This window comes from Guyanagaster necrorhizus (genome assembly GCF_019112545.1).
Source record: "Guyanagaster necrorhizus MCA 3950 unplaced genomic scaffold BT62scaffold_34, whole genome shotgun sequence".
NCBI lineage: Eukaryota > Fungi > Basidiomycota > Agaricomycetes > Agaricales > Physalacriaceae > Guyanagaster > Guyanagaster necrorhizus.
The window spans coordinates 113,606-380,943 of NW_025064913.1; the positions used below are offsets into that span (position 1 = coordinate 113,606).

Sequence of the window (267,338 nt, forward strand, 5' to 3'; positions counted from 1 at the left end):
CTTTTCATAATTTGTGGTGTAAAATTTGATTGATTTTGTAGTGCTCTTTGTTGTTGATCAGTTCTCATGGCAGTGGTGGTGGACATTGTTGGTTTGAAAAAGTGGATGTGATATAGGGTGTTAATAATGTCTCATTGAAGACATTATGAACTTTCCAAGTGGCCAGTAATTTTAGTTTGTATGTGAAATTTCTGATCTTTGTCATGATTGTAAATAGGCCTGTTCATTTGTCTGCCAGTTTTTGTTTTGGATGGGGGAGATGAAGGTTTGTTGTATCCAACCAAACTTTATCATTGATTGAATATTTGTGGGCTGGCCTTCAATGTTTGTCATATTGTTTCTTCATAGAGGAGGCAGCCTTTTCAAGGGCTGTTCTCATTTTATCATGAATTTTTTCCATTGTGGTGGCAAAATCTGTGGATGCTAGTGTTGTTGTTTGTTTTCATTCACTTTGGGCAACAAGAGGATGTTGCCCATAGTTTATGAAAAATGGTGTTTTGCCTGTTGCCAAATATATTCTGTTGTTGTGTTGAAAAGCAGCTAGTGCTAGCCATTCCATCTAATCATCTTGATGATAATTGATGAAAAGATGGAGGCACTTTTCAATTTTCTGATTGATCCATTCTGTTTGACCATCTGTCTGAGGGTGGTATGCTGTCAATGCATTTCACTTGATATTGAGGAGTCAATACAAGTCATCTAGGAATTTAGAGATGAATTGTGGTCCCCTATCTGAAATGACAACTTGTGGCATGTTATATTTGGCATAGACCTCACCTTGGAGAATCTTTGCCCATCCTCCTGATGTCAATTCTGTCAAACAAGCAATTGGGATAATCACTTTGGAGAATCAATCAACTATAGAATGATGATGATGGCATCATAGCCATCACTTTCAAGAAGCCCTGTCACCATGTCTACTGAAATGTGGGTCCATGGTGATGATGATACCTTGTTTGGGTGCAGTGGTGTGGCCTGAGGTCATGTTGAGAATTTGCCTCATTGGCAAACCTCACAAGCTTTGACATATTGGGTGATATCATGATTCATTTTGGGCCACCAATATTCCTGTAATACAAGTTCCTTTATTTTGGCAATGCCTGAGTGTTCAGCAGTTGCATGGTCATGATATATGGCAATGATGTCACCACAGAGTCCTTGGTCTCTAGAGATATAGATCTATCCATCATAGCAGATCAATCTCCCTTCTTTCTTCAGTCCCCATTCATAGTTTAGAGATGGGGTGATCTGTTAATCCCATTTATGAAGGTCCTAGGTTGTGCTCTTGATCTGCTCATGTATTTCCTCCTCTATGGGCATGATCATTGCTCAGAAGTGTTTAGGTCATAGCAATACAACCCCTTCATTGTCATCTCCTTCTTGATTATAGTCAGCCCTCTGACTGAGAAAGTCTGCTTTCTTGTTTGCTACACCAGCTTTATGGTGTAGCATGTATTCATATTCAGATAGTTTCATGACCCACCAGGCTTGTCAGTGATTGAGCTTTTGCAGGAGGCAGAAATATTGCAGGTTCTGGTGATCCATCCAGATCTCAAAGATCTGGACTGCTCCAATGAGATAATGCTGCCATTCAGCTAGGGCAAGCATTATGGTGAGGAGTTCTTTGTCATAGATCTCATAGTTGCATTCTATGACAGTCAGCATCTTTGATAAAAATGCAACTGGTCACTGTTTGCTATCTTGTTCTTAAGAGAGGACAGCCTCAATGGCACCCTCACTGGAGTTGGCTTCTACTCAGAACTTTCCATCCTGGGTCAGTATTGCCAGAATGACATCCTCTGCCAATCAGCATTTGAGGTTGTTAAATGCTGATTGCTGTGATGGTCCCCAAGTCCATGGCATATTTTCAGTTAATTGTGTCATAGATTGGACTATTTTGCTGTAGTCCTGAATGAACTATTGGTAGAAGTTGGTGAAGCCAAGGAAGGATTGTAGTTCCTTCTTCTTGGTCAGCTCCAGCCACTCTGTTGCTCCTGCTATCTTGACAGGATCTATTCTAATGCTTCCTTTTCTGATAATGACTCTGAGATACTCAGTCTCTAATACCTTGAATTCACACTTCTCAGCTTTGAGAAAGAGTCAATGTTTCCTCATTAGGGCTAGTACTTGTCAAACTAGCTGTCAATGTTCCTCCTTTGTCTTAGACATAATTAGAATGTCATTTAAGTAAATCATGACTTTTTCTGTGGCAATGAGATCCTTGAAGATATCTTTCATCATCCACTGGAAGGTAGCAGGCAAATTGGTGAGCCTAAAGAACATAACAATTGGCTCAAATAGTCTGTGGTTAGTTTGAAAGATGACCTTCCATTTATCACCTTCTTTGATGCACACATTGTTGTACCCCCATTGGACATCCAGTTTGATGTAATATTTGGCACTGCAGAGTTTGTCTATTAGTTCTGAGATTAGCAGAAGCAGATAATGATTTTTGATTGTCATTTCATTAAGCTTCTGGTAATCTTGTACTGGTTGAAGTTTTCCATCCTTCTTCTTGACAAAGAAGAAGGGCAAGGCCATCAGAGATTTTGATGGCCAAATCCTTCCACTGGATAGATTTTTGTCAAGGAACTTATCCAGTTCTTGTTGTTTGTTGTTGCTAAGTGGATATGTTTTGCAATCCAGATTGGTATTTGCATTGGGAATCAGTTCTATGGCATGGTCCCAGGGCTTTGGATTGGGTAATTCATCGAAACTTTCCTTTTTGAATAAGTTCCAATAGTTTCATGCCCAATCAGGTATCATCTCTTCAAACATCTTTTCCTCCTTGTCAGCATTGGCTTTTGCCACCAGATCATTTGCATGGTGTATAGCTCAAATGTGAATAGCCTTCTGTAAGTCAATGATGAGGATTGTCTTGCCATCTTCCATTTCTTTGTCCCATCAATCCTCAGAGTCTTCATTGGATAGTTCAAATGGGATTTTCTGGCATTAGCATTGGGCAAAGATGATGTGTCCAGTCTTTCAGTTGATGAGCAGGTTGTGACATATAAGCCAATCATGACCAAGGAAAATTTTCTTGGTTTCTAGATCAGTTACTGCCAAGTCAATTCATTCAGAATGATCTCTGATGGTGAGCCTGAGCTCCACATATTTGGTGATTGAACCAGCTTGGTTCTTTGTTCCATCTGTATTGTAGACTGGAATAGGTGCTGCCATGGCTCAAGTAGGAAGATTGTGCTTGATGACAAAAGCATGATTGATTGAACTTCCAGTGCACCTGCTGTTGATTAATGCTGTGACCATATGGGTGCTTCAAGACATGAGCATCTTGATTCAGGCTTTAGCCAATAGGTCTTCACCAGAGGTTTTAGACTGTTGGATGAACTTTCATGATCCCTAAAGTTCATCAAGCTATTCTAAGGCTCAACATCATTTGGTCTTCTTCATTCCTTTGATTACTTTATATACTGCTTCTTCAGCCTGGGTCTTATGAACCCAATTCCTGAGCACAGCCTTTGCCACAGCCTTGTCCTTTGCATCCTTGATGGCTTGCCAAGTCCATTTGGTGTCAAATGGCTTTAGCCAACCAATAGGGTCCTCTACCCCTGTTTGACCCATAGGCAGTTGAGTCAGTTCCTTAGGCAATTCTGGTGTCTGAGTGGTAATGTCAGATATATTTGAATGCATGCATAATTTAGACATAGGTAATACTACAGAAATAATATCAGTCCATCCAGCATCTGATCATGACACACCACTCTTTGGTACTTTGGCCAAGTCAGCAGAATCACTCACTGCTTGGCCCTGTCTTTTACCTCCTTGGCCTTCATCTCCAGACTGAGATCTTCTTCCTTCATCAACTTGGTGATCTGCATCCATATGTCTTCTTGGGTGTGCTTATTCTTCTTCTGGGGGCGGTTTCATGCCATGTGGCCCTTCTGGCCACAATTGAAACACTTTCCCTTCTTCTTGAGGTGATCCATGTCCATCGGCTTACCTGTTCTGGTATATGTTGTGCCCATACTGGTTTTCTTCTTGCCATATGAGGAAGTTGGGGCTGAGCTGCCAGGCTTGATGGATGTGGTCACATTGGAGGTGGAGGGCTTCATGCCCTGTCTCTGGTTCTTTTGTCCTCCCCATGATAGGGTGGATGACTCTGCCTTCTGTTGCTGTCTCTCCCTGTACATTGTGGTGATGCATTCCTTCCATTCATTGTATCCCTTCAGGATGCCATGTCTGATGTCTGAGATAATCTTCAGATAGGAGGGCAGAGCTCCCATCTTCATATATTTGACCATTTGTCTGGTATCAGCAATATCATTGTGGACTCCAGCAAGTTTGCTGAGTTATTCCAATTCATCAAAGTAGTCCATGGCCAGTTTATTGGCCATCTTGAAGTCCTTCATCTTTTGCTTGTGGATTTCTTGGACAGTGGGATCTATGAACTTGTTGACAATCATCTGTTTGAAGACCAGCCACAAGGGATATCAGTGATGTTGCTGAGTGGTGGACCAGAACATGGGGGCCAGAAGGACCCACCATGTTTTCACCTTGTCTTCCATATAGGTCAAGGTGAATACTTGGAAATATTGATTGCAGTCAGTTAGAAAGGGGTCAATATCATTGGATGCTCCCTTAAAAGAGTGGAGTTCTCATATGAGGTTCAGTTTCACATTGAGAATTTGAGCATCTGGTGCAAGAGTGGTCATAGGGTTTGGGATCTTGCCAAAGGGTGGGACTGCCCATCCTGTTGGAGGCCCTGGGAATGAATGAAGAGAGCTGTCATCAGCAATGAGACTCTCTAGCAGGAGTACTTCTTTTTGCATGATCTGCTCATCCTTGAGCAATTGCTTTGGGATCATTCTCAGCAGGAACCACTGGGGCCACTAGAGCTGCTCCACTGTCTTCAGCCTGGTCTAATGGGTGTTGTTCAGCAAATGGTTGCTAAATCAGCAATCTCCATGGGTTTGGGTAGTGGCTGCTTGATTGGGGTCAGCTTCTGAAAAACTGACATGCCATGCTGCAGACAGCCAAGGTAGTGAATGAGTATCAAGAGGAGGCTGTTCAGACCAAGGGGGCTATGTTTGATGGCTTGCTCAGCACTATGCTTGGGGTCATGCCATACTTAGGCTGGTAAGCCAGTAACAGTGCCATCTGATATTCTAAATATCTTTTATTGTAAATAAAAATGGCCTGTTCAGTGGCCACATATTGTAAAATTTCCATATGCTTGATCCTGTCAGTGGTAGTATACCTTTGTCCCATGGGTGACACCAACCAGGTGTCATCCATCTATAGAGTAGCTGTACCATTCTGGTACAGCTCCAAAAAGTCCTTCTGATGCACCTCCTGTGCCTTCCTCACCAACTCTTCTTCATGCATGCATATGTTGAATATGCTTCTCTACTCAAGAAGGGGATCCTTGACTTTCTCATCAAGATCCTCTTCCTCATCATTCTCATTGATGGTTTTGCTCACATCCTCCTCAAGAAGGGAATTATCACATGGGTTGTAAACCTCCAGGATGACTGTGCTGAGGCTGGCTACTGGGTCTGGCATCATTGGATCTGGGTCAAGGAGTAGGCTCCTGCTGAAGCTGCCCCTGCTGCTCCTCAACTGCCTCTCACTCTGCTCTTGCTGCCATTGCTCTGTGATACTGGTGGAAGTTCCAATAGAACCTAGATCAGAGGAAGAGAGCAGCAAAGTTCCTGTCAAGAAACTGCCTGATGTCTCTGGTGGAATTGATGTTTTTATCATCCCCTCCAATGGTCCCTCAGTCTGCCAGTATACCATCTCCTCTGATGGGGATATCATCAGTCTCTGCAATAGTGTCAGTCCTATAACATAATAGGTGGTTGTCATTGAGGTCAAGCAACACTCATTGGTGAATATTGTCTATGTGGATGACTCTCTCAGCTGGTTCTGCCCAGGGATTGGGCTCAGTGGCAGGAGTGCTAGGTTTCCAGAACAGAGTGTCAGATATGCTGTTAGTGGTGGTTCCAATGAGTGTATTGGTTCTGAGGCTCTCAGAGCCTCTCCTCCAGTCCACTGTGTCTTGTGCTCAGAGGTATTGCCCAAAGAGGGCATTCTCCCTTGTGGTCTCATACTCAATGCTTGTCTGCTCCTGGACATACTTGGTAAGAGTGTCAGCACATTGAACTTGGTCCTCTTAGAGGAGGACTGAGTTGATGGTATCAGTCTGTTGTGCTGCACACAATAGCATTCATATGCAGCTTGTTCTGCTTGCAGCATGGCTAGCCATGCACTGCTCCAATCTCTCTGCTTCTTGGGCAACAGTGCAACAAAACTAGTGTTCATCACTGTTGTCATTGAAATAGAGGTCACTTCTTACCCCTGTCCTATTGTTAATGCTGTGTGCTGATACTGTACTTCAGGACCCAGAGCCTCTGGTACCTCTGGCCTCTTGAGCCACCTGTGCAGCATCAAGGGAGTCTCTAGCATGGCATCCAACACTGGTTCTAGAGACAGGAGTGCTGGTCCTCATCACGATGTTGTTATTTGTATGCTTGGGGGACAGGATGAGGGTGTCAGGTCTGAGTCATTGAAACCCTGTAGCCTAAGGGTTTCCAGGGTCTCAGATGACTGCTATCAGGGGTCATGAAGGATACTGATGCTGCTGCTGCTGCTCCTTCTCTTCTCTAGGATACCCTTCAGTCAGGCTCCCAGAGATGGTTTCAGATTCAGTTTCTTCTGCAGATTGGAAGGACTGTTGGGCAGAGGCAGGGATGTCATAGAGGGGGAGGTCTGGTGTGACATTGTGGAGAATAGTTCTGATACATTGAAATTCTTGATAGTGACAAATAGCCCAGGCAGTTATTGATTAGCATCCATAGCACAACTGTATGATCACCAATAAGCCTATCAATATTCCAATGATGGAAGCAAGGAGTTCAAAGAACTCATAAGTAAAGTTCAGGTCTGAGAGATTAAGTGCTGGGGGCATTCAGTTTCTCAGCACAATTGGGCTTGAGAAAGAGAAGCTAGAAGCTTTGAGCTAATTGTTAAGCCCAAATTCCATATGACCAATAACACATGATAAAATGACACAACCTCACACTTCAGGTTAAATGTCAGAGTCCACTTGATGTGTTTGATGATGCTGTGTTGTCAAGATGTTGCAAGTTGCTCAAGATAAGATGGTGAAAGAATAAACTTTAGCTTAAAGCTGGAGTTACTACAGTGAGAGCTATACTACTTATATACTAATCATTGTCCATTCTAAGAATATAACTACCTAATTGTCCTTCCTGGTGCTGTAGAGCATTTTGTCCAGTGTTGCCAAGCTACCTACAAAAGAGTATTGTCTGCTGTTGAGCTGTTACTGCTGTTACTGCTGCACAATGACAAAAGAGGCATTCTGTCATTGTGCTGCTGTGAGGCTCACAGCAGTGCAGTAGAATCTGGGTGGTGCTGCTGACTAAGCCTTCCCATAGTCCTATGTGCCAGTTAGACTCTCTGACTAAGCAGAAATAGAGATCAATCTTGAATAAGTCTAGTAAAAAGAAAAGAAAATAGGAAAAATCATAACAACAGAGTTCTATCAGAGAAGTGAAGAGGAGTATCCTTTGGAGTGGAATCCAATGAACAAGGTAGGGAGAAGTTGAAGTGAGTACAAAGTGTAGATGACTATCTATGTTGATATTCAAACTGAGTAGTTACAATGATTCTACATGGCTTATATACTAATGGTAGCTAATTCTGAGTCATATTCCATTGGATTCCAATGCCACTATTTACTACTGAGTTTGGGGTCTAGATATTACAATGTGAAATATAGATGTGAAATAATAATGGTAAAAATGAAATTAATAGATAATGAGAAGCCGGCAGAGTCTGGTGGGTTTTCATGATTGAATTCATGGTTGGTTGCAGTGACATGGAGGCTGGCAGCATGCACATAACAAGTATATAAGAAAGCTTGCTCTTGCTGGTAATCCTCAGCTTTGAGCTAAAGTTTATCCATCTCATTCTACTTTCAAGCTACCCTTAAAAGGCCTTGAAGCATCTGATACACAGAACACAATAGTGAACTCTAGTGCAAAGGTTCAAACATGAAACTATGCTAGTTTATCATGTGTTTCTAATCACATGCAGCTTGAGTCTAACACTGAAATTGAAGGTGACATCAGTGATAGTGGCATTGGATCAGAGAGTGCTGAAAGCTGACAATCTCTGTTCTTGGTAAAATGTTAGACCTAACCAGCATGTGTCCTGAACACATGGTAAACTAGTGCTGTATCATGTTTGTACAGTCATGCTGGAGCCCACTTAATGTGTTATACCAGATAAAGTGCTTCAAGGTCAGAGACAAGCTAGGCTTGAGAAAAGATAGTGTGAGATAAACTTATAGCTCAAAGCTGGACTACTACAGTAAGAACTATCCTACTTATATACTGTCTGGTCTGTGATAAATATAGCTGCTATCTATTATACTGTCCTGCACTACACTACTTGTTCTGCCTGGTTATCAGAGGGTGGACAATAGGATGTTGTTTATGGATGAAGCAACTGAGTACAATAGCACTGTCTGTCTTATGATTATATAATCTTCCCCACACTCACAGATAGATGCTCAAGATAAGATAGACACTCTGATAAGATAAGAAAAAATCATAACATAAAAGAAGTATAAGAATGGAAGAGTATAATATAGCAGAGCATCCCATCAGTGAAACAAGTGAAGGTGACAAGAATCAATAATGGCTCAAGATCATATTGGAGAGATATCTATGAGATATTGAGAATTTTAGCATAATGTAGGACCTAGCTGTGAATGAAACTTTATTATGAGTTGCTTGAATTGTTAATTAGCTTCCATACAACCAAGCTCTTCTTTGTAGATGCATCCAGGAGGGATCTAATAGTGTTGGCATCAGAGATCTGGGTTTAGAGATAAACAGAGGGCTTACACTTTGCACCACATGCACTATTTTCAGACATTGACCAGAGGACAAACAAGGAAATCAAGTGATGAGGATATACAATGTTCAGACTTTCAAGACAACATCAAGAAACATTGGTCTGTAGTTAGTAAACCTACATATGCTGGTCAGTTATTAATTCTGACTCCAATATTCAAAAAGATTCACCATTCTTACATAGTCATTGGTGTTGAAGGTCTCCTTTGATTTGCCCTATAGACCTATGCCTCACTATCCATGAGTCTGTTTGCCAACTCTGCTGTAAAAACCATATTTTCTGCCATGTTGAATCCTCTGACTGTGTAATGCTTGATTCCTTTGAGACAATGATATCTACAGTACAAAGATAAGAGACCCAAGATGTATGAGAAAATACATATGAATGACTGCTGAAAGCATAACTTTCATGACTAACATCACACTCCAAGGAATGACACAACTTGAGCCCTGGAAAAGCACAGATACAACTCTACTCACCTTGGCAGAAAACCAGATCCATGCCAGCAGGGGGGTGTCACCCTAAACCTATCCTGCATACTATGCCAAGGATCCACAAGAGTGAATCTGCACCATGGAAGGAAGTGCAACTCAGCATAGAGTTGGAAAGACAATGCATGAAAATCTCATGTAACACATTGTCAGGAAGACAACAGACGGGATTAAGGATCTAGCTTGAGTGCTCCATATTCTACTGAAGCTAACTGGTCTAGATGAGGGATTTCAATTCCATCTGTAGCTCTGATATCAAGCTCTGAAAACATGCCAGATCCCATCTTTCAAAGATCTCTGAATGCGGCCTCCTCTGATGCTGACGGTGGTCGATTGGTATGCAAAAGGGCCATTATATCAGGATCTGGGTTGAAGGAGGGTCCTTCACATATCATATGGCAGTTTGGACACAAGTGGGACATATCGCCTACAAGGGGGGATGATTCAAAGGAGCAAAACTGGATATAGATGCTTAGACTGAATGAATCGCTTAGGGTACCAAAGTGATGGTCGATGAGAAGTAAGGAGGCTACGGTGAAGGTAACACGCTGTTTCTGGCAGGACGAAGGAAAGTCGCTCCGGAATCCGACTTCCCATCATTGATTAGCCTGTACGGAGACACGAGGCAATACATATTATATTATTAGTGCCATGCACTGGGGTCCGCTGTCATCAAATATAAGAGTGTAAACGCGGCTTGAAGATTTTCTGTCTCGACTGGTAATTGATGCATGGAAGCGACTTGGCAGCGACAGACGGAAATGGCGGTGGCGGATGAGGTCGATGGTCCGGTCAAATTCTGGTTAGGGATCAATTTCGAAGTCCGAGGGGACCTCTGCTTTTCCTGCTACCATCACACTTCTTCGCCGTCGACCGTACCGTCTAGGACATTATCGGGAGAATGCCTAGTTCGAAGTGTAGTATTTGACTGGTGACTGGCGACTAGGTATGTCAGTCTTACGCCGGTGTCCTGTCTCGAGGTACTAAACGCGATATTTCGCAGGTCGAAGCCCCAATGTAGCCTCCCGAGAAACTTTCAGCTTCATCAGGTCGAGTATCACATACAGGATGATGATGGCTGGGACATAACTACGAGAAGACGTTGGATGGAGGGCCGTGGCTGGTGGAGTGACATCAACGACTCACCCTAGTGCATCATCTCTGTCCATGCCCAAGCTAAAGCAAAAGATATTATGCACGTATTCTGCAAGGAAGTACTACTTGCGACTTCCTTCTACGCTGTACACCCGAGTTGTTTCTGGATCGTGCTCATCAATGAAAGTGGCATCGGTTTATGCTCGAAACAGGTCAATTTGGCCGACCGCAATCGCAGTAGAATGTACTGACCTAGGCTACGCCAACATCCTTCTGTTCCTCCCATACAAATCATCCCCCCAGAAGTAATCGAAACTTCGAAGACGACCAACTCACCAGGGAGGGACTATCCTGGCGTTCGTTCGTCATTCTCCTTTCGTCCGGCATGTCAACAATTATACCACTGGAAGCTCCACAGATCGCCTATCGAACGTTGCTTAGAGTCCAGGAAACAGACACCCGGATATTAAGGTGGCGGATGAAGCATAGACCATTCAGCTGCTGCTTCAGAAGAGGAGACTCAGCGATGACATTATGTTGTTGGCCAGAATACGAGTCGTGGAGTGCTATAGTAACCTCGATAAGACGAGTATCAATAAGAAAAAAAAGCAACTATATCTCAGCCTGGTACGGTGTAACGTCACACTGATCTTCCAAGAGTCATCTCCCTGCTTTCCGAAGGCAACGGCATTGACGTCAGCAGAACCATCTGACCGAATTCACGCTACATGGTCCCGGTGTATTGTTCCAAGCCGCTACGTCCTACCAATGCGAGCGGTACGCCTGTTCCTCCACAAAGATTGGCTGGAAATCGTGTGGGAATGCGGCTTCGTACTAGAGCAAGAATTCAGACAAGGTTTGAATTCAATAAGTTGTCAGCGCGAGTGCTAGGTACCGATGAGGGTCATAGTAGGAAGATGACACGGGAAAAGGAAGTAAACAGTCTCAACGGACGTAGGGAGCTTGCCGCGACTAGAAGCGTACGCAAAAGGCGCGATCATCAATAGTCCTGATGCAAATCAAGATGCAGCACCTGCTAAAATGTTCAGAAACGCTGAAAAGAGGATAGTGATGATATACGCGCTGGTTCTCGGATGATTTAATCAGAAATCGCTACATGCATCCAGCACACAGTACTCAGCGATCCATCGGTTAGGCTCTTCCCTGAAAGTGTATGCGACATCAAGAGGAGAGACTTGCAAGAAGAAGATAATTAGTCGGTCGTCATAATACGGGTTGGGTATCCTTCAGAGCATGTGTTCACTGTTGGCATCTCATTGGCCACCAAATTTTCTCGTCACACTCGTCAGCACACTATTAATAGTGCTGCCAGCCAGCCTAGCTCCAAGCTTTTACCGATTGCTTCAAGCTCATAGAATTCAGCTTTCACGGATCTCTGTGCCTTTGATGGTACTGACAGTACTTATCATGTACACAACGGCAGTCATTGCGATGTCATCTAATCGAAGTACTTGTCCGGAACACATTCTGTATTTCATAGCAGAAGATACTACCTTATTTGGATTTCGAGGACTTCCATACAACACAGCTCGTTTTGAATCCTTTGATGAAACTACAACCAAGACAGGTTAAACTCTGATGTTAGCTTATGCTAGAGATTCTCACTCACCGTATCTCGATATCCACACCTCCTGGTTCCAATTCCGCCAGACGAGCTTCATCTTTCCTGCTCAACAATGTTGAATCTTTAGTATTGTCCATCGTAACTACCTCGTCCTGGAAGAATCGTGATGTGTTTCTGCGTATTATTGCTATATCAACCAGTAACTGTCCTATATCCGTGCTAACATTGCGAAATGAGAGAGGGACCGGAGAGCAGGAACGACGTTTGACTGATTCATGAATGCAAAAATTGGGCCAAGCGCCTCGAAGCCCTCCACAATAAACGTAAGGTCAAGATATGTCAGGGAAGAGCACAATTTCATGAAATCCTTAACATATGGCTCGAATATGACCAACGGAAACGTCATACGTGTCAGTGTGCACCCCGATCTTGTGATTAGCTGATGAACGTCCCGCCATGGCATGCGCAGAGACATCGCTTGGTTTGTCATAAATCAGACATGACTCCCGGAGACCAGGGGGTATCATATGGGAAATGACATGCGTTGGATGTGCGCTGATACACAGTTTGAGGAAATGGATGGATGGAACCGCGAAAGGGACAGCTTCAGCAACATTGATAATAACAGGAACGGATAAATGCTCGATGTTCTGCGAAGAAAGAAGAGCATGTAGGATGTAAGATATGTCCTGGCATCAGCGATGAGAGAGTTTCTTGATTTGGGACCATGGAAAAACAAAATTCTCGCATCCGGTGAGGATGGTGACTTCGCGTAGGCGTGGGGCCATCGAAAAGATATGGAATAGATATCCAGGAGGAGAGTCAACTCCAATCGAGAGGCCTTCTAGAATCGGTATCCGCTCACTAACACGCCGCAACCTGTCGGCAACGACAACATCCGTGCCCACGTCTATAAATGCCGTCTAACCCTTCCATCGAGAGCCATGATCCAGAAGGATCTCGGCCGTCTCCAGGTCTTCGGAAGATATCTCTGGTCGCGCGCGAAAGGAAATCACGAGTGGCACTTCCCTCGACAACGCAAGCGCTCGGCAGAGAAGGGCTTTCGGTAATAGTGTGTTATTTAATTTATCAGAAGCCACGGGTGGGGAATGATAGATGTTTTTCTTCTTGGTCTCATCGAGCCTGTCGATGACGCTCAAGGAGATCTTCGACATGGGACTGCTCGCAGACTGTTTGCCGATGGGAATCTTCATAATGTTGGAGAATAAGAGAAACTTTGGCTATAGCTTCATCTTGCTCAGCAAGGATGTCATTAAGATGGGCATCTTTGGCAAATAAGGACGAAATGGATTGCTTGACCGGCGTATGATCGTCGTTCAATGGGAAGGCATTAGATAGAATGAATGACTCCAGTGAAGAGGAGAGGCTATAATCAAGTTTCTTTGGAACGTCTGAATAGTAGCGTATATTTTTGTTCACATCGCATGCCAGACAACCCTAATGAAATTCAAGTCGAAGCAGAAAGTGGGAAAAACTAACACTTACCATGGCAAGCCCTTTACGAGATAGAAAAAATAGACAGATCTGTATATGTCGAGAATCTGTGAGTACGATGATGATAGATGAAGTTGATGTAGTGTGATCGTGATAGTGGGTTGTGCGGCAAAACAACCTTTAGGTATTCGAACACGAGACCATGAGGAAGTGTCACATCCTGTGGTGGGAATTGTGTGACACATCACGTCCGGTCCGGTAACTTTGAAGCACTTTCTATTTTCCGACCCTTGCAAAAGAGAATGGACCACAATGCTATGTGTGTTTTTCTATTCCTTCTCATGACAGAATATGGGCTTATATATATCTGGCATCCTCCCCTTCATTATTTCAGGAACGCTTATTCCGCCCATCCGAAGGTTTTCCGTTTTTCCTCGCCTTGTCCTCGTGTTTTTCATGACATTGGGCTATAGGACGTATTTCTCCGTTCGAGTTGGTCAAAATTTCTGATAGAAAAAGCTTCTGTATTTGCGGCACTCGAAGCATATCATATATCACGACCCAGTACTCCCAACCGTCCCGAACAAAACGCTAGATCTTCCCATGTACGTTCATTTCCATTTATCTTATATCCGGCATCCGATGAGAATATCTTCAGCTCATGAGAGGAAACCTTTCAGCAACTGCGCCCCCAACACGTGTTGGACGCCTGGAAAAGGGCCGGACCACACATCTCTTTCATGCGACATCCCTTTCTCTCATACTTTCTTCCAGACGAAAGTGTTGCCGGCGATTATCTCATACCGCGTGTCGACGTGGAGTGATGCTAACACGAGGCTGGCATTGCTTGCCGCACGCCACCATCATATCGTCATTCCCCGCATCACCTCTGTATCCTTTTTGCTTCCTCGCCTTGGTGAGCGTTATCGACACATCGACTGCATACCATGGACAGTCCGGACTCCAAGTAACGCCTTTCCTTTTATTCTCTGAAATCACGAGTTGAATAGATTCCCTTAGGCTCCAATATCCGCCAGAGGTCCCGGAAGAAGCAGATTCGTCATCTCCCGCACCGTCGTCAGACGCCCCCAGGATCGACCGCTCAGCAGCAGCGCCCCCAAGCCACAATAAGAGGCGCCCCAAAAGTCTCCCGCGGCAGCGCCACCACCGTCGCGCAGTTCCAGCTTCACATTCCGAAATCGATCTCATCCACGGCTTCGGGCCAACCGTTACCGACACTCTTCGTCGTGACGTCCAGATACTCGATGCCTTTGAGCAACGTTTTGCAGCTCTGAGGACCCAGCTCGTCGAGGCGACGGCTTCTTTGTCGGCTCATAAACTCCAGCTGCAAAACGCGAAGATGGAGCTCCAGCGGGCGGAGGGGATCATTGCGGATGTGGACCGCCAGCGGATCGAAGCGGAAGTCCAGGCGGCAAAGGATAGGGCGACTACGAGAAGGCTCCTTATCGAACGTAAGATGAACGAAGCGAAGGAGCAAGGTTATCGGGAGGGGTACGAGGAAGGATTTGGAATGGTTAGATCGTTTCGGGAGATCAGGAGAAGGAAACGCTCGGAGAGGGATCGAGAGGCTGTTGCGCCACTGAGTTTCGGCAGGTATGTCTTTCAGCCAAGTAAATATGACTGCAACATATCTGATTTGCTCTCGAGGGCCACCAAGTCAAGTCTGTCTGTTTCCATACTGGCTGATTATGAAGATCTTGAGGAACAACTGAAGGTCCCTGTCAACCCGAATCCTATGGTCGCTGTCATGCGGTGCGTGCTCCTTCGTATAGCTCCGCTTTCTCCATCGATATTCATCGACCAATAGAAGTGTCGTCTCATCATTCGCCAATCCTCCTGATTGGCAGACACGTCGTACGCCTCCTGATCGACATCCGGAAGAGCCACTCGGACCTGCTTCAGTGGAACCTGCTCCATCACCTTCTCCCGAGGATCGATCTGCAAGCCCATCGCCCTCACATTCGGATCCTCCTGGTCGGTTCGGTGTCTCGCCCGAACCTATTTGTCCCATACCCACGCAGATACACGCCCCGTCCCCGCTCCCAGTGCATCACTCCCCTCCACAGTCTCAACGTGAACGAGAGCAATCTCTCGAGCGTGTCGACCAATCGACCAGCGCCATGGGCGGTGGTGCTTTCCAGGCATTGACTCGTTCTTCGAAATTCAGTCCCCATATCGACGTTCGCAGAGGAGAATCCAGAGCATCGACGCCTCTTTCGCAGTATGCTATGTTAAAGCCTCCTCCTCCATCAGAACCAGAGAGGGTCCGAGAGACCGAGCGTATGGTGGACGAATGGAGAAGTCAAAATATGCCTGCCCGAGGACCAGATGTACGTTGTACTTTTACATCCATGTTTCTCTCTACTGACTTGCTTTTCCAGGTCTCGTCTCGCCTGATTGACTGGGAGTTTGTATCGCCTGTTTCTGAAGCTTCATATCATGCATCTAGTTTATATCACCAGACTGACCCTGGAAGCCGCTACACCCTAGGGGAAGCCGAAGCCGAAGCCGAAACTGAACAACCGCCCACGCGGTCTCCGCCAAAGCGTCTAAAGACCCCCTTCGCCTGGCTGAGAAGACGGTTCCAACAAAGATCTTCCTCGACCTCTTCTCCTGGCGTCAATATCGAAGTCCAACCTCCGGTACGGTTTCTGTCCAAATGCACTTCTTTACAAGGATCTGATCTTTTCAATTTTTTTTTAGTCCCAGTCCCCTTCAAACCGAAGCGATCATACGATGTTTAATCCAGGACTACTTACACCCGAAGACCGACCGTTACCGGGTATTCCTCTCGATCTCATCGAATTACCAGATGACCGACTCCCTCCGGGTTTCATACCAATTCTACAACAAGCGGACGATCGTTTTTCTCCGATTCCTCAGGTCCCGATGGAGCTGGCTCCGATACCGATGCCGATGCGAAGGCCAGCCACTCCTGGAAGAAGTGCAATGTCCGCTAATAATACGAGCCCGCGATCAAGGGCGGCAAGTTTGGGAGGGTACGGCGCTCCGTTACATCGGCCTATTTCTCTTTTTTCGGACTCTTGATTTTTTTTTTTTTTCGGTTTGTCTTCAAGTCGAACTGTATTACTAGGTAGTCTCCTTTGTATCCTACTTTCTGTGAAACTTCTCGTTCTCGTTAAGGCTTTTCACTTGTACTCGGAACCTATAAGTAAATTTTCGACGTGATACCTGAGTCACAGGTACTAGGCCCTGCAGTAGAATTCTCTATTTCTACGCACTAGGACTGATCCGCTCAGGACATTAATTACAATATTCGTGTTCTAACGTAACTTTGATCATGATGAGGTAGGTAACATGCCGTGGTATAGGAAAACCTTTGTATGCGATGATAATTTACAATGCCTGTGAAACTCTCTAAATCAGCGCATCAATTCTTCCCCTTTTCTTCGGCTTGAGCAGCAGCGGCGGCATTAGCCATCAAGCGTCTTGCATTCCATTGAGCGAGCGGGAGGGTGAAGAGAGAGATGATGGTCCAAGCGATGAGAACACCGAAATGGAGTCCAACTAAAAAAAAATAATAATAATCAATAGGTGTTCAATAGGCTTAGTGGTCCGAGTCACTCACGTTGATTCTTCGTTCCGAAAAGAATGGTCCTGACAGCGCCGGAGACGTTGTAGAACGGGAACGCGTAACCGTAGCGGTAGAAGTGCGGGAGAACCTCGATGGGCATGAAGCACACCGCCACGTTACCTGCACAGGAAGGGTTAAGAACCATCGATTGAAATAAGGCACAGAGTGGGAAAAGAGCGTACTGATGATCCATAAGATAATGAAGAATGGCATGTACTTGGGCGTCAAGAAGGTGATCATAGCCTCGAGCGCGAGTCCAACAGCCAGCATGCCGACAAAGTTGAGCATCCAGAAGATGATAAACCCTGCACGGCCGAACCTTGCGCGGAAATTGAGTCAATATTGTGTGATATACGATGACGGCGGGGCAGTGCTCACTTGGTGTTAAAGTCTGCTTGGAAGGCCCTGCTCAAGGTGGAGTAGAAGATGGAGATCATGAAGTACAACGCGATGGTCGAGTACAAGCGGACTTTGATGAGCGATTTCGTCGTCAATTTCATTTCGATCCCGGAGGTCATACGAGCTGCGCCGCCGATCAGCTAGAATGACGAGTCAGGGATCTACCTCGCAGAGAACAAATGGAGATGGACTGCTTACCACGACGAAGTAGCACAGAACCAGAAGATAGATAAGGCCAACGAAGGTAATAGCACTCGCCCTGAAAGAGAACGAAATGTTAGATATGATACGGGAGGGACCTAAGGAATTACGCGCGGTGCTTACACAGGTAAATTGAATGGGCGCAGGTTGTCGATCGTGTAACTGACAGGCTCAGTAATAATTTGTGGCGCAGTTTGGAGGATCGAAACCAAGGTGTCCGATGATTCAGATGCAGCGAGCTGAGTCCCGAACCACTGGGCGAAGTTCTGAGAGAAAGTGTCCATAGTCGTCATGATATAAGGTCGCATGAGCGAACGGCTGCAAACGATGAGAAACGGATTTAAAAACGTCTAAGCAAGAGCCCGACTCACAATGCATTCTCATTCCGTGCTTCCACGACGTACACGGTGACTGCCGTTGAGCCGTTATACGAAGAACTGGGAGAGGATACCGCGGCGTTGAGGGATGAAGTAGCGTTGGCATGAACTATGAGAAAGATATTCAGAGGAGAATCACTTTGGGAAATCGCAAAACAACGTACTGACAACGGCCACCCAGGCTCTTTGGTCTACCACATGATCCCCCACGTCGGCCGGGCCTGAAAAGTCTGACGCAGGGCGCTGTGTCCAAGAAACCCTCGAGGTGGAGGCAACATCTGCTAAGAGGGTGCTAGTGACGTTACTACCGATTGTGGATCCATCGAAATCCTATCAGAGGTGGTGAGATACACGCTGTAGACGTTCGAAAAATACGCACTACGACCCATCCAGGTAGCTTGTGATCAGGTATCTTCCACAAAGCGCCCCAGTATATCGAGAAGACACCAAACAGCAATATAACCATGGAAAAACACCCGATGACTAGAGCCTTGATGTACTCCTTCCTCTGTGCTGCGATCTCCTTATCGGTGAATTCATTAGAGAACGGCTTAGGAGGCGCTGCAGGCTGCTTCTCCTTCTCTGCGCTGGTGTGGGTCCGGCCATTGAGGTTGACAGTGGAGGTGCTATGAGACTGGTGGATAGACATAGCTGCGAATGAGGAACGAGCGAACGGATGAACTGCGAGGGGAAAATGCTGTTGGGGGATGTTTCTGCATGTCACGGATTTATGTATCTATTTGGTTGCCGAGTCGGACTGGACGACAAAGAGCCCCATCGGCCAAGGAAAAGAAGACTAGGCATGCTCCGACTCGGAGGTGGATTACTGTTTTCGTAATGCCAACCATCAGATTAACAGGCACGACTCGGAGAAATGACTCATACCTTGCTACATGTTTTTCTAACCGACCAATAGAGGGTTCGTCCTTCTCTGAGGAGCTCAGACGAGACTAACAGACGATAGTACTAACATCGATCAAACCCTTGCCGATTCGGGAACCCCTGGGAAATTTGACGTGCTTACTCGGGTCCGGCGTGTTAGTAGGCACTCCATAATCCTTACTCGGGGTACTGCGCGTCAGAATCGGACGCTACAGAACAATTCATCGCGTTGTCGGAATCTCTTCATCTGGATGACGGAACAAGAAGGTTTAGAAGTTTACAATTGCACGGTAAATCATCGCCAATCGCTTAACGATAACCCTGAACAATGGAGGTCAAGAAGCTTGCCCTTTTGCCAGCGTCGCCGCAAATACATCACTTTGAAAATCCATTCCTCCCCCCCTGCTCTGGAGACGCTTAGCGGTGACTCGACATGCATTCCGGTGGCTCTAAAGCCCCTGGACCCCAGAATCTGACAGGCAGAATTCATGACGTACCCTACACCCCGAGTAAGTAGTTCTCACCGTGGTCGATTAGACAGCATCTCAAAACACCGGTATCACAGCGACGTTCGCGCGAATAATTCATTAGGTATACAGTCAACCTTCGTTCAGCAACCAACAGGAACATAGTTAATCCGGCTTACTTCAGAAGGGCGCAAGCTACTCTGGTCCACTGGAAGAGTCTTGGGCTGCTACAGACCAATGGTCGAATGCGGCATGCATGTGTTTTCCCTGCGCAGGCACCTGCGTGTTGGGGCGCATGTACCCGATCATAAACCGTACGACGCGGACGATTCAGGGTTCAGGAGCACAGAACCGCCGGAAGTGACATGCTGAACGGTTCACCATGAATAGACCTTTCCTAGTGGTAAATATAGCGATATATTATTAGCACCATCGACGTCGAATCGGAGACAGATCGTGTCCGCTGGATGGAAGAGGGAACTGCGTGGAATGCTCTTTTGTCGTGGCAGATCGCTTAAACTACAACGAGCCAATGCCAATGTACCACCAAAGTATGAGCCTCACCGACTCGGGGAGGTAAGTAACGTAACACTAATCACACGAATTTTCCTTGGCTCGCAGGCATCAGGATATGAGAAAATCATCGGCGTAGCAAGTAGTCTGCAACCATAAATTGGCGGAATATATGAAGAAACTTAGGCGCAGGCATGTATAGGTGAATTTTCTTGGAGGTCGCATTATCCCGTGTTTTTCTTCCTCCGATAGCGCTGATGATGGAGAGAACGTGTGTGCGGATACATTCGGCCTTGCCACTGGCAGCCACGCGGTTGACGTCCGGTCATAGCGGGCTAAGCTGGGACGTATACCTGTTCCTCTCCGAGGACATGGTTTATGCGTGAGCTTTATCAGCAGTAATAATTATGAACGTCATTTCGAAGATCATAATAAAATAAGCGCCCGCTGTCGTAGCTAAGCTAATGGCACCAAACAACTTGAACCAAGACCCTTTGAAGCAAACGGTAATCTGAACACCGTCCCAAAGGCTCCACTCTGTCAAGTTCAAATCTTGTACAAGTAATCCAGCCTTGTTCACCAAAAAAAAAGAGGCACAATACTTGTACTAAGGCCTGATAGCTCCCACTCTTCCGTTTTTTTTTGCACTGACAGATGCTTCGAAGATCAGAATATGCCAATGAATATAAAGTACGCACAGAATCCCGAGGAGTCTCTTCTCCTATTACATCGCCAACATGTGTACAGTCACAAGTCCCGGCTGCTTCGGAGAGGAAGTGTCACGTAACAGAAAAGGGTAAATGATTCCCACGAGTCAACACCTTTCACTGTATCCACCGACCAGCGACATTTCTGCCTGATGCCTCAGATATTCAGGTATTTGCTTATGGCTTCACCCAAGAACTAGAACTATTCATGTCTCGCCGCTGCACCGCGATTAAACAGTCCATTTCCGCGGACACCGTTCAAGGTAGCGCAACTCTCCCTCTCCCGATTCTAGTAGAAAGTCTTTCTCTTCTACTCAGCTCTCCTCCTCAAAGAAGCAGACTTTTCCTCCATGGCCCCACAGCTAGGAGTTAATGTTTCCATGACATCTGATCAACAGTTCATTCCATTGTCATAAACCCACAAATCTTGCTTTCCCACATAATACTCGTCTTTGACTTCGCAGAGAACTGACATGGCAGCAAGCAGTCCCCGAGAACATCGTAGTGGAAGAGGGCATTCGAAAACACCCCCCAAAGACCGGCAGTTGGTCGTTTCCTCCCACCATATTTGCCCTTATGTTAGTCCATGAAGAACCATATCACCGGCTCGCAATTTGAAGGTCACTACTACTACTACAGCGAGGTGTTTCTTTTCTACGACTGGGTGAGGATTTCGCCATCGTCTCTCTCAAAGATTCTTATCCCCATAGCTGAACGACTTCAGTCTTGGTCTATTCCCCTCCTCATAGCCGACGGTTCATCCCTCAGTGAATGTCACGTCTATTTCTGTCCACAGGTTTGCCTGTTTCATCAGCACCAAAGGAGCGCCGGCAACCAACGCCGAGACTAGCGATTAACGCCTTCGTTACGCAAATCATTCTCAGCTCGGGTATATTGTTGCGAGAAGAAAAGCGTCTACATACAAGCGAAACGTTCATCCGTCTTGTGAATACAAACACCAGCCCGCGTTTCGGAGCGATACTTACCAAGGGGGGGAGGGGGCGCCTGTTAAAAGGTTAGAAGACGCTGAAAAGAGAAATTCACCTGGTCGGTGCTCATGTATCATGTATATCCTGCGCCGTGAAGAGAAGCGCCCATTTCCAAGCTTCGCTATTGGCGTTTGAGCTCGATTACCAGATGAATTATGTTCCCTGTAAATTTGAAGACCAGTCAGCCCTCAAGCTCAAGATTCATCGACATCTTCTTGGGGTTAAGAAGACTCTGCCGCCAACTGGATACCACTCCTATTGGACGGCACTCGTTGGTAATACATCAAAGAGAGGTGATATGCCGGGTTTGGATGGCGTCAAAGGGGGATGTCGGTCAATAAAGTATGGTATCATCTGTGTACGATGATATAGACAACGACGTAGCAGCCAGGACAACTCACAACTCCCGACAACCCTGCGTGATCAATCACCTTGTTTTCGGCCTCATCACAAGTCTCGTCCTCCATGACAGACTTGGCATTAACTAGGACGACAACCTCCTCCAAGGAGTGACCCACCTCCATCATCCTCCTCGTCCAATCAATCGCCATATCCGACCTATCGACCTCGGTGCAACGAACCTCGGAGCGATTCAGAGGTACGACGATCATAAACTGTACGACGCATACATAGCTATATATTATTAGCACTGTCGATGTTCGAAACGGAGGATAATCGTCCTCCTTAATGGATGGAGGAGATAAAAATGTGCTTCATTGTGCAACGAGGCAACGAAAAAATGAGCCTCGTTGACTCGGAGCTGAGGGGGGGCCGGGTCTTGTTTTCCCACCGCTCCCGGTGAACCAAATATTTAAGATGCGGGCAGGGCAAGTACCGTAACACCCATCACAACAGTGATGTGATCCCTCCGCTCGTAGGCATCAAGAGCAGGCAAGTACTCGCTCCACCTACAGCACAGGTCAAAAATCGTTTTCATCGAATTTGCACGGCTACGGTGGATGTTACAACCCAGACGGATCAATTCCGCCAGCGTCCCAAGACACAATCTTGCCATGGATTGTGTCCCCTCGGTCCCCGAGTCACTTCAGCCCAAGACTATCAAGAAGTATCTCACGTACATCAAGTCCCTGCACACAAGATCTTGGTATGCCCTTCACAGCCACTGACACTCCCCACTTGTCGAAAACGAATCAAGCGTTATCACGGGGGAGAAAAGATCGAAAAGCCCCAAGCAGCCAGCCAGTCACCCTCTCTGTCTTGTAGGCAATCCTCGTGCACCTGTCAAGCCTGGCCACTCAGTTATCTATGCTGCCTGCTGTGTAGGCCTACTCCGATGTGGAGAAATTCACAGCCCAGCAGTCCTCGACGAAGCCATTCACCCCAACATTTCAGCTGTCCCAAACATCATTCCGATTCCTCCCTGACGGGGATCCATCCTTTCCCCCCTGGCTCTAAAACGCAACGCAACCCCCTTCCGCAAAGGCGTCTCCATTCGGCTGACAGCAGTAGCACCCAAGGCACCTCTTTCCTGAGTCTCTTCCCCCTTTTCCCTCTCCCGATGAACCCCTTAAACCCATAACGCATTCAATTTTTTCCTCTCCGAAATTCGTGAGGCTCCCACGTCGGCAGGCCTGCACCCATCATTATATTCTGGTCACAGCTTTCAGCGAGGAGGAGCAACAGCGGCCGCTGCTTGATTGTTGGCGCAGCGATACCTACAAGCTTTCAAGAACTCGTTCCCCAATGTAACTCGCATTGACCCCGAAGCCAACGCAACTAGTCAGTCTAAAGCATCAGTGAGAGAGAAAGCAACCCACACCCCCATCCGGGGTACAGGTCCATGTTGCACGATCAGCGGGGCGAGAGAAGGAGCATCCCAGACGACAGACAGCAGTGGGTATGCACGAAAGGGGGCCAGGTTTGGGCGATCAGTCTCTCCCACGCATGTATACTCGGAATCCCAACCCACGACGGCGTTCGGCTCCCTTACACCCCCCCTCCCTACTACACATGGGTGACCTGACAAGCGCTACCAATGCCCGGGTACCGTGCACTGGATATCAAAAGAGTGGCCCAAAGCAAGCATTTTCACATTCAATCCGGGGGGGGGAATATTAGAACAAACCTGGATGCAAATCCACTAAGTGCATAGATGGGTTCTTAAACCGTGCAACTCGAAGCCATCCTCCCACGCAGTTGTGTGTGATATATTGGGCGAAAAAGGAACCAAACCAAGTACGGCCTCGAAACCCCCGTTTCTCGCGCCCTGTCACCAAAAAGCCCCCCCCGATACCCCAGTAAATAGAGAGACTACACACCTCACACAGTTCATCTGGACAGCTGGGTAGGTGCTCACGTATCAAGCATCCTGCGCGCGAAGAGAGAGAGAGAACACCCGTTTCCTTTCCTTTCCCAAAGATTCGCTTGCATGGAAAAAAAAACGGCTTCTTCTCCATGACACTGTTAGCTATGATCCTAAACAAATACGTGTGATCGCTAATATCTTTTGCAGTGGGGTTGGCAGCAGGAGGAAAAGACAGATATTCAGGGGACAAATCGGTAAGAGAAAGATGCGTTAAGACTGAGGAAAGATTTCAGATCATCTTTGTTTCTGTCTGGCATTGCCCTTGAGCTCCATGAATTAACGCTTCATCGACAGGGCTAAGAAGACTACACCACCGATCGTATACTATGATTGATGGCCTTACGGAGACTCTCAGTCGAACTTTGGAGCAAAACAGACCGTTGACAAGCGTATCGTATACGAGAAATATACGTCAATGGTATCATCTGTGGACGACGCTCAGAAGGGATAGACGACCGGGGAGTAGCAGGACAGCTCACAGCTTTAACAGCCCGCGTGAGCATCCATCCACACTGTTCGGTCTCATCACAAGGTGCGTCTTCGACTTTGCATTAATCAGGATGACAACCTGCTCCAAGCGGGGACCGAGACCCAGCAACGTCCTCGTCCAATCAACCGCAATTTCCGACACATCCACCTTGGTCCAACGAACTTCGGATCGATCCAGGGGAGCGAACACGGTGAAGGAACGGAGGCGGCAGGTATCGGGTACGGGTGTCATACCCCGGATGAGGATCCGACTAGTCAGTGAAAAGAGATGCGACTCACGCCCTCCCCTCGAATCCACCAACACCGCCTTTTCCAACCTCGGCGCACGCCCGACGAGCTCATCCACACCGGGCAACCACGAATCCGCTTCCAAGGTGAGAGGGTAAACGAGCTCTCTCAGGCTCTCCAGCGAAATCACACCATCCCTCCCAAGCAGATACCTTATCCACCTCGGATGAAGATGCCCGATCCCCACCTCGAGCGTCTCCAATTCGCCACACAACCCACCCCGCACCCGACGGTCGCCAGCCCTCCTGCCAACAGTCATAACATTCAGCACCAACCCCTTCAACCTTGGCATACACCCAAAGAACGCCCCCAGCTCCGCAAGATTGCTAAAATACACCCCATCAAGCGTGAGGCTCGTCAGCCGGGGCAGTACACCCTGCACGCCCGTTCGCACGCGATGCCTCTCATCCAAATACATCTGCCCCGCAAACTCGGCGCTCCGCAGCGCCACGAGCAGGGGCAGCACCCGCGGCAAGGCCTCCTCCGTCCACGCGTTTGTGCGCATCCCACCCCCGTGGCCCAGGGGCAGCCGCCGCTCAAAGATCGTGAGGCTCTCGACAAGCGGGGCTTTCGGCGTCGGGAACCGCGCGCACCGGTTCGTCTCGGAGTGCGGCTGGGGCGGGTAGAACGTGACATGTCGGAAGAGATGGTGTTGGGACCGAGGGAGGAAAGCGCGGGAGACGAGGGCGCACGCGGAGAGTGCGGAGAGGTCATCGGCGAGGTGGTCGATGATGAGGTCGTATATCTCTGGGGGCATGTAGGACGGAAAGATGGGAGCATGGTATATGTATATGTATATGTATATGAATGTCTGAGAGATACAAACGCGCTGTCAGGGCACCACGATCGTTACCAACCCCCTATGGATCGTCGTTCAACGTTAACCCACGTAATCGATTATCCGTCTGTGGACCTCATCCTGTTACTCGCGCATATCTCCCAGCTTTCCAGTAGCCGCAATAAGTCCTGTCCAACAAACATTCCTGTCAGACACACACACACCCGAACAAAGCGTTTGAATGTTCGTAAGAAAGGAAAGATGCGTCTCGGCAAACGCCGGTTGAATGCTCCCGTGCGCTACCTGTCCCCTTTTGGTGATCTTCAGGATGAGGGTTACGCCAACGTTAATAACGTTTATCCTTCACTTGTTCGACACCTACTGCGCCCCAGTGTTAAAAGTCGTTCCTATCAACCCCAAATATTACTACCTCATGTCCTCCCAAGCAGGGTGAGAACGACACGGTTCAGAACGTTCAAGCTTCAAGGGTGTTTGTGTCGCATAAATCAAGGCACGCTCAAAGTACCGCAGTCGAGTCCATGCAGGGAATTGATCGCCCCTACATTTATGCTCCCGGAAAACGCCGATCTCTCATCCAGAGGCATACCTCTACGTTATGGCCCTTCGCGAGCCGAGTAGGACTAGGGCTTGAAGAACCGATTCAATTGAACGTACGGACCCTCATGGATCATTCCCCCCATTCCCTCTCTCCCCTGTTAACCCAGGCCTTAACAAGCGCGTACCGTGCTCAGGTCAGCATATCCTGGTCCTCTCAGCATCGCCCACAACTGCTCTATTAATAACCACCGGCATCTCACCCGCCCCTCGTTGGTTTCATTCCCTCCCTCCCTCCTCCCCTTTGTTTAGCTTTCTCGAGAGAGACTATCTTAGCACGACACTCCCTCCATCTATTGTTCGGGTAGGAGACAGGGGCGCCGCTCCCTTCTTCCCCTTCACATCGGAAAGGGACGCAGCAGCCAGCCCCATCGCACGCGCGCCTGTTCTTCATCTTCGGCCCCCCCCTCGGACTTTTCATTCACATACCCCTCCCCTAATCCCCCCTCTCCCCTGCGGTTCGCCGCATAACTAGGACCGGTCGATACCATTAGTCCCGAATTCCTTGCGAGATAAGTCAATCACCACTAGTACCCCCAGATTATAACGACTATTATGGCTTCGTAAACAGAAAAACAAAAAGAAACAAAAAAAAAAACTTGCCTAAGCACCGGATGCGGACTGTTGGGAATATTGTATTAAGAAACGATTCTCAACCTTGCGAGCTCGTTCATCACATGACAAGTCCAACCTCCCGAAGGATGGTCCGATCTGTTCCCTCCAACTTGATGATAAATCCAGACAAGACGAGCATAGACTGAATAGCCAAAGGCCAAAGAAACTGAGCGCCTACGTACAACACAAACCAATGCCCTCCACAGGAATTGAATCTACAACCTCAACATCAAAACAAAAAAATGTTAAACGCACCCTAGCCCGACCCAGACATCAATTTATTAAATTCAGAGATAGCTTAAACCAACATCGGCGCTAACTCACTCCCAAGCTCAGATCCCTTCCATTCCGAGGAGCGCGCGCAGCAGAAATTTCCCGAACGCGTCTTAAGTACCTCGAACACATTTTCCGTCCCTCCCGCACAACACTTATGCTTCCGGGCACCGGGAAAACGCCGACCTCTCATCTACATGGTCGTATACCCTCTACGTTATAAGCCGAATAGAACTACTACTTGACAACCGTGGTCGAACACCCTCGGATTGGAATTTGAGTCGTCGTCGTCTCTCAATCTAAGGTTTTTTCTTTTTTTCTTTTCTTTTTGCCCGGATCCAGGTGGAAGTTGTCGGTTTCGTTTCGCGCCGGCCTTGCTTGGCCTCGTCGTATCATGCAAAAACCCAGCGTATTATTAACCCACAATTCTTGCTCGCCCTCGCAGGGAGTCGTTCCTGTCCAAGGGGAAGACAAAAAGCTTCCATTCCTAATACTCGAATGATGATGCTCTTACCCTCCCCCCCTCCCAACATGAGTCACGGGCTCCGAAACGGTGGTTAAATAAACCTCACTGGCTCAGGAGCAAAAAATTTAATCTACGCTTTCTCAAGCGCAGTCGTATACCTCCGATCATGATCCTGAGTCCACCACTACAAGAAATTGGCTGAACCCACTTCCTTTCTACGCAATGGAACATTCCATACTAGGGACATCAATGTTGCTTACCACCGTAAGAGCTGTGAAAAAAAAAAAACACCCATTGGATTGTAGTTATTCAGTACGATCTAAAGTTTGCGACCATCCATATTTATGCCCTCAAGTTCCGACATCAAAATATAATATGTTCAAGCTATGTGGTGAAAAAAAAAAAGAGAGAAATCTGAGGCTGTTATGTATTCCAAGTAAAATATGGGTTTGTGTTATGTACTCTTGCTTCCTCATCTGGAAGCCCCCAACAAAAAATGTCTTGAGTCATGAGTTACTTTCATAGTCCAGTATATAAATTTTTCTAACAATATTTGTTTCATTTTTAAATTACTTCATAATATTTTCACAATGCTTGAAGAAAAACGCTCGCACGTCCATATGGGGCATAAAGTATATAACCCACTGGCAGGAATGCTTCTGCCAATATAGAACAGGTTGATTGGACTATACAAAGCCAAGCCTCGTAAGGACAATCAGCTCGATTCTCCTGCCGGTCCTAATCTACCAAGGCGAGCAAACGTGAACTCTGTATTATTATCATTATTACAGTGACACGCCGAACAAATTCGGGTTCGCAGAACAGCGCATGGCCCTCCTACTTCTCTCGTATCCACCAAGATGCCTTCTTCATAAACTCCTCATGTTTATCCAATTCCATTAACGTGTCCCCCCACAGCAAGTCCCTCGACACAGAGTGCAAAGCCTTCTCCATCCTGCGTACGAATGTCCTCGCCACACTTCTGATGCTTTCTGGAAATCATGCAGATCGGGGGAGGGGGAGGGGAAGATGGTAATAGAATAAGTGTGAGGATCTCCGGTCGCATGGGATCACACCGAGCGTGATATTTGCCCGGCCGTAGGGAGCGAAGCGGTCGGGGTGCAATGATACCTCTACGGGACCTGGGTTCGGAAGGGTCAACGATACGCAGCCAAGGGAAAAATAAATAAATACCAGCCAATGACAATTGCCCCAAAACAAAATACGGCCTGGCTGGCCTCTGATTCCGTGCTCGCGAGCGTTTTGAATAAGCCTACCCGACCCCAACTCGACCGCCGATCAAAGAACTCCCTAGCCTCACCTCATACCGTCAGAAACCCCCGCGCATACCCCGAGCAGACCTACCATATACAGACTCTCCAGCAACTGCTTATCCCCCCAACTGGTGAGCCCCGTTCAAGCCCGACACGAACACGACGGGTGGTTTTCCTGGGGTGCCGGCAGCCTCAACGCACCAGGCGATAAATTGGCCAGACAGTATTGGCTTGGGGGAGGGAGGGGTAATTTTTAAAAGTAGTAAGTGGGCGTGAATCCATTATTCACCTCTTTCATTTCGTAACGTTTGCCTGTGAGACGACTCTGGATGCGAGGCCTGGGGAAACAAAAAAAAATGGAGTCAGTTGAACGGAGAGGGTTTCTTTTGGTTAGGAAATGGTAAAGTAAAGTTTCGAAGTAAACCAGCGCCGCGAGAGTAGGGGGACCGTCCGATGTTAAATGAATATCCATCACTCTTAATGTTTGCTGGCGTTCTGGGTAATCACCTCATCGATTGAATGCACGCTGACCAAGTTCGGGCCACGGATGATGGGAAATGCGGACGAGGGGGTGTGGTGTTCAGATTCCGTTCAATGAATGAAAAGAAGGTACTGGGTTCAGGAAAGAGAGGACATGCAGGTAGTTACCATTACAGAGAATACGTACTCGTGAAGTCACCGTATGGGTGTGGTCCTCCACGAGCGAGAAACCCGTTGAATCACTTAGCGCATCCTTTCCTGGTGGGATCTCGTAGATGACTCCTATGGCCGCAAACTGGGTGCGGGGGGTCAATCTAGACTTCCATGCCGGTGAGAATAATCATATTCGCGTCCCAACTTACAGACAACTTGAAAGCAGCTTACGTTTGTCCAGTCCAAAATCGATGACGCATAGATCACGACAAACATCACATCACAAAAAGTCAACCGTAAATTCCTTGAACCAGATCATTGGGCTATCGGCTGTTAATCCGACGAGGACAGATATAATGTCGCGCGCACTGGAGTGATTTACGTAACCGTCGATACTGCGTTAGGCATTTGCCCAACGATCTGCTCCGTAGTCTCCGTATCACCGTCTTCAACTTTCCTGTTTAGTCTGAGGCATGGCGATTAGATTTGATACGGGACAGTTACCTGGGTCATACCTCCCTGATCAGCAGGTGCCAGGCCATTGTCTTGGGCCTGAGGCACAGAATGGTGCGCCTACTAGTAAGATGAACGCATTGCACAAGACAGGGACAGTTTCGGAAGGAATCAGCATATCGTATAGGTACGTCAGAGATGGGGAAGAAGTCATTATGGTGTATAACGTTTACAATGGCGAACCCAAACATTCCTAGCGGCGGCACTATGGTACGACTTCATTCCCAAGCCAACGGTGAAGATGACATACCCCCCCCGGCCCGGGCCTAGGTAAGAAGGGGGTAGATTCAAGATGCAAAGTGCAGGAGGAAACCGTCTCGGGAGTAATCACTTGTTCAGGCTCGCCTTTCGGGGGTGGTTTCTAAAGGCATTCCAGAACAATAGGTAGATGAAGCTCACAGTGCTGCATGCATCATAATGCGGAATACCCAAGGAAGATCAGACAACATCTTCCTCGAGGCTCAAACAATTACCTGCAACATGGGGGAATTCAGTGCAAGAATTTTGGCGTTTTGTACACGATCATGAGGGACATGTTAGCTGAGTCTTATTTTTGAAAATTAGAGTACAATGCGGCAAAGATAAGAATAAAAAATCCATACAGTGAAGGGAAGGAGGCTCGCTGTGCGGACGGATAAAGCGGATACAGACTAGCCGTTGCGATGTGAGGCTGGACTTGCCGTCGGGATACTCAGGGCATATGTTGGATTGGGACCCTGAAAGATCGGAGTATGACTAGAATTAAATCAGACACGGGACGAAACCACCCGACTAAATGAAGCGCACCTTGATGGTGGTATTGTAAAGCGGGGTTGGCTCGGGGACTGAGGCAGATAAGATGTCGATGGATGACTGAGCAGTCGACTTGGCATCGTATGAAACGCGTCCATCGACATTGTTCATTTCGATGCTAACGCGCTAATAACTGGAGCTTCGCTGACGCGCCGCGGACTTGGCTATGATGGTCCGTCTCAAGGTATCTATCTAGAAATGGGAGTAACAGAGTCAGTAAGGAACGCGTCAACACAGTGAAAGCTTCTTCAAATCTCCAAACTAGTGAGTATGACTTGAGTCATACAGGGAGGGACTACGCTAGAAGAACGTAAAATGCTAGACGTCGCCACAAATCCGTACCCTGCGGCGATCAGAAACAAATTTTGCCTAGGAGCCCCAGAAATGAATTCTTTTGTTTCATGTAACGACGGGTGAACGAACATACCATTCGTACATCGCGTCAACTACTTCAAGAATGGTTGGGTCATGTGAGTGACGGCTTACTGAACGGTGCCTGATGTATGATGACGACCCGGTAATCCGCGATGCCGTAAAGGATGACTTTGGATCTCCCTAAAGGCGCAATCTCCACCATCATCGCGACTTAGACATGGCGTCGGTCGTCGAAGACTTCTACGAGGCGTGGAGAACAATGGGACTAGCTAAACTATAGGTCTGGGTCATTCAAGGAAGGGTGTAGGAGCTAGCGTTGAGCGGATGTATTAATCTCGCACGGAGGGAGGGGGAATCGTCACATTACTACAAACACGTCGCTGAAAATGGTATGTTCAAAGAGTTGAAGCCAAGAAGTAAATGCCGCTTACTTGCCGCAGGGTGGAAGGAGATGGGGATGAGGATGACGCCACGTTCCCAGAAATTCGAATGTTGCCAACTATTTTTGAACGGTGTACTTTCAAGTCACAATAATAAGAGTTTAAAATGGGCGAACAGAAGATCTGACGGAAATGTTTGGATGGGGATGGAAATATATAGCACGAACCAACTTATTCAGCGTTGAAGATTAATGTGGCGACTGGCGAGGGAAGGACAAGATAAGGCATTGATGGTGGCACGGGGTCCAGACTCAAGACGCGTCATAACATAAATTTACCTAAAAGCTCCCGAGCGACGATACACGTGTCTCGACTCCCGACCGGCGCAAAACGTACTTGTCTCGTATGTGAGCAGTCAGTTGGATGGATATCTCCATCAATTGACGTGCGACTTGCGGAGAATGAAAGCCCCTCAAAAAGGGCACATCCTATTATTACTTTTGATTGAAAGAAGTACGATCCACAATCTCGGAGCCTTGACGACGAGAAGATCACCAGAGCACCAAAGTCCGGGAATGAGAGGTGATTCCGTGAAGGATATGAAGTGGTTTATCAAAATAAGACCATATGGCCGAGATAATATATTCCCACTTGCCTCACTGGGTTTCCAAAGACGGAGTGCGTTCTGAGTCATTCTGCACATACGTGGGAGAAAAAAAGACCGGAGACGCGTATTATGACATTCCGAGTGATGACCCTGACTATACCGGGTGATCCCGCCAGATATGGCATGTCAGAACAATACATCCTTCTAGGCATGCGACTCAATGTTGAGCTTTACTTCATGCTGATATTTTCAGCACAGGATATTTCCGTCTCGCGCATCAATACATATTTCAAAGGTATCATTGGTTGGTTCTCAAAGGTGAGATTGTTTCAAGTATATTTCGCGGGAAGATCAGTATTACTGTAGAAGCAGTGAATAGTAACTGAATAGCAGGTTATTATCACATGCGGCGAAATACCGGTAGCCGCGACCTTTGTCCCGTGGAGGCCGTAAGGCGGTAGCGAACAAGTCGACCCTTCGACGCGACTGGTTATTCATGCCTAAGACTCATTTCAGATAAGAGCAGCATAGTTCTTTTCCGTAAAGATGGTACGCATTATTTCTCACGTAGCGACCGAGTCAGATTGCTTTTATAGGTTAAATTACTTGCGGAACAGGGCGAAGCTCCCTGGAATACTGCACGTGCATCAGTTGAAGAACTGTTCTCTGCACTGAAAAGATAGGTACCTATTATTGCCTTACTGAAGGACAGGAAGAATAATTCCCGCCTTTCCTTGTCGTCTATAATTTTCTCAGCCCTGGTGGTGCTTTATTGGAGGTTGAATGTATCCACATAAATCTAGTGATCGCTGCTCTGTATGGGTAAGTACATTATCCACCTAGAGAGAAATTTGCTACCCAGTTATATCAATCGCGACGTGAGCTCTCAGTATTGAAGTTACGGAACGCCTCAGATATCTGCATCAATATGACTGTAAGTATCGTACTCGCTTTGCCTTATTCGCAATGACCAGGCCGCAGTCGCGATACCGACGCGTCAAACGGGGCACCAGTATTCCTACAGTGTGGTTCGATAGCACCGACATTTTTTTCAACATGTCATGCATAGCCTTATGTGAGGCACTTGTAACATATCACCGTATCAATACTTCCGTCCATTGTCCGCCCATTGAGGATAAGTTACTGATCATCGAGATTGAAGGGTTTCATGGTTATAGTAGTTTGCTACACAAGTTCCCTGTGAGTGCGATCAGAAGCGCGTCTTCAGCAATTATTGAGCGTGTTGCCGCGTCATTGGTGGAAGTATGAATTAAATATCCAGTAGTTCGTCTGCGAACGGGGTTGCAAGGGTATTTCTTGGGAGGTTTATTCCTGCAGAATCATGTAGACATCCGTATCAAATCAGTTGTTACTCTAGCTGGAGGAATACTTTTGGTATCACTGAACTTTGACTGGCAAAGGGTGAACAAAAATAAACCGGCCATAAGCAACTGTTCGGCCCTCGTAACGTACGTGTGATTTCTCACATACCGACCGAGTCAGAGTACTTTTATAGGGTTAAATTACCAAGCCAATTTCCCTGTCAAAGAACTGTTCTCATGGATAACACACCCCAGAAAGAACAGGCACCTAATCTAAATCCGCCTACTTGCAAGAAAGAAAGAAAACCAAATTCCGCCTTTCCTTGCGGTCTACAATCTCACCCTTCACGTTGTCAAGCCGCGATATTTACTTACTAGCATTGTCTCCCAAGACAGGGAACTTCCACCCAGCAACTCTCTCTCGGCGTGAAGTCGCCGAAAGCGTCAAATGGTTAAGAGAAGCGCGATCACGTTAATTGGACTGTCGCGTCAGGCTCGCTTTGGGTGAATCACCACAATGACTAGGTCATGGTCATGGAACCGACGCATCAAACATCGAGAGGTGTCATTCGATCCCTCCCTGAGTAATGTTCCTCTACGTGTCTTCCTTATAAGAGGCACTACGATGTGACAGGTGCACGAATACCTCCAGCTATTGTCCACCTATTAAGGAAAAGTCCCTGAGTATCTTAATGCCAGCGCAGCATGTGCTTGAGGAGGTTTGCTACCTTTATTGGGGGGGGTTCATGTAGCAATTCACTGCGGATCGCTTTCACTGCTGACTGACTGGTGGAAGTAAGACTGAGACTATTCCGTAGTGTTTCCAACGGTAGTACATACAAAGATACTCTCATTTCTCAGTGTAAGACGCGCAAAAACGCGCTCTTCGACCGTTATCTAGCAACAGATGCTCGCCGGTGGAAGTCACGTCCATGGCTGTGCAAGGATTTGTCATCGTCCCCAACTGTTACCGCCTTCGCGCGCGACGGTCATCTTCTCTCGTTATAAAGTATTTTGTGCCCTCAAGTTTGCTTCAAATGTGAAATAATGCCCGCTAAGTGCGCAGTAAGACCCGGAGGTTTTCATTGGGTCTGATAATATTTTTTTTATCAGCTCGTAAGTACGCATTATTAGCCCTTTCACAGGGGATTATGCCAGACAGCACTCGGGAGTAGTATCCATAAAATGATTATTTTTGGAATAGACTGTGCGGCGCGTTATATGGTTCGCTGCAGATCTCGTTTTTTTAAAAAAACATATTTGAGTATCGGGATTTGACGGAAGACTCGGGGATGGGAACGCATAAGGGGGGCGCGGGGGCTACAGTGTGTTTCTGTGAACATTTGTCTAATTTCCGCCAGCCTGCCAGAGCGCTCAATCTATCTGCGCTGGAGCCAAGAGACAATGGTACCTCGTTGTCGAACGTGCTGTCTTTTGACATCAAGTCTTTCCTCCTGATAAGGACTCGAACGGCGTCTTGAATGTTCATTGCTAAATATCGATTATACGATTTCCCCAGGCAAGAATAGTTCGTTGTTTTCATTGCTTTCCTTAACTAAAAGTTTGCTGGAAATAGAGGCCGCAGAGTGTGCAGACTTTGACACCTGCACGCGCAGTAAGGAGGTGGTCTGTCGTTTTGATTATGGGCTTCCTGGTTAGTCCATACATCGGAGCTGTGTTGATCTACTTCAATGCTAATGGTTCCTTTCATAGCGTCAGTGGCCTAATTAACGATGAGGGGGGGGAACCTGTATCTTTAATCCCTCCCAATGAGCTCACCATTAATCGACGATATCTTCGAAGCCCTGCATGTTTGCTCTGCAGAGGCAACAGTACAACGTCCAGACCGTCCCGGCTTGCTTCTAAGCTGCAAACCTGTAAAGTCAAGGAAAAAACGAACATTTTGTTGTCCAGCAGTTCCTGGATCAATCGCTCTCGACGTAGTGAATGTCTCTTCTCTTCTTTCATTTGCACGTTTCTATTGTTGAGTGACAGCGCAATATTGCCACTTCTCTGTCAGGGAAGGGAAGCGCGAAGCCCATTAGAATGAAGCGCCCATATCTGTACACAGCGTTGCCAAGGCGAAAGTAATGCGTTTCATCATTCTTTGTTCAGCTTGTGGACGTTTGTTCGTCAATCAGCTTTGCCGTCCGTCTCCAGTAGTCCTCCTTCATGATGCTGTGTTCAGGAGGCGTATTCTCGCTTTATCATCCCGGATCCTAGAAAGCGCCTCCCCTCATCCGACGTATCGGTAGTGGCGTCTACAAATAGGCGCTCGATAATAACATCGTGGACCCACATGCCCGTTGTGTATTTGCCCCCTTCAGGGAAAATATTCAACTTACGATCGACGCTTGCTGCTGTGGCGCCGTCATTCCGCCTTTGCAGAGATGGATGTTTTTATTGTTCTGAGTGGCAGGCAGGGTGAGCATGAGGTTCTGGACTGATCATCGCCATATGCATGTCACCACTAAGGCCGGATTTGTCTAATGTTATCTCCGACGTTTCACGCTTTGACGAGCACGGTTCATTATGGACCCACAGTGACGTCGTGGGCGCTTAATTATCCTATTGTCCTTGAGAGTAAAGGTTATGGTTATCTCCTCCTAACATGTCAATGTCAGCTTGGTCTCGAGCGTGGTCCAGAAATTTGAAACTTTTTCCGGGTGGCGTTATCTAACTGCTGGATTTTGCGTTTCTGTGATTAAGGTACTCCTTTCTCGGTGTCATGCATGTCATGGTTGAAGACCTCTCCGCGGGGAATGTTTTTAAAAATAAGTTTTGTGCCTTTTACGTCTTACGTAGCACACTAACTGCGGTGTGATACTGTGCGAGTGTGTATCTAGTTTATTGGTGTGAGACAAGTGAAGACGCCGCTGTCTGTCTATCAGAAGGAGGCTGGTTTCTTGTACCCTGTGTTTCGGGAAAGAACGTTTGATTTTGAGGGAGATATTTATTCTCAGGGAATAGCGCACGCACGTGTAGGGAATAGATGCAGGGTGGATTTGTATTTGTGTTCGGGGGTACGCTGGCATCAACCCGCAGGCGGCGCGGGATATAGATTTAGTACGCCTTTAAATTATGTATTTCCGGCGGAGATTTCGGAAGTGGGCGTAACGAAAGGTGACTGGGAAAAAGTCCCTACGTTGAGTGGACGAGGTGTCAGCCCCGTTGGCAAGACAAGAGAATGGTGCTGTATCGTACTGAGAAATAGGCAACAGAAAAAGAAATGACGAGAAGTTCTGCGGTGGGTGCTAACTTTGCCTCGGTGGACTAGTCAGTTGATGGAATTGACCTGCCTGGAGACACGGAAGAAAAATAGTTCGTCGGATGTGGATAAGTGGATACGAGAGACGTCGTTTCTTTCGGGGCAACAAAGGAGGAAGATTTTGAAATAATGGGCGTGTAGGACTGGGTAAGTCGACACCACCGAATTAGCTGTCGATCAGTTGCCGTATAAATATTGGCTGAAGTGATGAGAGGAAGAAGTAATCGGAGAGACAATACTGGGGAGAGGAGGGAAGAGGGGAATTCGTTGGAATGTAGGTCAACTCGCAGTTTTTGGAGGACGAGGCCGGAGGGAGAGCGCGATTGGTTTGGTATAAGGGACGAGGGACGAAGGTGGGTTTCAGAAGGCAAATCAGCTTGCACATTTTTAGGGGAGAACGAAGGAGGGCCTAAAGGTAGGGCACGTAATACTAGCGGATTAAGCAAGCAGGGAAAACTCGTGTTATGGAAGGGGCAAGAAAGGGAGGGTAGTAGATTTGAAATATAGAAGAGTTAATGAAGAAGAGGTGGGTCGAGAAGTAGCATGCCATCTCTGAGAACATTACGCATTATGCGAAAAGTGTCGTGAATCGGATACTAAAACGAGAGTACAGTATGCACTTGGGAGAGGGTGGGCCTTGGGGCTAAATTGAGAAGTACCAAGGACAGAATAGGAGGGGAATTTGGAGAGTTTTTTTCTGGAAGAGAGGGAAAGTCGCAGATTTCTGCGACGAAGCAAAGAGAGAGTACAATTGATTTGGAACGAGTGGACGAGGGGCGTCAGCTCGCAGGTACTTCGGAAGAGCTACTAGTGGGGCAGGTTTCATATTGCCAGTTGGTAGTAGAAGGGATACGCGTATTGGACTAGAAACACCTACAGGAATGAACCAGTGTCGCAGGGGGAAAGTAGCTCGTCGCTATTAGAAGATAAGCCCATCTCAATTCGCAAAGTCCCATTGAGCGCGTCAGGAAGGGAGGGTAAAATTGAGGACATCACAGAAAACAGAGTTAGTGAAGAAGGGGTGGGTTTAGAACGTTATTCATTTTTCGAGAAGCGTTGCGAATCCCATACTCAGAAGCTCAGGCAGAGGCGTGAACGCCCGGCACATCGGCCCGAAGCCCATATTTGCTAACCCTCCCCAATTGAAACACGCCCAAACAGTCTCATCTTTTTCTCCCTCCATGGCAGGTAAGCGTAGCCTTCCCAAAACCACGCGTCCACCACACCTACCCCACCCCACCCACAGACCCCACCGAATGGACCCTCCAATCCCCTCCCTTCGACAGTATCTCCCAAGTTCGGTTCTCACCGACGAACCCCGAGCATCTGCTGGTGTCTTCTTGGGATGCGGTAAGTGTCCTCCTCGTGCATGGGTAAAACGCGTCCGTGGGTTCACTGAGTGATAGACGGTCCGGTTCTACGACTCGAGCGAAATCGTGAACGAGCAAAAAACGAAATTCGACCATCGGGCGGCGGTGTTGAGCTGTTGCTGGGAGAATGGGACGAGCGCGTTTAGCGGCGGGCTGGATTGTACCGTCCGGCAGTATGCGTCCCACTTGTTCATACTACCTCATATTAATCTAACCCCTCCCCTCCATAGCTTGGATATCAACACAGAAACAACAACCCCCCTAGGCGCGCACGACGACTCGATATCCTCCATGGTGTGGTCCGCCCCGCAAAACGCCCTCATCACGGGCTCGTGGGACCGGACCGTCCGATCCTGGGATCTCCGAGAGGGAGGCACACCGCAACAACAGCAGACGATGCCAGAGAGGGTGTACCACCTCGATATTGTGGGCCACATGCTCGTGCTGGCTATGGCGAGCCGCCTGGTGCGGATATACGATACGCGGCGGATGGATGCGCCTCTGCAGGAGAGGGAGAGCAGTTTGAAGTATTTGACGAGGTCGTTGGCTTGTATGGCTAATGGGGAGGGTGAGTTTTTTTTTCTTTGTTTGGGGGGCTGGGGAAGGAGGTGGCTGATTGGGTATAGGATATGCGATGGCCTCGACGGAGGGGCGGATCGCAGTGGAGTATTTCGACGCGTCGCCCGAAGTGCAGGCGAACAAGTACGCGTTCAAGTGTCATAGGCAGGCGATTGATGGTGTGGATCATGTTTGGCCGGTTAATGCGCTGGCCTTTCATCCTACGTTCGTCTACCCCCCCTCTCTCCGCTGCATCCCCCCTGTCTGATGGTTTTGTATAGGTACAACATGTTCGCTTCTGCGGGTTCAGATGGGACCGTCTCTATCTGGGATCCCAAAGCGAAGAAGCGGCTGAGGCAGTTCAACAACTTCAATAATGCCGTGTCGAGCGTCGCGTTTAATTGTGATGGGGGGAGACTGGCGATAGCGAGTTCGTATACGTGGGATGAGGGCGAGGCGGGGGCGAAGACGGCGGAGAGGCCGGCGATTACGGTGAAGAAGATGGGGGAGGAGATCAAGGTGTGTGTTTCTTTCTGTATGCTGTTTTTGGGTGGTGCGTGGCTGACGGGACGCTTTGTAGCCAAAGTAGGCGTAGCGTGTATGTTTTGTGGGGTAATTGCTAGCGATTTTGTTGTTTTTGGAGAACAATGAGGATGAGGATGAATATAAGGGTATGCCTTTCCTTTGTGTTCCGTCTTTGTGTCCTTCCCTTTGTTTTGGGATTCTTTAAAAGCGCGAGGTTTCACTCTCACTAGCATCCTTGTCCCTTTCGCGCTTGAGGTCAAGGCCTGGGCTTCGGTATGTCAAAGCGAGGACATTCTCCTTCCTTCAACCGGGATTTCCCTTGTCTTTCATACCAACCCGGTATCCACCATTTGTTCGTTCGCCTCCGCATTCATTGACATGGATTTAGGGCTCGGGAAGCTCCTGCTCGGGATAATCTCCCCCCACCAACATCGGGAGTCCCACGAACAGGGTTTCCGCCACCCTCATTTTTTTAAATTTAATTAACAGGACTATGACTCGCGTCGGTCTCAATATGAGAGGACTTTATACGGGCGTACGCTTGGTCTCCTTCAAGTTTCCTTTACTGATACTTGTCGTGCCTTATTTCCCAGGAATCATTCGATAAACGAAAGAATTTCGCATCACCCTTATGGCACGAGGCTCAGGTCGAGTCATAGACCCGCCCACGGATTCGACTCGTTATTGTCTCTTTTAATTTCAGTTTCTGTTCACATTTCCTTTTTTTTCTGACTGTTCATTTCCCATTCCCCATTTCCCTCTCTTTAAAGCGGACTCTTGTGTTTGTACTTTCCTATTTCGGCTTTTGGGGCGTCCGTCGGGTCTTTTTGTTATTTTTCTTTTGGGCCGAGTTTTCTCCGATGAGGTTGTTTTTGTTCAATCTTGAACGGGTTGACTTTATTGTCTTAGGAATAAGTGTAGAGAGATAGAGAGGGTATGGAGAGGGGATGAGGGGGAATAAGGGTAAGTAAGTAACGTTCGTAATGAAAAATACCAGTCGTAAGAAACGTGTCAGGCAATGATGGTACAACAGAACGTGAAGGGTCGGGCGAGTTGTACAACGCAAGGTGAGCGTAAGGAAAGGTGGGGGAGGGCGGGGGGATGAAAAAAGAAAGAAAAGAAGAATAAAACAGTCCACACCACAAAACCGATTGAAAGGACGCCCAGCGTCTTTTCAAAGTCCGAACCCGTGACCGTCTACAACACCACCACCACCACCATCACCACTATTACCACCGTCAAAATCAAACGCGTACACACCGGGATAGTCATCGACGACCCCATGGAACTTTGGAAGGCCGAGCTCTATCGGCGGGATGGCGTTCATGTCAAAGTCGTCGGCCGTGAACGACGAGGCGTCTTGGGGCGCCCACCACGAGGTGTTGGTGTTCCCGAAGAGGTGCATGGAGAGGTCGAGCTCGGCCTGTTCAAGCGAGGGCGCGGCAAAGGGCGTGAACGGGCCGGAGCGGGGCGACGAGCAGATGGAGGATGGCGGCGAGTTGATCTGCGCGGGTGGGAGCAGTTCGTTTGGGTTCAACAACCCTCCTACTCCTCCATACTCTGGGGACTAAAAGAAGAAAAAAACAACATGTTAAGTTTAGGAATGACTCCGGCTTTAATCGGACGAGGGGGGCGTGAAATTCTCACCTGGAGAACAGCAGCAGGATCGTAGTACGTCGACTGGAAATCGAACCCGAGCGAGTCCGAGTTGCGCCTGCTCGCGCTGATCATGGGGAGGAGCGACGGGGCAGGTGATGAGGGTGCGGAGAGGTACACGTTGGGTATCTGGATGGACTGGTACGGGCTCGGGGTCGGCGCGGATGAGGACCGCCCGTGCTGGTGCTGCTGCCTCATCGGGAGCACGAAGGACATGTACGACGAGTCCGAATCGATGCTCTCCCGCCTGCCCTGCTTCTTCCCCCCGCCACCACCACCACCAGCGCTACCCTTCTTGGTCCGCTGTGGCCGGTAGACGTAGTTGGGGTACATCTGCTCGTGCTCCTTCTTCTTCTCCTTGGCGAGCTGCTCCCAGTACTGCCTCTCCTCCGCGCTGAGACCCTTCCATTGCTGGGAGATCATCTTGGAGAGGTCTGCCTGGCGCTGTTTCTTCGTCGTTGTCGTCGTCGTGCCACCAGCACCACCACTATCCACACGGTCTTCGCAGCATTTCCGGCGGAAGAGGATGAACGCGTTCTCGGGCCGTTTGATGTAGTCGTCGTCGCCCTTTTTGGGGCGGCGTTCTTTGGGGCTGGGGGACGAGGCGGTGGTCGTGGCGGGGGAGAGGGTGCGGTACGTGCATGGCGGGGTGGTGGTCGTCGTGATGGGGATGTTGGAGAGTTCGAAAGGCGAGTGAGAGGGCGAGGAGTAAGGACTGTCAGTCAGGTTGTGGGTCGTAGGGAACGTGAAGGCGCGGGGGGTCGGCGAGATTATGGCGAGCGTGGGGAGAGGGGGAGGGGCGTCCGTCGTCACTTCGAGTGCTGCCCTGCGGGTGAGTTTATCGTTTCTGGTTTTTAGATGGGTTTGGACTTACATCGGGATGGGGCATCGCGTGTGCGGAGAGCGGGCATGGTAAGGAAGAGAGAAGAGAGATAGAGGGAGGGGAAGACAAGGTTAAGAGCCACGATAATACCCTACAGGTGTCGCTAGGGGGGGATCGAGCAGCTAGTGAGTTGCCAGGTTTTTTGTCTCGCGGGGCACAACTGGAAAGACAATTAAGAGCCCTCTGTTTTATACGGACAGAGCCTGGATCTCCTCGCATTGTTTAGCGCTAATTACGGAATCCATCTTTATTGTCTTTTTCGGTTATCTGCTCCGGGATCCTAAGCGAGTCAGCAGAGGGCTTGATCAAATAATTTATTGTTTCCGTTATCATTTTTTCGACGTCGCTCATTTCATCATTTTGGCCACGTAAGGATCATCTATGCCCCCCCCCCTTCCCCCTGGTGCTGGGCCCATCCGAGCTGTGCGTAGTTATAGTTTCTTATTATTGGTCTATTTCCCACCCCCACCACCACCCCCCCTCGTCGCAAATTCATATTCCCTAGCTTTGTCTTTCCCCCCCCCTCTCTCCCTCCAAGCTTTGACTCCTCGGAATTATAACCAAGCGCAAACGCAATACCTCATGTCACGGGAGCACAGAAGGACCCTCTCAAGATCTCTTTGAACTTTCCCAAAGCGGCAACCTAGACCCGGCCGTTCGTACTTGCGCCCCGTTTTGGCCCATCTCGATAACCAGTGGCTGTGTCCGATCTATCCATGTGAGACAACCCGGCGGCGCAAGGGTTCACCGCGCCCTTTGAAATTATAAAATTCAAAGCATTGTTCGACGGTTTGGGAAAGTCATGATAAGATAAGATAAGATGGAGCTTTGGGGGGGATGAACAATGCCTATCCATTGTCCTTACGCGCGGAAGTTCATCTCACTCGGAAAAAATAAATCTGTCTTGTCAGATGAATATCTGGATGACGACATTCCTTATAGGGCGGACAATGCGTTAGGTGTATCGGGGGTTGCCTCGTTGTGATGTGATGTCGGGAGAAGAAGAAGAAGGACGACGACGACGTCAACTTTCCTATTTGACGCGTCGGTCCCGCACGAGTGAGCGAGTCAGTGGCAGTGGGTAAAGTTGCGGGACGCGAGCTGCCTCTTTCGCGTAGGATGAAGGGGAACATTGTATTACCCTGACGTGTCGGGCGCAATAGTATCCTCCCACTCCCACCCCCTAGAGAGGAATCATGACTCGTACGGACCCGCTACTTCATTTCCTTCCCCGACATGTTCCTGTCTGCATCAATCCGTCGAAAATTTCTATCAGCCCATAAATGATCCCCGCATCATGCCAAAGAGGAAGATTGACTCGGTCGGTACGTGAGAACGCGCTGGCGAATCACCGACACGATCAAGCATCACACATTCCAGACCAGAACCACAAACATTTTTTTTTCAGCAATTGTCGGGACCCAAAGAAGTGACTTGACTCGGTCGGTGAGAGCCAGTCCAAAAAAAAAGACTTTCTCTACACGCATTTAGTCGGGCGTCGGGTTATATACGGTGATATACCCCCCTCCGCCGTGGCCCGTTTCTCAAGCATCACCGCCGACGTCGCTGTTCTGTTTTTCCTTCTTTTTATCAACCTCGCGGCGCTTTGTGTTACCGCGAAAATCAAATACCCCCGACGCGTTGTTTTGCTGGAAGACGTCGCTTCTGACATTCCATATCGGGGTGTCATGATCGCTGGCGCTCAGGGTCGTCCGACTCTTGACAACGCACTCGCTGTCGCTGTTTTGATTTTATATTTTTATTTCTTTCTGTGCAATGAAGGGGACGGGGAAACGGGCCTCACTCGTATGCCTGAGCATCGGTGACTAGGTCAGATCTTCAGGATGGCGGGGCGGACCCACAGCCCGATGATCGCAGGTGCCGTGGCGCTGGCGTCATCACCCATTCGAGTCTCGAACTTGCCAGCCAATAATTAACTGTCCGCCACCCTAACCTTCAGCTTCTGAGAGGACACGCTTATCCTCTATCACCTCTTCCCGTGGGTTCCTCATACAGACTTCCTATTCTGGAAACCACCGAGCCAAAACATGTTTTCTTTTTTTGCTTCGTGGTACCTCTCACAACGGGCAGACCCTTTGAACATGCTATATCCAGTAAAGTGTTTATGATTCCCACACACACACGCCCCCCGCTCAACGTGCGGTGGTGGTGGCGGAAAACGTTTTCTTTCACGGCATCACCGTCACCGACGACGTGCTCTGGGCTGACGTTCGCGGTCATTTCTTCGCACGCATCTTGGCGTGGGTGAGTCTTATCCCACCCGCCCCTTCCCCTCCTTGCAACGAGGTTGATCATCATCGCGGTCCTTCATGCATCGTGCCCGACTCTCAAGGCGATACGGAGGCTTTTCGATTCGGGACGTCCTCCCCTCCGTTCTAGATACCGTAACAAGGCGGATCAACCCTCAAATCCGCGGTGCCATACGTAGAAAGTTGACGTCATCCCTTGCTCCCGGGCCCTCATTATCTTATCTTTCCTGCCGGCGTCCCCAGGCTCGAACCTACCTAGCTTTTACCCCGCATTGCATCATGCAGGCTGAATTGCTCGGATCTTCCGGCGGGGTCGGTGCAACGTACGACATCCTATTCAAAGTGTACAGTAACCTTTCCCCTGATATTAAAAATCCCGTAAGCCAGGTTCTGCCCATCCATCCGTGCAGCCCGGTCTTCGTCCATATGACAGTCAACTCTGCGACATTTGACACCAACTTCTGAACGTGTAGGTTACTCGCGGACCTTTCAGGGAGGGTTCGTCCTCGAGGTGTGCGGTGCACGGAGCTTGGGTGCAGAGGATTATCCATATCATCACCACCCCCCCTCCCTCTCAATCACATGCGAATGACTCTCTTCATCCCTTTTTCTTAGGTAGCACCCTGGAAATGAAAAGTGGAACAACTCCCACTAGTATCTGTTTCCCTGTTTCCCAGCTATACAATCGTTCGTCTCTCTTCCATTCCCCGGGGAGGGGAAACCTCCAGTTCATAGTTACATAGCGAAGTTTCCCCATCAACCTTAACCCTTCATTCTTGTGGACCCACCTACCTACCATCGGAGCGGACCTTGACGCATACCTAACTCCGCCTAGTGCGTCATATCTCAGAGGCCAGAAGAAAATCAACGATATCCATCCGATAAGGGCAGGTCTGACCCAGGTATCCGTCTCCTACCACGCCGAATCAAACCTAATCACCCACAAGAGGAAAGTCCAACACAGTAGAATGGAGACTCGGACGCGGTTCTCTGTCCTACCTAACGGGTATCGGTCGTCAGGACATGCGTGCTCTATGAATCTACCTCATCCTATATGTTTTTTTTTCTCGTACGACCCTCCCTCTCGCGCCGAATTCCATATCGCTGAAAGGTCTCGTGACAAGAGGTGTTGGCATTGACGACGGTGGCGGCTGCCAGTGACGTCCTTTTAACCTTTCAACCACCCACTGCCTGAGTCTCTTCTGCCTCCTCTGCAGCGTAGTATTCCCACTGACGTTCAGGCCACGTTCCCTTTCATTCGACGTCTCTTCCTCTTCCTCTTCTGTGTGAGTCGCTCGCTGCCCTCTGCAGCGTAGTATTCCCACTGACATCCACGTTGCTTGATTTCCAGCTGCGGACGGTGATGGGATTATGTGGTGCCATTTTTTTCCACTCCACCGGTGGCAAAGCTCAAGTTGTGGACAGAACTCTTGACGAGGCCCAGCTTCGTACGTGTCCTGCCTCTCTGTCGGTGGATCGCATCGTATTAACGATTTCCAGCCCAGTCTAAGCTCGCGTCACGAACCCTTTCCTCGTTCCCACCACGTCTCCCAAGCGCATCCATACCTGACCTCTACGTGCGAGCCACGTTTTCCTCCGGGATACGCTGGGGATACAGACGATCCGATGTCCACCTGTGAGCTGTGCCTGTGCCTTCGCACACATCGTGGAGGGGACGGGAAGGAAGCAATAGTCAGACGTTCAGCCCTTCTCCCATATCCACGATTCACCGGTCCAGCGCCAGGAAAGGCTAGATACCCAGCTCGAAGATGAAGCCCCCCGGGGTATCTCGAATATGGACTAGTCGATGAACAATGTTTGTGTTTTGATACCCTCGAAGGTCCCCCAGCGCTTCATTTTCTCACGCTTACATCTTCTAGCGCGTTGATGAACCAGCGACTCCGATATTCGGCTTGCGTATCAGGGCAGGTGCGAGGGAAATGGCTTGGGGGGGAGGGGGTGGGATTTGACTGAATTGCGCAAAGCCAGGAAAACGATTGATGTTCTCTCCCGAATGGGTTAGACTTTCCACTCACCGATTAATATCGTTCGTGTAAGCATCACTACTGTCTCTGTTCTATCCTGATTTCAAAGTGAATGGCAATGCAGTATTCGGGCCAGCATCGTCCGAATGAATTATCGTCCTACCCCAATAACTAGGCAACAACGCTTCTTTGTCCAGTCAGTGAAATCCATCAACCGCGCTGCCTTCCGTAACACGTGTGTCTTGTTCTGAATGAGCTAGATGAAAGCTGCTGCGTAAGATTGTGATTATCGCCAGCAGGCAAGATCCAAAATGCCATATGATTCCAAGTATTCTTTCCTTCGATTCCGTGACCAACCCCCTTCCCCCCCTTAACCGTTCAATTCTGGGGTAACCGATAATTTCACTGCGCTGCTTCTAGCCGGGGGGGGGGAAGGGTCCAAACATCTTTTGATTTCTCAATTTGACTGTTCTATCTCACCTGGAACTTCTTGATTCAGGGCTGGGAGTACGGGGGGACACGCGCCCTCGGGCACGACGTCCCCGACTGGTCCGCCTCTACCCACTCCTCCGGCGGTAACCACCTATTGGAATTTTCGGGGAACTGCGGCGAGGGGCGGGAAAGGAAATATTAACAGTCCCATATTTCACATTCCAAAATCAGTGGTGGTGGCCTTGGAGCGAAAACCTTCGCTGGTTCGAGTTCCCCCCCAACCCCCAACCCCCTCTGATCATCTATGATGTTGATTCAACGATGCGTATGCAAGCGAATGATTATTGCACCCGTCCTGGAACGCGCATTAAAGGGGCAGAGACCTAGATCAGATGGGTGCAGGGACGCCATCGTGTGAACTCTTTATCCTTCGAGGGCTCGATGAAATTATCAAAGCCGCCGGTCCCTTCTCTCTTCACAATATCACCGGAACCAAAACGGAGGAGGTCGGAAGGGAAATACCCATTTTTTTAAAATTTCTGCCTTGCTTTGTCGGAAACCCTCTGGTGGTTTGCGAATCAAATCGCTAAGGTTCGAGTAAAGAATATATCAATTTCACCGGAATTAATCAGAGCGGTGAACCCTACAATGTCTCACTTAAATACTAATCTTCTCCGCCGACGGCCTCGGTCTCTCGAAGGACTTGAACGTTACCCTGAAGGAACTTGAAATTGCCTTCCGCTCCTTCATTTCGGTCTTGCCTCGAGCCAAAAAAAAAAAAAAGAAATGCCCATCTGAACATCACGGAAAGAAGATATTCTGCAGCCTTGGAGATTGCGCCGACGACACTGCACTTTTTTTTTTTTTCTCGTGATGCATCATCCCCCAGTCCTGCGTATCATGCTCCCATCAATCTCTGGTGACAGTTCATTATATCGATGGCTCCCGGATAGGTGAACCTTCACATACTTCACATCGCCGTGGTTTTCCATCAGAACGTTCCAAGAGCCGAGTAGCCTTTCTTTTTCGGCTTCAGGTAAACGCCCCCCCCTCCTTCCATATCTGACAGAGGGACCTACCCCACATGGACATGAGAGCCTCGTGCTATGGCATCTTGTGTCCCATTAACAAAGGGAACTGTCGAACAAGCTGCCGTTCCTGACTTTTGCTCTCAGGACTGTCAAGGCTTGTCCTATCTTTTGAGGGCCGATGTGAGATATCCGGCATTTTCCCCTCGGTGCTGCAGGAACCACAACTAATAATATTTCGAGAGACCACTGAGAGAAAGAGAGAGCGCGCGCGCTTTTGGTGCGGCGGCCGATTCGTCGAGGCACAGGTAAGAATTGGAAATGCCGTTAAGAGTTCTAATCTCCGTCAAATGTGGCACAAGTTATTTATTGTCACAGGCAAATGGCTACTGCTAGTGCATGGACCGTTCATATTATCAACGAAGCGGAGAGCTCAAGGTTCCGCGACGAATACGGGTCCAGCGTGAACAGGCACGCACGGTCAAAAAAGGTTTAGTGAAAGTCTAAAGAACGTTCCCTCATCCATTGAAGCTTGGACCCCCCGGTCTCAATGGGAGATATCACCACAGAGCAAGCCTAGAGAGATTCACAGTCCGTTCATGAAGAGGTATCGATATGCACGGGGGTAGGCGGACTTGAAATGGTATTCCAAGAGCAAGTGCCGCAGGAGCGCTATTTTGGAAACAACAGCAGACTCACAGATCATCGCCTAGCGCAGAAGGGGATAGCAGGAGACGGTTTGTAACGCCGGAGAAGTTAGAACTACTTGCTATTATTAAACCAGGTTGTCCTGGGACCACAATATTGTTCTCGGCCTTCATGGAGGCGCAGCTTAGGGTTTCGTCCGTAAAGGCAGATGCGAATAGGAATACTAATTTTTTTTTTCATAATTTTCGACAAGGGAATCAGCACACATGGTGAAACGACAGAAACGCTATGGGATCGATCAGGCCGTCCCAGTCCCAGGAGAGGGGGAACCGAGAACGGCGTGCGGGCCCTATGATCGGCGCCTTGTTAGTTGCCATGCGCTCTGGATTGCCCAACCTGGCACTGGCGTAGTCATTCCGATTATAGTTACGGAGATATCGCTTCTTCACCGAGATTTCAGGCGTAACTTGGCTGTCTGTCTGTTCATGGGACGATAAACGATGTCCGCATCTAAAGAGCCTCCAACTCTTCATGAACAACAAAAGCAAGCCAGTGGAGCAACCGGATCCTTACAGTATAATTTCTCAAAAATCAGCATGCCTTGTAAGCTAACTGAAGGCGATGGATCATTACAAAAGAACGGCAATGTACCGTAGCACATGCTGAAACGATGGTCGTAAAGCGTTTTTTGAAACGCGTCAAGGGCCCAGCCAGCACGACCTTTCCAAAACAGAAAGAGCTTCGACAGCGAAGATCAGCTCCCGGCTCTTGTGTCTCAAGAACAATACACCTCGCCACGCGGGGCGCGCGCGCGCACGATCCTCAAACAGGAGCTAGCACTGTTGTATAGTCGATCGGGCGGGGCCAGCAGTCACCTTTTTTGCCTTGACAACTGGAGTGGGGGGGGGCGATGCAGGGGAGTGTGTTTACGATTATTTTACCTAGTAGGTCCGCGATGATAACATGGCCATTAGCCCGCCCAGGGGCGGTTTAATTGTCGTGATCATGCTGCCATGTGATACAGCACTTCGTCCATATTGGCACATGAATGCAGCACGAAGAAGGAGCAGCATCATCAGGGTTGAAGAAATGAAGTATAGTTCTATTGATCAGTTGGCGGCGCAGAAAGCGGCGGGTAGTGAGGATAGCCGACGGGAAGAGGTGGCCCATGGTCCATGGCAGAATTCTGCCTCTTCGAAGTGACAGGATTCCAAAGTAAATTCAACCTGGTGAGATTATTATGATCATTTCCATTCGCTTAGATGGTGAATAGACAAGTGTTGAAGCAGAACAAAAAGCTTGCACACGCATTGAGCGGACCACCGGTCCGATGAACCGAGGGGTTTATAAGCGCTGGAACTATGCTATGATGTATCTCTGTTGCTATTATTCCCAGTATCCCAGGCTTTTGTATGTGTGCTGTGACTTTTCTACTGAACTATTGTTTCTCGATAGAATTCTGATTCCTGATTGGTTCCTGAATGAGGTTTTAAATATCAGTGAGTAAGTTGTTCACAAATACAGCCGACGCACATAGACACACACTATCAGATACAGAGAACCTCACCGTTGTCAAATATACGCACTGCACTGTTTTCTCTCAACATTGACCATAATCCGTATCTTGAACTACGTTGTCTGGAATACGGACCGGACCGGACGATGGTCAATCAGTCAACTTCTGATCTCAAAGTCAGACAAGAGGCTCCCTAATTATCTCCTCAGAGTCGACGAGTACTCCTAGAAGGCTGGGTTATCATCCCATTTCCCACATGCATTTCTCATCGCCAAATGCTCCATTTTGAGGTGACACTCCCACGGATGAGCAGGGCAGCCCGAGTCTGAGAACCGAACCCTTTCTGATCGTTCTACAGATCCCCCACCACGGACCATTGAATCTCCATCCATCTTCGCAGGGAATTAAGATTCAGCGGCGACCACCACCACGCTTGCACGAGGTTGGCACGCTATACCATTCCCAAGCTTTCGACAAAAAGACTCTGAACTTTTCTTGGCACCTTTGCGGAAAAAAAAAAAAGAAAAAAGGTACGCGCTCGACAACTATGAAGGAAAGAATAGCTCCCGTCCCGTATGCCCTGCTCTCTGTCGAGCACCCACTGCGCACGGCCCCCTCGGGAGCGTTTACTTCTGATCGTTCCACAGATGCATGCACTCTGCATCTGGGGAGCAGATTGCATCGCATCTCCCTATGCAATGGTCTCACGCCGCTACACAACAACACTTTTCGGAGCGAGACAAATCTAGAAAGAGGGCCCAAAATTACGATATCAATTAATGCGTAATGCACGCGAAACCCCATCATCCCATTCGGTCCCGCACAATTAATACCTCCCACGCACTTCATGAAATAAACGACGCTCGCTCCCGAGAACCAGAAGAGATGGGTTTTCTTCGGAGAGACGTAAAGGGCATTTCCCACTTTCTAAGACTCGGCCATGAAGTGAAAGTTTGTCCTTCCAAAGAACCCGCGAATGACAATGAAACATTCACAAAGGATCACCCGCAAAAGTCGCAGAAAAACGAAGGAGAGACTCTCGTAGGTATATTTCCATCCCGAGCAGGCCGGCAGGCATAGAGGTAGGTAACTTAACATGAGACGGCGACAGTGCACCAGACGTACGCCACATAGAAGCAACTCATATGCGGCTGTGCAACGGCCCGGGCATCCTATCAGGATGACTGACAAAAAGGGAAAAAAAAAGTCAAGGAAAAACTAGAGTAAGACTATCAGAGATGTGGCAGACACATGGGGTCCACGCAGACCATTCCATCTCGAGAAATGCACAAAAGCGCCCAAACATGAATGACAGACGGAAGAAGTCCAGACCAAGGCTGCGCAAAGCACGTGAAAGACAGCTAGCTACTGACAGGAAACTTCAATGGAGATAAACCTTATCAGCGAGAAGACGACATAGGTCTGCAGGTCAATAAGACGACGAAAACGCACCTTGGTGGTGGGTTAGCGCCCACGACGTCATAAGTTGACTTGTGGGTCCACGATGGACGATCAACCGCTTCCGCGCAGATGAAACATCGGGATATAAAAAGCGTGCTGCGATAGCAACAGAATAACACGTCACGCGGACCATGGCAACATACATCCCCCTCACGATACCTACAGATTAAGATGTATGTCTTTAAAAAAGATAATAATTACACCTACACACAGCACCGAGGGACGTCACGCTTGCAAGCATGTCACGATGATCAGCACACTTCGTAGGTGTTCGCATTCGCGCTACCAGGGTTGGAGGCATGGCGCACTGACCTCGACCGAGAGTTCATGCAAATCAAAGAGGGATGGATAAGAACGAGGAGGAACGCCCCGCCCCTACCATCAGTCCCCAAGCGGGAGCCCGTACTCCGCAGATCCAGCACTTTGCGAAGAGCAGAATGGAGCCATAGAAGTGGATGGGTATAGGCAGATTGACGACCTAGAAGAAACCTCTAAGCATATTACTCCGTCACAACAGGAGACGAGGTCTTACGGGAAGACTGTCTGTTCATCGGGAACAAGCTGATTGACGAGCCAAGAAGCCTCGAATGGGGTTTCGTTCACGGGCTTCAAACGATGGTGGAGTTCCGTCGACGAACGAACCAAAACCAAAACCATCACTTTCACCCTGACGACCCCGTTGGGGCACAAATACGGGGGGGTTCATCAAAGCGCTTAATCCCTTACCAGAGCCGAACCTGATCGGCTTCCCTGACAGAGAGAGAAGGGAGTAGCTGTAAACATCGTTGTCGGTCAACAGTAATAGAACATTGCAATGAAGGAAGAGAAGAGACCACCTCGCTGCGAGGGGGGAAGGGAGGGCGTCGAAAGCAATTGATCCAGGAACTTAGCATACGTCACGGAGAAAAAGCGTTGCTTCCTCCTTGACTTGATAGACTTGCGACCGAGGTGAGTCTTGACGTCGACATCTGATGGTAGTCGTAGCCCTCTGTGTAGGAAACCATGCCGAGCCACGAAGTCGTCTGACTGATAGCAAAGTCATTCGAGGGGACCAGGAAACCATCTGTTTACAGCAAGCTTTAGCCGAAGGATGGAAATGAAACAGCGAACCAGCGCAACGAAAGTTCTCGGTCTTTTCATGGGGTGGGGGGGGTGGTTTACCTACCAGGACGGGTGATGGGCCCAAATCTGGAAAACGGGAAATCAGTACTTGCGGGAAGAGACACGAAGGACAACCGACCACGCACACATCATTGGACCCCACCAAATCCTGATATTAGAACGTAAGGAACCAATGCCTGCAGAGAACCAGATAACGCACCATGCAATAGATCACTTTATCGATACCCCAGAGTCCTATCTGGAAAAAACCGCAAGATTTCTGTGCTCGAAAGCGCTGATATTGCCTATTCACGAGCTGGGAAAAAAGAATTGTCAGAATCGAACGAAAAAACTTTCAGGTCCTACGCGCACTTAACCCAGGCATAGTTCCACGGCCGGCAGCAATCTTGAGAGTACAACATACTTTCTAATGCATGAAGGAGAGGCCGTTGAGTGTTGGTAGTCATGGTCAGAAAGCATTCGGCGGCCGATGACAAATCCTTGCACAGCCACTGTCGCGACCTTCCATCTGTCACTTATGTTACGCAGAGCGCGTTTTTACGCGTCTCTTACTCTAATAAATGCGATCATCTTTGTATTAGCTACCCTTATTGCTTCTACTGACTCCGTAGCCTCGATTTTCGTGATGCACTGACAGAAGTCGTATGCATCCCTTTCCCTGAAGGAAGTTTAAGCGCATGTTACGTTTAGATCAAGTTGATCAGCTCATTTAACCTGAATAGGTGGACAATGGGGCGGATACGCCTGTCATAGGTTACTATGTAGTGCCTTTGTGCGAGGAAGATATCGCAGCAAAAAAGAATGCATCGGACGACACGTCGGAATGTTCGACGCGTCGGGCCCACCGTGGTCATTGCACTCAAAGAGGCAAGCCCAAAGCGACCGCGACCCTGATGTGACAATCCAATAAACGCGATCACGGTTCTTAATCATTTGACGCGTTCCGCGACCCCATGCCGAGAGCGAATCTACTAGGTGACAGTTTCCTATCTTGGGGGACAATGCTGCTAGCTGCAAGTATTGCGACCTGCGGATATGAAGGATTATCAGCCTGAAGGTTTGAAACTTCAAGGTACGAACAGGAGGGTCAAGGCATGGACCCGTGTATTGCATGTCGTTGTCCGCAGATGTATATTAGAGGTAGAGTCCTTTGGGCTAAATAACTAGTTCTCGTCAGGAAGGAATCATTATCATCGTTAAGGACGTACAGTCCCTTACCGCCTGTTTAGATTTGTTCGTCCTTTGACAGTAGAAGTTCAGTGATACCATAACTATCCCACCTGTCTATAAACGACACCTCGCAAAATTTGGCGCGTCGCGCTCGCCGCCACAAACTAGTCATTGTCTTCAACCGAGGCGAGCCTGACGCGACACTCCAATAAATGCGATCTCATTTCTTCCTCATTTGACGCGTTTCGCGACCCCCATGCCGAGAGAAAATTCACTGAGTGACAGTTTCCTACCTTGGGGAACAATGCTGTTAAGCAAATATTGCGGCCCGAGGACGTGCACGGCGATCAGCCTTCAACCATAAGGTACCAACAGGCGGTCGAAAAATCATAACTGTAGACCCACCACAAGGAAAGCCAGACCTTGATCCTTCTGTCTCTCAGGACAGCGGAATCAGGGCTCTATTCTTTCCGTGCGTACGTAGCCATGGGAATGGCCCCTCAACTGATGCATATGCAACTTTGCAGAGAACTTCGCTTCGCTTCATTTCTGCAGGTAATTTAACCCCGTAATAGCAATCTGACTCGGGACGTGAGGAATTATACGTACGCTACATATAGTTTTCCGAAGAAGTCGCAGCTGCCCCTCTCCTGATGTGCCGCACCTGCTGTCCCTACGGCTAACCAAAGGAAGGGATCGCTAGGGCCGTACAGTTGCTCGCAGCCGTCCAATATTCATTCAACTTCTGATAATTAAAGTTCAGTTATACCATAGCTATTACGACGTCCACAGTAAATAAAACCAATCCGACATGACCGTCCCCGTGCTTCTGCAGGAACAATCGTCCCGCGAAATACACTTGAAACAAAAATAGAAGACGAATCTATTGGGGCAAACAGTTCATCACATCCCTCTGCATTACGTGGAGAAAAATCCTGTGCACTAGATGGAAATATCCTGTACTCCAACACTGAATAACAGGTAAAGTTGTCGTGCTGGATGATACACTGTTCTGACCTGCCATATTGGGCGGGATCACCCGAAGAAGTCAGGGTCATCACGCGGAATGTCATAACACGCGTCTCGGATTTTTCTTCCCACGTTAGGTGCAGAATGACTCGACGCACCCCATCTTTGGAAATCGAATTGCCAGGGTGAGAATATATTTTCTAGGCCATATGGTGAATTCTGATGGACACTGCGTCATATATTTCACAGTATCACCTCCCCCCCCTTCCTTCGTGAACCTTGGTCCCCGAATGATCTTCTCGCCCTTAAGGCTCCGAGTTTGCGGATTCTATTCCTGTAATCAAGAGTACAATAATAACGGTATGACACTTTCTCCGCGGGTCGCATGCCAAGTCGATGGCGATGGAGAATAGACATCCAGCTGATGATGTGCATGAGACCTCGTTAGAGTACGTCCGGAAATGATTATGCCCTGCGCCGGTCGAAACATGTGTAGTGTCGCTCGGGTGTTTTCATAACACGACGCGTCCCGAGTCTGGACTCCCCCGTGCCAATCATTTCTCCCTGCGCCACAGAGATCTTCAGCGTTAAATCTATTCCGTTATAGTACCACCAGTCAAGGACCTCATCCCCGGTCGCAGGAGTCCTAAAATTGTCAGTATGACTCGGCGATGCAACCAACCTCGGAAATGTTGGCAGCATTCTCCCTCGAAATTTCCCGGAACGCGGCCTCATCGAACACACACCACCAAGTAGGCAGTAAGCGGCAGTCTTTTACTCCAAGTTGTCAACTCTTTGAACATACTCTTTTCAGCAGGGTGTTTATGATGTGACGATCCCCCAGCGCGCGAGGGTTGATATGTCCGCTCTTCATCAGCTCCTCGCAGAACCCAGATTTGTGGGATCCCTTTGTCTCTTGCCTCATCGAAGCGGCTGTTCCATGTTCGGCGGGGGCGTTTGACGACATCAGAGCGGTGATGGCGGCGGTGGCGTCATCCAAATCCCTCGGGGCGTGCCAGGCACTAAATAAGTAGGCCGCCGCTCACATGATTTATCATTGGTTCTCCCGGAGGCAGTGCAAACATAGCGTATGTGTGTTGATTTCTCCTTGTAGCTTCCAGATATGGCAGCGGCTACTAATGTTACGTTTAGAGTATCGTACTACTTTCGCCATGAATCTCCTCGACGTATCAATTGCCGCAGTCTGCGGGTTTGTGGCGGCATCTGGTGTGTACTCGCTTCTAGAGGCACTACTCACGCCTGAGATCAACTCTAGCTCAAATCGTAGGAGGCCTTCTCACACGTTTGTGGATATGGGGCAAGTCTTACGTCTCTGGGCGCCTCCGATCTCGCTTAGTCGGTTATCTTGATTCTAGATAACTTGGACGGACCAGCGGGACAAAAGTCCGCGGTGTGTGCTGCAACGGCTGTGTTCTCGTCGCCAGCATGGACTCGTACGATATTGATGAGCCTTGACCGGTTTTTCATTTTCTGAAAACATATGACATGATGCTGATTGCTTCGCAGCCTACCGTCCCTCGTCCTTCCTGCTTCGTCCCCGAGCCCAACCCCGCATTCCGGTACAACCACCAGGGTTCACCGTATTTGCCCTAAACTTACCCTGCTAGGCTTGATTCAATTCTAGTTGCACTCGGATCTTGCGGGGTACTCCAAAATACGCCTTGCACTAGCCCGACGACAAATCCCACTACTGCTTCCGGCTCTCTCATCGATACCAATGCCAATTTGGATCCGTTCTCTCTGTTCGAACTAGCCTCCTCCAGTACCCTGCGCGATATGACTATTTCATTTCACATCTTCCCCTCGATGTCATTGCTCTAGCAGTATTCAATGTGGCTCTCGATCTTCATGCGAAGCCCCAGCATGACCTACTAAACGTGTATAGAATACGGAATATTCTTCAACTGATCCTGCGCGTAGCGTGTTTTCCTCGGAAACCCGGCGCGTCCTATCAGGCATGCCGCATGTGCACTGTAATAATCACATGCGAACGAATTTCCCTATCCTCTCTTTCTATGTTCTGGAATACCTTGACAATAGCTGCCCTCTAAATTTAATGGAACGACGGATTTCCTCCCTTCTTGCATTGTATCACCCACTTCCATTCCACAAATATCATCTCCGCAATCTACCTTCCAGGGCGAATTCGTATTTTCATCTGGCGTCGCTAGCTTTACTTGGGCCCTTCGACGCAATTTAATTTCATGGACGCTTCAATATCTCTGACATATCTTTACAGCGGAACAACGCATCACTTGGTGTATTCATGATCCTTCCGACATCCTCCCTGTCCTCGGGCAGGTATGGCGTTGGATTTATTCTAGGCGCATCACTTCGTGCCTCAGGCTCGCAAGTGACCAATACACCGGAATCGATGATGGGTCTTCTGATATGGGAGGTATGACCCAGGTATCTGTCTCGTATCAAACCTAATCACCACACCCCAGACTAAACAGGAAGGTTGAAGGCGAAATTATGGAGACTACTTCCTGGTTTTCGATCACTGGAGATCCGCCAACATAACACCTAACGGAGCATAGACGCGGAAAGGTGCGTAACGTAGCATGCGTGTCCTCTTTCCACACGGTGAATTTGCTCTTCGAGGCCCTTCATCGACGATCTCATCCGAGTCTCTTTCATTAGGACCAATAATCCGAACGATGAATTCATTTTCTTTGCGAAACTCTGGCGACGTGTAATAACGTTACTATAATTATGCGTCATCGACTTAAGAAGGAACACGACTCCCTCCTACGTAAGCCATTCTTTCTACAGCGTTCGAACTATCATTAATGAGAAATTTTACTCGCTGTCCGGCCATAGCTTCATGTCGGAGTTTTTTTTTCACCTATCTATGAAGCTCTGGACAATTCTACCCACATCTCGTTATCAAATTCTCCTCTATTCTCCGCGGGCGAGGTTCGTACTTCTCACGCAAACTCTGCAGCTCTTACGTTTAGGAAACGAGGCCAGTCAATGCATAACTTTCTTTTGAGGACACTGTGGTTCTGATAAATTTGCTTCAAGGGAAAGCCATATATGCACAGAAAGGCTTTTGTTAATGCAGAACTCGCGATGCATGGTCCTAGTCTGAGTCCGTCGTTCATGGACAGGCCCGATCCCACGCTGGTTGCCTTATTGAGACCAGATTGGCTGCAGTTACTCATGAAGAACGGCCTACACTTTCCAGGTAGAAATATCCTTTCATGTCATGATGATTTATCGTATATTTTTCGTTTGTTGACAATTTTCTGCAGCAAGAGATTGGAAAGCATTTAGGGTCGTCAGTGTAGGCTGGGTATGTCCGCCCTACTGGGTCCATAGACGTACTCATGACTCTAAAGTGGTCTTGATTAACCCGTTTAATGAGCGATAGATAGAGGAATTACAAGGACAGATATTTAATTGAAAATCAAAAATCTTCTTCCCTCATTAATTAGCTCATTATCATGATATATTCACTCTTAGTTTTCGCAAAGTGAGGTCGATTTTACTCAACGCAAGCCCCGGTAGCCCCGGTTTATTCAGTCAGACATCGGATGGTATGTCGACAATCAAAGCTCCTGATGGCCGTGTTGCTGTCACGCACTTATGTATTTGAGCGTCTTAATGTACGTTATATTATCCTTTAATACTAACAACCCCGATAGTCTACAGCTGCCATGGAACAGGTGTATTCAATTTTGTTCACAAAAACAGTACATGAAATGGGGCTACTAGTGTGTCACTTACAGGAAGAAATGATCCGCCATATGATGTTGCCTTCTCTTCTTCAACGACATTCAAAAATAGCCGCCTAGACATCTCGTGCTTCTAGCAAAAGAGTTTCCATCTTCTGCTACCGACACTTCTAAGTCGCGTACTTAGTTCGGCTTCGAACTATCGTCTATCATTCCACACCGGACATGGTTTAAACTTGTTCTCAGCGGTGCAAAGCTATTCCCCCCCTTCCCTGTATGTCTGGGGCCAGGAATTGCACCTTCCTCCGGCGGTATCACATATTGAACTTCGGTTGCTTTGTTCGAGATAAATATACGAGTCTTGAGAGGCATGTGACATGTTCTTCATTATTCCAGTCTTCCGTCACGACAAGATACCCGGGGAACGAAATAAAGCGACTGCTTCGCACCCACCCCCGCCCGGGGAAAGCTCGCACCGGACGGGTTCGCTAAAACGTCATATGATTCAGGGACTTCATCGCATGGTGCGAGCTCAAAATTCCATGACGTCCTGCAATTAATTGTCTGCCCTGCTCTTCCCAGCGCTTCATCAAAGGCCCCGAGCATCTCATCTCCATCAGAATTGGTACAAATCCCCCGAACCCACGCGGCCTTCCGGACTCTATTTCTTGCTGCATTGTTTCCGTCTGAATTACCGAGAAGTTACAGACCCAGGCACTATCCAGGCCCGCAAATCACGCCATGGCGCTTTCCTAGGGTCTTAGATAATCAGACGACGATGAATTCAACACTCCTGGTCCCCTCCATCAAGATGGAGCGCGGAGAAATCAGCGATGCCTCGCTACAATTATTAGATGTCGGCTTCGGATTTTCAACCAGTCCCTTGTTATCTCCGTCCTCCATAAGAAAAGATGCAATGTCCGTGAATGTTTGCTAGAAGTCAGAATTGTCATTTTTCATTCGCCCGAATCCAAGTGTTTTGACAACTTATTGAATAGAACCTCTGCGCCTGTATGTAATTTCCGATCATCAAGATGGATGGCAGTTCATTTTATCTAATGACTCTAGGACCGCACACTTTGATCAGATCAGAGAAACACGTAGGATTTGTTTTCGGCTGTTCTGCAGCCCGGACCAGCCGCTCTTGCGTTCTCAGAAGAGGTCTATTTTGAACGGAATCATAACCCCTTACGCACATGGGAACCTCGTGTTATCGTAGCCCCCCCGCGTGCTCCATCATCTTCGAACAAAAGAAGCTTGAACTAAGTCATCTTTTTTTCTTTCCGGGTCAATGAAGACCTTTAGGCTCGGGTCGTCTGAGAATTTATTCCATTTCATCGGGTTTTCGACGGATGCCACAGGAAGACGCTGTTAACAGTTGGTCCAAGATATGAGAACGTGCTGGGGTCATTTTATAATGCCTTATCGTATGATCCAATCCAAGAAAGAGCAAGACAGTCGCACAACTTCTGCAGACCCCATATGAACATGGTCTCAGGCTCAAAATTACCGATGTTTGTGTGTGGGACAGAGACAGTCAGAGTAGCACAGTTTGGAAAAATGATGTCAGAAAAGCCTGGTGTATATTAGGTAGCAGTCCCCTCTAACAGTACTAAGTCCTGGTCGAACGGGAATGCAATCGATACCGCCTTCGTCGGTGTCTAAGCTAAATTATGACATGGAAAACCAACGGTAACACCAAGATGAAAATAAAAGACAGCGATTTTGTTTTCATTACATCGCCCGTTTGACTTGGAGTCACGTATGGACTCGAACTCGACCTTGAGCCAGCGGCAGAAGAGACATTGACATTCCTAGCAGTAGCGTTTGACGCGTATCGGAACAACTGTAGCACAAATGAGACTGACTGAAGATATAGCGCGTGAGAGACTGCGCATTACCTTGTCTATTCCTTCTTCGCTATTCATCATACCCTCGTTCGAATGAGATACTCCCTCGATCCAATCGACCGTCGACAGGGCAGGTATACCGCCAGTCAGTTTTTCTAGCATGGCAACAAAATTCCTTCCTCTTTCCAGATGGGTGCGTCCCTGGGCCTGGGAAGAATAGGAGTTGTGAGTCGGAATATCGAATCAATGTTATGAAAGAGCCGCCCACCAACGCTTCACAAGAAATATCTCCTGGGCCGTTATCTGCCTATAGGAGGGCAGGGGAATCAGAAGCTGGCACTATAAGATTTCCAGAATGTGGGCTTCTCACCGTCCCCCAGGCGTAGTGTAAATTACGTCCAATATACCGCGAAACGATCCCGTCCCGTCCAAGTCTATTTGTGTCCGAAGTAGCGTATGCTGGAAAATTGCTCTCTAAGCCGTATTTATACTTGTCCGGGTCAATGCAAGAGCTATTTGGCATCGGGCGCTCAGCAGTCAACCAGCATAGAGAGCCTGGGTTGGCTGAAAGAGATGTCATGAATCAAGACTTGTTCCAAGAGAAGAAAACAAACAAACCGATCCAGAAATGTAGTCGATCGTCGTTCTCAGTCGATTTTCGTAACGTGGCATAGCGCTGTGTCATTTGTCCACCAGCGGAATGACCTCCTACAACGACAGTCTGTAGATCATTTGAAACAGCACTGAAGGCAAGAAGTGTAAAATCCCACGTTGAGGTTTGGGAATGCCTGCGTATCCATATAGTACGACACCAGCGCGTCGAGCACATCAAAGCTGCTGAAGTTTATCACGGAGCTTGGCAGTATATTGGCTTTTCCGTCGATCCAGGTCGTCATTCCCCACAAGAGTACGTCGTCTCCTGTGGCACCTGCATCCATATCCGCTTGTGTGAAAAAGCACGGAGCCATGATGGAGATATCTTCGCGTCTTATGCTCGAGTCATGAAACGTGGCATTGTAAAGCGCGTTGTTCACCACATTCCAGTCTGATTGGTAAAGAGATTTCGGATCAGGTGAAACAGAATAAGCGGAGAGGACCTACAGTACCAGCAGTCTCGAGGCTTGCGTTTTGCCACGGTGAGAAAGGCGAAGAGAGGACTGGAATGAAGAGCTTACCCTCGCAGGTAAAACAATGACTGCTCTTGTTACCTCAGAATTATTGAGGCCGCTCGTTTGATAGACAGGCTGAGACTCTAAGATTAGATTCGCGAATGTAATGATCAGGAAAAGGGAAAGCCCGACCAGTTGAGCACCATCATTCACGACCCAACTAGGGTACGCTGTGGCATCGTTCACTTGAGGAAACGCTTTCCACCCATGATCAGGATCACCGCCGACAGTAGGGTTCTGGTTGACCTGTTGCCGTCGGTGGAGCACACTGGCAGAAGCAAGGGCCACGAGGTGAAAGATAAATGAGAGTAGCATGCCTCTGAGAGACCCGGTCAGATTGCGGGAACGGTTTATGTCAACGCAAACATTTATGGCAATGCCGTATTTGAGCGGTTAATGATAAAAGATATCGGTCAAGTGATGCCCTCGACAAGAGTTACGGTCGGAAGCTGAGTTGTCTCGACCACGCTGCCGCTAGGCCGTGGAACAAGCACCCCGGCATAGAGTCCCACGTGTAATATACGATGATGATCTGAGTAAAGCCTGACGAAAAGACCTTCGAACTAATGTGATATGCTAACGGCGAATAAGCACCACGGGAAACATTGCGTTAGTTAGGCTGCGGTGCCGAAGAATGAGAATACTTGCTGTTGTCGGCTCTTGGTGCCACACTACGAAACCGCGGAGATGCTTGGTGGAAGGAGAGCAGAAACACCCGAAGGACACATGCCAGTGAACTCCCGTGATGCCAAGACTTTATCGCCATTGACTCTACGAGAGAATGACTTGGCTCCCGGACCTTGAACATAAGGCAGCCGCTGATATATTTCCAGTTAACTACTCACAGAGGGCCGAAAGAATGTTGAGGATATGTGCATGAAAGAGAGTAAGAAAGCACTGTGCGATATTGTGACGTAATGTTCACTCCCGTTTCTTCTTTTGAACCACCAGTGCGTACCATCATCATGCTTTCTCGGGTACGAGTTGATACGTTTTCTCTGTCTTACCCTGCCACTGTAAATGTTCCATATATATAGTGATTAACCTATGCGCGAAAGGGGATTGCTGCAGAGGCTGGTGTGTTTTGGATGGTCCAACGTGGGACCTTCCAAGGTATTGCTTCCAGCTTCAGTTTGTACGCCCTTGCTTGCAGTGCCGAAAATGAGACGGTATTTCCATTGTGCCACAGAAGGAGAAGATGTTCTGAAAAACCAGACTTTTGATTCTTGAACTAACTTATATCAGCAACATGTCAGGAATCTCACGTCGCTATCAGCAAGACTATGGCGCTTTCTCCCTTACGCTTCGTACACGTCATGAAATTTCTGTTCAGGTGCCACGACAGCCAATATAAACGCCGCCTTTCATTCCTTCCGAATGTGAAGGTGCCTGTTTGTATCATGGCGAAAAGAGGGACGCTCTGGGACCATCCCTCATAAGTGCTTAAATGTGATGCTGACATTTCTTTGTCAACGTCACATTCTGGAATTACCGCCTGCGATGTTTCACTAAAGCGGTAACATGTACCACGGTGACAATATCTACCGCATCTTCTCTGTCAGCAAGATTCTCTACAACTTCGGCAAGCATTCTAGAGGCGTCATCTTACCATTTTTTGGGGAAAGCCTGTCTCAATGTAGTCTCGTAAACCAGACTCAACGATCCGTGTGAAGATAAGTCGTTCGATGGATGTAGACTCAATGGATAGGAGCCGCCTCGGTCTCCGTCTCAAGTGCTATTTGAAGTCTAAGTATCCCCCAACGTGGGCTTATAGCGCAGTGGTAGCGCGCACGCTTTGCATTAAGAATTCTTTGTTGTGTGAGGTCCGGGGTTCAATCCCCCGTGAGTCCATCCATTACTTTGCTCTGCTGTTTATTTTAGTTTCATTATTATTCACCAGAAGTCCTACGACAGTATTGAAAAATAAGCAGCATTGGTTTGGGTTCATGTTTCATCAGGTTCTATCTCGAAAGGTATGCTTAGTTTATCCCCGGTGTATTCGGCATGGTGAAGAAGATCTCCCCACTGTTTATACATGTTGCTCATGTATACATTCACCTGAGCTAATGGATTTTTTTTGGAGGGGGGGAGGTATGCGGTTATATTCACTGTTGGAGCTACTCTATGTAACTGTCTACATAGATATTGAGGTGCTTGTTCCTTTATGATGAGTCGATCCCGTCGTTCTTCATGGTTTGTCCCTAGTAGCAAAGCAATCCATCCCTTTTCTGAACCACGGTACACAGGGAAATGGGCTATAGGTGCGTTGTATAGACCTTCTGTCCACTGTTTTTCAGTGATTCACTGGCTGTTTCTGAGATCATGGCAATGAACTGAAACTACCCGGAAATTCTAAGGCATTATCCTACCGAGTCTGCTTCAAATAAAGATCCTGATATAACAGCACACGCAGTTCGACAAATCTGGCGGCTTACAAGAGCTTGATGACTCCTGCAGACGACATTCGGATATGCTAGTGCGTTATTATTCGTCCGATTCAGATCCATCTCTTTTATACTGTCCTGGAGCTCTCTATGGAATATTGGTACACCGTCTTATGTCTATTTCGTCACCTCGAGCGACTGCATTTGCCATGGGACAATCAAACGCGTTACGTCGGGGTAACGCTATCGGCGCTCAAACTGGTTCACATAAGCAGGCAAACATTGAAGTTCAAAAGAACGCCGACGAGACTGTTTCGCAGGCGTTGATTGATATATTTAGCTCTTTTTCCCTGCCGCAGAGTGGTTTTAAAGGAAAAAACTATATGGTAGGATATGAAAAGACGCTTATACTTAGCACGCCACTATAATTCAGCTTCTTACTATTCAGTTAATACCTATTTTCATTCCTGTACAAATCGTACCTTTGCCTTTTCCCATCTTAACGTTTCTACCAACATAACAAGTTGGTAATCATGGAACTTTCGAGCCGTCAGCTGGTCGTTTCTGCTCCTATCCTGTAGCAGATTTCAAAAGAAGCCTCAGAGATGAATTGTGGGGAGGGAAAAGATTATGTTTGCATTATATGTCGAGCTGTATATTAGATTATGCTTCCCAGACTTTTCCGTCTATGAAACTTATATCAAGATAGGGCACTGCTTGTGCCAAATTTAAGTTGTTCTCGGGGCCAAAGGCTGCGGTACACATAGGACGATATAATAAGCCAATCGCTTCTGCAATCAGGTGCGAGGTGTGATGCAGATCCCGAATGGCTTTACGTGACTGTACCGGCGTCTATCATCAGGGACTGGATACACGGGAAAAACCAGTGCACATTACCTGGTGATTCCCGAGGAGAATTCAATTTCCGGAAGGAACTGCTCCGTACAGGCGATGGTAAATTTGGAGAGTATATTGGCCATAGATAGCAGCATGGACACTTCAGCGAATTGAATGCCTGAAATTTAAATGAGCGCAGCACCACGCAAAAAGTGATGATCCATACCTGGACATGTGCGACGTCCATAGCCGAAGGCAAACTGACGAGGGTCTGGGTTTACAGATAATGAATTGTGGCTTGTATCTGCGAATCTGCTTGGGTCAAACTCGAAGGGTTTAGGGTAAAGTTGAGGATCATGCATTATCGCCCTATTGAATATGAGCCGTTAGCATGTATTCTTGTCACAGGGGGAACGTGTACACACCAGACATTGGCTATTATTGTCGCGTCTTTCGGTATTCGAAAGCCCCCATATGTGTCTTCGCAAACCACTTTATGAGGGAGTGCTGTAGAATAAGGAAATTTCAGTCAATAGTCAATACGACCTAACGCGGTTCTGACCAAGGTTGGCTACGGGAGCGAAGCGAAGAATCTCTTTCAGAACCGCAGGTAGATATACCAACTTGGAAAGAACTGCTGTACGAGGCGAGTCAACCCGGCCAATAACGTCGTCTATCTCAGCCTGGGCTCGTTCTTGCACTTGAGAGTATCGGGCCATAAGCATGAGGAACGATATCATAGCTGAAACGGTCTGTGAACGGCTACGTCAACTCGAGCTAATAATCGATACTCTCCACTCACAGTGTCCGCAGCCCCCGCGTATAAACCTCCCGCGCACCACTTAATAATGTCTTCCCCCTCAGGATCACTCCCGCTTTTTGCATTGAGAAGACGGGAAGTGAATGACTCGGTGTATCTACCCAATGCCTGATACGATTGATGAGTGTCAAGTCCCTGACGTATGCGCGCGCATAAATGCACTGACCATTTGTTTTTTGACCCATTCGTGCGGAACTCCGGAAAGAGAATCTAGGCGCTGCTTCCACTCCGCTCCTTGCCGTTTGAAACCAGCGAACGGTAGCCAAGACGGGAGAAAACGGACTGTTTAGGCGTCTACCATCACTTCCAAGACAAATTGGACCGACCAGACGTACCTATTGGATAGTAATCCACAAGCCACCTGCCAGGAGCCAGCGTCTGTGCAGAAATCATGGCGGATTCTTCAGCGACCTTAATGAAGTCATCATTCTCGGTGACGGTATATCCATATGCCACTTTCATAATTACAGCGGCGGAATTTCTAATGCGTGATTGTAGATGAATTAATGCCATCGCGTTAGTACACAAGAGACTTACCTCCGTAAATGATGCACATATTTTTCAGGGCTATCGATGAAACCCTCCACCATCATGTCTGCCATAGCATCCAGGAGTGACGAATATTGTAGCGTTGCCATCGCACCGACGCCTTCTTGGAGCAGTCGTCGATACTGTTTGTGACGACTATCCAGGGACGAAATATTAAATACAGATTTTCCTCGGGCGCATATTTCATGATACATCCATGCTTTTGGCCGGTCCGAGTAGATATTGGCGCGCTTGTCAAGCAGGTCATGCACAGATTTGCTATCGTTAAGCACGATGACGCGACGATTATATATAAGGAAGGATATCACCGAGCCTTAATGATGAATGGCTTAGAAATGTGTAAGGATGACATAACGGAACGTACTTCCGTAATGGCTTGCCCATTGAGCGTACTGCTTCCATGGCGCAGAGCTGGCGAGGCGATTCTTGACACCAAGAAAGAAACTTCCTCGAGGTCCAGGAGGAAGAGAAAGACGTCTAAAAGTAAAAATATAAGCCCGTATAGCCACTAAGACCAGGAGAATTAAGGTAGAGAAAAGGTATGAAGGAGATGGACTCATTGAGGGACCAGTTTCGTGAGGTCTACTTGGACTATCCTTTATATATCAAGCAGCGTTGAAACAGCATATGATTGTTCTGGGCCATCGTAGCTATCTGAAGAGCTAACACAGGATGACTAAACCACAGAGCAGGTAACTGAACCCCGCTGCTGCGATTCATACCCCACAGACTACGAACGTGATGCAAGTCTGGCTACAGATCTCTGTTTCATATGAGCGGTAGTATTTCGCGGTCAACCACGGGGATAACTAACCTCGAAAGGCAGTCACAGCTATGGTAAGTCCTGGAGCCATCAAGCGCCTGAAGGTTGCACGATCGATGCATCACTCATAAGGATGAATTGCCCAGAGCTATATGATGCCTAGTAAATGAGATGTCAGATATGAATGGTAGTGGACAGTCTATCCACAATGTGACAAGCAGAATGAATTTAACATACGGAGCATCGGCTACATATCTGCCTCGAGTTGATGACCACGTTATCGATGATATCAACATATCCGTACAGCCAGGAGCAATGCGGCAAAGGGCTGTAGTGAGTTATTCTGATCGTCCCGATGAAGCCGGTCGCCTGTCTCAAACTCCAAGGTCGCTTCGTCCGTCGAATATCGGACAGGTACAGCTGGAAGAACACATCACGTTAGCCTCGATTGGGTACCAGCACATCCGCATTGATCAATACCTACCATTCGTTCGGGCCCATCATTCGGACTCATCAATGGCGTCGTACACGTGGAAGGGGAGTAGCATAGAATAATCCCGCCACGTGCTGTATCAGGTTCAGGTCCTTGATGGGATCAATGGGAAAACTTTCAAGGCAAGGCATAGAAACCTAACCACTGGGTTTCACTCACATCGACCGCGCGGTCGGTCGGTCGATGTGTTCTATCCTCTTTGATGTATTCAGCACCGGCTACTTAACATTCACCATCGATCCCGTGTTTCTAATAGCAGCGAATGTATGTGTATAGGCGCTCTGAGCACGGGTTTAGAGAAGGGGGAAAGTCGGGGAAGAGAACGCTCACCTGACCACAATTGAGATCATATCCTACATAAATTAGGGCATAAATATTTTATTTTGTTTCTTCGTTACGGGAGTCTCGCGTTCTAGGCGACCCCCAATATGATTATGATAAGTTGATAGTCCCAAACATGATTCCAGGCGTCAGTGTTCGTAACTGTCATGGTCTTTCGGAGCCGATAAGAGAAAGACCTCACAGTTCAGTAACCGGTCCTGGAGGCGGCAATCTCCCATGAAGATCTAAAAGATAAAGCACTGAGGCCGCCGGGATGAAGCTTTTCACGTTAACCGTCGAAAACGGTCCCATCCGGTGTACAGAACGCCCTAGTTCTCCGCAGAGGTAAAGAACAGGACCCGCTACTCGCTAGTCAGCGGAATGATATCAACTCGGTGTTTTTCACTTAGCCATACCCGACGAGAAGCACTGGCACCTTCACCTCACAAATAGTCATATCCTCCTTGAGTGCCTGTCGCAAGTACAACAAATGTCTTTCGACGCAGCGGAACAAGCGGCAAGAAACTGGATGAGCAACCTGGCTCAGAAGATAGAGGGCCCCACTTGTCTTTGTGGACGGAGGGGGACAATTAGGGAGATGGGGAAGGAACACTACACTCAACTCTAAAATAACCGATAGCTGTCTTAGCTCATAATTTGCTATGACACATACATTTGTGTGTTGACCGACCTCGTTCGCAGGAGATTTGAATGGATAACCCACAACTTTGTTATTACCCATAAGCCAGAACTACTTCCGCTGTATAGGACCATAGTTTCTGAATATCCCCAGCTTATACTGGTCAACTAGTCTCCTTATTATGCTGTCTAGTTAATACCATTTCTTGTTGGTTCAATTCCTGCTGTAACCATTTTTTCCGTGAAGATGATCCTAACAATGCCGGACCCAATTGCCAATGCCGAGAAAGAGGTTGAGGAGTGTTGATACTCTTCAGAACACTGGTGCACACCAGCTCACTAATCGAGTGTTGAATCTCTTGTTGATCCAAAACCTGAGAGTGATAATATGGAAGACGAAGTAACGGACCACCGGCAGGATATTTTCGACACGGTGGTTACAGTACGGAAGCAGGACATGTGATGCAGATGCAGATGAATGTATCGATCTGCCTCCCTCTTGTAAAGAGGCCCTTGATGCGGTCTCAATCCTTCGGAAATATGTTCGCAGCACAGATGACCCATTTGTTTGTCACCTTGAAGGTGTTTTGGTTTCATTGCAGAGACTCGTTCACTCAAGGAAACCGGAATCACGACGTGTTTTGCAACTAGCTAGGCCAAGAATACAAATTACTCATAATCGATGCTTTTTTTTTAGCTTCTTGAACCCCCACGAGACACCCTATAACGGCCTCTCCCAGAACCCATACTCTGTAGTAACCCATAGCTCGGAGTGTCAACCAAGGGGTATGGGTTATTACAGAGTCAACTGCATAGAGCGGCCGCCAGAATATCTCTGATAAAGACGCATAAAAAGGGAGGATGGCAGAAGTATTACGGGGAGATGATAGTGGTAAACGTCAGATTTTGTTTGCCAAACCCTATTTTGAGGCAGAGTAGTTTCCAGCCTCGCCGTCGGAGTTTTAAACCCAGTAACGATTTTTGCAATTCCATTTTCTTGTCATTGTCGTTGTATACTTAATCAATATCAGATCTCAAAATAAATGTTTAACAAGTAAGTGTCAGCGTTACAGTAGGACGCAGAGCTTTTTTTTTGTTTCCTAACTTCGAAGACTACAAAGTGTTCTACTCCTATACGCGCCGAGATGAGATTAGATCGGAACGACCGGACCGCGATCGGTCTCCACGGATTACACCTCTTGCATCTTTACCGCCACCACGGCATGTCCGACTCAGTGCCAGCAAGTACACTGCCCTACCCACCCGTCCATAAGGGAAAGAAATTCGTGGTTCTATCCGATTGGTTCGAAATCGCCATCATCGGACGAAGGAGGTACTAACGTGCCTGCGTGTAATAGGGATGGCACGATAACGACGTTCGATTCGAACGATTGTGCGTCTAATATGTCTCTGGGTTGGGAAATAAACATGCTTACTCATTGCTGAGAAGACATGACTGATAACCTTGGGTATGGAAAGGAGAGAAGGAGACAAGGGAATCTGGATATCCTCACAGGAAAGGCTACGTTCAGGTGCGCTGAGCAGAGACGTTGAAAAGGTCCATCGATTTACGAACCTACGACAGGGACGCCTTCCGGGAGATGCTAGCTAGTGTCGTGGCTAACGGGCATTCGTTTGAAGAGTGCAAGGATGTTCTGCGCAAGAGTCCGTCCATCACGGTTCACTATTCGAAGTCTAATGAATAACTGTTTTCCCAAGATATACAACTTGACTCCGGATTCAAAGATTTCTATGCGTGGTGTAAAGCCAATGATATCCCGGTGATTATTGTCTCTAGGTCAGCCTAGCCCGCTCACTTCCCACTTTTTTGATCTCATGTGAACCAAGTGGCATGGCCCCAACTATTCGTGCCGTTCTTTCCAATCTGCTTGGGGAAGAAGCCGCTAACGAAATAGAAATCATATCTAATGATGTAGACCTCCACGAGGACGGGACCTGGTCCATTAAATTTAGACATCCTACCAGGTCAGACTCTTTCTTCGGTCCTTTCATTTTCTGATTGCCCTGTAGTGGATTCGGACACGACAAATCTTATGCCATTCTTCCATACCGACAGCTCCCAGAGCCTCCGACGCTGTTTTTCTTCGGCGACGGAGTGTCAGGTCAGTGTAGTCTGCATGTCTGGACTGCTAACGCGCTGATGTTGATCTGATAGACATGTCCGCTGCTAAGCACGCGGATGTCCTGTTCGTCAAGACGAAGGATCAAGGAGACAATGACTTGGCGGCGTACTGTATTCGCGAAGGGATTAAACATATCCTCTTCGATGATTTCTCTAAAGCGCTGCCTGTAGTGCAGTCCGTCGTTAAAGGAGATTTGACTGTAGAGAAGGCTCTTGCTATTGGTCAGGCTTAGATAATTGAGATGTAGACGCTTAATATAAAATCACAGATTTAATTTTTCTTTCAGGGCTATCGGTCATGATCTACCGCTTGTCCTTATTGGTATAGATAGAGGCGGGTATTACGTCTTTGTGTGGGACACAATTTCTGCCACGGAGATGTAGGATCATATAGCCTTTCTCTCGACACCCCGCTTTGGGTCCTCTGGAACATTCTACTTGACAAAGAATATAATATACCAACAGGTACTCACGTATTTTGCATCGTTAGGACAGCAAAGGAAGGCGCTCTCTAGGATGCGGTGGACCCCGTTGGTGCGTATACTATGTGCTTGGTAGACGGATCAGAAGTTTTGTCATTATTGGGTTCGGTTTGCATTCGACGACTAGGCGACATCCAGGGTGGCGAGTACTGGCAGTGACCCTTGTCCGTTTGGCCTTCGTTTTACTATGAGGGGTGGAATCATCGGCAAGACCGGTGTTCGTATATCATCATTTCATCCTATGATACCTGTATGCTTCAGGTACAATCCTCTCCTGCTCTCCCTCATCATGCGAGTCAAACCGGACAGAATTTCTCATTGTAAAATGGAAACCCTTCGGGGATTGAAGCTGTTTCATTTAATACCGATATATGAGGTCTTGAGAAGAGTTGCATTTCGGAAGGAAGGTGGCCTTCATCAGTCGAAACCAATATGGGATAGATATTCAAGTGAATCCCCAGACCTCGTTCAGCACCGATGGCGGATTCAACATCGTCGCAAGGTATCTGTCTACACTCCTGGCTCTTTAAACATCTTTACAAAAAGGGAAAAATAACCTAGGTCTTGTTATCACCGACATTGGGAGCACCCAGGATCGAACTGGGGACCTCCAGAAACACAGGAAAACATAAAGAACTTCAGTCTGTTGCTCTCCCAGCTGAGCTATGCCCCCAACTTACGGGACTGGGTTGAGCTGGAGTTTTTTTAAACTTATCACAAGCGACCTCTTAATTGTAATATTAAATAATGTCCCATTTCCACTTCCCCTGCTACTCATTTGTGTTCCTGCCCGCCTGCCTCAGTCAGCTTTATAGCGCCAGTGAACACAAGCAAAAATACATTTTCGGTGAAGCCCTTATGATGTACCCAACAAAATCTCATTAACAAAATCATCATAGCCCCTTGACGCGAACAAAAGGACGTCTGGATTGGTCACGTCTTTATTTCATTTCGTTACGAAAAGACACGGTCACGGGGTAATTTATAAACCAAAAAGAGCGGCCTGAGCAATCTATCGACGCAAACTACACCACCACCACCACCATACTCCCTAGGACTAGCAGCCCTTCGATTCACTTTCCTCCGAGAAGAATTGACACTGGCTCCATTACCTTCCTGTTCCCTTATATATTGATCTCGTCGCCGATACTGATATCTTCAAGGCCAGCGACTGCCGCCACCCCTTTATTGTCGAAATCCGATTTTTCACTAGTTTCTCCAACCGAGCAAAGAATACTCATCAAATGGGCAGTCTACCACTCTCCAAACGTGAACAGGCCCACCGCGTCGCATGCGAGCGGATCGGACACAGGATCGCGAGTAAGGAACAACAGGCCTCCATCAATCCAGATTCGGGCCCAAACGATTCTGCAGGTAATGCGGAGGAAACTCCACGCGAAACGAATCCGGTAGGTCTTGGCAGACGAGGAGAAAAAGAAAAAAAAGTTCGAAGCAAAGAAAACCAGGATGATAATGACGGAAGAAAAGTCCATTTCGACGACACTCTCCGTATCCGATGGATCGAATCGGCAGGACGCGAGCCTATCTTCGAAACTAACGCGCCTCCTGTCGCTGCCACCTGGCCCGTCGAGGTCCTCAAATATCGGCCCGATCATCCGTTCTCTTCCCCGCCAAAAATATTGGCCGAGTTCGAGCATGGCAACCCGGACCTGGTAAGGACCTTCCTGACAGACGACCCAAGGATCTATGGTTGCGACGACTGGGAGCAGTCAATCTGCACACCCTGGGTCAACGGCGCGGTGATTCTTGTCGATGGCCTGCCAGACGCAATCGAGATACCAATCAGCGAGAATCGCTTTCTGTCCGCGCGCCGCGTACTGAAGCTTGTATATACAGAGTTGATGAAGACCATCGAGAAAAAACCCAAGGTTTGGTGGAGATCGGTTGAAAAAGAGAGAAGAGGAGAAGTCGCGAGGGCGTGATGGAAACGCGTCCAGAACCTTGACGACTTGGAAGCGGGAACATCCGTCGCGGATCAGCCTCTCAGGCTCGTTGACTTTTTGCTGGAGAGCGTCGTCTTTGACGGGTTTTCGTTCGTGATGAGGGACTCATCTGGCCGGGGGTGGTTGAAAATGCACATCATGCCCGTCCGGTACGAGTAAACATGTACAGAACGGAGATCCTTGTTTCCTATCAGAACCATTCCATCCAAGCATGTCAACTACGCACCATTTTATTCATTTCACTGCTTGGTCTGCCCGATATTCGTTCCATCACACCACCGGAATGCCTGATCGTAGCGGTAGGACAATCTCCTTAGTTATAGAAAGAATTCATGCACTAGGAAACACGAGAAATTTTCAATCTGTACGTACCTGCTGCAACCACCCGGCTAGGTCTTGGGTCAAAGATGAGAAGTAAGATATAGCGAAGTAAAGGCCTAGAGAGCGAGCGAGACCCTGGGTAAGAGAATATGGGAGGGACGGCTGAGGATGGAAGGTATCGTCGAAGAACAAAGGAAAGGGCAGAGGCGTAAACAATGACATACAAACCCAAGAAAGTCCGCTCCATCGGCGCCGGCACGGGACTCCATCCCGGATAGGTTCTCTTCATATTCTGGCGTCGTCGGAGTCAGGATCCCGACCAGCCGAAGGTTAGGCGCCTGGAATCCTTACTCTGAAGCTAAACTACACTTCCTCGCGAGGTGAAAAGAGTTGTTGTCCGGCGTGCGGACCGTCATCCCTGGACCAAACATACGCCATCACCTCTTCGTCTCTCAGCACACCGTGGCGAGCAGCAATTTTCATTGCCGTCTACCGTGTCCAGGTTCCATAACCAAAGAATATTCTTTTCAAGGATCGACACGGAACTCAACATGCCTTGCGCAGGTCTGTCGGTTTGAAATGGAGAGATTGAAGGCGACGCTGGCTTCAGCAAATCAGGCGCGTCACTTCAGTATCCACGTCGTGAATAGTATCCTAACTTCTACAGCAGCATGCCTTCGATGTCTGAAGGGAGTCTGTGATAATACAGGACCCCTCGATTTGCGCGGTGTCGTATATGATAGAATCGTTCGTGGCCTTTTTTTCGTAGTGAAATCTTTCCTTATCTCACCATGATAGTCGCTCATCGGACTGCACCAAACTCACTTTACCCGGCCAGTGGTAAATTCCAGAATTTCGTGGCTGTGATAGCGAATCGTATTGGCGAACATCGAGTTCAGGAGGTACCATCCCATGGGCGCTGAAGCTGATTCTGTCGCAAGTGAGCATATTTTGGTGAACCAGGATGGAACGTAATGCATTGATGATTGACCTCAGGTCTGGGTACCTTCCCTACGATCTGGCGATGGCATGTATCCCAACCACCGCACCTTTGGTTATCTCGATGTCGCATCATTTCTCCCGCCGAAAGCGCGTGATGTTGAAATCGTCACCCATCACCCTGATCTCGCAGACCTATCCTATCTCGCTTTCTTTTACGAGTGATTCTCTCGTCACCCATCGGACAATCTCAACTGACCCATAATCACGCAATTGTATCTCGATTATCAGGTGTGAAGTGATGATGGATGATACGGCCCTGCATAAGCAACCACGGTCCACCGTTATGATGATACTGGTCTGCACCAGATACGCTACCCCCGCCAATACATTGGGTATTGTTTCTCACCAGGATGGCCCATACTGATTAACCTCAGATCTGGACTTTTTTTTTCTGCAGTCGACAAATGCAAGCTGACGGGCTGATATCGCATGGCCATCGTCACGTATAGTCCCTCTCTCCCAAACACCTAATTGTCCAGCGTCGATGTTGCGCAAAGTTCTTATTTCTGTCAATAATCAAGCGGTCCAAGAGCTTCGTTCCGATTATCTTTTGGCCTCCATTACCTTGTTGACGACTGAATAATGAACCTCGCCACCTCTTCCTGCGGGATCACTTCGGACTAGTTCGCTCAGGCCTCAGACGCCGACTTGAAGAATAATAGGTAGTGCCTAGTATATCAAGCGCGACGTCGCATTGCTTAAAGAGTATATAGAGGCCGAAGACGGATGCAGCCAGATACGACCCAAACAATTCGAGCTAGGGTTAGGGTTCCCAGGAGGACGATCTCCGTTTCTCGCGAACACAGCTAACGGACTGTGATGATATCTATGTGTTTGGCTCTGGCATTTGATGACGCCACATTTATTATACGGCGACGTCGACGCACCGTTCTGTTGCATTGTCCAGCCAGGCCATGGTAAGCTTTGGGCTGTCTGTCGTTCGCCAACCCTTCTAATCAATTTTTTTGTCTTTCGATAGATAGGTTTTCAGTCGAGTTTATCTCATTCCAGCGCCAGGCGGTGATGTGTGCAACCATTCATCGATGCAGTGTTCTGTCAAAGCCATTTCGCTCTTTAACGTTCTGAGGGACAGGGTTTCTACCATTCTACCATCCCGAGTGAGGGCCACGCCACGCTCGGGCTTCTTCGTCTTATTCTGCCTTGGTGAGAGTGGAGTTTGATCCCCACGGCGTATTGCACCGCCATTTTTGCTGTTGCACCGTTCTCGGAGAACATCGGCTGATATCCTGTCCTTTGGTTCTCATCGTTGTATCGCGGCAATTGAGCGCCGAGGCAGAAAAGGAACGCTACGTTCTGTCCATACATATATGGGGTTAGGGTTCGGCCCGTCCCTGCCGAATCAGAAGAGGACAAAGTGGACTGGGATTACATCCGTATGCCTCAGTTTCGTTGCAACCCGTGCGTCTATCACGGTTCGAAGGGATGATGCGACACCGATTGACCGAGATTGCCGTAAGTTGAGCTGTCTGTGGTTTTCCAGCCCTTCGAACGCAGGATCGTTTCACTGTGATTATCGTATGCAGGTGCTGTTGCTGCAGCCCTCGTCCAGCACCTACGATGGACGACTTCGAGTGTAGCTGTGTCCATGGATGGGCAGTGATTGCCGTGCCTTCAGGAGGGAACGTGGTTAAGAAATGGAGAGGGTGGCGTACTTCGAGTAACGTATTCGAATGTCCGGACCCACGGAGTACCCAAACTCAGCTCGTTGTTCGACAGGAGTCTACATGGTCGTTTGGGCGTTTTCGGTCTATGCATCCTGTGATGCTGTGTTGGCATCTACAGTCAAGATATCGCCATGGAAATTGGAAGAGGCATGATTCGCCTGCTCGAAGTGTAAGTCCTTGTTTCATGCACAATCGTTCCAGTGCTAAGAACATGATAGTATCCTTCAAAGTTCGTGACGGTGATGCTATTACTACTACAGTGGTGGTACATTCCAGTTACGTATGCGGTCCGTGATGCTATCGGGTGTACAACATGCTTGGTTTGCTTCCTCTCTGGCGTCCGCGTCTAAGCTCGATACCTCACCCTCCTCAAATGCATCCGCCATTTGTTCTCCTCCCCGTTACTCCTCAGACGCACGCTCAAGCCGTCAAACATTGTCGTAAAATGACTCCTCTTATCAACAAGCGTCCCACAGCCACATCCACACCCCTCCTTATAGCACCCGCCAACCACCTCTGGCTTGAGCCGCTCTCGTAACACGCTCTGCATCCGTGCGATCACGTCATGTACTGTTACGATACCGCCGCTTGCTGCGTGGACTTCGACGTTGAACCTCTCGACCTTGTCTATCTCGACGAGGATGTATACCCTCCCGAGAGGCGGGTTAGAGGCGGGGTCAGAGGCTACGTGCGGGTGGGGGACGATGCGGCTTGAGGAGAAGAAGTCGATGGGCTGGCATGTCCCTAGACGAAGGACTCGGTGGATAGAGAGACGCCTGCTGGATGGAAGAGGAGTTCGAGTAGACGCGTAGGGCGAGTGGACTCCGTCGTGGGGATGCGAGATGGAGTGACGTCGTGGTCGTGGAGAGGGAGAAGGGGCTCGAGGAGACATACTGGGACGAGGTAGCTGCACGCTAGTGGTGGGTCTGTGCGAGCGCCTTTGCGGGGGGAGCTGAGGGAAGGGCGACGGTGGCCGCAGACATGGGCGAGGAGCGGGAGATAGGCGATGTCGTGGAGATGAGGGGGACCAGGCTGGTGAGTGGGGAAGCGGGTCAGACAGCGGTACAGGACTGACGAGGAGCGTCACATAGAAGGGCGACGGCGCTGCATAGCGGCTAGAGTCGTCCTCCCAATGGACTCGTTTAGTGGCCACGGGCGACATAATAAACTATATAGTTGAGTACTGCGATGAGGATCGCGTCTACCAATTTATACCCATGTGAAACTGCGTATGGTATTTACTAGATCACATTATCGTTGCTGTATACGTCTGTCCCGTTGCTCCGAGCTCCATTCTTTGTTCCGTTCCTTCGTTCCGTCTTCGACGAATTTGACGGTTGCAAACTACGCTCAGGAGTCCGAAGTCTAACGTCCCGACGTTTTTTCTCGGAAAGCGGGGCTGGCTGTTCAGCAGTGGAATGGGTATCTGAATTCTGATTCTTAAATAAGTCCACCGGGTCTTCTCAGTTTATTCCCCTCTTATTATTATTAAGTTCTCATGCAGCTGGCACGACTCTCTCCTAAAACGAACTCCTGCATACTGATGGACTCCAAAGAAGGGTATGACGTCGTTCCCATCGACCTCAGCCCGGAGGCACTTGGAGAAATAACAAATAATCATCATGCTCAAATTCCTAATCGGCTGTTGACGTAGTGAAAGACCCATCAGATTACACAAGTTACAGGCAGAAACTCATGCCATGGAAGAACCGGGCGACCTGGGCCGGCGGAATTGGCAAGAAAACTAGATGTTGGCAAAAAAAAAATCTTTGAGTGAAAGGCAGACTCGGAAGAGGTCCAGAGGGATCGACATCCTGCTGATCCAGGGACAGAGAGGGAGTCATCATAATAATAATAAATGGTATTTCATCCCATTCCGAGTCCCCTGGTTAATGATGGCTATGCAATCGCAGCGATGAAATCCGGTCGTAGCCGAAAAGTCGGTCTAAATAATACATAATCAGGGACTCCAGCCACATGGCATGAGGGAAAATTAATGCGGCCTGAGTATATCTACTTGTTATGGTGGCCGCGCCCTCGACGTCGATAGTGTATTGACCAATGACCATAATCCATGCGCTGACCAATCGATCTCGGTCACTCGCCCAGCCATTCGCGCAAGTCGTATTCTTCCAATTATCACAATAACCCAATATGACGGTCCCTCGTGATTTAGCCACCCCTCGTCATGACACCTGGTATCCTTGATGAGGAGTGGAAAGTTCCAAACGGGTTTGCTCTTCAAATATGTCCGTGATTTTTTGCTATCTTCATCTGACGCTTGCTTGGGAGCGGCATCTGGGGATAAGTACGTTGATTAATTCGAGAGAAATCATCATGAAGTTCGGCATTCGCTTCAATGATAAGGCATCCATCCAAGTCGAACATTTTCACTCAAGGCCTTATCATGGATTAGGGAAAGTCATCCATCATTGGGAACGATGCTCATCAACAACCCTTGCGTGTGCACCACGGTTCTTTATTCCTCGCAGTTCTCCCAACCGCTGCAGCTGGGAGGATATGGAAGCTGTGCAAGAAGGATCCATGTTTGTGTCGTTATCCGTATCACGGATGCAGTAATTCCATGAAAGATTGATACGCCTGGAACTGGGCACCCTCTTGCTTTTCTGTTTCGCCTTGAGGGATATGGCGGTTAAAATGCGTAGGTACCATCGCAAGACTTTGTGTGAGTTTCATTAGCCACAGATATATAAAGATCAAAGGACGAAGGGTATGGTATGTACCTGTGTGTTGAAGTACTTGTGGAATGGTCTATAACTAACGCAAGTAAACCCACTATGGTTTTGATAATAGATATCATAGTGCAACAACAAGGACCGTGGGATGACCAATGTCTATGAGGTCAGTGACGACGAGGGAGACGTGCGTACGACAATAAAAGATTCAATGGCGGTGAAGTAAAAATCAAAAACGACACCGTGGATCATAGTTCGTGAGTAAACCTGCAATTCCACATGATCAACGTCGGGTTCAAAGAGCGAAAAAAAAAAACAGAAGCGTACGATTATTACTAGTGAAGATAATGAGCTTGCCCATGACAGATTTTGTCCTATGATTTTCAGTTACAGGTACTGAATGGAAATGAGGTCTATTCCTCGACGACTGTTCCATAGACGGTCTGCGACACAAATATGAGTTCTTATTCCAGACGCAATCGTGTATCGAAGGTCGTCTAGATTTAGAACCGGACCTGGAATTCAAAGACCAACTCTTACGAGCAGAGATTACGGTGTACGATGCCACTTCTGTCATATGAGAGACGCGGATGTGTTTCGCGGGAAAAAAATTCGGAGAAGGACGAGAGACGTAGTATTGATGAAGGATGTTCATGATTGTCCATAAAGAGCGGGAGAAGGACTTACTAGCAGCCAACACTAATACCTGAGGCTGAGTGAAAAGACAAGAGAACCGTCGTTATGAAATAAAGAGTCTACGTAAACTACACGTGCACCGAAAAACCTCAAGAACCTTCCCTTCGCTCAGGAAATATATCGACGACATACCGCACCGAACGCATGAGACCGAGGAGCGGACCAGCGTTTCAGACCGACGTTTACTGATACATGCGAAGCATCTCTGGAGCATGCCAAGGAACACATATAGATTCCAGAAGTTGGAAAACACCAGTGAAGCCAGACCAGAAATATATCAACGCAGGTGAAAAGGCTAAGTTTCATGCTGAGTTAAGGACAGGGGAGTCCAGCTGCAGCTTGTGGTCAAAAGAGAACCTCTGTACTGTGATAAATGAGCTTTGAGCAAGAAATATAGCGTTGGATATGACAAGCTGGCACAATGCCCAGTAGAAAGCTGCGGAACTTCGGGCCGGACCTTTTGCCGCCGAGAAATTGGCATCTACTACCCAACATCTACCTCCTCGTGCTCTTTGACTAGGATCTTTTCGAGAAACACGTCATTTTGGCCCATCTGACTTCTATCTGTTACTTTTGTTGGCACTTATTCCCCAAAATCCGATTCTGATCCTGCTGGTCGACATTCAAGTTTGTGGGGCCAGGGCCGACCACTACCACATTGTATAACAACGAGAGGCCAAACGGGCAGGAAATTGCGATCTGATTGAATGCAATATCTCATACATATAAAAAGACTGTAAATGATCCATCGCAACATTACTCAGGTTCATTCAATGGTCAGTAGCATGTCAGCAGTCCCGGAAAATGGTGACGACACTTCCTTTGAGCATCATTTGCACTGTTTTTCAGACCAAAACCATTCGTTTAGGACGTGAACCCGATGGCCATCCAGTTTGTTCAACGTGTCTACGATAGCCCTTCGTACTAATTTTGATTCTTTTGAAGCAATCTTACCGCGCTTAAGGTCGATGGCCATACAGGTGACTATTCCACAGGTTTGAAGATGCTATCATTTATGACTTCTCATCAGCAACTTCCCTGCGTCGGGAGCCGCAATAACTGACAACGTATTGAGGAAACCAGGCAATGGAAGATCGGGCCGCATAAGGCCGTGCGACTAGACTGCGCGGACTCCGAGTCGGTGCGGAGAAAAATTTCGAACCTGTCTGATGCATGTTTCAAATTTGGTTGTTTCTTAATCATGGTGGGTCTCCCTTGGATTTTTTACATTCAGAAAACATACCGTTGAGTCTGCATACGATTTGTACTGACGCCTGCTGTGTTCCTGCTTCAGGTGAATTCAGGTTTGTAGGCCCGCATGGGGATCATGAGTCATCACCTCCCTGATGGTTTGGTCAGACAGTGGGCATAAATGATGACTTTAGAATCTTGACTGCTTAAAACTTTTTGCTCCATTTTCTCTCCCAATGTCTGGCCAATTGATTACATCTCCCGATGGTACTCGCATTTGGGCTGATGCTACAGGCACCCCAGGAAAGCCTCCCGTCGTCTTCATTCACGGTTTTCTTGGCTCAGGCCTGAACTGGATTAAGCAGTTCAATGACAAGCTATTATTGGACAAGTTGTATATGGTACGGGTTTCCCCCCCATGTTAGCATGGTTTTTAACATCGATACTTCCAGATCAAATACGAGGTGATCCAAAACCACGCTTCCTCGGGGTATTCCTTTTATTCCTTCAAATAGACTCGTGGACACGGTCGTAGCGACCAGCCGGAATCAGAGGACGCCTACGCTTCTGCCAAACACGCGGAAGACTTCCAGGCAGTGTGCGCCGCTTTCGATGTCACGAAACCGGTTATAGTAAGCTGGTGCGAAACTTTACTCTGTCCTTTCCCGTTGTTAATCTTAAAATCTCGAACCTAGGTCGCTTGGGGGTGTCGTCGTACCCGAAATCCTGTCTCGATACGGCACGCACCCCGTTCCAGTGGCTGGGCATGTCATGCTCAACGCCTTACCCTGGATTTCTATGTCGCGGGAGATCGCCAAACCCTATAACGCTACCATCATCTCTTCGATCCGGTCTCCCCATACCACCGAATTCCATAATGCGCTGAAAGAATTTATCGGGGCTTTTGTCGCTCCTGGAAATTCAGTTTCTTTCGAAGATCAATGCGCGTGGATAGGCAGTGCAGCGGGCATGGTGAGTTTGATTGGCGCCAAGTTTCTGATCGTAAAAGGCTAACTGAAGGGCAAAGAATATTGCTGCACGGACATTTTCGCTCTCACGGGAGCAAGATGAAACTGCCTTGCTCTCTGTTGCTAATGAGTTGCCGATACTCTGTATCCAAGGTACAGAAGACGTGCTGGTAGATGTGGAGAAACATGAAGAGTTTATGAAGAAACATTTTGGAAACAATTTGGACTATCGACGACTTCCCGGAGCGGGCCATGCGCCTTTCTATGAGTTCCCTGAAGTTGTGAACCCAATGATTATACACTTTGCTGAACGCATGTATGATAGCGCGTACTAGGATGTATTCTTTCTGACACTTGATATATCTGATAGCCTAAGAGTTGCTAGACTCCTTGAAGTTTTAGTTAAGATGGTTGACTATAATAAGCTAATAAGAGTCATTTTCCTGGGGCTAGGTCTAGAGAAGCTGCCACTCAGGACTTCTCAATGGAGGAAGCTAGCGCGATGGTAAGAGTTGAACAATGCATGCGGAACCCTAACCTTAGGACATTCTTACCGCCTTCTCCCGCTTACCATCAAGATATGACGATCATACTTCTACTAGTGTTCTACTAGGCTCTACTGTGCTACTCAGACGCCAGATTAGTCCAGCTCTTCCTTGTCAGCAGACTGATATTAATCGTTTGATATGCATCTCAATCTCAAAATTTTTTATCAGTACTGACTCGGAGGTCCTTGCGGCAGTATCCACAAGGGGACCAGAGGCATGTAATGCGATCTCCTCTAGGAAATGGCCCAAACGGTACTTTGTTGTTTCCACGGTCTTCGCTACGCCGCAGACAGCAAGAACGTACTCACGGTCTTAGCGGTACCGGCAAGTTTCCATTGTTTTGTCTGCGGAACAAGGAGTCTGGAGCACTGGATTTCTTGTTTGAATTTTCTTCGAGGTGCGTACCCTTGTCTTTTCGATGAGCTTTGTATTAACATGCACCCGATTACTACCAGTCATCTGAATGCGGTTCTTGTTGACATGAATCAGATACCGGAACCCACTTTCCGTGTGGCTTTCTGTGCCAGTCCTTCGCTCTACAGCTTCCCGACGAGTGTAAATTGGCGTGAATTTGTCATTGCCTGTACCTCGTGCTATCTCCACTTTTCGGGATCTCCTAGCCTCGTGCCCCTTCGAAGGTAGTTGGTTTATATGGGTCCTGCAACGTGTTTTCCGCGAGGCATCACGGTCAGGTGAGCGCTTCGGTATCTTTGTTCTAATGGAGTTCATCTGAAAAAATTTTCGTCTCTGGCCAGGGTAAGCCATATCTATGGTTCCCTCCTTCCCAATATCTGCATACTTAGTCTGTCTTGTGGCGGGCAAGGATACCTGTCCCTAGTCAAGGGGTACCACTAGCGCTCCTCCCGCGGTGAATAGAGATTCGGATATTCTTACACCTATTCTCAAATTATTCCGTCTTCCTTCCGCGAACTCCTATGTGCTTCGCTTCTTACATTTGGCAGGGGTGAGATTTGATTGCGCGCGCCTGTGGGAAAGCAGTTCCGTAGCTATACCGTCCGCCTTGGGCTGCATTAGCATCACGGATTGCGGTGGCCGACGAACACAGAACATGTACGTCAGATGTCATCTGCTGCCGGAGCACTGCGCTAACCAGGCTGTGTAGATGATACAGTGTGTATCTTCGCCTGCATGTTCCTTTTTGGGACGTCCGGTCGAGCTGTGCTCTAGGCGGACACTGCTTACAAAATCACATTAGTACGCGTCAACAACGAAATTCAGTGCTATTTAAAGCTTCGAGTCAGTAAACTCTTTCTTCATTCCCCCCGCTTTCCTGACCTACCATGCCCGTCAAACAGGTGCGATTCGCCCTCGATCAAACCCACAAGGTGCCCTCAACACCTTCTCCTGCCAAAACCTCGTCGACATTGCCCTCGTCGAGAGGGTCCTCGTCGCGACAAGAGTCGCGTCTTCCAGGGCCGACTCCTTACACACTTCCCAGACCCAAAGTTCGGGTCATTCCACAAGTGCATTCACTACTCATGGTCGCGAAGCCCCCTGCAATCAACTACGACCTCACGAATCACCCCTCCACCATAACCACGCCCTATTCCACCCTTTCTTTCAGACCCAATTCACTCTCTGAGCCCGCCATCTCCCCTCCCATTTCCCACCTAACGCTCACATCCCCCCACCTCCCTTGGCGAATCTCTGTCCGTCCATTGCTCAACGGCGCCTATGTCACCGTCTCTGATGTTCTTCACGCGATGTACAATGGGCTCCGGGAGAACATCTCTCCCGCCGAGTTCTACGGATTGCCCTCGAAGACGGAGATTCGGAGGGTAACGGACGCGTATGAACAGCGATACCGGCGCATAAAGAGCCGGAGCGGGTCGTATGAGGAGAAGAAGGCTGGTGTTAAGCGGGTCGACTTTTTCATGGGGCGGACGAGATTTGCTGGGCTTTCGCCTAGCTCCAAAGGCCCTGATGTCTGGGTTATGAACATCCTGTGATTGGGATGTCGCCCTCGAACATTTTCGTTTTTACATTCCTCCAAAAGCTCACGCATCGGATACCGTACTTTATTTTTCTCCCAGTCATTGCGCAATAGTTAATTTATACCGACAATTGTTTATGCATCACTTTGTAGCACAGTCATCGTCTCTCTGCCTTGTCTCATGACCTACGTACTTACGTTGCTTCCATTATGCCAACTATATGATTTATGACCTTCCGATTGGCTGTATCTGCCATGGACCCTGCAGATCTTCGGCGTCCAGGTCCAAGGATCCTTGTCTTCGCACATCAAATGACTGCATGGCTGTACCGATTGGCCCGGTGCATCGGGACACAAACTAATGGGAGTAGCAAGATGAAACAAACAAAAGCGGAAGGCCGTGCGCTACAGTCATGTCAAACTCGGATCTCGAACGTCATCACTTGTGTTCGCCCGAGTTCATATCGGATTCCAAAACTCAGTGTAATTTGTAACCTGGCCAACTGCTATTGGGACCAAGACGAATAGCGAAAGAGCAGTGGAGGTGAACCACAGACACCCTCTGTGGAAATAGAGAGGCAAAGGAGTTTGTTCGTGTTGACCTTCCTTAGTTCCGACGTACATTTTGGTGTTGCTCGAGCATCCTTCTCCAGAGCCTGGAGGCCTTCATTACCTGCCTATACACTCTCGACGTCCTGCGGCTAGAAGAACTAGATGGATCTTGGAGCAACGAATCATTCTAGTTACGCTCAAGAACACGGAGCGCAGGGGATGGTAGCACCGAAAAGCAAAGCATAAATGACGCTATTGTTTCAGAGCCCATCAACTTTCACGAGGGCCAACGATGCCGAAAGTATGAGGAAGTCCGCAGCACGGCTACATCATATGCAGAGGAGAGAACAGGATACTATCTGTAAAGCGAGATGAGCTTCGGATCAACAAACAGTGCAGATATCAATCCCACCCTTCAGAAAAGTCTCTGTTATCCTAACCCGATTTCTTCGGCAACTCTTCATTCAGCCTCCGAATGACTGCAAGCTGATACGCGGCAAGGTCAGGAAGCGACAGAGCTTGCTGCTGCATGAACGCTAACGTCTGAAAGAAAGACAGGTCCCAGAGCTACACTGAGACACAACTATCGCCCACCAAAGACGCACATGGAGACTGATACATGTCAACCCAATATTGGTGGCATCGAAGAGACGAGCATGGCAACGTAATATCAGTTTATCCGGTATTATCGGACACAGAAGTCTCTCCCCGTCATGTAAGGTCTCGACGTTGGCCAAAATTTAAACGCGTACGGGGACGACTGCTATCCAAGCAGCGACGGAGAGAATCAAGGATATTAACGAAGGTCGGCACCGAAAAGCACAGCACTGGTGTCACCGATCTTGATATATGACTTTCGAAGGACCCGGATTTACGCAGCACCGCAATAAAATTTCTGTGGCTCCGCAGCGATCACATAGAACATATTTTGTCTATCAAAGGACGTCAGCATCAATCAACGCAAACTGTATCCACCGATCTCACCCTTAGGCAAACAACAGCCTCCGCTTCCTCTCCGCCAGCTCTTCATTCATCTTCCCATCCAGTTCCGTCCTCAAAGACACCCAGTCTGGCTCGTCAACATCCGCGAGATACGTACCCTCCGTGGCACATCGATCCGCCTCCTCATTCCCTTCGACACCCGTGTGCCCGGGAACATACTCCAGAGCGACCTTCCGTCCGAGCCGTTGCACCCTCTCACGGAGCTTTGCGAGGTAGCGAATGATCGGCGCGTTCTCGATGGGTTTTTTGCGATGGCTTCCCACGAACCCGTTCACCTGCCAGGCGGGAAGCCACGTCTCCAAGCCTAGACCATGGACGAACATGAGTGCAACGAAAAAACAGAAATAGGATGAAACCGTACAGTTGATGGAGTACTTTGAGTCAGTTTTGATGGTGAGCGGGGTCGCCATATTCATCGTTTGCTCATGAACGCGTACGAGCGCCTATCGAAGGGGAAGTTGAGAACCGAGTGGAGCAAATAGATATGTCCTTTACTGACTATTAGTTCCGCTCGGTTATTGGACTGTCTCCCAGGACATCGTTCCGAGATGTTGCTACGAAACGGTCTGCGATCAGAGTCATGTTGATACATAGAATGATAGCCTACTCACCGCGAATCACCATGGCTCCACCAAACACCTACACCCGCAATAGCACCGATCTTGCCATTCCCTCTGCAGGCGCCATCACAATAGACGGTCACAGCGTCGCTAGCTGGCCTGATCCTTAAAAGCGGACCCAGCCCAACGTACTGCTCTGCCTCCCTCCTCGTTGGGAACTTCTTGTACTTGCATCCCGAGAATCGCGTTATCTGTCGTTGGCACTCCGTCCTGCGTGCATAAAATCAGGGCTGCGTTCTCTTTTGAACGTATCATTAGGTCGTACCATGTCGTGTAGATACCCTTATTCCTCCCGACTTTCACAGCGTAGTATCCAGCTGGCTTCTTCGCAAAGGCACTGCGAGTAGCGACTGCGGTCTCATGCGAAGATCCGATGTAGTCTTCTGCATCCTGTTTGGCCACGAACTTTTTGTACTTGCTGCCAGGGAATCCATCAGTCTGGATTTGACATTCAGTCCTGTGAAAAGAGCAGGATAAGCTGAGAAATTGGGGCAAAGCGGGTATTGAGCAGACCATGATGAGTATATACCCTTGATTCTCCCAATTTTGACGGCGTAGAACCATGATTTCACCTTGCTCATCAAAGAAGGTGGTTGGTGTAGTGGTAGGAGGTAAGGAACCGGAATAGACGGACCGGGAAGGTTGGAATCAGCCACGTGCTTCGTCTCGATTCGCCCGCTTGACCATAACCAATGGTTTATTATGTAAATTAAACCAAGTATTTGAATCTCAATGCATATTCTGGATTTATCTCCACCACTGCTACAGTGATCTGTGTTGGAAAGAAAACCAAGGGATAATATTGTTTTTTTTTTCAAGAAAGGCAGGCGTCTCAAGCCCAAGAGCTGCTTTCGCACTCTCGGCAGTCATGCACAGCACTGGAATTCTTCCAACTGTATCCTAATAAGGTTCTTACACCCTCTCGTGACCGGAATACTACGTTTTACAATCCCGCCTAAGCAACCATTGGGCCATCCATATCATCTATGCTAATCTCAACAGTCTTCTGAAGGTAAGGCATGCGCTATTTCCGCCATAGTACATGCTCAAGGTAGATTATATACAGGTTATCCCAAATAGGTATCACCTCATCTTTGCCCCGGCACTCCGAATCAGCCCTCTACAGCATCACCCTGATACTATGGTCTGGCATGGTGCCAACTTCTTTACCCTTCAAAAATACCAATGAAACACCACCCAATCGAGGAGAATAACAATGAAGGCATCAATATCACTTAACGTGTTTTCTGTATAGATTACTACTCGAATGTGCTCCTGACCCCTCGGTACAGTGGAGAAGGGAATCACTCGGGTGAGTACCCCTTTGAAATTGAGATATTCCACTAGCTTCAGCGACAGACTCGTGAGCAAAGGGAATATTGGCGAGACAAGGGGGTCGTTGCTTCTGTCAGCTGCGCACATGGCCAGGACGGATTCTGGAACGCCTTCCAAAGCTAGCCGGAGTTCGGCGGCAAGGTACTGGCTACACTCATAAACTTCTTTCCGAAGCTATAAAGTGGTTGGTTAGCAATTTATTCAAAAACGTTGGGACGAGGGCTTTCACTCTATCACCTTCAGGGCCAGAAATGAACTCGAACGCGCTTTTTATCGCTATAAGGTGGAGATGGGGCATCGACGTCATGTATAACAGAGGTCGAGCATAATTGACAAGGTACTTCCGAAAAAAGGGGCACGTAAGAATGTCGGCTAATGATACAGTTCGGGTCACTTCAAACAATAGAAGGAGACTAAAAGTTTACTGCCCGTCAAATTTGGCTTTCTGAACGTGTGAAGGACTGTGTCGATTTCGCCCCACCACCCTAGATGTGCCACATACCCCCACCCATGGGGCCATACAGCCCGGTTGTATGTACCTCATCCACGACCACATGTCTATATGCCTTCGGTTTATAGCAATGGAGAATATCAACGGTCTGCGGCAAGGGAGAGAAATCCCCATCCATGCCATACAAGCTCTCTACTGCAATGAAGACAGTCGATTTCCCGGCAAAAATCTGTGGTACGTCTTCAAGAGCTCAGCTAAACAATTCTCAAAGAACATGAGGGAGTTGTGGGAAAAGGGATACACGTTACGTGTCCACGCCGCTGTGATCCCATCCCTCACTGATGCTTGGATGAGCTCGTCAAAGACAATGACGTCCTCGGCCTGGGGCACATATTCAAATAACGCGACACTGGAAGTAAACGAGAGGGCGGAGGGTGTATTAAAGTGGGATTGGAGATACATCTCCGTTTCGACGTGATTTGGGCTGTTTCCGTTGAGCAGGCGGGAACTAGTAGAGCAGAGAAGGCTCTTGGATAGGCTGAGCGCAATGAAGACATCCTTGTTCAGCTGGGGGGTGGTGGTGGTGATGGAAAGTTAATCATTGGAGAAGAAGTCGAGAACGTTGGTGGATATCGCAGGGCGAAGAAGATCGAGCACTGACTTGTCAATTTTGGCCCGTTTGTGGAGATTCCTTTGCAGTGAGATTTTGAGTGCGGTATCCATGAAGAGCGAATGGTGAGGTAGGGCATACTAACGTACTAATTATACTACAACCTCATCTTTTCTTAGGTCCGCCAACTGTAGAAAGGCAACGCTCACAATAACTATAGCAGGTAGCCGAACGGTGTTCAGCATAGTTATAGATCATGTGTTAATTTATTGGGGTGTGAATAACTTCACTGTGATGAATTTCGAGACGATAAGATGCTCTCGGCTCGTACATATCCGAACTGCTCCATGGTTATGCAGTTCTATGTTTGGATTGTTACCTCACGTCCAGATAACTCATCTGCATCGCACGTGTTCCATAAACATACGAGTATCAGGGTTTCATCGAACGCGTTTCGTGGCAAGTTTCTTTTTCATTCACAGCGTTCTGAATAATGGATGGAGTGAGGTCGGTACAGAGACTAACACCTCAGTTGTGAAAATTTATGTCTATGCAGAGCACGAAGTCATTGAAAGAGGAGAACTAACGATTCATGAATGATGTTAGGTTTAGGTGCTTAGGTTGAGCACATCATTGACATTTTATGAGATTGACTGATTCCAACCAGGTACCTCCTTCGCTTGCTTCCTCCGTTTGTGATTACAAAGGTTATTGGCGAACATTGAATTGGGCGAAGTCAGCTTAGCTTTTTGGTTTTACTTTCGAATGGCCATTTTTACGCGTGACGTATTTGCATCCCCTAACGCCCATGATCTTTATTATTTGCAGGAACGAACTGAAGTCTGAGTGGCATGTTTGGATTCGAGGTGGGCCCGGTCAGCTCTCAGTTACAGTGATCAGAATGATCGAGAGTTCCTCTCGGTAATCGCGGGAGGACCCCGAATATCCCGACCGATGTCTGCCCAAATTTCGGTTTTTTGGCATTCCGGATCCACACCTGTCCTCAGACCTCCAAAAATCACGTTTGAGTGCCACGGCAGGGATACAGACTGTATTTTGCCGCTTTTTAATAATTTATACCTTCAAATACATGTCGACATTGTAGGATAAATAGCCGACATGAACTACCGTGCAATATACCTGGACAAGGAGACAAGGAATCACCCAGTGTGCCGCCCGAATGGTGACTTTTGTTGCTGAGTAAGGGAAAGATGGGGGCTCAGGGATGATGGCAGTAGCGATATGGGCGCCTCTTTCAAAACTTCCGAGCGAAGTAGCATTGAAACTGGGCCCTGCTTGTATAAGCGCAGACCGAGATGTCCTTTGATATCTCCTTCGGGCCTCGAGAAGGACTCTTCCATGTGTGGTTTACTGAGCATGTTCAGATCGTTGGAGAGGTCAGATTATTGATTTATTGCAGTATTGGATAATTGGGTAATCAGATCTCGTGCGAGTGGGTCCAAGTTTCGAGAGCTTTGCCGATAGTATGGAGGCCGTGTCTCCTGTTCTTGAACAGAGCTGTATATCCTGGTCATGGAATTCAATCAGGTGCATAACAACGGTGATATGCCTGCGCATGGGTCTCGTCCTTTGGTCTAGGCCAATGAGAGTGGATCACCGTGCATATCATCGACCATAAACACTGCCGTTTGGCGTAGGAAGGATCTCGTAGTGCTTTTCACCAGACATGGAATATGGTGCTCCCTGAAGAGCGCGATGTTCGCGTTTGAGCCCGACAGTGGGGTCGGAGCGTACTTCACGTATCGACATGGGTGGATTAAAAATGCGATGATGAGACGGAGTTCAACTCTAGGGAGAAAATCAAACTCCGATGCTGGGCGAGGACGAACTAGACCGAGTGTGGGAAGCGGGCCGCTTTCCAAATCAGGATTACACAGCCGTCTGCCATTTGTTCGTCTACCCATCCCTGCAGGATGCACATTCTCTTAACATACCAGTTTGTGTTCCATCTCTACTTGTTCCCAGTATGTCTTCACCCCCAGAGACTACCTTTGGCACAGATGCCACCGTACGGATAGCAACTGGAGATGATGTCGAAACAGCTACTACCGTATTGACGCGTGCTTTTTGTAACGATCCAGCCATGAATTGGTTGGAATGCGTCAAGAGGGAAAACAAAGTAACAGACTGTAACTCCACAAGTCCCCCAATCTTACAGACCATGGAGCGTCTTCGGCGTTTTCAGCGCTGCATTGTCAAGATTACTATGCTTGTTGGGGGCGTCGTGACGCTCGCCGTAGTACCATCGAGCGACGAGAAAGGAGAGCGCGTCGTTGCCGTATCCCTTTGGTTGAAACCGGGGCAAACCTATGATCTGCCTCTGAGAAAGGCGCTCAAGGCTGGAGCCTGGCCCGTTGCGATGGGTTGGGGGATACGCGGTCTTAAAGTAGGTCAACTTTCTGATTGATTCAGAGTCCCAATTAAATTCGGTTCCACAGCGCCTCTTTGTGGATTTTACGCCTCAAGTGGAGAAAACATTGTTAAGAGCGTACAAAGCACGGAACCTTGATCGTCTGGATTCATGGCACTTGTTCGAAGTCGCTGTAGATCCAGATTGGCAGGGGAAAGGTTTGACCAGTTTTTTTTTCCCTTTATAGGAGCCTTCAAAGCTGACAAGCATATTTAAGGCATGTCTTCTCTTCTCATGAAAGACGGATTTTCTCGCGCTTCGCCAAAATCTGTACATCTCGAGGCGACGACCGCGAAGAGTAGAGACATATACGTTTCTTTCGGATTTAAGGTAGAATTCATCCCACTTTTGTTCGCGCATGTCTACTTACCTCATGCTCAGATCGACGAGGAATACTTATTTGGAAAAGGCCAGGTCGATTCTGATGGACTGGCAACTAAAGGTGCGGAAGCTACTGGCTACCCGGAATGGGTGATGACAAAGGTATGTTTGACATTGAGTTCATAACTGTTCTGGCTCAGATGCCATTATTTTCAAGTGGGAAACGTAGGAACATGTGCGTTCCAGTTCGCTCCAGCGCTTCGTCCTATCTGTCTGTCGTATTGCATCATTCTCCACTGATCGTATAACAGTATACAACTTTTGTGAGTGCCTATTATAGACTTGACTACATAGAAATGAGCCGACTCTGAGAATGTTTCCAACCGGCTAAGTTTCGGTGATTTTCGGTTTCACCATCGCTGTGCCCGACTGAGTGTCGTACTTATCCTTATCTTACTAATTCATCCAGGGAATCATCACTGATCCTGAATTTTCTGCTAACGATGTTCGCGGTGTGAACTTCAATAAGACCGATGATTATTTAGCAGAGGATGTACAGTTTCATAGTCGTTATGCAGCTTCGCTGTTCTCTAATTAAACGCACGTGTCAACCGCACCGCGTCAATTACATGATTGACAAAGTAGGCCTGTTGATCAAAATAATTCTTTAAATCTCCTTTTGGCATCACAGCTGGTTTCCACATCTCGGTTCTCTTACTCCATTTTGGTCCTCGAAGCCCTGAAAGGCCTCGGTCTCTTACATTCTCATGGCCTCTATTCACGCATCTCAGGCAAGAAGTCTCACTCGGCACCAGAATCCGCAACACCCAAAGCTCGCCAACTCGAGGTCGTAGTCCAGCTGCAGGCAAGAAACGTATCCGCTCTACTAAAGATGATAGTGACGAAGAGAGGGATGATGATAATCAAGGGGAAGATAGCAATAATCAGTATGTTTACTCAAAGGTTTCTGTCATCCTCAGCTAGAGAGACTGATCTGTCCTATAACATTGGACTGGGATGACGAAAGGTTTGTGCTCATCTTCTAGAATACCACATACTCATGGTTCTCTCAAGCGTTCATAGAGAACTGTTATCAGGTGACATCGAGATCACTACAGGTGACTGGCCCCATTTCTTCTTTACAAACTAAGGTAGTCAAAAATGTCGAGTCCATTACGATTTCTTCCATCCTTCTAGGAGAGGCGACTCAACAAGCCACTAAATGATTATTTTTTAAAAAGCCAGTACTGTATCCGGTGGTCTGAGCAGGGTAAAGCGAGAGCGCCGCTTAACAATAAAAATTACATGCTACATCAGGAAGAAGCAGCTTGGATCAGGTGAAGCACCACATCATTGTTTGATGGAACCAAATCTATTCAACATCGCATCCAGATGGAGCGTGCTTTCCTAACTCTGTCTCTCCCCCCAACATGCACATTGATATTGACTTTACTGGGTGAGCTTGAGTTCTTGGCTTTCGACTTATGTGGTCTATTCTTGCATGCCCATGGATGACTTGATGGATATGAAACATCTACGGCCGTCCACTGCCCACCGCAAGGACCTTTTGATTGGGAGGTTCGAGCTTCAGGATCAGGTTCCGGATGTGAAGACCATGCTTGGTATATAAATATAAACCAGGACTGTACACTGAGCAAAAGGATTGATATGCCTGTTCCAAATTAGGTGCACATAGTTTATAGGGCCCATCCAACCCCAAAAATTCCATCATGATCAACCTCTGTCTTGTTAGTGCACATAACCCATCTGTGATGAACAATTGACCAATACCTAATCTTCTGCAGCATAAATATCCAGTCTTAACCCACAAGGCTCACTCGTATCGGCATCCGGTGCATATCAAACCTCTCTGTGAGCCCTGCTGATACTCATCTCCATCTTTTTTACAAGGTCAGGAGGTGCCCAGACGTACAAGTTACCCCAATGAGAAGCGTCAGAATGTTCATCGGTCTAGATGGGTTTCATCTCGGACCAACTTAAAAAGAGATCTGCAGCTGGGCATGAACGTTTCAGTTCGATTGCCATTATCTTTTTTTTTTGTTAGCTCATGGTTCAATATTGCCAACTTTTGGAGAAAAAGTATATGTATGGAAAGCGGAGAATAGAGAAAGTTCATGGAATGGACTCCTGCTCCACGTCGTTTGTGTATATATTTAAGCATCTTGGGTGTTCCGAAATAGAGTGTGCATTTCAAGTGCTAGTGTCTAGCAAGTAGCACGAATAAACCATGGGGTTCTGGTTTAGGGAGGCTTGAGACTCGTGCATGCCAATTAGTGATATGTGGGGGGGGGATATGATCGTCGCTGAAGACCGACGACCACTGTATCGGTCACCACGGCTGATAATTCCACCCAATATTTCTGACAGAAGACCCCCTGAACAAAACTGCCACCCGTCCAGATGTCACGAGAGGTCCCAAGACCGGCGTTACATGTTCCATACAATAAAAAATAAAAACTTCACTTTCTGTTGAGGAATGAGATACGATTGTTCCTACCCAGTTTCCAGCTAAAATACTATGTGACTTTAAATAAATAAGAGGTCGGCGAGAAGCTCGCCGTATACTTATGGAACACAATATCAGCCCGATCATGTCTGAATCATCAGTTTCAAAAGAGGGATCACACCAGAACCAGAGCAACCTGTGTAACAAACACCACATTGAATCGACTGTTAGAATCCAGATCTAAAGAATGGATAACTCCATCTCGACACGTCGGTGCGTTAACAGACTGAGGAAAAGAGCTGGGGTAAGGGGCTGTGCTACTTAAATAGCGAGAGAACAAAGGAGAGTCCTCGGTGTTTGCCGAGAACAATAACCAGGCGCCAACATCGACGATGAAAAAAAAAAATTGTGGAGGCCATCCTCCTGGAAACACGGCTTTACCACTTAAAGGGAACCCCGAATGCATTTGTAGTGGTCAAAAGCCTGTGTCAAAGTTGCATACATACCATTTTCCGCGGGGGGTTTTTTTTTCCGCTCAGAAATAGCCCGCTTACTAGGAGTAGTAGCACGAAACTACAAATATCTACGTGAAAATCTCGTCTAAGAGGGATTCTTAGTCTGTAAAGAGACATAACACTCTGTGGCGATCCGGCAAGATGAGAGCGGGCTCTTTCTTGATAAAACACAAATTCAGAAGAAAGACGGGTGTGCGGGTAATGTAATGATTAATGACCCTTCAAAAAAAAGATCGCCGTCTGGTCCGAGTTCGGGAAGTAGGTACTTTCGTCGGAACCCCTCGCAGGAGGAGGGACAAAGTAAACTCACGCATCCGTCTGCCATCAATACACACAGCCCAACCTTGCGATAATTCAGAAAAAGGTAGTAGTGCGACGATCACTGCAAAGGCAAAGTTCAGATCGAACACACTCACTCTTCAGGGCAACCTCAGCGGGAGTGTTGGATTCTCAGGTAGTTGGAAGTCCTCCCCCCCCCCCCCGAATTTGGAGGCGCTACGCCAGCCTGAGTGTGATATATTTGATGAGAGGGTAGGGGGAGCCTAGGAGCCGACAATGTGCGAGCTAGACAGATGATGTCGCTCACTCGAGCGAATGGAGAAAAGCAACGGTACAAGGGGGCCATTAGGTTTGTAGACCCAACCAGACCGAAGACGGCCGTCAAGAATGAGTCTCCGCCGGCTGAGAGAAACGGCCAAGCTGAGCTGAGCATCGCGTCTCTCGGCCCCCCGGGGCCAGTGTCTTCCGCTCCAATTATATCTGAAGAACATAAACCAGACAGTGAGGACATACATTCCCTCTGCTAATAGCTAACTTCGCCTTCAAACAGCAATCTGCCGTTCGCTTTTCGTCATCAACCATCGGTGCAGGTGATGATGAAGGATGGCGCGCGCGCCATCCTTATGAGTTCATTTCTGAACGATATGACACTTTGTCTTTGCACGTCGTCTCACCTCATCTCCATTAAGCAAGTGAGGCGACTGCAGATGGTATGACACGACAACTGTTTTCAAGAGATTATTCGGCGCTATTCAGGTCGAGGTCGAGTCTGCATGGTGATGGAACCCGTACCGGTCCATCTGGTCGGTACGCCTATAGACAATGGGCCAAAGTGGGAAAACAAAAAAGAAGAGCCATGTCAAGCTCACCTCCCGCAGGAGCTCGAAATCTACATTAATGCTCCTGTGGACTGTGCATAGAAATGACAGACAGGCAATGATACCACCAGACGACCAACATTTCTGACAGTCGTGAGATGACACCTGAGGAGTCGGCCTATTTTCGGTTTCCAGCCTCCCCCCCCCTCTCTCTCTTTCTGATATCGAGCGTGCGCCACTTCCCGTAGAGGTCATTCGACGTTAATCCGAATCACAAGGCACCCGAAGTATATGCGCGGCCGTACTTGAGTTAGCATCATGCAAAATCCCTCAGCTAGCAATCATCGCGGTGAACACGCCAAGGCTCACTGTAACTACAGGCGTTCTAGTCCAAGCTATATCCACGGTACTACCCCATATATCGCGATTTCATGCTCCCAGTCCAGATTACCGGAAGACGGCTCGGGCTGGGGCTGTAAGATGGAGCAGCCAGCCCAGCCGTGAGGGCCCGACTCTCTTATCAGGAAAAAAAAGACCCGGAATCCGCACCTGTAGCTATATAGGCCAAATTCCATGATTGAAGGCGTTTCGAGAACAGCAAAAAAAAAAAAAATTTTTTTTAAATAAAAAAAGACGTGATGGTGGTGGTTTCAGTTTTGAAGAAAGGAACCCGGCCCGTGATCCGAACAATGCAATGCAGGGTCGTAGTAACATTGCACCGTTTTTAACCTATCCTCTTGCCATCTCGACTCCAGCTCTGGGCTACAGCTGCATACCCGATGCCCTTTATCAAAGTGCTCTTAGTCGCATGTAATTCCTTTTTTTTTTCGTCACATTGAAAACTTTGTTTTTTTTTTCCAGCCTTTCCCAATCGCGACTATTGCCACAATTCCATGAAGATAATTCCCGTGGGTGCCTTGTTCCCATCGTATGTGGGTGCTTTCCTTAATTTAGTTTCTTCAAACCGCCATGTTTCTCATGCATCACATCCCCTCACGTGTTGTAACTACCGGTTTCATTCACGTCTTCACTTAACGTCATTGTTAGGTCGGAAATTCCTAGGAACTATATCTGCTGAGTGTCGACGGACTAGCTGGGCCTTGTCGAACCCGTGTAACATAGACATGTGGATGGTGGGTTTGCAAAAATTCCAGTCATGGGGTTTTGTGTACACCGAGTTGACGACCAAACATTCTGGGCGTCAGTAAGATTCTCCTTAACTGGGCGTTCTCGCCATCCGCCGGAGAGTACTACAAGGAACGATGGTCAGAGTTACTTGTTGGGAAACTGTTCATCTGCCACCATAATACATAATATTGGTATATAAGCTCAGCATACGCAGTAAGTAGCATTGCCGCCAGATTATCGAACACGCTGCCATTCTTACGTCCATGCAAGGAAACTAATGCAGCTGTTGCGGCGCAATACACTGGCCCGCAGAAACCCATCTACTATTAGTATACACCATGTGATGATCTTCGCACTCCGACTATTAGCACTAACCATGCTGCATCATGTTCTTTACCCAACGTTCGAGCGGGCCATGGTCCACGCACGTGAAGCCTCCCTGCCCTTCGTTCGTACTCTGCACAAAGGAGTCGTAGTACAAATAAGGCATTAAATTGGTGTAAATGACGTTGCGTTACAAGCCAAGCCGTAGGTGGGGAACAAGATGTCAACGACTCATCCATCAATCGCGCGAGTTGGCAGAACACAAACGAAACGCCATCCGGAGACTGAAGCGTGAAAACTAGGCGCCTCACGCCATAGCTCGCCAGAGGGATGCGATGTAGCGAGTCCACAATGACTATTATTTTTCTCATTCATGACCCCAGAGATGCAGATCAAGCCACGAGCGCCGAGAGAAACCCAGTCCAATCGAAGAAAAACACCCCCCAAAACTGAAACATCACGCGCACCCCATCAGTTGCACACCACTCGTCTCAGTTCTGACTGGTCAAGGAACAGATCACTGCATGCCTGCCGCAACCGACCGGCAGCACGTTCGACCCGCAGAACACACGTTCAAAGACGATCCCCGAAGGAAGAGAAGCCGAGAGCTCAGGAAAAAAGGGGGGAGAAAAATTAAAATAAAAAAAACCAGATCCTCCGCCAAAAGTTACGGGTCGCGGAACGTCAGTTGGGAAAACTCTTTCTCCATCGTTAAAAAAAAAAAAAATAATCCTCGTCCGAGGCGCTCTTGTGATCACCCAGAACGGACGAAAAATTTCGCGGGCGGATCCACTTTTCCCACCGAAAGGAGCCCGATTGTCTGAGGGAACATAACAGTCGCAGTCACGGCGTCTGAGATGGATCTAGAGTGACCATATGACCGTCCTAAATGTGGCCTTATGACGGCAAATTATTGCGAAGTCTGAGCGTTACAGAAATTCAAAAGGCCGTCACGCCTGATTGCCCACGTTTAGCGCCATCGCACCAACACTGACTCTTGAGAGTTTATTTCTTCCCTTCCTTCATTCCTCTATCACCGCCGTCCGCGTCCTTATAAACCCAGCATCCCAAGGAAGAATCTGATGAACCGACCACGCTCAGAGGCCTCGCGCGACAGAGAAAGAGGCATGTCTGCATTCGGCGCCAAGATCAACCGAGCCCTTAGCGGCGAGAGCGACAAGAACAGACCCAGAAACAGAGAATCGTTCGCCAGCACACTCGTAGAGCCCCCTAGTGAGTCCCAGAATTCATTTTCCCGCACGAGATGGTGGCGGTAAGAGCCAGAGATAAGGCCCCGGAGCCTTATCTCTGCCCCCACGGGCATCCTTATCGCTTGCCTCTTTGCCCTTATCGCAGCTCTTATCGCAAAACGCCATCTCGTGATTTTCCTCTATTTCACGCACGTATGCTAACAGGGCTGTCGCAGGTGGCCCCACGACGGGTCGCAAGCCGCTGGTACGTGTCATTTTGCCCGTCCTGTGGGCTGGCGCAGACTCCTTTCCCTTGGCAGGCCTCATTCGGCCGCGGCGGTCTAGGAAACATCCGACCTCAACCCTCACCGCCCCTCCCACATTCTCCTCCAGACGAATCAGAGCCGCGAGGCAGAGATCGCACCGTCAACCCTCACATCCAACACCAAAAGGTGATTTGCTCCCCCCCCCCTTTCCTCTCACGCGTTCGGGGCTCACGCTCACTATTTGCGACAGCTCGTCTCCACCGGTCGTGGAGGTGCAGGGAATTTCCGCACAGCGTCAAACTCACCGCACGACGACATAAACATAATCAGGAAGCAGTCGAAAAGCAGCGACGGGGAATCACGGTCATCCGGCCGCGGGGGCTTGGGGAACATTACTCGTATTAGCGGAGCTCGTGAGCCCAGCATGACCACCGCCAAAATCTCTCCCCCCCGCTAATCGATAGGTAGGAGCAATTCCCGTCATATCACTTTCCCATGGCTGATTATTTTCGTTTCTCCAGTTAGGTAACCATATTGTAATATAGAAAAAATCCATGTACTACGACGACCGGTTAATTTATCTAGGACAACTCTTTTGCTCTCCACACCGCAAGAGGGGCGAATAATGCCTGGAGAAAGTCCTAAGAGTATACTCATCGACATGCCATGCTGCATCATTGTCCTGGGAGACACATGCCAGTGGCAGTATGTCATGAGGGTTGCGGTTGGAAATGCACTCTTCCTGCGGAATTCCGCGAAACAGGTGTTTCCGGCTCACAACGTTGAACTCGCCTGGGTCGACTTATTAGTAGTACACGGAGAAATCTTGGATGCATATGACAAGCCTAGCCGACAGGAAAACACAATCGTTGCATCTCTTTTTCCACATCTTAAAAGACAACCAGGTAGATAGTTCCCCACACCATGAGGTGAACAAGTCAGATGATGGACATTTATCGAAATGGACGTTAACGAACCAGTCCGAGCGTGCTACTTAGGTGAGTTATTTATCGACATATCCCGGAGGACCGGACCGGGACGTATTTGAATTTCTCCAGGCTCATGACTACGCAAAAACTTCTCTTTCGCTCGCACTCGCATCCGTCACGCCGCCTGCTGTTGCACATCGTCCGTCGAAAAAATGATGAGGAGGAGGAAGGTCCCCATTTCGCTGGGAGAAGAAGCAGGTGCATCGTTTCCCAGTCACTCACCACCCGCAAGGATGAAACTCCGTCGAGAAGTAAATGTAATGTTGGTGAGCTCGCTTGATCCTAGACGTCGCCACCACTAAAGACCACGTCAGCGTCCTACCTAGAAAGCGGTTGGAGCAGAGGACACGGCCCCTGTCGTGGACATTACATGGGGTCCTCAAATGGCCTTCTTATGCTGGAGAATTACCCACCGCCTACCAGAACATCCGAGAAACATCAGCTTTCAGGCAATAATCTTGGATTGAGAGACAGGGCAGAGTAGATGGAGGTGTGTCACAACGTCTCGCTGCCGTGGAATATTATTTTTTCATCACATCGGAGAAGGTATCGCTAACGGAGAAAACCCGCGGTGCGAGAGGCTGTCCATCCTTCTTGTTTTCAAGTCCTATGGAACAGAGCAAAATCGCACGCAGCGGAAACGAAGGGAGCGGTTCCGGTACACAGCAGCAGTTTGGCCAGCAACATCATGGGAGCAGAGGAAAAATCGTTTAGGTGCGCGCGATCCAGCGAGCGACTATCGTCGAAATAACTGAAGACTATATATAAAGGTAATTACGGCAAGTTCGAAACGACCACCGGCCGACCTTCTGCACTCTCGCCTGACCCCGACCAAGTCCAGAGAAAAATGCTCCCAAACCCCATCCCGGCCCTTCACCATGCAGAGCGCATGTTTAGTCGTTCGTTCAGCCCGTCGTTCGTCGTCGACATTCGGTCGTAGCTCGTACCTTGGCAAGCAGCGTGCTGCGCGTACCCATGTCAATATGGCCAGCCGGTCGTCTGGGTGGTTGATGTCTAGGATCCAATGGGACGAGGTGGACTCCATCGTTCAGCGTGAGTGACGTTCGTTCATACCAAGTGCAGGCATACGCTTATGCTGCGCCTCAGCTTCCTGACCGATGTACGCCGCACAGCATTTGGTCGCCGTCGCAGATGAGGCGCACTGACAGTCACATATTCACGAGACTATATTTTTGGGTAAAAACACTTGGAAAAATACTTTGCGGGTAAAGAATTGGAAGGGACAGAAATCCTCTCCTCAGTCAGTCCTGGTCTAGGAATGCGGGCCAAAACGGAAAGGGTAACGTGATGCCGGAAAGCGGTCCGTTGACCCGCTCCTTCCCTTTCCTCTACCACCAGCCACCTTGTTTGATGAGCAAGGTGTTCTACGCCGTCAAAACGGGGAGAATCAAGGGTACATACTCGTCATGGTCTGCTCGATACCCACTTCCCCCCTCCCCCCCAATTTCTCAGCTTACCCCTGCTCGTTTTCACAGGGACTGAATGTCTGATGGATTCCCTGGCGGCAAGTACGAAAAGCTCGTGGATGCAGAAGACTACGTCGGATCTGCGCGCACGTCACCCTTCTCGAAGAAGTTAGCTGGATACCACGCTCTGAACGTCGGGAGGAACAAGCGGCATGGTACGGTTCGCAACGACGAGGGAGGCAGAGCACTGCGTTGGGGCTGCGTCCGCGTCCGCTTTGGGGGATCAGGCCCCAGCTAGTGATGGTTTACTGCGATGATGGCGGAATGGCAAGATGTTGCGGTGAGGCTATCATTCCATCAATGTGAGTCTGATCCGCAGACGCAGACTGTGTTTCGTTAGCGACGATGCAGTCCAATAACCGAGCGGAAGTAACTGTTTGCTCGACTCGTCGTCTCCACGAGCGAAGGGCGCCGTCAAAACTGAACGACTCAAGGTACTCCCCCCCCATCAACTGTACGCCTTTTCCCATTTGGCCCCTTTTCGTCGCGCTGACCCTCTAGGCGCGGAGGGCGGCTTCGAACAGGTTCGTGTGGAGCCATCGCAAAAAAAAAAAAAAAACCCATCGAGAACACTCGCTGCCTCGCCAAAGCTCCGTGAGAAGCTCGCCCTGGAGTATGTTCCCGAGCACACGGGAATGGGGAGGCAGACCGGTGCGCCACGGAGGGGAGGGCACGTACCCCGCGGATGCTCTCTGAGGACGGAATTAGATGGGGAAGATCGCGGGGAGAGGAAGCGGGGGCGCTTGCCCAAGGCTGAGATCGCTGTGTATACAGTTTGCGTTGATGATCCAGTGTGGACGTGCGCACTCTTTTCGAGGTGGCGATATGGCAATGCTGCTGTGTAGCGTATCATATCATTCGGCCGCCTTTGAGAAATCAACTGTCGAGAACACGGATATATTCATTCATTCATTCATTCATCAGTGCTGTGCTGCTGCCGATCCCGATCCCGACGCATGCATGTATTCCCTGGTATCGAATGTGCGTTACATGACCAGTGTTCCCCATACCTGTACCAGTTCTTACTATAGACACGGAATGAATGGCTCCCAGAAGGATAAGCACGTCGTGGTCAACACTCATAAACTCCTTCCCCTCTTTATCGCCGCAGAGGGGGTGGAACAAGTTATAAATTCACTTCAGTTGTTGCCTCTGGTCCGTCGCCAGGTTACAGATTGAAGATCGCAGCCTAGTGCCGGGATTTTCATGCCGACCTTTAAAAAAAAATAATTTTGGTACTTACCCCGAAAGGCGAAACAAGCACGCCAAACCAAACTGTACAGCCCTATAGCTATTTCACGTGCCCATGGCATGGAGGCTGAACGCACCACTGGGTCCTTAGCGCAGGAAGTCATCGAATTGGCATAATCGAGAACTACATACATAAGAGTACAAGAAAAAAGAGACAATGACGGGGTTACAAAGTGATGCTGTAGATGATTGTGCGTGGGTATACAAGTTGACTGATAAAAATAAAGTAACGATATCTGATGACGTGAGGAGGACGACGACGACATCCCAATCACAGGATGTTCATAGCCCAGACATCAGGGCCTTTGGAGCTAGGCGAAAGCCCAGCAAATCTCGTCCGCCCCATGAAAAAGTCGATGCGCTTCACGCCAGCCTTCTTCTCCTCGTACGACCCGCTCCGGCTCTTTATGCGCCGGTATCGCTGTTCATACGCGTCGGTGACCCTCCGCATCTCCGTCTGTGAGGGCAACCCATAGAACTCGGCGGGCGCGATGTTCTCCCGCAGCCCGCTATACATCGCGTGGAGAACATCGGCGACCGTGACATACGCGCCGTTGAGCGAGGGATGGACGCGGATGCACCAGAGGAGATGGGGAGACGTGAGTGTCAGCTGAGACACTGGCGGCGACAGGGCAGGCTCGTGGAGAAAATTGGGTCGGGAGGAAAGGGTGGAATAGTCCGTGGTTATGGTGGAGGGGTGATGTGCGAGGTCGTAGTTGATTGCAGGGGGCTTCGCGACCCTGAGCAGTGAATGCACCTGAGGATGGTGAACCCGAACTTTGGGTCTGGGAAGGGAGTATGGGGAGTATGGGGTCGGCCCTGGAAGGCGCGACTCTTGTCGCGACGAGGATCCTCTCGACGAGGGCAACGTCGACGACGTTTTGGCAGGAGAAGGTGTCGGCGGCACCTTGTAGGTCTGGTCGAGGGCGAATCGTACCTGTTTGACGGGCATGGTAGGTCAGGAATGCGGGGGAAATGGTAGGAAAGCAACCCACTGTATCCAAGTTTTATATAGGACCAGCTTGACGCGTATTGACTTGACTCGAATGGCAGTGCCCCGCCCAGGGCCGCTGGGCCGGACTTTCCCGAAAGGGCAGATCCAGAAAAAAGTTGCATACTCTATCATCTACACAGCCTGATTAGCCCACACAAAGATGACGTCTGACATACACGTTCTGTGGCGGTCGGCAAAATCCAGCCTAAGGAGGTCGGTATGGCTGCGGAACTCTGCCAAATATGAGACGCGAAGCACATAGGAGATCGCGGAAGGACGACGGAATCCTTGGGAGGCTGAAAATACCAACTAGTCCATTCATTAGACGGGGCGCTGGTTGATATACTTTGATAGGAAATCTGTCCCTGCCTCCCACGCGATCGACAGAGGAGGGGGGGCTTTAGGAAGCAGGGAACCATGGAGATGGTTTGGGTGATGTAACCAAACACGAAAAATAGTTCAGACGTGCTCCATTAGAGCAAAGACACCCAAGGACCACCTTACCATGATGCCTCGCCCAAAACACGTTGCAGGACCTATACAAACCTTCGAAAGACATGAGGCTAGGAGATCCCGAAGAGTGGAGATAACACGAGGTGTAGATAATGACAAATCCCCGCCAATATACACTCGTTAGGCAGTGCTGTTTAGCGAGCTGTAGAGAGAAGGGGACTGGACAGAAATACAATGTTAAGCCACACGGAAAATGGGTTCCGGTTTCTGATTCATGGACAGCCTTGCAGTTGCCTACACGACCTAGGTAACCAGCTCAATAGAAAGCTTGTCGAGCTGAGGAACATGCCCTATTCCGCAGTCAGTGCAATGGGAACAATGGCCGGCCACCGAAAATGAGCATGTCGTCGTTGTCTGCGGCGTAGCGAAGACCGCGGAAACAAGAAAGTGACATTGGGACCAGTGCTCATGACAGTTACTTGGCACCGCATCGTCATAATTCCCTGTAGATACGGCTCAGGGACTCACCCGGAATTTTTCGACCACTATCAGGAATTTGAGATGTGTATCAATCAAGAGTACAACAGCCGTTGTCGAAATCATGATGACAGTACGGGAAAGAAAACCATTTAGGTCGGAGTGCAGAAAAAGGGAATGTTTGGCTGTTATTTGGCAACGTCCTCCAAGCTCAGGCTGTTGCTTCTCACCGCATCATTGTCTAAGAGAAGGCAATAAATTCTTGCTCTGCCACGAGGTGATATATTCCATTCCTTCTTAGACGAAGCTAGATCCTCTCGACCTATAGGAAGCGCCGCGTCCTTGCCTTCCTCCATTGACTTGTTCCTTGGATCCTCAGTAAGGTAAAATGAACAAAGTAGTTAGAACTAAGGGAACGAATGAGTAAAGTATCTATGGTATATGAGTTAAATGAAGCATACCTCATTCAGCCCAGTAATAGTGAAATGACTGAGGATGCGAATGCAACTACCAGGTATATATACTGTTAGATTGAAGTATGGATAAATGAAAGGGTCTGTAAAGAATGGCATACAGTATGGGTAATTATTGAGGAAAGAGTCGGGTTACACATGTCTCGTTCAACACTCATTTCATTCTTTTAATTGATCAAGGTCATATATTTCAGGCAAAAAATATCCTGTTCCAAGTCAACAGATGGGTGGTGAGGATTATATACATTCTGAGACATATCAAATCTACTCAGATCTCAAAGGTGCAAACGGAAACGCTTCGTTTATTCAGTCTAAGTCACTGCATCAGTCTCGCAGGGGCTATCAATGACCTTCTCCAAGCAAACCGCTATCCATAGCCTGCCAGACGATGTTTTTTGGGTATTTTACTTCTTCCGCCGTGAAAAGATCTGCCAAGTCTTTGCATACCACCATGCGATTATCTCTGACCTGTCGCAAATGGAGAAATGTAACCTTTTTTCCCCGTTGCTTTCGACGAAGATCGTAGTTTTCAATACCTCGAATATCGTCAACCTGCTCCTAGCCAATACAACCTGATACCAATAGGCGAGCAGACAAATATTGTCAGTCCACAGATCTATCTCACCAGATCTCAAAATGTGCCATTGGAGATCTCTGTACAGAGTCGGCCGCAATTCCCCACGGATGATGTGTTCTTTCTCCTCCTCCGCGCCAAAAATCACGACTGTTGCATCCTCGACATTACCGGATTTGCGTACATACCTGCCCACCAGAACAACTTATACAGCCTGTTTGGAATGGAAACATACCCAGTGTATGGTGAGCACCATCTGACCGACAGAATCCCGACAGCCGAGGAGCATATCAAGAACATGGGCACGTTGGAAGAACTTCGACTCGCCAGGCATCATTTTATCTTTTACAAATGGAATCTACAAAGAAGTTGGGCACGTTACGCTTCAAAGACTTCTGGATTGCCCCGCCGCCATCCCCGGGAATGTCTCCGTGGTCGATAGCATTCCCATTCGCGAATATCGAGACCCTGACAGCAGATGAAACCGGCCCACATGATCGTATCCCAGAACAAACCTTATCTCAACCAGTTTCCCGATTTACGAGAGCTCACTATCCTCGTGGGCACCTTCACCTCAACGAACCTCACAGGAGGCCCGGTCCTTCCACTCTCCCATACACGTATTACATCACACGCGTTACAGTTGCAGTCTCAGAGCGGACACCGCCTCGACTGCTACCTCACCCATCTATCAGTCCCGTGTCTTCGTACCCTGAAACTCGTCCATTTCAGTATGGACATATCGAACGATTTATCGTTCCACACACACAGAGAATATCCCATCTCATTATGGAGAGTATTCATCCGTTAGCCGCCGATATGAAGATGCGGAGATTATCATCTTCTGCAACACATCTTTCGATATATGGCGGCGTACCCAGAGTAAAATCGAAGTCTGAGGTGCTCATTGGCCGCCTTCTCTCGGATCCGCTATGAATCCTTGAACCGTCCTCAGCTCCTCGCACTGCAATTTATTTGGGATCATGCCACTGACGTGGAAACACTTTTGGGTGCCGTGGAGAGACGGAGTAGACTAGATATCCTACCCAGCCCGAAGGAAGTGTATCTATTCAACATTCCATTTGTGCAGATATTATCATGCAGCCGGACGATGTAGGTACGTGTGAAGTGACACATATGTTGCGATATGCTTTCTCACTAGATCATATGGAGTGTCAAGTCTGACTACAGGACCACGCGTAGCAGAGGCCATGGAGAATGTATCAAATACCATGAAGGCTCTGGGAAGAAATGGACCCAGAACCTTTTTGCGGTCGTCTAAAGAGATTTTGATCCTCACCTCCGACATCAGTGTTTCGGTGCAATGATCCAGAGGAAAACCACATGGCCGGATATGCCATTGGCGGCCTATGTGGCAGTGAATAAAGGGTTCGTGTCTTTCTCAACCAACACCGGCCTTGCTCTTGATTAACCTGCAGATGTCTTTTAGAGAATGTATGGATCCTTGGCTGATTAAATAAGGTATACACACTAAATTTCAGTTAGTATCAAGCTATGAGCAGATAAACTACCAGAAGATCGTAAGCTCCATTTTCTCTTGGCTTGTATGTGTATTGACAATCTCCAGGACCTCGTTATTCTATGGGAATCGGCTTTGCCGAAGGCAGGAATTTTCTTCTACATCTACTGGGGCTAACATCATTATTCTTTCAGATCTACTTTGTCGCATATGTATGCATCTCTGGAGGACCGCAAACATCAGAGGCGCGAGAGTTCTGAGATCCAATTATACTGGGAGGAAACACTTATTTCATGCCACAGGAAATGAGATAATAACGTCGCTTCTTCAACATTTATGAACAAAGTGAACTTACCCCACCGTGCACCCAAGATGTCCAATGCTGTAAGGTTGGAGATTCTTCCACTTATTGCCTTGCCGTTCTTAGATTACCGATTTTGTCTTCATCACGATCACACGTCGATCACGTATATAAGCCGTAGCTTAGCTTTTCCGCACATCGATCGTTTCTGCTATCGCTGTGCCGACTGAGGTGTGTATATCCCTTCCATCCTTTGTACCCTTACTTACTTAACCTTTACAGTACTTGCAAATATTCTTTTCTCATTATGTAAGAGCCTTACAAACATGGTCGAGTTATCACCAACCTAGACCCTGCTGTTCCCACTCTGTTGGAATCTACGAGAGAATTTGGCATTTCAGCATGCTGAGTAAGGAAAGAATCTGAGGGAAATTGAAGAAGTCAGGTAGAAATTACTAGAAAAGGTGTAGTCTAGTATAAATATGAGACGTCAATGGGGAAACCCCTCAGGAGTTTGTAACCCAAAGACTAAAGGTCTTACAAGCATGTACTCTGGATACAGTCCAAATCTCAACACACTCAACACATCATATTCCACTGTGTATGTATCTCAAAGAGATGACATCCCCTTACAACTTTGTTAAAGAATTCTGTTGTTCACAAGTGGCCTAGGTTGCATTCACATAGGTTGGTGGCTTGACGAATTGAATCGTGCGCAGCACCGTGGCCTGGGCTTTTTGTATTGCATCTTTCCTTATTGGCATCAGGACATTCCGATGCACCTCGGATCATCGGCAACCGGATGCTAAGCGAGGGGTGCATAAAGTGACTTTTACACGCTGATCCCATCCCTTCCCTCTCTTCATTATACCTTGGACTGCTCATCCCAGGTCCAGCACCATGTCGACGAATTTTCGCTCGCTACTTATCGATAACGGATGCAGCGACCTCGATCGCCTTACTCAACTGAAGCAGAAGGTACGTAAGTATTCGCTCAAACCCAAATAATATCCAATTTTGTTCAGGGCCGGCGCACACCAGCTATCCAACAATACTTCAGGAGCCAGCGGGAAGTCGCCGATAATGCAGACATGGAACTCAGCGAAAGATGGCTCAAGAAAATGAAGAAAATCATGGGTCAAATCGACGACCACGTTCAGTGGTGTGTCCCCTTCTCCGGGAGACCATTCCGCTTCCTGGACCTTGGGTCAGTTGTCACACTGCCTCATTGTGATTATCTATCTAAGCGCGATCAGATCAGCTGTTGCCCCGGAGGTTTCTCCACTTATATCTTAAAGAAGAACAAACAATCTACCGGCATTGGCGTCTCCCTTGACCCCGCCGATGGCGGGCACCCGTATCTCATCGAGCAAAGCATCCGTGACCGACACACGATCATATTCGCGGACCTCACGCTATTCCAACTGGGTCCACAGATGATATCCTCTCCCTCCTTGAATTTCACGACCCTTCCCGAAGATTTGACTACACGCCAATTCGACCTGGCTCTCCTCGACGCCCACCACCTCCGCACTCAATACGACTCCCCTTCTGACCTCCTCGCTATATCCCAAATTGTCGTTGCTTTCTTGTCCATCAAGTTTGGCGCTACTGTCATCATGAAGCTTGCGAACCCAGAGAGCTGGTATACTGTCCGCATGCTGTTTCTTCTGGATGTTCTCTCGGCATCCCTGACGGTTCATAAGCCATATGCGATGCATCGCAATCAAGGAACTTTCTACGCAATTGCTAAAGGCGTCGGAGGGAAGAGGGAAAAGCAGATGTTCTTGTCGCATAATCTCCTGCCCGAGTTTCAGAAGCTGTGGGTCGAGCTGAGGTCAGGGAACATCGGTATTGGGAGATCTCTGGTCCCAGAGGATTTAGACTTTATCATATCCGACAAGCAGGTTGAAGGATATGCTTCGAGGATAGCGGAGCTGTGTGAACCCGTGTGGAAGATTCAGTCTGCTGCGCTGGAGAAGCTCTATATAGAGCAAGGGATCTGAGGCTCTGGTTGTTTCTTGTCTTTCTTGTATTGATTTTGTATCGTGTTTCCCATGTACGATAGTGTAATTTTAGGGCTCTCTTTGCTGCTGTACTAGCGATCCACTTCGATCGAGGTTTCTGATCACTGCACCCATGTAACCTTCATAACACTACATTTCCAATGTCACACTCCTTACACTTTTACCATCACCTCTCATGGCGTCATTGTGCCTACCAATGAGCAAGTTCTCTCCAAGATCCAGACCTTCACTGCCAGAAATTGCTGCCGGGCTCTTTCTGATGTGTGCCTCAAACGACTCTTGGTTGAGGCAGAGGAGAGTACAAAAAGGTGCCTTGTGACGCTCCTCCAGGACGGTCTGGACGTATTCTGTGGAAGGCCGTAATTCATATTTTAAAATTTGGACTTGCGCAAGCCACGGGAGAATGTCAATGTCCCTATTTTGCTCGACTCTGTTAAATGGCCCCCATGCATCCCGAAACGAAGTACGTCTGAATTGCGAACAAAGCCAGCGGTGATGCTACACGAATGAATGAGAGATACCTGCACAGTCAGCTATGACGAAGATTAAGCGCCTATCAATGGGCCGCACCCGAGTGTCGGGGAATGAGATTTAAAACAGATCAATTCATCTGAGAGAAGGAGACTAAACTTAGTTGGTATAATAGTTTTGGCGTCGAGTACGTTCAGTTGGCCATGGTCCGAAATCATTTGAACCGTACACTATCCGAAGTGATGCGAAGCTGTTTAATGTATCAACGGCCTTAATAAAATTACATGGTGCTGTGAAGGCGTTTTGTGTTCATGCCTAACAGAGGTCATGGACAATCTATTGTAACGACTCTTGAGTTCGGCCTGCAACAAGACTATTTTCCTATCGGCGTCGAAGGCTCGAAAGGAGCGTTGCCAGACGTTTATCTCTGCGGTCCCAAGCTAATTATTCGCCGCCGTGGAATATTCTACATCAACGTAATGCCCCATCCTGTCGCCATGTTTGATAGTTAAGCACATTGTCCTACACCAGAAACATGAGGCAGGGTATACGTCACAACCATGCAGGCGACTTACAGAAATCCCAACAAAGCAAAGGCAGCCGCGATTGCGTCGGTGGTAGCCACACCAACTTTGTTAATCTTAGGTAAGATCCCTGCAATTAATATGGACATCAAGAAAGATCGTAATGCACTAGATTTAATAAGCTTAGATATCCTGTATCAATGTGCAACGAAACGACTCACTTATTTGCCGCCCGCACTCCTCGAATGCATTATATCGACGCCGTACGCCGCTGAAGGGCTAAGCACCAAGTTGACCTACATGCCAAGCTCTCAGAATATCCCAACCAAATTTAAATAAAGGGAACTTACAACAAACCCGTTCAAGAACAAGCACACAAAATCTCCAATTAGGCCAACCTTGCAGGGGACGTACTCAGTCAAAAACCCACCAGATCATAAGTTGAGGAACTGACCGAGAGAGCGACGCCTAAAGACCCCACACAGAGCAGTGGGAGACTGACGAGGTATACGGGACGACGGCCATCTGGGTGACGAGGTTCTGAGACTCAATAGAAGAGATCCTGTATTACGGACATACAGAAACTCGAATACGATGCAGCAACTAGAGCACCAATGCTCGTCGCAAGGACTGATGAACTGACCGCAAGGCTGAAGGTAACAAATATGAGACGTCTGATCAAGGCCAAGCAGAACCACGTAACCTGATAACTGGTCCACTGGAATCCAAGTCCCGCGCGATAACCTGTACCGAAGGGAAGAATGAGCCAGATATGAACACCGCCAAATATTCAAAGGGTATATCATAGCTATTATGGAAATGGAGAACACACAAGGTAAAAGCTCGCACCACGAAACCAACGTGACAATGCTTCTTTCTCGTGAATCGCTCATATACTACTTCACGCTTCTTCAAGAGGAGGGTATGTTCACTGATGGTCATAGTAACTTGAGCAATATGATAATCAGGCTGGGAAGTGATGGTCCCATACGTGAGATTTCACGCTTCGAAAAGGCTGCTAAGAATGGCGGAAGTATTTAACATCACAGATAAGGAGAGCCGCCAGTGATCGGTAGCGGCTGTGAGAATTATTTGGCTTCGGCGACACTAGTGTAGCCTGAAGAAACATGCGAATATTGGACAGGTATCAAAATTACAGATTGTTCTTATAAACACGTTGGACGAACTGGAGTATCATCGGATTCACAACTTCTGGGAGCTCGTAAAAAGGCGCGTGGCCCGCTCCAGGAAGCCTCCGATAGTCCAAGTTGTCCCCAAAGTTTTTCTTCATAAATTCCTCATGCTTCTCTAGTTCCATCATAATATCTTCCGTAGCTTGGATGCAGAGTATCGGTAGCTTCTTCGATACGTACAACAAGGCAGCCTCATCCTGCGTACGTGAGAGGGAAAACGTCCGAGCTGCAATGTTCTTTGTTTGATCCCGTTAAAAAGGGTTCGATCCATGGTGTACATCAAAGCTCACCATATTCGTTGCACAGCCCATCCATGTGCACCGGTCTTCAAAAGAAATCAGTCCCAAATTGTCGGGAGCGACAAACCCGCTGATAAACTCCTTTAGCGCATTCTGGAAATCGACGGTATGTGGAGAGGACAGCGAAGGAAGGATGGTGAGAGTATACGGTTTGGCGATCTCCGGTATTGTGGAGTGCCAAGGGACCGCATTGAACATGACATGCCCTGCCAAGGGAAGTGGGGATGTACCAAACCGAGACAGGATGTCGGGAACGACGAGGCCTCCAAGGGACCTAGGCAAATCTTTAGCATCGAAGATCACAGAGACGAGAGAAGGTGCGCACCAGCTCACGACAATTGGTTTATTAACGTTGAAAGCGGTGCACACGGCCTGAAAATCCTCTGCGTGCCTTGCAGAAACGTAGGACTTCTCTGATTCCGGTTGATCGCTGGGACCGTGCCCACGTGTCTATTTGAAGAAGATCCATCTTAAACGAGGCGAACAGTTCACGAAGTATTGTTTGCCTCTAACCTCATACTTTATCTAAAATAATTTGAGCTTTACGAAAATTGCATCCACGGCTACACGTACCATATACAGGTTATCCAGCAGCTGCTTGTCGGTAAACTGCTTGGACCAGTTCAAGCTTGAACAGAGCAGACCATGAATAAAGATGACAGGCGGCTTCCCTGGAGTGCCGGCAGCATCAGCCCAGATGCGAGTGCCATCCTGAGAGGCGACGTATTGACTGGGCATAACACAATGCAACGGAGAAAACTGGAGATCGAATGGGGAACGTCTGTTAGTAAGCGGATAACGCAATATGCGGAGAAAATTGGAGGTTAAATGGGGAGCGTCTGAATGTAGACCCAGGCATCGGCTAGTTATTCATATAATATCAGACTCCCGCGTTCCCAGCGACAGGGCCGACGGGAGGCCATATGATAAAGAATAATCCCTGAACTCCCATCTATGGCGTCGGATCCAAGGTATCAATACATTTATGGTCATGAAGTGACTTCCAGAACTTACAAATTCGACCATGGTATGGGCGGCAACAGACTCCGATGAACAGAGGGCACTTGTCATCACCGCCTCAAGGTAAGAGGGTAAAATTGATCGGCCTTATGCCGCCCGATCATTCGACGTCCCATTCACCGTCGCTACTATGTCAGGTTTTCTCTCATTCTCTCTTCTTTTAACGGCGCAAATCCTGGCGGGCCCTCGCTTTACATTGAGCCATGTCCAGCACGGAGGTGACGTTCAACCGTAACGAGCAGCTGGGCTCCTTTCTGCTCAGTATGGTGGTCTCGGCCGTGTACGCAGTTCACTGTTTGCCTCCAGGCTTTACCAATTGAATTTCACCTGGAAGTATGTATGGGATTACAACTTTTAAAGGTAGGTCTTATGGCGGCTTCTCGATCGACATCGACTTGTAATGCTGATCGTTAGTACTCATTTAGTGTATGTCTTCTTTAAGCAAGACGATGACAGACGGAAGGATTCAAAAGCACTTCAGGGGTTTGTATGTTTAAAATATAGATATAGCCTACAACCTTTGTATACCCGCTGATCATGGTTCCAGGTAGTTTTTCTATAGTAGGCTTCAGGCACATCTTTGTACATGATCGCTGTCGCTAAGTGTAGGGACTTACGCAGGCTCCTGGACAGGCTCCAGCAAGCATTCGTCGCGCAAGGCATTTATTTTTACCTAGTCACATGCTTTGACGATTCCTCCATCCTCCTGCATGCGACATGGTATGATAGCAAAGCATTCCTTCGAGCCTCACATAGATCATTATGTTTGTAGGGATCATATGGTTCGCGTCAACTTCGGCTACTTAAGTGACACTGTCTCTGATATCATTTTCATGAAACAAGTCCCAGGTATTTGTTACAGTATGTGTCTAGCGCTTTTTTTGTTCTTGACCGGTGCTAACTCCAACCGCTCCTCACCGTTAGGCTATCATAAACCTTCTATGCCAAGGATACATCGATTTTCTCCTTTATTTTTACTCGAGACATATTCGCCCCATTTGTAGTTTCCTCATACGGCGTATCTGGGCTCGTATGTCATCTCCTCTTCCTGATTAAATTATATTGATGCACGTCTTCAAGTTACTCCGCCAGAGAGGAAAAGGATCGCAGCACGCGTCGTCTGCGTCATAATGACTTCGGTGTGTATTATCCACTATACCTGAGTCTCAGCTTTTAGAGGGATCATTCCCGTAACGGTTTCGATGATGAGTAAGTCCGTCTTTACACTCTCCCGTCAAGCCCCCATTCTGAACATGCCCCAACTAGTGATTGGCGTGATTTTCTTCCAAGTTACCGATATGTCTGAAGTCGCAAAGCCAAATGCAAGGGTGAGTCCAAGGCTTCCTGCCTTGACATGCAATAGTCAATAATCTATGTAAATAATCTTGAATATCACCCTTGGTGCCGGCATGGTAGCAGATATCTACATCGTGAGATTTCTATGTTATCAACTCTCCAGGAAGAGACCGACTATTCCTAGGTTCGGGCTAAGTCTCCTAAATCACACGTATATTTCCCTAATATATTTATGATCGTAGGACGAAAACCGTTGTAGACAGGCTTATTTTGTACACAATAAATACGTATACGACACTTATTTATTTCACCGTTTGTGTAATTTACTAACATGGGCGTTTTTGCAGGTGTGCTAACGAAGTATGATCGACACCTCTATCTGTAGTCTATAGCTTTGAGTCCGGTGGAAATGGAGATGACACAATGAGTTGATCCCAGACAGGCTACATCCAAAAAGCAAAGGTTGCCACAGTGGGAAAAATTAGAGATATAAAAAACACTTTGAGATAAGTTACAAGTATGCATATCCACGTGACATGTCTAGGTTCCTCAGGCCATATTCTTGCTATCCACCTAACCTGTCATCATATCACTGCTCCCATAGCAGGCCTGTTTTCTCTGTTGCATCAACTCGGTTCTCACTTATGCTTGGAGCGATCATCAAGACAGCTCCGCCTGTAAGTGATGTCAGGAAATACTATGTACCTGACCATTTACAGGTTGATGTGGATGCTCTGTGATGGTTTTGTGAATGAGAAAACTTGAAGAAGCATCGGACTTGGTCATAAACCGAGGTTTGGGGACTTTCCATGCATCGAAGCCACTCCGAGTTCCCTGAAATAGCCTTAACTGCCATAAACTCGAGGGCCGCCCATAAGCTCCTGGGACTGAATTCCGAGTGTGCAAAGCCTTGTCAATGCACCCATGGAAGGACTGCAGATATTGGCAGCCCTTGAGGCCCCTGACTGGACCTTAGGTTCTACCCAGCAACGTTTAAGTTGATTGTGAGCTTGGCCTAGGGTCTGGTTGGAGGTATCAGTGGATAATTAAGTACATGGTTGTTATGCTAAAGTGTTAGTGTACCGATCATGTATTATCTAAGCCCGGCATCTCCCATTGGACTTTGGAGCTATCTGACATACACTGGTTCCTTCCTGTAGCGATGATATAGCTGCATGTTCTCGATTTTGTAGCTCCCTCTGCCCAGAGTGGCTTATTGATTATCTTGCTAGGCAATAGACTCCCCAGTCCGCTGCAACTTGATGACATTCAATGATGGGACTGGCTCAGATCTAGCAAAACCATGTTCTTCGCAGGCTGTATGATTGACATAGATAGTGAGCTCCTCTATTTGAAAACTACACTCAGTCCTGTCGGTATATGTGAAGTGGGCATAGCACTATGGGCTCAACTAGGCTGTCTTCAGTTCCTTTATCATCCGCTCCGTACCTCACTTACTGTTGACGGAAGCCCCGGGTTCGATTCCCAGTCGGAAAATTCAGATGAAGAATCCACCTAAGTCTTTTTTTCAGACATTGTGGTGCCAAAGCCTGAGGTTTATTCACCCATGTCAGGCCATCCAAGTACCAACCTTTGGCTTGAATCAACAATAGGGCTGTTCTGCGGGACAACTAGCTTCAACAATCGGCCCCGCAAGCTCAAGCTCAGAGATAGCAAGCACCGAGGAATCTTACGTTCATAAACTTAACGGCACGGCAAGATATAAACCCTCGATGCTGGGTACAACTATATGAAGTCTTGCTTTGCGATGCCCTGGCTTAACCGCTGAGACGGCTTGGTTCGGTCCCGGCGGTGGTACATCATCGTAAACTTGGTTGTGATTTTTCCTGTTACAACAAACCGCATACTTTGCTACAAATATCGATTCATGTCTCCTCTTTTGCTTTCGGGAAGCCTGAAACACACTACTCCCAACATTTTCCCCAACACCGGGAGTGTCGATAATCCAACGGATGATAAGTAATATTAGACCCCTGGTCTCATCCAACCAACCTCTCAACATTACACGCAGCCCCAATGAAACCTCAAGGTATCACAAGTGACCACATTGAATCAGTCATATGAAAGATGACTAGGACCCAAAGAGTGGTGGCCAAGGATCCGAAGTAGTGGATTCATTCCTATCCAGGAAAAGACGGTCACAATACTAGCGAAACAGAAGGGGTAATGGCGATGAGCGAGGTTGGTCCGCACGAAAACATAGGAGCGCAACCGCTTCAACCTGGCCTCGGGCCGTTCCTCCCGGAACCAACCAAAGCCGGAACACCCCCGCAAGGCAAATTTGGATAGTTTCGGTGGCTTGAACCGCCTTATCTCCCATCGGCCCCCAGCAAATCGTAGTATAGCAAAGAAGGTCGCAAGAAGTGCGAATCATCTGCAGGGTACGAGTGGGCCGACTCGAAAAACTCCCGAGGTCTAGAAAGGAAAGCACATCGGAGAATAAAACGATCTGCAGAAGCGAGAGCGAGATCGTGTGTGATTGAAACTGTACACCGCCAAAATAGCCCGTACTATCTCCTTGCTTTCCGTAACGTGAGTCTTCAACCTAGCTCTGAATATGCAACGACATAGCATTCTTCTTGCTTAGTTCTCCAAGGTTTTCCTCCACCTGCACCCAACGACAAGCAGTGTCTGCATGCGAAACAATCTACGTCGACGATTAAGCGAAACCTTTCGACGAGGGATATAAATGCAAACCTTTTCGACGCGCATCCCCTTGTCGGCCCTCGCCTGTGTGGCCTTGAAAGGAAAGTATACTGGAAAAAAACACATTCTATGGAAGCGAAGGTGCTATCGTGCGTGTATGCCGGTGCTGCCCCTTTGGCTTTGGCAACGTAAGTCTTCGACTTAATTCAAAAAATGCAACGACATACCGTTCCTCTTGCTTGGTCCCTCACGTTTTTCTTTAACTTGCACCCAACGATAAGCTGCGTCTGCCGGCACCATTCACATACGGAACAGTCTGCGTCGACGATCACCAAAGTACCCTTTCAACAATCGACAAACATGCAAACCTATCCTGTGCGCATCTCTTTACCAACCCTCGCTGATAGCTCCACCATCTGAACTGTTCCGAAAGATGAACATCATGGACTGCTATGACAAACGGGACCCGGCCTCCAAATGCTTCCAAATAGGTACATCGCTAAAGACGTCGAAGGCGGGGGTTGCCTGGGCGTCCCACTCGTCATATACATCCTTTCTGTTTTTCCTCATGAGAGTTCTTCGTAATGTCACCAATGCAATCACGCACCTATCATTTTCATTCCGAAATTGACTGCTTCACGTCCTCCCTCTGCCTCCAGCCAATCATGAGCGATATCGCCATATTCCTCATCAAACATCCGGAACAAACTGCCTGACGATGAGGATCATGAAATCCCCAACGACACAGAATCAAACCTGGCCAATATTTCACATCTTTCCTCGCTCCGTCAACCTAACCAGGTTGAGTCGTTGGCCATTTTGATATTCCATCTGACGACAAGTGCCAAGCTGGCGCTCGTTGTTGTTCCTCTGACAGACATATCCGGCGGTTACGCTACCCCACAGATCAGTCAACACGCATCTGCGGCCAGAAGCAAATGACGCTTACACATCGCTCGACAACCACGTCGTTCGGTTCGTTCGATGTGTCGACCCGAGGCGCTACAGCCAAAGCAACATCCAGCTTCAAAGCGATCCAAAAGCCGTGTACACTGGTCATAGCGTCAGTCATGATCGCAGCGAATGACAGCCTGATAGGTATTCCGTTGCGGGGTATCCTCCTTCAGCGACTAACAGCAGTAGGGGAGGCCCCAACGGTGCGAATCTGGAAAAATTGTGAGCAGTGTTCGCCTGCACAGTGAAGCAAGCTACTCACTACACTCCTCAAGAATCAGTCTGGGGCCACCACCTCTCAGGTTCAATCAGGAATGCAATCCAATACGGTCATCCTGAAGTACAATCAAACGAAGAAAAAAGGCAGGATTCAAGCAAGCAGGGAAGGTATAGCACGGGTTGTTGTATGCGGAGAAAAAGGTTGGCCAGTGTGGCTGGATGTTTGGAGCGAAGGCAGCATTCAGTTTTTCCCACGGCCAACCTGCCGGCGGCAAACGTCGGCTGCCCCAAAGTGTATGGTCTAACTGTGCATTCTACTGTGATAAGGAACAACACCATTGCTCAGAATTCGTTTTTATGGTCTACCTCCAAGCTTATTTTTCTTTTATTTCCGTCACCGAAAGCGGAAATTAACGTTGCCCGTGTCATGATTCGTCCTTTAGATTGGGTGAGAACATGCAACGACGAATATTTCCTCCTACCGAGCAACGAATCATTGCTGCGTTCTCTTATCTCTGGGAAATTTTTTCAAGACAGACCACCGGGCGACAAACTGTAGGGCGGTATTTCACCGTAGGCCAGTCTTCTCATTCACTGTACTACAATTTATGTATTTTTACTCTTAAATACACAGAAAATATTCAAAGTTTCATTTACAGACGTTCCAAAAAACCTTGTCCACGCTGCTAAACGAGGCAAGTAAAATCAAAAAATCAAAAAAAATGCAAGAAAATTGTGGAAACGGTCTGGTGTCTTCATCTGTGAGTGTAACGTATCATAAAAAATTCTCTTGGAGATGTACGAGCTGTATAGAAGTAATGCAAAAGGTACGAGACCAGTGGGCCAGTGGGAGGGTGTCATGGGAGCAGGGTCCATGCTAGAGGTAAAGGGAGGTGGTGGCGGGGAATCATGGTAGCATAGGAAGCTGTGGACGGAATTTTTTTCGCTTGTAAAGAGTAATAAGCTGTTGCAAAATGAAATTTCTCGTATTTATTTGATTTTATTGATTTTACCTACCTTGTCTGGCAGCGTGGACAACGTTTTTCAGAATGTCTGTAAGTATTTTTGCAGAAAAAGTAATATAAATATTTATAACTTTTCATTGTATTTTGCAAATTTTGCATAAAGTAGTGAAGGTTTTAAAATATTTTCTATGTATTTGTGGGTAAAAATACATTGACTTTTGTCCAGTGATTACAATTATAGTCATGCTAAATTTACCGGTAGTAATGACCCCTCGTCCTGGATTAAAACTATGTACGAAGAAACTGGCACTCTTGGCAAGGAACTCAGCTGCTTCGCGAAACGGGTCCGGGAAAGAGGGTTTTGCATCCTGAGCAATGCTTCTCACCGAAGTTGTCTGGTTTGGGTGGGATAGATTTCCTGAGGCGGTTGTATGGCGGCTCCGTATTGCCCTGTTTACGATGTTGCAATGCCAGCCTTCCTGGTAGACACGGTTCTCTGTGACGTTGGAGGACTCCCAGCGTGGGCTTGGCGTTCCTTCGGGTATGTTTGGTATCGCAAAACCGTGGTTCTATTGCGTGTGGATTCAAATGTCTTGGTAGCCAAGGGGGTATGCCTGCAGCAGATATCCTTCTGTACTGCCCAGCTTTATTCATCCGGAAAGTCCAAGCTATGTTATCGACAACAAGCCGAAAATCGATTATCATCACACTTGAATCAATCTGGTTTCGCAGATAGTTCATGGATACGATGACAATGGCATGGCGGATTCACTAAGATCTTTCTCAAGGCAAGTCGCTCCACAAATCATCTTGATTTATGATTTACCACTGCTTATCACTCGAACCAGCTTCCTGTTCATAACGATTTGGATTCATTACTTTGACCATCAGCGAAGATTGTACAATCCCCCACCGACGAGAATTTTAACGATATCATGCCATACAGTAGGTCCCAATTGCATTCCGCCTCGGTTGGTTTACCTCTACAACGCCATTAAGTTCTGTCTAACAAAGTCAAAGCACACACTCTCCAAGCAAACTTCCAGCGTCCTTTATATGCTCATGACAACGGGACAAACCGGGGCACAGCATGGATGTTTTCATCTTTCTCGGCCCCTTCTTATCTTCCACGAAAAGAAGCTGTCCCTACTCGGTCCGTGGCGGAAATGGAGAGTTCGTGTTTCCCTTTCCCGTGTACAGACCAGAGTCCCGAGACTGGCATGGTTTACCGACGTCGGAGAAATCACCGTCATCCCCCATACCTCTCTTGCTTTAAGGTTAAGCATGCACCAACACCACCACCACCACCACGCGCATCAACTTCGACGTCGACGCCTTGACATTTCCCCATGTGCTATCTTCCGACTGCGACGTTCTACTCTCTTCAGTGATTTTGGCTGGGTGTCCCGCCGGAAGACCACGCTCTTCACCATTGACATGTTGGGGGTCGTTATCATCCGCCACGCTCGGCATGGGATGGATGGTCCTGCCATTGCAAGGCGTCTTTCCTCCGACACGCTACTATCCCTCCTTTCTTTGTACGGATGAGGGAAAGTTATAAATGCCACGCTCCACGTGGAGCTGAAGGAAGACACGACTGGCTGCATTGCTAAGGAAGAATGGACAAGAATCGCTTGTCGAGCAGGTCTTCTTCGGAAGGTGAGAATGTAAGTCGTAGTCGTTCGTGACTACCCTTTAAATGCATAAAATAACCGTGGTCTTGTCGGTCAATATCTCGCCAATGTTGTACTAGCATAAAGAACACAGAATGCCGGACTTGTTGCCTATAGGGCTGTATCCGTGAAAGAAATCCAATTATCCGAGCAGTTCATCCACTAAGAGGCGAGTTGGAAAAGTGACATATCCGAGAAGCATGGGATATTTTCCCTCTTGAGCTTTAAGCTCTAGTCATTCTTGATGCTATTTCGACGTATGCCTGAAGATTGCTGCCATGCGTACGAGGGCCCATGCTTTTCCTCAGCGCCAGATATTTTTCCCTGGATTGCCTAGGCCCTATGCGAAATCGGAACAACTATATCTGGTATTGTATTACTCTGCTCAAAGGGTCAGCGAGCACTGAGAGAACGAACTAAGAGGCAAGGATCCTTCTTCGTCGGAAGGGAGTAGCAAGTAACGGCAGTAACGTCCGTATCGAAGTCATAGCTGATGGCTGGTATTACTTGATATCCTTATGCTGAACCAGTTCCCTCTAGTAAAATATTTCAGCAGACAAATCTTCTGGTAAATCCCACCTAGCATGTATGCTGTCAGTGGCGATCAATGAGACGTTGATCCACGAAGCTGATGGCTGAATACGGAAATCCGATGAACCCAAGAAGCACCGGCACTGTCTTCTTTGGATTTTAAGCTCGAGTACGTCTTGATGTTCGTATGTTCTGAATTGGAGCTTGAAGGTGAATCACTGTAAAAGACATCACCATGCATACGAGGGTACCTAACTGACTCAAGAACTCTAGTTTTGCGGAGTGGCAAGTACCCTTGAATCACATAGAGGTATTTAGTATACTATCGAGTCCCTCAGCACTAGATAGGATTTCCCATTGATGGTTTACCAAATAGCGATAACCACGGCAATGTAGCGTTTCTCCCTTTCCCACCAATATTTGAACATGATGATACTTAGTTACTGACATTACCTCCAGGATAAATCGTCTCCGCGGCTGCAGACTGGTCCCGACCCCGAAGCGATCCCGCATCCTCTTACCGAGGAAGGAGCGCATGCCTCTGTCCCCCCGGATCACTATGCCGATCAATTTGAGGACTTGCGTCATATACGCCGCCGTTAGAAGAAGACCAGTCATCTACTGCATGTAGGTATTATTTTCCTCTTACAACACTTCGAAGATTTTGGGTCGATAAAAAATTCCGAATTAGTTTTCTTTCCTTTTGCAATAATATCTCCACCGCCGAATGTATCCTCACGCTCGACTTTCTTTCAACAGCTGGTCAGTAATTTGCTATTACGATTTACAGGCGAATCATATATTGGATAGCCGCAGCATGTGCTCGTTGCTTCCGTCAGTCTTCGTAGAGTCGATCAGTGCTGTAGGGACGAATTGGGCTCACGATTCCGGCGGCAAGGTTCACAGCCATACCAGTGCAGCAGACCATATCGGGAAGATCAACAATGACGCATCCGGTCATCGACTGCCAAACCCCATCTAATTTCTGAGTATTGCTTCGCGAATCCCATACCTAAATATAACCCGTACGTGCTACTGCTCTCTATGCAGTATTTCGCTCGCTGTTTCGCAACCATCAAAATGAGCGAAAAATGGAACCAATGAACAAATGGACCTCTCGACAACCGCTGCAGCCACGGCAACTCAATCTAGGAAATAATACCGGAAGTTTGAGCACTATAAAACGGGTGCACATCTTTCATTGCGTTCATTACCCATTATTACCATGTCGTCAGTACCCACCAAACGAGTCCATTGGGAAGATGACTTCGACCGTAACAGCGCCCACCACCGCGCGCCCTTCTACGTGACGCTCCTCGTCGACCCGACATCTCCCTCCCAGGACCAGTCTCTTCCCCCATCCCCCATCTCCTCCATCTCGTCCCCCAAACACCGGCATTCACCTCCCCCGCGTCCGTGTCTCCGCCCGCCGACAACCTTCAAGCAAGCAGCCCACCATCGAGCACCCTCTCCTTTCCCAGGACCCCGCCGTCAATCGATACTGCATCACCCCGTGACAGAACGAGCGACCCGAACGCCCCTGCCGTCCACAACGCGTCTCTCCATCCACCGCGCGTTACGCTTCGGAACATGCCAGCCCATTGACTTCTTCTCCCCAGGCCGCGTCGTGGCGCACCCCCAAGTCGCGTACGAACCCGCGTCTAAACCGGCCTTTCAGAGGGTCTCTATCCTTGTCGAGATAGACAGAATCGAGAGGTTCAACATCGAGATCGTCCGCAAGGACGGGATCCTCACTGTCGAGGACATCCTCACGTGGGCGCAGAGGGTGTTAAGGGAACGCCTCGAGCCAAGAGTGATGGGTGGCTGCTATAGAGAGGAATGCAGGTGTGGTTGTGGGCGATATGTTGATAAGAAGAGCGATTTTACGACGGTCTTCGATGGGTTGAGTATGAGAGCCGCTGGCGGGGACATCAATAAGTGGAGGATGCACTTGAGGAGGGTAAAGTCCAGAGCATAGTCGCATAGTTGGAGAAGAAGCAAATCGAAGATGTTGTACAGTAGGAAGAACCGTTCACATTGGATACCATATACGTAACAGGAATGTACCACCACTGTAACAGTAGCAACATCATAGGCAGTCACGAATTTTGAGGGAGCACTATTATAAACTTAGCTTGATGCGACTGAGAATCAGAATCGGAAAACTGCTCACCGAATGGAAAAGCCTTACAATGTGCCCATTGTGACGCCAGTTGCCTGGGTTATGAATATGATAGGAGGCGCTAGGATAGTTGTTGTGAAAACGACGAGTCAAGCAACAGCCTGAGACGGGCCAGTACCCTTGGGAGTCGGACCGTTGAGTTCGCTCTTTGAAGCCACATGTCACTGCGGCGCCAACGAACGCTTTAGACATATTATCATCATCGCCATTTTGGAGGTACACGGCCAGTGATGTATCAAGGTAAAACGTCTAGCAGTTATCACAACAGACGGAGAGTCCCCGGGCTGTTCTGAGCCTAAGCCTAAACCTGTAGAAGGGTTTCAGAATGTATCTGTTTTGATAGCCGAAAATCTACGAACGAGTCAGATATACGACAGTCACATGGAGATAGAACATACCGTAGCTCCATTCCTTCCTAAAAGCCTAAGATCGCATTTTCTCCAATATCGGTGTTCGAGCGAATCCCGAAAAGACCCCGAAATTGTCCGGCAACCATCCACCAAAACTGGTCACTAGATAAAAGGCAAATTAACATGATAGCTAATAGATGCATAAAAGGTAATCGTACGAGGAACGTATTGAACAAATCAACACCTCGGTCTGCGACCTTCCGCAGTGAGACTGAGTGTCACCCGGTAGTAGGGTTCAGGGTTCGGCTGCCGGAACGCGATTCCGAACCCTAACCTTGCAATTCCTCAGCAAGACTACGCTGCGAGCCTCAAACAGGACAAAAGCGGTGCAAAATCCAAGTTACAACTCCGGGCAAGTATATCTTCGAATGACCAGAGATGATGTTCAGCTTCGGCAGACGCTGAACCCCAACCTTGTCCAGTGAACTTGACCTCGGAAATTTTCAGCTCGTAGATAAAACACTGCAAAAGGATTAGATGCACACGTTCACGCGCCAAATGCGGAATCAACGCACCACAATCTACTCTCCGTCCTCAGAGCGTAAACAATCGTCTTTGATTCCTGCCTGACGTTCCAAGAAATTTGGAGAAATTTCAGGTCGACGGATTCTTTCCCTCCTGACACGCCGAAAAACCTCGAGAAGGACATAGCGTGACCACCTGCCGGCTGGCAAGTCGCATATGACACGCTTAATACGCTCTCCTGTTCAAGTTGGTGTCGATGGGGTATGAAGAGGAGAACAAGATATCGACGGTTTCCTAAAGACGGCCTTTTGTCTCTTGGCTGACATAGGTATTTGTTCCAGATTTCATTCCCAAATCTCTGTCACAGGATCTGACCCCTTGTAAATACTAATCCATGACAGCAGTGACTATGCAGATAACCCACACCGATGGATCGATTTGCTGACTGTGCGGATGCAGGAACCTAGATTCGAGGAATATGTTGCTCGCAGAAGTGGATGCATGATCGGAGATCAGAGACACGCGGTATCTTCCATGTAAGAATACTATGATATATATATTTTTTCGAACAAAGCAGCAATTCGGGTGCTTGCGGTCTCTGTGAAATTTGAAAGATGGTCAGAAACAAAAGAATCGGCTATCATAAAGAGATTGGTGATGGCCAGCTGCCAAGCTTTCAGCTTTATCATTATTCGGACACATTGGACTGAATTTGAATTTGTCGGGTTATTTTGTGCATGTATACTAGACATGATGGCTTCCATCGCTCGAGGAGCTCCAAAAAGAGATTTCGGCGGTCAAGGAACTAAAGGGAAATGTGGGCAGGCTGCGAAGGGTTCCTCATGATTTGTTGAATGGGAATGCGAAGAAGGATGTGCGACTGCAGACCAAGCTGGAGCCGGTGCAAAGGGCAAAGGAAGCAGTGGAGGCAGGTACAACAAGCGCTAGAACACGCGGCACCGAGTGAGAAGAAAGATGGATCTGGGGTAGATGTGACCCGAGGAAGCGTTAAACGAAGGTTAGCAGCACATTCCCGTGCATCATGGGCAAGAGTACTCTATTATAACTAATCCAGTCCAGGTCAAGGTCACCGCAGCCAGTCGCCGGAAAAAAAACCCATACGTTCAAAATTCTGATTACGCAGTAGACTGCGAACACCTTGCCGCAGAGATTCCATGCACACCCGTAAAGGGTCCGACTGAAACGATTGGCCCATTGACGCTCACGCTTGTCGTCAAGCGAAAGGGCCATTTGGTATTCGAGTGCTTGAAGCCCAGATATTTCCCGAGAAAGTGAATCTAAGGTCAGAAAATTTGTACGGACATGAAGAAAAGGCGTAATTACTATCATCACTGCCAAAACTCTTGACGACGCGTGAATACCACGGCGCATTCTCGTTCTGTATGTGAAAACATCATTAAGTAAGTAATGGAGAAGAAAACAAAAGCAAGGAACAAACATTATCCTTCCTCTTCGCTTCGTCCATTCGCGCACGTAAGTCTTCCCTAATGCGAGCAACCTCAGCAGTGCTCATTTCTATGTCTCTATCCGTTGGGGTGGGCCTAACAAGGAGTCAATATAAGGAATATCTAGGAAAGTAGTGTAGATACCTTTCCTGCGAGAGCAGATATAACCAGCAACTCCTCATTTCACCAAAGCCGGAAAGAGCACCCAGAATGATTGTTCCTACAACAATCAGATAGGCATACGGTCATCAAATCGATGTCAGGATTTGAGTCGATCGGTGATGGTAGCGGAATAAACGATAACAAAAACAGAGATATCAAAGGAAGGACTAAATATTTTTCCTGACGGAATTGTGATCAACATGACCGAGGAACTTAAGGTATGGATGCAGACTTAGAATCGTGACCACAACGGTAAAGTGCACCTCTGGCGCCCGAGACGGGGCGACACTGGCGACGATATTGTACGCGTCGCCATCCTCCACGTGCTCCAAGTATATCTTTTCCTGGGCGCTGGCCGACGCGATGAGCTGAGCGTCTTGGCAGTGAGCGTCTTTGAACCGAGGGAAAAACAGGTGCCGCACGTGACTTTGGTATTCGACGTATTCAGTCTCCCGCTGCTCTCTCTGCGGCCGCGACCAAGTCTGACTTACATTGTTTCAATTACTGAACATAAAACTTCGTGTATGATGGACCCTAGCGATCGGTGATCAACGCTAGCACGAGGCGACACATAGACCAGAAATGGAAATAAATAGGGCCAAATACCCCTATTCTCCACCGATTTTAAAGAATGTAGAGACTGGCTTTGGCTGGCATGATTCCTACCAGTTCCCACCTCCAGTTATTCCAGAACGTCGTCGCTTATGTTCTCTGTCCTCAACTACCATCTCTCCGAAGGCGAGGCCGGCGTCCCCATTTCCGTTCACATTAAGCTCGACGATCCTGCCCCAGAAAAAATATCTCTACGTCTAAAAGTTGGCTCGACAGCACTCAACACTCAAGTCTCCCCGATTTCTGAAGAAAGAGGTGGCATTTATGAGCTTCATGCTACGATTCCGCACAGAGTGCATGAACTGAAGGCTGCCCTTCGCGTCGAGGCAGTTGACTCGTACAACGTGGTTCTCTATTCTGTCTGCTTTGGCGAGTTTACCTACGGGGAACCCAATATTCCCGTACAGAATACGCTAGTCGTGGCCCCTCAGGCGTCTCGGGTAGCTTCGCAGATAGTAGTGGCTTTCCCGAGGCCAGTGCTCCGCCTACGGGTCAATACCACCACCAGTATACACGACGAATCAGCAGGTCCTTCTCGTACTCTATCACGCCATATTCGCCCGAATCCCTTCATGCGCGCTAACCGTGGCGAACCAGAGGACATCCACCTCCATCCCCAGACTCCTATTCTCGAGATCACAACCCCTCTTGATACTATGTGCACCAATTGGGATGCCTCCGAAGACCGCGTGGGTCGTCGACTCGTTCGTTTTCACAAGGTCCAAGACGGTTGCAAACTCATTCTTTCCTGCGAAGCTATCCGCCAGGATGACTACCGCGACACATACACCGTCATTTCCTGTATTTTCAGGGATGAAAACCGCCAATACTATGTCACCAGCGTGGATATAATTTATCTGCTCGAGAGGCTCACCAACGATGACTTCCCTGTCGAGGAGAAAAACCGCATAAGGCGCAATTTGGAGGGGTTGAGGCCGATAACCGTCAGAAAATATAAACATGGTTTAGACACCTTCTTCCAGCGCATCATGGAGTTCCCTGATCCCAAGCCCCGGAATATTGAGAAAGACCTCAAAGTGTTTGAGTGGTCGCTTCTTGGACAGGCGCTTGACAATGTCCTGTCTAAATATGTAAGCTATTCTCTCACGTCGTCTTTCTCTTTGAATTCTGAGGACCGTTACAGTATATCTACACATCAGATCCATCCACCGATTCAACAGCCCTCCTTCCCGCAGACCCATCACCATCCGTCGACAACCGACCTTACCGCTCCCCACTCCCCATTCCTGAGCACCTTTCTGATACTATGCATTTCTCTGCTTCGCATGATAGCTCAGGTGGCGTTACCCCGGTGAAGCGAGAGTATGACTACGTGACCTGGCCTGGGACGGAGCGGCATCCAGCGGCATCACCGTTGAACGACTTGCATGGTTCAACGACACGTACTGAGTCGCCTCCGCCGCCATTCCCCCCGGCCTATATCCCCTAACGATGAGGCCACCCCATTAATCCCATGCCGCGCCAGATGTGCGAGGTGCCGTTGAAGCGGTGGCACACCTGGTATTCCATCTACTGATGAGATAGGCGGGGAAACATAAACAATAGCTATAGAATGGTCGAGATATATAGTTCTATGCTTTGGAGATATCCTCCAATCGTACACTTAGAGACTATCACTTAGAGTATAAAATACATATTCCCAGCAGAAGAAGCATCAGTACAGTGGAACCGTATCGCTAGGTCCAAGAGAGGGAATCGGGAATGGCTGGTAATGGTCTCAGTTACGGACAAACGGGAATCTACGGCAATGCAACACGTCGTCTCGGAGGAACCAGACCGTGCCAACGCTCCCAACTGTGTTGCAATACGCACATGTACATCCGAATGAATTCATGGAATTGATGAAACCAGCCAAGTGAGAGTTTTACCCTGGCGCTTAGCTGGTATAAAAGGTGGAAAAGTGAGCAGAAGTACTCATCGAACCTCAGCCCGACTTGATATGAAGTTTGTGAGTAGCTGAACCACAACATCGCTGATGGCCCCCTCACCATTGTCACCAGATTGCCTCTCTCTTCGCCGCCATTTCCTCCGTCGCTGCTGAGGGATGGATGCTTCACTGGCGGCCAATCAGGACACTGTGTACAGATTAATGATGGCAAAGTGAGCACCAGCGTTCCTGTCCTCGATACTGACATGGGGGAGTAGCTCGGAGGCGCTCGCGCTGCTACGATACCCCCCGCGGGTAACAAGTGCGACATACGATCACTGAGGCCGACGGCCCGTTAACCAATGGAAATTGTGACCACGTGGAGTTTCAAACCTTCGTGTCTCCTCCAACGTCGATGGCTGACGAAGTAATTAACAGGGAGGAAAGAAGACCATCTACGGCATCAAATATACCGCCGACCCTAATGAGGCATCTTGCTAGGGATTCGAAAATAGCATTGTGCAAAGACGATGCTCCTGAGAATCATCAGTAATAATTAGCGAACTGATTTTAGTCTTCATATACCTGCCAGATCAGGCAAGTCTTCGTGGGGGGTACAAATCCCAGCCAAACCTCATAAGGTTTCACGGTGCCTAGTTTCAGGTCCACGCCTGAAAATAAGAAACAAGGAGATCCCTTCGGCGATGAAATGCGGGAGGATATCATATATGTCATGTTTCGTTTTACGATTAAACATATATCCCTCTGCCAGCATGCTGTCGCTATGCCACAATCAACTAAGATCCTCGTCCGGGTTTGAGGAATGGGGGCCAAGCCACGTGCACCGATGAAACTAATGCCGGCTCCCCCAAATTCGAAATGTCAGATGGGGTCGAGCTGCTTCGACGTTCCATTACTCTGGTTGAGACTCGCTGGGAAAGTAAAAAAATCCTTCGAAAAGGCAGCACCATCCACGATACCACAAAGTGAAAATTGGAGCGGTCTCTAGTGCCATTACATTACTTTTTCATCGTTCCCTCGCCTGCGATATGTCGCCTGCGAATTCGGTTCTATTGATTACTAGGAGATGGCGATAAAATATCGTACTGCAATTTATTTGGGTGCAGCGAGTATCGCCGAGTAAGATATTTCTCTTTGTTTCTTTTCCGTCCAGCATTTTTATGAATTTGTATCAGATTCTTTGCTGACATCCTTTTGACACCCCTGAAAGCAACTCGAATTCGCATGGTATCGGAACGAGGGTACGCCACTAGTCTTGTCAGCGGGTTTACACGTTTGTCTCGGGAAGCCGGCGTGTCTCAGCTTTCTGCTGGTTTCCTTCCCATCCTCTGTAAGTGTTTGCATCACTGATATCGATTGCACAGTCTGAGAACTACTGATAGTACAATGGTAGAAATTAGCGTATTTAAATATAGCGCGGGAGTCATGCCCACCACACATTCTGATTCTGATTCTGGTTCTAATTCTGAATCCCTCAATGGAGATGGACTTCCGCAGCCTTATCTACTGACGTATAGAACATTTGAGTCACGGTCCTCTCGTCGCCGTTTTGTACAATCCTATTCATCAGCAGCAGAGTGAGCAAAGCATTGAGTACACGCAAGAAAGGGACCTACTTCGCGCTTAGACCAACGTAGGTGTGTATCTGGGCAGGGCCGGCACGGATCCTAAACTTCATCGACCTGGTAACGTCTACGAAGCCAGCAACGACACCAGTTTCCTATCATCGTGTTAACGAAAAAGACAATTGCAAAACGACATGCCATACATCATCATAGATCAGTTCCTTCCAATTGATGTCAGCGTCCTGCACAGCTCCTGCGCCAAATTTCTCTGCCAGCAATGTCTTAAACTGTACGACAGACACAACGGTGTGGTTCACCATGATGAGAGCGTCTGCACTGAACACAGAAACTTCTGGGAACAGATGCTCTGAAGGTCTGAACAAAGAAGAGAACTGAGATTTGGTCCATTCTGTAAGAGAGCTCGGCGAAGACATGGTAGTTGCGGTTAAAGGTTCTCGTGGCTTAGGCTTGACGTCACTGCCGCTGGTTATACCTAGATTTTGATAAGGATTTCGCCGGATGTAACGCCTCACGCAACGTGACTGTCCTGGGAGAAAACAATTGGTGCGTTGTGTTGCACGATGAGTGGTGACGGTTCGAAGGAACATTCGGATTCCTGGCCCGCAAAACCCAAGCCACTTCGGACTGACTGCCGGCGTTAACTAGCCGCCAAAAGGTTGGGACTTTTCGTGGTCGGTAAAAGGACTCCGTTTTACTTTCGTCGGTTCACCCAAACCCAATGTTTCATCGTCGCTTGAAGAGTTCTGAATGCGAAGGCTCCCAATGTCCATGTTGCAAATCGATTGATTATACAGATGCTAATATGTGTGAGGTATATCCAAAGTAGAAAAAATAACCAAAAGGAACGTGTCCGCAATTATATCAGGATAACCACCACCAATAAGATACACAGAACGAGTATCAGCACGACGATGCACCATCCACTGCCTCGTTCCTCCGACTGTCGTATGAATCGCTTCATGCGGCCCATGGCATTGCCAAGCTTGCTGTCTGTTCGGTCTACCCCAGATTCCAAGTCAGTGAGCAGTCTGCAGAAAGGGTCCGTCAGTCAAGGAAGCGAGCAGGAACGAGAGAGAGAGACAACGGACTCGGTATGCTCTACGATTTCCTGACCCATGAGCCCAGCCTGGTGCGCCAAATTGCTCAGCGTCCCCGCTATCGAATCAATTGTCCGGTCTTGTTCTCTAATCATCATCTGGTTCAACAACGGTGAGCTCAAGCGTGAGTGCAATTGATGTGATTAATGGACGAACCTGCTGCTCCTCCCTCGCCCAAGCACTCTGGTCATCCTCAACCTCGTCTTCGCGCTGCTGGGGCGTATATGCAGGAGCTGGTCGTCCGCCAGAGACGCCCGCACGCATACTCTCCACCGCAACTTCCCGTCAGTCCGAGACCGAGGTGCAGGCAAGGAGGTACGGCATACCTGTATCTCCTTCCTAGCGTGCTCGACGTATCGCCTTCGCTCCGTTACTTCTTCGTGGGTTAGGCCGAACATCCGGGGGTCGGTGGATTCTACAATTCTAACGCGACTTGAGCTCTGAATGTAAGGAGGAAGAAAGCGGGAAGGACGGACTTGACGCTCTCCTCCAGGTCCTCTAGATCGGCTTCTGATGCTGCAAGGATTGCCTTGAACTGCAGAGAGAATGAATCAGCTATCATTCCAGAAGAAACCCAAGACAAAAGACATAAAAGTGTGAGGGAACCACAACGGAGAGCGATGAGATTTCCTTTCCTTCGCTCAGGGAGCAGGGGCCCCTGTATCAAACAAAACAATGAAGCAGGGTGAAAAGACACACTTCGTTCCTCGCCCACACAAGCTCTTCTCCTTCCTCCCCTTCTCCTTTCATGTTTCGTATTCGAATATAGGACGCCCGGAGCTGTGTCGCGGCCTGTAGCGATGTCTGTATCTCTTGTTGGACCGCATGGTAGGGGTCTGTAGACATATTCTTCTATAGTAGAATTATCGCCAGAGCAAGTATGCTGAGCTGCTGCAGGTATGGAAGCGATTTCAGGTAATATGGAGCGAGCGTAATAGGTGAAGATGGCGGCGGAAAAAAAAAAACAGTATGATGTGGAAAGCAAGAAAAGGAACTGCGCGCGCTTTCTGAGGCGGTGATGGCACGTGCATCAATCGGCGAACGGACCGATGACCCGTGCACTGTTTGCTACTAGATGCCCTGGCACTGGCTGGTAGTCAAAGTTTGCTTGTTTAAACTTGGTTGATCGCTCAGGTTGCATTTAATAGGATAAATTCACTACTAAATTAAAAAGTTCCAAAACTATGGCATTACCAGTTCTACATTGAATACTCAGAGGTATAACTCTCCCACAATGGCCACAGCTTCAGATTTTAATGTCTGGTTAAGCTATCATTCTATTCTATGTATGTTATTCACAAGTTGCACCAACCAATGTCTTCCATGGTTTGTTCAATGACTAATCTGGCCTCCACATGCCACAGTATCAATTCAGCAGGAGACTGGCCTGTATAGTCTGTGCTATGGTCTCTTTTCAAACCCCTACTTGATGCTCCGTTCTTCTCTGAGTAACAACTTGGAAGCACAACAGTGCCCTGGGAACCTATGTGGATTGGTTCCAGGCAGCAATGACTTTCTATAAACTCTAAGCAAACAGTTGTTCATTAAAATGGTAGTCTGGAGTATACAAGAGATAGAGCACCATGACTGCAGACTCTCCTTTCCAAGATGTAATGGGCAGTATGAGCTGCAATTTTCCCTCATCTGAAAGATCATTTCAAGTGGCTTTTCAGCATGCACAGGAGCAATATAAGGTGTTCCAGCTGTGTGTGCATCATTTGGAGTGTCACTTGACTGAGGCTTTGGAACACTATGATATCAAGCATTTAATTTAGTGATAGCAATGGGAATAAAATGATCTGACATACCTCAGCATTACTGCACCACAATTCATCATCATAACCCAAAGTGAGATAGTGAGTCTTGTAGACACAGGCAGGCAGGCATAGCTAGCCAAGCATTTCTAGTGGGTTCTGGCCTTAAATCAGCATCCATGTTGTCCTGCTCAATCTTATCCATGGCCTTCTGGCTTCTCCTTTCCACACTCTGAAAAATCAAGCATCTGTAGAGACCATCAAAAATACTGACAAATAATGCCCAGAGGAAGAGCTGCATTGTATTCAGAATGTCCCCATCAAACACTTCACTGATGCATTGGAGCCCTGCCTGTGGAGCTGACAAGTGAGATAAAACAGGCATGGGCTAAGGACTTTGAATCCATTGCTAAAATGGGGAGGAAACATGCCATGCTTGTGTGATTATAGTCTCCAAAACACATTCTTGTTTCTCTACAGCCTGTTATGCACATGCTGCCAGCTCCACTGCACACCAACTCCAACTTAGAACTCAACCAGACACCTAACAAACTCAGCTGGCCTTCAGCTGTTCTCTATTACCTACTCATTTCATTTACCTTTATCATTTCACATATATATTTCACATTCTAGTATCTAGACTCCAAATACAGTAGCAAACAGTTGATAGCAGAGCCCAGTGGACTCCAACTTAGAATTAGCTACTATTAGTATATAAAGCATGTATAACTATTGTAGATACTCAGTTCAAATATCAACTTGGATAGCCATCTACACTTTGTGCTCACTCCAGATCCTCTCTCTCTTGTCTACTGGATTTTGCTCTGAAGGACATTCCTCTTCACTTCCTTAATGAAACTCTATTCTGTCAATCTAAATCCTTGGGCCTTAACTCAAGGGTAATATTGTCAATAGCTTTGTTGACATCCATACACTCTGCCAGTCTTCATGCATGCACTCAAGCTCAATTATTTGGCACATTCCTAACACAGCTCTAATATATCACACCTGGTATTCTAAAGTGCTGAAAGTACAGAGGAGAGTACAGTATAGAGAATTAGATTAGCCTCTCAAGAGAGAGACATCATACTTAAATACATTTTGTACTACTTTGAGAGCTTTCTATGAAATACTATATAAGTCCTGACCATGGTCTAAATCAGCTGCCACTGATTGATGTAGTGTCTTCAAGTACATTCTTGTACTTGCTTGAGATTGCTATCCTAACACACTCTTTCAATTCCAAGTTCCTAGAATACCTGCAGATAGATACTCATATAATAGTCTTAGTAGGTCTTTAGTGAATATATCTGCTAAGTTCTCCTCTGATGTACAGTGTTGAACTTTGACTTCATTTGAAGCCATATGCTCATAAACAAAGTGGTGCTGTATATCTATATGCTTTGATCATGCATGGAATATAGGGTTCTCAGAGAATTTGATTGCTGATTATTGATGAAAATGATAGTCACACCATAAAGTGGCAATCCTAATTTGATTAAGAGTACTTGTAGCCAAATTACTTCCTGGGTTATATGTGCAAGGGCCATATACTCTGCTTTCATGGTGGATAAGACTACAGTGGGCTGTTTCTTTGAGCTCTAAGTAACAGCTCCTTCTGCATAGATACAGACATAACCAGATATTGATCTTCTGTCTGTTCTGTCTTCTCTCCAGTCTGAATCTGAATAAGATATCAGCTCATCTATAGTTCCTTCATATATAATTCCAAAGTCTAAAGTTCCCTTCAGATAGCAGAAAACTTGCTTTAAGACTGACATGCTTAGCAGCCAGATTCTGCATGTACTTGCTTAATTCAGTGACAGCATATGCAATGTCAGGCTGGGATCTATTGGCCATATATATCAGTGATCTGACACCAATATGGTAATATTGCCTGGTGGCTGTGTCAATACCTTATAGGTCTCCTATCAGAATTTTCTCTAGCTATACATTCAGGTCCATAAGCATTTTGACTGATTTGCAGTCATTCATGTCTATTTGCTCAAGTACTTTTAGAATATATATATTCTGAGATAAGATGATAGTGTCTTTGTCCTAATTCCTGTCTATCTTTATACCTAATATATATTGAATCTCCTCTATGTCTGTGACATTTAGCTTCTTCTTAAGCTCTTCTTTCATGTTAGACATGGTTTCATTATCCAGAGCAAGCAGTGTCATATCATCAACATATACAGCTATGATTATAGGACCAAAACTCATTTGTCTGATATACACACATTGATCACTGATCAATCTAATATATCCTAGTTCCAAAAATATAGCATTTAATTTATTGTTCCAAACTCAGTCAGATTGCTTGAGTTTATACAATGTTAATTTGAAGTGTGCTGCTTTTCCACTCCCATCTGAATATTCAGATGGCTGTGCCATATAAATAGATTCATTGAGTTTACTATTTAAGTAAGCTCCAACAATATCCATTCCATGAATGATTAAGTTTCTTTGAGCAGCAATTGCTATAAGTAGTCAGAATGTGTTTAGCCTGACAATAGGTGCATATGTCTCAAAAAAATCAATTCCAGATATCTATAAAAATTCTTTTGCAACAAGTCTAACCTTATGCCTGGTGATTTTCCCATCACCATCTCTTTTCAATCTGTAAGTCCACTTGCAGTCCACAAGAGATCTGTTTGAGGTAATTCTTCCAGCTGCCATATGCCTAGAGAAGTCAATAGATTGTATTCTTCATCTATTGCTTTCTTTCAATGATGCTAATCTGGCCTTGTCTTAGCTTTTTCAAGGCTTAATGGCTCATCCCTGAGATTGTCTGCAGTTTCCCCAACATATGCATAGTCTATTACAATATTTGCGGCTTTCAAAGATAGTTCTTCTGAGGTATGCTGTTATTCCAATGTTTTCACAGCTTATGCACTTGGGTTGTGAAGCAGTAACTCAGTTGAGTTATTAATGCAATTCAGATCAATTTGTCACATGGCTCAATCATCTTTTCATGCCATATGAGAAACTTTGATTTGATTGATAGCATATCAAGAGCTGTTTCTCCTTTTGATTTGGCATTTCCAGCATCCACAGAATTGTCTAAAATGTTATCATTTTCATCTAGAGTCTGCTCAACTTTGCTCTCTGACTCTCTCTTGAGTGATGAAGGGTGGAAGACTATATAGTCAATGTTTATAGACTCTGTAGTGTTGCTTTCAGGGAATATAGCATTTCTTGAGGTCTGAATCTGCCTAGTTTGAGAGTTGTAATATCTCCAGATCCTAAATTCATCTGTGAGACCTGTGAAAATAAATTCCCTTGATTTTAGGTCCAGTTTTAATCTCTTGTTGCCTTGCTACAACATCCAGCACTTTACTCTGAACTCCTGGAGTGCCAAAATATCTGGTTTCATGTTCTGAAACACTTTTTTTGAGGTCAGATCATTTTTGATGGCTTTAGTTGGTGATTGGTTCTTCAGGTATGTGGTGTACACCATTGCCTCAGGCTATAGAAATTTCAGTAAGTGATGTTCTTCTAGCATAGCATGTGCATGCTCTATGAGAGTCTGATTTTTCTCTCAGCAACTCTATTTTGGGATGAGGAGTATGCTGCAGTCAATTCCAACTGTATGCTATTATTCTGGAGCTATTCCTTTACCTCTTCATTGACATATTTCTTTTTATTGTCAATCTTCATAAACTTCAGGTCCTTTTCTTTATGGACTTTGATATATATTTGATACTGCTGAATCTTCTTTCAAATTTCTGCATCTTGCTTTGACTTCAGAAAATACAACATTGTTCTCTGAGATTTTCTATCTGTGAAGCTTATGTAATATCTTTCATCATAGATATTCTGAGTTCAAGCCAGTCTCCAAAGATCTGAAAATGTCATTTCACCTATTTCAGTGTAGTCTCTTTCAACTTCATGCAAAAATAGCTTGGTATGATGCTTGACCTTTATGCAAACTGTGCAATCTGTCTGAGACTCAGCTGACTCATTTATATCCATCCCCTTGACCATTCTCTTCCTGAATAGTCTCTTGATCTCATATTTAAGTGACCCAATGTCTTGTGTCACTTTTACTATGATTAGACTGATTTCATAGTATGAGCCTGAGTTATTTCTGAAACAATAATGTCAAGACTGTATAGCTTTGATATTTTATCTCCATGATTGACTGTCTTACCATGTGATGAGACAATATCCATCTAAGACTCTTTTAATTTGAGTTCAAACCTGGCATCTGTAATGCACCCTAGTGAGATAAGATTAAATGGTGTATCAGAACAGTGGATACACTCTTTTAGTGTGACTGAAGTGATCTTTTCTCCTTCAACTATTTTAACCTTGACAGTTTCCCTTCTCAAGCTCTTGGATTTGCCTACACCAATGACTTTATGTCCTGGAGTCTCAACATAGTCAGAAAAATATAATTTATTTTTGACTATATGTCAGATAGTGTCAGAGTCTTCTAGCTATGATACTCCTGAGATTGAGGTAAGTGCAACATCTGTTGCACAAAATACATAGTCTTCTTCATCTGAATCTAATTTGGTGACATGTGCCTGAGTCTGGCTCTTCTCTTTCTCTTTTTATAACTTTCCAGTATTCTTCTTCTCATTTGGGCAATTTGTTCTAATATAACTGGTTTCTCCACATCTATAACATGTGATTTTTGGGTTGAACTTCTTGCTATATGCTGCAAGTGCCATGGTTGGATCAAAAGTCTTTTCTCTTAATCAGAAGTCTTCCTGGAGAATTCAGGAAATCAACTTGTAGGAATCTTTCAAGTTGGCAGTGTCTACTGATGAGATGAATGAATTCCATGATTCTGGAAATAATATAAGCAGTATAATAAAGAAGTCCTCCTCCTCAACTTTCTGCTTGAGAGATGCTAGCTCCTCCTGATAGGACCTCATAGTCCTAATATGCTTCTCTATTTTTTTTCCTTCTTCACACTGAGCTCTAAAGAATTTCCTTCTAATAAGGACAATTCCCATAGGTCTCTTGGACTTATACATATCTTTCAGAGCTTTCCAGGCTTCTGCCAAAGTCTTCAAACTAGAAATATATACCAGCAGGCTGTTAGGATTTTTCCTCATTTTTATCTTTTATTCAAGAGATTGACCTTTATCTTTACTTAGTCAGAGCATTTAGACCAGCACTTAGGACTGTGGGACAGGCTTAGTCATCACAACAATGCCTAGTTGGTCACTGTTCTTTGATGTGATGGTAACTGCTCAATGATGAACAATATTCTTTTGTAGGTAGCTTCATGACACTGGACAAAATGCTCTATAGTGCCAGGACACACAATTAGGTAGTTATATCTTTAAAACAGACAATGACTGGTATATAAGTAGTATAGTTCTTGCTGTAATAACCCCAGCTTCAAGCTAAAGTTTTATCTTCACTATCTTATCTCAAGCAACATGCAAATGCTTTGACTATATAAAACCAAATAACACATTCAGTGGACTCTGACATTATTGCCCAAAGTGTGAGGCAGTGTCAGTTTATCACATATTTAGATCATATGGAATTTGGGCTTAACAATTAGCTCAAAGCTTCTAGCTTCCCTTTTTCAAGCCCAACTGTGCTGAGAAACCAAATGCCCTCCACTATCAACCCCTCAGACCTTAACTTTACCCATGAGTTCTTCAAACTCCTTGCATCTATCATCAAAACATTGATAGAATTATTGGTGATCATACAGCTGTGCTGTGAACACTAATCAATCACTGTCTGGGCTATATGCCATTATGAAGAATTTCAGCAAATCAGAACTATCTTACAAAATGTCACCTCTGATCACCCCCTCCATGATATCTCTCCCACTGCCTGACAGTCCTTCCAGTCCATGGAAGAAACTGTATCTGAAGCCATCTCTGAGAAAATGTCTGAAGAATGTCCTGGAGAAGAAGAAGAGCACTGATACCTGCCATGATCTCCAATGGCAGTCATCAGTGATGCTGAAAACCCTTGAGCTACAGGGTTTCAAAGACCTGACACCTCATCCCAAGGACTGAGCATCAGGATGTCCTCAGCCACATTTCTATGACAAGAACTGCTCCCTCAACTGCACCCTCAGAGCCTGAAATTAGATGCCATGCCAGAGACTCTCTGGCTTCCCTTGGAATGGCTTGAGGGAATGGAAGTCCCCCTAACAACAACAACCACAGATCTCTATATGCAACACCTACAGACAGTGAGGAGAACATCTCTGCTGAGCTATATATTAGAAACCAGAGCACCAACAGTGAGGGGAACAGAATGAGGATCATCAGGACTGATGACCTCTTCTATGCCTATGACTATGAGGCAGAAGAAAGATACTGACAGGCAGCTACCAGAGAAGCTGACTGACTGAAGTGGCACTAGAGATGCTATGAAGCTTATCAAGCAAGAAGCATATCAGGCCCATCAAGCCTGGTATAACCAACTGACTCAGTTGACCTGGTTCTCCTCTCAGAGAACAAAATTCAATGTACCAATGACATGCTCTCTCCATGTTCAGGCATGTAAAATTGCAAAAATTGAGAATGCATGGACTGCATTTCAGTCCAGTAAGCATGTAACTGAGAATAAAATAAGAGCACACAGAAACCTAGCCATCATAAGGCTAAACTGAAGTAACAAGGAGTAGAGTGCATGGCCTAGTAGCAGACTAATACCAGAGGGGTTAGACTGCATATGAGGTCCCAGCACTTGGCTCTAAATGCACTAATACTATTATAAGAAGGCATGCTAAAAATAAAAAGAATATGATCAAAATATAATCAGCAATCCTGATCACATTGATCAATGATGCACTGATGGAACATGCTTTAGAACAGAGAACTGAGACTCAAAGAAAGGTATCTGAATAACAGAGTGCTGAACAGAGAAATGATATGATGGCAACAAAGAAATAAATAGAGAAATACTACTCTCAGAGATGAATAGCATGTGTACTGCTCAGAGACTTGCATGCATACTTACAGTGCCTTAGCATGCTTAACACAGCAAGAGACTCCACACCATACCACAGTATGACACATACCATATTGGGTAAGTTAATTAATGCATGTCAGGCCAGAAGCAGTGCAATTTATAAGCTGGAGGGAATGTTGAGACACTGGAAAAGGAGAACATAACTACTGTGGCTGACTCTAGATATGGGAGATAACTCCAGGAGTCCAGAACAGTTTACCACTGTCAGAGATGTGTCATCAAGGCAAGAAGAAAGTGAGCAGACCTGGCTAGGCCAGCTAGTGAGAAAACATTGCACAGTCCTAGCCTGAAAAAGAATAAGCATGGTAACTGTGATATGCATGCAAATAATATCTGCAGGATCTGGCATAGAGTCTCATGCTTTGAAGATACCATAGTAGGATTGTATTAGTAAGTACCATAGTAGAGTATTTAAATACCACATTGTATGAGTAGAAGAGAGAGTTTTTGACCTCCACAGTTGCAGTGTATTGGACACAGAAAGCCTTGCACTCTGGCTCTGGGTTTGTGTTTGTAACTTCGGGTGAGAGAATAAATGTATTATTGAACATCTTAGAGAGAGCTGTGAGAACTAAGTGAGGCATCAAAGCTTGCAAAGGACTTGAGCCTGGTTTGATAAGAGGTTTTGGATTGTGCTCTAACCTGAGAATAAGAGAGTGGTGTCTGAAGGGCACCATCTTGAGTTTTTGAGGTATTTGTGACATGCAGCACTACAGGTGGCAGAGGTTCAAACCCTTTGGTCTGTTGGATGGTGTTTTATTGTGTTTTGTGTCTCTAGATCATATAGGTTTGAATCCTGTGGGTCTATGATAGATTTGAAAACTTGTGAACAGAGATCTGTGCTCTTTGGCACTTGTGGACATGCTTGTGATTGGTTTTTGCTTAGAGTGCAAAGCTTCAAGTCATGTATTGTGTGTGTTAGAGATTTTGAGGTGATCTGAGCTGTGCTTAGGACTTTTTGGAGAGTTTTGTGAGAGTGTTTCAACATATTGTATTGAGCTGCAGTACTCTTTGCCTTGAGGCCCAGCAACACTGGTCACCACCTCTTGTTCTGATAAAATGAAAAGCCTTGAGACTTAGAGAGACCTCAGACTGTTGTAAGCATGCTATTACTGTTCACATGCTATGATCTCATTGAAGAGAACAATTATATTTGTGGATTACTACTTTTATTGCATTATAATCCTCTCATGAACTAAGAGTTTTGTGTGTGTGTTGGTGTGAGTGTGGTCAGTGGATAAAGCTCTGCTGTATCCATTTTCATCTTGTGTGCACTCAGGTCCTTTTCACCAACACTCTTACTGAGTATGTCCAGGAGCAGGCATGAGTTGACTATGAGGCTGCTAGAGAGGATACCCTCTTCAGATGGTATCTCTGAGCATGAGACAGGGCAGATTGATGAAGGGGCTCAGAGAGCTCTGGAACCTCCACCATTGATCATACCCTTGTCAATTCCCCTTTTCCCTTCAGAGAATTCAGCACTCTCATCATATCCAAGTCTGACTCATAGGCAGTATCTGCCAAAGGCATTATCTATGTGGACAACATCCACAGGAAAGCATCGCTCAACCTCAATAATGACCATCTGCTATCCTACAGGATCAACTCTATTGCCAATACCAATGATATTTCATGCTGGGACAGAGACTTACCTAGTATCAGTGGAGACCTTAGAGGAGATGAAGAGAGTATTGACCCCACTGGAGACCTCAAGTGGGTCCTGGACAGACACCTTGCATCCCTCTTCCTCCAACTCCACTTCTACTGAAACTTCTACCAATATCACAGAGCAGTGGTGACAGAGGCAGCAACACTCAATGTGGAAGAGCAGCAGCAAAGAAGACAAGAACCTTCTCCTCACCTCAGACCTGGAGATGCTGGACCCAGCATCCAGCAACAGCCATCAGGATGATCTGAAGCTCTATGACCTGCATGACAACAGTTCTCTTATTGAGGAGGAAGAGGTCAAGGAGAGTGATAAGAAAGAGGATCCTCTCTTTGAATGGGGGAGTATTTTCATGCAACATCCAACAGAGGAAAAATTAGCAAGGAAGATGCAGAAGGAGCACCAGAGAGAATTCTTATGGCTGTACCAGGAAGGGGCAGCTATATTATAGAAGGATGATGTCTAGTTAATGTCACTCTTAGGACTCAGGTATACTATCACCAATTGAGTCGAGCACATGGACATTATTCAATATGCAGCCACTGAACAGGCTATTTCTATTTACAATAAAAAATATTTAGAATATCAGTTGATGCTATTACTAGCATATAAATTGAGGTTCAACATTGAACCAATGCTGTGGATACCAAGTATTGCATCCAGTCATGCTGTATATATAGCACCATCGATCTGAAGTATCTCAACATGGTATACCTTCACTATCTTGGCCATCTGCAGTATGGCATCTTGGCTCATGCAGAGCTGACCTCAGCCACAAAACCCATACCAAAACCCATGAGCTCAGCCCATGCACCAACCATTTGCTGAGCAACTGTGTTAGGCCCAAGCGTCACGTGAACTGATACACGTGATAAACAGGTGTTCCTTCGCACTTCGAGGAATCACCTGAGTTCACTATATGTATACCCGGACAATGTGACTCAAGGTCAGATGTAGACTCGAGGTAGAATGGTATGTATAAGCTTTAGCTCGAAGCTGGGGATTACCAGTGAGAGCTGTCCTACTTAAATACTACTAGGTAGTGGCTAAATATATACGGCTACTTATTGTGTGTTGTCGTGCTCTTTGTGCCCATTGTCTTAGGGCGTCGCTATTGTACATAAAAGGTTCGTTGTGCGTTGTCGAGCATCGTCTCTCCTCATCGGAAGACAATAGCGAGTTTGGTAGTCATGCTGACTAAGCCTTTTCCACGAAGAGGTGAGCGTCGTGACTAAGCACAAATAGGGGTTAAAGGAGAAAATGAAAGAAAAAGAATAGGAAAATCGTAACATTACCCCCTCGTTAAGACCATCGTCCCAATGGCTTAATTAAGGGATAGTTCATAGTCGTGTATGGCTGTCTCCGCATTCATATGTTTTTCGTTGACCCATTGGTTAGATTCGGGTCCATAGCCTTTCCAACTGACTAAGTAATCAGTGGTCGTTGTCATTCCTCCTCCTTTTGCTTTGACCTTTCGCAGTCTGTGGTTTAGGACTTGATCAATTTCGAAATGTTCCTCGTCATCGATCAAGTCCGGTGGCGGGGGAGGTGGTTGTTTCTGATTAGGGAAGGCGGGTGCGATGTAAGAGGTTAATAGTGTTTCGTTGAATACATCGTGGATTTTCCAGGTGTGAGGAAGGCGCAGTTTATATGCGGCTGCTCCTACAGCTTGGATGACGGTAAAAGGTCCTGTCCGTTTGTCGTCGAGTTTCTTTTTTGGACATGGTAAGTGAAGGTTTGTCGTGTCCAACCAAACTTTGTCGTTCGGTTGGTAAACGTTGCTTGGTCGACGATGTTTGTTGTAGTTCCTCTTCATTGTGGATGCCGCTTTTTCCAATGCTGTTTTTGTCTCGTTGTGGATTTTTTCCATATCTGCCGCAAAGTCGGAGGACGCGGGTGTCGTTGTTCGGAGTCGGTTTGTATGGGTTATGTATGGGTGACGGCCATGATTTATGAAAAATGGGGTCTTCCCTGTCGCGGAGTGTATACGGTTATTGTGTTGAAAGGCTGCTAAAGCAAGCCATTCGGTCCAATCATCTTGTCGGTAGTTGATGAAAAGTCGCAGGTACTTTTCAATTTCTTGATTAACACGTTCTGTTTGTCCGTCTGTTTGGGGATGGTAGGCGGTGGACGCGTTTTGTCTGATGTTTAGAATTCGATACAGGTCGGTTATGAATTTTGAGACGAACTGGGGGCCCCTGTCTGAAATAATGACTTGGGGCATCCCGTATTTGGTGTAGACTTCGTCGCGGAGGATTTTGGCCCATCCTTCGGAAGTTAATTCTGTGGAGCATGAAACTGGGATTATTGTTTTGGAAAAGCGGTCCACAATGACGAGGATCGCATCATATCCGTCGCATTCGGGCAGTCTGGTGATCATGTCGACAGAGATATGCGTCCACGGCACTGAGGGAACCTCATTCGGATGAAGTGGTGCAGCGTGGGCTTGTGTGGAAGATTTTCCTCGTTGACATGTCTCGCAAGCTTTTATGTAGGTTGTTATGTCGGTTGTCATCTTCGGCCACCAATATTCGCGTAGTATGAGTTCTTTGGTTTTAGTAATGCCTGGGTGTCCTGCGGTTATGTGATCATGGCAGGTGGCGATGATTTCGCCGCGAAGTTGTTGGTTTCGGGGAATATAGATTCGTCCATCGTAGAGGATCAGGCCTCCTTCTTTCTTCATTCCCCGTTCATGATTAAGAGAAGGGGCTACCCGTTGATCCCATTTGTGGTTGTCTCGGGTCGCACTCTTGATCCGCTCGTGTATCTCTTCCTCCGTTGGCATTATCATGGCTCGGAAGTGTTCCGGCCATAACAGCGTGACTCCCTCGTTGTCTGCTCCTCCCTGATCATGATCTGATCGTCAGCTAAGTAGGTCGGCCTTCTTATTGGCCGTCCCTGCTTTATGATGAAGGGTGTATTGATATTGGCTAAGTTTCGTTACCCAGCACGCTTGTCGGCGGTTAAGCTTCTGCGGTTGTCGAAAATATCGTAGGTTTTGGTGATCTGTCCAAACCTCGAATATCTCTTCAGCCCCGATAAGATAGTGTCACCACTCTTCCAGGGCGAGCATGATGGCCAATAGCTCTTTGTCGTAAATTTCGTAGTTTCGTTCTGTGACGGTTAGGGCTTTGGAAAGAAAGGCTACAGGCCGCCACCTTCCGGCCTGCTCCTGGGACAGTACGGCTCCTATTGCTCCTTCACTTGAGTCGGCCTCGACTCTGAATCTCCCTTCCTGCGTTGGGATGGCTAATATAACGTCCTCTGCTAGTCGCCGTTTGAGGTCGTTGAAGGCGGCTTGTTGTGAGGGTCCCCATCCCCAAGGAGCATTCCCTGTCAGTTGTGTCATCGGACGGACGATTTTGCTGTAGTCGCGAATGAATCGTCGGTAAAAGTTTGTGAACCCAAGAAATGATTGTAACTCTTTTTTCTTATTGGGTTCAGGCCACTCGGTAACTCCAGCCACTTTTACCGGGTCCATTTGGATGCTCCCTTCGCTGATGATCACTCCAAGGTACTCCATTTCCAGTACCTTGAATTCGCACTTTTCCGCCTTGAGGAATAGTTTATGCTTCCTCATCAGGGATAACACCTTTCGTACTAGGATTCGATGCTCCTCTTTTGTCTTGGACATAATCAGGATGTCGTCGAGGTAAATTGTCACCTTCCCGGTGGAGATGAGGTCCTTGAAGATGTCGTTCATCATCCATTGGAAGGTGGCAGGGGAATTTGTGAGGCCGAAGAACATGACCGTTGGCTCGAACAGCCCTCGATTGGTCCGGAAAGCGGCCTTCCATTCATCCCCCTCCTTGATGCGGACATTATTATATCCCCATCGTACGTCGAGTTTCGTATAGTACTTGGCGCCCCGGAGTTTGTCCATTAGTTCTGAGATCAAAGGTAACGGATATCGATTTTTGATGGTCATTTCGTTCAGCTTTCGGTAGTCTTGGACTGGGCGAAGCTTCCCGTCTTTCTTTTTCACGAAGAAGAAAGGGGAGGCCATGGGGGATTTCGAGGGACAGATTCTACCGCTTGCTAGATTTTCGTCCAGGAACTTGTCAAGTTCCTGTTGTTCCTGGTGGCCAAGTGGGTAGGTTTTACAGTCCAAATTAGCATTGGCGTTGGGAATTAGCTCGATTGCGTGGTCCCAGGGCTTTGGAGCGGGTAATTCATCAAAGCTTTCTTTTTCGAAGAGATCTTTGTAGTCTTGTGCCCATTCAGGCACCATCTCTTCAAACGTTTTCTCGCTCTTCCCCTCGTTTGCCTTGGCGGCCAGATTATTGGCGTGATGAACGGCACGTATGTGGATTTCCTTCTGGAGGTCCACTGCGAGTATGGTTTCCCCATCCTCCATCTCTTCGTCCCAGCGGTCCTCCGGATCCTCATCCGGCAACTCGAACGGGATCTTCCTACATCGGCACCTGGCAAAGGTGATCCGACCGGTTTTCCAGTTGATTAATGGGTTATGGCGGATCAACCAGTCATGACCGAGGAAGAGCTCTTTGGTTCCGAGATCGGTCACGGCCAGATCGATCCGCTCGGAGTGATCTCCTATTGTCAATCTGAGTTCGACGAATTCGGTGATGGAGCCGGCTTGGTTCTTTGTCCCGTCAGCATTGTATACCGGTATTGGGGCCGCCGTTGCCCTGGTCGGGAGCTGATGCTTGTCGACAAAAGCCCGATTGATTGAGCTCCCTGTACAACCACTATCGATGAGGGCGGTTATTTGATAAGTGGCCCGAGAGGTCAGTGTCTCGATCCGTCCTTTTGTGATTAGGTCACATCCGGGGGTCCTGGTTCATAGAATGTATTTTTTGGGTCCCCGGAGTTCGTCTAGCCATTCGAGGGCTCGACATCGTTTGGCTCTCCTGATCCCTTCAATCAGTTCGTCTACCACTTCTTCTGCCCTTGTCCAATGGATCCAGTTCCGAAGTACGGCTTTTGCTGCAGCTTCGTCCTTGGCATCTTTGATGGCTCTCCACGTCCATTCGGTGTCGAATGGTTTGAGCCACGTGGTGGGACTCTCTGTCCCTGTTCGGCCCGTGGGCGTTTGAGTTTCTTTTTGCGATTCAATGGTGTGTCTTGTAAATAACTGGGGTATATTCGAATGCATAGGAGGCGACATAGATGTAGCTACAAGAGTACTATCAGTCTGACTTGCGGCTGTTGTTGACACACCATTAGGTCCTTTGGCCAGTTCAGTGGAATCACTCACTGACTGGCCCCGTCTTTTACTTCCTCGATCTTGGTTTCCTTCCCAAGGTCCTCCTCCTCTTTTTGAAGTTCGGCGATCTGTGCCCGTATGTCTTCTCGGGTTCGCTTCTTCTTTGGGCAATCTTTTGCCATGTGCCCCTTCTGTCCACAATTAAAGCATTTCCCTTCCTTCTTCATGTGGTCAATGTCCATCGGCTTTCCGGTCCTGGTGTAAGTTGTGCCGGTCCCGGTCTTCTGCGTGCTATATGATGGGGTGGTGTTCGACGAGGAGCCTGAAGTTTTTCCGGCAGTTTGCCCTGGCTTGTTCAGGGTTGGCGGGGTCAGCTTTTTGGAATACTCCTGCAATGTCGTTGCCTCCGCTTTCTGCCTTTGTCGCTCCTTGTACATCTCGATGATCCTTTCCTTCCACTCGTCATACCCCACCGGCATCAGCATTTTGACACCCATGGCAGAGATCATCGTGAGGTACGAGGAGGGGACTCCTCGCTTGAGCGCCTCCACCATCCTTCCGTCGTTTGCAGTGTCCTCTCTAATCCCGGCAAGTTTGGCAAGTCGTTCTAGCTCGTCGAAGTAGTCCGTAGCCGCCTTATCTCCCATCTTGTATTCCTTGATCTTCTGCTTGTGTACCTCCTGGACCGCCGGGTCAATGAACTTGTCGTTTAACATGCGCTTAAAGACCGGCCACGAGGGATATCGATAGTGTTCCCTGGTGGTGGATCGAAAGTTCGGAGAAATGAGGATCCACCACGTTTTGGCCTTGTCCTCCAAGTAGGAGGTGGCAAAGGCGACTTTGTTCATGTCGGTCCCGATATACCCGACGTAGACTTCGAAGTACTGTTCGCAGTCTACCAGGAACCGATCAATGTCATCAGAGCTTCCCTTGAAGGGGCGCGGTTTTCGAAGGAGGTCGGGGTGGCATTGTAAGACATTGGCGTTGTGCGGGAGTGCCCCCATCGGGTTAGGCCATCCGTCGAATGGTGGTTGCTTCCATTCAGCGGGTGGTCCGGGGAAGGAGTGCAAGGAGTTGTCGTCAGCGATTGGGCTTCCTTTCGGTTCGGTTACCCGGACGATCACCCCGTCCTTTACCGTGAAACCGAGGCGGACCGCCTCGGGGTCGTCCCGAACGGGGTCCTTCCCGCTCGACTCTGCTTGGTCCGGAGGAGGTTGTCCGCCGAGGAGCCGACTGCCTTTGCCGGTCCAAGGGTTTCGGGTTTGGGCGGCCTGCCATGCCGGCCGATCTCTTGTGCGGATAAGCCGTGAAGCCGTGCTTCAGATGGACGGGTTGTCGTCGGCCCAGCTCCAGATGGAGGGGGCGACGTAAACAGCCCGTTTTGGTGGAACGGGGGGGGTTCGCGGCATTGGTGCCGGTGCCTTTGGTTTGTTGTCGGGCCGATATGGGGGTATCGGCATGAGGGGGTCCTCTGGGTGCCGTCGACCGTATTCCCTCCATGCATATTCTGTCGCGGCATACTGTAGAACTTTTTCTTTTTCAGTACCCGCCGCATACCTGTACTCAAGTCCTAAGGGCGTCGCTTGCCAGCGCGCATCCTGCCATAAGTAATTCCTCCCCTGCTCGTACAACTCTTGATATTCCTTGCCTCTTGCCCTTTCAATTTCTTCTCGCAGTGCCTCTTCATCTGTATCTTCCTCTGCCCGTTCCAGTCGTCGTCGATACGGATCGTCACTGTCCTCATCATCCTCATCGTCGCCCTCGTCCCCGCTGTCCTCTTCCTCGAGGAGGGAACTGACGGGCTGGTCATAAATGGACGGTACGAGAGGACGAAGAGTCGTTGGGGACCCTTCCGTTGACTTGGGTACTGGGCCCGTCGTCTCCTCGGTCGCTGGTCCGGGCGATGGGGGGGCTTCTGAGCCGACTGTAGCGCGTTCCTCCGCGCGCTCTCGTCTCCTCCAGTTCTTGGCTATAGCGGCTGAAGAGTCGCTGGAACTCAGGGTTAAGAAATTGTCGAGCGACCCTGCTGCCCAGGAATCGCTGGAGAGCCCTGTCGGAGACGTGGGCATTGTCGGGTACTCAGAGCCCATAGGCTCCGAGGACGGAGTCGGCGTCTGATGAGATGGTGTCGGTTCGGGTGGGGTATTCAAGGTCGACGGTCTGGGGTTCTCCCGTTCTTCCACGTCGGATTGCCTCGTCCCAGCTGACGATGCTGGCAGGTCCGGTCCATGGATCGTCTTCTGAGTCGGGCTCCCTGAAGGGGGACCCGGAGTCGGTTCGGAGCTCATACTCCCTAGGGGAAGCGGACCTCATTCTTTCAATCTCCTCCCTCCTTCTCTGTGCTCGTCCTTGTCGGTCGTACTCTGCAGCTTCATACTGCTCTCGGGCTTCCTCTCGGACGTAGTTGGCGAGCTCCTCCTGAGTTCACCTAATTTCTTCTTCTCGCTCTTGATTCTGCTGCTGCTGTCTGACTGCCTCATCATAGTCGAAGGGGACGTTGAGGTCCCACTCCGGGAATATCCTCTGTATAATTCTTCTCGTGGCGGCTCTTCCCCTTTCGCTGGTGGTTCCAGTCTCGGGCTCACTCCCCACGTGGAGGTGTCGATATGGATCTCCTGCCGCGGAGATGGCGATGTCGGCGTTGTCATAGTCGGGATGGATATCCCTTCCCCGTGGGTTATCGACCCCCAGCCTGCTGACGGACGGGCTGGAGTCGGAGTTTGGCTCGGTGGGGGTTTCGGGGGGGTTCTGGGGGGGGTCGGGACTTTCGCGGGGTCCCGCAGCCATCCGAGCGGCATCAAGGGAGTCCCGAGCACGGTTTCCAATCCCTGAGGGAATTGGGGAGGCGGGATGCTCGGGGGAGTTGGCCGAAGTGACGTAGTTGGAGACCTCGGCGGGCTCCTGAGCGATGTTCGTCGTCCACGGGTTCCTGAACCCTGTGAGAGCAGGGTGGCGGTCTCTGCTGCGTCGTCGGGTGTGTTCTGGTCCTTCCTCCTCGTGAAGGCTCCTCTGATCCGGGTTGCTATTCCCGGCTTCTGGTATGGGTCCCCCTTGCAGGAAGAAGGACGTTCTGGCGGAGGGGGGGATGTCATAGAAAGGGAGATCGGGGGTTACGTTACGTAGAATCTGTTGAATGTGTTGGAATGCTTGGTAGTGCCTGACTATCCAGGCTGCTACTGATTGTTGTCCGCGGCAAAGGGTGATGATGGCTAGAAGACCGAGCAATGTTCCGATGATGGAAGCTATTAGCTCGAAGAAGTCGTGATTCAGGTCTTCGGTGGTTACTGGCGGCATTCGGTTTCTCAGCACAATTGGGCTTGAGAAAGGGAAGGTGAAAGCTTCGAGCTAATTGTTAGGCCCAAGCGTCACGTGAACTGATACACGTGATAAACAGGTGTTCCTTCGCACTTCAAGGAATCACCTGAGTTCACTATATGTATACCCGGACAATGTGACTCAAGGTCAGATGTAGACTCGAGGTAGAATGGTATGTATAAGCTTTAGCTCAAAGCTGGGAATTACCAGCGAGAGCTGTCCTACTTAAATACTACTAGGTAGTGGCTAAATATATACGGCTACTTATTGTGTGTTGTCGTGCTCTTTGTGCCCATTGTCTTAGGGCGTCGCTATCATACATAAAAGGTTCATTGTGCGTTGTCGAGCATCGTCTCTCCTCATCGGAAGACAATAGCGAGTTTGGTAGTCATGCTGACTAAGCCTTTTCCACGAAGAGGTGAGCGTCGTGACTAAGCACAAATAGGGGTTAAAGGAGAAAATGAAAGAAAAAGAATAGGAAAATCATAACAAACTGCCACCAGACAAAGCTGAGAGTAGCAGAAGCAGAAAGGCTCCCAAGGCTCCTCCATCTGAAGAAGATGATCTTGAGACACTTAAATTAGGGTTCACTAGCCAGAATGGACACATTGTATGCAAGAAGACCCCACCACTAGGAAGTCCCATTGCCAACAACAGGTCTCTTTATTTCTTTCCAGAACCACCAACATTCTGAAACACCCCACTGTTTGATGGGATCCTGAATCCCATGCCAGCACTCACAGCAGATGCCAATATCCTTAATGTCAAACCAGTCCTCATCTGTGAACCATAGTCATTTCACAGAGCATCTAAAGACATAGACCACTTTCTCACTGATTGCAACCAGTACTTCCAGGTCTTCATCTCATACTTTATGTTCAACATGTATAGAGTAACATTTGCCATGACTCACATGGAAGACAAGGTGAAAACATGGTGGGTGCTACTAGCCCCCATGTTCTGATCAACCATGAGACAGCATCATTGAATGCTGTCATAGCCAGTACTCAAACAACTGATTATTGACAAGTTCACAGACCCCACCATGCAAGAAGTGCACAAACAAAAAATGAAGGAATACAAGGTAGCCAACAAACTAGCCACTGAATACTTTGATGAGCTGAAATGACTCAGTAAGCTTGCTGGAGTCTATGATGATGTCAGAGACACTAGGCAAATGGTTGAATACATGAAGATAAGAGCACCACCTTTCTATCTCAAGATCATCTCAGACCTTGGACAAAACATTCCAAAGAGATATGATGCATAGAAGAAACATATCACTATCATATACCAAGAATGACAACAAGCAAAAGTGGAACAGGTCACACTGTCCACAGAGAGACAGAAGCATCAGAGACAGAAAAACAAGACCATCTCTTCAAATTCAGCCATGCCCAACAAGCCCAGCAGCTCAACCCCAACTTTCTCATATGATAAGAAGCAAACTAGTATAGGCACAACATTTACTAGAATGGGTAAGCCAATGGATGTGGATCAACTCAAGAAGGAGGGAAAGTGCTTCAACTGCAGCCAAAAAGACCACATGGCACAAAACTGCCTCCAAAAGAAGAACAAGTGCACTCAGAAAGAACTCTGAATGCTAATTGCAGAACTTCAAAAAGAAGAAGACCTCAGAATGGAGACAAAAGTCAAAGAGGTAAAAGGCAGAGCTGAGCAGTGAGCGATTCTGCTGACTTGGCCAGAACAACAAGTGGTGTGTCACAAACAGATGCTGGATGGACTGATTCCATCTCTGTAGTATTACTTATGTCTAAATTATGCATGCATTCAAATATACCTGACACTACTACTCAAACCTCAGAATCACCTAAGAAACAAACTCAACCACCCACAGGCTGAACAGGAGTAGAGAGCCCCACTGGCTAGCTAAAGCCATTCAACACTGAATGGACCTGGCAGGCCATTAAGGATGCAAAAACTGAAGCTGTGGCAAAAGCCATACTCAAGAACTGGATCTATAAGACCCAAGCTGAAGAAGTCATTAATGATATGATCAAAGGGATGCAAAAGGCTGAGTGTTGTCAAGCTCTAGAATGGCTTGATAAACTCTAGGGACTATGGAAGTTCATCCAGCAATCTAAAACTCCAGATTGAGATCTTCTAACAAAGACCCAAATTGAGACACTCATATCTTGAAGTACTCATGTGGTCACTGCCTTAATTGATAGCAGCTGCACTGGCAGCTCAATTAATCATGCTTTTATCACTAAGCACAACCTCCCTACCTGAGCTATGGCAGCCCCAATCTCAGTCTACAATGCAGATGGAACAAAGAACTAAGCTGGATCAATCACTGAATTCATTGAACTTAGGCTCATAATTGGCAATCACTCTGAATGAATTGACTTGGCCATGACAGATCTTGGAACTAAGGAATTGTTCTTTGGCCATGACTGGTTAATCTGACATAACCCATTAATCAACTGAAAGACCAGTTGGATTACATTCACCCAATGCCAGTGTCAGAAGATTCTATTTGAGTTACCTGATGAAGATCTAGAAGATCAGTGGGATGAAGAGATGGAGGATGATGAGATAATTCTTGCTATTGATCTACAAAAAGCCATACACATCCATGCTGTACACCATGCCAATAACATGGCAGCAAAGGCTAATGCAGGAAAGGAGGAGAGGACATTCAAGAAAATGGTACCCAAATAGGCATGCAACTATCATGACCTGTTCAAAAAGAAAAGCTTTGATGAGCTACCATCTTCAAAACCTTGAGATCATGCAATTGAATTGATCCCTAATGTGAATGCCAATTTGAACTGCAAGACATACCCCCTTAGAAACAATAAACAACAGGAACTTGACAAGTTTCTAGATGAGAACTTGTCCAGTGGATACATCAGGCCATCAAAATCTCTGATAGCCTCATCATTCTTCTTTGTCAAAAAGAAGAATAGCAAACTCTAGCCAGTATAAGATTACCAGAAACTTAATGAAATGACAATTAAGAATTGTTACCCACTTCTGCTAATCTCAGAGTTAATGAACAAGCTCTGAGATGCCTGATACTACACCAAACTGGACATTTATTGGGACTATAACAATATGCACATCAAAAAAGGTGATGAGTGGAAGGCCATCTTTCACACAAACTGAGGACTATTTAAACCCACTGTCATGTTCTTTGGCTGCACAAATTCACTGGCAACCTTTCAGTGGATGATGAACAACATCTTCAAAGATCTTATCAGCACTGAAAAGGTCACAATCTATTTGGATGATATTCTCATCATGTCTAAAACTAAAGAAGAGCACCAACAACTAGTATGACAAGTGCTAGCCCTAATGAGGAAGCACAAATTATTCCTCAAAGCAGAAAAGTGTGAATTTGAGGTACTCAAAACTGAGTACCTCAGAGTCATCATTAGCAAAGAAAGTATTTAGATAGACTCCATCAAAGTTGCCAGAGTGACTGAGTGGCTGGAACCAGCAAAGAAAAAGGAGCTACAATCCTTCTTAGGATTTACTAACTTCTATTGATGCTTTAGCATTCAATGATCTCAAATGCTGATTAGCAGAAGACATGGTCCTCACTATCCCAACACAAGGTGGGAAGTTCTGCATTGAGGCCAACTCTAGCAAAGGCACCATTGATGCCATTCTCTCTCAAGAACAGGACAGCAAATGGTGCCCCATTGCATTCCTATCTAAAATACTCACAACCATGGAACATAATTACAAAATATATAATAAGGAACTACTCATTATCATGCTTGCCCTGGAGGAATGGCAACATTATTTAATTGGTGCCATTGAAGTCTTTGAGATCTGGACAGATCATCAAAACCTACAATATTTCCAACAACTGCAGAAACTCAACCACTGACAAGTGAGATGGGTGACTGAGCTTAGTCAATATCAATATATGCTGCACCATAAAGCTGATGCAGCAAACAAAAAGGCCAACCTACTCAGCCAGTGCATTGACTATGACCAGAGGGGGAGTGATAACAAAGGAGTTACACTATTAAAACTTGAACACTTTAAGGTGATGATAATGCCAACAGAGAAGGGAATTCATGAGCACATCAAAAGTGCGATTCAGGACAACAAGAAATGGGACCAATGAGTGGCCCCATCTCTCAATCATGAATGAGGAATGACAAAGGAAGGAGGACTCATCTGCTATAATGGATGGATTTATATTCCCTGAGATCATGCACTTCATAGTGAGATCATCACTATGTACTATGACCATGCAACTGCTGGACATCTCAGCATTGCTAAGACCAAAGAGCTTGTACTATGGGAATACTGGTGGCCCAAAATGAGCCAAGACATCAAATAATACATCAAAGCATATGAAACTTATCAGCAGGGCAAGTCCTCCACACAACAGCATGCTGCACCACTCCACTCAAATGAGGTCCCTTCATCACCATGGACTCACATTTCAGCGGATATGATCACTGGATTGCCAGACTGCAATAGCTATAATGCTATCCTCATCATAGTCAATTGCTTCTCCAAAGTGATCATCCCAGTCACATGCTCTACCAAATTAATATCAGAAGAATGGGCAAAGATTTTATGAGATGAAGTCTATGCAAAATACAGGATGCCTCAAGTCATCATATCAGACAGAAGACCACAATTCATATCTAAATTCTTAGATGACTTATACTGCCTACTTAATATCAGACACAATACATCCATTGTATATCACCTGCAGACAGATAGGCAGACAGAGAGAGTCAATCAAGAAGTGGAAAAATACCTCCACCTCTTCATCAATTACTGACAGGATGACTGAGTCAAATGGTTGGCACTCACTGCATTCCAGCATAACAACCAAGTGCATTCAGCAACAGAAAGAACACTATTCTTCATCAACTATGGGTGACACCCTCATATCACCCAGACAGAACACCACCATATAATGACATCTGTTTCCAGTGATTTTGCTACAACAATGGCAAAGATTCATACCAAAACTAAAGTGGCACTCAAAAAGGCTGCATTAACAATGAAAAAGTAGTATGATAAACACCATCATATAGTACACATATATTCTGTCAATGACAAAGTTTGGCTGAATACAACAAATCTTCACCTTTTTTGCCCAAAACAGAAACTAGCTGACAAACAGACTGGGCCCTTTCCAGTCCTTGTGAAGATCAGTGTCTTCACATACAAGTTATGACTGCCAGCTACCTGGAAGATCCATAATGTTTTTAACAAAGCATTATTGACACCCTACATTGCACCTGCATTTCCCAACCAGGAATGGCCTCCACCATCTCTCCCAGATCTTATTGACAATGAAGAACATTACAAAGTTGACCAAGTCCTACATCACAAGTGTTAGATTCAAGCATCACATGAACAGATACACATAATAGGTGGTAGTCTCCTCACACTTCAGGAGATCAATCAGATTCACTGATGTGTAGTTTGATTAGTGTGTCACAAGGCCTGTGGACTGGCTTGAGATAGAATAGTATAAGAATAAACTTTAGCTCAAAGCTAAGAGTTACCAGCAAGAGCAAACCTCCTTAAATATAGTACAAAGTCTGCTAATAATACTATCTGCTTATTGTAAGTTTCTGAGTCCATTGTGCCTATTGTCCTAGAGCATTGTTATTATACACAAAAGAGTGATTGTGTATTATCAGGCAATGCTGTTGACTTGAAAGACAATGACAGACTTGGCTAGTTGTGATGACTAAGCTTTATCTCATAGTCTCAAGTGCTCATCTTAGTGCCCTAACTAAGCATAAATAGAGGTTAATTGTGAAATAAAAGGTTGAATAGGAGAAAATCATAACATTACCCTCTCATTAAGACTATTATCCTGATGGTTCAATTTAGAGATAATTCATAATTGTGTATTGCATTGTCAGCATTCATGAGTTTTTCATTAATCCATTAGTTGGATTCTGGCCTATAACCTTTCCAACTGACTAAGTAGTCAACAGTTGTTGTCATGCTGCCTCCTTTTGCTTTAATTTTTTATAGTTTGTGATTGAGGACTTGGTCAATTTCATAGTGTTCCTTGTCATCAATCAGGTCTGAAGGAGGAGACAGTGATTGTTCCTGATTAGGGAATGCAGGAGTGATATAAGGGGATAACAATGCTTCATTGAAGATATTGTGTATCTTTCAGGCAGAGGGTAGATGGAGTTTATATGCAGAGGTACCAATTTTGGTGAGCACTTAGAATGGTCCAGTTTTTTTATCTGCAAGTTTGCATTTCAGGCATGGGAGATGTAGGTTTGTCATATCCAGCCATACTTTGTTGTTGACTGAGTACTCATGAGTCATTTGATGATGTTTGTTATACTGTTTTTTCATTATAGATGCAGCCTTTTTGAAGGCTGTCTTGGTTTTGTTGTGTATTTTTGATATAGTGGTGGTGAAATCAGTGGAGGCAGGAGTTGTTGTTTAGTGTCATTCTGTTTAGGTTACATGGAGGTGTTGACTATAGTTAATGAAGAACAGAGTTTTACTGGTGGCCAAATAGACATGATTGTTATGTTGGAAGGCTGTGAGGGCCAACCATTCAGTCCAGTCATCTTGTCAGTAATTGATAAAGAGTTAGAGGTGCTTTTCTACGTTCTGATTCACCTGCTCTGTTTGTCCATCAGTCTGCAGGTGATAAGCTGTGGATGTGTTTTATTTAATGTTTAGAAGTTTATATAGGTCATCTAGGAATTTAGAGACAAATTGTGGTCCCCTGTCTGAGATGATGACCTGTGGCATGCTATATTTGGCATAAACTTCATCCCATAGAATCTTTGCCTATCTCTCTGAGGTTAACTCTGTGGAACAAGCAATTGGTATGATTACTTTAGAAAACCAGTTAACTATAATGATGACCACATCATAGTCATTACAGTCTGGCAGCCTGGTGATCATATCAACTGAGATATGAGTCCATGGTGACAAAGAGACCTCATTCAGATGTAATGGTGCTGCATGTGCCTGTGTTGATGATTTTCCATGTTGGCAGGTTTCACATGCCTTGATGTATCATTCAATGTTCTGACCCATTTGAGGCCACCAGTATTCCTGTAAGACAAGTTCTTTTGTCTTAGTGATGCTGGGGTGTCCAGCCATCATGTGGTCATGACAGATGGTGATGATTTCACCTCTTAATGCTTGATCCCTTGGAATGTAGATCCTTTCATCATATCAGATCATTCTGTCCTCCTTCATTATTCCTCACTCATGATTGAGTGATGAGGCCATCTGTTGGTCCCATTTATGGTTATCCTGAGTTGCACTCTTGATGTGCTTATAAATCTCCTCCTTGATCAGCATTATTATGGCTCAGAAGTGTTCCAGCCTTAATAATGTTACTCTCTCATTGTCATGTCCTCTCTGATCATCATTCACTCATTGGCTTAACAGGTCTGCCTTTTTGTTAGCAGTCCTGGCCTTATGGTGTAGAGTGTACTGATATTGGCTGAGTTCTATTATCCACTGGGTCTGTCTCCTGTTCAGCTTCTGAGGCTGTCAGAAATATCAAAGATTTTGATGGTCAAAGATCTTGAGGGCACCAATCAAATAGTGTCACCACTTCTCTAGGGCAAGCATAATGGCAAGCAATTCTTTGTCATATATCTTGTAGTTCCATTCTGTAACCATGAGTGCCTTGGATAGAAATGCTATGGGGTGCCACTTGCCATCTTGTTCCTGAGATAGAACAGTGCCTATTGCCTCTTTGCTTGAGTCAGCTTTGATGTGGAATTTTCCTTTCTGTGTCAGAATGGCAAGGACTACATCTTCAGCTAGACAGCACTTGAGATTGTTGAAAGCCATCTGCTGAGACAGTCTCCAGGACCATGGGGCATTGCCAGTGAGTTGGGTCATTAGGCAGACTACCTTACTGTAGTCCTGGATAAAGCACCAGTAGAAATTGGTGAACTCTAGGAAGGATTGAAGCTTCTTTTTCTTTGTTGGTTCAGACCATTCCATTACCCCAGCCACCTTGACTGGATCTATTCATATGCTCCCCTCGCTGATGATCACCCTCAGGTACTCAGTCTTGAGCACTTCAAACTCACACTTCTCTGCCTTGAGGAACAGCTTATATTTCCTCATTAAGGCCAACATCTGGCATACCAACTTTCTGTGCTCCTTCCTTGTTTTTGACATGATCAGAATGTTATCAAGATATATGGTTACTTTTCCTGTGGCAATGAGGTCCTTGAATATGTTGTTCATCATCCACTGGAAAGTGGCAGGTGAATTCATGAGCCCAAAAAACATGACCATTAGTTTGAAGAGCCCTCAGTTTGTCCAGAATACTGCTTTCCACTTATCCTCCTCCTTGATTTATATGTTATTGTACCCCCAACAGATGTCTAACTTTATATAATACTTGGCACTGTGAAGCTTGTCCATTAGCTCTGAGATCAGAGACAGGGGGTATTGGTTCTTGATGGTTATTTTATTTAATTTTCGATAGTCTTAGACTGGTCAAAGTTTACCATCCTTCTTTTTGACAAAAAAGAATGATGATGCCATCAGGAATTTGGATGGGTGGATCCTTCCACTGGATAGATTTTCATCAAGAGACTTGTCAAGTTTCTGTTGTTTATTGTTTCTGAGAGGATAAGTTTTGCAATCGAGGTTTATATTAGCATTGAAAACTAACTTGATTGCATGATTCCATGGCTTTGGTTGTGGTAATTCATCAAAGCTCTCCTTCTTGAAGAGGTCCTTATAGTCTCTAACCCAATCAGAGACCATTTCCTCAAATGTCTTTTCTTCTTTTCCCTTGTTGGCCTTAGCTGTGAGGTTATTGGCATGGTGTACAGCTCAGATGTGTATTTTCCACTGTAGGTCGATGGCAAGGATGGTCTCTCCATCCTTCATCTCTTCATCCCAGTGATCTTCAGGATCTTTATCAGGTAGCTCAAAGAGGATTTTTCAGCATTTACACCAGGCAAAAGTAATCTTCTCAGTCTTCCAATTGATGAGAGGATTATGCTGAATCAGCCAGTCATGTCCAAGGAACACTTCTTTAGTTCCTAGGTCCATGACAGCTAGATTAATATATTCAGAATGGTCACTGATTGTGAGTCATAGCTTGGTGAATTTGGTAATTAAGCCAGCCTGGTTTTTTGTACCATCCACATTGTATACCAGTATGGGTGCAGCAGTTGCTCTGGTTGGGATTTGGTGCTTATTGATGAAAGCCCAGTTTATAGAGCTCCCAGTGCATCTGCTGTCCACAAGAGCCATGATGGCAAAGGTGGCACAAGATGTGAGGGTCTCAATTTGTGCTTTTGCCAGTAAGTCTTATCTGACAGTCTTTGAGTGTCAAATGAACTTTTTTGCTCCTTTGAGTTCATCTAGCTATTCCAGGGCTTGGCAATATTCTGCCTCCCTGATCCCTTCAACTACTTCCTTGACCCTAGTTTTGTGGATCCAATTTCATAGTATGGCTTTCACTGCTTCTTTGGTCTTGGCATCTTTAATAGCTCACCAAGTCTATTCAGTCCCAAATAGCTAGAGCCAACTATTGGGGCTCTCTGCCCCAGTTCAGCCCTTAGGTGCTTGAGTCTTTTCTTTGGTTTGCAATTTATTGGTGTATGAAATAGATAATCAGAGTATATTTGAATGCATGTGAGTAGGCATAGGAGTAACTACAGAGATATTATCAGTCTGACTAGCAGCTATTATTGGCACACCATAAAGTCCTTTGGCCAGTCCAGTGGAATTGCTCACTGGCTGGCCTCATCTTTTACTTCCTTGACTTTAGTTTCTGTGTCAAGTCCTTCTTCTTCCTTCTGCAACTCAGCAATCTGGGCATAGATGTCTTCTTGAGTTCACTTCTTCTTTAGGCAGTCTTTGGCCATGTGGCCCTTCTGTCTACAGTTGAAGCACTTCCCTTCTTTCTTCATCCTGTCAATGTCCATGAGCTTCCCTGCCTCTGTATACATTGTTCTAGTTCCAGTCTTCTGTATGCTATAGGTGGGGGCTATCAAGGATCCCAATAATTTCCCAGCAGTTGTCTCTGATGATTTAGAGTTACCTGAGGTTGGCAGGATCAACTTCTTTGAGTAGTCTTGCAGCATTGATTGTTCTGCTTTCTGCCTTTGTCATTCCTTATACATCTCAATAATCCTTTTCTTTCATTCATCATAGCCTACTAGCATCAGGGCTTTGATGCTGATAGCAGAGATCATCATGACATATGAGGAAGGGACTCCTCATTTGAGAGCCTCGACCATTCATCTGTTGTTTGCCATGTCATCTCAAATGCCAGTGAGCTTCATGAGTTGTTCTAGCTCATCGAAGTAGTCAGTGGCCATCTTGTCTCTCATCTTGTAGTCCTTGATCTTTTGTTTATGGATTTCTTGAATCACTGGGTCAATGAACTTGTCATATAGCATTTGTTTGAACACTGACCATGAGAGATATCAGTAGTGCTCTCTAGTGGAGGATCAGAAGTTTGGCAAGATTAGGATCCACCATATTTTAGCCTTCTCCTTGAGATAGGAGGCAGCAAAGACTACTTTGTTCATATCAGTTCTGAGATATCTGATGTAGACTTCAAAGTATTGCTTGCAGTTGACCAGAAATCAGTTGATGAATAAAGTGAGTTGTCATCAGCAATAGAGCTCCTTTGTGGAAGGGCCTCCTTTCAGATGATGACTCTGTTTTTTTCTGCTTGCTTTGTCAGGCAGGGGCTGGACTCTCAAGATTCAGCTTCCCCTGCTGATCCAGAGATTTCAGTATGAGATTGTCAGAGTCTTTGGCTGAGGTTGGAATCATAACAGCCAAGTTGCCATAGATCAGGAGAAGGGTGCAGAATATAAAAAAGTACTTCAGATTGATAATGCCATATACACAGCTCATTTCAGGGTGATAGAAAGTGATCATAGCATTGGTCAGATCGAGAGTGGCAGTTGATACTCTGGTAGTATGCTGACTGGATCCTTGGAATGATTTCTGCTATACTGTTGGGCAGCATATCTTGTTGCTGCATGTCTCAAAACCTCTGTTCATTTGTTAGTCTCAGAATGCAAATATAATTGTCTGGTTTGTGATACTAACCAGTTGGTGTCACACTATAAGAAGTTTATCCCTCTTTCATACAACTCCTGGTACTCCCATATCCTTGTACACTAAATCTCCTCTTCCAATGCTTCTTCATCTATGTCTTCATTCAGTCCATATGTGAGTTTCCCTCTGGCATGAGGTGACTTGCTGCTCTCAGTCTCCTTGTCTTTTCTGAGCTCATCACTCTCCTCTTTTTCAAGGAGGGAAGCAGTGGGTGGGTCATAAAAACTCTCTGCACCCTCTTGCAGTCATACTGTCAACCCACTGTTCTGGCTGAATACTTGGCCCAGCAACAGGGCTTGAAGAGCTTGAGGCATTGAGATAGGTAAAGGCAGGCTGACTTTCAATATTGGAGTCATACTGATTCCCACCTGTTGCTCATGCCACCACCACCTGCTTGCAATAGAGCTGAACATTTTTTCAGTATCTATTGTTGAGAAGCTGCCTGACTATCTGACTCCCAAGGAAGCCTCAGAGAGTGCAGGCAGAGATGTGAGCCATGTTAGAGACTCATAATCTGTAATGTCCAAGGACAGACTTGTCATCTCCAAACATGGTGTCAGCACTGAGAGTCCTTCTAGAAGGGGGATATTGAGGAGTTGGAGGGCAGGCAGGGGTTCTAGAGACATCATCCTGGACTAGAGAAAGGATTCTATCACTCCTTTATTGGGCTTTACTGGCTATGAGGACTTCTGCATTGGTCCAGAGCTCTGAGGCTCAGAGATTGGACTTGGTAGTACTGGGTTTTCTGAATACTGAGGTGGAAAGGAAATGGTCAGCCCATACAGGCATGAGTACAGATACAACTTCTGGTCAGAGCCTATACCAGTTGGAAATATTGGCCCTCTCCAATCATCTCCTCTTGATCTCTCACTGCTCTTCCTGGTGCTGCTGGTTGTATTCAGTGGCTTTCTGCCTCCTCCTTCCATCTTTGATGATTCTTTCTTTGAGCTTGCTATGGATAGGTTGGAGGAGATTATGCTGTCTTTGCTCTTCCTGTTGAAGGGCATCTTTATAATTAAAGGGAATGTTGAGATCCCATGCAGAGAATAGGTAGTGGATGACTTCATTTCAGTTTTTCCAGGCTTGTCGCTTGTCTCTGAGCCACTCTGAGGAAGTCCACCCCATCCTGCTGCTGGTTCTGATAGATGCCAGAGTGGAAGGGCTGTGAGACTGGCTTCCATGTGATGCCTGTCAGAGTCTTGGAGCTATCTGAGCAGCATCAAGAGAATCTCAGGCATGGTCAGCAACCCCATGGGTTCGAGGGATGGTGAAATAGTTAGAGGAGAGAGACTGCTGGAAGAAATCCCCTGGGAGCTCCTCATCCTCATGGTCAGAGACAGAGGCTTGTACCCAAGGGTTTCAAAATCCTGTGAGACCAGTGTTGCTGTTTCTGCTGTTGGGTCAGAGAGAGGGTATCGGTATCTCTCCTCTTCTTGAATGTTCTCTTGATGCATGCTGCTAGATCCAGCTTCAGGTATGGGGCTTGTTGTGAGCTGGTGGGATGTTCTTTGGGATTTAAAGATGTCATGTAAAGGAAGATCTGAGGTTATGTTGCAGAGGATATGATGGATGTGTTGGAATTCATTGTAGTGTCAGACAGTCTAGGCAGTAATCAAGTGACATCCCCAACACAGCTGGATGATCACAAGTAAGCCTAAAAGTGTTTTGATGATGGAGGCTAGGAGTTTGAAGAACTCCCAATCAAAGTTCAGATCTGATATGTTGATAGAAGGCATTCAGTTTCCTCCACACCATAGTGCATGAGGAAAGAGAAGAAGAAGCTTCAAGCTAATTGTTAGATTCAAGCATCATGTGAACAGATACATGTGATACACAGTAGTCTCCTCACACTTCAGGAGATCAACCAGATTCACTGATATATAGTCTGATCAGTATGTCACAAGGCCTGTAGACTGGCTCAAGGTAGAATGGTATAAGAATAAACTTTGGCTCAAAGCTGGGAATTACCAGTGAGAGCAAACCTCCTTAAATATAGTACAAGATTTGCTAATAATATTACCTGCCTATTGTAAGTTTCTGAGTCCATTATGCCTATTGTCCTAGAGCATTGTTATCATACACAAAAGAGTGATTGTGCATTATCAGGCAATGTTGTTGACTCAAAAGACAATGACAGACTCAGCTAGTTGTGATGACTAAGCTTTGTCCCATAGTCTCAAGCACTCATCTTAGCACTCTGACTAAGCATAAATAGGGGTTAATCATGAAATAAAAGGTTGAATGGGAGAAAATCATAACAACAAGCTCCACAAAGTCAAAGCCCATAGTGGAGGAACAACAACAACTGTAGACTATCTGGTCAGTTGGAAGGGCTACAGACCAGAGTCAAATCAATGGGTCAACAAAAAGTACATGAATGCTGAGAATGCAATTCATGACTATGAACAGATGTTGAACTGATAATTTATCAGTCAATGTCTTCATACATCTGCTATATGAACATATGGACTTATCTCTAAATTAGCCATCAGGATGATAGTCTTAAAGAGGGGGTAATATTATGATTTTTCCTCATTTTTATCTTTTATTCAAGAGATTGACCCTTATCTTTGCTTAGTCAGAGCATCTAGACCAGCACTTAGGACCATGGGATAGGCTTAGTCATCACAACAGTACCTAGTCAGTCACTGTTCTTCAACACAACAGTAACTGCTCAATGATGAACAATATCCTTTTGTAGATAGCTTCACAACACTGGACAAAACACTCTATAGTGCCAGGATGCACAATTAGGTAGTTATATCTTTAGAACAGATGACAACTGGTATATAAGTAGTGTAGCTCTTGCTGTAATAACCCCAGCTTTAAGCTAAAGTTTTATCTTCACCATCTTATCTCAAGTGACATGCAAATGCCTTGACTACACAGAACCAAATAACACATTCAGTAGACTCTGACATCATTGCCTGAAGTGTGAGGCAGTGTCAGTTTATCATGTGTTTAGGTCACATGGAATTTGGGCTTAACACAGGCTATCTGAAACCCATAATCTTATTGTCAAAAGAGCTTTCCTATTGCTCTTCTTCCAATCTGCCACCAGTGCCACATCTGCCAAGGCCAGAGTGCTTCCATCTGCATAATCAATTAGTCCTAAATTGGTTAGAATATTTATCATCTTGATTTTCCAAGTCAGGTAATTTTCTGGGCCCTTAAGGGGATCAATTCTGTACATGGACTGGCTATCCATGTGGTTCTACATGTGTACATGAAGTATGAGAGAGTGTGAAGTGAGTAGCAATGTAAGTAGTTCAGTTATAGCTGGGGCCTATAACCTGTTGAAAGTACAGTATAGAGAATTAGATTAGCCTCTCAAGAGAGAGACATCATACTTAAATACATTTTGTACTACTTTGAGAGCTTTCTATGAAATACTATATAAGTCCCAATTATAGTCTAAGTCAGCTGCTGCTGATTGATGTAGTGTCTTCAAGTACATTCTTGTACTTGCTTGGGATTGCTATCCCAACATAAAGTAGGACCATGACCATGAGCCCATGAAGATACATTTGAGAAAGGGCCTGAGCATCAGTGTCAAAGAGAAAAGCATCTGTTAAAGGCATTTCAAAATATGCATGCATACATGCTACCACATATGCTAGAAAACTGGGACCAGGTTCACAGGAACGGCCTATAAAAGAACCATGCCGTGTTGAGATGTCCTCGTGTACAGACCAATCCTGTGTCCTTAAGAATTACTCTAAGACACGTGGTTAAACACGTTGATACACGCTGTGCAGTGACATCAGCGAGCGATCGCGTTAAATGAGATCAACGCGTACTACCAAAAACAGCTATTTCTATTACCTTGGCACCATATTTAATCGCTTTAAATGGGAGACGACATCAATACAGTTTGAGGGAAAAACGTGAGCGGAAGTCGAAAGATTTGTCCTAATAGAGTCAGTTACAATAAACCGCAGATCCAAAACCTTCGAGCGGATCGTGGGAGTGACTTGGATATTGAATTGCGATGGCAGTCTGGAATCTGCCTGTAGAACACGGGTCTGTTTTCGTGTCAAATTTTTGCACAAAATTCACGACGTACGTAGCTGCATGGACGTTCAACGCAGGTCCAGCAGGCGCAAGCACCTCGGATCACGCGAGGCATCCATATGCGGCGACCCCTAAATACGGCTTCTGGACCCTTCGACCCAATGCAATCGAACACACCATGCCCCTGTGGTATCTTCCGGTTGTCTTAGATTCCAGCCTTGGGATGCGGACTTGCAACGATTCTATCTCTACTATCCTCGCTGGTGCCAAGTTGCCTGACTGACTTCGTCGCAAGCATGCTGCTTGCTGAGGTCGAGTACAGCAGCAAAATACCGTTGACGAAGGACACAATTTTTCGTATCGGTACAACCGCCATATGCGCATACGAGTACGGGTCTTCCTGTCATCGTCGATTGAGCGCACTCGAGCCTCTTTTAGCTATGTTCGTACCATGCCAGCAGAGTACAAGTTTTGGAGGGACAGAGATCATCAGATTCGTGCCAAGTATGTTCCCTATCCTTTCTTTTCTTCTCCGTGACTGACATTTTCCTATTTGGCAGCCTCGTCTTGTTCGTCCTCATCAGATACATCAGTATGACCCTTGTTATAGTCAGCAATGTTGGCTATTTCGCACTTTCCTTTAGTCCAGAATCATGTCGGAGGTATTATATGTTCCCCGTCGCATTAAAAGGTATTTTTTCCCTTCAATTCGTGAGCGCAGTGACTGATATTCTGCAAGTCTTGCAGGCGTGCGTGTGCCAGTTTGTCCTTGGCCTTCGAACGTACAGCATCTCGAGGCGCTCGGAGCGTGTGAAGATCTTTCTTATCATTTTCACTCTGATAATTATCGCCCTGCAGTGGTTCACTAACTTGTATGGGAGAGTCGTGCTCCAGGCGAACGGCAAGTAAGTCTGATCTCTGATATATCTCAGGTAGCGAATCCACGCTGACAACTATCTGGAGTTGCACTTCTGGGAATGAACCGACGAAATTAGTCAACTGGACCTTCTACATCTGGGCAATGTTGTATGTGAGATTCATTTCGTGTATTCGCACTACTGATTTTATCTCTCAGGTATGATGTTGTGACTCTTGGCCTTTCGACCTATTACTTGATCAGGGTTGGCGGGGCCGGATTGTCTTCGTGAGTATTCACTCACACATAGTTCTTATCAAAGTTTGACACCTTTTTAAGTATGACTGGTCTGGGTAGGGCCATGATTATGGATGGACTAGGGTATATCGCTATTCTCACCAGTAAGCTTGATGCATCTGAAGGTCGAATTTATGCTTACCAGGATACAGTTACGAATACACTCAACATCGTTCTATATCATGAATTGGAGCTAGAAAGCCAAGCTGCTGGGTAAGTGTTTACACCCCTCTCGTAGCTTCACGCTTACGCTTTCGGTTCAGGGTAAGTCTGGGTTTCACCTTCACATGGATTATGACACAGAACATCCTCATCAAAACACGCAGTATGGTTCTTCTTGCCCTTACTTACGACCTCTTGTGACCAATCCTGTTTATCTAGATGCCGGGATGCGCTCATTCAAATCCCTGCAGCCATCGGGTGGGCGAAACCCGTACACCGGCAGTAGATCAGATGATCAGACCAGCATGCCGGTTACTACGCCGCGAGACGTCGAGCTCCAAGTCCAGGTCCAGATTGATCATGACCGCAGAGTAGACCAACCAGGGGTGAAGTGGAGTATGGATGAAACCGACCTCAACTCAGATTTGGGGCATTAGAATATTGTGAGTTTCTAAATCTCTCATCCCATTCGTTCATAATGTATGACAGGGCGCTAATAGAGGATCGACTTTCTTTCCTTGGGCCATTTACGGGCCTACGCCACGATTGAAAGTCCGCAATACCACTGTTACATTTGAAACTGTCAATGCTCCGAGTCCATCATTATTCGCGGGCAATATATGCCCTAATACCGCAGATCCCTGTACACTACCATAACGAACGATTACCATTCTAGTGTTCCCCCTCCGAACAAGAAAAGAATTCAAGATCACTTTGGTGCTCTCATATAAAATGCCAAACGCTGTGGATGTGGCCCCATTTGCCCCAGTTACGCGTTATATCAATGCCTGCCAGTCGCCGACGTCGCGGAAGTGGAAGCGCCAGAAGCTTTAATAGCGTCATGTCGCCACAGCTACGCAAAGGTATGTATTTTGAGTCTGAGGTCATGTCTGAGACTTACCATGATTTTTTTTAGGAATCCCTCTCATCCACAGACGAAATGAAGGTGCCAGACGCTTTTGGATCCATAACTTGTTGTTTGTTGACTCTTAACTGGAGTCACAGAGCTCATCGGTGATAGGATCAAAGCCGACGTCAAGAAGCGCATTGCCAAGATGGCGACGCACCGACGCAGACATGAATTCTTTGGCGGACTATGGTTCTCTTGTGCAGGGACCAGCTGCGCCACATATCGGAGCGTCAATAGCCTCGAGGACTGGGATATATATTATCCGTACTTCGAATCTGAGGCTGACGTACTTCTTGGCTCTGACACGACAGCCACCTCTCTGACATCAATGGATTCCTTGCTTCCTTCTGTTTGTTATATTTCTCAGCAATTGTCCACGGTCGTCAGTCCTGGAGCTGATGCGGACTTTGCAGAATATTCGAACACCGATTTATCAATACCATGAAACGGCATATATACCAGCTGCTGAAAGATGTTTTGAACACGGGGCAACAACGACGATACTGCCGGGGTCGGCGCTGAGTTCAACAACTTCAAGTTGTAGTACCATCGTCTGGTCTGAGGTCGGGGATAGTGATAAGCCAGTTAGGGAGAGTACTGAATATTTCAAACGCACTGCTGGATTTTTGCCATCGTTGTATGACATCCAAATGATTCGCTTATACAAATGTCCGCATTTCTGATGCGAGTTTGAAAGCAGGAGTTACAGAGGGTTGTCAGTAAGCGGTAAGCGTGGTAGTTTCATTAACAAAACGCCAGTGCTAACACTGGTAGATAGGGTTACAAGTCGGTGCATACAGCAGGCATTTTTCCTTGTCCAGGATGCGGTGTAGTATTCCTCAAAAGTAAAGCGCTTAATGTCAGTATCGACCTGCAGTATGTTTCTCAGTAATTTTATCATCAAACACTCTTAGGGACACATAAAAGTGCATGTAAATTCGAACCATTCGCGTAAAAAGACGATCCAAAGGCATTCTTGCCTTCGCTGCGAAAGGAGATTCGTTCATAAATGTACACGAGGCCAAGAAACATGCCGCTGGGAGCGTAAGGGGAGAAGGCGGAGGAGGCGGATCGTAGCACGTGTACGTTAGGGGCAGCGTAGACATAGAGCGCACGTTTCCGCAGTTAGACGGACAATCCATCCATTCATCTCCCATCATCTCTAAGGCATTCCATGTAGTGATGAGAGTGGGATTCGAACCCACGCCCTTTCGGACCAGATGTCCAGGGTTGTACCGACCTCTGCTGCTTACCCCGGAAGTGGAATGCAATTTGGCTATATATAGGTACAGGGGAGAGGTGGGTGGGTGACAAAAGAGGTTCGCTAGCGACTTGTACAATAGAATGCAATAGAACTTGATTTAAAAATCAGTTAGAAGTGATGAGGCCGGGAGACTATGGGTGAGCTTCTATAAGCTGGTAGTGGAGGCAGAGCCTCACCAGGCAATGAGAATTGGCTGACAATGATAGAAGAGGCGAAGCCTTGATGCCTGGGGGTGCGGGATGAAGATGGAGATGAGTCTGAGACATCGACGCCGAGGTCTCTCATGAATCAGCCTCAGCCGCTCTTCGGCACTGAAACCGAGACGGCGCCGATGGCTCATCTTCATGAACGAAGCGGAGCTCCGTGTTAGCCAAGTCAGAGGTGTTTCGGGGATTTGCGCAGAGGCCTACGAAAACGCTCCCTACCCTAGGAATCCGCCTTTACGCTGGATTATTTTAAACAAATTATCAATATCTACTAGCCTCCAACCCATGCCTTGTGATCACTGTAACGGCTCCCCTGAAGATGTATAGTGGTGACGTGATCGTGTTTAGCTACTAAAAAGGCAAGCCACCGGGATCCGGCATTTAAATGGTTCGGGATTAACATGTTCGTCTCGTTTAACTATCAACCACCATCTCGTCTATCTTACCCTGCCCTTACATCCCCCCACGCCTATACTTCTGGCTTCCACCTACACGAGACAACACATCTTCACCATGGCACCACGTTCCTTCCAACACCTTACTGTCATATTCTGTTATCTTTTGGTTGCGAGTTCGGAGGGCGCCTTGGCTTCACCTTTACGCCTACAAGACGATCCAAACCGAACAACCCACGATGCCCGTATCGCCCTCATATCTTCCTATATTGATAATGCCCTTTTGTCTATCTCTCCTGGATCTTCAGAGAGCCTTACTGATGCCCTCAATTCGACACGAAGGGCTATCTCTGACGGCGTTATCACCTCTCCAGCACTCTCGGATGCCGAAACTCAGTATTCGCAGACCATGATATCAAACTCTCAGGACGATACTCGGACGCCGTCACCAACTCCCACGTCGGATGCGCAAACCGCGGAGCCAACAAGCACATCATCGCCTAGCCAGGATCGGACGGAGGACTCTGCATCTGCATCTCCAAGTGCCTCGAGTTACTTGTGGGACGTGCCAAGCTATACCGACTCGCCCAGTCTGACTGCCACGCTGCAAGATGCGGCGAGTAGCGTCGATTTCGTGTCCAACTCCATACCAACACCTACTAGGACCAGCCCGATTCAAGTAGGACCAGGCCTGGTAATCGTCCCAACCTCAGTATCTTCGATCGAGCAGCAGCTCGACCTTGGGACAACTACGTCTCTTTCTGCTACTTCCGACTTTTCATCCTCAGTTCCTGTCAATCCTTTGCACACAAAAACGCCGCAGACGTCGCCTAAACACTATCATGTTCCGGTCCACCGGCTAGTCGTCCTTGTCATTGGGTTCTTCAGTTTGATCGCTCTAGTTGTCCTTGTCTATTTCGTAGCAAGCAGGCCGTCTCTCAAAAAATGGTTAAATCGAGTACGAGGCATCAAAAAAGGGAAAGTAGTACGGTGGGACGACGTTGTTGAACAAGATAGCTTGACCGAGGCGACAGAAAAGGGGAACCACGAGTCTTCCTTCAGCTTCTGCGTCACGCCGCCGACGCCGGAGGCACCTCGCAAGGCAAAGCCGGTGCCTACGGTAAAATTGCCATGGTTGACGCTTCCTTTGCAGACGGTTCGCAGTAATGGCACCAATCGATCTTCGTTGGAAGTGGCTGCTCTCAATGGTGGTCTTTCGAGGAGCCGATGGTCGGTTTGCTCCTCGAGGAGCACTTGGGGCACTTTCTCTGCTCGCTCTTCTGAATCCTCAGGGTCGTGGTACAGCGACGACGAGTCGGTGCCGGAGAGAAAGAGTGTGCCTTTGCTTTCTCCGGAGGTGTTCTTTACGCTTCCTTCGGGGCATTCTGAGTCTGGGAACTCGAGACGGTCAAGCGCGCCTGTTGACTGCCGGACCAGCAAGGTTGTTGGCAAAGATGTCAATGAAGGGGGAAGAGGGCGATCGAAGTCTGTAGGATTTTTGACGGGTTTATCATGGTGACCGGTGTTCGTATGTTTGTTTCTTTAGGGTATCTTGATTGGTGTATCGTAGTGTATCCTGATAGCGAGTAGCGTTTCTCCGTTCACATACCAGTATTGGCGATATTTCCGTTTAAACACCAGGGAATTAACGTAATGTGGAGCGACGAAAGCTGAACCTGGCGCTAGGCATAGTAGGCGATCATTGACTCGTAGAGTTAATACACCCGCTCTCCCAGAAGGGGGAGCGACTCCCGGTTAGGACGATGGGCGCCGACTTTCTACAAGCCTGTGGGAAGAGGCGTTCTCATACCCCAGACTGTGATGGCCGGGACAATTAGAAGCTGCAAAGATTGGATTCGAGATTTCGTTTGAAACCTTACCAGTATGACATTCATGGTGATGTGATTCGTGTCTTTCGGATTTCCAGAAGACTGACTACAGTAAAGTATGATTTTACGGGAATAGGCTATCAGCGCACACGGTTTTCGGTCAAACCTGGCGATGTAACTGAGGTGGGATAGAAGGATTCTTATACTCTGGGCTGTGATGGTGGGAAGTCCACAAGGAGGAATTGTCACAATTATTCAGAAGTATCGCCGTCAGAAGGTATGGTGCCTCTGGGTGTTTACCGGGTGGTGTGATAGACTAGGACGTTCTTGGAGTTCTCTCTAAAGCCATCTTAGCGGAATAAAAGGCTAGAACGGCATCTCAAGTTGCGAGAACGCACGATTATCGGTCAGGGTGATGAGTTTAGACTCGGAGGAAGCGTTGTTTACGTTCACCGAGGTATTGTGATTAGGAGATATCCATTGATGGGTATGGACTTCTGATTCTTAAAGCCAGGGTAGTAGGTTGTCGCGAGCGTAGTTACTATGTTTCTGGGAGTAGTAGTTGAATTTGCAAATTTTCAGGTATGGAAAGAATCGACCTTGGAGCGTAGCAATATATTTCTCATGGCAGGACAAATCAGTTAATTTCTGATAGAATGAGGGATTTAGACGCCTGTGAGTTTTGAGAGGCCGATGTTACCGAGGAGAAAAACGTACGTATTCGCAGCTTTTATCGCGTCGCTGCGAAAATGTGTCGGCGGAGTGTTGACACTTAATCCAAGAGATAGGTAGGTAAGAGGGAGTGCAGTGAGAGGGAGGCAAGACGGGAGTCCGGCCCGACCGTTCGATTCTGAAATGAAGCTGACTAAGCATCATAGAAATCTCACCTTGTCTCATTACCGCCATCCTTGGATCAAACAAATTTCTTCCTGCCCAAGAAACTAGATTTATAGGACATGTAAGCCATGGTACTGTGTTACCTATTACTACCTTGCTAAATCTCATCCCCAGTATTGCTCAGGCCTTTCTCGGAACGAGGTGGCATTTTCTGGTTCTACAGTGAAGTAATTCTTCAGGTGCGACCCTGTTCCTATATTAATATTGCAAACCTTCATCTGTTCTTGCAGAAAAAATGGCGACGCGTCTACCACAGGAGCTCATCGATAAAATCCTCGACGATCTAGACGGAGACCCATTCTCGACAATCTCCACGTACCGGTCAATTTCCCTGGCAAACAGCTGTTTCACTCCCTCTGCGCAGAAGCGGCTGCTCCGGAACATTAAGCTTCTCCGACGATCCTGCAGGCAGTTCAATGCACTCCTGACGGAATCACCTCATGTCGGGCAGTACGTAAAGAGACTACACATCTACAGTCATTCCGTTTCTCCTATTACCGCAGAGGTGCTTCGTCGCCTTCCGAACCTCCGTACTCTGAAAGTCGACAGTGATGGGTTATCGTCTGTTGCGGATCACCTGCATATCGGGTTGAGCAGTGTGAGGTGTCTGGATCTCTCGCTCATGCAGTTGAGAGACCTCTCGACACTGCTCAAGGCGATCTCATTGTTTCCCTCATTGGAACTCCTCAGATTGGAGAGAGTCGGCTTGCAGGACAACCGCCCTAAAGAGAAAACCTCAGGGCTGTCTGCGGGGTCGGGTAGGGACTGGCGATACCTCTTTTCCCTGAGTATCTTCAACCAAGCCCCTATTGATTTTGATTTTGTAGATGACGATCCCCCGGTTGATCGCAATAACGAGGATCCCAATGCCCAGATTGCGTTTGAGCCTCCGACGGAGTGGAAGATGCCGTCGCTGCAGGCGTTGCAGATACGCGTAGATGATAATATCGTACAGTCGATATTGTTGAATAACCTTAGTGGCATGACCCCTGCGGCGCAGTTGGGCAAGTTGCGTGCTCTGAGGGTGACGGCGTCGGCTTTGACGTCGTTTGAAGTCATTCAGCGGCTTTTGGATAAGGTGCCTACGACACTGGAGGAGTTGGTGATGTTTACTCGCGCGCTGCCGTATAGTGAGTTGTGCGCTCACTTAACGTCATTCATTGCTTAATAGTGTTGGTTTATCTAGCGGCTCGACATATCGATATGAGCAAGCTCACGAAGCTGAGGTCCCTTTACCTACAAGTGTGGATGAAATACCCCCGTTCTTCGACGCCAACGCAAGACGAATACTTCTCATGGCTTGTCAACATGTTCACAACCATGCCGGACTGCGTGCAGAACGTGTACATGAACGTCATCTTCGGGACGCAACAAGAGGATTTCCCGTTGAACGTATGGTCCAACCTTGGAAAAATCTTCGCCCAGCAACACCGTAAGACGAATCTGCATGTGGTGTTTGGAGATAAGGAGCTGGAGAACTACGCCCATTATTTTCCGAGCCAGACGTATTTCGAGAAATCGATGAATGTGTGTCTGGGCTCGTTGAAAGGGCAGGGACGTCTGCAGATCTGGACTGCGCAGGAGTTTATGTATCGCGAGAAAGGTGTGTAATACGTTTTTCTTTTGAAGGAGAATGGACTTGTGCTCATGGTTCGAGATGGTCTAGGCACGAAGAATTTCGCCGTGTTCGTTACACCGGAGTTGATACTGTCTGCGTGAATTTCGGGATATAATTTTTTTTTTGGTTATTATGGTTACGGCTTTACAGGTGTCGGGGTGCTCCGCCGTTTGTGATTTCCCGTAGACGGAACAGCGAATTCGGTATTTTTATCTTTTGCTTTTTCATTTTTTTTCAAATGGAGACTATATCTATTCATGTTTCAACTAGCACATAACGTTACTATTCTTTTTTTTTTGGCGAATGGGACCACTTCACTGACGTGTTCATGCTGCCCGATATCATACAAAGCTGGCGGATTCCCTAGGGTTAGGGTAGAAGTCAGGCCGACGGGGAACAGCAACTTTCAATCTCCGCTGGGTGCATCGTTTACTTGTTTACGTCGGCGCGACCGATGTTTTTCCCTTTTTTATTCGCGGGCGCCTCACGCAATGCTCCAGGAATTGACACATATGGCCCGTGTAACGCAGCTTCAGGATGAAATCGAACAGGTGGGTACTCACCCTCGCCTAGTCGATGCGAATCGTTGACATGGAACAATGCTCTCGAAGCCCCTCACTGTAATGTCGAATAGTCTTGCCTACCTCACTTCTCGATCCAATTTTCTTCACGTCAGTGCCTCTGTTCCCGTTCCGAAGTTATAAGGAACCCGGACAAGTATGATGCCGTAGAGGTCTTTGAAGGTACGAAGGCCGTCTGCTAGACTGCGCTCTGTTATGCTGACCGCGTACTCATGACAGCTAATATACGGAAAAGGCTCGAAGACAAAATAAGCGAAGCTAATGCTGAATACGCTGGGGATCTGACTAGGACCAGTATGTTTTCTTACTCTCTTCTCCCGTCCTCGCTAAACGCCGCCGGCAGAGAGCCTCCATGCACAAGTTTCGGAACTCCTCAAGATGATGCTTTCCGACAACAGTATCATTGCCAAATAAATACGTTTCCTGGTAGCTGGTGACTGTACGCATTGTCAGAACGAATGAGTACGTGTCTACGCTCAGTCGGCGAGGTAGCATCTTGTTCTTAGCGCGGTTATACTATGAGCTAATAGCAGCGATTCACAGTGTCCAGGTCCTTCATTTGCCGGCGCTGGCGGTACCGTACCTTCTATTGACGTATGTACGGTCATCCAACACGGAGAGAGAGCGGAAAATGTTTACCGACGTCGCGCCTTCAACTGTGAATGTCAATCTTGCTACCTGCTTGGCGAATGGTTAAGCGACGTCAGTGCCTTGTCGGTTGAAAGATCCTATGTCTGCCAGCAATACGGATCTGACGGCGGCTCCGCTCAGTACGCGCTCAGTACGCTGTCGCCGGTGATTTACTGCGAGCAGAGGTCCGCTCAATTACCTCCTTTGTTCCACTGTAGCCGCGCCGATGAGATGTCAATCGTTGGACACCGACCATCATCGTCCGCAGCCATCTTGAACGATCTTCAGGAACCTTTCGTTCGTTACAATGCCGGCGCAAAATCTGACCGCCCTTAATTGAATAATCCCGCCGCGCTGGAAGTGCACGGCAACTAGGTGATATAGGGTTCTTGCGCTCCTTTGGGTACGTTTGCTTGATTGTGATTTTCTTCTCTCTACTAATGCCAGTTTGCAACTAGTCCAATAGTTACGCAAGCAGGAAATCTGCCACCATCGAGAAAGGTGGTTACGTGCTTTCAGCAGTTTTCTCATTCCATTCTGACTCTAGTCAGAATAATGCTTCTATAGATCGTTCGCGCTGCGTTTGTTGGCACCAACGCCCTTCCCGCTTTCCAAATAATATTAAATGCGCTGCCAGGTGTGTTATGCTTACATAATTGCATTCATCTCGTTCTTATCGGTTCGCGCAGACTGTCGAAGATGGCCATTCGAGCTGAAGCTTGGGCGAATGTTAATACCAAGTTCAGTTTGTTCAAGAATCAAGCCAACATTCTTGTCCCGGAGATGTCCATAACACTGTAACGATCTTGGGCAAGCGCTTCAAGCAGTTTTTTTTACACGCGGAGCGGCGATCCGTTTGTATGGACGCTGTTTGAATTCGTGAATCTTGTGACACCTATTGCCAGTGAATTTTTAGCGCTCATTGTACATGTCGTGATTCGTCTGAATCTTGACTCAGCGATATTACATTCTGGCCACCGGGACTATATCATTATGTGGTTCTGCTTTGTGCCGTGGCACAGGAGTACTTCAAACATGACTCATGCTTGTGCCTGTGGAGCTGCTTAATACCATAATTGTTTGGGCGCAGAGTGAGCTCTGACTCGTTTGTTAATTATCATTCCTCTGATTTATCTTCTTGCAGTGGTTTGTCCACTTTAGCGACTATCTCCGGACGCTAGATGCATATGACGAATGGCGCCTCCGCTTCTACGCCTTCGGTATGCAGAGACGCACGACATTCATTTTCGATAGGACGGCGACGCTCTAACTGCTACCCATTTTCCCGAAGAGATGTACCTTGGACCCTCCCCCCCCCCCCCCCTTGCTTACTGTTGCTCTCAATGTCCTCCAAGCGACTTGGGAAATCAATCCGACTGAACGAAGGTCGTTCCTATTCACCAACCGGACGACTTTGAGGCACGGCCCGGTCAGCTATTTGATTACTATCGCTTTGTGTCACTTTTAATGTGCCTCTAGCTTACACGTTATAGTTATGTTTGTACCTTCGACTAAGCGATATCACTGGGGGAAGTCTTCCTTCGAAGGCTCGACCTGATTTCAGTCCCGCTGGTCCGTACTGAGCTACTGGCTCTCCCAGTCGCGGCCTGCGTAAGGGAATTGGCTTATCATCCGTTCCTCGCGTTATGCTTCCCTTCGCGATAGAAGCCGTCCATCTTCTAACGCGGCTACCTACTCCTATTCGCCTTCTTTGCGTGTCGGAACCATCCTTTGCTCCTAGCCAGACGGACCGCCTTTTACAGTACCACCACTTCGAGTCCACTCCTTCGTACCTGGGTCTGCCGGGGCCGCCCAAGATGGCTTCGCCTTTTTGTCCCTTTCGCTTGAATCGCACCCCCACTTTTAAGACGCCGTCGTGTGAACCGTTTCATGTCCGTCTCAGTCCTTCCCTGCGCAGAATGTCAGGGTGCATGTATTGCTATTCACCACTCGGCGCTATTTCTAATATATCTTGTCATTTTCCCCTTCATATGCGGGTATGACGTTGCTTTGCATTGCTCGCTGTGCGGCACGATCGCCATCGTGGGTCCCACAATGATCCCCGGAACCCTGTATATCACAACAGGGCTTTACTTGTTCATTATGAAACTGGCTTCTATCCGCCATGCCAAGCTCCTGATCCGGATGGCGATGGTCGCACCATGCGGGGTACTATAAGCCTCGTGTTGCCGGAATGATGTTTTTGGGGGGTGTTTTCTTTCTACACGCGGTTTGCTGCGACGGACTTCAGGAGGATAACGACGTTCGATGTCCTTCTTCAGCACGCGTCAGTCCCTGGGTCCGGTGGCTTTTAAGTGAGGACTCTTTCTCTCCGCTTGTCATATCCTCGAAGCCGCTGAAGTTCATGTCCTCATTTCTTGCAGGCTTTATGGCATACATCGAGTAATTCTTAGGCCGGGGAGCAATTGCCTTTGAATATTTCACTTTATCTTTTATAAGACGTGCGCCAGAGGAGGTTTACTGATGCTCGTCGGCAATCAAGTTTGGATGACCCTGACACATGTGTGGTGTACGTTTTCTGGAGCGTTCGCTTTTTCTATCGATTATTTCATGCATCATCCAAGGCGCCATGAACGCAAGTTTCTGATGTTATTTTGAATACATGCACTGACTTTTGGTGCTTTCGGAGTTCGGACCGATGAGAGTGTACTGAAAATTGCCTCACTTGGCCTTTGTTGGTGTGAATCAGAAGTCAGCCGTACCCGTTGATTTAGGCTCTGTCTGAACTCTCGCGGAGGAGATACCAGAGTCGGGCAGAAGAGGAGGCTGCCGCAGGTGTTGGGGCTCGAAAACATGATTGGATCGTCTACCTCTTGCAGCTATCGTTGCTTGTTCCGTCATCCTGACGCGTAATGATCGACTGGTCATGTGAGTAGCCAGCCCTTCGACCCCATCCATCATGCTCAGAATTACTGACGATTTCGTGAAGTGTAAATCTAGAGCTTTCTAAACACGCCTCTATCTCACGTCGAAACCAACAAACATGTGCAGCATCTATTTCAGTTTTCAGAGTTCCAGTTCCCGGTAATCTATCACCGCCATCACTGTGCCCCTTACAACTTCTTTTCTGGGTGGCCGACGCTTGAAGCTATCACGTATTATGCACCCACCATCTGATTTTTCCTGTTTAACCCTGCGCTCTCATCTGCGCCCGAGGTACAAACTAGACGAATGTCGGGGTGTGTGCGCAAGGTTTCATCCGGATATAGAGACTTCTCGTCGATAGAGCGTTGAGTGGGAAACGAATCTGGAGGAATTTAGATGATAACAATAACGATCCATCCTTTTGCTATATTCTTTCCCAGATGCGGCGCAGTCACAAAGTAACCTGGATACGACATGGCGGTGAGTCATTCGTGACTCGATAGCAGTGCTTGTGCACATGTCGTGTAGGAGCTGCTGGCCGAATCTCGGGAATTTCATTCTTAGGAAAAGTGCCTGGGATCATAGTACTTTAAGTGGGTAAGTTTTCACGCATCCAAGGATTTTCTGTTCGGACCGGTGGTTTTTTTTATTCCTGGGGAATCTTTTCCCTTCCCCCCTCCCTCCCCCCTTCATTTAATTTCTCATTCAAGTCCAAGGATCATTCATTATTGATGACCTGTACATTGGAGAGCCAAGTCCTACCGAAATTCAGCAGGGTCGTCGAGTTCTGTGTGTTTTCGAGTCAAGAGTAATGGCTTCGACGACCCTGCATGTGACCTTGGTGAAAAGATCGGCGGGGCTTCGTTAGCCACTTATCCTCCCTCCCTCCCCTCAAAGTCTTCGCCCGCCGAAACGCTGAACCTCCATTATTCATGATTTCAGGTCATGTCATGCATTTCTCCTTGGCTCGGGTCTGTTCTTTCCCCAGAGGTCACAGTCATTGCGCAAATTCGGCTAACCAATGATGTAGTTATACTGCATGCAGTGTAATGTTTGTTTGTTTGCTCCTGATATCTCGGATCGATATCAGGTACGTGGTATGGGTTTCATTTCTCACATGGAGCTGGACCTCGTACGGCTTGGTTAACCGAGTTGCCGCCCCTTACCTTGGTAACAGAGGGCCACGGGGGAGTCTTTTTCACGATTTCATATCATAGCATGGCTGAGTCCCCTTCCCTCCCCCCCCCCTCCAACCCCCGCGATTTTTTTATTCGCGGTCCTCACGTTTCGCCGAGTTTTTTCTCATCGGCTCTTCAACGACCAGTGCAGTTATCTGCATGCTTAGCGGGTCTGCGAAATTCTATGACCGAGGTTGCTACTTGCTACTTCTGGTTCCGGTCCTAGTCGGGTTCAGGGTTACTCAGTAAAAAAACCACCGACCGGTATGGTTATCAGGCGATGAAATATACTTCTACTCTAAGTCAGTCACGAACTGACAAGCTTAAGACATGGCAATGCAGGTAGCCGAAGTAGTTTCCCCTAATGACAACTAAAATGTTTGTTTTGCTCTCTTCGTGCAACAAGTCCATAGTGTTGGCATTTGGTCGAGAGCGCAGCCTGATAGAATGATCGAGGCTTGGGTGGGAGGGGGGAGGAAAGGATTTGGCAATGCGCGCCGGAAAGCGCCACCACCACTGACGGCATCAGAACCCCCGGAACCAATGGGTTCCGCGGCATTGCGGCAAAATCCACAGGCAGGCTGAAGAGAAATGATGACAGAAGCCAAGTCAGACCGGTGACTAGTGGATGATGCGATGAAAAAAAAAAAAAACATTCAAATTTCTATAATTCGTATTCGTTTATATTTTGTATCTCATTTCTACAACATGGTTCTTGGGGGGTAAATGGAACGCATAGTCCACCGGGGATGGTACAGAAAACTAAAAGTACATTGGGTCGTCGACAACGTTTAAAGGGCATGTTGTAGGGTATAGACTTGATGAAAATGGTATTGAGGGCGTTTGGCGTTCTGATGTTCCGAGTTTGTTAGCTTAAGCGAAACTGGACGAGGAACATGGTCCAACGTACCTGGGGGGTATCGGTGCTTAACATGGCTCCGTTCCATCTAATGATGGACAGCAGGCGAACGCTTCCGTGAAAACACCCTTCGAAGCCACCGAGGAGCCCATTTCTGGCTTCGACATGAGAAACTTGACGGTGAGCGCGTGAAGAATTGGTGATTGGTTCGTAATGACATAAATGACTCTGAAGCACCAGGTGGTTAGGACAGTTCTGGGGCTTTGGAAGTGTTGAACTTACCATCGGCCTCGTTCGAGTCGCTGAATCGGCTACCCCCACAATGCCCTCGTTCTGAGGAGGTATCTGAGAGATCATTTGAGTCGACACGACACGACACGTACACAAGAAACTCACCATCCATGCTCGTACATTGGCTTAACTTGGACTTCTGGTAGCTACCGGTGGAACGATCGAGGGTCCTTGGTCGGCGAATGCGAGGGGGGGGCACGCCGCCTTCATCTTGCATGAACAGAAAGCTCCTCTGGTCTTCCTCTCTGTTCTGGTTCCAGAGAGTGAGATCTGCTATGCGCATGAGTTGTCAGTCGCAACAATGCTGAGCGACAACTTACTGTAGTAAGAACCGGTATGTATCGTTGAAGAGAATGGATCTGATGTAGCGTTGCTTGAGTTGTTCAGCGCTGGGATTTCCGTTCGGTATGGGTCGAAGTTAACGCGGAAGGCAGAGGGAGGAGCTCCTCCTGAGCGACGAGGACTAGGCATGATGAATGAAGTGGGAGGATGAGGGTGGGGGGGTGTTGTATGGTCAAAGCTTATACAGGCGCTGAAATTCCAACGGACGGTCCATTAACGAAAAGCGTGCGCTGTTATATATTTTGCAACATCAGGGAAGAGCCAAGATCAATACAAATCGAGCAGATGTTAGGGACGCGGAAGAAGATCACGCACAATCCAACGTGTTTTCTTCGATCAAAAGGACATGGGCTCAAATCAGCCGAAGAGGCCGTAAAGAGGCTCTCAACTTTTTTGGCCTTCGGCGTCGTCATAGTGAGATCTTGTCTGTCTGTGTCACAATATTGTGGTCGGGCTGCGACTTCGGATGCGTCAATTATGATGTCCTGTGAGGAATGCAAAGCTCATCTTCGGAGCCCTTGAGTTGCCAGTGCGAGCAGAGGCAGGACGGTGTTTAAGACATCAGAGTCACGGCAGAGTAAAAATCGAACCCCAGATAGTTAGAAGGGGTGTACGGCTGCGGTCGGATAAAGGCGATATTTTGACGTGAGTATTTGAGGTCGAAAGGCGGCGGTATTCAATTGAAAGCAGAGGCCAAGTTCAAATAGACCCTGACAACTGCAAGAAGCGCCACTGGCATAGTGGCGATGGCCGGTTGTTAAATTTGTACCCAGATTTTTCTGTGAGCGCATAGTGAGCAAAAGAAAACAGTCTGTCCTATGAGATGGAACTTGCGGGATGACGAAAATTAGGCGCACAGCCGAGAAACCTGAGATGACGCATAATCAATTCTTCAGGTGACCCCTACTTTGTTCCCAAGATTTCGGTTGTAAGTAATATACAAGTTTTTCAGAGAGTTTTCTGCACATTGTGAGTCGCAGGAGCGCTGAGAGGAGTGGCGCTTGATGGCGCGCACAGGTCAAAGGGCAAGTTCCAAGAAGGGTAGTCCGGGCCGATAGGGCTAACAGTTTCCCACGTACACGAAAACAGAACCGTTAAGGATGCTTAGGGAAACTTTACACGGAACCTATCGCCTAGGCCTACCATATTCTCGTTATTCTCTGTCATTTCTCGGGCTTCGTAGCTTCAAAGATCGCCTTCAGCCTTTCGTTATGACCGTTCCGGCGACCTCAGGTTCTTATCGCGGTGGGCCGTTTCTACGGTAAATGCGCCCTCTGCCCATTGTCAATGCTGGCAGGTGCGACTTTTTACCTTCCTTCTCGTGAGTGACTACATAATCTGATCGTTTAGTGTTGCGCCACAATGATATGACATATTACAAGCACAGACAGTTTTTCGATCTTACTTCCGCACTACACTCCTGCAGAGGCTGTTTGGACTCAAATATCAGCTTTACGGCAACGGTTTCTGGTGGATAAGTATTACAAGCGGTTTTCCAGGCACTGGGAGGTACCGAGTCATCGCATCGTCTATGTATGCGACGGTATTCTTTGTGTTCCTGTTATTCATAACTATTACGTTCCAAAATCAAGCGCCCTGCAGATATCAAACGGCCGAGCTCATTATAGATATCGCTGAATGATGCTCTGAATCTGACGCCAATGTCTGTCATCATGGAATCTGTATGAGTCTATACCAAATTCCCGAGGTTTATACACGATGACTTCATGTTCGGGATGAAAAGGCGGTTGTCACGTAAGCCCTTCCCTTTCCCCCCCCCCATCATTTTGTTCATGGAATTGCTAGAATTTTCCTGTCAGCGTCAAGAATGTCGTCCCTACCTCTATTGAGGCTTCTAAATCCTAAGTGCCATTGAAATTAATCAACTAATCTGTTCATTTGTAGTGAGTATATCCCAAACTCAAGCAGTACATCACTACTAGTAAGACGGGGTACAAAGTACTCCTTCGCTCTTTGTCTTCAGTTCATGCGGTATGTATATGCCCGGCTAATTCGTCAAATAATAGACGGTATGAAGAATCGGTGATACAGTTGGAATTCCGCCATGAAGAGACGACTGGGGCCCGAAGATGGCTATTTGTCGAGGTTCTTCTCTGTCGTCCGACCATACTCTACTTATTCTCAACTTGAAGGGTTCAGTATGTAAGGGGTCACTCCCTCCGCTCGTGTTCAAGATGATACAGTCACTCATACTGTAAGACTTCGACGACAGGACCACGGGTTCTTGCGGTCATACACCCATAGTACCTTGTCCTGGGCTGCTCTGCCTTTTTGTGACATGTGCTACTGCCTCGAAGGAGTTATCCATGGTATTTACGTTCAGGCTTACAGTCGGTGCTTTGAGGCCATTGTCTTCAATATATTCGTTACAACTCAGCATATTCAGGACATCCCGTCATGATTAAGGGCATGCATTGTCGGTAATTACAGGGAACGATCCGTCCCCCGAATCCAGTTCCAAATCAACGTACTTATATATGAACAGCTGTCTATATTCAAAACCAGACGCCTCCCCGGTCTTTCGGCGGCGACGCTCGTCCGGAATCATTTCTGTCACAGCGATGAAACACTTTTTCAATAAATGTGAGAAAGTAGAGACGCTGTGATACTAGTCCCTCACCATTACCAGATCACATAGATGAAACCAAGTTACGACGACACGTATCGGTTTGGACGAGGAACAATCACACCGAAATGCTCGGAATGAGCTTTCAAGGTGAGTGCGGCGACGAGTATGGTGCCTCCTGCATGCGGAGAGCAATTCTTCGAGCGTGAGAGTAGAAAGAAGGACGTACGGAGCATCTTCCAAGAGGATTACGCCATAGCCGAACTCGTGCACGATGAGAACGAGAACGCTCCATGTGTCGACGTATGGCAGAGAAGGGCTTCTCGTTGCATGAAGGATATTGATACAAACAATTAAATATAAAAGAAAAAAAAATACGCGTGTATAGCGCCTCTTCGTCGTGGCGACGAGGAGCTGCTGTATTACTCTCCGAAGATCCAACAAGAAATTTTGAGCATTAGTGATCTATCTCCACCACTCACCCAGGGCGAGCGTGATCAAAATTGCGTTCGGTCCGGCTTTCGCACGATAAGTGGCCGGCTTAGAGGGCCCATCTCTCGGGAACCGGTCCGTGATTAGAGGTAGCGTTGTACGTACTGGTGCCAAAGAAGAGTCGTGAGGTGGAAGGTATTGAACAAACACCTCAAGCGGGCGAAGCATGGAACGAGGCCGAACCACCTTCAAATTCTCCTGGTCTTCGATTCTTTTTTTTTTTACCTATCTGTCTACTAAAAGCAGCGAATTAGGGCACCTCCAATCAGAGAAGGGAAGACAGACAAACTGGGCCAGATCCGAGAATCTCTGAGAGAACGGAGAGATGCAGATTTCGGTTGCGCATCGCAGAGCTATAGGTAATCGATGGTCGTCAACTGGGTTGGCAACATATATTTTGTGTCGTCATTATGAATGCCGATCAATAAGAGATGACTGGCAGAGTAGCAGCTGCGGTCCCAGATGCCGCACGTAGCGTCCTTACCGAAAGCTGGATTCTGTGATGTATAAGTTGATAAATGACCACAACGCCAGAAAGAGAGCGCCACTAACCTCTGTTCAATGGAATAAAACGCCTCTCTGGTAGTAGCTGGAGAATGTCACAGTGCATGAAGGACACCATTCGAGGCTTGTTTTGAGGATATGGGAGCTAGAACGCATCTCAGAGAATTCGCCCAAGGCAGGATGTCGAACGGAGTTAGAGTGCTTCACTCACGAGTCACGGCATACCGACCTACGAAATGTCGCCGGATCAACGAGCACGACTGCAGCTATCTAGGATCGCAGCTCGAAACTATGACTTCATAATCCTGTGCAGAAAATTAATGAACGCCATAAGAGGCCCATAGTGACCCACTACGAATTTCCATGAACCATGGATATGCGCTGCTTCGATAAGGGCTAGCTAAAGGCTATAATATGAGGTCAAATTGAAAGTGTATCAATTCGCTATCCTGCTCCGAGTTGGGGGCCGGTAAACAAAAAATTGAGGTACGTTGCATGGGCCTAGGTAACCGCTGACCGGCAAGGGCGAGGTCATGTCAGTGGTATCTAAAGTATAGAGAAAAGGTTCAGGCCTAATCAGCGTCAAAAAACTGATTATTACCCTAAACGTTGAAGAGAGTGATATGAGATTAATCGGATGATTTGTGGCTTTGGACACTCCACGTATAATGGCAGCGTTATTGATGGGGGGTACGAAAGAAGAAGGCGGCGCGACGACCCTGGAATTTCCTCATATAGCCGTAATACTACGCCTGGACAATGGACATCAACCTCCAGACGACAATAAACACCGGCATTTATCCAACTTGGCGTCGGGTCCGAGACACAATGAAAGTTATCGGATGGCGGAAACAGCAATGCTCTTGTTAAAGCACAAAGCATGAAATACTCGCGGCACCGGAATTTTGCAAGTTGGACCGTCGTGAATCTTCTGACCCTCAGGAATGCCCTACGCACGAAAGGTCAGCTTAGAGCAGGTCAAGTTCGTCTCATCAAGTACCGATTATTGGTCTAATTAATGTTGGTACCCTCGGGGCCAGAAGCAAACTATCAATCCCCATTTCTCCGAGATCGATAGGCGCCACGGCAACCTAATGACATGCGTCTATCATCATTAGTGACTTGACCCCCCAAGACAGTAGGAGGGTAGTCACAGTCGACCGAATTTTTGAATGGCTCGGATTATTTGTACATCGGTGTTTGACCTATCCTTCGGATAGGGAAAAGTTATTCTGTCCTGATTGTAGTTTCAGCGAACAATTCGAAGGACTCAACAAGAACGAAATACGCTCGCTCACCTATACCATGAGATCAGACTACGTCACGGTACTACTCCACCGGGAATCTACCGAAAGGAATGAAATTCTAGTAGGCTTTAGATCCGGTGACTGTCAGATAGGTGGGAGATGTTGTGATGTCAAACGACCGGCTCGCTTTCGGGTCTCACGGTTGCATTATTCCCATTGAAAAGTCTGGTCCCTATCCACAAACCTCGATTTTTGAGGGTTGTGGCTCGTCCTGGAGAAGTTCTCTTCTGTGACTTTTAAGTTTGAGCCTCGAGGTGCTGATATATACAGTTGCTGTCGCACCGTCACTAAAGAATGGAATGCGCAGACAGGGATGTCTCCATTACGGAAGAGGACCTTCTAAAGTTGTAGAAGTTATAGACGGGCGTAGGAGCGTGGGCTGAGGATCCTGCCAAAGTTCGGCTCGTGACATTTTCTCGTCCATTGACACGCGTCACTGAGAAAAGTCTAGAGGCTGAAAAAGAGTCACTGAAGGGTTTATAAAGGCGAGTTTTCTTTAAAGCCAGCCGATGAGACCGTCAAACAACCGAGCGATACATGAAGCATCAGCCTTTCAGAATTCAGAGAAGTACAAGGAAACAGACATAGTCCAACTTGAAAACCGGGTAGATTCCCGAAAATGTACGGCTCGGTAGACTTCACGTGGCTGGCGTTATAACATATACCGGACAGCATCTGATTGTAAAATTCGAAAGACAGCGAAAGGTTCTAGTGAAGCGAAGTAATGAGTACTCAGGTCTAGGAGACCGCGACTGATCTTAAGTTCAAAAGCAACAGAAGCTCATATGGAGGCCGGAATATGCCCACGCAAACCAGGATCAAGGTCAGTTTTTCCAGTGGTGTGATGTTGGAATAAAAAGCAGACAGGTCACGTGAAAGTTGAAATGAATTTCGAAATTAAGATTCTTTTTGAAACTGCAGGGTCGCCTCGAACTCCAGACGACTCAGCTATACTTCTGAGTGGTAGGACGTGTATATTTATGATACTGTAGGCGCGTTGTCACATACAGAAGGTCCCAGCATTCCAGCCATGCGCCGTCATGGTGTTCAGGCTGTTCTGCCGCATTTCTCGGGCTGACCCTGTTTTGGGTTATCATCTAAAGCGCTTTAGATTCATTTCCTAGTGACGGCATACATGGAGGGGACCGCACGTATATGCCAGATCACGGCGAACTCACAAGGGATTACGGTTGTACTTGAGGCCGTACGTTATCGTCATCGTTCATTATCTCGGCATTGGGGCTAGCTTCTATCACTTACTGGTTCCGTTGGTGGCAGAGTGGAGGGAAGAAACCTGTGACCCATGTGCTACCTTCGACTGGTCAAGTTACCTTCATGACTCGGAGACTGCCCTTTCTTTCTTTGACATGTTACCCTGATTGTCGGCAGGCGCTCCTCTGACGTATTGCTCTCCGACACTTACTTTGTACGTGCGGCCTATTCTGTACATGTTTCATGTCCCGGGTTACCTTTTAATCATCCCGGTAAAATACAATGATGACTCGAAGGCAACATCACGTTGCCATTTGGCGGAGTCCTTCACGGCCCAAAAGCGTCATGTCTTCTAGAACGCTCTCCTCAGTCGGGCCGAACTTGAAACCTATCCCTCTTCTCAATTCAACGGGAAGAGATGGTTGAATTATTGAGTATTTTTACTTGATCTTTACTACAGAGACTCAGATCATGACAAATGACGCTCTCTTATCATTCCAGAACATGGTAGCTCAGAAATTCGGCCGTTTTGTTGTTACCAGTGTTCCTGTGGACTAAAGGGAAGGCGCTCAGAGGGTGCTGATATGGTCCAGGAGACGAGTATCGTGAATCACGAGACTGAGGCAGTTCGCTGGCCCTGCACTGAAAGCACATGGATGGCTACTTTGAATACGACGTAAGTCATCCGGGGCGTCTGTTTTCACCAGCTATTCTTGCTGCCTAGCACTCTGTGGTATCCATTTGGGACCCCTGCGCTACGTTAGTACTAGCTCGCTCATGAGTATTGAACAGGATCGCGCCAGAAGATTCGGGAAGACCAAACCATTGTTTCAGATGTTGTGTAAAGCCGCCGAAGAAGGACGACGAGATCTATTTGAAGGCACTCATGTTCACGCCGAATCGCATTCCTGAGAGCGCTGCTCTCATGGTTCAGGGACAATGATACTAATGCGAAACACATGATACTACTCGTAAATATTGTATCAAACCGACTGACGAAACTCGCAAGATAAACCGTCACTGATCCATTGACTAATATCATGAGCTTCTACGGCCATTTGTGAATAATGTTCAAGAAAATCGTAGTCGCTCTCTATTTTTATCGACTTCAAACGTGAGACATCTTTTGAAAGGCCTCCATCAAGAATCCACCGAGAGCGAATCATATCGACAAGCAGAGATACCCCCGCTTTTCCGACACCACTAAGATGGAGAGTGTGCAATCGCGGTACATTCACGACACCGGAAGGGAGATTCAGTATAAGTGCGATGATGATATCCGGTGTAATGGTATCTTTATACAGCTCGTTGAGCTGTAAGTCTTCCAGACTGGGAGTCGAGAGGATGACGTGCAATAGATCCTTCATAACGATGCTCCCGCCACAGAAGTGGAGTCTAGTGAGTGGGGGAATGGAGCGGTTAAGAAGACGGTGGATGGAGGAGAACGTGCCCTCATTGAAGTAACGGGTGCTCCCCGCAGGGCATGTCACTTTGAGTTGTTGAAGGGCAGGTAAGGTCAGCGTGTCCATGATCTGCCGAAGCGCAATATCTCCTCCGTTATCATGATCGGAATGTAGGTCCAAGAGACGATACTCTCGACAAAGGGGAGGCGCTCTGTTTGGAGATGGCCTCCGGGACGGTAAGCTGCACCGTAAAAAGCAATCCTGGAGGTGTATCATCCGTTCGAGACTTGAAATATGGACAGATGCATCTGGACCCACGTGGCGATAATACCAGCACCTGTAATCGGTAATCTGTTGCCAGGGAAGAGAAAATGAACGGTTATCATTGATGTCCACAAACTGGAGTTCCCGCAGGTTGGGACAAACTGGAAACAATTCTAACGGCTCGTTGATGTTGTCAGCATCCGGGGTAATGTCCATGTCTGTGGAGAGGATGAAGAGAGTTTTTAAGTATGGAAGGGAAAGTCCCAGGTATGGGATAGTATTCAGCATTCCCGAAGGGATATACAATCGAAGATGCTGGATGCGGTCTGAAAAGGAGTAAAGCATCATGGTCAACTGAGGGGGGAGACTATCACGATTGTAGTCCGGGCAAGAAATGATGATCGACAATGGACGATTTCCTGAGCGACCCAATTGCCGTCCGAGCCGCCGGACATATCCGTTGGTGTTTGGGCCAAAATTTGAGTCAGAAATGACGATGTTGATGAAAGCCCACAGCTCAGGAGAGTTCACAGCCACGGCCTTCCATTTCTTGCACACGCCTTCGATAGCCCAGAGAGTGCTCTCTACGGCGGTGAAGTTCCAGTGAAAATGGGTCAGCGCGCCGGTATGGGAATCCAGGCGGAAGCTTGCTTGTGGGAATGTGGGAAATTCGATGGTCTCACTGAATATGCGCGACCATATCTCAGGCGGAAGACACCTGATGGGATCAAGAAGGACGCTCCATTCACGGATCTGCGCAACAGCCTGACGGCGCTCTTTCTGCAAGGCAGCTATCCTCCGCTCGCTCGAAGAGATGCGTCGTTCAAGGTTCACGATGAGTTCTTGCAAAGAAGACTCTTCCTCATTGAGTTTCTTCACCCGACTTTGGCATGAGGATATGAAGTGTCTCAATGACTTTGCTTCCTCTTCGGACGGTGCTAAGTTGCATGTTTTTAGATATGCCAGATCGGCTTTAGCGGAGGTATCCACAATCGGGGGAGTGGATATATGGCGGTGCGAAGAGGTGATCGAGTGATTAGGGCAAGTGCATCCCATACACCGAAGAGATTCGGGCGCAGCCATGGCTGGAAACACAGCCAGGGTAAGACTATTTTTTAAGGAGGATAAAGATTGCTTACAGATTGTACGGCGGTTCAGCCAAAAAACGATATGCCAATGGCAAATGATTGGCCGATGGTGGTCGAAGAAAAGAAAGAGTCACACTGCTTCCACAACTTTTTTTTACCTATTAGTCAGAGAAGCTTCAGGACTCCGATCAGATGACCTCAGATGACCTTGCTAGACGTAATCTGAGAGTCGTTCAGATGTTGCGGAAACCATATTCACCGAGAAGGTGCAATTTCAATGCCTCAAAATCGGTCGAGTAAAGCGAGAGCAAAAGGATAAATGTCAGTGTCCAAGTTGAAAGAGCTGCCCGCTGTTTCTCGGAGTCGGACCGCTTCGATCACCTCGATCCGAGCCGCCTGACAGTACCGTCTCGTTCTTCGAGCAGCATTTTGCCAAATTACAAGATAACATAGATGCCTCCCCGCCGAATATTGGGACCGTCATCCACGACATATATTCCCAATCTCTATAATTTAAAGCCCAAAGGTGGCCGCCACATTGGATAGATGGAGCATTTATATTTCAATAATTCATGTGTGACATTCATATTATTCACCCTTTTGTACAGATCCAAGTACGTTTCAATTACCGACTGCTGGCAAGAAAAGATAAAGCTCAAATAACACTGGACCGCGTCGCATCTGTGGCGTGGGAACTTTGGTGCCCATGTTCATGTTCCGGCAGCTTCGTCCTTTCCATCACTTTCTTGTACCATTGGCACCTCACGATTTTCCCCCAGAACCACAGAACCGAGCTGTATTTTTGGCTCACAGTGCTTGTTCCAAACCGTGACCTTCCGGAAGGATATGATATCAGAAATGTCATTTGGGACTATCAATGCCAAACATACTGAAGCAATCATACTGAAATATGACCAGCTTATCGTCCGGTTTCTCTGTGAAAAAACTGGATAAATGCGTAAAGAGCCTTGGAGGTACTGTCCTCAGATGGTCGTCGATGTTAGATGATGAACCGTTACCGCTCAACGCATCAGCCATCGTGGCCATTACGCTGGATGGCGTTGGGAAATTGACCCCAGGGCCTGCGCCTGGGTAAAGATGACTTGGAGATGCACATACTTCCTTGAGAAATTGAGTCAACTGGTTTAACCCCATGGGTCGAGAGACACAGGTTGTTTCTTGATACATGGCAAGCGTAATATCATCGATCCTACTATTTTTCGCATTTGTTCTGCTCATTAGGTTTATCAACAAGAACCTGATCAACGGTATCTCAAAGGAGCAGGACTGTCCTTTGAACCATGAAGTGGGTCCTGTTACCAGGTTGGTACTCTGAAGAGGACATTGACCGAAAGAACGTTGGCGTGATTGCCGATATCCAATATCGTCAATCTCGGCACGGCTCGCAACGTCCAGAGCTGGATTCATTTGTACATGCGCAAGACTCGCTCTATTGTCTGGGATCCGGCAAGTAAATCAAGAATTGATTTGACTGAAGTTAGTTCGTTAATTTTTTCTGTTAATTATCAAGCGGGTAACATCTTTGCACAATGCAACACGACATAACGGTTGAATCCATAGCGGGTTCCCCTCTTAGGGTCAGTGGTATATTCGATGGCGTTGATGGGCTTGTTTCCTCCCTATCGATCAGGTCATCAGCTATCGATCCAGAGGTGCCATAAGAACTGAAATCTACATCATCAGTTTCCATTCGTGAACACTGCCAGATGCGCAGTCCGCCTTAGTGATCGTCCTCGTAGGACTCTGTGTTCAAAGTGTGCATGTCGCACTTGTGTCCGCAGGCGGTATTGTAGCAGCGCGAGTGCTTCTCGCTGTCTCCAAGCTGCACTTCATGTCAGTGTGGTTGATCAGCGAGGACAGGGACAGTGGTACTCACTTCGCCGCCGTTAACGTTAAGCACCCGTGGCAGAACATATACGCGGCATCTTCGCAGCGTCGCAGGTCCCTGGCTGGCCGCCGCTAAAGCAGCCCTCAGCGGCGACATAGGAGATGTCAGCGAGCGCGTCGAAGACAGGAGAAATAATCTGGCGACAATGATAGAAGTTATTTGCCAAGTTGTGATGTAGCTGCTGAGAAGCCTGAACTAGATACGCTGGTTGTCAGGCCGGGCTAAAGCTTAGTGAGACTACTTTCCACATTTTATACCAGCTAAGAGCCAAGTTGAAACACTCACTCGCGAGAACCAGGCTTTCTCTTTTGGCGGATGAGGCACGCGACTGACACTGAATGGAACCGCGCGTGGGGTGTCTTGTCATGGAATGAGGACGGCGTGTTCTTTGACCAATGAATTCCGCGAGTACTAGGCAACGCCCAAAAAAGTCCTCTGATTTTAGACACATGTACGCTGCACTTGAACAAAAGATAGTGTGCGTAATTTCACATCGAGACCAGTAAAGGACACTGGAGAAGACCAGAGCGTATCATCGAGAATAGTCTGGTATCGAGCGTCAGTTGGCAGGTAGTGCCATTAGAACGAGTACGTACACTTGCTGCGAAACCACGTTGGCATCACCCAGGGACCCAAACATGTTCTTTTGCGATGTCTGCCCTCCGGTTTGTCGATCAGTTTTCCGTGTGACGTTCACATCTACTGAAGTGCTCCAGAATTCTGCCGTAGCATATCCGAGCTGACGGAGAGGGCAGGATTGCAGAATGGAACGTCAATCGAGAAGGGAAGACCCCATCGTCGAGTGACGCTGTTCCACACCACAGGAACGTGCCTCAGAACAAACTATCTTGTTCATCGCCGTAGATAGAATCACTACTGAAGAAGAGGTACAGCACTGAGAAAAATTAGCCCGATGAAGGTGAGAAAACGGAAAAGGGACTCGCAGAACGTTATATATATATCTTCCGGGCTTCACATCCAAAGATGCATACATTCATCTTTTACCCACCCTTTCCTCGAGACTCGAGTTATTCCTGGTCAAGAACGGGACCTCATATACAGCGCGGAACGGGACCAGATGTACGACGCACTGTTATCTTGCGCAATCCTCCAGGATGCGACGCTGAAGTCGGCGCTAGCAGTTGATTGTCATTTTTGAGTGTTCACAGTGTTCAGCGTCTCCGAGGGATGCAGGCTGAAGGAAAGAACCTTATACCGGTGTGCAATCCGTCATTCACGGTTTTAGGCTTCTCGTATCTGTGAGCTCTACTGAGAAGTTACTCGTGAGCCGGGGAAGAATACCGGAAGGTGTCAAGGGACATGCGACTGCTTAGGTTATGAGGGCATTTGAAGGACCATATTTACTTAGAATAACTGCTATCTCTCCCTACTAGTCCATGGAATTCGAACGTTGCCAGCATTTTTACGCTGCAAGAGCTGAGTCCTTCATGAAATCACCCAGCATTTGGGGAAAAGTGAGGTCCTGGCGAGAAGTTTAGAGAGAGCTTGGGAGTTATTGGTATCCTTTCCCGATAATAACAGGGAAGAAATATGCTGTGAGCGCCCGGCTGCTAGGAAACCCATGAGCACGACGATCATGGGACAATAAAAAGCTCACTCACAAAGAAATCCATTCTGTGTCGTACCCTTCTTTGCTTCAAGTTCATCGTGGATCTCCTGTCGCATCTAAACACGCATCCCTCAGTATTGCCGGGCATCCAGATTAAAATGGTTGTAAATGGTCACTCATCGTGGTGACGAAACTGTTGATATATGATAATATATATGCTCCCCGGCTGGTGTCGTGACATCGAGCCACTCGACATCTATGCATCCTGTTACACATCAGAAGGCTGATAGATAGAATGAGCATAAACAACGTAACAGAAAGAAAAGAATGCATGACAATTATTTCCACCTCTGAAGCAAAGTACAAAGGCTGTTAGTAACACTGCACCTGAGTGGCTTTGGAATACTGATTGTTCATGTAATGATATCTAGTTGTATCCATGTCCTTAAATCTTGAAAATATATGTATAGTGTTCATCTGCATGAAGCCCGGGCCTGATCCCAAGCTGAGCCTGACTGAACTTGGGCTCATGATTTTACAAGCATGAGCCTGCCAAAGCCAAGCCCAAGCCCTCAAAGCTGAGCTGATCAGGGGCCTGACAATCGCTACCTGCTCGCCGCTGGTGTCTACCCTCAACATAATCCCCATTTCCAGGGCATTGCGACGAAACATAGCAGGGACGTGGTGGAGATGCTGAATGAGCCAGCCTATTCAATTCCTGAAATCAGGGTCGAAACAAAGAAGACACTCCAGGACATAGAACACCAGGTGATGGTCGAGAGTAAACAAATGGCGAGGCGAAGCCTGTAGAGCGTGGAGCTCGGCGGGACTCGGAAGACGCTTAACCATGTGGCTAGGCAGTCTTCGCGCATAATCATTGGATCCAAAATAATTTAATGAAGGGAAAAGAAGGTGTCAGCATCAGGACCTATTCCAAAATAAGTTCTTATCTGGAGCATCACAAGAACTAGAAACACGGCACAGAAGGCTGAGAAGCAGGAAGGGTGGCAATATCTTTACCCCAGCAGTATCTGTGGCAGAGCCGCAATTGATGGCCAGAGTTTGTTCCTTATGTTAAAAAAGAAATACCAGCAGAAGTTAACAATAACTAGTTACAAATACACGTTTGAAAGTTTTGCACAGAAAAAAACTTGCTTCCATTACTATTATATGAAAAAGGAAACATCTTCTAACCTTTTGGGGTGGTTTCTGCACATCCAAAACCAGCAAATGGTCCATTTGTTCAAAGACCGGTGCTCAGTGCAGTACTACTGGAAAAATATGTTCCACACTTTTAGTGCATACTTTGGGAGGGCACCAATCACCATTTTCGAACAGACCCAGTGCACGAACAGATGTCTTGGCCAGAGCCCAGAGACACCCATAGCTCCAGCACGGCGACAGTGAAGTATGCTCATTTCGAGAAGAACTTTTCGGGCCTGAGATTCATATCCAAAAGAGAGCCAATCGCAAATTCTGTTCCTCCCAGATTAGAGTTAGAATTTGCACCATATCGTGGGATCAGATCGGTAGATACGTAGCTCCTGCGATACCGCAAGGTTGGGCCTATGCTCGGATTAACAGAGGACATGTATGCAGAGATATGGTCTAAATGTAATGCCAAAAAGCAGTGGTGTCGTGGCAAAGCAGGGTGAATTCAAGTAGATATATATTAGGACTGGGAAAACACTGAGTAAGCCCTTTAGCTGCAACCTTCAATGGAATCCCATCTTCCAACTCCCTACCAACCCCGTAGTTCGACGATATTGGAATTCACCTTCGCCGTCTTGCAATCTGTTGGAGCAGGAAGAAAAGAATGCATCATCGTGTATGGCCTATTATTTTATCTTCTCATCGTCCGGCCATTGGTGTCGCCCTGCATGGTCGTATCATGTCTCAAGGACACTATCGATGACATCCACATGCTCTTTGATGAGCACCGCGAAGTCTTGATTACAGAAGAGTTGAAACTGGCAGAGTAAGCACGGCTCCTTCCTGATGATGATGTCCTTCCCCACTGAACTTCAGATTGCGAGCTGACGTATTGACACTGGCCAGAGAAAATCTTGAAGCATGGCAACGCGTTTCCGTCGCCAGCCCACGCTCTTTATTGATGTACGCATCCAAAACGAAGGACACTTGGAAAAAGGCACACAACTATCACAAGAACGCCGATGAATTGAAGACAAGGATGCAGGTATGTCCTCGAGCAATGACATGCGCCGTGGTTACCTTTCACGGTTTAAAAATCATATTGCTCATGCACGCGGAAGAACACGAGCGACTCTTTGCCGAACGTCGAAGAGCTTTTCGACACGAGCACGCAGGGTAACTGTTCTACTACTATCCTATTATGTGATGGTGAGCGAGCGGGTGGATTTGTGGCCTAAATGTATACTGACGATTCTTCCAGCTGCGAACAGATAAAACACATTGTAAAAATTTTCTCAAATACTGTTGAGTGCTCTTGCTGTCACAGAAATATCTGAATAGTATCTTATCCTGCTATCTCGCTTTCTTATTACACATATACGTGAATTAGCCAAAATTTCATCATGTATGATGGACATCGTACCTGAATAATGTTATTCCGCTCTAAGCGGTGATATACTGGTTCGGCCAGACATTGTGTGATCCATTCATCGTTCTCAAAGACAAGGACAAGACAAAGAGATCGCTCGTCATTTGCACCCCATCCACATTCCCATCAGATGAATCCTATTCATGGACAGAGACAGAAAAATCAATAGGACATAATAATACCACTTGCTCATCACCCTCGAAGAGATAAGACCAAGACTGACTGTTGCATGCTACAGCCCATCTCTCTTCAGGCGCTGGCATTAGCGTCCGCGATGCATCGCAGGGATCCACAAAGCAGCTTAAAGCAGGAAATGCTCGGACTCTTGTAGTCCCAGAAGAGAGAGATGGTCGTCGTTCATATAATGGTCCTTAATTATACTTCAACGTATCCTAGAACTCATAGGCTACTGCCCCGCTGATCGACATATTGAATAGGATAAAACGTTCCGAGATATGCAGGGTCCTGCACATAGAGTGGAATCCAGAATGCGGACATTCCGCTGTCGCTCCGGCCAAAAAGCTGACTGAAAGACGGGTCGATACCTCAACCAGGTAGATCAATAGTGATCAAACAAAGACCATGAACGCCACGACGCCTGCTGTAGCACGATATCGTCATGAACGAAAGACACGTACCATCAGGTTCATTGGAAGGAACGGAAGTTCCGCGACACTGGATGGGAATCGCGCCTGCGGTGTTTTGCCTTAGAGTCTATACATCCGGACGTAAAACGCTCGCCATCATCATCAATCTCATGCTTTCCTTCGTCCTCCAGCTTCGCGTGCCTTCGCATCTCTGATGTATAAAGCGAACCTCTGTGGTACATTCAAGGATTGACAAGCCAACGCAGGCTATTTTAGCGATAAAGAGGCATATGAAGAAAAAAAAGATGCCATTGCCAAGTTGTATTGTCCGGAATTCTGGAACTGCAAACTACTACCACTTCGGTGATTGTCATCTATCGGCCTCATCTTCGTGTTTGAAGAAGAGAAATAGACATATCACTTACAGAACATAAAGAATGTGCCCCTTTACTCTGTCGCCTTCTGAATTGATGGAATCTAAAAGCAAAGGGCCTCAGGAATTGCGTCTGTTCCTGCCTTCCTCGCAGTAAGAAATGGAGCTACGGCGTAGCCAAATATACGATACTGTAAAACTTAGATCAATGAAGGTGAGAAAATGTAGAAAGGACTTACAAAACGCTGATTCATCTACTCTCCCTTGCTGACTACCGCATCTAAACGGCCATATAACCACCCTATGCCGGCCATGAAGGTAAGCATTTAAACCGCGCCCCTGAATGAACATGACGAACACGAGAAGACAAAGAATTACCGACAGCGAAGTTGATACGGCCAGCGATATCGCTCGCCAGTTTGTACCAGTACAACATTTATACCATCACCATGGCATCCAGGTACGCATATAGCCACCCGCAAAGAAATTCTCCCTCCCAAATCACTGCTTTATCCAGAATTTGGGAAAACACGCCTCGTCATATTGAGTGATTATCCATTTTGTGTGCACTGCCGTTTTTCCATCCCTTGGCACGTCATATCTAGGCTGCGCATAGGCACCACAGACAATATGGACAGGGATACGGTCTCTTGGGACGACAGGGAACAAAAGGATGGCGATAGCCCAGGAAATTGCCACTGCCTAGTGGCAGTTGTTGGCGGAGGACACCCAAGGGTTCCGTGCGCATTGCTGAACCGGACTACGCAAATACAGGGTGGACTGTCAGTGGCAGAGAATCGTTTCTCAACAACAGACGGTACTGAACAAAGCTGTACATGGTGAAAGAAGGAAACAAAAAGGGGGCGCGTGGCCACGTGTCCCGATTGGCGTGAAGTGTGGATCCAAATGGGTCCCTTCTTCCACTTTGACAGTCCCCAGCAGAGATTGCAGAGCTACCTTGTCGAGCTTGCTGACCGCTTTCTTATCTTAATATTTACCATTCTCTTCCTTACGGATATCCTCGAAATGTCGGACATTCGCTCTTCGATTCACCACCGCTTGCAGTCCAAGCACCACCAATAATCTAGTCTACCTCGCTGCTCGCCGACTAAGATGTTCCGGTTCTGTAAGATTTTACAATGACGAGGAAGAGTTTACAATGTTGTCCAAAGAGATCGCAAGGCCTAGGCGTGTGTCAAATTCGTCCTTGGTTTGTTTTCCCTTCTAAGCAGGCCAGCCAGATATCCACAACGAGCGGAAAGAAGAGCAATATATTGACCACCATTGCGAGGAGGATCGTATGCTTCGATGGATACCCTATCCACCACTCTAGGACCTATGTTGGCCCCACAAAAGTTATTGTTCGTCGAGACGCTCGAAAATTTACCTGCAGCACGGACACGGGACGACGGAATTGCTGGTTGTTGATGAATTTAAGTGTGCGCAATTTATCTATTTCCCTCGCTCACGTCTGACGGTTTGAGTGTCGTAGAGTGCTCGTCTTGCTATCATATACCGACATGAGATCCGAGCGTCAAGTAGAACTGTGTCGCGGATATCAACGTAGACGGGCTACGAATGTCATAGTATTTTACTAAGGGTCGTAAGACGTACAGTTCATCTGATCTGGCTCTTCCACTAGATGTCTCGTCACCGGATACCGGGCGCTATACTGGACCTTGTCTCCGAATCCGGTTGTTTTCCCTTATTCGACCGTCGCCGCATCCACAATCAGGAATAAGGACAGCGCCCCTTTCTACCACCGACCTCCGTTCGTGAACAACATGAATCTCGCCCTGTATTGGATGTACTGCGAACCATCATTCTTCGTGGATACCGCTCATTTCCATCTTCCGTCAGTATTCGTGATCCCAGTCATAGACTTTGTTCTTCGTCTACTGTCGAAATTCTTTCCTGAAGGACAAAGGCCTGATTTCGCGGCCATTGGTATCAGCGTGTAGTCACTTATGCAGGCCGCCCTGATTATACCACGGAACACAGGTGAAGGTCTCGGTGTTGAGCGTGAGACGCATCAGGCGTCTCGATAGTCTGCGTTGGGTTAGACGGATGGCTGCAGAGATCTTGGGAAAGCAGGAACAGCCGATTAGTTCGACGGACCGAAATCAGTATCGGACTACCCTGTCCATGTTGACATAACAACTCCCGTTGCCGTTGGTCAGTGATGGACCAGAGCGAAGACAGCCTCAATGACTCTGGAGCTGGAGACCAAGGAGCAATGAAATTTTTATTTTACCCCTCCGTCGACTGTATTGACACTAATTTATTTCGTCGATAGTGTATTCTTCTGTAAAACATTTTGACCTGCGATCACATCTCAGTCTTCGGCAGTACGGCAGTCCAATCGTTATCGTGATTAACATCTGAAAGGTACCCACGGAGCTGTTGATATGCAATCGACGTAGAGGCCATTAGTACAGCGAACAAAAATAGCACGGAACTCACGAACTGGTTGCTCAAGACTGGATGGGACGCGTCTATTAGGAAGTTATGAGTTCGGAGACGCGTAACTGTCCCATTTACCATGATCATACCATCACCGCGACGGAAGCAGATCTGATTCGCCCTGAGACCCGAGGGAGCTTGAACGGCGTGGCGCAGTTGGCCCATGGCTAGGAGAAAGTTCCGAGTTCCCGAAATAAAGTATTCGCACCGAGCTTACAGCTGACCCGTGTTGCACCTGAACACGTGTTGGTAAGTACTTAATAGCAGCATGCGCTACAAGTACCTTGTTCTTCTTCTTCAACCTACTACCAGCATTCAGTGATGGCGCCAAGACGTACTCGTGTAGGCAAGCTCCAGGGGATTCTATCCATGCCTGTTGAGATGTGGCTCGAGGTGAGTCTTCATCTCGCCCACCATCTTCATTGGGCGCTTAACTCTTTTGGCTGTAGATTTTGAGCTTCCTCAGCCCACAGGACGTCCTGCAGCTGGCGCGATCCTCGAAGGACCTTCGCTCGATATTCATGAGTCGGTCATCGACGGCTATCTGGAAGGCTGCTCGTAGGACGGTGGAATGTCCATCCCCGATATCAGGTTTCTCTGAGCCAGCATGGGCGAACCTATTGTTCATGAATATGTGCCATGTAAGCTTGTTTACTCAAGGCAGCTACAGGCCCCTCATTGGATTGCCAGTTTTGTTGTAAGAGCGTCGTACGCCACATCAATTTTCTATTCCGAACGCGGATATGTTCTAAATGCGTGAGCAAGCAGTGAAGTCTTCGGTTCATCTCTTTTTGTCACAATACTCATGAATCTACATAGTATTATGTCTCATCCAGAGGTAGCCGGCAATGAGGACCAGCTGTCCTTGATCATGACACTCGTCCCTACTAAAGTGTTGTCAAGTAAGTTTCGCGTCTTCGCTCACCAAGAGAACAGACGTTAAATTACCCTCAGTTCGACGGGAAGGATGCCTACCGTTTCGATGTCTGCGAGAAGAATTTGAGGCCGTCAAAGCTCAGTATCTTTACCTTCCTGAAGAAATGAAGGAGGCATACTGTTACGAAAGGCACAAATATGTCGAGGAAGTGACCGCTGTACGTATCCTTCGCTCTCTATCTCATCTTTGACCGAGCGTATCCAATTCTAGTTTGTATCCATTGGTGAGGCATGGTGTCAAAAGAGGGAACAAGAGCGCCAAGAAGAGCTCGAGCAGCTGAAAATGGATAGAGCATCTGCGTAAGTGCAACATACGCTCTGCTCGCTACTTTCTTCACTAAAGGACCCATTTCAGCATAGCGGAGAGACTGAAAGCGCTCGGATACGGAAAGGTTTTCGATCATATCGGTTTTACGTCCCGCTTCCATCGACATCCTCTCGTTAAGCAGCCGAGAGCCCTTACACAACAAGGTGAGCACTCCAGCCTTCACCTCAGGGAATGACTCTTGTTAGGACACATATATTACAGGCTGGTCCAAGATATCTGAGGTTCTCATTCAGCTCGCAAAAGATGCGAGCAAGGAACAAATACACCAAGAGCGCGTATCTCAAGTTCGTGGCCGTATCCTTGTGTCTCGAGAATGTGCACGTCGCGGCAAACACCGTTCTACACTGACTGCTCTCGAACACACTTCGGTCGTTAGATCCCGCTTGGTCATCGCCAGTTCCGTTTTTTCGTCCTTCTTCCCGTCCGGATCACCTTATGCCACTACCATTCCATCCCCAATGGATTTCTGTACCTTCCGTCTAGTCAAAAATATCCTCGACCTTCCCGACGATGTCACCGTTGATAACCAGAGCTTTCGTCCGCTTCTAGGGTTGTTCCACCAACAATGGACGGAGCATGCGCACACCGAGCTCATCAGGATATTAGTGGATTCAGAGATGGAGTCCATTGAGCAAAAGACTGCCTTCCTCCAGCTAGCTCGTAACGTGTTTGTCTGCCGGGTATGTGTGGCTCGCGAGTTGTTCTACCCTGAAGTGCTGGCGCATGAGTGCTGTACGCGGGCGCCAAATCCTCCGCAAACGGTCTTTTCTACCCTGGAGCAGAGATGTGCATGGAATTCGAACTGCCTGGCTCGACACGAAACCCTAACATCTTTTATGTCGACCTTGACTTGGGCGGTCGGTCTTGACCCAGAAACGGCGACAGTACGAGATATCGATACTTTGGAGTACTATTACCGCTGTCTCATCTGTCACAGGGCGAATCTTAGTTCTGGAGGGTTCAAGAATATATATGGATGGCGCTCATTTGTGGTTATCTTCTATTTCTCTCGCTCACGGCATTGCTGATATTCACGTTATCAGATTCAGCACATGGATAGTCACGCACAGGTAGGGAACATCCCATCGTACCCTGAAAATTTCGAGGTCCTGTTGGCTGAGAGTGTGGAATCGGATCCCTCCAATGGTGTGCAGCTCGACCCGTTACGTTGGCGATGCGTCCATTGTCGGGACGTTCTTGAACCAACAACACTTGATACAATTCGACATCATCTGCTGGACGTGTACGTCGCCTTTCTAGGAACTACGCTCTTATATCTGACTAAAGGATTCTACAGACATTCGGTCGTCGAACCGAAAATCAAACTCGATTATTATGAGGATTTTGGGATATGTCACTCAAGCTTCAGAGCGAGAGCCAGGATAGGGACGATGTTGTCATGTTGCAGGGATGACGAGACCCTATGCACTTCAGAGCAACATGGCTAGTACCAGTAATCATCTGATCCCCTTATTACTCAGTGCGGCTGGAACGTAATACAACAATGGTGGCGATCATGATTATTGGTAAAAGCCAAAACGGCGCCACGATCCAGCCATGGCTTCAAGCAGAAATGGATAAAGACTACCATCCAGACAGCACGAACTTCGAAGTCTTAAGTCCAAAATCCGCCGAATCAAATTCTGCCAAATACGACCTGCGAACAGACGTTGGGGAGCAGCTGATAATGGACGGGGACGGTGCCTTCATCACGGTGCCGTCATCCGGACCTAAAGATCTTTCGCAGCTGACCTCACGTCCACGTTTGCATCAAGGAAAAAAGGAACAGCTGAGACTGGCGCCCTAAATGGTGGGGAGATGCTGGAGAAAAATACAGGAAGGCGGGATGTGTTGCCTCGGACTAAAGGTGCAGGTACTAGCCTTGAATAAGCCAATGGCCATCGCCCATCGTCAAGCATGTGCTTGAGACGTCCTCGTCATCCAGCCGTAGTTTCTGCGATGCGATAAGGTCAAGCACCGGCGTACGTAACTAGTGTAACTAATGAACATGACGAAGGCAGAGAGAATGAAATTATACTCACAGATTCATACTATGGCCTGCATCGCTCGTCTTTTTTTTTTTTTTCCCTGTAGACACGCAGAGCAACCTTTTCCCGACCCAAAGCCACGCCCCTCTCTTTCTGCGCTTCATGTAGAACATCTTTATTGACCAGAATGCAGAGGAGACGCCCCATCATTTAGAGCGATGCTGTCGTGCCTCGCTGAGGGCCCCACATGGTCGCTATGGAGGCTACTAGCAAGAATGTAAAAGTCGCAATCGGCCGGAACGGGCGTCGGGGTGAAAGTGAGCGTTGAGGGCTATCGATTGCTCGTCGTCCATTGGCACGACGCCCGTGGTCCTGCGCCAAGCACCGCACGATCTGATTTTCTAGGGTATAGCTGTCTTTCTCAAAGAGATATGTCTTGGCGCTGGAAAATCGATAAGAACCGTGAATACGTGAGAAAAAGCAAAAAAAAAAAATACGCACGAGTCATACAATTTTCACCGGCTGAAGCGCTCAATCCTGCTTGAAATGCATGTGTAGCAGCTCCTCCTCCTCTGCTTTTTTCTCCTCGTTCAAGGTGATAATATATTGCCATGAGGTTCGTATTGAAGGGTAAGAGCAGGAAGACAGTTCTTAGGGATAGAAGGTGCTGGAGCAAGCAAACGGTGGCATATGTCCATGTGACTCTGTTGAAGTGTAGATCCAGATGGGTCCCTTCTTCCACTTTGTCAATCACCGGTCCGAGGATGACCGCTTTCTGGGCTTGCCTTTCTCCTTCTCATGCTGTTTTCTGCTGCTGTGATTGTCCCTTTTTGCCTATCTTGTCAAGATCCCCACATTATCCTAGCTGCGTTGCAATATTTAACTTTCCAAATTCCACTAATGATAAAGATTTCTTACATATCTATCGATATTTCTACGTTTTTATTTGCAGCTAATACCAGTGATTACTCTTTTCCGAGCCCTCTGTTAGAGTGTCGCTGTTGCATAAAAGTTCGTTTTCTTGATCTCTGCGCTGTACAATACCTGCAGAGCTCAGGCATTGCTGAGTCTCATAACCATTCGTTCGTTCCTGTGCTGTCATTCAATATCATGATATGATTTGTTTTCTTTAGTGATACTGCAACAAAGGCACTGTTGAAGGAAATACCTGTTCATATTTCTGAGCAGTTTGGTGCAGCTGATTTTATAAACTTTAGCCTGGTGAAGGGTTCGAATCCCTGTAGCTCATTAGCGTGGATGTGAATACATTTTTCCTGACTGTTTAGTATAATTGAATAAGACATAGCCCTGAAGAGTCGTGCACTTTTTTTTTTTGAGAATTCGGCCGCCAAGAGTCTGGAAGTAAGGCAGTGGGCACTTGCCGTAGACGGCCACGTGGACACTTGGATGCGACTAAGTGCGTATAACTCGGCTGTATCTATGCTACTGATGACTAACATATGTGATGAAGTTTAATGACTGGAATTCGACTTTCTTCCTGGGCGCAGACTGTATCCGCTCATCAGCTTCTCCTCTACCATCCCAAGGATCATCAAAATGATGACACATGATGGAATCCGATGCAGCCGTACCGTGTAACGATCCATAACACCGTAGTAGGAACCAAGAAAAAGGGATTCGACTGATAGTGGATGGGTTCTGCCTCGAAGCCATTAGCACTTGGACCCCTTCTCGCAAATATATACGGTACAGTGCACGGAAGGCGAACAAAAGGCACTTTCAGTGTCGTGGTGGATGGATTATGGGAGCATAGAAGGGTTTCCTCCGTGAGTTCTATACCAAATTCCCTCGTTATGGGGCGCATATATTCAATTTTTAGCGCCTATTCGAATGCTCTGCTACCTTTTCCGGCCTTTCTAGTTCTTGTCAGATGGGAAACGGATCTAAGCCACGGCATGGGAGTACGTAGGCCCTCAGCATAACGACGAACGACCCTTATGCAAAGCTACGATGGTGACTGCGACGAGTTGGTCTTGTGCCCATAGGGATGTCGATGGCGGATGTGAAGTGCGTACGGCTCACTTTTTTTCTGGCTAATGACTAATAGAGCCGATGAAGAGGACGAAATAGCAAGACGTTCCATAAAAGGCGGAGGCCATACTCCCTGCACCCTTGCTCGCTTATACCCTCAGCGCACTCTGCTCTGGACATCTGTTTCACCTTCCGCTGTGCCTGGTATGAAGATGGAGGATGTGGGCGAAAATATTTTGTCAATGCCGGAGACGACCGTCATTAGGGATTAAACGTCTGTGTGCTTTACCCCACTCCTGGGTCCAAAGTACTGATCTTTTCCTTCTTCAATTACGAGCGGAGGAACAACTGGTCACACACAAATTATTGGTACGTATATTTTGTCGCGCTGAATGCCAATATTTGACGAAAAGTGTAGACCCAAGCGGATGTGTGGGCACCGAAGGCAGATTTTGATATATACGTTCCGATCGTCACAGGTTCGTTTGGTTAGGCGCCTTTGTAATTAGAGGACGGGTGCGTTGTCTCTGTTTTTTTCTATCACTAGCGTCTCACAATTGAGTCCAGGCTTCGGTGCATGTATAGAGCTTTCCATGTATATGGCTCGTAGGCAATGCACATAGGGTTGTTCCACGAACCCTCGGGAAGGAGAAGCTTCGTGTCCTTGCCTTGTAGAAATTTTTAAACACCGGAATGAGAGCTCGCGCTTTTCTTTTATGTCCAAGAAACTCCTCTTTTTTTGCTCGAAACCAGATTCGGTGCATCTGTGTCGTGGTGGGTGGTACTGCATCCGCTTTCAATGGCGCGCATCAATGACCACTCAAGGACCGCATCCATTTGGAGATTTGAATCGACTAGTACAGTTATTTGGCATTTCATGATTCTTTAGACTGCCATCAGGTCAACCGTGTTCGAGAGCGTCTCTGTTTTGCTGCCCAACTGAATGCACCATTCAGCAAACGCGGGATCACTATCAACGGTGTACCTACATTTCCTTTAACCGTTGATAGTAGAAACCGGGGTCCGTTCGGAGATCAATGACTGTGCCATCTTCTGGAAAATCCGTACGTTTTTCTGTCCATCTCCAGGTCAATTTGGACTCAACGCCACACCATAGGGCCCAAGTACCGGCGTCTGGCAGGCATATATCACGAGACCAGTAGATCCGACGGCAGACGCCCTGGTCTGCCCAGAACGCCACCGTCCGTGCAAGTAGGGCAGTTCAACGAGACCTGATCCGACGCGCGCCCAGGCACCCATCCTCTACCTTCAGATGAAGAATAGACACCAGTGTGGAGCTTCTTTACTAATGGAAAGTTGTTGCGACACTGACTCGTGAGTTCTCTTTGAATTGTGGCTGTGTACAGTTTAATTTGCGCACTAACGGACCGTTCCCAGGCTCATAATGTTGTAGGTTTAAAAAGCGGCCGTTCCTTATTCCATGAAAAAAAAAACAACCAGGTAAGCAGTACTAAATACCGGGGCGATACCACGATTAAAAGAGTTTTCTCCTCAGATATAAATCTGCCCTGGCAGAAACGATGATCCCCGCTCCCCTTCGATCATACTCCAGACTTCATGGCAGATCCTTCTAACAAAACCTTCAAAGATGTCATTAGGTGCGCTCGGTTTCATTATCCCATCGGTCCCGGCGACCATCTCAATTTGACTAAACGTTTTGTTCTAGACATTTCTCTCCGGCATGGTTCACTGTGAACATGAGCACTGGGATCCTCAGCATCCTCTTCCACGACTTTCCCTATGGATCGGGATCCCCGGGAATGAGGATCGCCACCCTCGTGTTTTTCTTCATCAATTTCTGTCTATATATCCTCTTCACCGTTATTTCCGTCGTTCGTTTCATCATGTTCCCGGAACTATGGGGCATCCTGTGTCGGCATCCCGTCGAGAGGCTCTTCATCTGTGCTTTCCCGACAGGCGCGATCACTCTCCTCGCTATTGCGGTCAGTCTTATTCATGAGGACTATAGTTTTGGTGACAAGCCATTTCTGTATGTCATCTGGGCATTTTGGTGGTTGGATGTTGCAGGTTCTTTTCTGTGTTTTTTTGGTACGCTTCATGGGATGTAAGCGTTCCTCAGAAATCGGTGTAGCTAATTAACGGGTTCTGATCTGGTATCTCTAGGATGATAGCGCATAAACATCCCACAATGCAGACGATGACATCGGCTTGGCTACTGCCAGTCATAAGTCTGATTGTCACATCCTCAGGCGGCGCCGTTTTATCCTCCTCGCTATACAACTACTCCCTTAACCACGCGCTAATCACCGCCACGTTTTCCGTATTCATGGTATCTATTGGTCTTTCGGTCAATTTGATGATTTTAACAGTATACCTCCTCCGCCTCATTGTCCGTGGCCTCCCGTCAGGTACTGGTGTATACTCCGTATTCCTCCCTCTCGGACCGACAGGTCGGGCAGGATACACCATCCTTCTCCTGGGACATTTCTTCCGAACCGTGCTCCCGCTCCCGTACGGGTCCTCCGAACTCTTGACTGCTGGAACGACGGGCGAATCGGTAAACGTCCTGTGCACCACCGCCGCCGTCGCCCTGTGGTCGCTCGAATCCATGTGGCTCTTCTTCGCAATCCTCGGTATGTATACCGTCCTCCGCCAAACCCGCGTTCCCTTCAAATTGGAAATATGGGGCATCATTTTCCCGAACGTAAGTGGTGTGCTTTGTCTGATCGTCTTTGTTCCATGGCTCCAACTCGGTGTTCAGGGCGTGTACGCTAACCTTACTCTGAGCCTTGCGAAAAGTTTGGACTCTCCGTTCTTTCGGGTCTGGGGAGCGGTGTATGCGGTCGCGACTTTAGTCATGTGGTGCTTAGTAGCTTCACGTACGCTAACACTGGTGTACAGTAAACAGATCTTTGAGGCTCCAAGTTTGGTCATGGTGGTGGAAGGGAAGAATGAATCAGAGCCGGAATCGGAGCGAACGTATATTGATGCTGCAACGTCCACGTCGCCGTTGCCTCATTTTCTTCGGTCAGAAACGTTGACTCTTGAGGATGAGGTGGATTTCTGAAGGAGGGAAAAATGTGGAACTGTCTGCCAAGTCCCAAGCAGTCGTAGGCTAGATCTTCCGATCATAGATTATAATACATGAAGGGTATTTTGTGACGAGTTTCATTTCAGTTGTGAATATTGCACGATGATCTCTAGAGACGGAGCGAGCGACCAACAATCTAGATGTCCCTTTTTTGCTGCTGGCCCCTTGAAATCTTCGTTCGGTATATGTTAATTCTCCCGTGTATTTTGCAAGTATGAGGAGAGGTAAAAGAACAAGAAAGGTCAATTAGGATACAAGACAGTCATGACAGAGTGTCCCAACTTTGATATCCTCCGCCAACCCAACAGTACAATCAAATTCCTGCATCCGAGAAACTGCACAGTCCCAGAATTCGCCGGTTTCATAGTCAGAATGTTTTCAAAACCAGTTGTACCAAGCTCACCTGCGATGGATAACGTACACCTTTTTCTTCAACGATGCGGCCAACACAATAACAGGATCGATATGGCCATGTCTAGCACCGCACCGAACTATATATGCCCTGTTTCTCTCCAGAGGAGCTTCACCACCCTATCAGAAATGACCTGCATTCTCCTTCTCAAAAACTGTGCTTCCTGACCTGCTGTCGACGTTTCTAATTCCTAAATATTGACATCGACACTCATTGATAGTTCCGAGTCGTCGGGGGAGAACACGTTCTAAGGTTTCATACGAGGTGGGAGCGCAATGCGTCATGCGTCCCCATCGCTCACGATGCTCAAATGCACTTCCACTCTTCACAACTAGACAATAAGCCGTTTCGACAACCCTCCCCTACCACGCGCACTTGTATAAAAGCCGCAACAGCACCGGCACGTGGCGCGGTTGATCCTTTATCTAAAACCGATAGAAGAGGAAAACCATCGCTCTTGAAATTGCTGAGGAATATAACACGTGTGTCCTTGATCGCCATCCTCATTGACTAGCATGGTGTCAATTGTCTGTGGTTCTTCATTGTCGTGCCGTTGAGGAAGCCATCCAGGAAAATCAGGCCTGAAGCTAGGCATACAGACAGCAGAATATTTTCCAGGAAAGAGGGTGAGATAGGAAGTAGAGACATCTTCCCATGAATGGAGGAGCGTAACGCCATCAGTCCCCACTAGGTCATACAACCATCCTCCTGTGACAAAGAGAACATGGTCTACCGGACTCTCCTCATCACAATATTCCTCTCGATCGTCAGCCCATGGTCTGTTCACTACGTATCTCAGCCAAGAATCTACCGGAGGAACAGGAAGGTATACGCTGGTCGTCACAGACAAGCGCGTTGTCTCCGATTCCGGTGTGGCATCTCCTATGATGGCCAATGCCACCAAGCTCATCATCCAAGATGTCAACGCCTACGTCGATTCCCATTCTTCGGCACACTTCCAGCATGACCGGCCCCGCCCGTTGTTCATCCAGGACGGGATAAAACATAAACTGACTTAAAGTCAATTCGCCAAACCACTGATGAAATGTCTCTAGTGACGAAGAAAAGGAAGAATATATGGAGGTGCATTCACCACATGTACACTCAGAGAAGTCAAGGTAAGGCAGCCGCTCTTCCTCAGACGACCATGGTATTTTGCTAATAAGAGGTAAGGAAAGACATGATCTCAGTGGATCGAAGAGAAACGTCCTGACTTCGCGAAAAACTTCAAGTTCTATGTCCGTCGCGTTCTGCTCCATGTCCCACTTCACCGGATCAGAAAATTGAAAGCCCCCCCTCGTTGACACCTTGTCTATTCCGAGAAGTTCGTGACCCAAGGGTGACGTTCAAAGTTCTCCTTCCACAACAATAGCAAATGGACCATGACGAAAGGTTGCATGTAGAGCATGACCTCGAGAGAGTATCTCCGGCGCAGATGATCAGATATGTGAATCGCAGACACTGTCAGAGCCTCTGACTGCTAGCACATGGCACTTGTGTGGCCTGTAAAATCTATAGCATAATATGGTTGTATGACTATAAATATAGGATCTAGTTTGGGTTATACTGTGATGTATGATTCTTCTTTCAAATCACTTGCTGCTAGGATACATTAGTGCAATTATAAATGTGGGTTTATGATCTTGGTTCGATTCTAGGGTCCACTATGTTGTTCACATTTTGATGCATCTATTCTCATAAATTGAATGTTTTATCTAGACTATCTTGAGTATTTTGTTGCAATTTTTTCTAACATTAACTTGAACAAGAAATTATCCCAAATTTATGCAAAACTGAACTCAGACAGTCAAGAATACTTTGTTGTACTTTTTAATCAATAATGACCTTCTATTGCACCAGAATGATTGCATCTGTTTAGATGTGAAACTTCAATGAAAGAAAGCATTGTTTATAGTGCAGCTCAACCATCAGGTAGTTTCAACTTCTGATGAATCTTTGGATTGATCAATGATTCTGAATCTGGTGAATTGCTCATCTCTTTCTCATTAAATAATAATTGGCAGCTTACTTTGTTTTTAACATATGGCACTTATCATTATTAGCCTCTGCTCTGTGTGTTTGAATATGCTGAGTGGTGATAATACTGAGTCCAAGCTCCTCACTTTGAACCATCTTATTTCATTAACATTCTGTGAAAATATTTGTTACTCACCAAATGTCTGGTGCAAATGTGAGTTTGGGATGTTAGTTCAATTTCAACAGTTCAAATTCTCACTAGCATGTGCATAATCATCATACTTGTTTCTTTTGGAGTCCTTGTTCTACTGTTAGGTTTTCACTGAATGCCTGAATTATCTTTTGCTAGAGTCTTCCAAGTAAATAAGGAGTAAGAATCTCTAAGATAGAAACTTTCTGGTAAAGTGGTCATTACTATATGATTCATATAGTCAGTTCAAACTCAATAGATGTATGCCACATCATTTTCCAGCCTTTTGTTCACTGAATTTACTTGAACTCATGAGGTGAAGGGCTCTGAAAAGTCTTCAAAGATGGCTTTTCAAACTTTGAACCTGATGCTCTCTGAATATACTTTTAAACCACCCACAGTGTCAAAGTCTCAATGACACTCTAATAGATTTAGACAAGGATCTTCACTGTATGAAAAATTCAATATTATAGTCATGCAGTGCAGTAATAACTTACTAAGACTCTGACTTCATTCACCAAGTAGTGCAATAGTTATTACTAAAGGTACTTACTGTGCTTGACTAAGAGTTAGTAAGAAAAGAGTAAGAATGCTCAAAGAACTTTGCTAGTAGTATGAATCTACATGACAAAGACCAATGCAGCTTACAAGTACTTACTTTACAAAGTGATATAAAAGTTAGCTCACAGAATGCATTAGTCACTGCATGGAGGTGCATGACTAGACTCATATGAATCAGCCTTTGGATTCTGTGTTGATTAGCACTTGCTCTTAGATTTTGTGGCAGCCATCCATAGAAGTCTTTAGATTCATCACTGTCTCAGTCCAAATTCCTGACTGGAGTTTCTCTTCAAGTGAGTATCTCACTAATCTAAGATGGTTTGTATGACCTCTGTATACCACCCAGTATAAAAGTAGTCTGCATGCATCATGAGATGCAAGGAGTGCATTCCAGAGTTTCATTTACTCAAGATATTCACATATAATGAGGTATAGCTAAAATATTCATCAATGAATGCTTGTTGAATGACTCAAAAGAGCATGAAACACACTGGCATATTCCTGTCCACAAGGCCATGGATTATCAGAATATTGGCAGCCCAAAAAAATCCATCTCCAACTGACAGTGAGACATCAAAGTTGGCATAATTATCCATGCCTTTATAATAGTACTTTGCCTTGTGGGTCTTGCTGTCCAGAATGTGATATCCTTAGGCATGAATGTTTTTAATCAATGTGCCTTCACCAAACACTCAACCTAAATGTTAGTATAAATGAGAGAACTCAAGAAACCACTGTATTAAAGTCATTCTAAAAAAAGATGGATATAACATTGGTTTGAGATGAGGATGGTGAAATGCTCACCTGTATACAAAGCATCTCTGACAGATTAACAAATCCCAAAATCTTTTTTTGCATTTTCAGTCATACACAAGCACTGGACTGTGAGTACAGCCCCACAAGAGTGGCCAATCACTAAATTAATATCATGTGCCTTTAAATATTCCATGACACAGAGGTCTTGAGCATCCTCCTCCAACATTTGTTGTTGCTATATGCAGAGTGATTTGAAATGTTCTCTCTGGTCTTAAAAAAGTTGTATGACATGTGTATTTGAAATACAAGCAAGTTGAAAGACCAATACCAAAAATTAAAGCAAAATGAGTCTATAGGGTGTCTTAGAGTGAGTTATTTCAGAAAGAGATAGTCCTTGTGGCTAAGGTTTCCTATTATGAATGATACCATTTCTATAGTTTGTATGATAGAAAAGATGTATCTAAGGATGCCATGAAGAATCTACCAACAAGATTGAACACTGTTGAATTATTGCAAAAGAGATTCTGTGACAAACTAAGGTGAGCTTCTTCTCAGGCATTGACTTCCCTGGATGTGAATGTCCCTAGATACCAGAAATGGAGGTTTGCTCTCCTGCTAGTGGGTGTGGACTTGGAATCAAGACTTTTGAGGAAACTCATATAGATATTGGCATTCTGCCTGTGGGATGGTTAGAGACACTGAAGGCCAGCTGGAACATAGTATAAGAAAGTTTTGCATAGGTTTCATATAGGGACTATGGGAGATGTTCCATGATGTTTAGGGCCATGCTAGCAGAGTGGCCAGAGCCTAATATTTTGGAAAGTGTGCTTGATGGCACTGATAGCACCATACATGAGAAGCAAGCAATGTGAACTGGAGTGTTTCATGTAGACATGGTATGGCAACTTGGCCTTCATTTGAGTACTGAATGCACCATGCAGCACATGTGAATCTCCTGCCAGTGGGTAAGCTGGGAAAAATCAGAGCAAAGAAGAACCTAAACAGATGTTAAAGCTGATTTGAGATGAAAAGACAGGAATTATCACTCACAATCTGTGATGATGGTCTGAATCTGATACTTGAACCTTCCAATTGTAATGGCCTGTTTCGAATCCAAAATCTAGGGGCTGGGCAGGTCAAAGTTGGCAGATGATTGTCCCAGTGCTCCTTATCTCCTTGGGGATTAGCAGTTGGGTATTGTTCCATTTGAAGGATAAATTTCGGCCCTAGAACTACAAAGTCTCATCAAAGACAATCCTACCCAGGCAGACCAGCTCTTACAATCGCTAAAGGCTGATGTCCCAGTCTCGCAGTCCATATCAGATTCATTCCCCCCCTTGATATGGTACATCTTACCATGATGATCCTGGAGGAGACCTTCTCGTCTCGACAACGACAACATACACACAGAACACACAGAACACATAGAAGGCATAAAGGCATTTCCTTAATTATCTGGACATAATTCTCCTGCCGGAACTGGACGCACTCGGAAAGTGTCCCAGACTGGTCATTTCAGCCCCGTTCTTGATCCGGCCCGAATTTCCCGTCTCTTCCCCACTGACCGCTTACTTCGTTTTTATCCACGGAACTTATCATTATTGTCCTCTGATCTGTAGGCGGGCTACATCACTTTTCCAGGATCTCTTGTTGGTCTCATTCCGATGACTACTATTTGTTTGAAGACAGCAAATTTTCCAAGCGACGGCTAGCGGGGTGTCATGGAATGCCGACTGTACTCCAGACACTCTATGCGCTCGACGAGGTCCTACTCTGTAGTTTCAGATCGCTGCCCGATCTCTTCACGTGGTAACTGTTGAAGAAGTAGGCTGTCAGTCGCTCTCTCCTTCTCTTCCTCTTACTTTCATCTCCAATAATGCTCGCCCTTCTTTTCATCCTCCTCCTGCCCGCAGTCGCGGTCGCCCTCACCATCTATACCCCCGACCAACCAATCGTCTCGGCCTCGACATTCATCATCAGATGGAACGCCGTATACGGCGACGTACCAAACTTCACCGTCGAGCTCGTCAATGCCGCCTTCAACCACCAGTACGCCATTGCGAATAACGTCAATTCCGGCAATGGAGATTCGGAACTGACAATTCTTTTGCCGGCGATCTTGCCTGGGCGAGTGCTTCGATCGTTCACCAAAGGCATATGATGCTGACGGGATGCTGTAGGGATGGATTCACGCTCCAGCTGGTGAACCCGTGGGATATCAACGACGTATATACCGAGTCGGGACAGTTTGCGGTTGCGAGTGTTCCGTCGACCACGACGACTGGGAAGAGCTCGACAGGCGCGTCAGGATCGACTACTACGAGTGCGAGCGCCAGCACGATGGCCTCTACGTGAGTTGTTCAGCTTTATCTCTTCCTTCCTCGCGTTTACCTCCTTACAGCACGAACAGCTCGTCGAGCTCCAGCTTGGGCGTTACTCACTCCGGTACCATTACCACCCATAGTAGTACATCCTCCGCCACGTCTTCCTCTGCTTCGGCTCCAAGCAAGCACCTTGGGCAGTCCTTCAACGCTGCTACCAGTGCTCGTTCAGGCTTCAATATGGATATCGCCGGAGCGTTGGCTGCGGTATTGGGGTACATCATCACGTTGTGATTTCTCACTTTTTCCTTTCAATACTTCCCCCTCATTCCCTATGTCGCTTAAAGCACGCATATAGCCACGTCCAAGTTCTGAATAATACATCATCATGTCGCGTCTTGAAACGCCTTTGTGGCTCTATCTTTGTGACGATGAAATTGTCAAGGGAAACGCCCTTCTGAAGTGATCTGCTCACCATCGTCACGGTGTCCAACACCGAGAAAGCCAAAGTTCGCGTCTCCGTGATCTCATTATTTCTTTCCCCTCTATTTCATTAGAAGGCTGCAGCTGGACACAAGTTGGTCGCGAGGTCGATACAGTACTGTGTATGTGTTGGCCCATCAGCTGGAAGAGACCCATTGGCTTAATGGCAGCCGCAATATCTTGATCTCGGTTCGAATCCAAGGAGGTCCATGCACGTCAATGACTGAGGAATTCCGTTTTTATTGACCCAGTTTGTAAGGGCTAGCTCACAGTAATATGCCCACCATGTCCTGGGTAAGAAATTCTGGCGTCCGCAGCAGGAATGGGCTAACAATTACTCATAGACTGAGCCCGTATCAGGAGTCACCCCCCAAACTATGAGCATGCGGGGCTTTTTTGTTGGTGAGATTCATTGTGGGAGGGTGCGACAGCGCTCTTGCCTACAGTTACAAGGTCAGCTTCGTTCTCTCAAGATGTTTTTTCCTCTTAAGGATGGTTCTCCGACTCAGCATACACTCCACCTTTTCCTGACGTATTGTTGAGCACTGCGCAAGGGCCCTTTAGCGTAAGGTAAAGACTAGTACGCTGTGATCTCGGTGAGAATCCGAAAGGGTTTATATAGCAGATAGAACTCTGAGGCACTAATTTTTTTTTACCTTTCAGATCAGAAGCGAGGAAACTGAAATGACATGACAAAAGTAGGCGGAAGACTGCGAGCACTAACGAATACTTTAAATTCATTGTCAATGGATCCGGCACCGTGTAGGTTAATGGCCGATTCAAAAACAAATAGATCGTACTGGAGCTGAATGGAACCGAGTCGAGTTCGAGCCCCCAGTCTTTTTACCTCGACCTGAAGTTTCGTGCTCGAAACGTTGAATCCCCCTTTGGGAGATAATTACTTGTTGAGATCAAAAAAAACATGTTTGTATTCAACGAGGCCTTTGTACATAATGGCCGGCAGTACCATCTTCAAACTTCCAACCCTCACCTTCCAACTTTACATTCTTCCTTCATTAGGTGCAAGGTCCTTGCACGGAACATGGAAGAATGGTAGGAAAGGAGCGTCCTGTTGGAGGATATCCGTGTGTATACCCTTATCTTCTCTTTTCGATCGTCACTCGTTCCTACTTACCATATATGTACACACCTCCTGTCATTACTCGATCACCTATATAGCCTGGCCATAGATACCCATATACCTCAGTCATTTTGCCTACACTGTGCCCCACTGAGAATATTACTTATATCCTTCTATCAATACATCCACCCAGTGAATATTTGCAGTCATAGAATGTATGTTTGTAGGCATGGTGGCAAAGGGTAATTGCCAACAAGAAACTGGGTACTTGGAGAAATTCAGCCTGAGGGTTCAGAACCAGCATCACACTTGATATCCCATAATCTTGTATCCAAGGAGGATCTGTGCTTTGCAAAGTCTAAGCAGGGTTGTATGATTTCAGTCTATTACAAGCCCATGACTATATGAGGCCTTTGAGAGTTCTTATTCAGGAAAATGAGACAGTTTGGAGGTCATAAATCAAATGTTTCCATCAACCATCAGTTAGTTTTAGTAAACTTGACTCGACAAATATAAAGAACCAAGTCGTTCGAGGGATGTAATTGTTGGTAATGATGTTGGTGTTGGTACCAGCATAAGGTCCGGTGATGAAGGTGGTTGTCCCGCCCACAGCCACCAATCGCAGAGAGCAAAATATGGTATATGGTGGATAGCGAACATCTTCGGCAATGTCTGGCTCGGTCCGACGGCGATGGCCAAGGCAAAGAGGCTCGACGAATAGATTTTCCCACGGTAAAGTTCAAGTAGCATAATGACCTAGTTACCTACAGACATAGGACTCGGAACCGGAAAGCCTGGATGAATGATAGACCCTTCTCTAAAACTAAGCCAGCCACGGAGGACTGAGGCTAGAACAGGATAGCTTAAAAGACGTATAAGAATTGGACGTGGCATAGAACGTAGGTTGTCAAATTAACTGGGTGCAAAGCCGTTATATGACGATTTTCGAAGGTTGAACGACCTCATCAGCCAGAAACCTCGCGGCCTTGCCATCTCTATTTTTGTAGAACACGATATCGCCTTCGTCTTCAATGAAGCAACACTGTGTGGACGTACGATAGAGCGCTCGGAAACTGTTCTAAAATATTTTCAGTAAAGGTTTCTCGACGGAACAAAGCGGGCTCACGGTACTATCACAATTATACGCATCTCCCAAAAGTGGCCGAATAATCTTCGTCACTTCTGGTTGGTTGTAGAACGGTATTGAAGGGAAAAGATGGTGTGCGACCTGCGAACAATGATCAGGAATAGGAAAGCGTCTTTGATGGAGTCGAACATACGTGGTCATGGCTGACATGGTGCAAGAATATCCTTCCTACCCATCCAAGAACCGGTCTATCGACGGTCCCCAGCGCACCGCGTACGAAGCTCCATGACTGAGAACGATAATGCGGCATTGTCGGGTCGGTGTGTTGGATATAAGTGATCATGATGATCCAATGATTGGCGAGGATGTATGGAACGCCATACACCCGCCCTACATGAGCTAGGCTAGTCTGACTAGCCCACCACAAAAAGAGAGCAAGAGCAACACACAGCCCAGCGTTCGAAGCGATGATTTGTCTGCGGTGACGCGGTTTAAAGAGAGCCGAAGACGGCGAAAAATGCTACATGCAGCGTCAGAAGGACTCGGAAGAAAATTGAATAATGGACAAACATTCGTTCCCAAGGGATATCGCGGGTTCCCCGTGGCGTCGGTGAGGAGATATAATGGCCATCCAGTGGCCTGCATGATGAGCATGCGCAAAAGGACGTACAGAGGCGCGTCCGAAAACACGTCGTGAGGGTCCAAGCCTTTCCGGCAACCTGGGAGTCCCTCCTCATCGCGTAGCAGACCGAGCCGCTCGTCTTCCTTCTCGTCCCAAAGACCGTACTCCGAGCGCGTTCGAGGTACGTAGTTCTCGTCTCGCTCGACGCTCATGGTGGCCTTGTGGTGATTCCGGTGTGTCACCCTCCACGCAAAATAAGGTGTTAATATCGCCGTGTGAAGGATATAGCCGACAACATGGTTTACCCATGAGTACTGCGATATGGTCTTGTGCCCGGCCTCGTGTCCAAGACACCACCAGCCAGTGAGCACAATTCCTTGGCACCACCAATATGCTACCCAGAGGGGAAGACGAAGGAGGGCAGGAGCAAGAGGGATGTATGGCGTCAAGCAATACAAAAAATATGCACACAAAACATCCTGAAAAACGTAGGCTAACCCTTTGGTCGTCGATTTTCGGAGAAGGTGCAGCGGGATAGCAGTGCGCAGTTCTGCCATGTTTATCGTTGGTGGGAGGAAGGGGGTATTAGCACGTCGAATATATTCTGGGCTGTCAGAAAACATAATGAGTGACGACGGCAGAGGGTGAGGCCATAGTTGTTAAAGTATTTAAATCCATTAACGGGTGGTGATGGTCGGAGGCCAAGCAGCAAGTGATCGTACTCCAAATAGCTAGTTGCCTCAAAGCATTCCGAGCGCCACGGAAGACCCCAGACACATAGTAAAGCTGTGCTTTTCCCGGCATTGAGAATCTAAGTTTGCCATCCGGTGCTTATTCACGCCAAGTCGGCCTTGCAATAATCCGGCTTGTTTATTAGTAACCGACTGTTTTTTTTTTCCTTTGGCGGCGGCGGCGGTCCATACTCACCACCACTCGAACCAACTGTCTTTCAATTCAACGATCTCTGACGTAGCAATTACAGTTACATGGGCCTAATATGTATGTTGCTCAGCCATGGCGAGCGAGCGAGCGAAGAGAAGTCCCATTCATGCCCTGCAAGGGACTCACTTCAATTCGGAGATGTCCTAGAAAACAAAAAGGGAAAGAAATGATCGGATATGGTATGCTCCATCATACATTAACACTCCCGCGGCGCTTCTCGAAATCCGACCTAACCAAGAAATTGAGTAACGACGGCAGAGGTGAGGCCATAATTGTGAAAGTATTTAAATTCATTAACGTGTGATGGTGGTGGAAAGCCATGCCGCGAATCACTCCCGAGGAGTGATTGTGGGACGAATCGATCTTCTTTGAGTTTCTGCCGTTCTGATTGCACAACTGCCGCTCTTGCGCTAGTTAGATGAAATGCGTGTATCAGAAAACTGAACAGGAGCCTTTCAATTGGCTCACTTAAGCCCGTGTCTCTATTCTTGTCAAATAAATTTGTTACCCCCCAGTCACTGATCGATCATGATCATACTAGTAAATGAGAAATGGAGGCTTAAAATTAGTTTGCAAGGCACCGTGGAGAACACCTGGCCTGGCCTCAACAAAGTCCGCGGCGGCGGCTTAGGGTTATTTAGAACCAATAACATAAATCAGAAAGCGTTGTAAAGGCCACGGAAAAAAGAATATTGAATACCTAACGTTAACAGAAGGTCAGCGGCATTGAACATCTTCAAAAATGGAACGGAATGCCGTCCGACTCAACAGCTACTTTGTCCATGTAACATCTAAGCATCATGACATCAGGGTCCGTTAACGCATCACTTGCTGCTCGGTCTGATAGCCAGCGGAAAAGAGCCGAGGTTGATCAAGCTGTAGGTAGGTAGGTGTGCATAATTACACAGCCCAGCTGGTAATGTGCCCTACGATATCAATCCAAGCTTTACACGAGGTTTGCAGCCGGCACTCTCTGTGGAATCAGAATTCTGTCCGTCACGGGAGATGCAACCCTTAGAACTGACTAGGCATAACAAGAGTCAAGGCCTCGAGATGAACTCAGCTGACAAGAACAATATAGAATGTCAGAAAAAGACTGCAGACCAGAAGCTTAGAGTTTTACAGTTAGATACTAGGTTTGCAATTCCTAGTTCCCCTTTTAAGCTTAGCCGTCTTAGAAAGGAAAAGAAGTCCATTTTTCTATAGTTTGATGCGTCTGCGTTCGGAATGTTTGCGGATAAGGAAATGAGCAAAATGCGTACACACTCGCGGTATGAGCATACTATGCTCTCGAATCAACACATGATGATACTAGAACAAGGCTAGATATAACTAGAAGTGATTCTACGACCAGTCAGACTACTAGTCGGGGAGCGAGGGAAGAGATCAACGTACCATCTCGAGTGTAATCACGGTTCATGGACCACACCGATGATAGAAACTAGTATGACAGTACTCGCAGAAATTCATTAATCTTCGACACGTTTTTCCAGGCGGTAAAGCGGGCAGTCGATTATAGGTTTGGTTGGTCCATGCGGATTGATGGTAAAGATTGGCATAGGTTTCACCATCTTGTACACGTACAAAAATATCAGATAAGCGGTATGAGCATAAGGAAGGACAGTTTGGAGGTCCCAAATCAAAAGTTTCCATTCAGCGAGTCTTTGTGAATGCAAATCAAGCACACTGACACATACAAGCCCTGAGTTTATTTGGATCTGCACTTGGTATGTAGTCATTTGGGCTAGTAAAGGAAAGACAGCCTACATGATGCAGCTTGCAATCAAACATTAGTTAGCTTTTGTCAAATATAAAGAACAGTCATTCAAGGGATGTAACTGTTGATAGTGGTGTTGGTTTTAGTACCCACACAAGATCTGGTAATGAAGGTGATTGTCCTGCCCACAGCCACTGATCACAGAAGGCAAAAACAGCCTTTCAAAGTTGACCAGAATGTCTAATGACACATATTCCACTTCCATATTCATGCTGCACTTAATAACTCTTTAGTTGAGGACTGGTTTCCCCAGGTGACAGATATTCATGGATTAAAGAAGCTGTTAAAGCAATTTTCTTCATTTGATTAAAGAATAAGGATACAAGTGTACATGTATGCTCTTTTATAAAGCCTCACTAAGTATGTGTTAAATATAACATGATGCTGTACATGAAGACTCTGAGCAGGCACCCTGGGATGTATTCCTTGCATTTCATGGAATACATGGATCAGATCTATATGGGTCAGCATGCAGAGGTCATATAGACCATTATGGATTGGTGGGATTGTCACATGAAGGGTAGACTTTCAATGGGTATCTGGGTGGACTGGAAAGAGATGTGAAGGTAAAATTATAGCATAAAGTGGCATGCATGTACACATGTCATAGGCAGTCTATTATGATTTTAGCCTCTAAATCATGTCTGGCTGCCCTGGCTTATAGCTTAATTAGGAACTCCCTTGGCTTGTGGCTTGATCAGAGACTGATCATGCCCAGCTGTTTTGGCTGGGTTTGAGGCACTGAGACACAGACTTCATGCCTGATCACCAAGACTTTTCTATACAGTATATAAGTCAGTAGTATACAGGGATATGCTCCAGTCTCAAGCTAAGGTCAATATACTGATCAAACTCATAAACTTTTGGTGTGACTACCACTTCAGTATTCACACTGGCAGTTGTAGCCTATCAACTCCTCTCTCTTTATTATTATCCCAAAATATCATTACTCTCATCCTCCTGCTTTATCTTCAGTTAGTGTTGGACCCCAGCTGTTGCAGTGCATTATATTTGTGATTATTTAGTTGTCATCTGACACAGTTCTTTACTGTGAATATGATCCACTGATGCTTACTGCACCCTGAAGGCATCATAAATCAGCAGTGATTCTGCAGACATGTTGCTGATTCAGTCAGCACTGAGCTACAAGAAACTGCAATGTATCTGTTGAGATTTGGACTGTATCCAGAGTACATGCTTGTAAGATCTTTAGTCTTTTGATTACAAACTCCTCAGGAGTTTTCCCATTGACTTCTCATATTTATACTAGACTACATCTTTTCTAGTAATTTCTATCTAATTCCTTTAATTTCTCTCAGCATGCCAGAATGCTGAATTGCTTGAATTCTCTTGCAGATTCCAATAGTATCCTCTCAAGTACAATCCATATAACAGTCAATGGTTGGTACTTAGTATTCTATATCAGACTGTTAGAGGTGCTGACTCCTTTAGCACATTTGGAGAAGGGTGAGAGGAGATTGGACTAGAGTAGTGTATGAAACCTAGGTTTCAATACACCAAGGTTAATTACCAGTAAGTTATCTCCTCTCACTGGAGGGATTTCATCAAGGTAACTGATCTGTTATGTGACTGCAAGTTAAGCAGAATAATTCATACATCTGCATATATTTTCTATTTAAAAAGTACACTCATAGGCATCAAAAATTTACTGATAATAGCTTCTGAGATAAGGAAAACCTGTAAAAACATGAACATAAAAAAGAATCTGCAATTCTGCATGTGAGAGGTAAGTAATGGTAAATTACCATACTCTATAGAGGTCAGTAAAAAATGGTAACTTACCTTCCTGAAGTTTCATATATAATCCTAAGCAAAATTGAAATGCATGTAATTCTGTGTTTGTCTGCTTATGGAAAAAGAGACCACTATATCAAAGGACTAGTGGACCCTCTTAGATTTAAACCAAGATTGAAAATCAATCAAGTGATGTGGTAATGATTGTACTAAAGAGTCTTTACACTGAATGAAAGTTAATTATTTTTACCCACAAATACATAGAAAATATGCAAAAAGTTTTTATAGTTTTTGACTAAAAATATTATGCAAAATTTGCAAAATACAGTGAAATTTTATCAATATTTATACCATTTTTTCTGCAAAAAATACATAAATTTTAGTACAGTGTTACTGACTGTCATATATATATGATATAACAAGACTTGTTCATCAAAAGACACAATCTACATTTTATCAAGTAACTGTTTTTTTAATGCATTGAATATAGAGAAATCTTTTTGAAGGAAGAAAAGTGGTGTTTCTGTGCCTGTGTTGAAAAGCCCAACACTCATCATTTTTTGCTTGTCTGACATAGGCTGTCCATGAATCAAATGAGATGACTCTTACTGAGTCATAGTTTCTAGGGAAAATCTCATTGATCCAGAGTCCAGAAACCCTATAGTAACAATACTGCACTGAGTCTCAGTAATATGTTCAGTGGAAAAATACTGTCATGAAACAGAGAGATATTCAAACCATGGGACAAATTATTCTGTTGGTAAAGCCTTGGTCTAATTCTAATTTTCTGACCTGAACATACCACAAAAACAGAGGTGGATGACAACAGAAGTGAAGATCACTTTTCACTCAACCAAAGTCAATCATTAATATGCTAGAATTGTGCACTAAGACCTAGGTTTTGATATCAGAGTTTTGGACCAGTAAGTTACTGGTACACTGAAGACACTACATGACTCTGAGTTAATAAAAACCATGTCTTAAGTAACACTATGGACTCACTGGGATTTGAACCGAGATCAAGACATGGCAACTTCAGTTAAGCCTAAAAGTCCTTTCCAAGAAATACAAGGATCACGGATTTATCTGAAGAGTGAATGGCCATGACAATTGACAGGCATAATTTGATTTGGGAAGAGAGCTCTTTTGTCTTGACCTCAATATTCTGACAGCGACTTCGTGCACAACACCTCCAGCTCAAAAGTATCCGGAATGTTAGACAGGTGATGAATCTCCTTAATTTGACAATCACTGGGATTAGTTGTTACGAGAAAGACATGACACCTGTCAAGGTAAAGAGCATGTACATTGTGTATACGAGACCTTTCATACATAGTTGTCTCGGCTGCTCCGGGTCTCCTACAGATCCGCAAAGACATCGTATTCGTAAAAACAAACAAAGCTGCATTCTCTTTCTTCAAACTCAATGGTTCCTTCTCCTAGAATCTTCTCCCGCTTCTCGGCCTCGCACAAAGGAATGGCAGCAAAGGAGTAAATATATCAGGCGAATTAGTACGGCATTATCCTGACCGCGCATGTAGAGGAGGTTCGAGAACCGTAGTTAGGGCAGAGATAGCCGTCACGGTCTAGAGAGGACAGAGTAGAACTGACCGTTTGTCAGGCTTGGCATAGATACGAGAATATTGAAGTGAACCCAGCGGAATGTTATAGCCGTTTGCATAAGTATAGGTTGATAGTCCATGATGGTTTTGTGAATAAGAGAAGAAGCATCGGACTTCATTATAGACCGACGTTTGGAGACTTTGAAGGCGAAGTCACTCCAAGATCCTCGAAATAGCTTTAAACCGCCATGAGCTCCCGTCAAAATGTGGGCCAACAGGTAGACTTTGGGTGAGAGGAACAGAACGAGAAGGGTGTATGTACCTGGTAATCAGCGGTAAGAAGTATTCGGGGAGTGGGGTAACGACGGCTCGTAGTTCAGCTCGTTAAAAGTGAGCGACTAGGGTCATCGTAGGGTGATATCAGGTCCTACCTGCGAGATGGATATGAAATAGCGGGGTATCGAGCGCGTTGTGGGTATAAACAGAAGATCCTTCCTCAACGGACAGGATCTGATGTCTCGTCCGAACGACGGACCTATTCAATTGCTCAATTGCACGGTAGGCGTCGATGAAGCGATAAGGAGAGGAAAATATTGCGATACTCTGCTCCGCCAGTTTTCTTCTTCCTACTTGAAATTTCTCACTTGCAGAAAAGAAGAGGTGACACACCTGCTCCCTGGTCCTTGCCAAGTCCTAACGCTTGACATCGCGAAAAGATTTGTTATTGCGTTAGGATAACGAGAGGTCGGAGCAAGCCGATGTGCTGCAGCTCGTAATATTTTTGCTATATGTTCCTCATATCTGCCATGGAACGCCAAATGATATCAATATCAGCACGGTGCATGATGGTGGAACAAAGGAAGTGCGATCGGTGGCTGTGTGCCGGGAATATCCCTTCACTTGATACTATTAGTACATTACCAGTAACGGTTACATCTATTGAACGACCTGTCTTTATAACAGATCGTATGAGTCGGTTTTACGCTAACCAACGATTAATATCACCTTTGTGCAAGCCGTTTGTCGGGTATAGTACGCGCTTCCGAGCACACTAGCAGCTTGGAAGACTGCATACAGAGTATAGACCTTAATAAACTCAGGACTTCGGGCGTTGTATGTGTGCTTGTTTCATTCTTCTCAATGACCCACTAGCGGAAACTTTTGATTTAGGACATTGAAGCTTTTCCGTTACTTGCAGGATTACAGCTTTCCTTGAATGTGATCTTGCAAAGGGATCATACTGCTAGGAGTGCCATAGATTGAGTATGTACAACGCTGCGATTGTCCACCACCGCTTACACTTCGCGAGACGCAGATCCTCCTCGGATGTTAACCTCCGAATCTCGTTCCCTCCAAACGTATAGGCTACATCATTATAGGATATCAAGCATGCTGTCTGCTGGCACCATTCCGAAACCTGAAATCTCTCTAAGTACCAGTTTTCCTGGTGCCAACCATTCCTGTTCACCACTATGCCTACACATGCTTCATCAGCTATCTTCATTTCCTCCCCGCATCCCGGAGAACCAGGTGATACTCACGGCATCCTGGAGCAGCTAGAACCGGAAAAGCCAACTCAAGGAAGGGGGCTCGCACTGGTCCGTGAATTAGCCTTTCAGGCTCCTGATGGGTTAAGTATCTACATTCATGGATTGAAGGATAAGGGGATACAAATGTATGTTTATGCTCTTTCATATCGCCTTGCTAACTAAGGTTTAGATATAACGCTGTGTTATACCGGAAGATTCTGAGCAGGCGAAGCCCTAGGACGTATTCCTTGCATTTCATGGAACATGCGGACCACGTTTATACGGGTCTGCGTGCTGAACTCGTGCGGACTATTGTGGGTTGGTGGGATTGTCCTCTGAAGGATAGACACCTGATGAGCATCTGGGTGGGACCAGAAGGAGACGTGAAGGCGAAATTATAACGTGCAGCGACATGCATGTAGTATGCGTGTCATAGGTCCTTTACTATGAATAGGTTCCGATGATGCTTACCGCGCCCTGAAGGTTTCATGAATAGAATGTAATTCTGCAGAAACGCAGCCGATACAGTCAGCGCCGAGCTACAAGAAACCGCGGTGTATACTCTCAAGTACCCAACCTATAACAGTCATTGGTTGGCACTTAGCCCTCTCGTTTTCGAACAGAAACAACAGGTTCGGGGGATACATTTTGCACATGGCGCCATATATGTCGCATACATTTTCTTTTAGTCTATTTGTACAGTCCACGTGAAGATAGAAAAGCTAAGATATCCAGTAAGTACGGTGGTAAAATAGGTTGGGGAAGAACACCCACTTTTCGAAATATTCACGTGTTTAAAACACACTTTGGGTCTTGGCAAAGACGGCAGCCTCGACTGGCCTCATACCTCTTCAGAGGATCCTCCACAGAAGGCATAATCTCAAAGTCCTCTGGATAAGAAAGTCGGCCGCGTCCCGCCGACGAATGCTTATCACCCATATGTTCGATCTACCGACGTGACAGTTAGCCATGCAGAAAAATAGAAGGACCAAGATACATACAAAGGAGCGCCATCCATACACGTTCCTAAACCCCCCATCGAAGCGACCCGCCCTCCGGCAAATCTTGCAGTGGTAATGCTGCTTCAGCGCAGCAATATCTCCCACAGTCGCAATTTCCGGGTACAACCGGATGGCCCGTATAAAAGTGGGCATGAAAGCCATCAACGTTTCGTGTCTGGACAGATACTCCGCTGTCCACACACACCTCTGTCCCGTACCCCGCAAATGCGAACAACATCGATGCTCCAACACCTCCGGGAAGAAAAGGGTACGCGAGGGGAAACATCCGTGGCATTTAAAGACGTTGCGAGCGAGTTGGAGTTGGGCGCGGGTCTGGTCCAATCCGAGGATCCGAACAAGCTCATCGCGTGTTTTCGCCGTCCATTGCTCGCGAAATACATTTACGATAAGCTTCAGTAGATGTTCGTCGACGTTGATCATGCCGGGAAGGTGGAGGATGACCTTGAGACGATCATAGGCCAGGAAGTCGATGATGGATGGGATTTTGGGGTAGAGGGATGGAAAGGGTCCATGAAAGATGGCAGTGGCGAGGGCGGTGCGAGTCTGGAGGAGCAAAGCCTGAGATTCGCGCTCGTCTTCTTCTTTAATCACACGTTTTGCTAGCTTCATGATATCAGCGAGGTTGGACCAGACTGTTGATCTCGTTCAGTATATGATACACTAGGAGGCGCGACCATACCTTGTTCTGTGAGATCTTGGCTTGTCTTGACAAGCGGGTGGTTTTGGAACTCGCGAGAGAATTTCGGAGAGTCAAATGCTGCTCCTAGTTTGGCTGCTTCAAGGTTCTTCTTGATGCTGAATGGCAATGTTAAGGGCGACGAACTTGATCAAGGATGTCAAGATACTTACACAGATGCCCTGTCCGTTTTCTTTTGTACCAGCCCTTGTTGGCGTTCCTTTGTCCTCATTTGAATCCATGTGGTTCCAATAGCTATGAACTAATTTGATATGAGTGACGATTTCGGGAACAATGGAGTGATGCAGGGATACGTACGTTAGTCACTTCCTTGACGTATTCCCGCCTTTCTTCGCAATAAGCGTCGATCTTGTCCTTCGAGAGAGAGAGATACTTCTCTTTGACAGCCTCGAATTCTTTTCGTACGCAATACACTTGGTCTGATATTGGTAGTCATTTGATAAGAAATTTCTCAGGTGATATGAAACTCACCGTACACCGATCGGGTGGGAATTAGCGTCATGATTAAGGTGGCCACATCTGTATCAGAACCTGTCAAAGGATCAGTCATAATCCTATCCCTGGCGTCAGCTCCACAGTATCCGGGGGAGGTATCGGACTCACTCTTCTCCAGCACAATTTCCACATATGCGAGTAAGAAGACAAAAATCAACATTGCGTACTATTCTCTCACAACAAAACTAAAAAACGCGTCAGAAAATCCAATGATCAGCGAACAACACCCGAATGACCCACGCTACATGTATTGAAGAACATCAGGTTCGCCCACGCCGGTTCGGAGAATCCTGAAACTGGATCAGGACAACCCACTGACTTACGCGCCGCTTTCCACATCGCCTTCGACGACGGGTCCATAAACAAGGAACGGAGGTCCTTGGACGATCGCGCGAGCCGTAACACGTCTCGAGGGCTCAGATAGCCGACGATCTGCATCGTCAGCGCCTATCCGCGACACGACGTGACGGGAGCTCACCTTAAGCCACAGCTCCGGGGAAATGGTCACAGTCCGTTGGAGCCGTCCGACGCGCAGTGTCCTGTGGAGACGATGAGATGCCATGAGTGCCAGTGGTGCATTTACAGTCGAAGGAGGGCTCTTATTATACGTGAAGACACGCGCTGCAAAGTAGGTGTTATCCCCATTGGAACCTAAACGGAGGCTCTCTTTTTGTCTAGTTGTTATGCAGGTCGTGTTTTTTGCTGTTTCTTTGTGCTGACGCCGCACACGTACCAGACTGCTGTCTGGTCAAGGCTGGGACATCATGCCGAGTTTTATTCCGCATTTCCAATATGTCAAGGTTTTAACGGCAGGAAGAGAATGGACATGTCCAAGCCTGGTAGACAAAACCGACCCTAGCACCCATTTCACAATGAAACGCGTCTCGTACACTTGAGGAGCGACTTGAATATGTCAGTGATAATGCCACTAGATTTTCTGCTGCACGACTACAGCCAGAGGGGAAGGACGCGACTTGGGTATTCCAAACTGAACGCTTTCGGCCAATCGGAGCCGGATTCCGGCAATCATCTATTCGGTCTCCGACGCTTTTGGTTCTGAAGTCTAGCCAGTGTATTCCATTCCAAATAGCGAGAACGCGCAGTCATTGTTTGCATAGCTTACGACATGCTGCTATACCGTCTTTTGCTAACAGCCACATTGAAGTGTAAGTAAGACATGTTTTTCGCGCCCAAAATGGACAAGAGTACTTGAATTGACATACGGAAGTCGTGAGCAATCTCATCGTCTTTATTCGCTGAAATTATAGTATTATTCCTCATCCAATTTGGCCCAGAAAAAAATTTTCCGTAAGGTTATAGGTACGGGATCGATAACTCGACGCTAGCCGACTTCACACCATCCCGGTTTACCCTGTCGCGAATACGTATAAACGACCACAGCAACCCGATCGGATCTATCGATCATGAAGACGAAGTTTTACTCACAGAAGACCGCTGCTACTGCGCCTCTTTCCAGCCATCTGTTAAAGATGCATAAATCAATCCTTTCCTGCCCACAATCCACACTTCAAGGTACCCTAGCCTTCATGTCCGACATTTGTAGCGTCTCAAAAATAATAGTCGGATTACGAGTAATCGTCTTAGGGCACCTCAGGTGATCCTTGGAATTTCAGGACCCGCTCCTCTAGGCTCCGGGAGCGAATCCATGGAAAACGTTTCAGCTCCGTAGTAACGTGGTAAATTAGAGGTGAGATCATCGTGAGACGAGACACAACGTAAATATGCTCTTTCAAATTCTCTTCCTGACTCGCGATCTGACGTGTCCCATCAAAGTGCTCATTTCTTCGACGTCCTTTCTGGCTTCGCTGGAGATAGTCTCTGGACAGAAATCCCACATGCCGGCAGTCCGATGCCAGATCAGAATGACTATAGACAGGGTTGCATTATCTGATCATGGCCACACCCCCTTTCATTCCTTCTGCATCCATCACGGTGACTACCAATTATGTTCCGCTGGCACCCTCTTCGTCGAACCCAGAGGGGGATGCGATCCTCCAAGATTCAACGTTTTCAGTGGATAGCGTCACTTGATAGGGTGGAGCATCTGGTCCTATCCTTGGGAGAGGCCTCTGGACATGTGAGCAGCCGATGCCAGATCAGAACATCAACTGTCGACACGGTTGTATTATCGGATAATGACTGTACAGTTTTTCGTTTCATTTCTGTGCACAGGCCCCAACATGGTGACTACCAACCTAACCTTGATAATTGCCGGCGTCCTCTTACGTCATAATCCAGGGCATAATGTAGGATGGGGTCGTCCTATCCTATCTCACGCAGCCCTGCCCTGTCATAGGGAAGAACAAAATGTTTTAGTGTTCTGTGAGTCCTTGTCCGGTCTCTTCACCTTTATCAAACTAACTTTTTCTCAGTGCGTCTTATAACCCTTGCATCTGGAAGCTAGCGTTCCGGGAATTTTGTGCCTTTCCCTTTTCCGGTGCAACGATCCCACTCTGCTCGGCTTGTCTGATGAACGACGGGTGCCAGGGTGAACTGTTAGGTTTGTGTGGTGATCATCAAGCCTCTGCGTCCTCATTACGCCAACGTCTCTGAAAGAACTCTGACTTAGGACGCTAATACGCGCCAACACTCAAGCAGTACTGTTGTGCTGCTACCAAAGTGAATATATCACATTTACAGTTTGGGAAAGAGTATCCATCCCCAGGTCCCCGCATTGACCCACAACCCATCCGTGCTCCAAACTTGGGAGCAACATTTGCTCAAACCTGTGATTTGAACCCGAATTTCAAGTTTGGGCATCTCATGGCGGCCACGTCGAGCGGCATGCCGATGAAACGCTGTTCAGACAGTTAATCCGAATAACCTCTAACCCTTCACGATCTGGCAATATAGAAAATGGATTTTAATTCTCTTCCCTCCAGGGTTGCTGACACAGATGGAACTGATGAAAAGCATCACATTTTATTGGGTGAGGTTGGTTCAGTGTGAAGCACATTTCCTTGGATACGTCGAAGGCTTATCAATATCTTCTACGACGAGCTGTTATTGGACTTGCTGTGGGAGACCCGCCAGAATATTCACCGTACAGAGGCCGTCTTTTCGTACGTAGAAGAATCCATCTTCAGATGTTCCTCGGTAGGTTAACGGTTAAACCCTGAGAATTCGTTCCTGACTGCGTCATAGCGTAACTAAGGGTTGCCCCGGTACAAGGTATTTTGTCCGCCACACCATATGCATGCCGTATTCTCTGACATCAATCAGACAATGATCACCGTGTCAAAATCCGCGGTGACATTGTATTCATTGCTAGGAGATCTTCGTAGGTTTTCAGCGCATTCTGAGGGCCTGAATAGACCTTCGGTATTTCAAATTCTGAACTCATCCGATTGCGGTCACTGACATCAACCAACCAGTGAAGCTATACTAATTCCCATGCGCTTACAAGCCGAATCCTATCCAAGGATACGTGGATCTGAATTCTAATTCTACTTTTTAAGCTCGTAGAGCGCGGTTAGTATATTTTAATGTACATTATTAATAGTCTGGACCTAAAAGTAAATGGAGGGGTATATGATCGGCGAACCGGTTCTAAAAATCATACTCGTCCTCGGGGTCGTTTTGATCCTTATTCCGACCGGCCTCTACGCCTCCTACGGAGCGACGACCCCTCGAGGTGCTGTCGGAACCGGGGTCCTGCAACTATCTATAATAAAGTCATGCAAGACACGATTAATTCTAGAAAATCTCAGCTTTAGCGCAGACTTGACAACATATAATATGTTTATGTAGACTTTAAGGAGTCCTACGATAATCTACAAACGGCCTTTTAGCACAATCATAATAACACGGTATAGGCGTCAATACCATAATTTATTCTGTCGGTTCGATTCCGACTCAGACAGTTCAATATCTCTCTGCTCCATGTCTTTTTAGACAGGCAGACAATCATATATTCCAATGCTCCATTCATTACTATTTCAGTTCTTTCATGTTTTTAAAGATAATACAAAGACAAAACTTTTGGCCCTCATACTTAACTTGCCTAATCTCTCCTCCCCCTGCTGTACCCAAAGAGCACCCAGTCTCAGGGCTGGAGAAGGAGTCAGCACCTCCAGCATTCCTGTATAAGATATTATGGTGATTACTATCACTGTCTCTACTCGAGAGCTGTTTGTTATGTCATGACAGTTGTTTCCTCCTGATTTCTGTATAACCAAATGATCTCACAAGGATCCAACTGCCACCATGATGTTCAGACCTGCTGGGAGTTTGTTCTGTATGGCTTCTGCATGCTGAACCTTGTTCTGGAATTCTCTTGCTCAGTTCATCACAAACTATTGTATAACAGTTAATAATGATGCATGGGGACAACAGCACCACAAATGCATTTTTAGCACCAGAATCCCTCGATGAATTATAGATTCATCTCAGAAGCTAAGCAAGCCACAGAGGACTGTGACTAGCAAGGTTAGAACATGATATCGTAAAAGACACAGTGCATATGAAGAAATGAGCATGAATCTTTATAGGGAAGAGAGAGAAATTACAATGTGATGATACACCGCGACATCACTACCAACACTGCAGGGACACCCATATCAGTACCTGAACAAGCAGCAGTGACAATGAACCTACGAGTAATCATTAGCTCGTTCCGGCTGCAGACATGAGAGTTTCTTACCTTGAGGCAGTATCAGCATTTGGCAGTAACTGGAATAGCTTCTCTTTCCTTATTTAAATAAGTTTCAATATCAATAGCCCCAAAAGTATTATCTAAATCCATATCTTGTAAAGAATTTTTAAATTTCAAACAATTAACTTCTAAAGTTTTTTTTAGTTAAAATATCCTTTTCAAAATTTAATACTGAAATATTAGACTTTTTAACACTGTTATGAAAGGATGGCACATTCTGAACTCGGTGGAGTGGCCCCACATCCAAACTCGTGCACTACTCAGTATTGAGGCACACTATAGATGAATGTCTGATTGTATAGTTAGTATCAACATCGTTGCAAGAGAGTAAACCAGCATGCAATTGCTAGCATGCTCCGTGTTCCATGGCAGCATTACAGCTGCCTTCAAAACAGGAGAATGAGCCTTTGAATAAGTGTATACAAGACAAAGCAGCTATACCCTTGTCTTAACCCTGGTCCTCACATCAATCTCTCCAAGCTGGTCATCGAGTAATATATTGGACAAAGGCTTGAGGAGTAGACATCAGGGATGTCACAAAGAGGTTGCAGAGTTGAAACACAGCTTCAAAGGTGGCCTCGGTTATCTCAAGTCATAGTTGGTAACATGGTGGGAGGCTGATGCAAACGTAACAAGTTTCAACCACTGATTGGTTGTGCGACAATGCACTTGGTTCCATGGGGAATTGGTGATCGATACCATTTTTTGAAAGACAGTTACAAAGTGCAAAGTTTGGTAGCAGTACTGCTCAAGTATTGATGCCTGGTAGACTGCCATCCAAGGTTCTTTCCGGGATGTTAGGGTAATAAGGATGCAGCTGCTCAATGGCCGCCAATCAAACCTAATGATTTATCCTTGTGCTCATCTCATGTCCCTTGTTCATCAGGCTGGCACATTGAGGCACAAAATTCTCTGGATGCCAAGTTCTAGATGCAAGGCTTATAAAACATGGGACTGAGAAACTGTTAGCTCGATATGGGGGAGAGAATGGATAAAGACTCACAGAACACAGAAAATGCTGTGTTTGTCCCTATAACAGGGCATATCTGCATGGGAGAGGATAGGACAGCAAATGCCCCATACTATCAAGCGACCCTATACATTTTACCCTGGATTATCACATCCTCACCAGGGATAGATGTAAGAGGACACCAGCAATTATCATGGTTGGTAGTCACTGTGATGGACACAGAATAAATGAAAGGGGGTATGGCCATTATCAGATAATGCAACCCTATAGTTAGAGCATTCTGATCTGGGTAGAAGAATTTTTTAATTAAAAGTGTGGTACTGGACTGCCAGCATGTGGGATCTCTGTTCAAAGGCTACTCCCCATGAACTATAAAGGAGATCAAAGAAATGAGTACTTTGATGGGACACGTCCGATCGCAAGTCAGAAAAAGAATTTGAAAGAGCATATTTACTTTGTGTCTTGTCTCTCATCACCATGTTCCTATGCAGCCAAAAAACTTTTCATGTATTAGCCTAGAGGAGCAGGTCCTGAAATTCCAAGGATTGCCTGAGGTGCTCTAGGATAGTTACACATAATCTGACTGTTATTTTTGAGATGCCATAAATATCAGACATAAAGGCTAGGATACTGTTGAACAGAAGAACAAAATAGATGTCAAGATGATGAGTTTTTTTTACTCACAGAATACTGCTGCTACAGCGCCTCTAGGCATTGCACTAGACTGTTAGCAGGGTAGCCAGAAAAATGAAATTTTATCATCTAAAGTGAGGTCGGCATTTCTAACCTTCTGTACATCATGGCCACTAGATCGATCAAGCTGCTGTGGTTGTTTATATGTATTCACGACGGAATAGACTGGGATGGTGTGAAGTTGGCTAGCATCGAGTTATTGATCCTGTGCCTATAACCTCATGGAAAATTTTTTTCTGGGCCAAATTGGATGAGAAATAATACTATAATTTCAATGAATAAAGACAATGAGATTGCTCATGACTTCCATATGTCAATCCAAGTACTCTTGTCTATTTTGGGTGTGAAAAACATGTCTTATGTACACTTCAATGTGGCTGTTAGCAAAAGACTGTTGGAGGATATCCATACGTTTCATCTTATCTTACTTTTTGATTACTCACTTTATTTGCCTTATATATACTTACACCTCCTGTTGTTTCCTGATCACCTATATAGTCCAGCCATTCCTATCTGTATGCCTCAGTCACTTCACCCACATTGTGCCCAACTGAGGTATGTATATCCCTACTGTGCTTATGACTATGATACTTACACTTGTTCATAGATACTCACATATATTCTTCTGTCAATAGGTTATGAGGCTCTGTTGCTTATAACTACTCAGTCAAGAAGAATACACAATGGAATTTCAACTCAACTTACCACTTGAATTTACACCATACCACTACTCTCACCACTTTACACCACACCCCTAAACAATGTTGTTGATGTCAGGAGTCACTATCCTCCCTAACATGAGTAGCCATTTCAACAGGAAGAACTATGCCTCATGGAAACTCCAACTTACTGAGTTACTGAAGGAAAAAGGCCTATGAGGATACATTGCAGGAACTACTGTCTGTCCTGCCATCCCTGCCACCACTACCACAGCCATGGCTACTACCACACCCCTTCCACCAGACCCTACTCCCATATACTCATCCTCTCTCTTATATGACAAGTGGGTCTTTTGTGATCAGCTTGTCCACTCAAACATCATCCTCAATGTTCTTGACCCCATTGGTCTAAGGGTCAAGACCAATAGAACAGCAAAGGAATGCTGGAACTCTATTGCTGTGGAACATGCAAAGAAAATGGATATGGCCCTTTCTGAGGGAAAATCATAATATTACCCCTGCCTTAAGACTATTGTCCTGATGGTTTAATTTAGGGATAATTTGTAATTATGGATTGCCTCCACAGCATTCATCAGTTTCTCATTGACCCACTGATTGGATTCCAGGCCATAGCCTTTCCAGCTGACAAGATAGTTGACTGTAGTTGTTGTCCCTCCATCTTTTGCTTTAACTTTACATAATTTATAGTTTAGTATCTGATCGATTTCATAGTGTTCTTTGTCATTGATCAGGTCCAGTGGTGGTGGTGGGGGTTTCTCCTGATTGAAAAAGGCAGGTGCAATATAAGGCAATAATAATATCTCATTAAAGATGTCATAGATTTTCCAGAAGGTTGGCAAACAGAGTTTATATGCACTTGCCCTGACTTTCAAGGTTATCTAGAAAGGGCCTGTTTGCTTGTCAGCAAGTTTTCATTTGGATTGAGGTAGATGAAGATTTGTCATGTTCAGCCATACTTTATCATTGACAGAGTAATTGTGTGTTGGTTGGTGATATTTGTCATATTGAGCTTTCATGGATGTGACCGCTCACTCCAGTGCTGCTTTTGTTTCCATATGGATTTTTGCCATTGTGGAAGCGAAGTCTGTGGAGGCAGGTGTGGTTGTTCAGTGTCGTTCTGTGTGGGCAATGTTTAGGTGCCACCCATAATTGATGAAGAATGGCATTTTCCCTATTGCTGAGTGGACTTGGTTGTTGTGTTGGAAGGCCACAAGAGCCAACCATTCTATCCAGTTGTCTTATCAGTAATTGATAAAAAGTTAGAGGTATTTCTTGACTTCTTGATTGATGCATTCTGTCTGCCCATCAGTCTGTGGATGGTATGTCATCAATGCATTGCATTTGATATGCAGAAGTCAATAGAGGTCATCTAAGAATTTGGAGATGAATTGTGGTCCTCTGTCTGAAATGACTATCTGTGGCATGCTATATTTTGCATATACTTTATCTTGTAGGATTTTCACCCATCCTTCCAAGGTTAGTTCAGTCGAGCAAGCAATCAGAATGATCACTTTTAAGAAGTGATCAACTATGATGATGATTGCATCATATCCATTGCAGTCCAGTAACCCAGTGATCATATCAACAGAGATATGAGTCCATGGCAAGAATGGGACTTTGTTTGGGTGTAGGAGAGCAGCTTGGGCCTGTGTTGATAGTTTATCCTGTTGACAGACTTTGCATGTTTTGACATATATGGTAATGTCATTGCTCATTTTGGGCCACCAATATTCCCACAGTACCAATTCTTTGGTCTTGGCTATACCAGGGTGGCCAGCCATGGTGTGATCATGGCAAGTGGCAATGATCTCACCTCAGAGTTTCTGGTCCCTGGAGATGTAGATCCATCCATCATAATGGATCAGTCTCTCTTCCTTTGTCATTCCCCATTTATGATTAAGAGAGGGGGCCACTCATTGGTCCCACTTGTGGTTGTCACAAGTTACACTTTTTATGCATTTGTGAATTTCCTCCTCTATTAGCATTATCATGGCCCTAAAGTGTTCAGGGCATAGTAATATCACTCCCTCATTATTGGCCTCTCCTTGATCATGATCTGCCCTTCGACTGAGCAGATCAGCCTTTTTGTTGGCAGTACCCACTTTATGATGAAGCATATACTGGTACTGGCTCAATTCTATGACCCATCTTGCCTGCTGGCGGTTTAGTTTCTGGGGCTGTCAGAAATATTGGAGATTTTAGTGATCAGTCCAAATCTCAAAGATCTTGGTTGCCCTGATCAGGTAATGTCACCACTCCTCAAGAGCAAGTATAATGGTGAAGAGCTCCTTGTTATATATCTTATAGTTCTGTTCTGTGATAGTGAGTGCTTTTGACAGGAATGTGACTGGTCACTATTTGCCATCCTGCTCCTAGGATAATACAGCCCTGATAGCCCTCTCGCTTGAGTCAGCCTCGACTTGAAACTTCCCTTCTTGTGTTAGGATGGCAAGTACAACATTCTTAGCTAGTCACTGTTTTAGGTCATTGAAGGCAGTTTGTTGGGAGAGGCCTCAAGTCCAGGGGGCATTGCCAGTTAGCTGCATCATTAGGCATACTATCTTGCTGTAATCTCAGATGAAGTGCCAATAGAAGTTCATAAATCCAAGAAATGATTGCAGCTCCTTTTTTCTGGTCAGTTCTGGCCACTCTGTTACCTCTGTGATCTTGACAGGATCTATTTGGATACTCCTTTCTGAGATGATGACTCCTAGATACTCTATCTTGAGTATCTCGAACTCACATTTTTCAGCTTTGAGGAATAATTTGTATTTCCTCATGAGGGCTAGTACTTGTCATACTAGCTTCCAATGTTCCTCCTTTGTCTTGAACATGATTAGAATGTCATCAAAGTAGATAGTGATCTTTCCAGTGGCAATGAGGTCTTTGAATATGTCATTCATCATCCACTGAAATGTGGCTGGGGAGTTGGTGAGCCCAAAGAACATGATTGTTGGCTCAAACAATCTCTGGTTTGTCCTGAATACTGCCTTCCACTTGTCTTTCTCCTTGATTTGGACATTATTGTATCTCCATCAGATGTCAAGCTTTGTATAATATTGGCACTCTGGAGTTTATCCATTAATTCGGAGATCAATAGAAGAGGGTATCAGTTTTTAATGGTCATTTCATTAAGTTTCTGGTAGTCTTGGACTGATCAGAGTTTGCTGTCCTTCTTTTTAATGAAGAAGAATAGTGATGCCATAGAGGATTTGGAGGGTCTGATATGCCCACTGGACAGGTTTTCATGGAGAAACTTGTCAAGTTCTTGTTGCTCATTGCTGCCAAGTGGATATATCTTGCAATCCAGATTAGCATTTGCATTCAGGATGAGCTTGATGGCATGGTCCCACAGTTTTGGTTTTAGCAACTCATCAAAGCTTTCCTTCTCGAATAGGTCTTTGAAATCATATGCTCAATCAGGTATCATTTCTTTGAAGGTTTTCTCTGCCCTTTGTTCATTGGTCTTGATGGCCAGATCATTAGCATGATGCATCACTCAAATGTGTAGCTCTTGCTGAAGATCCATGGCAAGAATCATCTCTCCATCCTCCATTTCTTCATTCCACTAGTCCCCAGGATCTTCATCGGAGAGTTTGAATAGGATTTTTCAACACTGGCATCTTGTGAACATGATCTGCCCAGTCTTCCAATTGATCAGTGGGTTATGACATATGAGCCAGTCATGATCAAGAAAGACTTCCTTGGTTTCAAGATCTGTGATAGCTAGGTCAATTCATTCTGAATAGTCACTGATTGTGAGCCTGAGCTCTACAAATTCAGTGATTGAACTGGCTTGGTTCTTTGTCCCATTGGCATTATAGACTGGGATTGGGGCTGCTGTGGCTTGGGTTGGAAGCCAGTGCTTGTCAATGAAAGCATGATTGATAGAGCTTCCTGTGCATCTGCTGTCGATCAGGGCAGTTACTGCATGGATAGAATGAGATGTAAGAGTCTTGATTTGGGCTTTGGTGAGTAAGTCTCATTTGGCTGTCTTAGTTCATCAGATAAACTTTTATAGTTCCCATAGTTTGTCGAGCTATTCTAAGGCTTGACACTGCTTGGCTTTTCTTATTCTTTCCACTATTTCATCAGTGATTTCTTTGGTTCAGATTCAGTGAATCCAATTCTGGAGTACTGCCCAGGCTGCTGCATTGTTTCTGGCATCCTTGATGGCTTGCTAGGTCCATTTGGTGTCAAATGGTTTGAGCCAGGGGTTGGGGCTCTCTGCCTCTGTTTGGCCCAAGGGCAGTTGAGTTTTTGTTTGTGATTCTTGGGTGTGCAGAGTATAAGTTGGAGGTATATTCAAATGCATAATATAAATAGGCATAGGGGTAACTACAGGGATACTATCAGTCTGACTAATGGCTGGAGTGTACACACCGTGAAGTCCTCTGGCCAGTTCAGTGGAATCACTCACTGACTGACTCTGTCTTTTACTTCTTCTATCTTTGTTTCTGCACCAAGTTCTTCTTCTTCCTTTTGCAAGTTGGCAATCTGCACATGGATATCTTTTCAGATTTGCTTTTTCTTCAGGCAATCCTTTGCCATGTGACCTTTCTGGCTGCAATTGAAACACTTTCCTTCCTTCATGCAGTCAATATCCATTGGTTTCCCAGTCCTGGTATATGTCGTTCCAGTCCTGGTCTTCTGAGTGCTATAGGCAGAGGCTATAGAGGATCCTGGTGATTTTCTGGCAGTTGTCTCCGATGCTTTGTTCAGAGTTGGTAGTGTTGACTTCTTGGGATATTCTTGCAGCATCATAGATTTCACTTTCTGCCTTTGTCATTCCTTATACATCTCGATGATCTGTTCTTTTCATTCATCATACCCATTCAGCATTAGGATTTTGATGCTGATTGCTGAGATCATCATGATGTATGAAGGAGGAACTCCTTGCTTGAGAGCCTCAACCATTCACCCATTATTTGCTATGTTCTCCTGCATTCCAGCAAGCTTTGTGAGGCATTCCAGCTTGTCAAAGTAGTCTGTAGCAGCTTTATCTCTCATCTTGTATTCCTTGATCTTTTATTTATGTACTTCTTATACTGCTATATCAATAAATTTGTTGTGCAATATCTGTTTAAACACCAGCCACAAGGGGTATCGGTAGTGTTCCTGAGTCAATGATCAAAAGTTGGAGGAGATGAGGATCCACCAATTTTTGGCTTTCTCCTCAAGGTATGAGGCTGCAAAGATGACTTTATTCATATCAGTCCTCAAGTATCCAATGTAAACCTTGAAGTATTGTTCACAGTCAACAATGAATCAGTCTATGTCATCTGATGCCTCTTTGAAGGGGCAGAGCTTTTGTAAGAGATCAGAGTGACATTGGAGGATGGCTGCATCATAGAGTAATGTGCCTATCAGGTTGGGCCAATCAGAAAATGGAGGTCACTGCCACTCATGCAGAGATTCTGGGAATGAATGGAGTGAGTTGTTATCAGTGACAGGGCTCCCATGAGGTATTTCTTCTTTCTGGACAATGACCCTATCCTGAATGGTGAACCCTAATCATATGGCTTTTAGATTATCTCAGATTAGTTCTTTTCCAGTGTTACTCTCCATGGCTTTATCAGGTGGGGGCTGCACTCCCAGAAGCCTGCTTCCTCTGCCGGTCCAAGGGTTTTGGTAGCTGGTCAGTCTTTCTCTCAGCATTAGTTGTGGCTGTGACAGCTGAGTTGCCATTGATCAGAGTGAAGAGGTGGAGTATGAAAAGGTGCTTTGGATAGATGGGGCCATGTATATAGCTCACTTCAGGGTTACAAGTGGTGATGGTGGTATTGGGCATATGAATGTCGGTATCTGATATGCCAGCAGTCTTTGAACCTGGTCTTCAGAGTGCTTTTTGTTATATTGAGTTGCAATGTAGTCTGTTGCTGCATACCTCAGAATTTCTGTTCATTCATCAGTTGTAGAATGAAGATATAATTGTCCTAATTGTGATGCTACCCAGATAGCATCATGCCATAAAAAGTTTACTCCCTGCAGATAATGTTTCTGATACTCCTGCATCCTCACCTTCTTTATTTCTTACTCCAGTTCTTCTTCATCCATGGTTTCATATGTGAACCCCTCTCTCAAGGCAGGGTGGATCACTGCTTTCAGTTTTCTCTGTCTCCATATCCTCATCATCCTCTTTCTTCTTGAGGAGAGAAGCAGCAGGCAGGTCATAGGAACTCTCTGTCTTCTCTAGCTGTATTGTCATCTTGCTGCCCTGGCTGGGTGCTCAGTCCAGCAGTTGAAGGACCTGATGTATTGTCATAGGCAGCAGTAGATCAACTGCCAATACTGGAATCATACCAGTTTCCTCCAGCTGCTCTTGCCATCTCCATTCACTTGCAATAGAGGTAGACATTCCACTGGTAGTCATCATTGATAAGCTGTCTGATGACTCTACTTCTGAGAAATCCTCGGAGTGCATGGGTGGAGATATGGGCATTTTCAGAGACTCAAAGTCTGTAGTGTCCAAGGATAGATTCATTGCTCCCAAATGTGGAGTCGGCACTGGGAGTTCATCAGGCTGGAGGATACTGTGGGATTGGAGATCTATAGCTCCTTCTAGTTCAGGTGTCATCAGCCCAGTACTCAAGAGTCCTGCTTCACAAAGTGCTGGATTCTCTGAAGATGGGAGAAGAGAGAGAAGGGTCTGCTTGTACTGGTGTGAGTACATTAGTGACTTCTGGTCGAAGTCCATACCAGTTAGAGACATTGGCCCTGGCCAGTCTGCCTCTCTCCACTTCTCACTGATGGTCTCTGTTCTGCTCATTGTACTCAGGAGCCATCCTTCTCTGAAGCTCTTCCATCATGTTTCAGCTCTCAGACTTACTATATACTGGCTGTGGCTCATTTTGCTGCCTTCACCCTTCTTGTTGGATGGCTTCATCATAGTCAAAGGAGACAGTAAAGTCCCAGGTTGAGAAGTACCAGCATATGGCTTTTTCTCATTGTTTTTGTCACCTTTGTTTATCATTGTGCTGGTTGGTGTCTTCCCTCATCCAGGTGCTGATGGCTGTAGGAGAATGAGGGCTATGAGGCTGGCTGCTAGGTGTTGGTGTGCAGGATCTTGAAGCCATCCGAGGGGCATCAAGAGAGTCTCAGGCATGGTCAGCAATTCTATGGGTACAGGAGGTGGAAGACTGACTGGGAGAGGGAGACTGCTGAAAAAAGTTTTCTGGAAGATCCTCATCCTCATGGTCAGGGACTGCATCTGGTATAAGGATTCCATGTCTCCCTGGAATGTGAGAGTGCTAGTCTCTAGGTTGGAGGAAGCATTGTCCTCTCTCTTCTTTCTGACCATTCCCCTGATGCGAGCTGCTATATCTGGCTTCTGGAGACTGGTAGGTCGTTTGTCGGGATTCTAGGATGTCATGTAGTGGAAGGTCAGGAGTTACATTTTATAGGATATGTTGGATGTTCTGAAATTCCTGATAGTGTCTGATAGCCTAAGCGGTAATAGAATAGTATCTCCAGCACAGCTGGATGATCACCAATAAGCCAATCAATGTTCTGACAATGAAAGAAAGGAGTTTGAAAAACTCATGATCAAAGTTAGGGTTATCGTTGTTTGGAGGGGGCATTCAGTTTCTCAGCACAATTGGGCTTGAGAAAGAGAAGCAGAAAGCTTCAAGCTAATTGTTAGATCCAAGTGTCACATGAGCATAATCACATGATAAATAGAAGCTACCTTGCACTTTAGGTAGTCATCTGAGTTCACTGATGCAGTTCTACAATTGATGTGTTACAAGGCTAGAGTTGGCTCAAGAGTAGAATAGTGTAAATAAACTTTAGCTTGAAGCTGGGAATTACCAGCAAGAGCAAGCCTTCTTAAATATAATACATAGTTCACTAATAATACCTCATACTTATTGTGTGTTTCTCTGTCCTGATTGCTCATTGTCTTTGAGCATCATTACCATATATAAAGAGCCAATTGTGTGTTTGTTGTTAGACATCAGTTGCATCAAAAAACTATAACAAGGTTAGTCCTGTTGTGATGACTAAGTTCTTCCACAGCCTTAAGCATCTGTTCTTGACACCTTGACTAAGCATAAATAGGGGTTCAAATAAGAAAAGAAGAAAAAATCATAACACAAAAAAGCTGGTAAATAGCTTGGAAATTATCTCAGAGCCTATCCAGAGATGCTACGAGGACTGTATTCTAGTGAGACATGCTCGCTGTCCCTTTGATGAGCCCACTAATCTCAATGTCAATCCACTGGAGCTTGTTGCAACAGATTTGTGGAGACTATCTCAAACAGCATCATCAAGTGAAAAGATGTTACGATTTTCCCTCATTTTTCCTTCTTTCACACGTTCTAGCCCCTATTGACGCTTAGTCAAGGCATGGTGGGAAGAGATTGGTCAGCACAAAGAACCCATTCTCTACGCTCAGACAATGATGCTTGACAATACGTAGCCACCCTTTTATGTACAACAACAATGCTCAAGGACAACGGGCACCATGGACACAAGTCGATACAATAAGTAGTAGTATTTTTAACATCACACGAACAGTATTTAAGGCTTGTAGCTCTCGCTGGAGAAACCCAGCTTCGAGCTAAAGTTTATACACACCAATCTACCTTGAGTCTACTTCTGACCTTGGGTCATACCGCGGGTATACATATAAGTGAACTCAGGTGATTTCTCGAAGTGCAAAGGAACACCTGTTTATCACGTGTATTCACTCATGTGACACTTGGGCTTAACAATTAGCTCAAAGCTTCCTCCTTCCCTTTCTCAAGCCCAATTATGCTGAGAAACCGAATGACTCCAGTTACCACCCACGCCCTAAACCACAACTTCTTTGAGCTGATAGCTTCCATCATCAGAACACTGCTCAGCCTTCTAGCCATCATCACTTGTTGCCGAGGGCGACAATCAATCACCACTTAGATTGTCAGGCACTACCAAGCATTTCAACAAATTCAGCACATCCTCCAAAACGTAACCCCGGATCTCCCTTTCCATGACATCCCCCCCTCCGCCAGAATGACCCTCCAGCCGGAGGAGTTTCCCATACCAGAAGCCAGGCATAGCCACCAGAATACGGGGAGCCCTCAAGAAGAAGAAAGACACCGATACCCTCCTCGATGACCTGACAGTAGAAACCAGGACCATAACCTCACAGGGTTTCGGAACCCGTGGACCACGACAGTCCCCCAGGTCACCCCGGAGGTCCCCCACAATCTCCCTCCAATCCCCAGCAACCCTTCCACCACCTCTCGCACCCCAGGGATTGGAAACCATGCTCGGGACTCCCGTGATGCCTCTCGGGTGGCTTCGAGAACCAGGACTCCCCCCAACCCGCCCCACGACTCCCTCTACGAGCCCACCGAGCCGAATACCAACTCCAGCAGGTCCGTCAGCAGGCTGGGGGTCGAGGATCCCCACGGGAGGACCATACACCCCGACTACGCCAACGTCGAGATCGCCATCTCGGCGGCTGGAGACCCGTTCTGACATCTCCATGTCAGAAGCGAGCCAGAGGTCGGCACGGCCAGCGCAAGGGGAAGGATTGCGAGGGACAGGATTATCCGAAGGGTATTCCCAGACTGGGACCTTACCGTCCCATTTGACTACAACAGCGCACTATGACAGCAGCAGCAGGCCCAGCAGTGTAGAGCAGAGAAAGAGCGAGCTCGAGAAGAGCTTGCTGAGTACACCCAGGACCAAGCCCAGCGGGAGTATGAGGAAGCTGAGTATGACCGACAGGGGCGAGCACAGAGAAGACGAGAAGACGCAGAGAGGATGGGCTCCGCCTCCCCCGCATAGTACAGACTCCAGTCCTCAGGGTCTGAATCCCCCTTCAGAGAGCCACCAACCGATGAAGACCCCTGGACAGGACCAGGGAGTCCGGTCACCAGAAGCGAAGCCATCAGGAGGGGAGGAGGGCCTCCCCCTCCCGATCTACAGTACCCCAGCCGAACAGACACCATCGCATCCGACGTCGACTCCATCCTTGACGCCTATGGGCTCCGGGTACCTGACAATGCCCACGTCTCCGACCTCGCCCTCCGACGATTCCTGGGAAGCCGAGTCGCTCACCAGTTCCTCCTTCCGGAGTTCTACAGAAACTTCGGCCTCTATAGCAAGGAACTGGAGAGAGCAAGAGCGACGGGTGGAACGAGGTACCACGGAGTCCCACCCACACCAGTCCAGCAAATCACCGAGGGCAAAGCAGGACCCAGTAACACTGGGGGGCTCCCTGTCAACGCTACGACTCAAACCCCTCACCTCCGACTAGCTCGCAGGTTCCCTCCTAGGGGAGGACAGCGGGGGCAACGAGGACAACGAGGAGGGCAAGGAAGGCCCCTTTAATCCTCGACATTTTATGACATACGCAGGACAACGACCGGACGAAGAAGCACTGAGGGCAGAAATTGAAAGGAGCAGGCAGAAAGAGTACATGGAGCTATACAAGCAGGGAATGCTTTTTTTATGGGGAGACACCCACTGGTTGGCAACTCTCCTAGGACTTGAGTATCAATACACCGACTCTATGGAGAAAAAACGAATTTTACAGTATGCTGCGACGGAATACGCCTGGAAAGAATATGGGCGACGACATCCCGAGGACCCACTCGGGCCAATGCCCCCATTTCAATCCCAGACAAACATCCAGCCCTTACCACGAACCCCGCCCGTTCCCCCAAAAAGAGCCGTATACATGGCATCTTCAATCCAAAGCATAACCGGGTCTAGCCAACACTCCATCCCGAGTACGGCTTCTCGGCTTGCACAAACCAGAAGATACCCCAGTGATTGCCGAACCAAAGGTTTCCGAAACCCATGGACTGGAAGAGGGAGCAGGCTACTGGGGGCACAGCCTTCTCCTGACGAGGCCGAACCTAGCAGGGCGGGAAAGGAACCCATCCGAGATGACCCAGAGGCCACATGCCTGGGATTCACAATTAAAGACAGAGTCATAGTCCGCATCCAAGAGCCCAAAGGGAGCCCCGTCGCCGATGACCACTCCCTACACTCCTTTCCAGGGCCACCCATCGAGTGGCGATGATCTCCCTTTGACGAGTGGCCCAACCCCATGGGGGCGCTCCCAGAAAATGCCCAAGTCCTCCAATGCCACCCAGACCTCCTCCGAAAGCCTCGCCCCTTTAAGGGGGCCTCAGATGACATCGACCGATTTCTGGTCGACTGCGAACAGTATTTTGAGGCATACATTGGATACCTCAGAACCGATATGAACAAAGTCGCATTCGCCGCATCATACCTAGAAGAGAAGGCCAAAACCTGGTGGATCCTGATCTTGCCCAACTTCCGATCCAGCACCAGGAACCACTATCGGTATCCCTCCTGGGTGGTCTTCAAACAAATGTTAAATGACAAATTCATTGATCTGGCAGTACAGGAGGTACATAAGCAGAAGATCAAAGAATACAAAATGGCGGATAAAGCAGCGATGGACTATTTCAATGAACTCGAAAGGCTGGCAAAACTTGCCGGCATCAGAGAGGACATCGGCAACTCTGGCAGGATGGTCAAGGCCCTCAAGAGGGGCATCCCTTCCTCTTACATCACCATGATCTCAGCAATCGGCATCAAAGGATTGATGCCGATCAGCTATGACGAATGGAAGAAATGGATCATAGAGATGTACAAGGAATGGCAAAGGCAGAAAGCAGAGTCAATGACCTTCCAGGATACCCCCCGGAAGCAGAACCCGTCAACCCCAAATAAATCAGGGACAACTGCCAGGAAACCACAGGGGACCCCGACAGCCTCTCCATTGTATGGAACGCAAAAAACGAGCACTGGCACTACTTACACTGGAAGCGGGAAGCCAATGGATATCGATCACATGAAGAAGGAAGGAAAGTGTTTCAATTGCAGACAGAAGGGGCACATGGCGAAGGATTGCCCGAAGAAGAAAAGGACCCGTGAAGACATCCAGGCGCAGATCGCTGAACTACAGAAGAAAGACGAGGAACTAGGGAAAGAGACCCGAGTAGAGGAGGTAAAAGAGAGGGCCGACTAGTGCGCAATTCCACTAAGTCGGCCGTACAAGTTTACGGTGTGCCTATCCCAGCCGCTAGCCGGACTGATAGTATTTCTGTAGTTACTCCCATGCCTATGTATGCAGAGCATTCGAATATACCCACAGTTGACATGCACACCGAAGAATTGCAAAAACCAACTCAAGTGCCCATGGGCCAAACAGGGGCAGCGAGCCCCAAAGCATGGCTCAAACCCTTTGACACCGAATGGACCTGGAGGGCCATCAGGGAAGCAAAGGATGACACAGCAGCAACGGCTGTACTCAAAAATTGGGTACACCGAACAAGAGCCGAAGAAGTAGTCGACGAAATGATCAACGGACTGAAGGAGGCAGAAAGGTGCCGAGCTTTGGAGTGGCTCGATGAGCTTCAGGGACCCCGATGCTTCGTCCGATGAACCAAGACAATGGGATGTGACCTTATCATTAAAGCAAGGATCGAAATGTTAACCAACCGAACTGTGCACGAAGTAACCATGTTGGTAGACAGTGGATGCACTGGAAGCTCGATTAATCGAGCCTTCATAGAGAGACACCATATCCCGACCCATGCCACGGCCGCCCCGATCCCAGTCTACAATGCCGATGGAACAAAAAACCAAGCAGGTTCTATTACCGAGTTCATCGAACTTCGGTTAACCATCGGAGATCACACGGAACGGATCGACCTTGTGGTCACAGACCTAGGAACCAAGGAGGTCTTCCTTGGGCATGACTGGTTGATACAACACAATCCGCTTATCAACTGGAAAACCGGTCGGATCACATTCGCCAGGTGTAAATGCTGGAAGATCCCATTCGAACTACCAGACGAAGATCCCGATGACCGGTGGGATGAGGAGATGGAGGATGGGGAGACTATTCTGGCAATAGACATGCAGCAGGAAATACACCTCTGAGCCGTGCATCATGCCAATGACCTGGCCGCCTGAGCCAATCAGCAAAAGGATGAGAAAACCTTCGAGGAGATGGTCCCTCTGTGGGTGCGGGATTACCAAGACCTGTTCACCAAGGAAAACTTTGATGAACTCCCCAAGCCGAAACCATGGGACCATGCCATAGAACTGATCCCAAATGCGAACGCCAACCTCGACTGCAAAACTTACCCACTCAGTAGCACCAAGCAGCAGGAACTGGACAGGTTTCTTGACGAAAACCTATCCAGTGGGCGGATTCGGGCATCTAAATCCCCAATGGCGTCACTATTCTTCTTCGTCAAAAAGAAGGATGGGAAGCTCAGACCCATCCAGGATTATCGAAAACTTAACGAGATGACCATTAAAAATCGCTATCCCCTTCCCTTGATCTCTGAGTTGATGGATAAACTCCGAGGAGCCAAATATTACACCAAGCTGGATGTACGCTGGGGATACAATAATGTCCGTATCAAGGAAGGAGATGAATGGAAGGTGGCTTTCAGGACCAACCGAGGGCTTTTTGAGCCTACAGTAATGTTCTTTGGTCTCACCAACTCCCTGGCAACCTTCCAATGGATGATGAACGATATATTCAAGGATCTCATCACCACCGGGAAGGTCACCATATATCTTGATGACATCCTAATCATGTCAAAGACGAAAGAGGAACACCGGGCCCTAACCCAGAAGGTACTTGAACTCATGAGGCGGCACAAACTTTTCCTCAAGGCTGAAAAATGCGAGTTTGAAACCATGGAAACCGAGTACCTTGGAGTCATCATTGCAGAAGGAAGCATCCAAATGGACCCTGTGAAGGTCAGGGGAGTGACAGAGTGGCCGGAGCCAACAAAGAAAAAGGAGCTCCAATCTTTCCTCAGTTTCACGAATTTCTACCGACGTTTTATATGAGACTACAGCAAAATCGTCTGACCCATGACACAGTTGACCAGTAATGCCCCCTGGTCCTGGGGATTACCTCAACAGACCGCCTTCAACAACCTCAAGCAATAGTTGGCTGAAGACATAGTGCTCGCAATACCAACAAACGATGGGAGGTTCAAGGTGGAGGCGGATTCCAGCGAAGGCACAATCGGCACCGTCCTATCTCAGGAGCAAGAAGGGAAATGGTGACCAGTTGCTTTCCTCTCCAAGGCATTATCAATCACGGAAAGAAACTACGAAATCTACGATAAGGAGCTGCTCGCCATCATGCTCGCACTTGAGGAGTGGTGGCACTACCTGATTGGGGCCTTGGAAACTTTTGAGATATGGACTGACCATCAAAACCTGCAATATTTCCATCAACCACAGAAATTGAACCAGCGACAGGCACGATGGGTTACTGAATTGACTCAATTCCAGTACACCTTGCATCATAAGCCGGGCACCGCCAACAAAAAGGCAGACCTATTAAGCCGAAGGGCAGATCACGATCAGGGGGGGAGAGACAACGAGAGGGTAGTGATCCTGCGACCAGAGCACTTCCATGTGATGATTATGCCAACAGAAGCTGAGATCCATGAACAAATCAAAAGTGCAACCTGTGATCCTCATAAATGGGATCAACGGATCGCTCCCTCTCTCAACCACGAACGCGGACTGACAATGGAAGGAGGAATGATCTGATATGATGGGCGGATCTACATACCCCGGGAACCCAGTCTCCGGGGGGAAGTAATCACACAATACCACGACCATGCGATGGCAGGACACCCAGGGATAGCAAAAACAAAGGAATTGATACTATGGGAATATTGGTGGCCGAAACTTGACAAAGACGTCACCAACTACGTTAAGGCATGCGAAACCTGTCAAAGGGGGAAAACATCTACTCAACCCCGAACTGCACCTTTACACCCGAATGAAATTCTCAGTGCCCCATGGACTCATATATCTGTTGACATGATCATGGGACTACCAGAAAGCCAAGGATATGATGCCATCATTGTCATTGTCGATCGGTTCTCAAAGGCTATCATACCGATCGCCTGCTCCATGGAACTTACTTCCGAAGGTTGGGCTAAGATCCTCCGAGACGAAGTCTATGCAAAATATGGAATGCCACAGGTCATCATTTCCGATTGAGGTCCTCAATTTGTCTCGAAATTTATGACGGACCTATACCGCCTTCTTAACATTCACCAAAACGCATCCACAGCATATCACCCCCAAACTGACAGACAAACCGAACAAGCCAACCAGGAAGTTGAAAAATACTTACGACTATTTATCAACTACTGACAAGATGACTGGACTGAATGGCTAGCCCTTGCTGCGTTCCAGCATAACAATCGCATACACTCGGCAACCAGGAAAACCCCATTCTTTGTCAACCACGGGTGTCATCCCCACCTTTCCCAAAAAACTCAGCTTCAAGCCTCCACCCCAGCCTCCAAAGATTTTGCCACTACAATGCAAACCATACATTCCGAGACAAAAGCGGCACTTGAGAAAGCAGCAGCTACAATGAAAAAACAGTACAACAAACACAAGAAACCGTCACACAATTATGCTGTCAACGACCTCATTTGGCTTGACACGACAAACCTTCACCTCCCACAACCCCGACGGAAGTTGGCCGATAAATGCACTGGGCCCTTCCGTGTCCTTTCCAAAGTCGGCGCCACCACCTACAAGCTAAAACTCCCAGAAAGTTGGAAAATTCACGACGTGTTCAACGAAATACTCCTCACACCCTTCATCACACCTGCCTTCCCCAACCAGCAGAAGCCCCCTCCCCTGCCTCCAGTACTGGTCGACGATGACAAACATTACAAAATCGACCAGGTCCTCAACCATAAACTATGCAAAATTAAAGCAAGAGGAGGCGGTATGACAACCACGGTCGATTATCTGGTCAGCTGGAAAGGGTACAGACCTGAATCCAATCAATGGGTTGTTAGGCCCAAGCGTCACGTGAACAAATACACATGATAAACAGGTGTTCCTTTGCACTTCGAGGAATCACCGGAGTTCACTTGTGTATATCCGCACAGTGTGACTCAAGGTCAGATATGGACTCGAGGTAGAATGGTGTGTATAAACTTTAGCTCGAAGCTGGGGTATACCAGCGAGAGCATCCATCCTTAAATACTGTACAGTTGTCTCCTAATTATACTACTGCTTATTATGCATGTCTGTGGTTATAGTGCTCATTGTCCTTGAGTGTCGTTACTGTACATAAAAGGGTGATTGTGTGCATTGTTGGGCATGACTGTCATAGTAACTTTAATGGAAGTTTTGTGCTGATCAAGCTTCCCACAGTCTGGTGCCTTCTGACTCAGCATAGATAGGGGTAAAACAAAGAAAAAGGAAGAAAAAAAAAGAAAATTGTAACATTACCCCCTCCTTAAGACCATCGTCCTGATGGCTTAATTAAGGGATAATTCATAGTCATGTATGGCGTCATCGGCATTCATGTACTTTTCGTTTATCCACTGGTTAGATTCTGGGCCATAGCCCTTCCAGCTGACCAGATAATCAACCGTTGTTGTCATTCTGCTGCCATGTGCTTTGACTTTTTGTAATTTATGATTTAGCACTTGGTCGATTTCGTAGTGCTCCTCGTTGTCAATTATATCTGGGGGCGGTGGAGGAGGCTGTTCCTGGTTCGGGAAGGCTGGGGCAATGTATGGGGTCAAGAGGGATTCGTTGAAGACATTGTGGATCTTCCAGGCCGGTGGCAATTTGAGTTTATAAGCAGATTCCCCGACCTTTGCTAGAATGGGAAAGGGGCCTGTGCGTTTGTCGGCCAGCTTGCGTTTTGGTCGGGGGAGGTGCAGGTTCATTGTGTCTAGCCATACTTTGTCATAGGTTTGGTATGTATGGGCAGGACATCGGTGTTTGTCATATTGTTTTTTCATCATGACTGCTGTTTTTTCTAGTGCGGTCTTGGTTTCGGCATGGATCTTTTCCAGTGTTGTGGCAAAGAGTGTGGATGCAGGAGTCGTTGTTTTGTGATGAAGTGTTTGTGTGACATGGGGGTGTCAGCCATGGTTGACAAAGAAGGGAGTGAAGCCTGTCACGGAGTGAATCCTGTTGTTGTGTTGAAAGGCCATGAGTGCTAGCCATTCCACCCAATCGTCCTGTCGATAGTTGATAAATAGTCGGAGGTATTTCTCAACTTCCTGATTTGCCCATTCTGTTTGCCCATCAGTTTGTGGGTGGTAGGCAGTTGATGCGTTGCATTTTATTTGTAGCAACTTGTATAGGTCATCAAGAAATTTTGAGACGAATTGTGGCCCTCGATCAGAGATGACAACTTGTGGCATCCCGTATTTGGTGTATACTTCGTCTCGCAATATCTTTGCCCATCCTTCTGAGGTGAGCTCTGTGGAGCATGCAACTGGTATGATCATCTTTGAGAAGCGGTCGACGATTATGAGGATTGCATCATAGCCATTGCAATCTGGTAATCCTGTGATCATATCCACAGAAATGTGGGTCCATGGTTGTGTTGGTACCTCATTCAGGTGCAGTGGTGCGGACTGAGGTAGCGTAGAAGCCTTCCCCCTTTGACACGTTTCACAAGCTTTGACATATGTTGTGATGTCGTTGCCAAGTTTGGGCCACCAATAGTTTCGTAGGACGAGTTCCTTTGTTTTGGCGATGCCAGGGTGTCCTGCTGTGGCATGGTCATGACAGGTGGCTATGATTTCTCCACGTAAGTGTTTGTCGTGTGGAATATATATCCTTCCATCATAATAGATCATTCCGCCTTCCTTTGTCATTCCTCGTTCATGATTGAGCGAGGCGGCGATTTTCTGATCCCATTGATGCGTGTCTCGTGTCACACTTTTGATGCGCTCATGCATTTCCTCCTCCATAGGCATTATTAATGCTCGGAAGTGTTCAGGATGTAGGATAATGACTCCGTCATTGTCGCTTCCCCCTTGATCATGGTCAGAACGACGGGAGAGGAGGTCGGCCTTCTTGTTGGCGACCCCGGCTTTGTGATGGAGTGTGTATTGGTACTGCGTGAGTTCGGTAACCCATTGGGCTTGTCGTCGGTTCAGTTTTTGAGGTTGACGGAAATATCGAAGGTTTTGGTGATCTGTCCATATTTCGAAAGTGTCGGCCGCTCCGATTAGATAGTGTCGCCATTCTTCAAGGGCGAGCATTATGGCAAGTAGCTCCTTGTCATAAATTTCGTAGTTCCTTTCGGTTACGGTCAGCGCCTTGGAAAGGAAGGCAACCGGGCGCCATTTTCCTGTCTGCTCCTGGGATAATACGGCGCCTATGGCTCCTTCACTGGAGTCAGCCTCTACTTGGAATTTCCCTTCTTGGGATGGTATGGTGAGTACTACGTCTTCCACCAGTCACCGTTTCAGGTCTTCAAATGTGAGTTGTTGTGGGGTTCCCCATCGCCATGGGGCGTTCCCTGTGAGTTGTGTCATGGGGCGGACAATTTTGCTGTAGTCTCGTATGAATCGCCTGTAAAAGTTGGTGAAGCCAAGAAAAGATTGTAATTCCTTTTTCTTGGTTGGGGTCGGCCAGTCCATTACCTCCGCAACCTTTACTGGGTCCATGCGAATACTTCCTTCGCTGATGATCACCCCAAGGTATTCGGTTTCCAATACCTCAAACTCGCATTTCTCGGCTTTGAGGAATAGTTTGTGCTTCCTCATCAGGGCAAGTACCTGCCGGACTAGTTTGCGATGTTCCTCCCTGGTTTTCGACATTATGAGGATATCATCAAGATATATGGTGACCTTCCCAGTGGCGATGAGCTCCTTGAATATATCATTCATCATCCACTGGAAGGTGGCAGGGGAGTTTGTCAAGCCGAAGAACATGACGGTGGGTTCGAACAACCCTCGATTAGTTCTGAATGCGGCCTTCCACTCATCTCCTTCCTTGATCCGGACATTGTTATATCCCCAGCGGACATCAAGTTTGGTGTAATACTTGGCGCTGCGGAGTTTGTCCATGAGTTCCGATATCAGAGGCAGCGGATACCGGTTCTTGATAGTCATCTCGTTTAGTTTCCTATAGTCCTGTACCGGCTGCAGCTTCCCATCCTTCTTTTTAACGAAGAAGAAGGGGGAGGCCATGGGGGATTTGGACGGTCGAATCTGCCCACTGGACAGATTTTTGTCGAGAAATTTGTCGAGTTCTTGCTGCTCCTGTATCCCGAGGGGATAGGTTTTACAGTCGAGATTCGTGTTGGCATTTGGTATCAGCTCTATGGCATGGTCCCAAGGTTTTGGACGTGGGAGCTCGTCGAAGCTCTCCTTCTCGAAGAGGTCCCGGTAATCCCATGCCCATTCTGGCACCATTTCTTCGAACGTCCTCTCTTCTCTCCCTTCGTTGGCCTTTGCAGCAAGGGCATTGGCGTGATGTACAGCATGAATGTGGATTTCCTTCTGCAGATCGATGGCCAGGATGGTCTCTCCATCCTCCATCTCCTCGTCCCACCTGTCTTCCAGATCGTCGTCTGATAACTCGAACGGGATCTTTTGGCATCAACATCTGGCAAAGGTGAGTCATCCGGTCTTCCAGTTGATTAGTGGGTTGTGGCAGATCAACCAGTCGTGTCCCAGGAACAATTCTTTTGTCCCGAGATCGGTTACGGCCAAGTCAATCCTCTCAGAATGATCTCTGATAGTCATACGGAGTTCCACAAACTCGGTAATTGACCCGGCTTGATTCTTCGTGCCATCGGCATTGTAGACAGGGATTGGGGTGGCTGTGGACCGAGTGGGGAGTTGGTTTTCTTGAACGAACACCCAGTTAATGGAACTGCCAGTGCACCCGCTGTCAATTAGGGCAGTGACAGTGTGGGCAGTCCTATTAGTGAGGGTTTCGATTCAGGCTTTGGTCGTCAAGTCCCTTCCCAGAGTTTTGGCTCGTCAGATGAACTTCTGGGCCCCTTTTAACTCGTCTAGCCACTCAAGGGCCCGGCTTCGTTCGGAGCTCTTGAGTCCTTCCACGGCTTCATCCGTGGCTTCCTCTGTCCTTGTTTGATGGACCCATCCACGCAACGTGGCTTTGGCGGATTCCCTGCTAACGGCTTCCTTGATGGCCCTCCAGGTCCATTCAGTTTGAAATGGTTGGAGCCATCTGGTGGGGTCCTCTACCCCTGTTCGGCCCGGAGGTGCTTGAGTTTGTTTTTGCAATTCTTCGGTATGTGTGTCAACTGCAGGTATATTCGAATGCTCTTGGTACATAGGCATGGGAGTAACTACAGAAGTACTATCAGTCCGACTAGCAGCTGGAATGGGCACACCGTGAACTTGTCTGGCTGACCTAGTGGAATTGCGCACTAGTCGGCCTCCTTTTTTACCTCCTCCACCTTGGTCTCTTTCCCCAGTTCCTCGTCTTCTTTCTGTAACTCCGCAATTTGGGCCTGTATGTCTTCGCGGGTTCGTTTTTTCTTCGGGCAATCTTTCACCATGTGCCCCTTTTGTCTGCAATTGAAGCATTTGCCTTCCTTCTTCATCCTATCGATGTCCATGGGTTTGCTGGCTCCGGTATAGGTCGTTCCCGTTCCGGTTTTCTGGGTGCCGTAGATGGAGGCCGTCGAGGACCCCTGTGATTTCCCAGCAGTTTGCCCCGGTTTGCTCAAGGTTAGCAGAGTCGGCTTTTTATTGTAGTCCTGTAAGGTCGATGACTCCGCTTTCTGCCTTTGTTGCTCTTTATACATCTCGACGATCCTTTCCTTCCATTCATCATATCCGACAGGCATTAGCATTTTGACGCCCATGGCAGAGATCATCGTGAGGTATGAAGAGGGGACTCCTCTCTTGAGGGCTTCCACCATCCTTCCGTCGTTGGCGACGTCTTCTCGTATGCTGGCCAATTTGGCGAGCCGTTCCAGCTCGTCGAAGTAGTCGGTAGCCGCCTTGTCCCCCATCTTGTACTCCTTGATTTTCTGTTTGTGAACTTCTTGGACCGCGGGGTCAATAAACTTGTCGTTAAGCATTTGTTTAAAGACCGCCCACGAGAGGTACCGGTAGTGCCCCCAGGTGGTCGATCGGAAGTTCGGGGAGATAAGGATCCACCAGGTCTTCACCTTCTCTTCCAGATATGAGGCGGCGAATGCAACCTTGTTCATGTCGGTTCCGAGATATCCGATATATGCCTCAAAGTATTGTTCGCAGTCGACCAGAAATCGGTCGATGTCGTCTGAGGCCCCTTTGAAGGGGCGGGGTTTTTGGAGAAGGTCTGGGTGGCATTGGAGGACTTGGGTGTTTTTCGGGAGCACCCCCATGGGGTTGGGCCATTCATCAAAGGGGGGTCATCGCCATTCGATGGGTGGCCCAGAGAACGAGTGCAGGGAGTTATCGTCGGTGACGGGGCTTCCCTTGGCTTCTTGGATACGAACGATGACTCCGTCCCAGACCGTGAACCCTAGTCGTGTGGCTTCGGGATCGTCCTGGGTGGGTTCTTTTCCTTTTCCGCTGGGTCCGGCTTCATCGGGGGGAGGTTGTGCTCCTAATAGTCTGCTTCCCTTCCCAGTCCACGGGTTCCGGAAGCCTTCGACTTGGCATTCGCTGGGATACTTTCGGGTCTGGGTAAGCCTAGAAGCCGTACTCGGGATGGAGCGTTGGCCGGATTCGGCAATGCTTCGGATCGAAGGTGCTGTGTATACGGCTCTCTTTGGTGTGATGGGTGGGGTTCGTGGTAACGGCTGAACGTTAATTGATTGGAATGGAGGCATCGGCCCAAGCGGGTCCTCAGGGTGCCGGCATCCATATTCCTTCCAGGCATGTTCCATCGCGGCATACTGTAAAATTCGTTTTTTCTCCATTGAACCTGCGTATCGATACTCAAGTCCCAGGGGAGATGCCAACCAGTTGGCATCTCTCCATAAAAAGAGCATTCCTTGCTTGTATAACTCCCTATACTCTCTCTGCCTGCTTCTTTCGATTTCTTCCCTCAATGCTGCCTCATCTGGTTGCTGTCCTGCGTATGTCATAAAGTATCGAGGATCAAAGGGGCCTTCCTCACCCTCCTCATTGTCCTTGCTGTCCTCGTTGTCCTTGCTGTCCTCCCCTAGGAGGGAGCCTGCGAGCTGGTCGGAGGTGAGGGGCCTGAGTCGTAGCGTCGATGGGGAGCCCCCTGACGTTACTGGGTCCTGCTTCTCCTTCAGCGATGGGCTGGACTGGTACGGGTGAGACTCCATAGTACCTCATTCTGCCTGCCGTTCTTGCTCTCTCCAGTTCCTCGCTATAGAGGCCAAAGTTTCGGTAGAACTCTGGAAGAAGGAACTGGTGGGCGACCCGACTCCCAAGGAATCGTTGGAGGGCAAGGTCAGAGACGTGGGCGTTGTCGGGTACTCGGAGCCCATAGGCGTCGAGTACAGAGTCGGCGTCGGATGCAATGGTATCTGTTCGACTAGGGTACTGTAGGTCGGGAGGGGGAGGTCCTCCTCTCCTGATGGCTTCGCTTCTAGTGACTGGGCTCCCTGGTCCTGTCCAGGGGTCGTCGTCAGTTGGCGGCTCTCTAAAGGGAGACTCGGACCTTGAGGAATGGAGCCCATACTGTGCAGGGGAGGCAGAGCCCATCCTTTCTGCGTCTTCTCATCTCCTTCATGCTCGCCCTTGTCGGTCGTACTTGGCTTCTTCGTACTCCCGCTGGGCTTGCTCCTGAGTGTACTCAGTGAGCTCTTCTTGGGCTCGCTCTTCCTCCGCCCTACACTGCTGGATCTGCTGCTGCTGTCGTAGTGCACTGTCGTAGTCAAATGGGACGGTAAGGTTCCAGTCTGGGAATACCCTTCGGATAATCCTGTCCCTCGCAATCCTTCCCCTTGCGCTGGCCGTGCCGACCTCTGGCTCGCTTCTGACATGGAGATGTCAGAACGGGTCTCCAGCCGCCGAGATGGCGATCTCGACGTTGGCGTAGTCGGGGTGTATGGTCCTTCCGTGGGGATTTTCGACCCCCAGCCTGCTGACGGACCTGCTGGAGTCGGTATTCGGCTTGGTGGGCTCGTAGAGGGAGTCCCAGGGTGGGTTAGAGGAAGTCCTGGCTCTCGAAGCCATCCGAGAGGCATCACAGGAGTCCCAAGCATGGTTTCCAATCCCTGGGGTGCAAGAGGCAGTGGAAGGGTTGCTGGGGATTGGATGGATGTCGTGGGGGATTTCCGGAGCGACCTGGGGGACCGTCGTGGTCCACGGGTTTCGGAACCCTGTGAGGTGATGGTCCCGGTTTCTACTGTCAGGTCATTGAGGAGGGTATTGGTGTCTCTCTTCTTCTTGAGGGCTCCCCATATCCTGGTGGCTATGCCCGGCTTCTGGTACAGGAAACTCCTCCGGCTGGAGGGTCATTCTGGCGGAGGGGGGGATGTCATGGAAAGGAAGGTCTGGGGTTACGTTTCGGAGGATGTGTTGAATTTGCTGGAATGCTTGGTAGTGCCTGACAATCCAAGCAGTGATCGATTGTCGCCCTCGGCAACAGGTAATGATGGCCAAAAGGCTGAGCAGTGTTCCAATGATGGAAGCTATCAGCTCAAAGAAGTCGTGGTTCAGGGCGCGGGTCGTAACTGGAGTCATTCAGTTTCTCAGCACAATTGGGCTTGAGAAAGGGAAGGAGGAAGCTTTGAGCTAATTGTTAGGCCCAAGCATCACATGAACAAATACACGTGATAAACAGGTGTTCCTTCGCACTTCGAGGAATCACTGGAGTTCACTTGTGTATATCCGCGCAGTGTGACTCAAGGTTAGATATGGACTCGAGGTAGAATGGTGTGTATAAACTTTAGCTCGAAGCTGGGGTATATCAGCGAGAGCGTCCATCCTTAAATACTGTACAGTTGTCTCCTAATTATACTACTGCTTATTATGCGTGTCTGTGGTTATAGTGCTCATTGTCCTTGAGCGTCGTTACTGTACATAAAAGGGTGATTGTGTGTGTTGTTGGGCATGACTGTCATAGTAACTTTAGCAGAAGTTTTGTGCTGATCAAGCTTCCCACAGTCTGGTGCCTTCTGACTCAGCATAGATAGGGGTAAAACGAAGAAAAAGGAAGAAAAAGAAAGAAAATCATAACATGGGTCAATGAAAAGCACATGTCAGTGGATAAAGCCATACGAGACTATGAACTATCCCTTAATTAAGCCATCGGGATGATGGTCTTAAGGAGGGGGTAATGTTACGATTTTCCCTCATTTTTCCTTCTTTCACACGTTCTAGCCCCTATTGACGCTTAGTCAAGGCACAGTGGGAAGAGATTGGTCAGCACAAAGAACCCATTCTCTACGCTCGGACAATGATGCTTGACGACACGTAGCTGCCCTTTTATGTACAACAATGATGCTCAAGGACAATGGGCACCATGGACACAAGTCAATACAATAAGTAGTAGTATTTTTAACATCACACGAACAGTATTTAAGGCTTGTAGCTCTTGCTGGAGAAACCCAGCTTCGAGCTAAAGTTTATACACACCAATCTACCTCGAGTCTACTTCTAACCTTGGGTCATACCACGGGTATACATATAAGTGAACTCAGGTGATTCCTCGAAGTGCGAAGGAACACCTGTTTATCACGTGTATTTGCTCACATGACACTTGGGCTTAACAAAAGACTTATATGATGATATTTGTCAATAGTGGTATATTGTTTAAGGTGGGGGAATTCCTGGCAGACAAAGCAGACAACACTACCATAGCTGGTTTTGACAGATACAAGCATATGGCTGAGACCCAGACTGGCCAAAAGCTTAAGTGTATATGTGCTGATTGTGCTTTTGCAGGAGTAAAGTGGAAACAATATCGCAAGGAGCATGGGATCATCCTGAAATTAACTGCACTCCACTCATCAGCCCAGAATGAATTAGCTGAATGTGCCCTATGCACCACCATGGAGGATACAAGAGCTCTACTAAGTGACTCTGGCCTTGCTGACTGCTACTGAGCTGAGGCCACCTCTATGTCAATCTTCATATGAAATCTTGTTTCTTTGAGTCACCATCCTGGAGTGGTACCAGCAGAGGGCTTTTTAAAGTGACAACAGAATGTGGAATTTTTATGAGTGTTTGGATCCACTTGCTGGGCAAAGAAACCTATAGCTGGTAGAGTTTTAGTAGATAGTGGAAGCAAACTTGATGATTGATCAAAGAAATGCACCTTTCTGAGATACTCAGGGTCTAATTATCATATACTTGATTAATCAGAATATGTATTTGTATCTCATGATGTCATCTTTGATGAAGGACCAGCACACCAAAGTGTGAGTGTAGAGAAGATAGAGGATGAACCTGCACTCACCACTCCTACTCATACCGAGATGCCTATGCCAACCAAGCCAACCAAGCCAACTGAGCTAATGCCAGATGCTCCCACAGAACCAACTCTTTGCTGATCAATATGCTTAATATGTCCCAGTGCTGATGCTGCCAAATCTCTGATGTCAAAGCAACAAAAGACTGAAGCTCATGCAAGTGAAAATGACTGAGCAACCAACAGCAAACAGCCACATGCTTTAATGGCTTTTGGTAATCCATCTGACCCATACATCCCACAAAATCATCAAGATGCACTGCATATCAATGAAAAGCAATGGAAGGCAGCCATGGATGTGGAATACCAAAGGCATATGACAAAGCATATGTAGAACCTAGTTGACAGACCAGTGGGTGTGAACATGATGGATTGTAAATGGGTCTATAGTATAAAATGAGATGGCAATAGTAACTGGATCAGAGACAAGGTGAGGCTCATTGAGAAGGACTACACTCAACAGTATGGACTCAACTATAATGACACTTGGTGTTATGATTTTTCCTATTTTCTTTTCTTTCTCCTTAGAAATGACTCTCATCTTTGCTTAGTCAGGGTGCTTAGGCCAGTGCTTAAGACTATGGAAATGCTTAGCTCAGCAACCCAGTCAGTCACTCTCCTATTGCATTGCTGTGTGCTGTGAAGGGAGAGACAGTACCCCTTTTGTCTTCAACTTGCAGTGCAATGACAACAGCACAACAGCAAGACAACAGCTTTTGTGGAGAGCCTGGCAACAGCAGGAGTAACAGCTCTATGACAGACAATATCTTTTGTGAACATTTATTTATAGCATGATAACAGAACAGTATTTAAGTAGTGTAGCTCTCACTGTAATACCCCAGCTTCAAGCTAAAGTTTATTCTCTACCATCCTATCTCAAGTGACTTGCAAATGCTTTGACCACACACCTCTGTTAACACATCAGTGAACTCAGTCAGTCTAACCCAAAGTGCAAGGTTCTGAACTGTTTATCACGTGTTAATAGTCATATGGAGTTTGGGCTTAACACTTAGGCTGTGGTGACCCATCTCAAATCTGTATGGATGTCAGCTGCTGTTGCAGCAAAGCTTGATCTTGTCCTATAGCAAGTGGACTTCATTTCAGCATACTTGAATAGTGAGACAAAAGAAGATATCTATATGCATCAGCCCTTAGGATACATAGTTGAAGAACAAGAGGATAAGGTGTGCAAACTTATCCATACTATTTATGAGACTATACAGAGTGGCCATGATTGGTTCGAGACACTTGGAAAAACCTATGAAGACCTTGGATACCATGCATCAAAGGCAGACCCATACGTATACACCATTGGCAAGCCTAGAGATGAGTATACCATCACAGATACTTACACTGATGACATGTGGGAAGTATCATTGACTACAGAGAAGGCAAGCTGACAGAAGAAGGAATTAAAGGAGAAATGGGAGCTCACTGATATGGGAGAGAACCATTACTTTCTGAGGATGAAGATTGAACAAGATCTTAAGGCTGGCACCATCACCTTTTCGCAGCATCTATATTGGGAGAATGTATTTTTGGACTTCAATCTTAGATACATATGATCATGGACCACCCCTCTACCTGTCAGAATCATACTCAACATATCACAGTCTCTGAATACCCAAACAGAAAAGGACGCTATGGAAAGATTCTCATACCAATGACTGCTAAGCCATGTTATATGGAGACAGCTTGCAACTCATCCTGACTTGTGCTTCCCTATGAGCCTGCTCACTCACTTCTAGTCTAACCCAGGGATAGAGCACTGGAAAGCATTAATACATGTCCTTGGGTACATAAAGAGGACAATAGACCTTGGTATCTCCTTCTCACATGAGCAGCTGCTAACACCTGTTGGATTTGTAAATACAGACTATGAGAGTTATAGGAATACAACTTGTTTGATGTCCAGCTATATCTTCACCATGGCAGATGGTCTGATTTGCTGGAGCTCAAAGCATCAGGCTACCATCGCCCTGTCCACTGTTGAGGCTGAATACATTTCTCTTACTCATGTGACACAACAGATAATGTGGATATTGTCTTGGATGGATGAGGTCCAACTACCTCAACCTTGCCCCAGTGTATTGTATGGTGACAACCAGGATGCTGTAGCATTAACAACAAACACATGGTTCTATCAGAAAGTCAAGCATATCTGCATTTGAGAGCATTTCATTAGGGAGCTCATAAAGGATGGTGAATTATGTGTTGAGTTTGTTTGAGGAAATGCAAACCCTGCAGATATGTTCACTAAGCTCTTGCCTTGTGACACACACAATGGTTACCTCAAGATGCTCAATGTTATCCCAGTAGATTGAATGGATATAGGAGAGTGTTGGAGGATATCTGTATATTTCATCTTATCTTACTTTTTGATCACTTGCTTTATTTGCCTTATATATACTTACACCTCCTGTCATTTCCTGATCACCTATATAGTCCAGCCATTCCTATCTGTATGCCTCAGTCACTTCACCCATGTTGTACCCAACTGAGGTATATATATCCCTACTGTGCTTATGACTATGATACTTACACTCATTCATAGATACTCACATATATTCTTCTGTCAATAAAGACGGTATAGCAGCATGTCGTAAACTATGCAAACAATGACTGTGTGTTCTCGCTATTTGGAATGGAATACACTGGCTAGACTTCAGAACCAAAAGCGTCGGAGACCGAATAGATGATTGCCGGAATCCGGCTCCGATTGGCCGAAAGCGTTCAGTTTGGAATACCCAAGTCGCGTCCTTCCCCTCTGGCTGTAGTCGTGCAGCAGAAAATCTAGTGGCATTATCACTGACATATTCAAGTCGCTCCTCAAGTGTACGAGACGCGTTTCATTGTGAAATGGGTGCTAGGGTCGGTTTTGTCTACCAGGCTTGGACATGTCCATTCTCTTCCTGCCGTTAAAACCTTGACATATTGGAAATGCGGAATAAAACTCGGCATGATGTCCCAGCCTTGACCAGACAGCAGTCTGGTACGTGTGCGGCGTCAGCACAAAGAAACAGCAAAAAACACGACCTGCATAACAACTAGACAAAAAGAGAGCCTCCGTTTAGGTTCCAATGGGGATAACACCTACTTTGCAGCGCGTGTCTTCACGTATAATAAGAGCCCTCCTTCGACTGTAAATGCACCACTGGCACTCATGGCATCTCATCGTCTCCACAGGACACTGCGCGTCGGACGGCTCCAACGGACTGTGACCATTTCCCCGGAGCTGTGGCTTAAGGTGAGCTCCCGTCACGTCGTGTCGCGGATAGGCGCTGACGATGCAGATCGTCGGCTATCTGAGCCCTCGAGACGTGTTACGGCTCGCGCGATCGTCCAAGGACCTCCGTTCCTTGTTTATGGACCCGTCGTCGAAGGCGATGTGGAAAGCGGCGCGTAAGTCAGTGGGTTGTCCTGATCCAGTTTCAGGATTCTCCGAACCGGCGTGGGCGAACCTGATGTTCTTCAATACATGTAGCGTGGGTCATTCGGGTGTTGTTCGCTGATCATTGGATTTTCTGACGCGTTTTTTAGTTTTGTTGTGAGAGAATAGTACGCAATGTTGATTTTTGTCTTCTTACTCGCATATGTGGAAATTGTGCTGGAGAAGAGTGAGTCCGATACCTCCCCCGGATACTGTGGAGCTGACGCCAGGGATAGGATTATGACTGATCCTTTGACAGGTTCTGATACAGATGTGGCCACCTTAATCATGACGCTAATTCCCACCCGATCGGTGTACGGTGAGTTTCATATCACCTGAGAAATTTCTTATCAAATGACTACCAATATCAGACCAAGTGTATTGCGTACGAAAAGAATTCGAGGCTGTCAAAGAGAAGTATCTCTCTCTCTCGAAGGACAAGATCGACGCTTATTGCGAAGAAAGGCGGGAATACGTCAAGGAAGTGACTAACGTACGTATCCCTGCATCACTCCATTGTTCCCGAAATCGTCACTCATATCAAATTAGTTCATAGCTATTGGAACCACATGGATTCAAATGAGGACAAAGGAACGCCAACAAGGGCTGGTACAAAAGAAAACGGACAGGGCATCTGTGTAAGTATCTTGACATCCTTGATCAAGTTCGTCGCCCTTAACATTGCCATTCAGCATCAAGAAGAACCTTGAAGCAGCCAAACTAGGAGCAGCATTTGACTCTCCGAAATTCTCTCGCGAGTTCCAAAACCACCCGCTTGTCAAGACAAGCCAAGATCTCACAGAACAAGGTATGGTCGCGCCTCCTAGTGTATCATATACTGAACGAGATCAACAGTCTGGTCCAACCTCGCTGATATCATGAAGCTAGCAAAACGTGTGATTAAAGAAGAAGACGAGCGCGAATCTCAGGCTTTGCTCCTCCAGACTCGCACCGCCCTCGCCACTGCCATCTTTCATGGACCCTTTCCATCCCTCTACCCCAAAATCCCATCCATCATCGACTTCCTGGCCTATGATCGTCTCAAGGTCATCCTCCACCTTCCCGGCATGATCAACGTCGACGAACATCTACTGAAGCTTATCGTAAATGTATTTCGCGAGCAATGGACGGCGAAAACACGCGATGAGCTTGTTCGGATCCTCGGATTGGACCAGACCCGCGCCCAACTCCAACTCGCTCGCAACGTCTTTAAATGCCACGGATGTTTCCCCTCGCGTACCCTTTTCTTCCCGGAGGTGTTGGAGCATCGATGTTGTTCGCATTTGCGGGGTACGGGACAGAGGTGTGTGTGGACAGCGGAGTATCTGTCCAGACACGAAACGTTGATGGCTTTCATGCCCACTTTTATACGGGCCATCCGGTTGTACCCGGAAATTGCGACTGTGGGAGATATTGCTGCGCTGAAGCAGCATTACCACTGCAAGATTTGCCGGAGGGCGGGTCGCTTCGATGGGGGGTTTAGGAACGTGTATGGATGGCGCTCCTTTGTATGTATCTTGGTCCTTCTATTTTTCTGCATGGCTAACTGTCACGTCGGTAGATCGAACATATGGGTGATAAGCATTCGTCGGCGGGACGCGGCCGACTTTCTTATCCAGAGGACTTTGAGATTATGCCTTCTGTGGAGGATCCTCTGAAGAGGTATGAGGCCAGTCGAGGCTGCCGTCTTTGCCAAGACCCAAAGTGTGTTTTAAACACGTGAATATTTCGAAAAGTGGGTGTTCTTCCCCAACCTATTTTACCACCGTACTTACTGGATATCTTAGCTTTTCTATCTTCACGTGGACTGTACAAATAGACTAAAAGAAAATGTATGCGACATATATGGCGCCATGTGCAAAATGTATCCCCCGAACCTGTTGTTTCTGTTCGAAAACGAGAGGGCTAAGTGCCAACCAATGACTGTTATAGGTTGGGTACTTGAGAGTATACACCGCGGTTTCTTGTAGCTCGGCGCTGACTGTATCGGCTGCGTTTCTGCAGAATTACATTCTATTCATGAAACCTTCAGGGCGCGGTAAGCATCATCGGAACCTATTCATAGTAAAGGACCTATGACACGCATACTACATGCATGTCGCTGCACGTTATAATTTCGCCTTCACGTCTCCTTCTGGTCCCACCCAGATGCTCATCAGGTGTCTATCCTTCAGAGGACAATCCCACCAACCCACAATAGTCCGCACGAGTTCAGCACGCAGACCCGTATAAACGTGGTCCGCATGTTCCATGAAATGCAAGGAATACGTCCTAGGGCTTCGCCTGCTCAGAATCTTCCGGTATAACACAGCGTTATATCTAAACCTTAGTTAGCAAGGCGATATGAAAGAGCATAAACATACATTTGTATCCCCTTATCCTTCAATCCATGAATGTAGATACTTAACCCATCAGGAGCCTGAAAGGCTAATTCACGGACCAGTGCGAGCCCCCTTCCTTGAGTTGGCTTTTCCGGTTCTAGCTGCTCCAGGATGCCGTGAGTATCACCTGGTTCTCCGGGATGCGGGGAGGAAATGAAGATAGCTGATGAAGCATGTGTAGGCATAGTGGTGAACAGGAATGGTTGGCACCAGGAAAACTGGTACTTAGAGAGATTTCAGGTTTCGGAATGGTGCCAGCAGACAGCATGCTTGATATCCTATAATGATGTAGCCTATACGTTTGGAGGGAACGAGATTCGGAGGTTAACATCCGAGGAGGATCTGCGTCTCGCGAAGTGTAAGCGGTGGTGGACAATCGCAGCATAGTACAAGCTCACTCTATGGCTGATCCCTTTGCAAGATCACATTCAAGAAAACCTATAATCCTACAAGTAACGGAAAAGCTTCAATGTCCGAAATCAAAACTTTCTGTTTAGTGAGTCCTTGAGAAAATGAAAGAAGCACACATACAACGCCCGAAGTCCTGAGTTTATTAAGATCTGTACTCTGGATGCAGTCTTCCAGCCTGCTAGTGTGCTCGGAAGCGCGTACTATACCCGACAAACAGCGTGCACAAAGCTGACATTAACTGCTGGTTAGTCCCGTAAAACCTGACTCATACGATCTGTTATAAAGACAGGTCGTTCAATAGATGTAACCGTTACTGGTAATGTAAGTATCAAGTGAAGGGGTATTCCCGGCGCACAGCCACCGATCGCACTTCCTTTTTTCCACCATCATGCACCGTGCTGATAGTAACATCATTTGGCGTGCCATGGCAGATATGAGGGACATATAGCAAAATATTACGAGCTGCAGCTCATCGGCTTGCTCCGACCTCTCGTTATACCAACGCAAGAACCAATCTTCCCGCGATGTCAAGCGTTAAAGGACCTGGGAACGGGTGTGTCACCTCTTCTTTCTGCAAGTAGCGAATCTCAGAGTAGAAACAGGAAAACTGGCAGAGCAGAGTATCACAATATATTCCTCTCCTCATCGCTTCATTGACACCTACTGTGCAATTGAATAGGTCCGTGGTTCGGACGAGACATCGAATCCTGTCCGTTGAGGAAGGATCTTCTGTTTATACCCACAACGCGCTCGATACCCCGCTCTCTCATATCCATCTCGCAGGTAGGACCTGATATCACCCTATGATGGCCCTAGTCGCTCACTTTTAACAGGCTGAACTACGAGCCATCGTTACCCCACTCCCCCGAATACTTCTTACCGCTGATTACCAGATGCATATACCCATGATCCCCTGGCCTAAAGTCTACCTGTTGGCCCACATTTTGACAGGAGTTCATGGCGGTTTAAAGCTATTTCGGGGATCTCGGAGTGACTTTGCCTTCAAAGTCTCCAAACGTCGGTCTATAATGAAGTCCGATGCTTCTTCTCTTATTCACAAAACCATCATGGACTATCAACCTATACTTATGCAAACGGCTATAACATTCCGCTGGGTACACTTCAATATTCTCGTATCGATGCCAAGCCTGACAAACTGTCAGTTCTACTCTGTCCCCCTTAGACCGTGACGGCTGTCTCTAACCATGGTTCTCGAACCTCCTCTGCATGCGCGGTCAGGATAATGTCGTACTAATTCGCCTGATATGTTTACTCCTTTGCTGCCATTCCTTTGTGCGAGGCGGAGAAGTACGAGAAGAAACGGGCGAAGATTCTAGGAGACGGGACCATTGAGTTTGAAGCAGCTTTGTTTGTTTTCACAGATACGATGTCTTTGCGGATCTGTAGAAGACCCGGAGCGGCCGAGACGATTATGTATGAAAGATCTCGTATACACACTGTACGTGCTCTTTACCTCTACAGATGCCATGTCTTTCTCATAACAACTAATCCCAGTGATTTTCAAATTAAGGAGATTCATCACCTGTCTAATATTCTGGATACTTTTGAGCTCGAGGCGTTACGCGCGAGGTCGCTGTAAGGACATTGAGGTCAAGACAAAAGAGCTTTCTTCCCAAATCAAACTGTGCCGTCAATCGTCGTGGCCATTCATGTCTTCAGATAAATCCGTGATCCTTGTATTTCTCGGAAAGGACTCTTAGGCTTAACTGAAGCCGTCATGTCTTGATCTCGGTTCAAATCCCAGTGAGTCAATAGTGTTATGGAAGACATGGTTTTTATTGACTTAAAGTGGTGTAGCATCTTCAGTGTACCAGCAACTGACTGGTCTGAAACTCTGATATTAAAACCTAGGTCTTAGTGCACAAATCTAGCGTATTAATGATTGACTTTGGTTGAGTGAAAAGTGATCATCACTTCTGTTGTCATCCACCTCTGTTTTTGTGGTACATTTGGGTCAGAGAATTAGGACTAGGCCAAGGCTTTACCAACAGAATAATTTGTCCCATGGCTTGAGTATATCTCCCTTCCATGATAGTATTTTCCCACTGGACATATTACTGAGACTCAGAGCAGTGTTATTACTATGGGGTTTCTGGACTCTGAATCAATGAGATTTTCCCTAGAAACCATGATTCAGTAAGAGTCACCCCATTTGATTCATGCCAGAAGGCCTATGCCAGACAAGCAAAAAATGATGAGTGTTGGGCTTTTCAACACAGGCACAGAAATACCACTTTTTCTTCTTTAAAAAGATTTCTCTATACTGGTGGTTGCTGCATTAAATAAACAATGACTCAATAAAATGTAGATTGTGTCTTTTGATAGACAAGTCTTATTCTATTGTATATGCATGACAGTCAGCAACACTGTACTAAAATTTATGTATTTTTGCAGAAAAAATGATATAAATATTGATAACTTTTCACTGTATTTTGGTGAAAAAACTATAAAAAGTTTTTGCATATTTTCTATGTATTTGTGGGTAAACATAATTAACTTTCATCCAGTGTAAGGGTCCTTTGGCACAATCATAACCACATCACTTGATTGATTTTCAATCTTGGTTCAAATCCAAGAGGATCCACTGATTGTTTGATGCAGTGGTTGTTTTTTCTACAAGCAGACAAATATAGAATTAAATGCATTTCAATTTTGCTTAGGATTGTGCACAAAACTTCAAGAAGGTAAGTTACCATTTTTTTTTACCAACCCCTAAGGGGGAGGTGGTAATTTATCATTACTTACCTCAGTCAATGAGTTGGAGGTCATGAATGAGATCAATAGATTTGAGGGATGAATGTCTGGACAAAAAACTCAACAACTTGTACAATAATGGTGCAGTAGTACTGAATGAGGATTGATTAGGTCTGGTGAAGCCAAGACAGGCAACAGGAGTTACTGACAAGCAAAGGAGGAGGCAAAGCCTTGAAGCCTGGAATTGGCAGTCAGAAATGATTGCCAGTGAGAGAGCAGAGCTCATCTCATCTAGGGATGCAGGATGAAAGTGGAGTGAAGAAGAGACACCTGGCACTGATGCCTCTCATGAATCAGCTTCAGCTGAGGCTCAGCACTGAGACAGAGATGGCACCAGCGATCCCCTTTCATGGACTCCATATCTCCGTGTCGACAGAGATTGTAAAAACCTCGAGAGCCACGCAGAGGCCTGCGAAAACGCTCCCTACCCTTGGAATCCGCCTTTACAATGGACTTACCTATCACGTGCAGAACCACATGACAAGTGCGATCCTTTTTTGTGTTCATGTTTTTTACAGTTTTTCTCTCTAAGTCATCAGTAAATGTGTGTACTTTGTAAATGGAATATATATGCAGCTGTATGAATTATTACGCTTAACTTGCAGTCACATGACAGATAATGAAAAACACTCCGGCGAGGGGAGGTAACTTAGAGGTAATTAACCTCGGTGTATCGAAACCTAGACTTTGTGCGCTACCCTAGACCAATCTCCCTTCACCCCTTCCCACACCCCAAAAGTGCTAAATCTCAACCCCGGAGGTACTCTGGCATAGAATATTTTAGTGATCATCATTGTCTGAGCTCGAATCAGAGAACTTCTGCTCGTGACTTTTATGTAGTTTGATGGTTATGGAATCTGCTATATCTTTCAGGATAATTATTTTTGAAGGAATACCAGTGGTCCGTATAACCGAACGATCTCACAGGAACCCGAAACGCCCATGCCGTCCAGACCTGCCCGGAGCTCCCTCTTTCAAGGGCAACTTCCATATGCTCAACCCTGCTCGGGATTTCGCTTCCTCGGATCGTCACAAATTATTGTATAGCGCATAGGGACCATGGAACCGCGGATTTGTATTTTCAGTACCAGAAAGCCCCGATGAATTGTAGATCCTGCTCGAAAGCT

The 267,338-nt window shown here is 47.0% G+C and overlaps 68 protein-coding genes and 2 non-coding genes across 70 annotated transcripts in view; 36 read left to right on the top strand and 34 right to left on the bottom strand.

Annotated features, from left to right (window-relative positions):
• Window positions 1–13,209: 13,209 nt before the first annotated feature.
• On the bottom strand, window positions 13,210–13,584 carry BT62DRAFT_923032 (uncharacterized protein; the record flags this gene model as incomplete). The annotated part of the gene is made up of 2 exons (XM_043184467.1): window positions 13,210–13,533; window positions 13,582–13,584. 2 exons carry the CDS (start codon window positions 13,582–13,584, stop codon window positions 13,210–13,212), a joined length of 327 nt encoding a protein of 108 aa, XP_043035301.1.
• Window positions 13,585–14,264: 680 nt separating this feature from the next.
• Window positions 14,265–15,515, top strand: BT62DRAFT_464131 (uncharacterized protein). The gene is made up of 3 exons (XM_043181015.1): window positions 14,265–14,497; window positions 14,551–15,144; window positions 15,199–15,515. Exons 1-3 carry the CDS (start codon window positions 14,478–14,480, stop codon window positions 15,356–15,358), a joined length of 774 nt encoding a protein of 257 aa, XP_043035302.1. The 5' UTR covers window positions 14,265–14,477; the 3' UTR covers window positions 15,359–15,515.
• Window positions 15,516–16,942: 1,427 nt separating this feature from the next.
• BT62DRAFT_907367 (uncharacterized protein) lies at window positions 16,943–18,772 on the bottom strand (the record flags this gene model as incomplete). Its single annotated transcript, XM_043183663.1, has 9 exons — window positions 16,943–17,079; window positions 17,141–17,266; window positions 17,329–17,465; window positions 17,525–17,685; window positions 17,744–17,804; window positions 17,870–18,064; window positions 18,118–18,232; window positions 18,288–18,453; window positions 18,503–18,772. The coding sequence occupies 9 exons, from the start codon at window positions 18,770–18,772 to the stop codon at window positions 16,943–16,945; spliced, it is 1,368 nt and encodes a 455-aa protein (XP_043035303.1).
• Window positions 18,773–21,936: 3,164 nt separating this feature from the next.
• Window positions 21,937–22,292, bottom strand: BT62DRAFT_1011102 (uncharacterized protein; the record flags this gene model as incomplete). Its single annotated transcript, XM_043177737.1, has 2 exons — window positions 21,937–22,035; window positions 22,083–22,292. The coding sequence occupies 2 exons, from the start codon at window positions 22,290–22,292 to the stop codon at window positions 21,937–21,939; spliced, it is 309 nt and encodes a 102-aa protein (XP_043035304.1).
• A 128-nt stretch (window positions 22,293–22,420) lies between these two features.
• BT62DRAFT_1011103 (uncharacterized protein) lies at window positions 22,421–23,221 on the top strand (the record flags this gene model as incomplete). The annotated part of the gene is made up of 3 exons (XM_043177738.1): window positions 22,421–22,479; window positions 22,537–22,914; window positions 22,966–23,221. 3 exons carry the CDS (start codon window positions 22,421–22,423, stop codon window positions 23,219–23,221), a joined length of 693 nt encoding a protein of 230 aa, XP_043035305.1.
• Window positions 23,222–23,710: 489 nt separating this feature from the next.
• On the bottom strand, window positions 23,711–24,430 carry BT62DRAFT_464262 (uncharacterized protein). The gene is made up of 2 exons (XM_043181016.1): window positions 24,322–24,430; window positions 23,711–24,268 (listed from the first exon to the last, which is right to left on the bottom strand). Exon 2 carries the CDS (start codon window positions 24,096–24,098, stop codon window positions 23,757–23,759), a length of 342 nt encoding a protein of 113 aa, XP_043035306.1. The 5' UTR covers window positions 24,099–24,268; window positions 24,322–24,430; the 3' UTR covers window positions 23,711–23,756.
• On the bottom strand, window positions 24,075–25,733 carry BT62DRAFT_936686 (uncharacterized protein). The gene is made up of 3 exons (XM_043187173.1): window positions 24,302–25,733; window positions 24,155–24,201; window positions 24,075–24,104 (listed from the first exon to the last, which is right to left on the bottom strand). Exon 1 carries the CDS (start codon window positions 25,539–25,541, stop codon window positions 24,483–24,485), a length of 1,059 nt encoding a protein of 352 aa, XP_043035307.1. The 5' UTR covers window positions 25,542–25,733; the 3' UTR covers window positions 24,075–24,104; window positions 24,155–24,201; window positions 24,302–24,482.
• Window positions 25,734–28,417: 2,684 nt separating this feature from the next.
• On the bottom strand, window positions 28,418–31,323 carry BT62DRAFT_1011106 (uncharacterized protein; the record flags this gene model as incomplete). The annotated part of the gene is made up of 15 exons (XM_043177739.1): window positions 28,418–28,673; window positions 28,726–28,847; window positions 28,897–28,933; window positions 28,965–29,035; window positions 29,095–29,130; window positions 29,473–29,604; window positions 29,670–29,742; window positions 29,808–29,895; window positions 29,954–30,011; window positions 30,202–30,312; window positions 30,603–30,686; window positions 30,738–30,861; window positions 31,086–31,112; window positions 31,171–31,189; window positions 31,230–31,323. 15 exons carry the CDS (start codon window positions 31,321–31,323, stop codon window positions 28,418–28,420), a joined length of 1,332 nt encoding a protein of 443 aa, XP_043035308.1.
• A 3,873-nt stretch (window positions 31,324–35,196) lies between these two features.
• BT62DRAFT_1011107 (uncharacterized protein) lies at window positions 35,197–35,990 on the top strand (the record flags this gene model as incomplete). The annotated part of the gene is made up of 5 exons (XM_043177740.1): window positions 35,197–35,370; window positions 35,423–35,490; window positions 35,543–35,555; window positions 35,616–35,851; window positions 35,903–35,990. 5 exons carry the CDS (start codon window positions 35,197–35,199, stop codon window positions 35,988–35,990), a joined length of 579 nt encoding a protein of 192 aa, XP_043035309.1.
• Window positions 35,991–37,699: 1,709 nt separating this feature from the next.
• Window positions 37,700–39,318, top strand: BT62DRAFT_464538 (WD40 repeat-like protein). The gene is made up of 7 exons (XM_043181017.1): window positions 37,700–37,883; window positions 37,942–38,045; window positions 38,102–38,238; window positions 38,296–38,633; window positions 38,692–38,848; window positions 38,905–39,142; window positions 39,204–39,318. The coding sequence occupies exons 1-7, from the start codon at window positions 37,877–37,879 to the stop codon at window positions 39,210–39,212; spliced, it is 990 nt and encodes a 329-aa protein (XP_043035310.1). The 5' UTR covers window positions 37,700–37,876; the 3' UTR covers window positions 39,213–39,318.
• Window positions 39,319–39,423: 105 nt separating this feature from the next.
• On the top strand, window positions 39,424–39,624 carry BT62DRAFT_1011110 (uncharacterized protein; the record flags this gene model as incomplete). The annotated part of the gene is made up of 2 exons (XM_043177741.1): window positions 39,424–39,500; window positions 39,537–39,624. The coding sequence occupies 2 exons, from the start codon at window positions 39,424–39,426 to the stop codon at window positions 39,622–39,624; spliced, it is 165 nt and encodes a 54-aa protein (XP_043035311.1).
• Window positions 39,625–40,322: 698 nt separating this feature from the next.
• On the bottom strand, window positions 40,323–41,832 carry BT62DRAFT_996930 (uncharacterized protein; the record flags this gene model as incomplete). Its single annotated transcript, XM_043190618.1, has 3 exons — window positions 41,679–41,832; window positions 40,796–41,625; window positions 40,323–40,715 (listed from the first exon to the last, which is right to left on the bottom strand). Exons 1-3 carry the CDS (start codon window positions 41,713–41,715, stop codon window positions 40,323–40,325), a joined length of 1,260 nt encoding a protein of 419 aa, XP_043035312.1. The 5' UTR covers window positions 41,716–41,832.
• Window positions 41,833–47,784: 5,952 nt separating this feature from the next.
• On the top strand, window positions 47,785–50,353 carry BT62DRAFT_1011113 (uncharacterized protein; the record flags this gene model as incomplete). Its single annotated transcript, XM_043177742.1, has 5 exons — window positions 47,785–47,892; window positions 48,032–48,060; window positions 48,116–48,244; window positions 48,304–48,523; window positions 49,925–50,353. The coding sequence occupies 5 exons, from the start codon at window positions 47,785–47,787 to the stop codon at window positions 50,351–50,353; spliced, it is 915 nt and encodes a 304-aa protein (XP_043035313.1).
• Window positions 50,354–51,408: 1,055 nt separating this feature from the next.
• On the bottom strand, window positions 51,409–52,595 carry BT62DRAFT_1011115 (uncharacterized protein; the record flags this gene model as incomplete). The annotated part of the gene is made up of 7 exons (XM_043177743.1): window positions 51,409–51,505; window positions 51,560–51,694; window positions 51,754–51,867; window positions 51,923–52,049; window positions 52,099–52,297; window positions 52,349–52,433; window positions 52,501–52,595. The coding sequence occupies 7 exons, from the start codon at window positions 52,593–52,595 to the stop codon at window positions 51,409–51,411; spliced, it is 852 nt and encodes a 283-aa protein (XP_043035314.1).
• Window positions 52,596–55,364: 2,769 nt separating this feature from the next.
• BT62DRAFT_464997 (uncharacterized protein) lies at window positions 55,365–56,142 on the top strand. The gene is made up of 6 exons (XM_043181019.1): window positions 55,365–55,376; window positions 55,441–55,515; window positions 55,565–55,606; window positions 55,665–55,767; window positions 55,816–55,868; window positions 55,917–56,142. Exons 2-6 carry the CDS (start codon window positions 55,461–55,463, stop codon window positions 55,931–55,933), a joined length of 270 nt encoding a protein of 89 aa, XP_043035315.1. The 5' UTR covers window positions 55,365–55,376; window positions 55,441–55,460; the 3' UTR covers window positions 55,934–56,142.
• Window positions 56,143–59,499: 3,357 nt separating this feature from the next.
• On the bottom strand, window positions 59,500–61,697 carry BT62DRAFT_955421 (uncharacterized protein). The gene is made up of 10 exons (XM_043188337.1): window positions 61,657–61,697; window positions 61,141–61,584; window positions 61,015–61,083; window positions 60,941–60,959; window positions 60,610–60,884; window positions 60,458–60,560; window positions 60,210–60,403; window positions 60,108–60,146; window positions 59,891–60,046; window positions 59,500–59,835 (listed from the first exon to the last, which is right to left on the bottom strand). Exons 2-10 carry the CDS (start codon window positions 61,321–61,323, stop codon window positions 59,656–59,658), a joined length of 1,218 nt encoding a protein of 405 aa, XP_043035316.1. The 5' UTR covers window positions 61,324–61,584; window positions 61,657–61,697; the 3' UTR covers window positions 59,500–59,655.
• A 1,075-nt stretch (window positions 61,698–62,772) lies between these two features.
• BT62DRAFT_t160 lies at window positions 62,773–62,859 on the top strand. The gene has a single exon. It is a non-coding gene; the product is annotated as a tRNA-Ala (tRNA).
• A 1,200-nt stretch (window positions 62,860–64,059) lies between these two features.
• On the bottom strand, window positions 64,060–66,158 carry BT62DRAFT_974282 (cytochrome P450; the record flags this gene model as incomplete). Its single annotated transcript, XM_043189155.1, has 10 exons — window positions 64,060–64,232; window positions 64,290–64,407; window positions 64,456–64,598; window positions 64,655–64,736; window positions 64,792–64,981; window positions 65,032–65,157; window positions 65,216–65,331; window positions 65,385–65,530; window positions 65,587–65,911; window positions 65,963–66,158. 10 exons carry the CDS (start codon window positions 66,156–66,158, stop codon window positions 64,190–64,192), a joined length of 1,485 nt encoding a protein of 494 aa, XP_043035317.1. The 3' UTR covers window positions 64,060–64,189.
• A 2,845-nt stretch (window positions 66,159–69,003) lies between these two features.
• On the top strand, window positions 69,004–70,244 carry BT62DRAFT_988822 (uncharacterized protein). Its single transcript, XM_043190125.1, has 8 exons — window positions 69,004–69,117; window positions 69,173–69,207; window positions 69,265–69,346; window positions 69,400–69,479; window positions 69,534–69,612; window positions 69,663–69,800; window positions 69,846–69,937; window positions 69,991–70,244. Exons 1-8 carry the CDS (start codon window positions 69,038–69,040, stop codon window positions 70,188–70,190), a joined length of 786 nt encoding a protein of 261 aa, XP_043035318.1. The 5' UTR covers window positions 69,004–69,037; the 3' UTR covers window positions 70,191–70,244.
• A 775-nt stretch (window positions 70,245–71,019) lies between these two features.
• On the bottom strand, window positions 71,020–71,112 carry BT62DRAFT_t161. Its single transcript has one exon. It is a non-coding gene; the product is annotated as a tRNA-Phe (tRNA).
• A 571-nt stretch (window positions 71,113–71,683) lies between these two features.
• BT62DRAFT_923043 (uncharacterized protein) lies at window positions 71,684–72,382 on the top strand (the record flags this gene model as incomplete). The annotated part of the gene is made up of 1 exon (XM_043184468.1): window positions 71,684–72,382. The coding sequence occupies one exon, from the start codon at window positions 71,684–71,686 to the stop codon at window positions 72,380–72,382; it is 699 nt and encodes a 232-aa protein (XP_043035319.1).
• A 2,442-nt stretch (window positions 72,383–74,824) lies between these two features.
• Window positions 74,825–76,573, bottom strand: BT62DRAFT_923045 (uncharacterized protein; the record flags this gene model as incomplete). The annotated part of the gene is made up of 6 exons (XM_043184469.1): window positions 74,825–75,078; window positions 75,117–75,299; window positions 75,400–75,523; window positions 75,776–76,144; window positions 76,306–76,443; window positions 76,487–76,573. 6 exons carry the CDS (start codon window positions 76,571–76,573, stop codon window positions 74,825–74,827), a joined length of 1,155 nt encoding a protein of 384 aa, XP_043035320.1.
• A 3,401-nt stretch (window positions 76,574–79,974) lies between these two features.
• Window positions 79,975–81,297, top strand: BT62DRAFT_974286 (alpha/beta-hydrolase; the record flags this gene model as incomplete). The annotated part of the gene is made up of 6 exons (XM_043189156.1): window positions 79,975–80,007; window positions 80,098–80,395; window positions 80,447–80,458; window positions 80,510–80,634; window positions 80,690–80,966; window positions 81,022–81,297. Exons 2-6 carry the CDS (start codon window positions 80,231–80,233, stop codon window positions 81,295–81,297), a joined length of 855 nt encoding a protein of 284 aa, XP_043035321.1. The 5' UTR covers window positions 79,975–80,007; window positions 80,098–80,230.
• Window positions 81,298–82,633: 1,336 nt separating this feature from the next.
• Window positions 82,634–83,586, top strand: BT62DRAFT_465399 (uncharacterized protein). Its single transcript, XM_043181020.1, has 2 exons — window positions 82,634–82,767; window positions 82,827–83,586. Exon 2 carries the CDS (start codon window positions 83,010–83,012, stop codon window positions 83,478–83,480), a length of 471 nt encoding a protein of 156 aa, XP_043035322.1. The 5' UTR covers window positions 82,634–82,767; window positions 82,827–83,009; the 3' UTR covers window positions 83,481–83,586.
• Window positions 83,587–85,002: 1,416 nt separating this feature from the next.
• Window positions 85,003–88,147, bottom strand: BT62DRAFT_923048 (uncharacterized protein; the record flags this gene model as incomplete). The annotated part of the gene is made up of 12 exons (XM_043184470.1): window positions 85,003–85,322; window positions 85,380–85,461; window positions 85,518–85,572; window positions 85,630–85,692; window positions 85,771–85,848; window positions 85,904–86,095; window positions 86,152–86,316; window positions 86,822–87,147; window positions 87,203–87,249; window positions 87,476–87,653; window positions 87,764–87,962; window positions 88,086–88,147. 12 exons carry the CDS (start codon window positions 88,145–88,147, stop codon window positions 85,003–85,005), a joined length of 1,767 nt encoding a protein of 588 aa, XP_043035323.1.
• A 1,874-nt stretch (window positions 88,148–90,021) lies between these two features.
• On the top strand, window positions 90,022–90,972 carry BT62DRAFT_907256 (uncharacterized protein; the record flags this gene model as incomplete). Its single annotated transcript, XM_043183660.1, has 4 exons — window positions 90,022–90,441; window positions 90,494–90,623; window positions 90,683–90,795; window positions 90,847–90,972. The coding sequence occupies 4 exons, from the start codon at window positions 90,022–90,024 to the stop codon at window positions 90,970–90,972; spliced, it is 789 nt and encodes a 262-aa protein (XP_043035324.1).
• Window positions 90,973–94,603: 3,631 nt separating this feature from the next.
• Window positions 94,604–95,270, bottom strand: BT62DRAFT_465491 (uncharacterized protein). The gene is made up of 3 exons (XM_043181021.1): window positions 94,917–95,270; window positions 94,840–94,860; window positions 94,604–94,771 (listed from the first exon to the last, which is right to left on the bottom strand). The coding sequence occupies exons 1-3, from the start codon at window positions 95,118–95,120 to the stop codon at window positions 94,718–94,720; spliced, it is 279 nt and encodes a 92-aa protein (XP_043035325.1). The 5' UTR covers window positions 95,121–95,270; the 3' UTR covers window positions 94,604–94,717.
• A 338-nt stretch (window positions 95,271–95,608) lies between these two features.
• BT62DRAFT_465827 (uncharacterized protein) lies at window positions 95,609–96,206 on the top strand. The gene is made up of 2 exons (XM_043181023.1): window positions 95,609–95,659; window positions 95,727–96,206. The coding sequence occupies exon 2, from the start codon at window positions 95,759–95,761 to the stop codon at window positions 96,071–96,073; it is 315 nt and encodes a 104-aa protein (XP_043035326.1). The 5' UTR covers window positions 95,609–95,659; window positions 95,727–95,758; the 3' UTR covers window positions 96,074–96,206.
• A 1,238-nt stretch (window positions 96,207–97,444) lies between these two features.
• On the top strand, window positions 97,445–98,230 carry BT62DRAFT_923051 (uncharacterized protein; the record flags this gene model as incomplete). Its single annotated transcript, XM_043184471.1, has 4 exons — window positions 97,445–97,550; window positions 97,744–97,772; window positions 97,828–97,959; window positions 98,024–98,230. 4 exons carry the CDS (start codon window positions 97,445–97,447, stop codon window positions 98,228–98,230), a joined length of 474 nt encoding a protein of 157 aa, XP_043035327.1.
• A 2,027-nt stretch (window positions 98,231–100,257) lies between these two features.
• BT62DRAFT_936710 (uncharacterized protein) lies at window positions 100,258–100,521 on the top strand. The gene has a single exon (XM_043187174.1). The coding sequence runs from the start codon at window positions 100,266–100,268 to the stop codon at window positions 100,485–100,487; it is 222 nt and encodes a 73-aa protein (XP_043035328.1). The 5' UTR covers window positions 100,258–100,265; the 3' UTR covers window positions 100,488–100,521.
• A 67-nt stretch (window positions 100,522–100,588) lies between these two features.
• Window positions 100,589–101,305, top strand: BT62DRAFT_936712 (uncharacterized protein). The gene is made up of 2 exons (XM_043187175.1): window positions 100,589–100,703; window positions 100,751–101,305. The coding sequence occupies exons 1-2, from the start codon at window positions 100,595–100,597 to the stop codon at window positions 101,092–101,094; spliced, it is 453 nt and encodes a 150-aa protein (XP_043035329.1). The 5' UTR covers window positions 100,589–100,594; the 3' UTR covers window positions 101,095–101,305.
• Window positions 101,306–101,599: 294 nt separating this feature from the next.
• BT62DRAFT_465681 (uncharacterized protein) lies at window positions 101,600–102,903 on the bottom strand. Its single transcript, XM_043181022.1, has 2 exons — window positions 102,492–102,903; window positions 101,600–102,437 (listed from the first exon to the last, which is right to left on the bottom strand). Exons 1-2 carry the CDS (start codon window positions 102,624–102,626, stop codon window positions 101,772–101,774), a joined length of 801 nt encoding a protein of 266 aa, XP_043035330.1. The 5' UTR covers window positions 102,627–102,903; the 3' UTR covers window positions 101,600–101,771.
• A 1,339-nt stretch (window positions 102,904–104,242) lies between these two features.
• On the top strand, window positions 104,243–105,588 carry BT62DRAFT_1011138 (uncharacterized protein; the record flags this gene model as incomplete). Its single annotated transcript, XM_043177744.1, has 5 exons — window positions 104,243–104,367; window positions 104,424–104,499; window positions 104,560–104,711; window positions 104,750–105,371; window positions 105,427–105,588. The coding sequence occupies 5 exons, from the start codon at window positions 104,243–104,245 to the stop codon at window positions 105,586–105,588; spliced, it is 1,137 nt and encodes a 378-aa protein (XP_043035331.1).
• Window positions 105,589–107,098: 1,510 nt separating this feature from the next.
• Window positions 107,099–108,258, top strand: BT62DRAFT_974301 (uncharacterized protein; the record flags this gene model as incomplete). The annotated part of the gene is made up of 3 exons (XM_043189157.1): window positions 107,099–107,230; window positions 107,278–107,459; window positions 107,514–108,258. The coding sequence occupies exons 1-3, from the start codon at window positions 107,153–107,155 to the stop codon at window positions 108,256–108,258; spliced, it is 1,005 nt and encodes a 334-aa protein (XP_043035332.1). The 5' UTR covers window positions 107,099–107,152.
• Window positions 108,259–110,392: 2,134 nt separating this feature from the next.
• BT62DRAFT_936715 (alpha/beta-hydrolase) lies at window positions 110,393–111,837 on the bottom strand. Its single transcript, XM_043187176.1, has 6 exons — window positions 111,781–111,837; window positions 111,340–111,718; window positions 111,280–111,291; window positions 111,092–111,216; window positions 110,758–111,040; window positions 110,393–110,703 (listed from the first exon to the last, which is right to left on the bottom strand). The coding sequence occupies exons 2-6, from the start codon at window positions 111,502–111,504 to the stop codon at window positions 110,428–110,430; spliced, it is 861 nt and encodes a 286-aa protein (XP_043035333.1). The 5' UTR covers window positions 111,505–111,718; window positions 111,781–111,837; the 3' UTR covers window positions 110,393–110,427.
• A 152-nt stretch (window positions 111,838–111,989) lies between these two features.
• BT62DRAFT_1079786 (uncharacterized protein) lies at window positions 111,990–113,092 on the top strand (the record flags this gene model as incomplete). The annotated part of the gene is made up of 10 exons (XM_043179523.1): window positions 111,990–112,066; window positions 112,121–112,146; window positions 112,212–112,273; window positions 112,352–112,506; window positions 112,559–112,568; window positions 112,630–112,647; window positions 112,711–112,816; window positions 112,867–112,925; window positions 112,964–112,995; window positions 113,053–113,092. 10 exons carry the CDS (start codon window positions 111,990–111,992, stop codon window positions 113,090–113,092), a joined length of 585 nt encoding a protein of 194 aa, XP_043035334.1.
• A 2,177-nt stretch (window positions 113,093–115,269) lies between these two features.
• On the top strand, window positions 115,270–116,169 carry BT62DRAFT_1011142 (uncharacterized protein; the record flags this gene model as incomplete). The annotated part of the gene is made up of 4 exons (XM_043177745.1): window positions 115,270–115,391; window positions 115,449–115,635; window positions 115,675–115,937; window positions 116,031–116,169. 4 exons carry the CDS (start codon window positions 115,270–115,272, stop codon window positions 116,167–116,169), a joined length of 711 nt encoding a protein of 236 aa, XP_043035335.1.
• Window positions 116,170–116,199: 30 nt separating this feature from the next.
• BT62DRAFT_1011143 (uncharacterized protein) lies at window positions 116,200–116,821 on the bottom strand (the record flags this gene model as incomplete). The annotated part of the gene is made up of 4 exons (XM_043177746.1): window positions 116,200–116,305; window positions 116,353–116,461; window positions 116,548–116,644; window positions 116,699–116,821. The coding sequence occupies 4 exons, from the start codon at window positions 116,819–116,821 to the stop codon at window positions 116,200–116,202; spliced, it is 435 nt and encodes a 144-aa protein (XP_043035336.1).
• Window positions 116,822–118,318: 1,497 nt separating this feature from the next.
• BT62DRAFT_1011144 (uncharacterized protein) lies at window positions 118,319–121,073 on the top strand (the record flags this gene model as incomplete). The annotated part of the gene is made up of 8 exons (XM_043177747.1): window positions 118,319–118,495; window positions 118,784–118,858; window positions 118,908–119,425; window positions 119,475–119,546; window positions 120,468–120,483; window positions 120,551–120,689; window positions 120,753–120,820; window positions 120,882–121,073. The coding sequence occupies 8 exons, from the start codon at window positions 118,319–118,321 to the stop codon at window positions 121,071–121,073; spliced, it is 1,257 nt and encodes a 418-aa protein (XP_043035337.1).
• A 243-nt stretch (window positions 121,074–121,316) lies between these two features.
• BT62DRAFT_923058 (uncharacterized protein) lies at window positions 121,317–122,069 on the top strand (the record flags this gene model as incomplete). The annotated part of the gene is made up of 1 exon (XM_043184472.1): window positions 121,317–122,069. The coding sequence occupies one exon, from the start codon at window positions 121,317–121,319 to the stop codon at window positions 122,067–122,069; it is 753 nt and encodes a 250-aa protein (XP_043035338.1).
• Window positions 122,070–122,688: 619 nt separating this feature from the next.
• On the bottom strand, window positions 122,689–123,332 carry BT62DRAFT_1011146 (uncharacterized protein; the record flags this gene model as incomplete). Its single annotated transcript, XM_043177748.1, has 5 exons — window positions 122,689–122,785; window positions 122,842–122,880; window positions 122,906–122,929; window positions 122,982–123,145; window positions 123,195–123,332. 5 exons carry the CDS (start codon window positions 123,330–123,332, stop codon window positions 122,689–122,691), a joined length of 462 nt encoding a protein of 153 aa, XP_043035339.1.
• A 702-nt stretch (window positions 123,333–124,034) lies between these two features.
• Window positions 124,035–124,951, bottom strand: BT62DRAFT_465943 (uncharacterized protein). Its single transcript, XM_043181024.1, has 4 exons — window positions 124,759–124,951; window positions 124,608–124,710; window positions 124,490–124,547; window positions 124,035–124,440 (listed from the first exon to the last, which is right to left on the bottom strand). The coding sequence occupies exons 1-4, from the start codon at window positions 124,794–124,796 to the stop codon at window positions 124,157–124,159; spliced, it is 483 nt and encodes a 160-aa protein (XP_043035340.1). The 5' UTR covers window positions 124,797–124,951; the 3' UTR covers window positions 124,035–124,156.
• A 1,093-nt stretch (window positions 124,952–126,044) lies between these two features.
• On the top strand, window positions 126,045–126,515 carry BT62DRAFT_864542 (uncharacterized protein; the record flags this gene model as incomplete). The annotated part of the gene is made up of 1 exon (XM_043182506.1): window positions 126,045–126,515. A coding segment is annotated over one exon (471 nt), but the record flags the coding sequence as incomplete, so codon positions are not given.
• A 605-nt stretch (window positions 126,516–127,120) lies between these two features.
• On the top strand, window positions 127,121–128,690 carry BT62DRAFT_1011149 (uncharacterized protein; the record flags this gene model as incomplete). The annotated part of the gene is made up of 8 exons (XM_043177749.1): window positions 127,121–127,223; window positions 127,290–127,309; window positions 127,366–127,509; window positions 127,555–127,598; window positions 127,940–128,090; window positions 128,361–128,416; window positions 128,473–128,627; window positions 128,680–128,690. The coding sequence occupies 8 exons, from the start codon at window positions 127,121–127,123 to the stop codon at window positions 128,688–128,690; spliced, it is 684 nt and encodes a 227-aa protein (XP_043035342.1).
• Window positions 128,634–129,317, bottom strand: BT62DRAFT_936719 (uncharacterized protein). Its single transcript, XM_043187177.1, has 3 exons — window positions 129,066–129,317; window positions 128,914–129,017; window positions 128,634–128,856 (listed from the first exon to the last, which is right to left on the bottom strand). Exons 1-3 carry the CDS (start codon window positions 129,294–129,296, stop codon window positions 128,772–128,774), a joined length of 420 nt encoding a protein of 139 aa, XP_043035343.1. The 5' UTR covers window positions 129,297–129,317; the 3' UTR covers window positions 128,634–128,771.
• Window positions 129,318–129,739: 422 nt separating this feature from the next.
• On the bottom strand, window positions 129,740–130,826 carry BT62DRAFT_982664 (uncharacterized protein; the record flags this gene model as incomplete). Its single annotated transcript, XM_043189707.1, has 6 exons — window positions 129,740–129,911; window positions 129,972–130,078; window positions 130,137–130,245; window positions 130,278–130,403; window positions 130,457–130,515; window positions 130,680–130,826. The coding sequence occupies 6 exons, from the start codon at window positions 130,824–130,826 to the stop codon at window positions 129,740–129,742; spliced, it is 720 nt and encodes a 239-aa protein (XP_043035344.1).
• Window positions 130,827–163,893: 33,067 nt separating this feature from the next.
• Window positions 163,894–165,972, top strand: BT62DRAFT_466126 (uncharacterized protein). The gene is made up of 11 exons (XM_043181026.1): window positions 163,894–164,302; window positions 164,353–164,418; window positions 164,475–164,605; window positions 164,654–164,819; window positions 164,878–164,940; window positions 164,990–165,058; window positions 165,110–165,171; window positions 165,220–165,280; window positions 165,331–165,392; window positions 165,449–165,672; window positions 165,719–165,972. Exons 1-10 carry the CDS (start codon window positions 164,211–164,213, stop codon window positions 165,664–165,666), a joined length of 990 nt encoding a protein of 329 aa, XP_043035345.1. The 5' UTR covers window positions 163,894–164,210; the 3' UTR covers window positions 165,667–165,672; window positions 165,719–165,972.
• BT62DRAFT_466138 (uncharacterized protein) lies at window positions 165,846–166,680 on the top strand. The gene is made up of 3 exons (XM_043181027.1): window positions 165,846–166,092; window positions 166,146–166,175; window positions 166,235–166,680. Exons 1-3 carry the CDS (start codon window positions 165,978–165,980, stop codon window positions 166,582–166,584), a joined length of 495 nt encoding a protein of 164 aa, XP_043035346.1. The 5' UTR covers window positions 165,846–165,977; the 3' UTR covers window positions 166,585–166,680.
• A 1,314-nt stretch (window positions 166,681–167,994) lies between these two features.
• Window positions 167,995–169,667, top strand: BT62DRAFT_996949 (uncharacterized protein). The gene has a single exon (XM_043190619.1). The coding sequence runs from the start codon at window positions 168,123–168,125 to the stop codon at window positions 169,521–169,523; it is 1,401 nt and encodes a 466-aa protein (XP_043035347.1). The 5' UTR covers window positions 167,995–168,122; the 3' UTR covers window positions 169,524–169,667.
• A 1,052-nt stretch (window positions 169,668–170,719) lies between these two features.
• Window positions 170,720–172,677, top strand: BT62DRAFT_936723 (uncharacterized protein). The gene is made up of 5 exons (XM_043187178.1): window positions 170,720–170,791; window positions 170,845–170,909; window positions 170,961–171,860; window positions 171,917–172,333; window positions 172,397–172,677. Exons 3-5 carry the CDS (start codon window positions 170,966–170,968, stop codon window positions 172,447–172,449), a joined length of 1,365 nt encoding a protein of 454 aa, XP_043035348.1. The 5' UTR covers window positions 170,720–170,791; window positions 170,845–170,909; window positions 170,961–170,965; the 3' UTR covers window positions 172,450–172,677.
• A 5,151-nt stretch (window positions 172,678–177,828) lies between these two features.
• On the bottom strand, window positions 177,829–178,385 carry BT62DRAFT_466525 (uncharacterized protein). The gene has a single exon (XM_043181030.1). It carries the CDS (start codon window positions 178,277–178,279, stop codon window positions 177,995–177,997), a length of 285 nt encoding a protein of 94 aa, XP_043035349.1. The 5' UTR covers window positions 178,280–178,385; the 3' UTR covers window positions 177,829–177,994.
• Window positions 178,386–178,395: 10 nt separating this feature from the next.
• On the bottom strand, window positions 178,396–179,594 carry BT62DRAFT_466350 (uncharacterized protein). The gene is made up of 5 exons (XM_043181029.1): window positions 179,094–179,594; window positions 178,879–179,043; window positions 178,765–178,827; window positions 178,534–178,710; window positions 178,396–178,474 (listed from the first exon to the last, which is right to left on the bottom strand). The coding sequence occupies exons 1-4, from the start codon at window positions 179,242–179,244 to the stop codon at window positions 178,571–178,573; spliced, it is 519 nt and encodes a 172-aa protein (XP_043035350.1). The 5' UTR covers window positions 179,245–179,594; the 3' UTR covers window positions 178,396–178,474; window positions 178,534–178,570.
• Window positions 179,595–186,121: 6,527 nt separating this feature from the next.
• On the bottom strand, window positions 186,122–188,174 carry BT62DRAFT_936730 (uncharacterized protein). Its single transcript, XM_043187179.1, has 2 exons — window positions 188,024–188,174; window positions 186,122–187,969 (listed from the first exon to the last, which is right to left on the bottom strand). The coding sequence occupies exon 2, from the start codon at window positions 187,965–187,967 to the stop codon at window positions 186,201–186,203; it is 1,767 nt and encodes a 588-aa protein (XP_043035351.1). The 5' UTR covers window positions 187,968–187,969; window positions 188,024–188,174; the 3' UTR covers window positions 186,122–186,200.
• A 605-nt stretch (window positions 188,175–188,779) lies between these two features.
• BT62DRAFT_1011165 (uncharacterized protein) lies at window positions 188,780–189,400 on the bottom strand (the record flags this gene model as incomplete). Its single annotated transcript, XM_043177750.1, has 2 exons — window positions 188,780–188,805; window positions 188,863–189,400. The coding sequence occupies 2 exons, from the start codon at window positions 189,398–189,400 to the stop codon at window positions 188,780–188,782; spliced, it is 564 nt and encodes a 187-aa protein (XP_043035352.1).
• A 313-nt stretch (window positions 189,401–189,713) lies between these two features.
• Window positions 189,714–191,203, bottom strand: BT62DRAFT_1011166 (uncharacterized protein; the record flags this gene model as incomplete). Its single annotated transcript, XM_043177751.1, has 8 exons — window positions 189,714–189,815; window positions 189,870–190,017; window positions 190,167–190,316; window positions 190,374–190,427; window positions 190,478–190,620; window positions 190,973–191,016; window positions 191,098–191,147; window positions 191,184–191,203. The coding sequence occupies 8 exons, from the start codon at window positions 191,201–191,203 to the stop codon at window positions 189,714–189,716; spliced, it is 711 nt and encodes a 236-aa protein (XP_043035353.1).
• Window positions 191,204–193,169: 1,966 nt separating this feature from the next.
• Window positions 193,170–194,834, top strand: BT62DRAFT_1011167 (uncharacterized protein; the record flags this gene model as incomplete). The annotated part of the gene is made up of 6 exons (XM_043177752.1): window positions 193,170–193,429; window positions 193,510–193,648; window positions 193,725–193,779; window positions 194,271–194,359; window positions 194,438–194,569; window positions 194,640–194,834. The coding sequence occupies 6 exons, from the start codon at window positions 193,170–193,172 to the stop codon at window positions 194,832–194,834; spliced, it is 870 nt and encodes a 289-aa protein (XP_043035354.1).
• A 2,486-nt stretch (window positions 194,835–197,320) lies between these two features.
• On the bottom strand, window positions 197,321–197,620 carry BT62DRAFT_1011169 (uncharacterized protein; the record flags this gene model as incomplete). Its single annotated transcript, XM_043177753.1, has 2 exons — window positions 197,321–197,487; window positions 197,545–197,620. The coding sequence occupies 2 exons, from the start codon at window positions 197,618–197,620 to the stop codon at window positions 197,321–197,323; spliced, it is 243 nt and encodes an 80-aa protein (XP_043035355.1).
• Window positions 197,621–197,724: 104 nt separating this feature from the next.
• Window positions 197,725–199,958, top strand: BT62DRAFT_466709 (uncharacterized protein). Its single transcript, XM_043181031.1, has 8 exons — window positions 197,725–197,848; window positions 197,905–198,096; window positions 198,146–198,222; window positions 198,275–198,357; window positions 198,410–198,549; window positions 198,603–198,691; window positions 198,747–198,862; window positions 198,921–199,958. The coding sequence occupies exons 1-8, from the start codon at window positions 197,777–197,779 to the stop codon at window positions 199,745–199,747; spliced, it is 1,596 nt and encodes a 531-aa protein (XP_043035356.1). The 5' UTR covers window positions 197,725–197,776; the 3' UTR covers window positions 199,748–199,958.
• A 902-nt stretch (window positions 199,959–200,860) lies between these two features.
• Window positions 200,861–202,532, bottom strand: BT62DRAFT_1079800 (uncharacterized protein; the record flags this gene model as incomplete). The annotated part of the gene is made up of 4 exons (XM_043179524.1): window positions 200,861–201,149; window positions 202,086–202,120; window positions 202,166–202,241; window positions 202,300–202,532. The coding sequence occupies 4 exons, from the start codon at window positions 202,530–202,532 to the stop codon at window positions 200,918–200,920; spliced, it is 576 nt and encodes a 191-aa protein (XP_043035357.1). The 3' UTR covers window positions 200,861–200,917.
• Window positions 202,533–203,620: 1,088 nt separating this feature from the next.
• On the bottom strand, window positions 203,621–203,960 carry BT62DRAFT_936736 (uncharacterized protein; the record flags this gene model as incomplete). Its single annotated transcript, XM_043187180.1, has 2 exons — window positions 203,621–203,763; window positions 203,817–203,960. Coding segments are annotated over 2 exons (223 nt in total), but the record flags the coding sequence as incomplete, so codon positions are not given.
• A 317-nt stretch (window positions 203,961–204,277) lies between these two features.
• On the top strand, window positions 204,278–205,748 carry BT62DRAFT_923072 (uncharacterized protein; the record flags this gene model as incomplete). The annotated part of the gene is made up of 5 exons (XM_043184473.1): window positions 204,278–204,318; window positions 204,387–204,710; window positions 204,749–204,769; window positions 204,845–205,385; window positions 205,443–205,748. The coding sequence occupies 5 exons, from the start codon at window positions 204,278–204,280 to the stop codon at window positions 205,746–205,748; spliced, it is 1,233 nt and encodes a 410-aa protein (XP_043035359.1).
• Window positions 205,749–211,544: 5,796 nt separating this feature from the next.
• Window positions 211,545–212,371, top strand: BT62DRAFT_1079803 (uncharacterized protein; the record flags this gene model as incomplete). The annotated part of the gene is made up of 3 exons (XM_043179525.1): window positions 211,545–211,810; window positions 211,849–212,019; window positions 212,070–212,371. 3 exons carry the CDS (start codon window positions 211,545–211,547, stop codon window positions 212,281–212,283), a joined length of 651 nt encoding a protein of 216 aa, XP_043035360.1. The 3' UTR covers window positions 212,284–212,371.
• Window positions 212,372–214,100: 1,729 nt separating this feature from the next.
• BT62DRAFT_996957 (uncharacterized protein) lies at window positions 214,101–215,966 on the bottom strand. The gene is made up of 4 exons (XM_043190620.1): window positions 215,211–215,966; window positions 214,834–215,160; window positions 214,680–214,781; window positions 214,101–214,631 (listed from the first exon to the last, which is right to left on the bottom strand). Exons 1-4 carry the CDS (start codon window positions 215,883–215,885, stop codon window positions 214,485–214,487), a joined length of 1,251 nt encoding a protein of 416 aa, XP_043035361.1. The 5' UTR covers window positions 215,886–215,966; the 3' UTR covers window positions 214,101–214,484.
• Window positions 215,967–221,511: 5,545 nt separating this feature from the next.
• Window positions 221,512–222,005, bottom strand: BT62DRAFT_1011176 (uncharacterized protein; the record flags this gene model as incomplete). Its single annotated transcript, XM_043177754.1, has 3 exons — window positions 221,512–221,678; window positions 221,730–221,917; window positions 221,968–222,005. 3 exons carry the CDS (start codon window positions 222,003–222,005, stop codon window positions 221,512–221,514), a joined length of 393 nt encoding a protein of 130 aa, XP_043035362.1.
• Window positions 222,006–222,607: 602 nt separating this feature from the next.
• On the top strand, window positions 222,608–223,297 carry BT62DRAFT_467066 (uncharacterized protein). Its single transcript, XM_043181032.1, has 2 exons — window positions 222,608–222,973; window positions 223,018–223,297. The coding sequence occupies exons 1-2, from the start codon at window positions 222,771–222,773 to the stop codon at window positions 223,226–223,228; spliced, it is 414 nt and encodes a 137-aa protein (XP_043035363.1). The 5' UTR covers window positions 222,608–222,770; the 3' UTR covers window positions 223,229–223,297.
• On the bottom strand, window positions 223,290–226,002 carry BT62DRAFT_996958 (uncharacterized protein). The gene is made up of 10 exons (XM_043190621.1): window positions 225,520–226,002; window positions 225,282–225,473; window positions 225,150–225,226; window positions 225,018–225,100; window positions 224,844–224,965; window positions 224,699–224,787; window positions 224,529–224,644; window positions 223,829–224,481; window positions 223,602–223,775; window positions 223,290–223,549 (listed from the first exon to the last, which is right to left on the bottom strand). Exons 1-9 carry the CDS (start codon window positions 225,601–225,603, stop codon window positions 223,614–223,616), a joined length of 1,578 nt encoding a protein of 525 aa, XP_043035364.1. The 5' UTR covers window positions 225,604–226,002; the 3' UTR covers window positions 223,290–223,549; window positions 223,602–223,613.
• A 33,976-nt stretch (window positions 226,003–259,978) lies between these two features.
• Window positions 259,979–262,691, top strand: BT62DRAFT_1079808 (uncharacterized protein). The gene is made up of 10 exons (XM_043179526.1): window positions 259,979–260,461; window positions 260,508–260,699; window positions 260,755–260,831; window positions 260,881–260,963; window positions 261,016–261,137; window positions 261,194–261,282; window positions 261,337–261,452; window positions 261,500–262,152; window positions 262,206–262,379; window positions 262,432–262,691. Exons 1-9 carry the CDS (start codon window positions 260,378–260,380, stop codon window positions 262,365–262,367), a joined length of 1,578 nt encoding a protein of 525 aa, XP_043035365.1. The 5' UTR covers window positions 259,979–260,377; the 3' UTR covers window positions 262,368–262,379; window positions 262,432–262,691.
• A 61-nt stretch (window positions 262,692–262,752) lies between these two features.
• BT62DRAFT_1079809 (uncharacterized protein) lies at window positions 262,753–263,605 on the bottom strand (the record flags this gene model as incomplete). The annotated part of the gene is made up of 5 exons (XM_043179527.1): window positions 263,557–263,605; window positions 263,424–263,489; window positions 263,251–263,367; window positions 263,008–263,188; window positions 262,753–262,963 (listed from the first exon to the last, which is right to left on the bottom strand). The coding sequence occupies exons 3-5, from the start codon at window positions 263,354–263,356 to the stop codon at window positions 262,753–262,755; spliced, it is 498 nt and encodes a 165-aa protein (XP_043035366.1). The 5' UTR covers window positions 263,357–263,367; window positions 263,424–263,489; window positions 263,557–263,605.
• Window positions 263,606–263,824: 219 nt separating this feature from the next.
• Window positions 263,825–267,265, top strand: BT62DRAFT_1079810 (uncharacterized protein; the record flags this gene model as incomplete). Its single annotated transcript, XM_043179528.1, has 10 exons — window positions 263,825–263,831; window positions 263,885–263,989; window positions 264,039–264,056; window positions 264,116–264,219; window positions 264,270–264,551; window positions 264,620–264,670; window positions 264,737–264,895; window positions 264,968–265,032; window positions 266,537–266,695; window positions 267,139–267,265. The coding sequence occupies 10 exons, from the start codon at window positions 263,825–263,827 to the stop codon at window positions 267,263–267,265; spliced, it is 1,077 nt and encodes a 358-aa protein (XP_043035367.1).
• Window positions 266,961–267,338, bottom strand: part of BT62DRAFT_1079811 (delta-12 fatty acid desaturase) — a gene marked incomplete at its 5' end in the record, with an annotated part of 1,893 nt that continues 1,515 nt past the window's right edge. The window contains one exon of the mRNA XM_043179529.1: window positions 266,961–267,338. This exon is cut by the window's right edge and continues 262 nt beyond it.

Bases quoted from the DNA above. Each gene is read 5' to 3' on its own strand.
- BT62DRAFT_467066 (XM_043181032.1), top strand. From the start codon at position 222,771: ATGCCTACACATGCTTCATCAGCTATCTTCATTTCCTCCCCGCATCCC. The intron at 222,974-223,017 runs GTATGTTTATGC...ACTAAGGTTTAG, and splicing joins AAGGATAAGGGGATACAAAT to ATATAACGCTGTGTTATACC.
- BT62DRAFT_936686 (XM_043187173.1), bottom strand. From the start codon at position 25,541: ATGCCCCCAGAGATATACGACCTCATCATCGACCACCTCGCCGATGAC.
- BT62DRAFT_936719 (XM_043187177.1), bottom strand. From the start codon at position 129,296: ATGTCTTCGCCGAGCTCTCTTACAGAATGGACCAAATCTCAGTTCTCT. The intron at 129,018-129,065 runs GTATGGCATGTC...ACACGATGATAG, and splicing joins AGGAACTGATCTATGATGAT to GAAACTGGTGTCGTTGCTGG. The intron at 128,857-128,913 runs GTAGGTCCCTTT...GCTGATGAATAG, and splicing joins TACGTTGGTCTAAGCGCGAA to GATTGTACAAAACGGCGACG.
- BT62DRAFT_464997 (XM_043181019.1), top strand. From the start codon at position 55,461: ATGAATCTCCTCGACGTATCAATTGCCGCAGTCTGCGGGTTTGTGGCG. The intron at 55,516-55,564 runs GTGTGTACTCGC...GATCAACTCTAG, and splicing joins CGGGTTTGTGGCGGCATCTG to CTCAAATCGTAGGAGGCCTT. The intron at 55,607-55,664 runs GCAAGTCTTACG...TCTTGATTCTAG, and splicing joins CACACGTTTGTGGATATGGG to ATAACTTGGACGGACCAGCG.
- BT62DRAFT_465681 (XM_043181022.1), bottom strand. From the start codon at position 102,626: ATGATAGAGTATGCAACTTTTTTCTGGATCTGCCCTTTCGGGAAAGTC. The intron at 102,438-102,491 runs GTTGCTTTCCTA...CCCGTCAAACAG, and splicing joins ATAAAACTTGGATACAGTGG to GTACGATTCGCCCTCGACCA.
- BT62DRAFT_464538 (XM_043181017.1), top strand. The intron at 38,239-38,295 runs GTATGCGTCCCA...TCCCCTCCATAG, and splicing joins CTGGATTGTACCGTCCGGCA to CTTGGATATCAACACAGAAA. The intron at 38,634-38,691 runs GTGAGTTTTTTT...GATTGGGTATAG, and splicing joins TTGTATGGCTAATGGGGAGG to GATATGCGATGGCCTCGACG.
- BT62DRAFT_464262 (XM_043181016.1), bottom strand. From the start codon at position 24,098: ATGGAGAAGAAGCCGTTTTTTTTTCCATGCAAGCGAATCTTTGGGAAA.
- BT62DRAFT_1079808 (XM_043179526.1), top strand. From the start codon at position 260,378: ATGGCATCTCATCGTCTCCACAGGACACTGCGCGTCGGACGGCTCCAA. The intron at 260,832-260,880 runs GTGAGTCCGATA...CGCCAGGGATAG, and splicing joins GGAAATTGTGCTGGAGAAGA to GATTATGACTGATCCTTTGA. The intron at 261,453-261,499 runs GTATGGTCGCGC...CGAGATCAACAG, and splicing joins CCAAGATCTCACAGAACAAG to TCTGGTCCAACCTCGCTGAT.
- BT62DRAFT_936723 (XM_043187178.1), top strand. From the start codon at position 170,966: ATGGCGACGCGTCTACCACAGGAGCTCATCGATAAAATCCTCGACGAT. The intron at 171,861-171,916 runs GTGAGTTGTGCG...TGGTTTATCTAG, and splicing joins TACTCGCGCGCTGCCGTATA to CGGCTCGACATATCGATATG. The intron at 172,334-172,396 runs GTGTGTAATACG...GAGATGGTCTAG, and splicing joins GTTTATGTATCGCGAGAAAG to GCACGAAGAATTTCGCCGTG.
- BT62DRAFT_955421 (XM_043188337.1), bottom strand. From the start codon at position 61,323: ATGCTACTCTCATTTATCTTTCACCTCGTGGCCCTTGCTTCTGCCAGT. The intron at 61,084-61,140 runs GTCGGGCTTTCC...TTAGAGTCTCAG, and splicing joins TGAATGATGGTGCTCAACTG to CCTGTCTATCAAACGAGCGG. The intron at 59,836-59,890 runs GTAATGCGCAGT...TTTGTGCTACAG, and splicing joins GCGAAGAAGGAATAGACAAG to TTGTTCCGATACGCGTCAAA.
- BT62DRAFT_996949 (XM_043190619.1), top strand. From the start codon at position 168,123: ATGGCACCACGTTCCTTCCAACACCTTACTGTCATATTCTGTTATCTT.
- BT62DRAFT_466350 (XM_043181029.1), bottom strand. From the start codon at position 179,244: ATGCCTAGTCCTCGTCGCTCAGGAGGAGCTCCTCCCTCTGCCTTCCGC. The intron at 179,044-179,093 runs GTAAGTTGTCGC...TGCGCATAGCAG, and splicing joins ACATACCGGTTCTTACTACA to ATCTCACTCTCTGGAACCAG. The intron at 178,711-178,764 runs GTAAGTTCAACA...CTGGTGCTTCAG, and splicing joins CGACTCGAACGAGGCCGATG to AGTCATTTATGTCATTACGA.
- BT62DRAFT_466126 (XM_043181026.1), top strand. From the start codon at position 164,211: ATGCTGCTTGCTGAGGTCGAGTACAGCAGCAAAATACCGTTGACGAAG. The intron at 164,303-164,352 runs GTACGGGTCTTC...AGCCTCTTTTAG, and splicing joins ACCGCCATATGCGCATACGA to CTATGTTCGTACCATGCCAG. The intron at 164,419-164,474 runs GTATGTTCCCTA...CCTATTTGGCAG, and splicing joins GATCATCAGATTCGTGCCAA to CCTCGTCTTGTTCGTCCTCA.
- BT62DRAFT_466138 (XM_043181027.1), top strand. From the start codon at position 165,978: ATGTGGCCCCATTTGCCCCAGTTACGCGTTATATCAATGCCTGCCAGT. The intron at 166,093-166,145 runs GTATGTATTTTG...GATTTTTTTTAG, and splicing joins GTCGCCACAGCTACGCAAAG to GAATCCCTCTCATCCACAGA. The intron at 166,176-166,234 runs GTGCCAGACGCT...CTGGAGTCACAG, and splicing joins CATCCACAGACGAAATGAAG to AGCTCATCGGTGATAGGATC.
- BT62DRAFT_465943 (XM_043181024.1), bottom strand. From the start codon at position 124,796: ATGAGGAGTTGCTGGTTATATCTGCTCTCGCAGGAAAG. The intron at 124,711-124,758 runs GTATCTACACTA...ACTCCTTGTTAG, and splicing joins TATCTGCTCTCGCAGGAAAG to GCCCACCCCAACGGATAGAG. The intron at 124,548-124,607 runs GTTTGTTCCTTG...TTTCACATACAG, and splicing joins AAGCGAAGAGGAAGGATAAT to AACGAGAATGCGCCGTGGTA.
- BT62DRAFT_466709 (XM_043181031.1), top strand. From the start codon at position 197,777: ATGGCGCCAAGACGTACTCGTGTAGGCAAGCTCCAGGGGATTCTATCC. The intron at 198,692-198,746 runs GTAAGTGCAACA...GACCCATTTCAG, and splicing joins AAAATGGATAGAGCATCTGC to CATAGCGGAGAGACTGAAAG. The intron at 198,863-198,920 runs GTGAGCACTCCA...CATATATTACAG, and splicing joins GAGAGCCCTTACACAACAAG to GCTGGTCCAAGATATCTGAG.
- BT62DRAFT_988822 (XM_043190125.1), top strand. From the start codon at position 69,038: ATGTCCGACTCAGTGCCAGCAAGTACACTGCCCTACCCACCCGTCCAT. The intron at 69,480-69,533 runs GTCCGTCCATCA...TGTTTTCCCAAG, and splicing joins CAAGGATGTTCTGCGCAAGA to ATATACAACTTGACTCCGGA. The intron at 69,801-69,845 runs GTCAGACTCTTT...ATTGCCCTGTAG, and splicing joins AAATTTAGACATCCTACCAG to TGGATTCGGACACGACAAAT.
- BT62DRAFT_465827 (XM_043181023.1), top strand. From the start codon at position 95,759: ATGAAGATAATTCCCGTGGGTGCCTTGTTCCCATCGTATGTGGGTGCT.
- BT62DRAFT_464131 (XM_043181015.1), top strand. From the start codon at position 14,478: ATGGACAGTCCGGACTCCAA. The intron at 14,498-14,550 runs GTAACGCCTTTC...AGATTCCCTTAG, and splicing joins ATGGACAGTCCGGACTCCAA to GCTCCAATATCCGCCAGAGG. The intron at 15,145-15,198 runs GTATGTCTTTCA...TTTGCTCTCGAG, and splicing joins GCGCCACTGAGTTTCGGCAG to GGCCACCAAGTCAAGTCTGT.
- BT62DRAFT_996958 (XM_043190621.1), bottom strand. From the start codon at position 225,603: ATGGCATCTCATCGTCTCCACAGGACACTGCGCGTCGGACGGCTCCAA. The intron at 225,227-225,281 runs GTGGGTCATTCG...CGCGTTTTTTAG, and splicing joins TGTTCTTCAATACATGTAGC to TTTTGTTGTGAGAGAATAGT. The intron at 224,966-225,017 runs GTGAGTTTCATA...TACCAATATCAG, and splicing joins TCCCACCCGATCGGTGTACG to ACCAAGTGTATTGCGTACGA.
- BT62DRAFT_466525 (XM_043181030.1), bottom strand. From the start codon at position 178,279: ATGTTTTTTTTTTTTTTCATCGCATCATCCACTAGTCACCGGTCTGAC.
- BT62DRAFT_936712 (XM_043187175.1), top strand. From the start codon at position 100,595: ATGCAGTCCAATAACCGAGCGGAAGTAACTGTTTGCTCGACTCGTCGT. The intron at 100,704-100,750 runs GTACGCCTTTTC...CTGACCCTCTAG, and splicing joins GTACTCCCCCCCCATCAACT to GCGCGGAGGGCGGCTTCGAA.
- BT62DRAFT_936715 (XM_043187176.1), bottom strand. From the start codon at position 111,504: ATGCCCAGTCAATACGTCGCCTCTCAGGATGGCACTCGCATCTGGGCT. The intron at 111,041-111,091 runs GTGCGCACCTTC...AGATTTGCCTAG, and splicing joins AAACCAATTGTCGTGAGCTG to GTCCCTTGGAGGCCTCGTCG. The intron at 110,704-110,757 runs GTGAGCTTTGAT...GATCAAACAAAG, and splicing joins TGGGCTGTGCAACGAATATG to AACATTGCAGCTCGGACGTT.
- BT62DRAFT_936710 (XM_043187174.1), top strand. From the start codon at position 100,266: ATGTCTGATGGATTCCCTGGCGGCAAGTACGAAAAGCTCGTGGATGCA.
- BT62DRAFT_465399 (XM_043181020.1), top strand. From the start codon at position 83,010: ATGGTCGCGAAGCCCCCTGCAATCAACTACGACCTCACGAATCACCCC.
- BT62DRAFT_465491 (XM_043181021.1), bottom strand. From the start codon at position 95,120: ATGACCTCTACGGGAAGTGGCGCACGCTCGATATCAGAAAGAGAGAGA. The intron at 94,861-94,916 runs GTGAGCTTGACA...CATTGTCTATAG, and splicing joins ATTTCGAGCTCCTGCGGGAG to GCGTACCGACCAGATGGACC. The intron at 94,772-94,839 runs GTACGGGTTCCA...TCTTGAAAACAG, and splicing joins CGTACCGACCAGATGGACCG to TTGTCGTGTCATACCATCTG.
- BT62DRAFT_936730 (XM_043187179.1), bottom strand. From the start codon at position 187,967: ATGGCTGCGCCCGAATCTCTTCGGTGTATGGGATGCACTTGCCCTAAT.
- BT62DRAFT_996957 (XM_043190620.1), bottom strand. From the start codon at position 215,885: ATGTTTTCTGACAGCCCAGAATATATTCGACGTGCTAATACCCCCTTC. The intron at 214,782-214,833 runs GTATGTTCGACT...CATTGTTCGCAG, and splicing joins ACCATGTCAGCCATGACCAC to GTCGCACACCATCTTTTCCC. The intron at 214,632-214,679 runs GTGAGCCCGCTT...AAAATATTTTAG, and splicing joins CGTATAATTGTGATAGTACC to AACAGTTTCCGAGCGCTCTA.